The sequence below is a fragment of the Canis lupus genome, chromosome 9 (assembly GCF_003254725.2).
Source record: "Canis lupus dingo isolate Sandy chromosome 9, ASM325472v2, whole genome shotgun sequence".
Lineage (NCBI taxonomy): Eukaryota > Metazoa > Chordata > Mammalia > Carnivora > Canidae > Canis > Canis lupus.
The window spans coordinates 52616207-52854224 of record NC_064251.1 but is presented as its reverse complement, the minus strand read 5'-3'; the positions used below and the strand labels follow the sequence as shown (position 1 = coordinate 52854224).

Below are 238018 nucleotides of genomic sequence, written 5' to 3'. Positions count from 1 at the left end.
CACTGTTCTATCCCCCTGCAAGCTCTGCAGGCCCCAGAGGGGCTGTTTCAGGGGGACCCAAAAGCAGGTCTTCTGGCACTTTTTTTTTTTTTTTTTTTTTTTTTAAGAGAGGGAGAGAGAAAATCTTCTGGAGGCTCCATGCCCAGTGCAGAGCCCAATGCGGGGCTCCATCTCACCACCCTGAGATCATGACCTGGGCTGAAATCAAGAGGCGGAAGGAAGCTTAAGCCTCCCAGGCGCCCAGGTTCTAGAACATCCTTAGCAATAGCAAAGTATGTCTAGAACTGCACTGTCCGCATGGCAGCCAGTAAGCCACCCGGGGCTATTTATATTCAAATTATTAAACATTCAGTAAAATTTAAAAACCATCTCCTCAGCTGTGCTGGCCACGTTCCAGGGCTCAATAAGCACTTGCAGCTAGTGGCCGCCGTGTCAGGTGGTACAGGAGAGCACGCCCAGCGCTGGGGACAGTGCTGCTCTAGAAATACTAACCTTTTAAAACAGCATTTGCTGAGAGCGTGCTGTGTGCCAGGCACCGGGCTGAGAGCTCTCCTTGAGCCCCACGAACACAGACTGTCATCACCCCGGCCTCGGCTGTCAGCGAGGTGCTGAGGGTTAGGGCCTTATCCAAGGGCATCCCTTGGTCCTGGAGCCGCGCTTCCTTCCACCGCCTCCCTGGGCTTTGTCCTTGTCCGTCCTGTGTTCCCAGACCCCGAAACAAGGCCACCTTCCAGCTACAAGGACACACAAAACTGCACCTGGCACCTTTTATTGGCTTGGCTGAGCTTGCGGGAGGTTGGGGAAGGCATTAACTTTGTTTCCCTGGGGGATGCTCCTTGCTTGGAGCACATCAGGGGACTTTCTTGGGCAGGGGATTAATGATCCCACTCTCTATGTATTCAAAGACTGTGTACGGGTCCTGGTCAGCGTTGATGGTGGTGGCCTGCCTATAGAACTCCTCCAGCTCCAAGAAATTCCTGTAGAACAGATCCAGCTTGAGCTTGATCTGCTCTTCAGTATCCTTCGGGTTCTGCAGGAGGCGGGCCTGGATTTCCAGGGTCGGAGGCGGCTTGTACATGAGGTGGTACCTATGAGAGAGGAGGGGAGCCGGTGATCTCTGCTGCGGCCCACAGGGCAGGGGAAGAAAGGGCTTCGGTCCCACTGTTGACCCAGTTGGTCAACAGCACCACCCCACCACCACACATGTACTATCCACAACTGTGCACAGCCTCAGCTGCGCCCTGCCGCTCTGGAGATGCAGAACATGGTCCCTCCCCCAGCACTACCACCCCGGGGAGAGGATGCAGGTGGGTGACAGGTGGACTGAATAGAATAATTAAGTCCCCAACTCCTTTCTTTCATTCCTCCCCTTCCTTTCTCCCCTTTCTTCTTCCCTCCAAACATTATTTATCAGGCATCTGCTATTCGTCTGGCGTTCTGAGTGCTTCTGGCAACACGAGGCAGGCAGGACAATGTTGGCTCTGCACTCCTGGAGCTTGCAGCCGAATGGGGAAGTAGGACATCGTAACAATGACTGTGAGTGGAGAGGACAGGAAGAGCCACAGAAGGTCACCACGGGGAGGGGCCCAGGGGCAGGGCAGCATGAAGGCCAACCTACTTGACATTGGCCAGCGAGACTGTCCCTCAGCAGCAAGGATGAGAAATCAGCCTACAGTTTAGACAAATCCTGGTATTTCTTTCCTGCTTCCCCACTCCACTCCTGAATCCCTGCCGAGAAACCTGGCCCTGCGTACCAGAGACGATGGAGGCTTCTACCTCTTTGTGATCGTGGGGACTTACAGCCTGAACGCGGTGATGGTACCTGGTCAGACCGCAGAATAAAACTCAGAGTTCCCCTCTGGTGATGATGGGTTGGCCCCCAGGGAACCGGTTCCCTTCAGCGTGCCTCACAGTGAGAGCAGAGGCCTCTAAGCTTCCCGGGGACACCTGCCCGACCCAGCCACGTCACATGCCAGGGTCAGAACTGCTACTCAGGACAGAGTGGGCAAGCATTTCGCCTCGGACATTCATTCCCTGGCTTCCCTTCCAGGCAGAGGGTCCACAACCACTGCCCAGAGGAACTGGCTGGAGGAACCCACTTTCTCAAGTCTTCTGCAGTATCATCCCCAGACCCAGCCTGCTGTGGCATCATCGGTCAGCTGAACGGACAGGGGAGGCTCCCCAGCAGGGCCTGACCCTCGGAGCCCTCAGATGGCCAGCCCCCGGGAGCCTGGCACAAACCTTTCTCCCGTGACGGGATCGAGTCTTCTCAGGGTCAGCCGCTCAATGACAGAATCGAATGGCACATTCAGGAAGAACACCCTACGGGGAGAGAACAGCACCACAGTCAGCTGGAGGGGACCCCGGGCTGGACCCTGGGTACCTGAGATCAGAGACAGCATGGCCCCCCACACATGCACGGAGCCTCAGGAGCTCCGGGTCCCAAGCTCTCCAAGGTCACTGGAGAGAGAGGTAGGCAGAGGGCTCCCTGCCATGGCAGCTTGGGTGAGAATCCGCCTCCACCACAGACCTGCCGTGTGACCTCGGGCCACTCACAGCCTCTCTCAGACTCCGTTTGCTCAACTGCAAAATGGGCCAATGACCATTCCCTGGTGTTGAAGATCTGATGACATGAGGCATGTGCCAAGCTCACTGCAGGGCCTGTGGCAGCTGGGGCTATATCGGCATCCCTGTTGTTGCAGGGCACCATTCTCCAGGGTTCAGACCCCCTGGCTGCCCTCCTCCCGCAGAGCTGGGGTTGTTCTCAGCTCCCCCACTTTCTCGTTCACAAAGGAACCTGAGGGAGCAGGGCCTTCAAGGGTAAACAGCCCAGATCAGAGCGCAGCAGAAAAGACTTCTGATAACCCAGGTCTCTCCCAAATCCCTAGGGCAGATGGCCGAATGCCCACTCTTTGGCAATGGGACCCTTTTTATATATAAAACTTGAGGACAGGGACACCTAGGTGGCTCAGCAGTTGAGCATCTGCCTTCAGTTCAGGACATGATCCTGGGGTCCTGGGATCGAGTGTCGCATTGGGCTCCCTGCGTGGAGCCTGCTTCTCCCTCTGCCTGTGTCTCTGCCTCTCTCTCTGTCTCTTGTGAATAAATACATAAAATCTTAAAAAAAAAAAAAAAAAAAAAAAAAACCCTAAGGACAGAGGTTCTCAATCAAGGGTGGTTTTGCCCGGAGAAGACATCTGCCAACATACGGGACATTTCTGGTTGTCACAGTGGGGAAGGAGGTGGAGGCCAGGGTGCCAGTGGTGCCAGAGCTGGCAGGTGGGACAGAGGAGAGAAACTGGCACTCCGGGTGGAACAGGTGGGGAGAGTGAAGGGCCAAATGTTCGAGGTACCTGCCCATGGCTCTAATCCATACCCTGTCTTCTCGTGTGAAACCACCCCCATTTGTTTTTCAAACATTAACTTCTGGAATATTCTGAATTCTCACTTACTGCTCATTCATCCTTTGATTAATCCATACATGCATTCATTGAATGCCTGCTGCGTGCCAAGCACGGAAGTAAGCTCCCACGTTTACCAGCCTGTTGTGTGGAACGGAGCCCCAGGACTCTGTGGGGCCATTGTCACAGACCTCAGGGTTCGTGATAACTGCCATGTGCACCTTCTGCTGAGGACAGCATCAATGCCGATGACACCATCGACAACAAGCACTCCCCGCGCACCCACAGCCTTGTTCCTTCCACTTCCAAGTAAGTAAACCCAGGCAAGAAGCAGCTCTAAGTGCGAGAAAAATGCACATCAATGAGATTTCCTGCCTTGGCTCTGGGGGCGGAGAACCTTCAGGATGGCTATGCTGCCTGCTTCACGTTAGAGACCTGGCAATCTGGCAGGCACTGGAGGGAGCCCGGCACCCCCCGAGCCTGGATCTGCTGCCTAGGGGGGCACCTGGGCTGGGACTCAGTGCCAGGCACCCTTGTGGGTCCCATGTCCCCTAGGAATTCGATGCCATTGGTTGACTGTGTATATTTTCTGGGAACGAGATGGGTCCATGGTTCTCAGAATCTCACAGGGGTGCCATTTTTTAAAAAAATAAATGACCTTTTTTTTCCCCAAAGATTTATTTTATTTATTTATCAGAGAGACAGAGAGCAGGAGCAGAGGCAGTGAGAGAAGCAGACACCCTACTGAGCAGGAAGCCCGATGTGGGGCTTAATCCCAGGATCCCAGGATCATGACCTGAGCCCAAGCAGATGCTTAGCCCGCTGAGCCACCCAGGCGTCCCAATAAGTGACTTCTTAAAATTTCTAAATGAAGCACAGCTGACACCCAATATTGCATTAGTTTCAGGTGCACAACATAGTGATTCAACGAGTCTCTACATTCTGAACTGTTCCTACGCTAAGTGTGGTCACCACCTGTCACCACACAGAAGTTATTAGATGTTATTGACTGTCTTTCCTGTGCTATACAGCTCAGCCCCAGGACCTACTTATTTTATAACTGGAGGTTTGCACTTCTCAACCCCCTTTGCCCATTTTGCCCATTCCCATCCACCCCCCCGCAAGCACTGGGTCTGTTTTCTGTAGTCATGAGTCTGTTTCCGGGTTTTGTTTGTTCGTTCCTTTGTTTTGTTTGGTTTTGACTCCACAGATAAGTGAGATCTGTGGTGTTTTTCTCTGTCTTATTTCACTTAGCGTCATTCCTTCTACGTTCACCCAGTTGTCACGAATGGCAGGATTTCATTCTTTTTTATGGCTGAGTCATGTCCCATAGCAGATGTTACCCCGTGTCTCTATCCAGCCATCCACTGATGGACACTGGGGCCGCTTCTGTATCTTGGCCATTGTTACTAATGCTGCAGTGAACGGAGGTGCAGGGGGGCAGATTCATTTTTTTTAAGATTTTATTTATTTATTCATGAGAGACACAGAGATACAGGCAGAAGGAGAAGCAGGCTCCTCAAGGGGAGCCCGATGTGGGACTTGATCCCCAGACTCCGGGATCACGACCCGAGCAGAAGGCCTACTCTCAACCACTGAGCCACCTAGGTGCACCCTTTTTTTTTACTTTAAATTTTTTTTTTTTTTAGATTGTCTTCACAAGTGGAACCTACTGGGTCCTCTGGTTGTTCTACTTGTAATTTTTTAAGGAATTTTGCTATACTGTTCTCCAGAGCAGCTGCACCAGTTTGCATTCCCACCAGCAGCGCACGAGGGCTCCCCTTTCTCCACGTCCTCGCCAATACTTGTTGTTTCTTGGGTTTTTGATTTTAGCCATGGTGACAGGCATGAGGTGGTATCTCGTTGTGGTTTTGATGTGTATTTCCCTGGTGATGAGCGATGTGCAGCATCTGTTCACGTGTCTGTAGGCCATCTGGAAGTCTTCATAAAAATGTTTATTGAGGTCCTCTGCTCACTTTTAATCAGATTATTTGTTTTTTTGGGTGTTGAATTGTGGGAGTTCTTAAGACATTTGGATATTAAGAAGGGGTGCCAATTCTTTTTTTTTTTAAGATTTATTTATTTACTTGAGAGAGAACAGGGTGAGAGACAGGGGGAAAGACTCTCAAGCAGGCTTCCTGCTGAGCATGGAGCCTAACTTGGGGCTCGATTCCAGTACCCCAGGATCATGACCTGAGCTGAAGGCAGATGCTTAATTGACTGAGCCACACAGGCACCCGAAGGGGTGACAATTCTTAAAAATGGTTATGAGTCACTGATCTGAGCAAAGCCTCCTATTTTACTGAGATGAGAAACATGACCATGGCTGAGGAGGGTGCACAGCGGGGCTGCTCCACATGATGCACTTGGTCTACACACTTGCTGCTTCCCTGAGCTTATAGATGCCTGCTGATTCCCCGTGGGAGGCTGCCCTGGTTGTCTCTCATCTTTGTGACTTGTCTGAAGTTAACCCACCCCAGGGCTGCAGGGCTGGGCATGAAGAAGGCCTGGGGTGTGGCCAATCTGAGGGCCGGCTCCTCCTGTGGACAGGAATCGGATCAGGATGCAAGCTGATCCAAGCCAGGCCAATAAGAGGCTGCACCACGACTTGCCAGAAAGGACCTTTCTTTTTGCTGGGACTGCTAAGCTGATGGTGTGAGACCTGGGGCTGCCTGGGGAGCCTACCTGAGAATGAGGCCAGCCACAACAGAGAGGACACAGATGGTGAGAGACACGTTTGGTGCCCTGGATCAAGCCGTGCCCGAAGCCGACACACCCCTCAGTGTTTCCCTGACGTGAATACATAAAGCTCTTCTTTGGCTTACGCTGGTTTGAGCTGTGTTTCCTGCAATTGTTCCCCAAGGGACACTTAATACTTCTAGTCTCTTCGATGCCACTTGCTTCTAGAAAATGTGTACACTTTTTAAGAACATGAGTCCCTGAGCCAAGGCAAGTTCTCCCCACTGCCTTCTTCTCCCTGCCTCATTTTGCCCACGCCGTTTGCGTAGGTTTGCTTCTGCCCAGTTGCCAAGAAGACCCTCGCCAGTGCCTGATGAAAGCCGCAGCCACCCCTGCACAAAGCGAGAGCGGTGGTTTCCACAGCAGCCTGGGGGGCCAGGAGCCACGAAAACCCACTTCTTCCCTGCACATGTTCTTGATAATGATTTCCATTCACAACGTGGCTGCAAAATAACAGCCACCAAATAAAACATGCGAGATTGGGGAGCATCTGAACACGGGAGCACAGGTGTTTCAACGAGCTTTTATCCCTCACGCTCCAAACACGCTGGGCCCCCCACCCCCACCCCCGAGACTTGCGAGGCCCAACAGCAACACCAACACACGGCTGTCACCGCGGCTGGCGGCTGGCGGCGCCGCTCTGGATGCCGACGCCAGTAGAAAGGAAGCCAGTTTGGAAATCCCTGATAATTGATGCTGTTTCGTAAACAAACAAGCCCCAATTGAAAGATTTTTAACCCAGCATATCAAGACTGCTTGTCGTCATTCAAGGGAATGGCTTGTGAAAGGCTGGCGAGATCAGAAGCACAAGGACACCAACTTGGTACTTGAAACGTGTCGCGGGGAAAAGCCTCACTGGAGAAGGAGCTGTGCTTCCATGCTGGAAGCTTCTGATTAGCCAGGCTCCTGGAGCCGTGGTGCCGGAGCCGGGTGGCGGGTGGAGCAGGGAGTCTGAGCAGCTCTGCGGAGATGCACTGGCCCGTGTGTGCCCTGCCTGGCCTGTGTTTTGCATTCTGCTGCTCATTTCCAGTCACACAGCCAGGAATGGGACAATGAAGGCAGCCGAGAGTACCCACAGCAGGGTGGCAGGCAGAAGCCGGCCGGCTGGGAGCACGGGGGAGCCAGGATTCACCAGGGGCAGGGGTGACACCTGCTTAGGGAATCACAGAACCTTGGGCCGGTGGATGCTTCAGGAGAGAAGGAGGAAGGTCCACTGGGAGGCCTCTGCTCCCGTGCTGCTCAAAGTAGGGTCCCCGATGGGCAGCCCCAGTACCACCTGGGAGCTCTGCTTCCCCGCCCGCCTACCCGCTGAATCGGAGTCAACATTTTAACAAGATCCATAGTGACTTACACCCACAACCAGGTTGGAGAAGCACTGCCCCCGATCCCACGTTTCCAAGATATGTCTGGTGTTGAGAGTCATGGGGAGGACTTTTCTGAAATACATTCTGGGCAGCCCTCTCTGAGCTACCAAACAAAAACCGCCAGGGGAGGGGCTGGGAGTCCTGAATTTGTAAACCAGCAGCTCAGGGTGATGAATGCTCAGGCAGGGGTGGGAGCCAAGGCTCTAATCCCAGCTGTCACCGTTGGCCACACCCTAGAACCATCACAGCAGGTCTGAGAATCCTGAGGACTGGTCCCTGCCGCCCCCTGGAGATTCAGCTATAATTGGCCAAAGGTGAGGCCTGGGAATGGAGGTTTTAAAAAGCTCCCCAAGTAACTGTAGTATATAGTCAAGGCCTAGAACCACTGTTCTGGTCCAATCTGCTCGTGTACAAGATGGGAAGACAGAGTCCCAGAGCGGTCAGGGCTTATCTTCCATCACCCAGGGTACTGGTGCCTGATACCCAGTGGCAGCTGGAATCATACTCATTCTCATGGTGCCCCCTCTGGCCACACTGTCTGGGGCTCTATTTGGGGAGCTAAGACAGCCTTCTTTCTCAAAGGCCTTGAAGAGCTAAGTCCTCTGGAAGTTGAGGGACAGAACTTTCCTTGAACCCCAGCATAGACTTGGTAAATTGAGCGATCAGATGTACGACTGCTGACTTTAAGTAAATACGGTGTCCACTGCAGCCCAGAGGCAGCATCCTTCCCTTGGTAGCCTCTTGATTTCAAGCAATAAGCCTCTACTGGGGAGCAAAACTCTATACGAAGCTCATGGTGTAACTGCAGTGAGATACCACTTCACACTCATTTGGATAGCTATTATAAACAGCCAGCAAATAACAAGTGTTGGCAAGAATCTGGAGAAAGTGGAACCCTTGTGCACCACTAGTGGGAAGGTAAAATGGTGCATCTGCTGTGGAGAAGGGCCTGGTGGCTCCTCGAAAAAGTCAACATAGGACCCTATGATTTAGCTATTCCATTTCTGACTGTATATCCAAAATGAGGGAAAGCAGATGCTAGAACAGACATTTGCACACCCAAGCTCACAGCGGCATTATTCACAATAGCCAAAAGGGGGAAAGAACCCAGATGTCCATCGATGGACGACTAGATAAACAAAATGTAGTGTGTACACACAATAAAATATTGTTCAGTCTTGAAAGGGAATGAAATCCTGATACCTGCTATAACGTGGATGAACCTTCAAGGCATGACACTAAGTGAAATAAGCCAGACACAAAAGGATGACTAGTGTTTGGTCCCATTTCTATGAGGTCTCTAGAGGAATCAAATTCAGACACAGAATGTAGAATGCTGAACACCAAAGTATGGGGAAGGGAATGGGGAGGGGAGGAGGAGGAGGCACAGGAAGGGGTGGTGGGAGGGGACAGGGGAAGGGTGGGGAGAGGGGAGGGGAGGGGGAGTTCGTGTTTAATGGGGAGAGAGTTTCCGTTGAGGAAGATGAAAAAAGTTCTGGGGATGGATGGTGGTGAGGCCACACAACACCGTGAATGTACTTACTGCTACTGAATTGTATACTTAAGAATGGCTAGAAGAGTAAATTTTACATTAAGTATATTTTATCTCAATAAAAAAGTAAGTACTGTGGTGTAGTTTATAAACATGATGGTGAAGGCAGGGGGAGGGGTGGTTCTCTGGCCTTACAATTTAATGAGGTTCAGAATATACACGTGTACAAATAAATGGATGAACCAAAGAATACAAACCATGGGATAGTACTAAGTCTAAAGTAACTATAATGCCAATGCTACACAAATGTTCAGAAAACAGAGGAGAAGAGAAGAGAATTTACTTTATTAGGCAACCTTTCCCTGATTCCCAAATGCGGACAAAGACCCTACAGGAAGCCAGAGACCAATATCCCCCCCAGGAAGCAAAAATACTCAACAAAATGTTAACAAACTGAATCCAGCAACATGTAAAAAGAATGATACCTTACAGCTAAGTGCAGTTTTGGGAGTGAAAGTCAAAACATTCACCAATCAATGTACTTTACTACATAAAAGAGAAAAAACTATACAATCATTTCAACAGGTGCAGGAAAAGCATTTAACAAGATTTTACACCAATTTCTGATAAATACTCTAAGCAAACTCGAAATAGAAGGTAAATTCCCCAATCCAATAAAGGATATTCACACACAAAAAAACTATAGCTAACATCATATTTAATGGTGAAAGACTGAATGCTTTCTGCTAAGACTGGGAACAAGAGAAGGCTGTCCATTCTCACCACGCCTCTTCAACATCATACCAGAAGTCCTGGTTAATGTAATATGACAAGAAAAGGGAATAATGTACATACAAATTGACAGGGAAGAAATAAAATTGTATTTGTAGAGTATGTAAGTATCTAAATAGAAGTACCAAAGAATCTTCAAAAGGTTTCTATAATTTATAAGTAAGTTTAGTGAATTCACAGGATACAAAATCAATGTACAAAAAATAAATTCACTTTCAAGGTACCAGCAACAAACATTTGGAAACTGACATTTTTAAGTATCATTTACAAGGGCACCTGGGTGGTTCAGCCAGTTAAGCTTCTGCCTTCAGCTAAGGTCACAATCTCAGAGTCCTGGGATCAGGCCCCACATCAGGGTCTCTGCTCAGCAGAGAGTCTGCTTCTCCCTCTCCCTCTGCCCCTCCTCTTGCTCATTCTCTCTCTTTCTCAAATAAATAAAACATCTTTTTAAAAGCTACTGTTTACAACAGTATAAAAAAGACATATAGGTAAAGCTAACAAAATAAGATCTGTGTGCAGAAAACTACAAAACACTGATGAAAGATTTCAGATTTAACTAAATGGGGAGTTATACCATGTTCGTGGACTCAGAGACTCAGTATTGTTAAAATGTCAATCCTCCCTAATTATAGATTTGGTGTAATTCCAACCAAAATTCCAAGGTTTTTTGACGATTCTATACACGGTAACTCTCAAGTTACATGGAGAGTGTTTCTGGAAGAGAACTGGATTCGGTAGAACACTGCTGAACGAGAACAAATTAATTTCAAGGCTTACTACAAAGCTACAGTAGTCAGGATAGTATGAGTGTTAGTGAAAGGCTAGACACATAGATTAAAGGAACTTTAATAGACTCACACAAATATGGTCAATTACTTTTCCGTAAAGGTGGCAACACAATTCAACAGATAAAGGTGGTGCTGGAACAATTAAACATTCAGATGCAAATAATGGTAATAATCTTGACCCACACCTCATCCGATGCACAAAATTTACGTCAAAACAGATCATAAACCTAAATATAAAACCCAACACTATGAAACTTCTCGGAGAAGACCTTTGTGACCTTGTATTAAAGATTTCCTAGATAGGACACCAAAATTGTGTACCTGTAAATGAAAAAAATTGGTTAGATTTCATTAAAAATTTCTGCTCTTCCGAAGACATTAAGAAAATGAAAGGTATGCCAGAGACCAGGAGAACATATTTGACAAATGTATACCCGACAAAGGATTTGTACCCAGAGTACGTAAAAATGTGAACTTTATGTACACAAATAACATACAGAAGGAGGCACAAATAGATCCCTAATTACCTTGTATTTCCAAATTTGATACTGAAATTGGGCAAGCCTAATCTAGGAAAACAGTTTCCTGAAAAAGGCTCAAACTGCCTTCTCTTTCCACAATTCTTTCAGAGCCTTGGGGCTGCGCCAAGCCCACTGGAAGGCAGTGGCACTATCCTAGCTTTAAGCAAAGACCAGGCCTCTGCCATTTGGACCCTCTTTCTGGGGCTGAGACACTCGCAGAGCTCACCCTTCTGTGTCTGCTGCAGTGACTCTCGGGCTTCAGTATAATCAAGGTGTCTCCTCTCAAGGGGAGCATCCCCCACTGATGCAGGGAACCAAAGAGAAAAATGCAGAATGACCCCGTGCATTAACACTTGGGATGGTCTGCTCATCTTTAACTAGAATGTGCACGCGTGACACCCAGAGAGAGAGGTCATTGAAGAGAGGCGACATTGAAGCAGTTGCCAACCAGTCCTCGTACAATGGCAACCCCTGGGGCGCTCGTATGGCACACGGTGGGAGTGACCATTTTTTATAGACTTGTCAGGACAAGAAACCCTGTGAGTCTGAGGGCAGAGAGAGGCAGCCTCCGTGTCTGGAGACAACCGCATCGGAGGCTGGGTAGAAGGAACAAGTGAATCATGCAGAGACTAGCAAAACACAAAAACAGGAAAACTGAGTCACCTGCAGGAAGATTCACACCTCGGAACACACTAGGCCTGAGCTGTCTGAGGACAGGCGCTGGGGGGGTCTTGTCGGCATCCTTTGCACAGGACATGGGGTAAGGGCCAGATGTGCATGCAGTGAACAGGCAGATGCTGACTGGGATGCCAGGGGAGGCCTAACAGAGAAGCACCCCATCATGGGGACCCCCAGCCCCCCAAGTCCTCATGCAGGTCCTGGGCTACAGGCATGGCTGTGGCTTCCTGTAGCACCGTCATGAGACTGTGTGCAGGGGAGCACAATGTAGGAGAGGATTTGGACACAAGCCCTCCCTGAGTCTGGAATGGGCCATGGCCAGCACTGTATAATTTTTACTCTGTATATTTTTTTTTACTCGACACATGTCCAATTTGAAAACTAAAGGCCAGACATCTCCACCTCATTTCAAAACCTCACGCATCACGTCTCCTGCCCTCAGGCAGCAGCTGCGGTGTCCCTCACTTCCCACTCCCCACTCCTTAAAAAAAGGAGGCTCCCGCTGGCCATTTCTTGTTTAAAACTGCGCATAATTGATGATGGTAAATCTACCCTGGCTGAGTCTAAAATCTCTCCAGGGGCAAGAGGGACACTCTCCGTGACTGTCATTAACTGGTAAATTAGGGAGTGCTCCTGGCGGTTTACCGTGCGCCATACAAAATGCAGCAGTCTGGTTTGAGCAGAAGGACCCAGGGATCAAATTCCTGCATAATCCATCTCAATTTTAAAGTTGTCTTAAAATTGCTGCCTCCCTCACCACCGGGAAGAAAGAGTCATTCCTCCGCCTGCCGCCACCCAGACGCTCCCTAGACAATCGTGAAATGCAAATCACTGGAAGCCAGAAAGTTGGGCAAACTTTTCCCAAAGAGAAAGGCGAATGAGCTGAAGGCAAAAATGACAGTAGGTGAGTGGAACCATCTCAAGAGCGATGTGATGAGACGGGCCAGGGCGCGCCAGACCATGGAGTCACAGGGGACACGCAGGAGCTGGCTACAGGGTCCTCCCGGCAGCAGGCAAGGCCCCGTGTCTGCACTCGTCCTCCCACTTTGCGGGCTCACCCAGCCCCGCCGTGGCGGCGCTAATGCAGCCAGTTCCAGGCACTCAGTGTGGTGGGGCCACACTGATCACTCCCTTCCTTCTCTGCTGGCCGCCCTACAGCTCCAGGTCTGTGTTTGAGGCGCTCATGGCCCAGCTGGTCTCCTCTGTGCGCTCAGGACATAAAGGTCCCGCGTGTTCCAGAAACCCCCATCTTCCTTGGGCACAGGCCGACCACGCTACACCTTCCAGCCTGCACCCAGAGCCTCAGCCTGCGGCTACACAAAAACCCTGCTGGCTCGGGGCCCCCTCCGACAGTAGGAACACTGGCCCACCCTGCTCAGCACTGAAGTCCACCAGTGTGGACACCAGTCCAGATCCAATGGCCAGCAGCAGTCCCAAAAGAACATCTGAGCTGGTGGACATTTGGTGGGTGTCCTGGGGTGTGGCTGACACACAGGCGCTCCGTCAGATTCCCGTCTAGGAAACAATCTGTGGCTCAGCTGTAAGGACTGTGATCAGCTCACAGCTGCCGGCTGCAAAGATCTTCAGAGGCTTGCACCCTGTGTCACCGTTTTGGCCACATTTATTGAGATATAATTCACCCCTCGAAAGTGTGCAATGTAATGATTTTCTCTACACTCACAGAGTTGTGCGACCCGTCGGCACACTCTAAGTTAGAGCCTTTTCATCACCGGCAAAGGGAACCCGATACCCATATGCAGGCCGTGCCTCCCGCTACCCTCCTCTAGCCCCTACGGTCTACGGATTTGCCTCTTCTGGACATTTCCTAAAAATACAAGCATATGCAGCCTTCCCAGTCCTCATTTAGGAGACTAGAGAAAAAAAGAGGAGTACGCCACGGGGTTAGTTTAAGGACTAAACACAATAATCCATATAAAGTATGTAATGCGGGAAGCCTGAGTGGCTCAGTGGCTGAGCATCTGTCTTTGGCTCAGGACATGATCCCAGGGTCCTGGGATCGAGTTCTGCATCAAGCTTCCCGCATGGATCCTGCTTCTGTCTCTACCTCTGTGTGTCTCCCATGAATAAATAAATTTAAAAAAATAAAGTACATAATGCATGATAATAACATAGAATATCCATGTGGGCCTGCATGCCCCGCATCTTCCGGGAGGCCTAATGTTCCGGACATCCACCTGCACTGCAGTGGGCGTCAGAGCCTCCTTCCCTCTTCTGGCCAAGTCGTGTTCCATTGTATGGGCAGACCTCACTGGTGTGTCCTTTCATCAGCTGATGGACATTTTAACCCAAGCTTCTTTTCTTTTTAATTTAATTAAAATTCAATTAATTAACACATAGTGTATTATTGGTTTCTGAGGTAGGGGTCAGTGATTCATAAGTCGTATATAACACCCAGTGCTCAACACATCACGTGCCCTCCTTCATGCCCGTCACCCAGTTACCCCATCCTCTCACCCCCACCCCCTCCAGCAACTGTCAGTTTGTTTCTTAGAGTTAAGAGTTGCTTATCGTTTGTCTCCCTGATTTTGTCTTATGTTATTTTTCCCTCCCTTCCCCTATGCTCCTGTTTTGTTTCTTAAATTCCACATATGAATGAAATCATAGGATAATTGGCTTTCTCTAATTGACCTATTTTGCTCAGCAATAAATAGTTCCATCCGTGTCGTTACGAATGGCAAGATCTCTTTTTTTGATAGCTAATATTCCATTGTACATACATACACCACATCTTCTTTATCCATTCATCTGTCGATGGACATCTGGGCTGTCTCCACAGTTTGGCTACTGTGGACATTGCTGCTATAAACTTTGGGGTGCAGGTGCCCCTTCAGATTACTGTGTTTGTTTCCTTGGGCTAAATAAATCCCTAGTAGTGCAATTGCTGTTAACCCAAACTTCTGAACATGGTCATACTCCTCTGGGGCAGCCATTGGCCTGTGATGGAGCACAAGCAGTACCCAGGCCTGGCTCTCCCACCCAGGGCAGCCCCCTCAGTGGGGGAGCCTCACTCTGGAGCTCCCTGCTGGGTTGGTGGAGCCCAGGTCGGGGCCGCCCCGCTGACACCATGGCTCCCCACCCCATCCTGCTTCAGTCCCCTGTCTCTGATCAGCTGTTGGTTCCTCATCAAGCTTTTTACATCCTGACTCCATCTCGGTGTCTGCTTCCTGGAGCACCCACCCGGTGACATATGCCCTGGAAGGCCTCAGTGCCCTCTAAAGGAACGGCAGCTTCCTGTTCCCAAGTCTGCCCCCGCCAGACTGCCAGCTCCCGGGGGCAGGGCGCAGCGCTCCTGGGGCAGGAGAGAGAGAGGAGCAATTTATCCTCCGGGTGTCCCTATATAAGGATTACAAGGAAATAGAACCTCACAAGGTTATTTCAAGGATAAATACGATAATCCATACCGTGCTGAGTGTACCATAAGAGGAGAATCTCCACGAGGGCCAACATGCCAGGCACTCTCCTAAGACCCAGCATGCCTTAGGTCAGCTCCTCGTCACAACCTTACAGGGGTGAACGCTATCATCTCCCTGACAGCAGCTGAGTAAACCATGGGACGGAGAAGGTCAGCAACTAGCCATAACTCACCAGCTCCAACGTGGCTGGGATGGTTGATTTTAGGTGTCAGCTTGAATGGGCCACAGGTTACTAGATGTTTGGTCAAACATTTTTCTGGCTGTAGCTGTGAGAGTGTTTTGGAGATTACCATTTACGTTGCTGAACAGAAGGAAGCCGACGGCCTTCCCAGTTGTGGGTGGGCCTCATCCAATCAGTTGAAGGTGTGACTAGAACCAAAAGCCTGACCCTCCCCTGAGTAAAGGAGAATCTTCCTCTCTGATGGCCTTCAGGCAGGGATATGGGAGGACTTCCTCCTGTCTTCAGATCTAATGAGGTGGGGTGGGGTCAACATTTATGCAACCTCATCCCCAAGGCTCACTGGACCCCACTTCAAATTCCTTTAGGCCAAAGCCTTCCTGTCTTCTGGCTCTTCCTGGGTCTCAAGCCCTCCAGCTTTTTCTAACTCACCCTGTAGATCTTGGGGGTCGCCAGCTTTTATATTTCATGAGCCAATTTCCTATAATGAATCTGTTCTCTGTGTACCATACACATCCTATTGGTTCTGTTTCTCTGGAGAGCTCTAACACGGTGGCAGGGCCAGGATTCAAACACAGGCCGTCTGCTCTGGTGTCCGTGCAGCTGACCTCCTTGGTCTGTTGTGAATTTGCTAAAAGAGGAGGGAAGGAAGGAATTTGCTAGGTAGGTCTCAGCCTCCCACTGCTCAGCACAAACCACAGACTCTGACACATGCGCTCTGGGGTTGGGCTGCACAGACCCCCAGGTTCAGAGCCAGCTGGGGTCAATGGCATCTTTCTTCATGTCAAGCAGACCAGCTGAGAGGACCTCAAGTCAGGGAACGGGGCAAACGCTAAGGAGGCCTCCTCATGTGCCTTTGTGGGCAGCCCAACCTGCCACCGAGCCAGCCCCTGGTGCTGCTCTGGGAGCAAGAATTTGCTTCAAGGACCAGAGAGCAGGGTGAGGAAGATCTGGACCCTTGGGCCCCCTGGGAAACAAGTGCTTTTCCTTGTCACTGGTCCCCCAAGACAAGGAGCAGAGGGAGGGGTATGTGAATTCATTTCGAGGCTCCCCTGCTCCAAACCACTGTCAGTGACAAAAGCTGTGTTAAAATGTGTCCCTGGTGAAGCGTCCTCAGCCTCACCACTTCTCTGCCTGTGCTCAGAACCTCTGCTCTGACTTTTCCATTGTATGTTTTAAGGGGCTGCAGAGAAGCTTCTGTTTCAGCCCTTCCCACAGCTGGGGTTTCCTCCAGGAGTCTCTCCCTCCAAACATGGCTCACTATGTGGCTTCGATTTTAATTCCTTGGTGCTCATTAGCTACCACCTCCATCATCATCATGGTCCCGCGAACGTTCACGTACTTACTGCATGCCAGGCACCTGTACTAAGCATGTTACACACATGTGTTGCCCTGTGTAATCCTCACAGGAAGCACATGACACAAGCCCTAGGATCCTGCCCGTTTCAAGGACGAGAACCTTTCAGTCCCCCAAGAGGTTAGGTGATGCCTGCAGGCTGGGCTCCAGGTCTAGCTGCTCTAAGACCCTCCTTCCTGCCCTGCTGCCTTCCTGTTTGTAAAATAATTCAGCTTCATGCCCTGCGGTTTTAGAGCATCATGAGGCTTCGGCTGAGAATCAGGACACGGTAAGTGAACCCTGAAGCAATTTAGGAGAAGGGCCAGTGCAGCGGGATTGGGGTAACGCTGCCAATGCACCCGGGCCTCAAGGCTCGCTGAACCCCTCCTCAGACCCCCCGTGGGCCAAAGCCACCGCTTCATCGGTGTGGCCACCTGGCTCCCCGGGGCCGGAACCCCCTCCTCAGGGCCTTGTGGGGACACCGTGCACAGTTACCTCTCAGGGTTAAAGATAAATCACGTGGATTCCAGAAGCTCCTTCATCCCCAATCACAGCTGCCTTGCCTAAGGAATCCGCCACCGTGTTTGTTAAACCCACACTTTAATTACTCCAAAATTATGTTAAATCCTTGCATAAATACTGCAGTGACATCTTCCAAAGAATTTCATTACAGGAAGTTGGGTTGCTGCCAGAGCTCTCGGTTAAAAAGTAAGAGGAGAACAGACACATGCAAAAAAGATAGATATTGTTTTCAAGATAAAAAGGCAAGGGGGTTAGCCTTTGTCAGATCACCCAGGTGTCAAAGAGAAACAGACTCACGGGAGCAGAAATCTCCCATTTTACAGACCGAAGGGGAAAACCAATCCCCTTCTGCCCTCCAATCTAATAGGTGTTTACTTCTCGAGAAACCTAAATCTGATTAAATATTAATAACCAGTGCTATTAATTAACAGGGAAAAGTCCATCAAGAGAACCCCAATATGTTTACAGTGTCCTCGGGAAACTGGGAAAATTCACAATCAAGTGTGTAAATGTTCTAAAAAAGGGTCCTGAATATTTTATGAATATTTGTCATAAAACAGAAATAATAACCACTGTGCAGAGCTATTAGAATTAATATTTATGCTGCCCGCCATGAAATATTCATGGGGACAGAGAAAGGGGGGCCCGTAAGACAAGAATTAATTTACATTGGGCTCGGTTTACCCGCTGGCTTGATGTTTAAAGACGGTTGACAAGCCTCCGTATGAATCCGCCAGTCACTTCCCGCAGTCGGGAGCGGAGGGGGTGGGCGACGGGTCCGGGCTGCTGACAGCTCACAGATTGAGTTTCTGACAGCCCTTAAAAAACCTAAACGGCCCCCCACCTTTTTTTCCTTATTCCATTGCCCAAGGCGCTCTGTTCTGCCACCGTTCATGCGATCTCCCCTTCCATCTGCTGAAATTAACGAATTAATGAGCGCGATCCGCTTTACAGTGGGGCCCTATGAATGTTTACAGGCGATTAAATTATAATGCGGGACGGCTGTATAATTCATGAACCAATTAAAGGAAGTGTTAGTTGATTTGATGGGATGAGGGCGTACAAAATGCATTTAACTAATGGGGAGCCACGGGCTGCCGAGGGCCGGCTCCCTCTCTCGGATTACGCGGCTAATTGCTGCACTTTATGGGGCTGTCACGGATAGCCATGCATATTTCATTGTTCTCAAATACTTCAATTGTGTGCGTCCGTGTCGCGGCTGTAACACGGAGAGGCTGGGCCAAACTCGGCTGTAGTTACAGTGGCCGGGACGCGGCCCCAGCTTGGAACCCGAGCCCCGGCGTTGGGTGTCCCGCCATTAGGTGATTAAAAGGGCTCAGGATGTGACCGCTTTTGTTTTACTGACGATTCTGGACATTGGCTTCATGATGTGGCTACGCTGGGAACCTGACCACCTCCTGCTGGGGGAGGGTGGGGGGCGAAGTCCGAAGCCCCTGTATTGTTCCCACAGTACCTGCACCGTACCTGATGCAGGGCCTCAAGGGTCACGCAGCAGGTGAATCCCTGGGGGGAGTCTGGGCCTTCTGGGTGACCCGGGGGACCCTGCACCCTGGACGTGGGCACGAGCCAAGGGTTTCCTCTGGACTGACCTTGTCCGCCCACACAAGGTGGCCACTCGGGGCTTCATTAAACACAGTGAGTGGCCCACTGGAAGCAAACTCGAGGCTCTGTTGTCAGAGGTCGGTGTGGGTTCAGAAGGGAATCGCCGGGAAGAGGGAATGAAGGAGGAAGGTTATCCTGGTGCTCAGAAAGAGAGAGCATGCTCCCGGATCCTATGGCCAAAGGACAGAGAGGCGAACATGCCTGACTTCCTGGCTGGAGCGGCGGGGTGTCTGGTTCAGGAAGATGCCACCCTTGTAGCCACGATCTCAGTTTCTCTGCGAGGACCAGGTGGACATCCCCTAGATGGTCAGAGCCCTGCCTCAGTGGCCAGTGGATCTCAGTAGCCCAGCTGCCCGGCCAGTCCTCTGAAACGGCTCTACTCTCTCCTCTGATTTTATATGACACACACACACACAGTGGCTAAATGGCAATCGGTCTGCAGGCGCCTCAGAAAGAATCTTTCTGCTGCCACTTTGGCACCCAGAGTTGTGAGGAGGGAGTGGCCTGGACCGGAGGCCACACTCCTCATAGACATTCACACTTGTGCTCTGTGCCCAGACCCACATGGCCTGGCAAGCCTTGGGTTCCCCCGGTCCACACTGGGGATGTGGGTGCTGTACATGGAGATGAAAAGCACTAACCCATGTGCTTTGGATGTGGTGTGGCATGTAAAGTGCCCACGTTGTCTTAACCAAGACTATTACCAAGTTTCTAATGTGTCCATTATGGAGACTAGATTCCTTTTCTCCTTTACTGTGCTTGGGGTCAGCCTCCACCTGCAACGACATAGTGGATGCTGAGTTGTGGCATGAAGCTAGCAGTGGGATCTACAAGGAGGCTGATGGAGCCAGCAGAGCCTCTTGTTTGAGGAGGAAAGGGCTGCAGGGACCCAGGGACCCCAGGGAACAAGGATAGAAGAAGAGCCCATTGTAGATTAGCAGAAGGTGAGCTAACTAAAACACCCAACATATCTCCTTGGGGCCTAAGCTTAAATGTGAATTTGCGATGGGTAGCGGAGCTGGATTCAATGCATTGGTTTCAAATAGAATAAAAATATCAATTATCAAACACCTATTATGTGCAACCAACAGTCCTAAGTATTTGGCAGACGTGATGTTATATAATCCCACAAGATAGAAACTAGTATCCTCCAGGAGCAAATGGAGAAACCAGGGCCCAGAGAAGCCAAGTATCTTGCTTTAGGAATTTCTTCTGAGTAAATACAAGTACAAAGATATATGGGCAAGATTTCCCACTGCTGAATTACTTGTAATAGAGACACTGCAAATATGTCCACAGAGGAAGGTTGAACAAATTGTGGCAAACCCACATTCTGCAGCTTTCAAAAGAAATAAGGTAGATCGAGAGTGCTGACGTGGGATGAAAGTGTGACACAAGCTTCATAAAAGTAAAAAAAAAGTTCTATAAGATCCTGTATCATATGAGCCTATTTACATTTAATAAAAGAATAAATCTAAAAGGATAGCAACAAATTGAACATAATGATTATTTTGGGGGAGAGACCAGGGGAAAGACAAGTGTTCCTTAGTTTATACATGTCTGCCTTTTTTTACAATGAGAATATACCATTTCTATAATTAAGAAAAACACTAATTAGGGGCAACTGGGTAGCTTAGTTGGTTAAGTGTCTGACTCTTGATTTTGGCTCAGGTCATGATCCTAGGGTCATAAGATTGAGCCCTGCTTAGGGCTCTGTGCTCAGCGGGGAGTCTGCTTATCTCTCTCTCTCTCTCTCTTTTTCTCCATCTGCCCCTCCCCCTGCTCATATTCTCACTTGTTCTAAAATAAATAAATCTTTAAAAAAAAAGAGAAAACCACTCATTACAAAATCACAAGAAAAAGAACACTAGTCACAAAATCACAAGAAAAAGGTTATTTTAAAAAAGGCAAAGCATCGGGATCCCTGGGTGGCGCAGCGGTTTAGCGCCTGCCTTTGGCCCAGGGCGCAATCCTGGAGACCCGGGATCTAATCCCATGTCGGGCTCCCGGTGCACGGAGCCTGCTTCTCCCTCTGCCTGTGTCTCCGCCTCTCTCTCTCTGTGTGTGACTATCATAAATAATAAATTAAAAAAAAAAGGCAAAGCATCCATTTTAAACAACGGCCCAGCGTCATGGTGCTGACACGTATGATTGGGCCAGACTTTCTCATGTGGACGATCCTGTAGGTGGACTGCACCTCCTACCCACACGGCAGCCTTCCAAGTGCCCCGGTGTATGAAGAGCCTGGTGAGAGAGTCTGCAGAGCTAGGCCAATGCCTCTGATTTAGGAAAATCAACTTATGTCCACTCATTCACACAACAAATACTTACCCAGTGCCTCCTATGTGCTACACCTGTCGCAGGTACATGGATCCAGCGGTGAACGAGCCGGACATGTTCCTGCCCTCACAGAGCTTCCTCTGTTTGTTTACAAATATGCAGAGAAAGGCTACCTCCTCATGGTACCGGGGTTGATCTGCCATCAGAAGATTAGAACATACAACCAGCAAGGAGACAAGATGCATCCTCGGCAAACATGATTTGGGCAGACGAAGCATACCCTAACGGCCTGGGTGGGGTGATAATTTCCCAATGAAACGGCTGTCATTAATCAGATTCCAGTTACAGCTTTTGCTGTGGGCTGAGCACGCTGTATATGTAACGTTATCTCGTAGAAGCTTCTCCAGCCAGAGCGAGGTACCACTATTATGCCTCATTTCACAAGCATGGAGACTGGGGTTCAAAGCAGCTAGTGAACTTCTCAAGGTCATGTCCATAGGAATAGCAGACTCTTTAAGTTCAGGTTGGTGGGACACTGCTGTCTGAGCCGTGGCAGCTGGGTACACTGCCTCCCTGGATGCTCTTGTGCACATCGCCTCGTTATGAGTTGCGGCTCCTCACACAATCTGGCCTGGCATCACACTGAGGCTGTGTAGACGCCACCTCACTCATCTCCACCACAAGCCTGGGACGTAGGTGTTAGCAGCATCCCCATTTTACAAATGAGGCACCTTACGTCCATACCGGCTCGTGAGTGACCTGACAGACTTGGGACCCACAGCGGCTGGACTACTGAGGGTTTACCAAGTGCAGGGATTTTTCCACGTGCTCCACTTGCATTGTTTTATTTACTCTTTCTGGAGGCACGTTTGTTTATTTTTAATTTTTTAAATGAGAAATTCACAGAAGTTAATGATTTTTTAGGGTGTGATTCAGGGGCATTTGGGATGTTCACAGTGTCATACAAGCACCACCTCTATGTAGTTCCAGGACATTTTCATCTCCCTAAAAAGAGACCCAGTATTCACTGACTAGTCACCCTGGACTCTCCTCTCCTGCAGCCCTGGGCAGCCACCAGTGGCTTTCTATTTCAGTGGATTGCCCCATTCTGGACATTTCATTGAGGGATATCACACAATATGTGACCTTTTGTGGTGGCTTCTTCACTTAGCCTCATGCTTCTGAGGGCATATTTACGCCTCATGAACAATCTTCCAAAGCAGTTCTATAGCTTGGGACCCATTTTGCCATGAGAAAGTAGGAGTCTCAGAGACAGAGGAAGGAACTCGCCCAAGGCCATGATGCCAGTCCAGGCCAGAGCTGGAGTCCAACCAGGAGCCTCTGATTCTAGAGCCCATAATTCTACTGGCTCCACAATGAATTTTTAAGACAATTTCTTAAGGTGATTTCTTTCAAAATGGATTGACTGAACAGTTTGCACCTGCTTAGCTTGGGTCCTGGGTGTCAGCTGTGGGCCGACCTCATCCTCTCTAGGGGCCCCTGCTCCTGACTCCCCAGCCACATGACCTCCTTGCTGTCTTGGGACCCACCCTCTGCACAGGCTGGCCCTGAGCTCGAACATGCATGTCCCCAGTGGCCACAGGGTCACCCTCATTTGGTTCAGGACTGGGCTAAGGTGTCTGCCCCGTACCCCAGGAAGGAGCGGCACCCTGGCCTCTCACACGTCTGCTTTGTTCTCCTTGAAATCCCTTCCCTGGGAGACCATCATGTTTATCATCTGCCCCTGAAGGCACATGATGTGTCTGCCCCTAGAACCATACTGGCACATAGTCGGTGCTCAATAAATGTGTGTGGACTGAATTGTGTTGTCCTCAAAAGCATCACCCTCAGAATGGAGGGAGACGCTCTGAAGGACAGGATGGAGCTGAGGGCCGCTGGAAGGGTGAGTGGGACCATGCTGCCAATGTCAAGGCAGAGTGCCCCCAAGGATATGCTGCCGAGGAAGGTGGCCATGTGGGGCGGGCATTCGCCATCTTTTCATGCTCTCCATGACCTACCACCTCTCCTTCTTTTGCTTGTGGCATTGACACTCAACACACTTTTGTTGAGTTTTGCCATGGTGTGGAGGTTCCTGGGCCCCTCCTCTCCCTTCTGTCCCCTCCCCCAGCTAGCTCATCCTCTGCCTCCCCTCAGCACCTCCAACCCCGTCATCTCATCCAAGCATCTTTCTCTCCAGCATGCTGGCTGCACTGGCCCTACGGGAGACCCCTCTGCAGCCTTCCCAGCACAAGTCAAAGGACTTTCCAGAACATTTCATCTCAGGGAAATCCTGTCTGAGCCACATTCCAAAGGCCACTCTCTCTTTCTCCTCAAATTTCTTTTTTTTTTAAATTTTTTATTTATTTATGATAGTCACAGAGAGAGAGAGAGAGAGAGAGAGGCAGAGACACAGGCAGAGGGAGAAGCAGGCTCCATGCACTGGGAACCCGACGTGGGATTCGATCCTGGGTCTCCAGGATCGCGCCCTGGGCCAAAGGCAGGCGCCAAACCGCTGTGCCACCCAGGGATCCCTCTCCTCAAATTTCTAAGTAAGATAGGAAGCTCTTACTTGTGGGCCGGCAAAGACATAGATTCAGATTACATCACATCAAACAGACTCCACCTGGTGAATCCCACGGTGACAGTCCCACCCCCTGCTGCAAGCAGCTTCAGAGAGGGGCTTCCTTAGACCCCAGACGCTCCCACACTTGCACCTCACTTCCAGCTGCATCCAGGTACACACTCTACCCTGGCCTTGACTGATGGCACTTGGAGGACTTGGCCCTGGGAAGCCTCACCCAAAGGCCAGCCCTGCGGCGGTGCCAAAAGAAGACTCCCCTAATTGCCTACTGAAAACAAACCCAAGGTTAAACTGTTTATCTGGGTATGCTCCTGGGTTAAACTTCCTAATGAACCTACCTAGGAGGTGAAACCTGAGTTTCCAGATAAAGCTTTTCCACGTCCTTGGCTGGGGACACAGGCCTGCAATTTAAAACTTTTGGGTTTCGATAGTTGTCTATGAATTAAATCTGTTATTCGAGTCCAGAAGCCTACCAGTTCTGCTGCAGTCTACCCTAAGAGCATCTCACAATAATCCTGTGCCCCGACACCACGGCTGACTGGGCCAAGGCCCTCAAAGCAGGGCTGAGCGCGGCTCGCATGGGGGCTGGGAGAGCGTTCCGAGTGCAGTGAGCCCTCCTCAGAGGGGCCTTCCCCAGTGTGGAACCTGCCACCTCATCCTTCTCCTGTGCCGGTTTGGTTCCTGGCCATGTGCTCCCGTGGAAATGATTTGTTCACTCCTGTGGCCCGAGGATCTGGAACAGTCTGGCAATGAGCAGCCCACAACCAGTACTTGTGCAACAGACAAAGCAGTGTGTGAGTCCCTCCTTCCTTTCGTACTATGACTGGGCTCCCAGCCGTGTGCTCCACAGCATTCCCTGGAGAAGGAGCCAGTATTATTCTTCCACTCTTTTTAGCAAGGAGGAGCCTGACACTCTGGGAGGTAAAGTCACCTGCAAAGTCACCCCCTGCTGAGAGTTCTCAGTCTACCTCCTTATCCCTGGCCTCTCTTCATCTTGAGCCTGCATTGTGGAGATCATGCCAGTGGGTGAGCGGGCCCCACAAGACAGGACCGGGGCTTGGGGGACAGCAGGCTCTGCCCCAGCCAGGCCCGAGGTGCCAGAAATTCTACTGTGGGAAGGGCTTGGGGCCGTGGCCTGGGTAGAAGTGCTCATGGGTGTGTGCAGTGGCAGGCTCTGCTCAGCTGCTGGCTGGGAGCTCACAGAGGGAAGGGGCCAAAGCCATCCCAGAGTCCACCCCAGGTGCGCTCCTCCTTGGAAGGGAAGCGCCCTCCGCGGGCTCCAGGACAAGCAGTTTCCCAGGTGGCCCTGAATGGGTCTCTAAAGGACCCACAGTGGGCGCACTGGGTTTACTTAGGGCTCCCTGAGGACCCACACTCCTCGGCACAAACTCGGGGCACCTGCTTCGGGGTGGCTGAAGGTCGGGGCGGGGGGAGGCACGGGAAGTGCTGAGCAGGTTCCGTTCTGCGACGACGCCTCTGCAGGACCTGGGCCACCCGCAGGCACCGCAGGCAAACCGAGGTGTTCCTCCGTTCAAAGCAGCACCTGCTCTCTGCATTTCAGTGTTTGGGCGGGAGCGCGGGTCCCAGTGCCAGGAGGGGCGGCGGCGTCTGCACCCAGCCTCCCCGCCTGCGCCGACTCGCGGATTCCCGGAGATTAAATTTTCCCGGAAGCTCAGCGCATGCAAATGAGGCGAGCGCGCGGGTCGCTCCGTCTCCCTGATTGGACGCGGTGTGTCAGAAGCCCCGCCCCCTTCCCCGAGCAGGTGTCCGTCTGCGGCCAGACCTGGCCCCGGGTCGCCCCTGCCCCTGGTCCCCTCTCTCGGTGGCGGCTCCTCTCCCGTTCCTGCTCCGGGGAGCCAAGCGCAGCTTCTCCTCCCCACCCCCTCCCAGCCACGCCGTCTCACTCTCACAGGGGCCCGACGTTTTCCGATTCGATTCAATTTTTCCCCAACCACATAAGGAAGAAGGCCTTATGGCCAAAACATTACGGCTGACCTGATTAGCCGTTCTTTGGTGATATTTTTATCAGCATCTGCCCTTCTTTTGGCTGACAGGAGCGAGCACTCGCTGTCCTGCCAGGATCTTTGGATTACAACTTGGTTGTCGGAAATATTTAACAGGTTTTCCTATTTCCCACGTGTCAGGGAGCCAAGCCGCCTTGGTGTGCTCAGCAACCGCTTGCCCGTGATTATCTTGTTGGGGTGTCTTCCTGGTGTTGCAGGCCCTACCTCGCACCCCAAGAACCTCTCCAGGAGAGACTGGAGGGCAGACCTCCGGGGGAGGGGCCGCCGAAGGCACCCTCCTCGGCATCCCCAGAGCCTGTACGGTGAGCACACAGCACTCATCCCAGGGCTTCACCAGAGTTCACTGAGTGACTGAATGACTTTCCTGTTTGTGGAGATCCACAGGCCACCAGCTGTGGGAGCAGCAGGCCCCGGGACCAGTTGCAGTGAGGCACTTCCCCTAGCAAAGAGAGCCCAGAGGCCTCCAGTTCTGCAGGCAGAATGGCCTGGGACCAGTGATGGGCTCCAACGCTGAAGGATCTGCAAGGAGAGAGGTTTATCCCTCAGCCTCCTTTGGCTTTTTCTCTCAAGGCCACCTTTATAGACAAGACCAAAGGTCTCTTGGTCCAGACTCCTCCTGCTATATTTAAATTGTTTCCCTCTGTTTTCCTTTTCTAGGAAATAGCAAAGCAGTGGCTTGCTCTTGTGTAGAGAAGAATCACCCTCCCAAAAAGAAGCTCCTCGGTTCTAAAGAGAAAGCTTCAAGGCCTATAGCTCAAGCCAATTGTCTTTCTCAGCATCTACACAAAGTACAACATCCAGCACCTGGTCTGTCCTAGGGGGACCTCAGGGTGTGGCAGCTCTGCTCCCGAAGCAGGGCAGGGGCTGCGGGGATGGGGCAGCCTGAAACCTACAAAAACATCCATTAAGTAAATAATTCGCATACTTTAAAACTTTCACTGTTCTTGGGAACAAGTTCCTTCTAACCCACCTCCCCACCAACCACGAAGCCATGTCTCGCCACATGGAGGATGGGTGTGGGTGGGGATCCACTGCCAGGGGCCACCACTCCAAAATAAATCGAACCTCAATCACCCTCTCACCAGACTCACTGGCACCCTGCTCACCTTGACTTCCAAAATCCTTCTGGCCAGTAAGAGGGTGACGATCACCCCATCTTTGGAGCTTCTGTACACACTGGCCACTTACCGCCTCATTTATTTCTCACCACACTCACACGACTGGCTGTCGTGCCCGCTCTTGTACAGTAGGTAAGTGACCTGCCCAAGGTCCTGTAAATGGCAAAGCAGGATGTGACCCGGCCAGCATGGGCCCTAACTGCTGTACCTAGTGTGGGGGGCAGGGGCTCTTTCCTAGCCACACAGCGGCCAGCCATAGGGACCGCAGCAGATCAGGGGCTCCAAGGCATGGTGCTTGAGGGCTGACTCGGTGCTGTGCTCCACTGGCATCCAGACAGGCCAGTCTGACCCATTCCCCAGCCAGCTGCACCTCAGCCCCCCTCCCCCTACCCTCCCCACCCCCCCGCTGCAGATGTCTGAAGGACAAATAGCTTCACGCTTGGTGTGATGCAGTTACTCAAGGCAGTGCAGCCCCACGTGCACGTACTCCTCAAATTAACGTCCGCACATCCATAAAACGGCTCACTCAAGATCATTACTGGCCCTACATATATAACTCACCAGATTGGTATCTGGAGAGTTCCGCCTGGCTGATTTCCTCTGTTCTCCTAACTACTCCACAACTAAATGTTTCACAGAGCCGTTTCCTCCCCCAAATATTTATGTTCTCAAATGTTTATTAGGCTCTCTATCATGATCAAGATTTTATGAGCACTCTATACCAACTGTGAACTAAATACATAATTTTGGATCCATCAAACTCCACTTTGGTGCTACATTTGTCTCCTTTACACCGTAGCAGTTGCTGTGGATACCCAGCAAGTGACAGCTGAGCGTGTGTGTCCAGAGGCAGCCAAACTGACGTACCACCACAGGCAGGAGGGAAATCTCCACAGCTCACTGGCATGGTGGGAGGATCCGGAGCAAGAGGCCAAGCTCAGGAGGGTCTCCCAGCCCTCCATCTTCATTCCACCAACGAGGCCATCTCCAACCCACCATCTCTGGGAGAGAAGGGCCCACTATATATGAAAAGTTAGATCAGATAAGAGGCAAGACTGCCTTGGGGCACCTGAGGGGGTCAGTAAGTTAAGTGTCCAACTCTTGGATTTGGCTCGGGTCATGACCTCGGATCGTGGGATCAAGCCCTATGTTGGGTTCCATGCTCAGCAGGAAGTCTGCTTGAGTCTCTCCTTCCTCCTCTGTTCTTCCCCCCTCGCTTTCTCTCTCTCTGCAAAATAAATAAATCTTTAAAAAGAAGATGAAAGGAAGGCTGCCTTGTCATCTGATGGGCAGTCCCAACTCTCTTATGGAACCACAGGGCTGTGCCTGGGGGGCCTCCTCTGCAAAATATAGAGGCAAGAGCAGTTCACCAAGCCTGTAACATACATAGCCTATTATTGCTCATATCTACCTGTACTCCCTCATGGGACCTAATGGTGACTTTCACCGCATATGCTATCAATTCTGCTTCACAAATGAAGAAAAGTGAAGTGACCGGAAGGAAGTGGAGCTAGTTCCTATCTCCGGACCTTTGTCTCCCTGTTCTCTCTGCTTCCTCTGAGCTACTCATAGCAGCTTCCCATACACCCCTGGGGCCTCAGAGCCAAGTCAAGTGGACTGTGTTCTAAACAACTTGTTTACTGTTCAGCTTCCTTTCTAGAGCAGGGCTCCTCCCCAGAGGCTAAGCTCCTCTGTCTTGCTCACTGTCCCAGAACATAGCACGTGCTCACTAAACAGCTGTCAACAGACACAGATTCAGAAACTCCAAAGCTCCTGCCCTTTAATACCAAACCTGCCACTTCTAGAAAATGCCATGGCAAAGCCAGCCAGCAGCTGGTCCCTGGGGCACTGAATAGACCTTGCTTCCAGATGGTGCTTGATGTCCATGCTTTTCCCAGATGCACATCTGCTCCCACAAAGGGTGGGTGATCCCAGCATGCTTCTCCCACCTGGCCGCAGGATGAGCAGCCTGAGAGCCAAGGGCAGAGTTTCCGGGTACTTGTCTTCCTGAAGGCTAAATGTCTGGGAGACACCCCAGTCTCAAGGCAGATCCTCATGTTCTATGCGGCACAGGTGCTGAGGCACATTAGCCTCCAGCCTCTTAAGGAGGCAGTGCAGGTCTTTCGAGAATGACTTTCTATCATGATTGGCCTTTATGTTTGTTCATAAGCCTTGTCATGTTTGAATTGTGGCTCAAAGCTAAAAATTAAAATAACTGTCATGACTTACATACTCTACATGTAAATCAGAAAGTAACCACTGTGGGCAATACAACCATTCTCAAAAGGAAACATTTAGGCATATTCTAAATCCATTATTGGTCCTAAGAAAAAAATTACACTCCCTAAAATTTTGCTTACATGACATCAAGCATTTTCCATAGCTTGAGCAGGTGTGTGGTTCACTGAACTATACCATGAACTCAGGTGGCTCCAGGGCCACCACCATGTTGCTGTCTAGGTGACCCCCCCGCCCCCCAGAGCTTAAATGAAGCCTTTGTTTCTTGGATAGTGTGGCTGTTCCCAAAGCACACACCACCTTTGGTCGTACAATGTTTTATCTCCACCAGTAAATTAGGGGCCCTTGGGCACGTTGGGAGTGCCCATTGGAAATAAAACTACAGCTAAAATTCAGCAATGCCACTTCTAGGATTTTACTCTGTAGGGAGAGTCTTCCGAATACAGAGTCTCACATACGTTTACTCTAGCATTATTTGCAAAGTGAAAGAAAGAAAACAGTCTAAATGCTTTTCAACAAGGACCTGGTTAAAGAAACAACTACATAATCATAGGCTGGAAGACTGACTATGTGGCCATTAAAAGAATGAGGACTGCTATATGAAACAAACAAACAAACCTCCAGATACAGCATTTAGAGAAAAAAGTAGAGTGTGTATGTAGTATGTCTCCATCTACGGAAAATAAATGCATATATTTGTCTCTTATCTATTTTTTAAAAAGTTTTTATTTATTTATTCATGAGAAACACACACCGAGAAAGGCAGAGATACAGGCAGAGGGAGAAGCAGGCAGGCTCCCTGCGGGGACCCCGATGTGGGATTTGATCCCAGGACGCCAGGATCACGCCCTGAGCCAAAGGAAGACACTCAACCACTAAGCCACCCAGATGCCCTTTATCTATTAATGTAGAGAAATTTTCTAGAAGAATACCCAACAAATTATGAACAACAGTTGCTTCTAGGGAAGGGAGTAGAAGTGTGGGATGAAAAGAAAGCTTAATATAATCCTCCATTTTTAATCTTGATACATTTTGATACATAAAAATAAGTTATGTAACATATAGTCATAAGGTTCACAAATAATTGTTGAGCACTTACTCTGTGCCAGACATTATTATTTTGAGAGCTTGAGATATATTGGTGAAAAAACAAGGATTGTATTCTTGAAAAAATGTCTATCTGGGTAGATACATTTAATATATATATATTAAAAATAACCCCGTGGAGCACCTGGTGGCTCAGTCAGTTAAGTGTCTAACTCTTCTTTTTGGCTCAGGTCATGGTCTTAGGATCATGAGATTGAGCCCCACATCAGGCTCTGCACTCAGCACAGAATCTGCTTGAGATTTACTCCTTCCCCCTCTATCCCTCCTCTCTGCTCGTGCTCTCTCTCAAATAAATAAGTAAAGTCTTAAAAAAAAAAAAAAAAAAAAAACTAACCCCATGAACCCAGTTAAGAAATGCATCACTCCAGTACTGAGGAAATGCTCTAGATGCTTTTAACCAATTCCATTTCTCTATTCCGATGACCAAAGAAAACCACCATCATGAATTTTTAAAAAAATTTTTAAAGATTTTATTTATTTGAAAGAGAGCATGAGAGAGAGCACAAGCAGAGGTAGGGGGTGGTAGAGGGAGAAGCACGCTCCTCACTGAGCAGGGAGCCCAGTGACCTGGGGCTGGGTCCCAGGACCCCGGGATCATGACTAAAGCCAAAGGCAGATGCTTAACCAACGAGCCACCCAGGTGCCCTCACTATTGTGAATTATTAAAGATGTATAAGAGTACCTAAAAACTGCATTGCTCCATTTTCTTATTTTGATATCATGCTAAATGTGTTCTTCTTGTATTTGCACTCAACATTATTTTTCTAAGATTCCTCCATGTTGATGTGTGTGGCTGTGGTCCATCCCCTTCTGTTGCTTCGTAGTGCACTGCTCTGTGGCTTTGCTGCAATTCACGTAGGATCTCCTGCATGGTGGTGTCTTCTCAAAGGTGTTTTGCTATCACACACAGTGATGCCACGAGTGTTCATATACAGGAGTGTCTGGGAGAGGAGAAGCTCTCACTGCTATGATTCGATGCATTTAATAGTTATAGGATTATTAGGATTTTTCTATTTCTTCTTATGTCAATACTGACAAGAGTTTTGTTTTGTTTTGTTTTCCTATGGATTTATCTATCTTGCCTATGTTTCTAGATTCATGGTCATAAAGTTATTCATATTTATGGTTATAGCCCCTTTTTATGTCAAATGTTTTTTATCTGCACCTTTTCTAGTTTGCTAGAGGTGTGTCAATTTCATTGACTTGGTTAAACAACAAACTTTTGGCTCTATTGTCATTTTGTCTTCTAGATTCCCAATTTCTATTCCTATAGTCTCTTTCCTGCCACTTTTGGCTTTACTATTTTTCTAACCCAAGTCAGAGGCTTAGTTGTCTAGTTGTTCTTCTTTGGAGATTTCTCTTTCACTGGCTATCCACTGGTACTCTCTCAATTTCTGACTCCTTTCAGTTAAAAAATTAACTTTTTAATTGTGCAGACCCTATGGCCCAGCAATGCCATTCCCTGATTTTTTCCTAAAAACAAAACAAAACCAATGCACAAAGACTGTGTGTGCTGCCTGTTGCTGGATTGATTGTAACAGAAAAAAACTGGAGGACAGCCCCAGTGGCCCAGCGGTTTAGTGCCGCCTTCAGCTCAGGGTGTGATCCTGGAGACCCAGGATCAAGTCCCACGTCGGGCTCCCTGCACGGAGTCTGCTTCTCCCTCTGCCTGTGTTTCTCTCTCAATCTCTCTCTTTCTCTCTCTCTCTCTCTCATGAATAAATAAATAAAATCTTTAAAAAAAAAAAAAGAAAAAAGAAAAAGCCTGGAACCAACTGTCGGTCAGAGGGCATTTAAATACATTCTGATACATCTGGACTATGTAGCAGTGGACATGAACTGTTACTATGTAAGAATTTGTATAATGTAACATTTTACAAACATTAAGAGTTGTAGCTTTATGTAATGATAGAGAAAGATGTCCACAATATTTTATTAAGTGAAAGAGAAAGTTACATGTACAGGATTTTACATTTTATTTAAAAAATTCTTTGTTTTAAAATTCACTGGAGAGCGACCTGTGTTTTAGTCCAGCTACACACCACTTTCATGGTTCCTTAGTTAGTTCAATCACCTAAACTGTGAATATAGTGCAGTCTCTGCCTCATGGAGAAGAAATATAGGCCAGCGGGCGAGTGCCATGAGGGCGAAGTGAGGGGCCAGGAAGCACATGGGTGGGGCTCCTAGGCTGGTTCCCCCAGGAGAGAACATGTACCATCCACAGGGAGGGGCTGAAAAGGCAGGGCAGTTCTGGGGGTAGGGGATGCAGGGCAGGACCAGCAGCACCCACCCCACCCCACCAATCCCTGCCTCGGGATGTGAAGTCCAGGCTTTCGGGCTCTCCGAGCCCCCCCCCACTTCATGGGGGGTAAAATAAGGGACCTGAACTGGTGATCTCCAAGGACTCTCCAAAGCCTGAGAGTTTCTGGGGGTGTTCACCAACTGCAAGGGGACACCATGCTGAGTCTGAAACCCCTAGGGAGGCTGGGAGCCTCCAGCCAAGTAAGAACCCTCTCTGTGAACGCTCCCAAGGCAGGGCGTCCAGGCTCACTCCAGAGAGGCTCTGTCCGTGGGAGTGGAATGAATGGATGAGAGAGAATGAATGAGGAAGTGAGTGGAGAGAATGTGCCGGGAAGCGCGTAACAGAAGGGCCTGAGCAAGATTTTGCAGGAAGAGTTTTCTAAAATGGTTCCTCAAGGCAATCATGAGCTTGCAGCTAACAGCCAAATGCTGGGAACAGAAATCAGGGCACAGGTCTCCCATCTCCCATTTGTGACAAAGCCGAGTCTTTCCGCCCACACCTTCACTTGCCACTCCTGCTAGGTAATCAGATCGCTGTTAATTAATAAAGCTGTCAGGTGAACCGTCCTCTCTGGTCATTAGTATCCTTCCAGAAAGAGAATCCTGCCCACCACCCCATCCGCCCCTCGGCTGGCGGCTCAATTAACTTGATGCTATGCAAATGAGAGGCTCTTCTCGTCATTAGCTTATAGCCCACGAATGTTAATCGCATAATTGGGCCTTCAACAGGGTAATTAGACACGATTTCGTCCATTAGTCTTACAAGGCTAATTATTGTTGAGAGGAGAGGGGGATGCTCCCAGAGCTCTGCAAGAAGAGGGGCATCTGGTTCAAGCAATCACGGGGGGAGCTGCTGCCAGGTATGTGGCAGCCCGAACCCGTCCTCCCAAGGAAAAGGGGACCCCGGGAAGACCTCAGGTGCTGGGCGTGATCGCAAGGTGGGCAGCGGCTCTCCGCACTGGTGTGCTAGGATGGGGGAAAGGCATATGGCATTTCAAAAAATATGGCACTCAAATAAGACAACAGGCAGCCCGGGGCGAGGACGCCTGCTTCCGGCCCCTACTCACTCACAGTGAGACCCCAGTCAAGTTGCTTAGTCTCTCTGAGCCCCAGTTTCTCCCTCTGTGCAATTTGGGGGATGCATTAGGTGGTCTCCAGGGGCCTCCTGGGTTTGACTTGCATGAAAGCTCAGAGATCTGGCTGGGGTTGAGGGCGAGTGCCGAGGAATGGGAGGGTGCACTGGGGGAAGCCGTGGGCTCCTTGAGCCATGCCTGGCTGTCACCAGGGCAGCCATGAAGGTGTGACTGAGAAGCGCACTAAGAACCTGTGGGAGTTTGCTCGGGCTGCCACAGCAAAGGCCCCTAGAGGCCACTGTGGGCTGAGTGTGCCCCTTAAAATTCCTATGTTGAGCTCCAGCCCCCACTACCTAAGAATCTGACTGTATGTAACCTATTTTTAATCTTTCTTTCTTTCTTTCTTTCTTTCTTTCTTTCTTTCTTTCTTTCTTTCTTTCTTTCTTTCAGAGAGAGAAAGAGTGGGGAGGGGTAGAGGGAGGGGAACAAGCAGACTCTATGGTGAGCATGGAGCCTGACAATGGGTTTGATCCCATGACCCTGAGACCATGGCCTGAGACCATGACCTGAGCCAAAATCAAGAGTCAGCCACCCAACCAACTGAGCCACCCCAGCGCCCCGACACAGGGTCTTTAAGGAAGTGGCTATCAGGGTGGGCTCTAACCCAATCTGGTGTCTTACACCAAGAGGAAATGTGGACACCCAGAGATCGCAGGGACACGAGCACAGAGAGAAGACCATGTGAAGGGGGCAGCAAGAGGGTGGTCTTCAGGCCAAGGGGAGAGGTTTCAGAAGAGGCCAACGCCTTGATCTTGGACTTCAGCCTCCAGAATGTAGAGAAAATTCATTTCTGTCATTTAAGCGCCCTGTGGGCTTTTGTTATTGCAGCCCTGGGACACTTAGACAGACTCCTGACAGGCATCTCAGGCCTCCTGGGTCCAAAACCAAGCTGGTGGCCCCTCCCCAAGCCTGCTGCTTAGATGACTGGCCGGCCTGTTCTTCCCAGACACTCCAGCAAAAACTGTGGAGCTCTCCTCAGTGTCTCTCTCTCTTCTCATATGCCCTGCATCCAATCTGACTGCATCTGTCCTACCTTCCAAATACAGTCAGAGCCCGACTACTTCTCTCCACCTGCACAGCTACTACCCTGGGCTGGGGCACCAGAATCTCTCAGCTGGTCCTTGCCAAGGGCCACCCACTTGCTGTCCCTGCTTCTGCCTTTGTCCTCCTGCCTGTCGTCCACTATCCACCCACTTACCTGCTCAGGTTCCTCAGAGCTCCCACCTGACTCACAGGAAAAGCCTGAGACCTCAGGGGCCCTGTCCACCTCTGACTACCCACTTCCTACTCTCTCCCCCACTCCTTTGGCGGCAACCATCATGGTGCCTCTTAAGCTTGCCAAGCCCTTGCTCACCTCAGGGCCTTTGCACTTGCTGTTCCAGGCCTGTATTCTTCTTCTCCATGTCTTCACATGATTTCTTTAAGCCTCTGTTAAGTGTCCTCTTATCAGAAAGGCCATCCCTGACCACCTTCTACACAGCACACCATCCCTTCCTCTGCCTTCCTGCTGCCCATCTGCCCTATTCCCCTTCACCCTGCTTTACTGTTCTCCATGAAGCCCAACGTATTATGGGTCTGTTGGCTGTATACGGCCTTTTTCACCCCAATTAGAACATAAGCCACGTGATGGCAAGTGTTTATTAGCTCTCATTTCCTTCTGTGTTCCTAGAACTGAGACAGTACCTGCATGTAATGGATGTTCTGTGAATGTGCATTGCTTATTTGAACAAAGCCACTCTCATCTCACACAGGAAAAAAACTGATGCCCACGGAAGGTCAAGCCTGCCCGGCCTCACAGAGTCTGGAAGGGGCAAATCCAGGCTTCTAGAGCCTCTTGCTTAAACCCTATCCTGTTAAGCTGCTTCCTTGTCATGAGAACAATGTACAAAGGCCCCAGAAGGTACAGAGCATGGAGAAGCATCAAGGTAGGCTTCCTGGAGGAAGTGAAGTTTGAACTTAGCTTCATAGAAAAGATAAGATTTAGACAAAAACCCATGGTGCTCTGGAAGAAGCCATATCATGAGCAAACACCAAGTGTTTAGGAAGCAGGAAGGAAGTGGATGTGCTTAGAATATATGAAACATGAATGGGGGTGGGTGGGAAAGAGAGACTCTTCCCTCTCCTGATCCCCACCTTGCCTCTGCCCTGTGATCGGGAGTCCCAGGCCTGGCAGGTCTTTTCTTGAGGGATGCAGTCTTCTCCTGGGATCTCGAACCCATACTTCATGAGACAGAGGCCCAAGAGAGAAAGGAGATGCAATGTCAGGCCCTAGGATGGAGGCTCTGCCCAGGAGCTGCAACAGGGTGTTGGAGGGGGGATCCAGTGCACCTGCCCCCGAGGGGCTGGGTGTGGGGTCTGGAATCTGCAGAAACCTCAAAACCAACAAGGCAGCAATACCCAGAGTTTTGCCATCTCAGAAAAAAGTAGAGCTGAATTTCTATTTGTGGAAGACTTTCTTTAAAAGTTTTCCTTTTATTAAATAATGTCCATGATATTTAGGAAGGACAGCTTCAAGCTTTTAGACATCTGCCACCTGAATCTGGCAGAGGCCCAGGCTTTTACAGCACAATGCTGGGTTCACAGGTTCAGCACTTTATTTACGCCTCTAAGGAAGATGGAAAATTGAAGTACACTCTGATGTCTTCCAAAGTCTCCTTTGGGTAAAGAAAAACAAACATGATTTCTGCAAGTCATCCCGGCATCTCGGCCTCTTGCCTTTCTCAGGGAAATGACTTTAAGCTAACGGTGGAGCATCACACCTGCCAAAAATGGGGGCGTCTCCATCAGAACCAGACTCAAATGCCAACCGCCCCGGGCTCTGCTCTGTTAAAGGTCACCTGTCACTCTCCACCCAGGCATGGAGATTGCTCGGGATCTCTGATCACCGTGGCGGGGAAGGCATGTTTATCTTCTCCGATGTCTTATTCACCACCGGCAGAGGCCCGACTGTTACTGGTTGGATAAAACCCACCGGACCCCTAATAAGAGCTTAGCATCCACAGATGAGAAAGAGATTGAGATGTGCTTTGCCAGTGAAGGACAGTAAGTCTCAATGGGGGGAGAGGGGAGGTGGACGTGAGGGGGTTTCCTGGCTGTGAAGGTTATCAGACACTGAAATAGGAAATGGAGGAAATGTCACTTTCTCCCAAAATGACACATTTACCTAGAACGGTGTGCTAAACCCAGAGGGTGACAAACTGACCCTGGATATCTTTCTAGACCTCCTATGGACAGCAGGGACATCTGCTCAATGCTGTAGGCAGGACTGAGTGTTCTCAGAAAATTCTTAGGAAAAAAATTTTACCTGGTTAATAAATAAATGGAGTTTCAATATACTCCAGGTAAGACTGTTACTCTCCATCTTTAACTAACAAAATTACCAACTAAGAAAATGCCACAAGAACCTGTTATACATATGTCGTCTCTTCCTAAAGATCCTCAAACACCCCACGAGGACCAGTTCTCGCTGGCTCCCGGCTCAAAGCTCCCTGGTTTCTGGCTGCTGCCCCCCCAGGCCACGTGCCTTCAGAATCCCCAGCTGCCGTCTGGGACCACAGAGCCAAGCCTGTGCTTGCCTGGGCTCTGCTCTCTCTGGGAATCACTGTATTTTTATTCTCTGAAAGACCCTGGAGGCTGCAGGCAAAAGGTTCAAAGGTAATGTACATTTTTGATGTCACTGCTTCAAAAGTAATTGCTCTTATGCTCTCAAAGATAGATGACAAACCTAGTAACAGACTGTCATAAACTAAGTTTTAACCCAGGAAAAAAGCAGCGTTGACCTTCCACATTTGCTCAGAAACATCCTCACCAGACTTTCTTACACAAACATTGGAAATAAGTGGTAAAATGTCAACAGTCCCCAGGCAGGAAAATAATGGGAGAACCTTCCTTTTTCTACTTCAGTTCTTATTTACTGGAAGATTAAAATCTACGACTGCAGGGGCTGCGGGCTGTGGCCCCGTCACCACCATTACTGGCCATGACCTGGGGCTCCAGGCCCAGGAGTACACCTCCTTCCTCACCACTGGCCAAGTGACCTAGCTGCCACCTCTCTCCAGAGGCAGGCCTCACTTCCCAAACCCCTGATGTGGCCACCAAATTCCCATCACCAACTGGGACTTAAGTTTGCTACAAGGAAGCATAACCCTGCTCTCAGAGCCGGTGGGCAGGGTGTGCCATTGTCACTGGGCACTAGAGTCAGTGAGAAGCATGGTGGAAACCAAGCTGGTGGCCCAGGAAGATGACACCCCTGTTGCACAGGCCTGTGCCAAGTGGGGGCCAGTGGATAAGAAAGCCTGGACAAGGCTTGTTCCAAGGCTGGAACAGCCCCAGGACACCGGAGTGCATGCTAGAGGTGCTTTCAGAGGGGCTGGTGGGTCACCACATGGTGGGTGGAAGGACTGCAGGGATGGATGGCCTTTAGGCTGAGCTTAAACCTCTTCAAGGTTGTCTGCAAAAACGTGCCTCAACCATGGAAGGTGGAGAAGGTGGAATTAGGCCAGGTTGGCTTTGTCAGTCCACCCCACACAGGACAGGTACGACAACACATGTCTCACAAGCACACAGTTTTGAAGTCTCTGCTAGGAACTCTCAATTCCTCTTGTGAGGCTGCTTGCTGAGTACCACCCTCAACCACTTCCCTTATGGGGCTCCTATACTCCAACTGGGGATAGTCCCTATGCCCCAGAGCCCCCACATTATTTAAATTAGCCAATCCAGGGCTCCTGGGTGGTTCAGTCGGTTGAGCGTCTGCCTTCCGCTCAGGTCGTCATCCCAGGGTCTTAGGACCGAGCCCTGTATTGCACTCTGTGCTCAGCAGCCAGTCTGCCTATCCCCCTCCCTTTGCCTCTGTGCTCTCTCTCCCTCTCTCACACTCTCTGTCAGATAAAAAAATAAAATATTTAAAAAATAATAAATTAGCTAATCCAGAGAGCCCCTAAAACCCAAGTACTCCTGCCCCCTTGCCATACATAAGCAGCGTTCCACGGCTCAGCTGCTCTCGCCCGTCCCCAGAGTGCAATCCCCAGCACAGCCCCAGCCACCTCCTATTTGGAACTGTCACAAAAAAGTTCTGCCTTGCATCTGAGCATCACTGTGTTGTGTCCAGCCATCAAAAGAACCTTTAAATCGTATAAAACAACAGGGGACAGGTGATGAAAATCCACATATTTTTCAGGTTAGTTTCTCAGCTCCCACACAACCTGCCAGGCCATTCTAGCCTGAAGATCTTCCTCTTTGCTGGCTCCAGGGTGTCTCTAGTGAAAGGGCGATTTGTCTTTGTCTACTTGCTGGAACTTTCTCGTGCCCCACATAGCACGCTGTAGCACTGGTGAGTAAGAAATTACCTTCTCTGATCAGAGTAAAGCAGTCCCTGCAGAGCAGCCAGGGAGCCAGTTGGGGCCACAGAACCTCGGGCCTGCTATTTTGATGAGCTCTGGTCTCTCTCCAGAAGCTCTGACCTCCATGGACAGGCTCAGAGTCCCCAGTACACGAGGAATGGTCATGCCAGGCTCTATGCAAAGCACTTACCTGCACCAACTCATCAAACTTTCCACCTGAGGTCCTACAGGCCACTGCCCCTGGTTGTCCATTGAGGAAGCTGAGGCGCAGAGAGGTTAGCTAATAAACTGCTGCGGGGAAGTCAGATTTTGAATTTGAGTCTCCTGCAACATTATCTTGGTTGTACAGGGCATTTTCCGATTCATAGACCCCTTCCATCCATGTTTTCTCAGAGAATACCTATGTGCAGCCAGCAAAGGGTGAGGTCAGGCGACAGGCTTATTACCCCATTTGGCAGCGAAGGACACTGAGGCTCAGAAAGATTAAGTAGCACACTTGGCTGCTCGCAGGGAAGCAAGGTGGTTGGAACCACGCCACGAACTGTCAGGCACCGTCGGGGCAGGAAGGCTGGGCACAGAAGAGGCAGCTGCCCAGGGTCACAGGACAGAGGACAGCCAGAGAGGCACGGCTGTGGTCCACCCCTACTCTCGTCCAGCGTGCCACGCTTTCTTTTTCACCCTTGACCCCAGACACCCTGTTGAGACAGTTGCTACCTCTTCCAGAGCTGTTGGGTTTGAAGCTAAAGCCCAATAGCCAAGCGCCCTCCACTTGAGGGGCAGGTCCTGGCCACCCTACCCTCAGGAAACAAAGTCAGGGGGACCTGGGGACCCCAGTGCAGACACCTGCACCGTGGCTCTGCTGTGAGGATGGATCTGGTGGCTAACCAGCCTTTGAGAGAGATCTCTCCTCCAAAACAAAGGCACCCACAGAGCACACGGGGAGTAATATGTATTCCAGCCCATGTCTGGTAAACTCTCAGACTACAGCGGCAAGGCAGGGTCACTCGGGTTCTATTAGCTCAATTAATGAGGAGTAAGATAAGGCTAACATGCCGCTCGTCGGGCGGCTCAGCATAGAGCTGGAGTAATGGAGTTATTAACCTCAGTCAGCCACTGAATTGGGCTGCTGATTCCAACTCCATTTCCTGGTTCAGGCCTCCATTAATGGGCTGTTTATTATCCCTAATCCACGTAAGGATCAGCGGCAGAGATATGAGAGCTTCCTGGAAGGACCAAGTGATAATAAAAAAGAGAGAGAGCGGAGGAAGGCGAGAAATCCCCTCTATCTTGCATTTTAATTGTTCTCTGGTCCTACTGCTGTCCCCTCAGGAGATCAGAGCATCCTTCTCACTTCAGAACGCGCTAGGAAAGGCAAAGCTATTATCCGAGGGTGTCATTGTGCTGTCCCCGAGCACACAGTGTCACACGGAACTCAAAAGAACAAGCTTTGAAATCAAATTAGAGAGCTCTGGCCGAGAAACTACATGCCCGTTCACTTCTTACTTTCATGATGCCATCTTATTCCATCTCACTCCAGTCTCTAAAATTTAACATAATCAAAACCAAGAAATCAAACCAGCATTCAGCAGAACAAGTCATCGACACCATTAAATGCCCTGTGATTTCCCAGTTTGCCTGGCCCCAAGAGGTCCTTCTGGACAAGAGGGCCTATTTCAGGGTTGTCAGCCTGTCCCACATGCCACTAGGTGAATAAGAAGTCACCTTCCCCAAGTTCAGGCCACCCCGAGTCTTTAAAAGGTCTTATGTGGAGAAGAAATGCAAACAGATTGGTTGCCATTAGAGAAAAAAAAAAAATTTAGGTATCAGCAAGTTATATGTACAAACCCATAATGAGTAGATGAGCAACTGCTCCCTGATGGCCATCCCTTCCAAGTATATTTGCCGTTTTGGCTTCTTATTATGTACCAGGGATTCAAAACCAAATGAGTGGCTACCATAAATATTTTCACACCTCTGACCATGTAGACAAATCTGCAGCATACCCACTTGGGGTATGTGTGTGTGTAACACACTATGTGAAAATGGAAGGGGAGGGACGCCTGGGTGGCTCAGTGGTTGAGGATCTGCCTTGGGCTCAGGGCGTGATCCCAGAGTCTTGGGATCAAGTCCCACATCAGGCTCCCCACAGGAAGTCTGCTTCTCCCTCTGTTTATGTCTCTGTCTCTCTCTGTGTGTCTCTCATGAATAAATAAATAAAACCTTAAAAAGAAAAGAAAATGGAAGAGGAAACTTGGTGCTACATTCTGAATGAGAGTTTGCCCCACCAGAAGAAGTTGGAGCCAGCTCAAGCAGCTTCCTATATCCAATTATAAATCACACATACATTCCACTTACTCTCTAGGACTACAGTGCCATAAGGTTCAAAGAGTAGAATTTATCGCCCCATCTGACAGATAGGAAAACTTAGATTAAATGTAGCTTTTTCAAGCCGGCCAGCTGGGATCAATGCCAATCACATTGCAGAAAGGATACGTAACAGTTGAGAGCAAAGAGCTGGTTCAGACCTGGTCTCCTCCACAAGATCCAAGGCTATGCCAAACCAAGTGCTGAATAAGCCTACTTTCTGGGTCTGTTGAGTGGATTTTTTTTTTTTTTAGTGGATTAAGTGAGATGTAAAGAAGGCATGTAATCTGCACTCAGCTACCAACATCATTCTTGTCAGGATGAGGATGACAATTCAAGACAAGGGGGCAGTTGAACCAGAAAAGGAAGAAAGTAGGGATTCTTGGTTAACACGAGCGGCAGCCTGGGACCGGCCTAAAAACACCAAGCAGAGATGTCCTGGCTGGAGCCACCAGGGCTGGCTTCAGGTCCCTGGCCCCTGACATCTGAAAGCTTCTGGAACTGCTTCTCTGGACAGGCCAGGCTTGCCCCGGCAGGCTGCACTTGGGTGTGGGATTCCCAGCCCCTACTGGCATGGCACTAATGTTTGCTACCCCATTCCTCTCCAAAGTCTGCCCTCCCGCTCCCCGGAGGAAAGGACCGCGTGTTTAGTAAAAGCCAACAACACACTCAGCACAACTGGGAGCCAAATGCAAGGAGCAAAAATGGGTCACTGCCTTCCTGGGGACAACCAAAACTCCTCTGAGCTCCTCTGGACATGGGACACCACAACCACCTTGCTTAAAAAATAATAAGGAATAGAAATCCCAAAACACCCACTCTCAAAGAAACCCATCAAGCAGTTTCTAATTTGCACAAAAATGAGCTGGGACACAAAGGAGCTCATCTAAAATCTGGCCCTTGGGTGATTTCTTTCTGCCCCCCAAAGTTAGTCCACTGAAATAGAGAGAGAGACACAGGCTGAGCCAGGGTCTCTGAGACCCTCTTCCCCAGGGATCTCTGAGGGATGTCGTGGCAGCTCTGACCTCTGGTGGGTGGTGTCGTTGGACAGGACAGGGACCTTGGGTGCCTAGCCATGGTGCAGGAGGTGCAGGGGGTGGGGGCTCAAGGCCACAGCTTGCCCTGTCCCTCCTGGCAGCACTGAGAGAGATGGAAGATGCAAAAAAAAAAAAACCCAGTGTGTCTGATACACTGTAAACTTCCCAACATCAATCAGAATCCTATACTTTTTCTCTATAGTAAACATTAATTTTAAAGGGAACGACTGCGCAACAAACTTGCAGCATGAAATGAATTATTTTGCAGCTAGGCAGAGGGCAGGTTCCTGGATGCAGCCTGGGATAGTTCTTTGTTTCCTTCCTCTTCTTCTCCCCCCCCCCTTTTTTTTTTTTTACTATTATTACGTTTTAACAAACTTTATAGCCCATTTTATTTGTTCTCAAATAACTTTTTCTCCTTCTTTGCAACACATCAATTACTTGGCCTACTTCCCTCACCATGTGATGTTGGAATCCAGAGATTGATACTGCTCGGCGGAATATAATTTAGTATTATGTGCCATGGGTTTATGAGGTAGGAGTCAAACAAAACATTGCGTTTGAACACTATCCATTTATTAGCTCTGAGAAGAGATTTATATTTGACAAGGAGACAATAACTTTGTTTTCTGATAAGCCAGAGAGGTCTATTTCTGTGTCCTACACAGAGCAAGGCTTCTCCTTCTCCAATAACTCTATTTACTAGCATGAATATATTTTAATAATAAAATTGATATATATGTAAATTTATTTTAATCTAATTTCATCGAACCCTCCTAAAAAAAGAGCCTTTGTAGATTGTTTTCATATCTGAATTATAGATTTCTGTATCGTATTCCCAGATTGATTTCTAGGCTATAATTCTGTCAAGATTTCCTCCTGGTGTCAAAAACAGCAACACCACAGCTAGAGTGCTTTATAATTGGCATCACAACCGAACCAGAATTACAGCCCTGATATTCATCCCATTGCCAGGTGGGCTCATTTTAGAATATTTCTTGCTTTCTTAGCCTATGCCTATACTTGAAGGTTTATGGCTAAAATTACCTTCTGAATTAATCATAAAAATGTTAATTGAAAGCGAAGGTGTGCGGAATGGAATAGTCGGACACGAGGAGGAGGAGAGAGCCCTCCCCGGTGACGGCAGGGAAATACGGAAAGGTGATTAAAACAGGCCTTAAGATTAAACCTGTGTTGTAAACAATCATCGTTTCCCCCCAGCTTGTCCTCTGCCCTGGGGTCAAATAAATTAAATTGGCATTGTTTACTAAGTCTTTAGAAACTGATTTTATTCAGCGGTGAATAGAGAAACAGTTACTCGCAAGCCTGCCCTAAATCAAAGAGGTTCCTGAATATTCTTTCCTGTGTGCTTCTGAATAAACACCGTGCCCTCGCCGGTGGGTCTGGCACCATGTGGAGGGCCAATAAATAAAACTGTTAAAAAAATAATAAAAAATAAAAAAATAATAAAACTGTTGTTTTCTCCCTGGGGGTTAAAGAAATCGAGGCCCGGATTGGGACTGTCTCCTCCACCGGAGTCAGTGACCCACCCAGCCTTCCTTTCGGGGGCTGTTCCATCTCTTTCCAGAGTTTTTCATCTTCAGGTAGATGATGACCTTACACGGAAGCTTGCCCCCTGACATCAAAATGTGTGCGGTTGCCGGAAAACAGAGGGTGGAAACTTAGCCTTGTGGCCCTGTGATCCCTGGAAATTCGTCGGCAACATGGGCAGTCAGACAGGAACTAGCAGACATCTCAGCCTGCCAGCAGAAAGCTCTGCAGCCTCTCCTCGAGGAGCAGAATGAGACAAGGTGGAGGAGAACCCAGCCATGGAGGGCAGAATAACACCCCCCGACCCAGATGGCCACCTCTCCACCCCCAGAATCTGGGAGTGTGTTACTTTACCTGCTGGCAAAAGGGGCTCAGCAGATGAGATTGAGATAAAGACCCTGATATGGTCAGATTATCCCAGATTTCCTGGGTGGACCCAATCTCATCACATGGGTCCTTGAAACCTGAGAAGTGTGCCCAGCTCTGGTCAGAGGGGAGATGTGACTACAGAAAGGGGTCAGCGGGTACAACGTTGCTGGCTTTGGAGATAAAGGGATCCAAGATCCAAGGGCGGTGGGCAGCCTCCAGAAGCTGGGGAAGGGAAGGAAACGGATTCCCCCAGAGCCTCCAGAAGGAACGCAGCCCTGCAGACTATTGGTTTTAGCCTTGTAGCACTGGCTGATGATAAATCTGTGTTGCTGAAGCCACCAAGTTTGTAGGAATTTATTATAGGAGTCGTAGAAACAAAACTAATATACCAACTCATGCTATTCTTAGGCAAAAGACAGGCCTATTATTCAAAGACAAATGGTTTGCAAAATACAACCATCTGGGGACCCACAGATAGATGCTGCCAAAAAAGAGTCATAAAAGGGGGAAAAAACGGAAAAAATAGAAAGAGAGAGACAATGAATACCCTTTGGAGGAAAAATTACTCCAGGACACATGAGCACATTTTCAAAAAAGACTTATCAATATACTCAACATAATTTAGGGAGAATAGGCTCTGTGATGTGGCAAATCACAGAAAAGACGTTGAAATAAAAGGGGAGATGAATGAAAGCTAACAGAGTTAAGGGGCAAAGTGAAGGGAAACGTAAAAGAGTTCTAGAATTGAAAAGCTAGGGGCAACGAAAAAGTAATACAATAGAAGTTAGTTGAAGTTATAATGCAGGACAGACAGGGAAAGAACTAGGGATAAAAGCTACCAGAAAAAAATCTTAGGGGCACCAGAGTGGCTCAGTTGTTTGAGCTTCTGACTCTTGGTTTTGGCTCAGGTCATGATCTCAGGGTCCTGGGGTCGAGCCCAGAGTCTGGCTCCGCACTGGACATAGAGGCTTCTTGAGATTCTCTCTCTGCCCCTCCTCCCACTTTCACTCTTTAAAAAAAAAAAAAAAAAGGAAAGATGAATCAAAATTGGTAAATGGGGAGGTTGAATCTTGTAAACAGCGAGTGTTGACATCTGAATCCAGTTGAAGAGAGAGAATTAAAACCTCACGAGTTTAGTAATTATTGCTAAAAGAAACATAATTGTCCTATTTCTAGAAAGAAATGTTTAGTAATCATAAAAATAAGAACGTGTGTTGAACAGAGTAGGACTAAACAACTTGAGAACGTGTCTGTCCCTGCCTCCCCCTCCACACAGTGGAGAGTGGACAGGCAGGGGGTGAGGTGGGGGCACACAGGGAAGTTCTTCCTCTTTCCTCTTCCATGTTACATGGTCGGATACTTTGTTTCATTTCAAAATCAACCAATTAGAAATACAGCCCAACCATGTATGTGAAACATGCCAGCAGGGCTGGAGATCAACAAGACGAGAACCAGAGCATCATCTGCATGGATTGTTGGGAAGGAGAGAAGGGAGCAACCTCAGTAACAGGAGTCAAAGGAGACACAGATCAGAAAGAAAAGATGGGCGCCCGGCTGGCTCAGTCTGAGGAGTGGGCAACTCTTGATCCTGGGGTCGTGAGTTCGAGCCCGGTGTCGGGTGTAGAGATTACTAAAAAAATAAATAAATAGACTTTTTAAAAAAGATGGAAAACAAAGGAAACCATAATGAAGCATAAAATAAAGTGAGAAAGGCAAAAATAAGTGGGATAATTTCAACTATTCAAGGAATAAAAAAGCAGGTTGATAAGAAAATGTTAAGCTCAATTTTATTCTGTCCACACTACAACAAAAAATAAGGGAAGCCAAGCAGCTGGAAGTAAAAGTGAGGGCTGCAGAAGTGCAACAGAGCAACCATGAGCTGAGTACCAGGTCCATGAAAGCCATGTTGGAACACACACCAAACTGTTTCCTCCCAAAGCCCACCCGGAAAAATGACCAGAGGGGAAAGCCTACCTGATGTGACAGAGAGAACAGAGGAAGGGACACAACCACAGAATGTCTGGGGCTGGAAAGCAGGGGGGCCCATGACAACCAGCTATAGAGATCCCCCCCCGCCCCACCAAAGGCCAAACCTCAAGTCAACAGTAGAAATCACTGAGAACAAACCAATTGTCACCAGCAAACCCTCCAAAGGCTCAAGCACAAGCACCACTCTGGCACCAGTGGCTAAAATAAGGAGGATTGGTTGAAACTCATCTCAGAAGACATCAAGCCCGAGATCCCCTCTCACTCCACCTAGCCGGGCCAATCCCACTCTTCCATTTGGGTAGAAATGGAAGGAGAGGGTATAATCAGGCTCTTCAGGCTGAAGAGTGCCAGGCACTACTTGAGAGCCTGCACCTGTACCGAAATTAGGGGAACCAGGTCAAAAATATGCAGATGGCGTATGGTGTGCGACACCTCTTCCCACCTCTTACTGCTTCTCCCTTCCCTGGACTCCACTCTGTCTACCCTCCAGCAGGAGGCTTAGAACCTGAGCAGGACAGAGGAATCTGGTGGATGGTTCTGCACAGATGGCCCCAAGAGATCACCTTTCAATGAAGACAAAGCCTGTGGGCTCCTCCCATGCTGCTGTCCATTGGTGTCTTACTCCTCCAGTCTTACACAGGAACAAGCCACCAAGGGTACCCAATGTCTGAAAGACAATCAAACAAAAGAATCTACTGAGGGAGAATGAGACCAAGACACACGAAACCTCAACAGGAGCAGGCTGTGCAGGAGGGGAGCCTCCCACCTCTTGCAAAAACAAGCCTATCATGTCACCATCTCCAAGAGATAAAATAATCCAAGATACAAGATCAAGAGACTTTAAAAGGAATGAAAAAAGAGCTCTTGAATCTTATAAAAATAAATATTACAGCCACAATTAGAAATGCAATAGGATTGGGAGAAGAAGTTGAGAACTGTAGAAAGTAGAGCAAGACAAAATAAAACCAACCATGCACATGAGCAGACCAAAAAACTAAAAATATAGGAGAAAAGAGAGAAAAGATATTTTTAAAGAATTTAGAGGGCCAGTCCAGGAGGTCTAATACCCAAATAATAGGTTCCAGAGAACGGGGGTGGGGGGGGAGGAAAAGAAAAAAAAAAAAAGAAATCTATCAACAAAATAATTGAAGAGAATTTCCAGAAGTGAAGGACACAGAGGTTCCCAGATTAACCTCAAGTACAATGGAGTAAATTAGACCCATACCAAAGAAATGAATGAAATTTTACAGTGAAATTTTAGAATTGTGGGAACAAAAGGAAGATCCTACCAACTTCCAGAGAGAGGAAAAAAGGTCATTGATGAAGGATCAGAAATCTGATTGGCATTGGGCTTCTTAATGGCAATTCGATATTGTGGAGGGAGAGTGACTTTGGTTAATTCCTTGCCCAGGGCGCCTGGGTGGCTCAGCCAGTGTAGCGTCTGCTTTTGGCTCAGGTCATGATCTCAGGGTCCTGGGATCAAGCCCTAAGTCAGGCTCCCGGCTTAGTGGGGAGCCTGCTTCTCCCTCTCCTTCTGGCCCTCCCCCTGCTTGTGTGTGCTCTCTCTGTCTCACATAAATAAATAAATCCTTTTTAAAAGATTTTAATTCCTCATCTAACCAAACTACACAGCAAGTATGAAGGTAGGATAAGGACACTCTCAGACGTGCCAAGTCCCCCAAAATTTACCTCCCATGCCACCTTTCTTGAGAAGCTACTGATGTATGTGCTTGACCAAAATGAGGTAGTAAACCAAGCAAAAGAAAACTGGGGGATGCCAAACAAGCTCCCTTCCGTGGGAGAGAGGCGTAGGGAGTCTTGGGTGATTATTAAGTTCAGGAAAGACAATAAGAAAAAAGAAAGGCAAAGCAAATGGAAGGAGCTCCTTCCATTCTGGTGCAGCTGGCACCCCAAGGGAGGGTTTTCTGGAATAACCACACACCTGTGTGCTTGCACCACAGTGGCCAGAACCTCTGCAGTCCCTTTATCACCGTGACAGAGAGTGGGACACAGGATCTGCCTCTTGGGTACCAGCATGCTTCCCTGAAAACTGATGTGTTGGTGCTAAGGAGGACACCCTGAATGTGGGTCCCAGTTCTGTCACTAATGGCCACTCCCACCAAGATGACCCTTCACAACGAACATGTTGCTAACATAAGCCTTTATGAACTGTGTAACTTGGTGCCAAAACATATAAAGCAAACACTGCAGGAAGAGAACAAGAAACATTAATAAAAAATACAGTAGAGGGCGCCTGGGTGGCTCAGTCAGTTAAGCGTCCAACTCCTGACTTCCACTCAGGTCAGGATCTCCGGGTCATGAGATCGAACCCCACATTAGATTCCTCACTCAGTGCAGGGTCTGCTCGAGATTCTCCTCCTCTGTTCTGCCCCTTGATGTTCTCTTGCTCTCCAAAAAAATAAAATAAAATACACTTCTTTTCAAATACTCACTGAAAAATCACCCACAGAATATAGCTCAATAATTTTTTTAAAAAATTAGAGGTTGGGGATCCCTGGGTGGCTCAGCCATTTAGCACCTGCCTTTGGCCCAGGGCGTGATCCTGGAGTCCCAGGATTGATTCCCGCATCAGGCTCCCTGCCTTGAGCCTGCTTCTCCTCCCTCTGCCTGTGCCTCTGCCTCTCTCTGTGTGTCTCTCATGAATGAATAAATAAAATCTTAAAAAAAATAAAATAAAATAAAAAATTAAAGGTTGTACTTGAGCAAGTTCTCCATACTCCATACTCTGCGCTAAAATAAAAAACTAATAATGTGAGTTGAAAAAAGCAATAAACAGCCAACTACCTAGAAATTTAAAACTCTCCTAAACCAGATCACAGTTTCTGCAACAACTGACCCCAAACAGCCAGGAGCTGACTAACCAATATCTAGCAGTGTCAGGTTAGGACCAACCAGAGAAAAGCCATATATGCTCCCCTGGCCAACCACATGGGGTGCCCTGCTGCCAAGTGGCCGCCTCCCGCTCCCCCAGGCCACACCTGGGCAGGACACACTTGCAGCGGCCCGTTCGTCCACTGCCGGCTTTCCCACTCCGCCGCCCCCTCGGAGCCTCTGCCAAACCCAGGTGATGTGACGACTCCCTCATGAGCAAGGCCTGGCTAAGTGGCCTTTGGATCTGCTTCTTCTACCTCCACAACATACCCAATGACGGTGTGCTCTCAAGTGCAAGTTACGGGAAGAAGAGAAGAATATTCAGCAGCACTGGACACTTGTTTTGGAACACATGGCCAGCCTTTTGGGGAAAAAGTGTTCAGCTCATACTGCATACCCACATGAAAACAACTATCAGATGCACCAAAGCTTTCGATGTACAGAATGAAAGTGTGAAAATAGTAGAAAAAGGAAGTGTCTGTTGATTGGCACAATTCCCTGAGGAAGGCAGGCCTGGCTGCTAGGGGCTATGGCTCACAGGTCCAGCACCGCGAGTGACAGAGCCTGGATCCGAAACCAGGCTTGACTCCCGGTTCACAGGCAAGTGCAGTGGGCAGGCGGGGGTCGGGGTGCCCAAGAGACCTCCCACTTTGGGATCACAGGGGGCTTCTTGCATACCACAAGCCGTCAGGTGGACCTTGGCAGCTGAGCCCCTGGGGAGAGGGTGGCCGCTAGCAGGGAGCTTCTGGGAGGTGGTGTGGTCCGCGGCCCCACCGGAAGGGGACAGCTTACCTGTTGGGCTGGTAGCCCAGGCTGTTCAGCATGTGTGCCTGGTCCAGGTCTTTGGGGAAGCCGTGTAGCACCCACCCTCTCTGAATGCAGTCCTGCTGGCTCAGGCGCTGGCTCAGCACCTTCATGATGATGCTGTCAGGGACTGCAGAGAAAGGGGACCGGTGGTCACTCTGTCATCCTAGGCACCATTCCTTACCCAACAGGAGTGTGAGGTTGCGGTGGCAGCCTGTGGCCCATGGGTCTCCCAACGCCCTCGACCCTGAACTGAACTGATGAAGAGTAGGGTTTAGGTGGACGAGACTTCAGGTGCACAGGTCCCTCTGAGGTCCCAGCAATGGGAGGAACGTGGCTGCTTGAGAAAGGAAAAGCACTGGTGACCTTGACCTTGATCCTTCCCCGACCTTGACAGCATACCATGCATGTCAGTGGCCAGGGTAGTTCCCAGCCCTCCAGCAATATGTGGGCAGCCCTCGTGCACCCACGATCCAGTGTTTGCAGCAAAAGACTTTCCAGGGCAGCACACCAGGCCCCCAGGGGAAAGTTTAGCTTTCCTGCAATGGGACCCCATTGGTGCCTCGGGGTGTTCTCTGCTCATCGGCAACACACAAGCAACTCTTGCTCTCTTCCTTCCTCCTTTCCTCCCCTCCTTGATGTCTAGAATCAAATCTCAAGAATTATAACTCTAGTTATAACCAGAGACTGAAATACAGTCTCCTGGAGAATGAGATATTGAGAAGCTTCTTGTTTACATTACCACAATTGACATTTTCCTGAAATTTATACCTCTTTCTCAGACTCATTAAATGTCCTATGTTGCTGATGTACTGTGTTTTAGCAATTTGCACTGCATTTCCTGCACTTTGCACTCATTTTTCCAGAAATACTTGGTAAATATTACCAGTGTTTGCTATGGATGTGGCCCCAACAGGCTGGTTTCTTAGAGTTGCAACGAGGGTGTTTGGCGGCTTCTCTGGAGACGCCCAGTCCCCCTCCTACCAGCCATCCACAGTTTGGGCAAGTGGCCGTGGTGCATACATCTGAAACCTTCCAAAAGGCCCTCAGGCTGGCAGCCAACTGACCACAGAGGTGAGAGAGGCAGAAACAGCTGCTTTCCTCTACGGCCATGACACACTCCTTACTCCCTTTGTCACCAAAGGACCATAAACCTTATTCTGAGTGATTTGCATTTCCCTGAATTTGTTCTTTCTAACATCTTTCAGCCTTTTTTTCACCAGTCTCGAGGAAAGAGCAGACAAGGCTTTTGCTGTAATAAGAATATCTGGCTATATAACATGAGCGAGAAGTTGATGCAGCTAATCCCATCTCTCCCCCTGCTTACACCTGCTGTGGCTCCCCAGTGCTGGGAGGATATGAGTGGTCACTTCCCCCATGGCCAGCAGTCCCTGCAGTCTCAGACTCCTGGATCTCTCCCAGGTGACTCTCCCCCAGCTCCTCACCTCCCTTTTGTGTCTGCCAGTCCCTCCATCCAGGACATTCCTCCCCCACACCCGGCCTGGGGCAAGCCTTTGGACTCAGCCTTCAGGCCCAGTGGAATGTCTCCCTGAGGACTGCACCCAGCCTGCGTTAGCACCTGTACCTCTCCTTTGCTTGCTACCCTTGTAGCTGGCTAAGTCTTTGTGTGATGTCTGCCTCTTCCAAAAGACAGTGGGTTCCATGAGGGAAAAGACAATGTCCAACCTCATTTCCCCCCTGGATTAAGCATGAAATAGATGCAGAATAAACACACAGGAGGCTTCCCTTTTCAAAAGCTTCACTGCAACTAACCAAACATGTTAAAAACAACTTGCCCAGACTCTGGGGACCCCAGGTGGTGGAGAGAACACAGGTTTGAGGGGCACACAAATCTAGGGTCTGGGGCCTGCCCTCACATGACTGACCTCAGCTGGTCACCCAACCTCCCCAACCAAGTGTCAGATTCCTCATCTGTCGGAAGAGCAAACAGGATCTGTCATCATGGGGTTAGTGGCACACATGGCTTTCCAGGCATGTGTTAGACACTTGAAGATGGTGGAGGCTGGTACCTTTCAGTTCAGGAGATGTATGTTGGAAAATAATAGGAATATTTCCATGTTTTCCCATGGTCAGGGTGTTCTGAGAACAGACTGCTGGCTCCTGGGATATAGGATGACTGACTTCAGGCCTTGAGAGTTAAAGATAGAGACTGCGCAGAGACTTAGGGACCTGTCTCGAGACCTTTGTTCATATTCGCAGGGTTGCAAACCTAGGGCCAGCTGCCCTCCATAAGCTCCAAAAGTCATAATTTCAGGGCTTGTCCCCTGTGCTACAGATCCCTGTATCTGTACACAGGTATTTCGGCTCTCACAACATCACCCATGAAGATCTGCGGTGTGGGGAGCTAGCATTCAGATTATGGTATGAATAAATAACAGGCCTGTTCTTTGTTCCAGAACCCTATGTCTTGTTACAGGATAAATAAATATAGATTAAAAACGAAATAGGTTAAGAATCTGCCATATTGCTTTCTAATCCCAGTCTACCCTTAACAATTTATGGATATTTTCACCTAAATCAGAAACTAATACAGAAATAAACCCTTCCTAGTGATCTGTCCAATGGATAGTTATGGAGCATCCGTGCTATGCCAGGCACTGTGTCGGGCATGGTAATATGTGGCAAGCAAGAAGCCAAGGCCCTGTCCCCCTGAAGTTGACATTTTAGCAAGGGGCAAAGACAATGCACAGATAAACAACCATTGCAGGGAGTCATAAGTACTGTAAAGAAAATAAACCAAGTGATGGGAGGCTGCTGGTGTGACCGGCTCTAGGACAGCCTCTGAGGAAGTCCCATCTGGATGAGATCTGAATCGTAAGTCCAGCTGTGTGAAGACCCAGAGAGGGGTTTCTAGGCAGAGAGGGTGGTGAGGGCCCAGGCCCTGAGGCTAGAATGATCTGGACACATTCAAGGTTCAGAGAAAGGGCCCCTGTGACTGGAGCAGAGAGGTCTGCAGGAAGTGAGGGCGGACAGGCCCAGCCAGGTCTGCAGGAAGGAAAGGGGATGGGATTTGGGCCACACACAGGCCAGGCCACCTTGGGAATCATCATGTGTTGGCCCTTCAGTGCATATTTATTGAATGAACACATGGGGGTTAATCTCAGGATGCTGCATTTGGCCACATCTGCACATGGAAAGCTCATTTTGTGATATCAGCCAGTGGAGTCCCCATTTGGGGTCCCGAGGTCCCAAGGATGTGGCTAAACAACAGTACGACTTTCTAAGTGGTCACTGCAGGCTCCTAAGGGCAAAAATGGACCCCCTGTAAGATCTGCAAAGAGCTTGGGCTGAGGACCCTGAATCAAAGTCACCAGCTAATAGCCAACTTTTTAAATTTCTAGAAAGGAAACATCTGTTGCTGAGCCCCCGCACACAGAGCCCTTAAAGTTTGTGGGAATCTGATTCAGCAATGCCCTGTCAGAGAGAGGCCAGCTGTGGTAAGAGGGGGCCTTAGCTTCCCTCTCCTGGTCCCAGTTCTGCCCCAATCCCCTCTGACACTCTGAACCTCAGTCTCTCTGCAAACTGGGAAGGTGGGTGAGCTGTGCCTTGAGCAGGCGTCGAGGAGAGGGGGCTACGGGAGGATTTGTGATACAGCTGCATTCCTTAAATTTATTCTAAGCAGTTCTTAGAATAAAACTCAGAAAACTCACCACTTCATTCCCCTGGATTCCTTTCTCAGGGCAAGTGTGAGCTGAGAGCCCAGTGGTTCAGCAGACTCTGCTTGGCAGCAATGGGACCTCCTTGAACCTCGGTGTCCTCCTCTGTAACACCTGCCTCACTGGCTATTGTGGGGCCAGTAGAGGACTCACTGAAGATGCCAGATCCATTAGAGGTCTTCCAAAGGGCCGGGTAGGTATTCCTAGTCCTCTCCCAAAGTTTATTCAGATTTCCCATCAGATCACTAGGATGAAGCCACTGGCAAGAATATGTGACCCTTGAATTTCACACTTTTCAGATTAAATTTCAGAAATTCAACACCTGAGCTCCAATCAGACTTTAGGAGAGTGCTGTAGGTTTGAAATGGGCTTGCCAGTGGAGAAGGAGATCCCCTACGTAAGGACCAGTGACACCCTGGGTGCATTAAGGCCTCTGTTGTGTGGGAGTGAGGGCTGGATTGGGCCAATATTTGTCTCTCTGACAGGCCCTATGGTAAAGCAAGCTGCGCCCTAGGGAGGCCTGAGCTGCTAACCTGCAGCCTTCTTCAGGCAACAGAGGGCTGCTCATGAGGCTCAAAGCCCTGGGGATTCGCATAGGGAAGGCCCTGGAAGGTCATCCCCTTGACCTCCCTCATTTCAAAGGTGAGAAACCAAGGCCCCGAGAGGTTGTGGCTTAAGTGACCTTCACTGGAGTGAAACATGACTTGAGGGAAGAACGGAAGACCAGATGAAAACACAAAGAGACTTTCTGTAGGGGGTCAAGGGGGGATAAATTTACAAAGATTTCTAGAGAGAATTTCCCAATTTCCCATTACAAGTTAAAATGTAGGGGAACCTGGGAGTTGAGGGTCTGACTCTTGATTTCAGCTCAGGTCATGATCTCAGGGTTGTGGGATCGAGCCCCAAGTTGGGGTTCGTGCTCAGCACAGAGTCTGTTTGGGATTCTCTCTCCCTCGCCCCTCCCCACCTCACATTCTCTCTAAATAAGTAAATAAGTAAATAAAATCTTTTTTAAAAATTTAAGAACAAGTTAAAATGTTCATGCCTTTCAACCCAGCAATCTCGTTTTTAAGAACTCATACCTCAGCTATAATAGCACAGACAGGAAGCGACGTGTGCACGAAGATGTCCATCTTGGTGCCGCTTCCAGTGTTGACAATCAGAAACACTGTATGTACAATGTCTGTCAGCTGAAGACAGGCTCAATAAAGGATGGTACGTCTACGTGATGAGATACGATGCACCTTTCAACAAACCATTTCTACTCATACTAACTTGGAAAGAAGCCTCTGACTTCTGATCAGGGGAAAAAGCAGGTCAACAAACGGCGTGTATGATATGGTCTAATTCAAATACACAGACACGTATACCCACGGCATACACACACCCACATGTACACACACTCCATGCACACGAGCCAGTGGAGAGGCCCCTCTTACACCGTATGAATCAGACCCGAGCCCTCGCAGAGCTCCGGGCCCTGGAGTCGAGAGAGGCAGGGACCAGTTGGAAAGGCAGGAGGACTACAGAGAAGCAGAAGTGCTAAGGGCTGCAAGGAGGGGGAGACGCATTTTGGTGAAGAAGGTGGAATGAACACTGATTCGGACTTTGGGCCAAAACCAAAACGAGTGCCTCTTTTCAGGAGTCAGGGAAACACAGACCCTCAGATCAGCACTTCTCAGGAGGGCTCACCATAATTTCGAACCGCTAATTTTTTGTTCCTGTTAATCTGCTGTTGCCTATGTCCCCAGCTTCACGCCACCCCCTGAGAATAGGGACCCCAGGAAAGTCAGGCACATGGCAAGCACTTAATAAACACTCGAATGAATAAATGATGGATGATGAATGCATGAGTGAGTGAGTAGTACCACTTCTAAAACCAGAAGGCAAAAAAAATAAATAAATAAATAAATAAATAAATAAATAAATAAATAAATAAATAAAACAAACCAGAAGGCTCTTTGCTCCCTTCCATGTTTGTTGCAGAACGAGGGATTGTCCTTCGGCGCACAGAACCAGGTCCCTCGGCAAAGGCAGACCACCAGGCTGGCTCTGAGCGATCCCTTCTGGCTACACCACGACCCACTCGTGGATCAACCCACTCTTGGATCAATCAGGCAGTCCTAAGACTGTGAGCTGATGGCTAGGATGTTTCAAAATAAAATCCTGTGTGTTTGTGTCTGTGTGTGTGTGGTGGGCGGCCTCCGGGTGGGTGCAGACACAAGCTTGGGTGGGTTCGAGGGATGGGTCCCTGCAGCTTCCTTTTTCTTTCTTTCTTTTTTTCTTTTTTTTTTTGTTCTCTATTTTTTACAATGTTTAAAGGCTTCCATTTAAAAAGCAGGGTTTTTTAAAAGAAAATTTTTTTTCAAGATTTTATTTATTCATTCATGAGAGACACACAGAGAGAGGCAGAGACACAGGCAGAGGGAGAAGCAGGCTGCCTGCAAGGAGCCTGCTGTGGGACTCAATCCCGGGACCCCGGGATCACGATGCTAGGCAAGGGCAGACGCTCAACCGCTCAACCGCTGAGCCACGCAGGGGGCCCAAAAGGAAATTACAAATGCCTACAGGAGGTTGGAATGGCCACTGGAGAGACTGTCAGAAAAAGACAAAGGATGCAATCTCCCCGAAGGCCATCCGTGCCCCCATTAGTGGCTCTCACTCAGGGGGGGAACCAGGGCTGCTGGAGGGGGCCTCCCACCCCCGTTACTGCACCAGCTCCCTACAGGGTCTGCCCAGGCTCTGTGCCCAGACCCGCCCTTCTCAAGTAGTCTGGGAAAGTTGCCCGAACCCTCCCTCCCACCCACAAGGCCGGTTCCTCTGTCCCTCAATCTGGGTGGAGGAGCTTCTGGAGGGGCTGCAAGGTCCTCTCCCAGCATGGACAGATCGGACAGATCGGCATAACACCAAAGGGTCTCCTCCGCAGAGATGGCAGTGCCCCCCAGCGGGGGCTGGGCAAGGCCGCTGGTGGCGGCTCTGGACACTGCTTCCTGGCCGTGCTGCGGCCCAAGCAGCCCTCCAGGCTCCCCTCCGCTGGACAGGGCTGGGGTGAGGGGGGCAGCCGCTGCTCTGCCTCCAGTGCCTTTCCCCGGGCCCACCCCTGAGCCCCCCCCAACCCCCCCCCCGCCCCAGCACCGGGGCTTCTGCTCTGCACCTTTGTTTAGCTACTGCCTTTCTTTTCCTGAAGGCTATCGACTCATTTTCCCAAACCCACAAGGTCTGACCAGCCAGTTCAGCAAAAATGTAGCTTTTCGGAACAGATCTCGCTGGATGTGTTCTGCTGAAAGTTTAAAGTCTCCTTGATAATGCTGTCCATTTACCCTTTATCCTCCTCTCAGATAGAGATTTTCAGCGCAGTCTAAAGTCTTTCTCCACTGAGTCAGGTGCCTCAGGCTTGATTTCTGGGCTTGACAGTTAACATCTTACCCTGCCTGTAAGCTACTGCCGAGGGCTACCTCTCCAGAATGTCCTGTCAACCCTAAATTTAGCAAAGTGCAAGATATGAATATCCCATTATTTCATAAGGCCACACCACATGGTTTCAGGGTGTTTTTTTTTTTTTTTTCTGAAAATCTTCCATAAAAGATGGCAGTTTCACACTGACCTCGAGGTTATTAAAATCTCAATCCATTTATTCCCTGCTGGCTGGGTGTGCTTGGCACAGGGGTTCATGGGGAGCCATGGTCACAGGTGAGAGGCTCCCTGGCCCCATAAGGATCCTCCTGGGTCCCCCATCACTCTACCCAGGACTCCAGGCCCACCCACTGTCTTGAAAGGAAGGCATTGCTGTTAAAAACCCAGCTCAGGTCAAGCTCCTTCGTGCACATCAATCCTAACAGGAGAAAGAGGCAATCGAGAGGGGCCCCCATGAGATGCCCGGACAGACAGACCAGCCAGATTTTCCTCCCCCGGCTATGAGCCCGATGTGTCATCTCAGTCAAGTCCAGCTCAGAGAGCTGCAGAGTGGGAGGCCAGGGGGAGAGCACCTGGGCCAGCTGAGGATTTTCCTGGGCAAGCTGGAGCTGAGGGGCAGAAGGGATGGGCTCCAGGCCCCACTGGAGCCCTCCTGCTGCACCACACTGCCGCCTGCTGTCCGCGTCCTTGCATTCCTGCACTCGCTGGCCGGTTAGCGCCCAGACTTGGGACTCAGCTGGGAGGGGCGACAGGAGGGGGCTAGGGCTACTGGAACTGGCCCCAGGAGGCCAGGGCAGGAAGTGGAGAAAAGGAACCGGCTCCCTCAGTCAGGGCTTATAAGGTAAAAGAGACCGCAGACTGATGGATATGCCCAGAATAAGCTGATTACCCTCCTCCCGCCAGGGCCGATCAGAAACAGCTGGGTGCCTCATCACACCCCCTACACACTGCAGGTGCATAGCCTTCTACCCACGCTCAGAAACCCACTTCTGTCTACCACACACTTCCCTACACGCATCCTACACACGTACACCTGCATAGACATGCTATGCACACACTCAGACCCACGCACTTGCCTTCAACACCCGGACACACCCACCACACAATCACCTACAACACCCCTACACAGCCCACACCCGTACAACACCCCAAACCCTTTACTATATACACACATTGCACACCCACTAATGCACATTTACACACACACCTATATGTACCCCCAAGCACCCTGCACCCACCTGCATGCACAACACCTCCACCCTGTACCCCACACCTATCCACATGTGGTATGTTACATACCACCAACCCTCGCCTATATGCACACCCCACGACTACCCCATGGCTTCTTCCCTCTTCAAGCCCGCCTTGAAATCGAGGTAAAGGTGACATCCAGCTGTCTGGCAGGTTTGTGGAAGACTCAGAATGTGCTTCTCTTCCCCCTTCCAGACATCCCAACACAGTGCCTGGTCCTGCCAGCTACCAAAGGGGGCCGGTGGGGGGAGTCTTGGAAGGGAACAGGACTGTGAAGGAGAAAGGGCTGCTTTGTTTCTATTTTTCATTTCCATCTTATAGGGAGATTTGAAAGAAAAGGGGCTCCCACCCCCCCACATGCATTTCTTGGCCCAGGACATAGCTGAGGCCCCTGTAGGGCCTCAAATTACTACCACTGTAATTCAGCAAAACCTAAACTCCTACCACTTCCAGGAGACTGTTACTACCACCACTACTACCCCGCCTTGGTACTGCTTCCTGGTGGCCGAGGCTTGCAAGCCCCCCTCACTGCCGCCACTGCCTCACCGGAAATCACCAGCATCGGAGAAGGACTCGCATCGCCAACCCCGCCTGGGGGGGGAGGGGGGGCCTAGGTGTTCCACCAGTGATGCCGGTTGTTTGTTATTTACTGCCACCTGCTGGCCAGTCGTGGACACTGCGCCCCAAGTGAGCACTTCAAATGATAAACAGGACCTTTCTGAACCGTGTGTGGGAGATAAGGAGGAGAAACTAGATGCTTCCATTTGATCACACCCTGCAAGTCGTCAGCGGGGAGTAGGCCCACTGGGTAGTTTGCCTCCTTGGTAAACTCAAGTCATTTGCTCCAGACAAGCTCCTGTCTTGGTAGGCACAGGATGGAACAGGCACCTAAGACTTTAGGTTCCCAAAGTCCATATCCTAACACCCATACTGCTTAACAACAGCATTTAAAGTTGCTTGGCAGACAGTGATGCCAGGAAATAACAATTTTTTTAATATTGGATTTTTTTTCAAGTCCGGAGAAGTACATTAGCCCTGGGGCTCTTACCAATTAGGAGGATATTGCTCACTGCTCATCCCTCGAAGGACAGCTGCCTCCTTTCTGTCACTCTCTTCTCTGCCTGTCTACTTGGGCAAAAAGCAAAGGCAAGATGGGGGTGTCCATGCCCCACACGTGCAGCACGGCAGAGAGGCCCAGCCTCCCACAGTGCATACTGTTTGTCTACTGGTTTTAGATGAGAAAAAAAAGACCATTTTAAAAATAGACATTCCTCTATAAATAAATGGTGCTTCACTTAGCAAATTAATAGGACTTTTAGAAAATGCTCACTTAGGCACACTGTGGATAACAATTTGATAGTTTGTTATTCTGATCTTAAAACACACTTATGTCTGTCAGTGGAACATGCAAGTACCCGGGAGGACAAGGGGAGGCAGTCGGTCTATATGTGGACCGGGCTGTCTTAAAAGTGCAATGCACACTGCAGATGAAGAGCTTAAGGAACATGGTTTTCTTCCACTTTAATGGAGCCGGGGCTCAGAACCAGCTCTTTCCCCTACATCTCATGGGTAGCGAGAACACTATTAGCCATGTGATCTGTGAGAGCAAACTCTGCAGCTACGAAGAAACCGGGAGACACTCATGAGCCCATTTCTCTGGGATGGCAAAGATATGGTGGCACATTAACTAACAAGCATGTGAGCCTCGCTCTGTCCTAAGCATATATTTGTTCGATTACAAGTACTAATTCCTGTGATCTCCTGATAGCCCCATTTCACAGATCAGCAAACTGAAGCACAAAGAGACATAGTAATTTGCCCAAGGCCACACAGCTAATAGCTGAAGGAGCCCAGATTCAAGGCCAGGCAATCTAGCTCTGGGGGCCACTTGCTTGGTCTCTGTGCCCTCCACCTGTCCTTCAGAGGAAGGAGCCGCATGGATTCTGCGCCCCGCTCTGCATTTGTCTCTCAGTGAGCCCTTGGGTGAACCCACTGGGGTTTCTTCCTCTTTAAACAGAATTGGACTCTCAGGTCTCTGAGCTATCTGTAAGCCCCTATGTGGCATGTGAAGTCATGCTGCTGCCCAGCTCCTGAGGATCTAGAAGGCTGCCTATCTGCTGCACACAGTCCCAGGAGACAGCCAATCCTGACAAACTGCAACACTCAACCTAACCTCCCCTGGTGTAGCAGACTAGGGATACTCCTCCCGCCAACAGGTAGGCTCTTAATGCTCTTCTCTTGAACTTGGGCTGGTCTTATTGACTAGCCTGATGAACAGAATCAGGTGGAAGCTCATTCTGAGACCTCTAGACCTGAGTCATAAGAAGCCCCATAGCTTACCCCACCCTCCCCCCCAACCGTGGACTCTCTGGGATGCTTGTTCTAGAAGCCAGTCATCACATAAGAGGGCTAACACCAACCCAAGGCTGCCATGCCGTGAGGAAGCCCAAGCTAGCTGTGTGAAGAGGCTGCATGGAGACAGATGCTGACCAGCCGCAGCTGCTCTGAGGGTCCCACTGCAGACGCCAGGCATGGGACTGCGGAATCTGTCTTGGACATACCAGCCTTAGCAGATGCAGGGAGAAGAACCAAGGAACCAGGCTGACACCAGAATTGAGAACCAACTGCCGTGCTCAAATGAGCCAGCCTAGTTGGCCCCAGCCATTTCATGTCAGCACCAAGTGGAGTCGATCCTCTCTGCCATGCGTGCCCTGCCTGAAATCTTCATCCATGAAATCAAAAGCAGAATAAAGGAGTCATGCCATTGAATTGTCAGGCAGCTGCCAAGAGATAACTAGAGTACCAGAGGGGCAAACTGGGCCTTTGCCAGCTCCTGGTTATGGAACCAGGCACCCAAGGCGGTTCAGTAGTCACAGGAAAACAATATCCACATAATAAAACATACGTGTGTAGCCCATGGAGCTTGCTCCTACTACCATTGCTTCTAGTACAGTGGCGATGACAACTACTATCACTACTGATACTAATATTAATTAGCTATTATTAGTAAGTATCCAACATAGATACAATTTCCTTGTATCTAGCTAACCAACCCATGGCTTTGATACTGTGGCAAGCTCACCCTACTGATGAGGGCACCATAGCTCTGAGTGGCTTGCCCAAGGTCATGCAGCTGGGAGGTAGCAGAGTCTGAACTGGAATCAAGTGGTGTGAGTCCAGGGCCTGAACCCGTGGCTGCTCACCTGACTGTCTAGAGGTGACCATGGCTGAGCACCAAACTGGAAGCTGGTCAGGCCTTCTGTCACCTATTCTCCATTTTGTTCCTCCAAATTAGCGGGTTTTCACCTAAATGGAAAAGCCAGCAGAGAAGCTTCTGGGCCCCAGGTGCCCCAGGGCGGGTCTGCCTGGTATTGCCACACCATGCTGTCTGGGGCCAATTACTATGTGCTCCCTCATTCACTCGTTCATTGAAGAACATTAGCTGAGCTCCTACTATGAGCCATGCATTCATTCATTCATCCATTCATAAGTGTTAGCTGAACTCTTACTACAAGGCATTCATTCATTCATTCATTCATTCATTCATTCATAAATATTAGCTGAGATGGGAACTGAGGAGCAGACCACTGGTTGGGCAGATAGAACCTGAGGAGAAATATGCAGCGTGAGGTGCTGGGGGGATAGACACAGGTAGGGAGAGGTCCCAGGTGAGGTCCATCTTACCTCCCTGTAACCCATACATGACCAGAAGGCAGGGGCAAGAGATAAGAGTTCTCATAGTCAGGGTCAAAGGGGATCAATCAGATATGTACATTCAAGGTCTGAGGTGGGAAGTAAGGAGGAAGAAGGTGTCTCTCTCCTCCCCTGTTGCCCCCCCCCCCCAGGGCCTCCCAGGAAAGCAGGTGGGGGCGGACACTTTCCATTATACTCCATACTCTTCCATCACCTCTCATCTCCCACCCCTCTCCCCCTGCCCCACCAATCCCCTCTCTACCCGTGCCTGCTTCCACCCACCACTCTTCCGCCCCCTTCTCAACACAGCACCTAGACAGGTGCAAGGCTGAAGGTGTGGGCCTGGCGCTTCCCTCATCTATCACAGCAGTGCCAAGCTCCCTGCGGGGATGCCTCAGCCAGCCTTCTGGCTGACAAACTGCAGCAAGTCTCATGTCCCTGATCTGTTTCGGGGGTGTGGTGACTGTCCAGAGTGTAGGACCCACAGAAGGTCATTAGGGCAGCCTCCCCCTGGACACTTCAGGCCCCACTCAGCCCGAGGAGAAAGGAGCCAGTGTCAGCTCCCCATTGAGGACATTCTGAGAGGGAAAGGGGCTTCTAGCTGCACCTGCCTCTGGGGTGTGAGCAGCTGCCCAGACGGCTGCACTGGGAGACCTCCTGGCTGGAGAAGACTGGGGCCTCCGGGTCTGGCCTGTCGCAGACAATTTCACAGCTGAGTGGATTGGAAGCCACTGGGGCTGCCCGTGGAGGGGAAACACTTCCAGAAGCTCTAGTCGGAGTGAGAAGGACACCATGCACCTCTGGACTCACCTTAGACTTCGCAGAAACGTTTGGACTGTTTCATTGCCCTTTGTAATCTAGATGCCGGCACATAGCAAGCACTGGATGAACACTCAGCCCAGCAAAAACATCTGTGGCTGTCCCTCTTTGGTGCCACAGCTAAGGGGAAGAATGGCACTGGAGATGCCCCATCCTTGGTGGGGAGAGTTTCCGTTGAACGAATGCACAAATAAGTGGAGAGCCCCTTGCTGCCTCAGTTTCTCCACCAGACCCACCATTGAACAAAAAGCTTTTTCAACCTTTAGGTGACAAACCTTTTGATGATGCCCCAGCAATGCACCCATCTGTGATGAAAATCGAGTTTGAAAAAACAAGGAGGCGGACCCTCTGAGGGCACGAACCCATTGATAAACGGGGGCGCTGACCCCCTTTCTGGAACCATCTTCACTAACGGCCTTCTGGCCTCCGAATGCAACCACCACTTTGAGACCTGCTGCTCTGTTGGGCTATCTTGGCCCTGGCTTCCTCTCAGGCTGAAAAAGCCTCCTACCTAGTTTCCATAAGGAAATCTTTGTAGCAGTCCCAGTGGAAAAGTCAAAAGTTTGACTTGAAAAAAGGAGCTACTTCAAAAGCATTGTCAGACCGAGGTGAGGGTTCCTTTAAAATGCATAAATTACAGGGGGCGTCCATTAATCAATCTATAGGAGGCCCCATGCGGGAGCTCTGGGTGGGGGTGCCGCAGGGACACTCGGGGACACATCCAGGGGAGGCGAAGCGCATAAAACACACGCTGAATAAAAGAGTAAATTAATGTGTTTATTACTTACTGCCTGGACTGTGTGCATGCGTGCGTGCGTGTGTGTGTGTGTGTGTGTAGAAAAATGAAAGAAAAATGTAGAGTTTTTTCAATAATAAAAAGGGAGTTGCACTGCGGGGCCCCTACAGCTTGTGAAAAATTAAACTCGACGGATTCAAACTGTCCTATTTCCACTTCAAAAGAGATGAGGCACTGAGCTCTTCCCAACTTGTCTTCAAACGCCCAGCACCCTAGAAAGTTTCTTTAAAAAAATAAAGGCTCCTGTTCCCCCAAGCACTGTACCGGTTACTGTACCCACCGTCTCTTCCTCTTCTAATTATACCCCTGTGAGTCTATTAATCAACTGGTAAATTATTTAGAGAGCCGCGCGCTGTCTTGAGCTGGTACAAACACGCCGCGTGCAAAGCCCTGCTGCAGCCGGGCAGAGGTCCCTGGGGTCCCGCCTCCGCCTCCGCTGCAAGGCTGCGTGCAGCTCGCCCAGGCTGCACCGAGCAAAACAAGCAATCCCGTTCCGCTTACCTCCTCAGACGGGAAGATTTACTTTGTCTTTCAACTCAGCAACTCCTTGCAAGTTTTTAACAAAAGAGAAAAGCTGGTCTATTGTCAGATCTTTAGTGTGCATTTAGTGCTGAGAATATTAATTCCCCCTAAAAAGGGCAGCAGTTCGGTGGAGCTCTGATCCCCCGCCCCTGGGAGGCGGGCTCGCCGAAGGCTCTGGAAACACTCATAATCATGCCAATTTGGGGCTGGTTTGGCTGGTGTGTGTTACTGAGGGCTGCATTTGCTGTGGCGAGGGCTCATCACCAGAAAGAGTGCAAATGAGCCTCGGATCGCCCCCAAATCTCGCGCCTCTGCTCGGGTTCGGGTTCCATCAGGCCGGAAGGGACCTCCTCCAGACAGCAGCGTTTCGGAAAGAGGAGGGCGTGCAAGAGGGGACAGAAGGAACTCTCGCTAATGATCTGTCTTCCACGTTGCCCTACCGCTGCATCAGCACTGACGATCTTAGGGGAAAGTTATTACACCAATTAAACAGCTGTTTCTCACCTGGAGTCAGTGTGTGCCTGGCGTGTGCACCAGGGAGTTTGGGCCTTCTGGTCATTGAACTACCTTAGCTGCCGGGGGTGCTGGCAGGGCAGGTTGGTGATGAAGGTGACGGGACTTAGGAGCCCACTGTAATTTGGCCAACAGGCGGGCCGGCAGGTGTTGGAAGGCACGGTTCTCTGTGCTTCTCCTGGAAAGCCTCCTAGAGGTGTCTCAAATGCCACTGCTGGGGATGTGCCTGGTCCCCTGATCTGACAATCCCAACACGTTCTGAGGGCCACATGGTCAGATCAAGGCGAACACTTCATGCACTCAGGGCAAAGAGTGACACCAACAAAGACAAGATAGGCCTTTGGCTATTTTTAATACCTTCCCTAGGTAGCTGTTCTTTAGAGAAAGCCCAAGCAATGTTGGAGAAAGGAAACAATTATCAGAGCTGGGATAGAAGGCAGCACTTCTGAACCAAAGAGATGGTTGCATACCACTAATCAGACCCAGGAAGGAGACCTCTGGAAGGAGGTTGTATCTACCGCCACCAGCCTCTAGACCATGAGTTCTGGCTGGAATACCCAAGGGAAGGGATAAGACTAAAGCAGTGCAGACTTCTTGCTGATGGCATGAGTTGAGGCCGGTGAGGAAGGCTGGTTTTCACATTTAAGTGAGAACTGGAGAACCAGACATCCCAATGGGGAAAGACGGAACAAGTGCTTTCCTTGTGACATTCTAGGCCTCCAGAATTAAGAAATCCCACCTGCCACAAGACCCTTTGGTAGGAAGGAAGCCCCAGGGAAGGAGCTGAGCCCCTCATTTGGAGGTGGTGACCACTGTGAGTTGCCGCTGATTTAGGCAGAGTTGAGATCTCGTGGCTCCTTCGCCTGATGTTGGCGAGAAAAAGAACAGCACATGTCGGCATTGTGCGAACTGGATGAGGAATCCATCAGCACCAATCATCTCATTTTAAATGGTATGTAAACAGCTGAGAAATGATTTTTCCAAACACCCAGAATAGTTTTTCCCTGTTTCATACCCATGTAGAAGTGACAGGAGCTTCCTGGCAGCTAAGCCTGCATGATTTAAGGCCCAGCCCCGTGTGTCGTGTACAGCCTGTAATGGAGGTTGCCTGCATAAAGAACACGGTGCACAGAACCCTGGGGAATAAATTTGTTCTGTTCACTGCAGCTAGAGTAAGGATAAGTTTAGGAGGTCAGACCTATATATTTCAAAGTCCGGGACACAGAGTGTGCATCTCCCCAACCCTCTGTCCACAGTGAGGTCGCCAAGAGCCTAGGATCGAGAGATTTAGGACAGGCTGTGACGGGCCCTGGAGCCCTCTGCCCAGTAAATGTGGAAAGATGGGAAAACAACAGTTATTAATTTTGCCACTGATTCCAAAGAAGGAGGTGTTGGCAGCACCTGTGAGGACGGAGGAGAACATAACTGAGCCTGCAGAGGTCACAACTGGGACATAACATCATGAGGCCCCGCGGTGGGTACTAAGAGGATAAGAGGAAGTGGCTCTGTGGGGGGAAAGATGACATCTGGATCTATTCTGCTGCGCTGGCAACAGTGGTGACGGTGACCGTGAGGGTGGCCGAGATGCACCACCATCGCAAAGCTGCCCGTCTCTGGGGCTTGCAGCTCCAAGGTGAGTGGAGAGAGGGCAAGAGCCTGTGATGGCAGGGGTCCCAGTGAGGGCCAGGCTGGAGGGCTGGCAAGCAGGCCAGCAGCCAGGAGCACAGGGCAGAGTCCCCAGTGCGGGAGGTCTGGTCCCCAGAAGGGCCCTGCCCAGTATGAGGGGTTCAGGTGAGGCAGATTTCTACACTGAGGTGGCTATATGGCAGGATGCTCTGGTGGGGACATCTGCCACTTCTGCCCCAGGGTGTTGGGGCCTCTGGGCCCTGACAAGAATCTTCGTCCTTTAGCCAAGCTCCCTGACCCTTCTGGACTTCACGTGTAAAAATATATGCAGGAGAGTGGCCAGGCTCCCCTGTGTTCCCAGGAATGCTACTGGCACTCAGGGCACAGATATTTGAAACTCATCTAGGCTTGTGAAGATCTGACAGGCCTCAACAGGCCCCCAAGAGCAACAGAGGATCATCACTATCGAGTTCTGCTGGAATTCTGCCAATGGGGTGCCTTGCTGCTCTCAGTATGGAGGGGTCACCTTCCAAGCCCAGGGCAGCATCTGGGGGAGGACATCTGCTCCCCTGCCCTTTGCCTCACTCTTCCCCAGAGATGAGAGTCATTGGTTGGGCTGGCCCTTTCCCTCTGGTTCGCATCCTCCAGCTGGCTGGCCCTCGCCCCCAGTAGGGTGGGCTGCCCTGCCCGCTCCTGCTTCTGCTCACTCAGGGCTCCTCCTGGGGAAGGTCTGAGGCTGGTCTCCCCGTCCCCACCATCAGGGTGTGGACACTTAGCAGGAGGAAGTGTCTCTACTAGCTCATCCCCAGGCCTGGACTGGGAAGCCACATCAAGAGGCCCAAGTGTGCCCTCACAGCACTGCCATATGTCCATCCGATGCCCCCAGAGAATTCTGGGTCTGCCTCCCTCTGGGCTCAGCACTCTGGGCTGTGGGGAGGTGACCTGCTCCTGAGGCCCAGGTGGGGGATCTGCCAACCCCAGTGATTCACAGATAAGCAAGGCCGTGGTGGGCTAAGCAAGAGCCTCTGTGCTCAGTCTGACCTTCCCTTCAAAACCGAGTTTGGTTAGCATCATTTACATTTTCTTCCTGTTTCAGCTGGTGGCAAAGTGGGGCCCCCGCCAGACTTGGGTGGCTCTGGTGTTCCTCCTGTGTGGGCCCAGCACTGGGGCTGTCTCAGCAGCTTCCCTACGGCCCATAATGAGACCCTGATAGTGGCTATGAATGTAAATGCACTCTTTGTTATCTCTGCGAGATCGGGATTAGTGAAATGACAGAATTTATTGCTTCTGTTAGGAAGATACAGTAATGGCTGCTGTTGTGTCTTTAATTCTATAGGAAGTACAGAAGCACAGAGCTGCAAAGCCAAGTAAACAACAGGGTGCAGAGGAGACAATGGAGAGCAGAGCCCAGCCTTACAGGGACCCGTGCCCCCCGTCTCCTTTGTAGTCACCAAAAAACCCAAGGCAAAACCCAATCTGCCTCTTGCCCACCACTGGAAAGACCCCAGGGTTTATTACCCCAGCGGTCGGGGAGCGAGGGATTTGAAGGTACTCCAGTGCTGATTGTGGGGACAGAGGAAGGGCATCTGGGAACCAGAGTGGGTGACGAAGCAGACTCTCTCCAGAGCCTCCAGAGGGAGCACAGCCATACCTGGAACCCACAGCTCAGGTCCCGGACCTCTGACCTCCAGAGCTGCCAGGAAACAAATGGCTGTTCTTTGAAACCACTAAGCTTGTTTCAGCAGCAACAGTAAACAAGTCAGTCAGCTGTATGCGGAGAGATGGCGGGGACACAGAAGAGGACACCAGCCAGCACGACAGCTCTCTCTTGACCTGGGCACGACCCACCCTCCCACATCAGGGGTGTTCGCAAGCCTGTGCAGGTATAAGGGGGACCCGATACAGTGTTTTTGAGGGACTGCAAATTTGGAAACCACCTAAATGCTGACTTTTGGTAACCCTTTATTTGGAAAGAAAAGAAAAAGTCAAAAGGACAGAAAAGTTGCAAGAAGCATCAGAGCTCCTTGCCCAAGATCTGCCGATCATGAGTGCAGCCTTATCTGGTGGGTCACGGTCCTTCTCTCCAAACCACCACTTGCTAGTTAGTGGGGAGTTAAACTGCCCTCCAGTCCAGGCAGGGGACTAATTTGCAGCAAAATTTAGAATGGTATAAATCTGTGAACTTATTACATTCACCCACTTACTCCACAAACGTTCTTCAGGATGCTAAGAACGAGCGGCACCCACACCCATGCCTGCAGAGGGGCATTACGGGAGGGAGACTGCTCAGTGAGCTCAGGCACCATGCCGGCCTGCTGCAGGCCCCAAGACTCCCCCACTGCATGCCTGCCGGCCACCGGGTACACACGCCATGTCCTGTCCCCACGGGAACCCTGCGACCTGGGGACTCCCGTCCACATCTCACCACTGAGAGGCCTCGGGCTCTGACCAGGGCTGAGCAGCTCATGGGAGCGGCTCTGAGATCTGAACCAGACAGGGAGGCACCAAAGCTCACCCTGGAGCTTCCTGCTTCCATGGCACTTAATACCCCAGTGATGGAGGAATGAATAGACTCGCGTGTCGCCTTCTACACAGATCACTGTGTCCAAAGGATCTGACCCCACCTCCCCTGAACCTCACCCTGGGGGCCTGGAGCATCTTAAAGGGGGCTTGGGAGAACCAAGCCAGGACATGGTCCCAGGGGGCCTCGGCTGATGGCTCAGGAGCAAGCTGCCTGTTCTCATGTGTGTCCCTCAACTTGCTCCATCCAGAAGATGGAAGGAGAAGATAAGGAGCGCTCTGCCAAGAGGGTGTCCTGGTCAAGGCACGTACCCTCTCTACAGAGGGTGCTTTTGTTCTGGGTTTTCTTCACAAGACACTATCACATCAGACTTAGTGATGTCCAGAGGAGCTATAGCACTTGGTGAGGGAAGGAGGATGTGGGAGTGTGGAATGCACTGCCCCGGGGAGGAAACACCTGATCCAGAGGAGCTCAGATGTGAACTGGCTGTGCAGCCTCAGCAGCTTGGCCCCTTCTCCGAGCCTCATTTATGGGCTCAGGAAATTGAACTAGAATGATCTCAAAGGCACCCCTCCTGGGGGTTGACAGAGAACACTTTCAGATGGTAGATCACAGAGGGGGCTGGAAAGAAGGTGTGGCCCAGCCTCCCTGCTCAAAACCCCTGAGGACCAATGGCCAGTCATCTCTTATATCTGGAAAGCTGTCTGAACCTTCTGGGTTTGGACTTTGATTAAATCAGAATATTTACCCACAGTATTTTTGTATGCCCAATATGAAGGATGTGGGCAGCTCCATGGCCTCTCATGGCTCTCAATTTAAATGTTATCAGTTATGAAAAGCATATACTCTCGAGAAACAGAAACATGCCAAATCTCCAGGAATAACACCTCCTATCAACACCCCACCCCCTCCCAGCTCAGGACGGGGCTGGAAGCCAAGGGGCCCTGCTGGGGAGCAAATGCAGAGCCTCTGTTGACAGGAAAGCCCCATTTCCATTTCCCAGCCACAGTTTCCAGGCTGAGCCCCACCCCCTGGTGCTTGGTGACCCCCGTATAGAGCCCTCTGCCCCCCTAGCCTGCAAGGCTGTGGCAGTTGAGGACCGTGTGGCCTACCTGCCATCTCCTTCTGAAAATAGGGCTGGATGAGCTCGCCGAATTTTGACTCGCCTGCTACAGCCTCTTTTAACAGTTGCCCACAGTGGACTGGGGGAGAGAGGAACAGAAAGACACCCATTAAATTTTAAACAGAAGGAGGAACCAGAAAAAAAGAAGCGCTAGTGCTGCCTGCTGGAGGGAAAAAAAAGGTCACTGAAAAAAATATAAAAGGGTTTTTCTGAGTGTGGGTGTGTGTCCAAGTGAAAGCAAATATCAAAAAGGACCTGGGGAATAGAAAAGAAGCTGAGGAGGAAAGTGCAGAATGAAAAGGAATGCATTTGGTAGAGAATGGATTAAAAATGGACAGTGCAAGGAGGACACTGATGAGATGTGCCACCAGAGGAGCACCTGCAAGGCCTCGCTCAGGCCCAGAACCCCGACAACAGCTCTGGCCAGGGCTGAGGAATGATGCCTGGGGTTGGGGGGGTGGGACAGGGGAGCCGCCTGTTTGCCTGTTGCTTGTGTCCACCCGGTTGTTGCACAGAAGAGGCCGGACGGTTTCACAGTCCTTGCTGTGGCCCAGGCGCTTCCATGGGATACCATCTATGTTTACATGAGGGATGGACATGTTCATAACTAAGGCAGCTTGCTGGGGTTGCCTGGTCAGTAGCTACTAACCCTCTTCAGATGTATGGCCCGTGCAGGCAGGAGCCATTCTATCATGAGCTCCATCATGTCTCCAGACCCCAGCCATGGCCACCACACAGGTGCTGGTGAGTTAGCAAGCCCTGAACAAATCCAAGCCACACTGTCCTTGGCTATGAGCCCCTAGGAGCCTAAGATGGAAGGTTTGGCTATGTTTTCATGAGGGATTAACTACACAGTCTTGCTAGTCTTCACTTTAAGACCAAGGGGTTTTCTTCATATATTAAAGAAACCAAAAACCACTCCTAAAAGTAAGTGGAAAAGGTAAATGTTTAAGACAATAACCATCACCAAAGACTTATCCCTCAGGGACGTTGTGCTTCACTCACTGTTTGAAGGACAGCAGTGATCATAGCAGTGCAACTCACTAAGGGAACATGGGTGATGATGAAAGCTGATAGTGACGAGATCTTTCCACATGCCTACCACCGTGCTCAGTGTGCAAAGAGGTGGACCACCTGTCCCAGGTCACAGAACAACGAAGTGGCCAATCTGGGATTCAAACCCAGGTCTGTGTGACATCAAACCCACACTTAGCTTCCAGCTCTGGACAGGAAGGAGCAAGAGATGTTATATGTACCTTCTGTCATAAAAACCCATAAAACTGACCAAAATATGTGAAACAACTCTCTTCAGGCATTGGAACACTGACAGCATTGGGCTGTGACCCTTGAGAGTAGGGAGGCACCCAAAGTGCCTTATAGATTTCCATCTATAAGCACTTTTCCAACCACAGCACAGCACAGGATAAGGAGAGCCAAACTCAGGAAATAAAGACTGGATTGAGAGCTGGTATTTGGGGAACAAGGTGATGGAGAGAAGGGAGTTGTGCAGAGAAGTGGTTTCAGAAATCCTCATGGGGACTCCCTGGGGTCTTTGGTCAATGCAAAGCTGTGCACATGCACATGGTGGGTGAGATCCCCTTCCCCCAGGCCTGGCAGAGATAAAGCTACCAGGAAACTGTGAGCTAAGGGAGAGGCACACAGTGCAGGGAGACACTGGCACTCTGACAGCCAGAGTGAGAGGTGGTGCCAGGTGCCCAGTCAGCAGAGACTCTGGGTATGCGGGCACATAAACCTGAGAGAGGACATATACTCTGGTCCCACCTAAATAAACACTAAAAGTCAGGCTCCCTGCATCAAGCTGATCTTGCAGCAAAGTAACTGCCTGTTAGACCTCAACTCTTAACTCAGTATTCTTAAAGCAGAACCACACAATCCAGATTCCCAGCCATGTGAGATCCACAATGTCTAGTATATAATAAAAAACTACTTGAGATGCAAAAATCAATCAATCACCCAATCAATCAGGAAAGTGTGACTCCTATAAAGAGAGAAAACAGGCTACAGAATCAGATCAAGAGATGATATGGATGTCAGAGCAAGTACGTGAGAATAATACAACAGCTATTATAAATATATTTAAAACTGTTAAAGAAAAGATAGTCAAAATGAGTGAACAGTTGGGGAATCTCAGCAGAGAAATGGGAACCAGATGCAAATTCTAGAACTGGAAAATATACTATCTTAAATGGAAAACATCATTGGATAGGCTGCAATCTGTGAATCTGGAGACAAGAAAACAGTACAGAGAAAGTATCCAAACTGAAACAAAGAGAAGGTAAAGGGAGTCCTGGAAAGAAAGAATAGACCCTTAGTGACTTGATGGACAGTATTGGCTAATCTCACATATGTGTAATCAGAGTTGCAGAAAGGAGGGAGAAGGAGAAGGAAGGAAAGAGGGAGAGAGAAGTGGGGAGAGAGGGAGAGAGGGAGGGAGGGAGAGGGAGGAGGGGAGGAAGGGGGAGGAGGGATGGAGAGAGGTGGGGGAGGAGGGACAGAGAGGCAGAAAAAATATTTGAGGAAATAATGGCAAGAGAATTTCAAAAACTGAAGAAAAACATTTCAAAACATGATGAAAAATATCAATACACAGATCCGAGAATCTCTGAGACCCAAGCAGAATAAACACAAAGTAAACCCCACCTTGATACAACTTCAGAGTTAAATTTCTGAAAACTAAAGACAAAGAGAAAATATTGAAAGCAGCTGGGTGGGGGAGATGCTTTATATGTAGGGGAACAAGGATAAAAATAATCTCTGAATTCTCATCAGAAGCAACGCAAGCTGTAAGACAATGGGATGACATGTTTAAAGTGCTACGAGGAAAACACCTGTCAACATAGATTTTTATGTGCAGCAGAAGCGTCCTTCAAGAATGGAGGTGGAATAAAGACATTTTCAGACAGATGAAAGCAGAATTTGTTGCCAGCAGACCTGCACAACAAGAAATGTTAAAGGAAGTTCTTTAAGCAGAAAGAGTACGGTACAGATGGAAATGTAGATCCAAACAAACAAGTGTTGATGTGTGTGGGTACATAACAGAGCCTTTCCCCTGCACTTCACTTAAAAAACCAAATGACTGGGACACCTGGGTGGCTCAGCGGTTGAGCAGTTGAGTGTCTGCCTTCAGCTCAGGGCGTGACCCTGGGTCCCGCGGTTGAGTCCCACATTGGGCTCCCTGTGAGAAGCCTGCTTCTCCCTCTACCCGAGTTGCCTCTCTCTCTGTGTGTCTTTCATGAATAAATAAATAAATAAAATCTTTAAAAAGAACCAAATGACTAAGGCAAAAATAATTACAATATACTGCAGAGTTGATAGCACATAGAGAAATGAAATGTATGAAAAAAAAGAAATGAAATGTATGACCGAAGATAGCACTTGGGAGAGAGTGAGGGAAATGGAAAGACGCCTGTTGTGGGTCCTCCTATTACAGTATTAAGTCAGGGCACACTGTGAGAAATAAATGATGCCATATGACCCCTAGAGCAGCTACTAACAGAACAAAGCAGAAAGACACAGCTTAAAAGGCAATGGGGGAAATGAAATGCATTACTAAATGACATTTAGTTAATCCAACAGTTGGCCGGAAAGGAGAAATAAAGATGAGGGGACAGAAGACAAAAAACCGGGATGGTAGGCTTGAAACCTACTAAAAACTACTCAAAATGGAGATGTACTAAAGACTTTCATGAAAAGGCAGAAAATGCCCAGACTGGATTTTAAGAAAGCGAGACCCAATTGTATGTTGGGTACAAGACACATACTTAGGATCTAAGACACAGATCATCTAAAAAGAAAGAGGACAGAATATATCCCATACAGACACCAATCACAGGAGAGCTGGAGGGGCTCCGTTACTATCAGACAAAGTACACTTCCCGGAAGAGTCTTTCTGGAGAGACAGCGGACCATTTCCTAATGAGAAAGGGGTCATTTCATCAAGAAGACACAGCAGTCCTCAGTGTCTGTGCTCCCAGGAACACTGCTTCAAATGACATACAGCAGAGGCTGGCAGAGCAGTAGACTCACCCACAATCAGAGCTGGAGATTTTAATGTCTTGGTAACTGAGATAATAGTAGTGAGAAATCACGAAGGACGCAGAAGATCTGAACAGCATCAAACATTTTACCCTAACTGACATGTGTGTAGCATTATGTCCACCAATGCCAGAATACATGTTCTTTATGCTGAGCCATAAAAAAGTAACAATAAATTTCAAAGGACTGAAATCATATAAGGTATGTTCTCTGAGCACAGTAGAATTAGAAATCAATACTCTTCCCCCAAATCTAGAAAATTCTCAAACAATTTGGAAATTTAGCAGGGTCATGAGATCGAGCCCCGAGTCAGGCTCTGCGCTCAGGGTCGAGTCTGCTTGAGATTCTCTTTCCCTCTGTCCCCCGCCCGGCTTGTGCATGCTCTCTCTCTAATAAATAAATACATCTAAAAAAAAAAAAAAAAAAAACAAGAAACCACAAGGCAGATAAGAAAATATTTTGAGCTGAATGATAAAACACAACACATTAAAATTTTGTGAGATGCAGCTAAAGAGGTATTTAGAGGAAAATGTGTAGTGTTCAGGGCTTATATTGGGAAAGGGTGGTTTAACACTCCTGCCTACAACAACCTCACTTCACAATGTCCTATGAAAAAAACAATGTAACCGCCTCCTCTCTCCTAACAGCTCCCAGCACCAAGGCTCTGAACAGTCAGACCTGGAACTATGTTGGATAAGCTCATCTTACCTTGTTCACACCCCCTGCCCCAGCCCAGCCGTGTACCTGGATCCTTATGTTTCTCTCTGATTCTTTCTACACCTTCCCTCTACTGTGTATAGCAGTCACTCAATGGGGATGATTATATGTATTTTTTATTTTAATTTAAAAAAATTTTTTTAAGTAATCTCTACACCTAATGTGGGGCTCAAACTCACAACTCTGAGATCAAGAGTCACATGCACTACCAAGTGGGCCAGCCAGCTGCCCCTATGATTATGTTATTTTAATAAAACTTTCATGGTTGTCTCTGGTTAGAAAATTCATGCTCATAGCAAAAAAAAAAATCCAAATTGTATAATATGCCACTGTACAGGGACAGCCAGTTTGATGTGTGGATGTTCCTTCAGATGTTCTCTGAGTGTACATGAACACACTTTTTAAACAAAAATGAGATCATCCCCTGAACACTGTTGAATGACTAGCTCTCTACCTCCTCCCTCATTAAACAAGAGATCACGGACATCGAGTCACTTTGCAGGTCTCTTTTTAATAGCTGCCTCCTCATTTTGAGTAATAATTACATACTAGCACTAATTTGCTCTAGTATACGGGGTTCTCACAGCTTACTTAACTGTGCCTCTTATTAACTGAGTTCGGGTTGCCTCTACTTTCATGATGCACTCTCTTGTTCAGGGTCTGAGTGTCAGTAGAATAAAATCCACAGAGTGAGGGATGCCTGGGCAGCTCAGTGGTTGAGTGTCTGCCTTTGGCTCAGGTTGTGGTCCCAGGATCGAGTCCCGCATCGGGCTCCCTGCAGGAAGCCTGCTTCTCCCTCTGCCTGTGTCTCTGCCTCTCTCTCTCTCATGAATCAATCTATCAATCTTTTATTTTTTTTAAAAGATTTTATTAACTTATTCATGAGACACACACACAGAGAGAGAGAGAGAGAGAGAGAGAGAGAGGTAGAGACTCAGGCAGAGGGAGAAGCAGGCTCCATGCAGGGAGCCTGATGCAGGACTTGATCCCGGGACTCCAGGATCACGCCGTGGGCGGAAGGCAGGTGCCAAACCACTGAGCCACCCAGGGATCCCCTCAATCTTTTAAAAAAAAATCCACAGAGTGACATCCACTGGGCCTGAGGATTTGCAGGGTTCACAGTCAACCAATGGTGCCTTTGTCTTTCAAAAAGTTGTGCCTTTTTATATTCTCACCAATTGTAAACAAATCTTCTAATCAGTCTTGTTGGTGTGAATATTGGGGTGCTTGCTTATTTGGAGCTGTTTTCCCACAACTGAATGATGCATAAATGGGGAGATGAGAGCCAAACCAGGGAGTGGCCATGGGGGAGCAGGCAGTCCTGGAAGCTCTGGGTACAGACAGGCCTCTGCAGAGAAACCACTGTGAACAGCGCCATGCTTGGCTCTGCCAACTGGAGGTCCCACAGGTCGGTGTACTGAATTCTAGTGATTTCTTGTACTTATCAAGAATGCATTTGAGAAATGTGAAGTTTCTTTCTTTTTTTTTTTTTTAAAGATTTTATTTATTTATTTGAGAGAGAGAGAGCACAAGCCAGGGAGAAGGGCTGAGCAGGGAGCCCAACATGGGGATCCATCCCCGGACCCTGGAATCATGACCTGAGCTGAAGGCGACGCTTCACCCACTGAACCACCCAGGCACCCCACTATGAACTTTCTGAGCTCAACTACCGGGGAAAAAAAAGCCCCCCAGTGGCTCTTCAGCTATAAAGCAGAAACCATGTTGAGCTTTCTTATTTTCATTTCTGGAAGAAATCTAGGCATATAATTTCATTTCTCGTGACTGGTACTCAGAAAACAACATAAACTTAAAAATGCTTTTCTTGAATGACTGCTTGTATGAACAAAACACAACACAGTGATTGTGACTAAAATAAGGCCGTGTGCTGTGTTAAGGTATTGTGTGGAGGCTTTTAGGGGCGCCCTCCACTCCTGCTCCTCCTATGGCCAGACTTCCTGCCCTTGGTGCCACAGCCCCCTCCATAAACATGTGGGTGCAGCCACAAGCAGTCTGGGGCTCACTCCTCCCACAGGAGCCACTACCAGAGCTGCAAAGTCTGCCTTATAAAACTTCAAGAGGTAAAACCAAAAGAAGGAATTACCTAAATAATGCAGTTAATCAACAACAACAACAAACCATCCATACAAGCAAAAGCATTTTTCATCCTGAGGCCTTGAGATTATTTCTCCATACTAATCGAATCAGAGTCCTACTATTTAGTATTTTTACAAGACTATTAGTGAGACTATTTTTCTTTACTAATCAGAATAATTGTTCACTTCCCTAGCTTTATTTCATGGGTACGATTTTTGTTACTGATTCCTGACTAGTCTGTCCATCGCTCTCGGATTTTATATTGGAGGAGGCCCATCTGAAAAGCATTTTTCTTTCAAAGCCTGATCCTTCTAGGGTGGTACATATATATCTGTGCATGTTTGTACATGCATATATTTGTATGGTGTATCTGCAGAATTTGGAGGTATATTATATGCATATTTTTATATTTGGGGTGCAGGGATCTTTTTTTCTTCATAACCAGAGGTAACTCAGGCTTGTGGAGCATTCACTGGAAGTTATGTCGGTGGTGACATGGTGACAGCAGTTCTTGTGCTCCCTGCAGCCGCCCTGTGTGTCTGCTCTGACTCTTCCTCCTTTCTGGCTTCATCTTCCTGAAGGCGGCTGGCTCCTGAGACTGCCTGGGACCACCTCAGGACAGGCCTGGAGAAACTGATTTCAATCTTTTCTCTCCTCCTGGTAAAATATTTATTGAAACTACACAAGCAAGAAGTCTATGTCTGGTTCAGAAACTGTTTGCCTGTGAAAACATTGACCTGGGTTCGGGGAGCCAAATGGGACTGGAGAAAATAAATCAACAGCAGCTCCAGATTATACAAGGGCTGTGGCTTCCAGGGAGGCCACGGGGGCTGGAGGAAGTGCCCGTGGTGCAAAGCACAAAATAGCCACTGCTTCGAAGGCTAGAACGAACAATGACTGGAAAATGTGCTGGCTCTTGGGGCTGCGGACACCTTTTTATTGGTTAATGCTTTTATTGGCCATATTCTTTGTGAGGAACAAAAGCCATCCCTGTAAAGATGGAATATCTGAAGGCTGTTGACAGCAGAGAGCGAGAAAGAGAAGCGATTTTGCTCCTCACCACCCTCATAAGGCCAGAAAGCTCAGGAAGGCAGTGGGCGGGAGAAGGCTCTGGAAACAGCATGGCCAGGGCACTCACCGTTGACGAGGCCGTACTTCTGGGCCAGGAGGGCAGCCTGCAGACTCTTCCCACTGCCCATGGGCCCGAAAAGCAGCACCCGTGGGGTGAATGGGGCATTTGATCGATGGTTGGTTTGGACATAGGTCAGAGCTGGAAAGAGAGGATATGAGGATAGTAAACTCAGATCATAAAGAAAGGAAACTGGCTTACAGAACCGGTATGCGGGCTCTTTGAACAGCAGGGATTCTTTCTCTCATTTACAGCTCCAGGAAACCCTCCGTGTGGCTGCTAGTGGCCACGGGGTGAGGCTACAGGGAAGGGGAAAGATTTCTGCTTCAGGCCTGGGCATGAAGATGGAGGGGGCAGTGGATCCACAGAAGCCACTCTCTGAGCCTGTCCACCCTACAGTTCCTCTAGGACACCTGCCTTTCCCTCCTGGTTGAAGGGAGGCTGGGTGTGCTGCTGGGGTGAACTGGCATCCTGGTCCCAGGACACAGGACACATACTTGATAGGTTGGGATGTTTCCAAACTGAATCTGGGCTGAGCCTCCAGCCTGAATGAAGCCCAGGACCAGGCCAGTCTCCCAGTGTCAGATGTAGACTTTGATTGATAAATGCATCAGGCCTTGCACATGGGGACTTCTAAAGGACTCAGGAATTGGTAGAGAATAATTTCAGCTGTGCTCCAGTGACACCAACTTTGTTGGGAGTCTCCAAAGAGGCAGTGATCAAATAGATCCCAGGAGTAGGCAGATTCAGCTGCTTGCCTGGCCCATGGCATGCCCTGGCATTTGATGAACAAGGAAGTAGGGACATGGGGCCAGTGTCCCCAACACTGAGGCAACTGCACCATGGAGGGCACTAGATGACAACATCAAACCAGGTCCCCCTGACCTGAGCACGGAGGATGCACTGAGAGCAGTTGAGGAGGCTGTTACAGGCAGCCACTTGGAACCTGCTGAGGCCAGGAGCCGGCGCCAGCTCTCCAGTGGCTGACATCAAAACAGGGGCTCCCTCCCCAGCCTCACCTCCTGCCAGGGACCCAGAGCATCTTGCACAAGGTCAGCCATGCATGGCCCTCTAATGGCTGTCCTGCCTTCAGTGGGTTCTGCCCCAGTAAGGGGCTGAGCCACCATGCCACCTTCAGGGACCTAGTGCCCCTGAATCAAGAGACAGGTGCTGCAGGGTTTGCCAACCTCGCCCTCGCAATATTTTGGGCATATCCACCAGGTGCCAGTAGCACAACTCCAAGTTGTGACAACAAATCTCTCCAGACGTTGCCAAATGTCCCCAGGGTGGGAATGGGGGGCAAATGAGAAGCCCTGTGCTGTTCACTGTATGAATTTTGACCTTTCAAATCTTTGTAGGATTTTTTTAAATTGGAAGGATCATTACAAATATTGCAATTCCCCTCGTTTTTAGAACTAAAGGTACAGGTAAGTTAATCGACTATCTTAAAGGTTGCGTTATTCATCATTGTCATCGTAATATCATACACACCAGCTCGTGGGAACCGCTAGGCAAAATACTCTGAGGACATGCTCTTACTCGGTTGGTGCACATTCCCACGAGAGATGTATTATTCTTGCTCCGTTTTACAGAGAGCTGGCAGGGCTGGGAGGGCTCTTATGAACCTGCTGCCTGGGTAACATTTTCTGCCCCTGAGAATAAGCTGGAGGAAGCCATACAAGCAAACCCCTCCATCCTCAGAACTGCCATGATCCAGCACATCTGAAATGCACAAACACTACAGGCAAAGCAGCCTGCTTACAAATGATGCTTAATTTACAGTAAATAACTAAGTTAATTAGAAGTAATGATCCCCCAGACAGTCTCAACATCTAATTATTCTTTTTAAAAATATGTGGTTGCTGGATGCACTGCAGAGAGATTAAAAAAACAACACAGAGAGAATTTTGCATTCCAATTTTCAATTTATCTGTCTGCATTATTAATTAATAATAATTAATATGCAGACACTCACATTTTTATTTACAATTCCAGGCATGAATTCTTTATGAATGATCATATGAACTTTTAAATTTAATTAAGTAATTTGGAGGTAATTAATGTGTAAATTCAGAATCATGCCATAAGATAAATGTTGTGGTTGTTTATCTTCAGAGCGCAGCGTTTGCTACTAAAGACCCTTCCGAGATGCAAAATCACTGGAAAACTGTAGGGTATCCACAGCCTGGCTTGTTTCAACATAGAGATGTCTGCTAGACATCCCCCCACCAGGTGACTGAGCTGTGCCAACCTTGGGCTCTCAGGAAAGTGAAGTCCACCAGCAGGTGGGGGCTGGGGGCTCAGAAGCATCTCCCCACCACAACACAACTTTTCTTAAAAAGATTTGAGACAATATACCAAAAAGGGCTGTTGTTAACCATCAAGTATCTTAGATACCCATGCTGGCATTTTTATTGTGTCATTTACCTGGCATTGCATAGGAGGGGATAATTTGATGTAGAGACAATTACAAATTATAATTCGGTTGCCCTGGGATCTCATCATTCTAACTTTCCTTGGCCTTTCTGGACAGGATGTGGAGTCCCAATAGCAATGATGCCTGACACTTATGAGCATTCCTCTGCACCAGCTGCCAGACTCATGGCTGTGGATACGTGATCTGCAGAATCCCCATGTAATCCTCACCCAAGTCTGGGAGGAAGACATGATTTTTGTTCCCATTTTAGGGATGACAAAATTGAGGCCCAGAGGGGTAAAAGAGTTGCCAGAGACTGCACAGCTGATGTGTAGTGGAGATGAGATTTAAACACGAGGCTCCTGGCTCCCCACCCCATCCCACCTCCCACACACACATGCACCTGCTCCAGCCACTTTCTGTGAGCCTTTGCTACTGCTCTAACAACAGTGCAGTACCAGGCGTGGGGCTGCTTACCCTTGCTTTATTTTATTTTTATTTTTTTAGAAGATTTTATTTATTTATTCATGACAGACACAGAGAGAGGGAGGCAGAGACACAGGCAGAGGGAGAAGCAGGCTCCATGCAGGGAGCCCGACGTGGGACTCAATCCTGGGTCTCCAGGATCACACCTGGGCTGAAGGAGGCACTAAACCCCTGGGCCACGGGGGCTGCCCTTAACCTTGCTTTAAATGGAATCATGACCCCCAAGTTGCATTGCAGGTTTGGGTGATATTTTTTTGTGGTGGAGTGGGTTCTGTTCATACGTTTGTATTTTAATTTTTATAAATTTTCTCTTCCTTCTCCCTCACCCCCAAGGTAAAACTTGCTCCCACACTCCTCTCACCAGAGTACAGAACCTCACCCAGGGTCTCCGAGCAGGGAACCTGGGCCATCCGTGACTTGATTCCCAGGGTCTCAGACACAGCCTGGTCACTGGCATCACTGCCATATTAAGTGACACTGGGATGAGGAGGGTCGAAGTGCATGCGGGACCCACTGCCATCTGTGTTTACCCTGGTAGAAGACGTCCACACATGGCTGGTCGGCATTGATGACTTTCAGGATTTTGGGGTAAGCCGGGAGGATCCTGATGATGTTCCTGTGATACTCCAGCAGTTTCTGTGCTGTCTCCAGCTCTGAGATGCCCCCCGGCACCACCAGCCGGTTCTGAATTTCAGATTCGGGGGGCCAGTCAAAGGTGGTGTGATAAATCTCTGCAAGGGGGAGACGTACAGGGTTAGACTCACCCACCCAGGGGTTGCCAAGGCCAGCACTGCATCTGGCCGGTGTGAAATCCACAGCCTGTGTGAATCCTAGGCATATTCATTCACCCCAAACTGTGCAGGATACACTTTGGTCTGGTGCTGCTCCTATGTCTCTATTAACAATAACAAAAGGATGAGGGGGTGCCTGGGTGGCTCTGTCAGTTGAGCAACCAACTCTTGCTTTCCACTCAGGTTGTGATCTCAGGGTCATGGCATCAGGCCTTGCGTTGGGCCCTGAGCTCAGCAGAGTCTGCTCAGGATTCTTTCTCCCTCTGCCCCTCCCACTTGTGCTCTCTTTCTCTCTCTCTCAAATAAATAAATCCTATAATAATAATAATAATAATAATAATAATAATAATAATAGTAACAAACAGATGAGGATTTTTGGCACCAGGAAGCGTGGCTGTGGCTCCTGAGTGCTCACCCCCCCGGGCATCCTGCACACGCTTGTCCTCATGGCAATCAGATCACAAGGTAGATCTCACCCACGTACAGGAAAGAAAACTGAGTCTTGGCAACGTTGGGCAGCTCATCCCACATCACACAGATGGAAAGGGGTGAGGCCAGGGTCTATGAACCCTGGTCTGTCTGCTGCCAAAGCCTCAGGCCAGAGGTCAAGGGCTCCGGGCCCCTGCTGAACTGCCTGGTCTTTGGGAGCTGAAACCCATCTCCACACTAACAGGGCTCCTCCTTTCAGCCGCTGGGGCCTCAACTCCTGCTCTGCTGGGGTTCATCATATCCCAAGTGACCTCCCGCTCCGAGTCCAGCCTGCAGCATCTGAGCCTGTGCTCGCCTACGCGGCCCCCATGTGGCCCTCTGCTGGTGCCCCGAGTGGAGAAGGGCTCCATAGATGGTGGTTGGGACTGCTCCTTGGATAATCATCAATCACAGATCGCCTCTGAAACTCCATGGAGCAGGGGTAGAGGTGGAGATGTCATACCTCCTGTTTGAGGGTCGATTCTCTTCCCCAGGTTTCTCTCAATCAGGACAGTGTCTGGAGCGCTCAGAGCAACTGGATGGAGAAGGACAACAGCACAACTGACATGTCAGGTAGCAGGTCCCAAACATTTGGATCTCATGGGCCAATAGCTTGTCTTATGTCTCTCTTGCTGGGTAACAACACTAACACAACACCCACCCCCACCCCTGAGAATCCCTCCGAGAGATCTTCAGTCTCAGGACAGCAGACAGCCCACACTTGAACATCTCATCTAACAATTTTCACTGTAATGCTCTTGTGCAGAATGTTCTTGCCATATTTTGGATTATTTCCTAAAGAGAGTTTCTCAGAAATGGGATTCCTGCAACAAGGAACCACCAGGGCCAAAGCAAAACCCCCTTTCTCTAAGAGCAATCCCTGAAGGCCTTTAGCTTTGTGAAAAATTCAACTGTGCTGTCCTCCTCTTTCCTGCTGGGTCTTGGATGGTATGGGGCTGAGAGTGGGCACCGGGAACCAGCAACACAGAGCAGGGTCCTCACTCCTGGGGTCTGGGGACTGCAGCTCTGGTGGGAGGGCCCTTCGCAAGCTACTCACTGACATGTCTGGGGGTGATCCCGATGGTCTGGATCATCAGGGCCTGCTCCCGAGTTGCAGGGATGCCATCCAGAATCCAGCCCTAGACAGAGAATTTGGAAAGGTGCTTATCTACATTTATTTTTTAGATTCTTTTTTTTTTGGAATTCTAAAAGGAGCAATATAGCTTTATAGAAAAACTAGAACTTTAAGGACAAAAAAAGTAAATGTTTCTGACAGCCACATCAGAACTTAACAAGTATATTCCTATTGTTACATCCCCTTCTGAGTCTTATATTTATGACTAGAATCACGACATACATATTTTATGTCCTGATTTTTTCCATCACACATTATGGCTACCAAAACACTTTCTCATATCGGCACGCCTCTGCATTGCCATTGTTTTCAGTGTCTATACAATGTCCTACCAGTGAGCATGCCACAGTCACTTAGCCACACCCCATGATGGAACATTTCAACTGCTAATAATTCTTGTGATCATAAATAATGCTGTGATTAACAGTTATGTGCATATGGCTTTTTCCATCTCGTGGATTATTTCATAAAGAGAGTTTCTTGGATGGGGGATCCTGGGAGGAGGAACCAATTGAGTCAAAACAAAACCCTACTCTCTTAAGAAGAGGCACCAAAACTTGGAGCTTTAAGAGACCTGGGCTTGGGGTGCCTGGGTGGTTCAGTTGGTTAAGCTTCTGCCTTAGACTCAGGTCATGATCCCAGGGTCCTGGGATCGAGTCCCACATCAGCTCCATGTTCAGTGGGGAATCTGCTTCTCCCTCTCCCTCTGCCCCTCCCCCCACTTGTGTGCTCTCTCTTGCTCCCAAGTAAAATCTTTTAAAATAATAGTTTAAAAAATTTTTAAAAATTTGTTCTTCCAAGTAGGCAGCAAAAATATTTTGCAAGTTCAAACTAGAAATTCTGCCAAGCAAGTTCAAAATTAGAAATTCTGCTAAAATTTTGGAATGACATTAAATGTATCAATGTATGAAGAACTGACACTTTCACAACATCAGTATCTTCCCTTCCCATTTGTGTAAGTTGATTTTTTTTTTATATCCCTCAGCAAAGTTCACATCAAACAATTTCTAAAGTCCTTTCAAGTCCCAGGAGTCTGGAGTTACACACACACACTTTTTAATGGTTTATATTTGATGTCCAGATTATTAGGTAAAGTGAGCTCTGGAAGGTGAAATAAAGCAGCTGTTTCAGGCCTTCCCTCTGCTGCAAGGCAGTTGGGTGACCATCCCAGAAGCTGCAGTTTCTGACACTGGTTCCCTCACCATAGACCTTTCCCTGGAGTCATTGGGAGAACTTGGTTGCTTTAAGGTCAGACAATGGACCTATAGGGATGAACTCAGATTCAAGCTCATTTAAAACCCGGAACATCTAATTTATAGAACACCTGTATTCCTAAAAAAGGAACTAACCAGAAAAGGGCCTGCATTTCTTCAATATTAAAATATTTAGGTTCCAACGTCCTCCACTGACAGTTAAAAAAAAAAAAAGACTAAACAAATTTACAGAGTAAAGAGTGTTGGAAAAATCAGGCATGCTTTCATTAATTTCTTAAATTATGCAGGAAAACGCGCAGCCTACGGAACCTTGGTTTCTAGAACTAATGAAGCAAAAGTGCAAAAAAAATTCTTAACAGCCTTTTGCTCCCTCAAGTCCTTGTTATAGCCAGCCTAGAGCTGGGCTGTTGCTCTTAAGAAGAGCAAACACCTACAGATGTGCTCACCACCAGAGGAGCTGGGAGGCAAGGCATCTGAGAGCTCCCGCTCGCAGCTCTGGAAGCCCAACCAAAATTTTCTGAACTTTAGCTATGTTCAGACCCCCTTATTTTTTCTCTATTTGGAGGGAGGGGCTGGGAGCTCACCAATTGCTTCTTCTAGTATAGGGACTAGGGATTATTTCGAGTTCCTTTTTTGAAGCTGAAAGAAGGTTGGAACTCCATCTCCACTCAGCACCAAGAAAAGACCTCTGCTTTTAATATTGCATTAAGGAGCAATCATTATAATCTTGCCCATAAATTGCAGCTGTATCAGTATGTGGTCCAAAGCTTTTAGAACTATTCAGGGGAACAGCTCCCACCGACTTCTCGCTGGAGAAAGCGGGCCTTCCAATTACACAGGAAAAGTGCAGCAAAATGAGGAACATCTCCCTAATTAGCCTAGCCCCACTGGTGCGTCATTCTGGTGTGGATGTGAAATTTTCAAAAGAGGCAAGGGAGGGGGTGTTCTGAAGTGAATCCCAGGCCACTGGCTCTCCAGGGTTGCTCTTTCAGACTCAAGGGGATGTATGATCACCCAGGCAGTAAGGTCCCTAAGGGACCCCTTAGGGCAGCACTCATGCCCCATTAGTACAGCCTCCTGCTTGGTGGGAAAGGCAGCCATGGAGACCCCTCATCTCCACATGGGCCCAAGCCAGTTCTCCTGGGAAGGGAGGGTAGTAACCAAGGCCACTGCAGCAGGCAGCATAGGTCCTGGGGCATCCTTAAGGTGGAGGTACCAGGCTTTGTGCTCGGAAAAGATCCTCCTTCCCAGAACTCTTGCATTTACAGAGGTGCTGTGCAACTACCCTGTGCAACTACCCAGTGGCAGAATGGACGGCTCTTTCCAGGGGAAACGACAGTGTTGGTTGGGAGCAAGTTAATGGCTGCAAAATCTGCCAAAGCAAGGAGTCATAAATCAGTAAATAGCACCCAGCCAGTGCCATGATGGGACACTCGTTAGGTTCATGGGTCTGACTACCAGGAGTGGCTGGATGCGGAGGTATCAGTCAATCCCTAATTAGAATACATTATCCATCTTCCTGACACTTCAGTGAAATGTCTATTCCACTCTGGAGCCGTAGCTTTGTTCAGAGCAAGTTAATTGATATTCTGATGCCTTCGCTCGCCATACCCCCGTGGCTTGGTTCTGTTTTATCACACATCAAAAAGGCCGTATGCTCAGGGCACTCCACGCACCAGGGCAGAGCTGGAGTTCTGCACAGCTGCGAGGGGTACGGGATCACAGGAGGGACAAGCACCGAGCAGATGTCACAGATGAAAAAAAGGGAAAGAACGCAGCCAGCCAGCCTAGGGAACTTGGCGAGGCCCAGAAGAGCACGGCCCGACGCGGAGCGGGCTGTCCTGCTCTGTGTGAACACTGGCCTTTCCTGCCCTCCTGACTATTATTAAAGCACAATTAGCAGCTTCACGCAGTAAAACTCTTGCCCTCTGGGTCCTCTGCCTTTCTGATGCATTGCTCCTGGTCTCCTCCCCTCTCTTCTGAAGACCAGAGTAGGGGGTGCTTCCCCTGGGATGCCCCTTCCCTGGTTCCCAGCTCCAACTGCAGATGCGGGAAGCTCCACAGCAGACGTTCCCTGGAGCTGAATGCTGATTGCTCACAGTCCTGAGGGGGTGATCTGAGGCTGAAGATTTGGACTTGGTGAATCAGATCCACTCAGCTCAAGTCTGAACCAGGGGAAGTATCATGAGACGCACCCAGACCCACCAGCCATCTCTCTTCTTTCTAATGAAGTGCTCTGTGATTTCCCAACATATAAAAGAAAGGAAAAAAGAAGAGAGAGATTACCAGCCAGAAAGAAATGCAACTGAAAAGGTCGATTTGGCAAACTGATGTGTTGTAAAGGTGATCTGTGAGAACAAGGAGGCTCTTTTTATACCCAAAAGTTGACATCAGATTGCCCCAGTATCAGTTCCTTTGGCTTATACAAGCCCTGGACACCGTAGCCTACCATATAATCTTAGGATGCCTTCGTATCCAACTCATCTGAAAGATGACCTACAAGAATTTTTATTTCAAAGTTTAACTAACCTCAAACAATATGTAACACCTGCTGGGATTCCTGACCACACTCAAGTATATGAGTATAGCAGAATCCTTAGGATGGAAGCACCAGGCTTAGCGCTCAAAAAAGATCATCCTTCCCAGAGCTCTTGCATTTATAGAGGTGCTATGCAACTACCCAGTTGCAGAATGGACTCTACTTTCAAGGAGAAACTGCAGTTTTGGTTGAGAGGAAGTTAATGGCTGTAAATTCTGGCAAGGCAAGAAGTCATAAATCAGTAAATAGGATCGGGCCAGGGCCATGATGGGAAGGGGCTGTTTCTTAACTTGCTCCTACGCACGGGCTCTGCCACCAACAGGGTGTGCCCTGGGCTCTACTTGGCCTTCTGCGCACACCCTGGCAGTAACGCACATGCTCAGAACAGGCTGAGCACGCTGAGTGACTCCTCTCAAAAACCAACTGTGCTGAGCCCCACTCTTGCTCATCAGCGACACAAGTGTGGCACTCCATACACACATGCAGATCCAGGACAGTCGGTATTCCTAGGTTTGCAGGTTAAAAGCCTAGCAAGCTTTTAACTGTTAAAATTTGGCACACATAGATAGGAATGTTCCCGAATAGCTAAAAATATACAGATATATTTTCAAGTCAAATTCACGTTAAATGTCATTGGTGCCCCCCCGAAACTGCTCTGCAGAGGAAAACCCAGTCTGAAGACCACCCTGTTCTGTCCACAGATGGACCAATCCTGTCCCATCTCCAAGGCTGGGATGACACCAAGATAGCCCCCTGCGGAGACAACACACTTCCTGGGGTAATGTCTCATTCTCAGGTTCAGACACAGTGGCTCTGGTTGGAAATGAATGACGTGGGGAATCCAACAACATTCCTCCCTAACATTTCATAGCATGTCTGTGGTGTGCTCCCACCTCTTCAGAAATAGGACTTGCCCTTTAGGGTGTCAGATTATCTGCTGGTGAAAAGCAGGGGCTTTGGAATCCGCTGTGCCATCACCAATTGGGTAACTTCCAACTGGTCACCTCAAAGCCTCTGGCCTTGTTCTCCTTACCTGAAAAGTAGGGCAATAACCACAGTCTAGCCCATACCTGTTGGGGTATTTAAATAAGAACCCTAAGTCAGGGGCACCTGGGTGGCTCAGTGGTTGAGCATCAGGCTCAGGGCGTGATCCTGGGGTCCTAGGATCAAGTCCCATATCAGACTCCCTGCAGGAAGCCTGCTTCTCCCTCTGCCTATGTTTCTGCCTCTCCCTTTGTGTCTCTCATGAATAAATAAATATTTTTTTTTAAAAAAAGGACCCTACGGAAACACCCACAAAACAAGCAACAAAGAAGAGAAAGATGAACTAGGCTCTTTTTCTCTACCTACTTGCAAGAAGGAATCCTATTTAAGTTTATAGAACTTTTAAAAAATATTTTTATAGGTTTTATTTACTTATTTATTTGGAAGAGAGAGAGAGTGGGCACATGAGAGCTCGAGTCAGGGAAAAGGCAGAGGGAGAGAGAAAGAATCTCAAGCAGACTCCCCACTGAGCATGGAACCTCATGTGAGGTTCAATCTCATGACCCAGAGATTACGACCTAAGCCTAAATCAAGAGTCAGATGCTCAACTGACAGCCACCCAAGCGTTCCTTTCTTAAAGATTTTATTGTTAAGTAATCTCTACACCCAACGTGGCGCTTGAACCCATGACCCCAAGATCAAGAGTTGCACGCTCCACTGACCAAGCCAGCAGGGCAGCCCAAGTTTGTAGAACTTAATATAAAGGATTCATTTAGAAAGGCAGTCTCTTGGAAAGAGGAATAACTGGCATTCCAGATAGGAACTGAGGAGAGCTTTCCAATTAAAGAGGACTTGGAGAAGACAAGTTTGGATTAGAACGAGGGGGGTCTGGTGAGTGGCCTCAGCTACAGTGGACCTGCTCCAGAGTGCTCAGGGCCATTTGCCATTGCCTGGGCAGCTTGCTCCTCTGGAAATGGGCAGGAGCCACAGGGGCCAGTCAGAGTTCAGCAGGTGGGTAAACAGTCATCATGTTGTTACAGCTGGGTAAGATCCATCCATTCATTCACACACACACCCATCTATCTGGATATTAATTCGTTGGGGTGTTTATCCACCACCCTGTGTGGTACACTGTGCTTCCATATTAACAGGTCAGTGCCTGCACCTGGGGGGTGAACTGTCACCCACCGCCCCAAGTCTGCCTCGCTCAGCTCCTTTCTACCTGGCCCCTTGACCTGGGCAAGGTGCTGAATGTTCTCTGTGAACCAAGAGGAATGGACCAGGTGACTTATAAGCAAGGAACTGTTAAGATTCATGGCCTACCCAATACATTTCAAGAGTGACTGGCACATTATTAATAATCATGCAGGAGAAACAGGCAACAATAGGATGAGCGACAGGCCTGCCTCTGATGCTCTTCAAACACTGTGACATCATTTCCTTCCCACTATGCAGCTTGCTTCTCCTACACAATGCTTCCCTGAAATCAGGGAAAGAAGGGGGGACCCCCTTGGGGCAGCAGGAACAGTCTGAGGGAGGGGCTGACAAGGAGCCTAGTCTGATCGACAATTAAAACGACCCCTCGCTGAGGAATTCCCAAGTACGGCCCACGGGCCAAGTGCTGCATCCGAGTTTGGGGACCGATGCTGGCTGAGCACCTGGCCTCGTCCTCAGAGGCCACAGTGTCCCCCGTCCACAGACCCCAAGTGGCTCCTCAGACCTCACTCCTCCCTCCCTGTGTCAGGTCCACTGAGCCAGGCACAGGCCCAAACCAAGGCAGCCAGCCCTCGTTCCTGTCTCCCCTCAAACTGGAGCTCTCCCCTCACCCTGGGGCCCCCACGCTGCCCATCCTGGCCCCGGGCAGGGAAAGCACTGGCCATAGATGGCACTGTGGCTGGGTGCAAATCTTGGCTGTAACCAATGACCCCACCCCGAGTCTCACTGCCTTTGTCTGTGCAGTGGGAACAGTAAGACCACCCACGAGAAAATCACTGAAATGACTGCATGAGGTCATTGATAACAAGCGTGATGGTCAAATACCTGGCCCCAAGGAGGTGCTTCACACACACACACACACACACACACACACCCACTACTTTCTCTCTCCTACCAGCAATCGGGATGTTAGGGCAGCCACATTTCCACAAGACTTAGAAAGGCAGAATCCACGAGAGGAATGACTTTACGAAGCTGTGACGCCAGGTCCCAAAAGGCAGGCAGTGCCCTGTGCAACAATGGGCCACACCTCCACAAAGAGCAGCTGTCCCTCCAGATTCCCACCCCATTCCCAGTGGGTGCAGCCTCCTCTGTCCTTCTGTCCCCCATGTATTGGGTCACTTCCTCGAGAAAGCACCCTCCCACCCTTACTTATTCCTTCTCTCCCAGTCAACAGGGCCTTCTCCCTCGGCCCACTGCCCTACGGACATCACCAGGAGGCTGGGACCACTGCTCACATCTTCCTCTCATCTCTGGCCACAATCTTCTACTTCCAGAGATTAGACCCCCTTCAGCCACTCCAGGAAAAGCCCAACCTAACCAACTGGTGCAAGGGAAAATGTGAGAACATCTTTTATGTCTACAGAGAATGAGAATTTTCACCAGGCTCAATAGTAGTGAATGCCCCCAAGTCTCAGTAAATACAAGGCATACCACAGAAACACATACTTGCTCTTGTATTCTAATATTCTGATGTACAGTTAATGTTATAGGTAGTCTGTTAATAATCAAAGTTGGAGGTAGTGAATATGTTACAGATTATAGCTAAAAACCACCCATGTGACTTTCCACATGTCTTTCAAATCCTACTGACTGATGCTATTAAGCCAGATGGGGACCCCGGGACCCCCACCCACCAGCTGTGTGACTACTTGCTGTCTGCAAAACAGGCATAGCAGCGAGTGCCTGCCCTTGCTGGCGTTTGGGGCTGGGCGCGACAATGCACATGAACAGCTAGCACCGTGTCTGGCAGGTGAGGGTGCCAGGGAAGTGGAGGTGCTCAGCGTGTGTTCCAGCCTCCGGCACACAGCATGCTGCTCATAGTGGGCAGCTCCCTGAGGAACCAAGCAGTTAAGAGCTTAGGAATGAGGGCATAAAGAGCTGCCAGCATCTCCTCTACCCCCCTGGCCAGAATTTCCAGCTCTCAGGAAGCAGGTCTCTGTTCCACCTCTGAACGGGCGCTCCACCCACCCCAGGCAACATGCTGGTGGCTCCAAGTTCAGCCCTGTTTCCAGCGTCACCAGGCCTCTCAATACTCTCTGCCGGTTCCAAAGTTATGGCTGCTCAAACATCAGCCTCAGTGCTGCATTCCATCACCTGGTTTTCCTCCCGACTACAGCGAGACGGATCGTCATATGCACCTGCCACCCACAGAGCACCCGGTGCTGCTGCTCTGTGTGCACACAGCTGGGCCCCACAGGCCCCACATCATACCAACCGGCCAACCAACCAGCCACGGCCTCAGGCGAGGGGCCAGAAACACCCTCAGATGAGGGATCCCTGAGGGTGTACTCACCAGCTCCCTCCGAGCCCTGCCTCACCGTGATGCATGCCTTAAGTTTGCTGAGTGGAGGCCAGACCGCCCCTCCAACGCCCTGCAATCCTAACTGTGTCTGTGTTAGAGGAACACACAGCCCCGGGCCTCCGCAGAGCTGTTGATCAATAAAACCATGCTCCTCAGAGGATGTGCATGACATCCATAAACCTGAGAGTGTCAAAACAATGGTAAGAAAATCCTGTGTTCCTCCCGTCAGAGGATGAAAGGTGGGTGATGAATGCCAGCCCGATGGCGCCGCGAAGAGAAGTAAAACAAACAGCTGGTGGTTCTGCGGCCCAGACTCAAGCTCCTTGGCTCTGCCAGCATTTCCACTATAAATACTGACTCCCGTTACAGGCAGGGAAGTATAAATCTGTGCCTAAAAAGGGGAGAAACGAAAAGACTCCAGAAACCTGCCAAGTGCATTTTAAACTTCAGGTTCTGGTTGAAAACCTGTCGTAATATTCCCTCCTCTCTCACCAAATAACCGAGAGCCTTCAGTACAGTAAATGAGCTAAAAAAAAAAAAAAAAAAAGGTCATCCTGGCAACACAAAGTATCATTTTGCATTTTGTGTGCAGTGCACATCCCCCACCCCACCCAGTGCTGGACCCTCTTGCAGCAAGTGCCACAGACCTTCTCCTTGACTGAGAACTTGAGTGTGGTCAGCATTTGCCAGACTGAAGTCTGGCTTCTGATTATGACACTCTTTCTTTAGCCCAGGGAGGGAGATGATGTGCAGCCAGATACTTTGAATGTGATGGACTTCTGGAAGGTCTGTTTTCCTTTAGGTAATGCACACCCACTTTTGGATCCACAGGGAAGGTTTCTGACACTGCAACCTCCTTTGCAGCCAGAGGGAGGATGGTAGCATAGGCCCTCCACCTGCAGCATTGACCCCCCCCCCACCTGCAGCACTGATCCCCCACCTGCAGGAATGACCCTCCATCTATAGCACTCAGTCCCCCACCTGCAGCACTGACCTCCCACCTGCAGCACTGACACCCACCCCCACCTGCAGCACTCAGCCCCCAACCTGTAGCACTAAGCCACATGCCCATGAAAGGGGGCACTGCTTCCCTTGTTCCGGTTCATCCCCAACATGACTGCAAATGCGTCTTGGCACACAGTAGGTGCCCATAAGTCTTAGTTGACACCTTCATGGGACAGTTGTGTGGCTCCCATCAGAAAATGCCTCAGAGCTTGGCACCAGGTCTGGAACCTACCATGTGCCCCTAAGTGCTGGCAGTCATTTGTATCTTTATCTTGATGGACTGATTCTGCTGCCTGTGCTCGGACATTGTTTTTTATTCCTCTTGCCTCCTACTACAGCAAGACCACAGGCCTGGTGAGTTGGGGGGCAAGGTGATATTTTTTGAGCTCACTGATGCCGATGCCTGTTTACATCCTATGTGGCTAACCACACATCTTGGCGGACAGGTTCTGGTTTCCACTCCAGGCATTTGGTGGGGGTCTAGGAAGACCTAACTGACTGCTGGAGATTGGCAGAGCTGGCAAGAACTCAGAGACCTGGGTGCAGACAGGGGTGGTGCCCCCTCAGGTTCCCCTTGGGCGGGGCTCTAAGCATCGTGGTTTGGGATGCTGGGACACAGAACACGGTTGAGGAGAGCACTGATAGCCAGCTGAGCACCAAGGGGACCAGTTCCTGCCTCGCTCACAGAGATCCCTGCCCAACAACCCAAAGAAGCCCTCAAGGGGAGTGGGCTCTGTGTGCTTGGCTTCTGCTTGGCCTCATGCTCTGCCACCTACCGAGCTCGTCCTCACCTCCAGACCGCTAGAACTCCATCCCAAGTGGAAGCTCATAGAATCAAAGAAACACCAAGGCACATGGACAGAAGTAGAGACAGACTCCAGCTGCTTTTTAAATTTCATTGGTTTGTTCCCTTGGGCCCTACATTTAAAAGGCTGCTAATTCTCATCCATGTGGGCTGTGTGGACGCTACAGAACTCACTCGAGTAATGACTCCGATGGCATGCTGTGCCAGCGGGTCATGCACTGACCCCAGAAGTACACGGGACTCCACTGCCCATACACAGTCTGTTTTCACCCGCTCAACTTACATGGGAAAGTGTCTTCACCCTGCCTAAGTGGACCTCAGAGCCAGGTGCAGTGCTGTGCACTTGCTTGTATGATCTCATTAAATAGGGAAAGCCAGCCAGCCCCATGGACCCTGGAGTGCACGCAGCCTGCCTGCGGCTACATGGAGCCCCACACAGAGATGTGCCAAGGCCTGGGAAGCTCTTACCACTGGGTCCCTGCTGTCTTCTTCCTAGCTGCTGCCCACCAGCCCAGACATGCCAGGGACATCTCTGGCTGGCAGAGGTGGACACGAGCCATCTGCGGAGCCTATAAATCATATCTCTGATACACAGGGGCCTCTGCCTTTTCCTGGGTGATAAACTCCCACTGTCTGACAGGCCATGGTAATTGAGTACAAGGCTTTCCTTCTCCACCACACAGCTGGGGTACAAAGGTGACCATACATCAAACATTTCTTCTTTTTCTCTTAGCTGGATATTTTCTGGCCCATGACATTCCAACTTAGTCTGGTTCTGGTGACACAAAAGTGCCTTTGTCAAAGGGCCCGGCATGACAGGACAGAGACCCCGGCCAAACCTGGGCCTGGAAGAACCTCAGTGGGGCAGTGGCCACAGTGCCCTGCTGTCCCGGCTGCTGGTCCTCTGACTTTAGTGAAGTCTCTTCTTCCATCTGGGCCTCAGTTTCTCCTTCTGTAAAAGGTTTTAGGTAGGATGATTTCTAAAGATGATATTAAAAAAAAACTGATGTGGGATCCCTGGGTGGCGCAGCGGTTTGGCGCCTGCCTTTGGCCCAGGGCGCGATCCTGGAGACCCGGGATCGAATCCCACATCGGGCTTCCGGTGCATGGAGCCTGCTTCTCCCTCTGCCTATGTCTCTGCCTCTCTCTCTTTCTCTCTCTGTGACTATCATAAATAAAAATAAAAAATTAAAAAAAAAAACTGATGTAAGATGAGTTAGAATTCCTTCACAAGGCACGGTCACTTTTACGATATGCCTTCATTTAATATTTTAAAACCCAGTGTCTGGGTGGCTGGTCCTTGTTACAGTTGATTAAAGAGATGATGAGAGAGGACACAGGAAGTCTTGGCACAAGGCACCATGATCAAATTGGAAGACGGTTCGCAAAACCTTAAACCCTGGGGTCTCAGGGCACAAAGGCTATCCTTGAACCTGTCAAGCTGTGGGGGACTGAGACCAAAGGGGGACCTTGAAAGCACTGACAATGGAAAACAATTTTAAGATTGGGATGTTTGGGTGGGTCAGTGGCTGAGCATCTGCCTTTGGCCCGGGGTGTGATCCTGGAGTCCCGGGATCAAGTCCCACATCAGGCTTCCTGCATGGGGTCTGCTTCTCCCTCTGCCTGTGTCTCTGCCTCTCTCCCTCTCTCTCTCTCTCTCTCTCTGTCTCTGTCTCTCATGAATAAATAAAATCTTTTAAAAATAAATAAAATTAACAAAACATTTTAAAAAAAGAAAACAATTTAACAATTTTAAGATGTGATGAGGAAAGTCACTAAATAGGTCTCCACAGGTTACATAAAGCCATGCCAGGGCAACAATCAAAATATCTTCCCCAGAGAAGTCTTAGGACAAACATGCTTCTGTTGTCGAAACCATAGTTAGGATGTTTGGACTCGATTGCATAGTCACATTATATTTTAAGCACCTTCTCCTCCTTGGGCCAATAATGAGTGAGGACAGGATTTCATCGCCCTGGTGGTATCATCTGGGGAATCATCAAAATGGGGAATCATCAAAATGGTGTTCTCTCATTCATAAATGTCATAAATATTTCCCGAGCCTGGCATCTATGCCAGGCACCACGTGAAGAGCTGGGGGTCCTACACTGATTGGGACAGATGGGATCCCTCCTCCCACACTGTCACTGTGAGGGTCCAGAGGAACAGGAGAACAAGAGGTCACGAAGACGTGTAACAGGGCACCCAGCCACCCTGCGGCTCAGCGAGCTCAGAGGCCTCCTTGAGGGAGTGACTCTATCCTGGGACTAAGGAATGAGGAGCAACTGCCCCGCTGTGGAATGGGGATCTCAGGCAGTGAGAAGAGAATGTGTGTATCAGTTTTCTATTGCTGTGTAACAAATTCACAGTGTTTGTAGCTTAAATAGCACATTTATTAGCTCAGTTTCTGTGGAGTAGAAGTCTGAGCACTTATCTGGGTTCTCTGCCGAGGGTTCTCTGCTGAGGTCTCAGAGGACAGCAACCAAGGGGGCAGGGTGCGGGCTGCATTCTTATCTGGAGGCTTGACAGAGGAGGGAATCTGCTTCCTTGTTCATTCAGGCTGTTGGCAGAAGCCCCTTCTGTGCTGCTGCATGACTGAGGGCTCTGGTTTCTCGCTGGCTGGAGGCTGCACACTCGGGCCTCTCCCATATGGCAGCTTACTTGTCACGCCAGTAAGGAGACTCTCTCTCCAGTCCACTCAATGTCTGGAGTCTAGGTAGTGTAACATCACCATAGGAGTGACCTGTCCTCACCTCTGCCCTCTTCTGTTGGTTCTGTGCTCACTTGGGGAGAGAGGCAGACACAAAGTGTGGGCACCAGGGGTGGAAAACCACTGTGAGTCCTTCCCCTGCAGTGTGCAGAGGTCCTGAGAGGCACCTCACAGGTGACACCAGAGCAGGTATGAAGGGCAGTGGGCACAAGGAGACAGAGGGATGGTGCTGGGCAGCAGGCAGGCCCAGGCCTCCAGAGCTTTAAGGATGGACACCAAGAAGGGTGGGAAACATTGAAGTTTCTTGGCAGTGGAGGGCACTGTTATATTTGTTTGAAAAACACAAACACTTCTGTAGGCATAAAATATAAACATTTTTCTGAGAGGTATTCTTACAAGGGAGTGTTAACATTAGTTGCCTCCTGGAAGGGGGCAGGTGGCTGGGGAGGCAGGAGGGTGAGGGGTATTGGGCACCTCTTGAACGCTGAACCATATGAATGTATTGTGGTCAAGAAATAAAGTCATTCATTTTATTTTAAGCAGTTCCCAAGGTGGCAATAGGAAGAAGGGGCCAGCAAGAAAGCAGGGTGGCTGCAAGGATGGATCAGGGCTGGAGGAAGGAAATGGACCTCAGTAATCCAAACTGTGAGAGCAAATGTGACTCCAGAGAAGTAAGACTTAGCATCTCTCTAACATTAGAGCCTTTTCCTTTCTAATTTCCTGAACTCACCGCCGCCTCACTTCTTAGCTTCCCTCTGCCCTTAGAGACGTGGTCTGGAGAGCTTTTGGACTTCAAGACCTTGGCTGTCCCTAAAGAAAGGCCATGGGTCTCTGACAGGTAGAGAACACCTCCTTTTCATCATCCCAATACAAAGCGCTAATTTCTCTTTCTCTAACACATTTGATGGTCACTTCAAAGAAATTCTTCAAAGAGATTGCATTAGACCAAAAAAAAAAAAAAAAAAGGAAAAGAGAAGAAAAAAACCTCTGACATTAACTACAGAATCCTGATGGGTTATGATTGCATTACTTTTCCCTGAACGCTATTCCCTGCTTCCTTTTTGTGCTCTAAATTACCAATTCTAGTCCCTGTGTAGCTAAATAATAATAATTACCATATAAATGAATATGCATATGTGTCATTTTTCTCCCTAAAAGCAAGAAAGCCTGTTTATTTTGGATGAGGGTTTGTTTTGTTTCTGAACAACCAAAGCACATAATTAGGAACCTCACCTCTTGCTCTTGAAATCCTGTCTCCACCGGGAAGAGATGAAAAAGGTACTGGATGCCCCTTGAAGCTCAGAAGAAATTTAAAACAAATTAAAGGAGATATTTCTTTGCTCTGCAGGTAACAATGGCTTGGACAAGATCAGAATCAGAATGTAAGGCCAGAAGGGGCTTCAAAGCTGAAGCCAAGCCTGTCCTTTTACAGACAGGGAACCGAGGCCTCTTGAAGAGAAGTACTCCCTGGAGGAACACAGTATGCATTGGTGAGACAAGAACAGAGCTGCCAAAAGCATGACTTCGCATTCGCATTTCTGTTCTGGGGACTGACTGTGGGACCTTGAGCAGGACACACGACCTCTGAAAGTCTCAGATTCTGCATCCCTAAACACAGTGAGGGCAGTACCTCCCCCACCGGGCTGCTGTCAAGATGAATGAGGCCTTGGATGTGGCCCTCTACTCTATGTACCCATCAGTGGTCCCCATCAATGGTATAACGACTATAGCCCCAATGCACAGGGCCCTGGGTCCACAGCACAGAAGGGGATTATGCCAACAGTCTGAATGAGCAAGGAAGCAGATTCCCTCCTCTGTCAAGCCTCCAGATAAGAATGCAGCCCGCACCCTGCCCCCTTGGTCCACTGTGCAGTGGACAAGATGCCAGGCCAGGTGCCCCAAGTCCTTGGAGTCCAGACAATATCTAACCACCATCATCAGCATAGTAATAATGAAATGGTCACTAATCTCATTATAATACTAAATATATAGTATTAAATCAACCAAGAGTATTAATTATAATGTAGTCATATAGTATTACAGTATAACTAGTAATAATATCATTTACTATATAATGAATTAACACTAATAAATATTATTACCATCTTTTTTTAAAGATTTATACTTATTTATTTGACAGAGAGAGAGAGTATGAGCAGGGGGAGAGGCAGAGGGAGAGGGAGAAGCAGGGAGCCCAATGCGGGGCTCAATTCCAGGACCCTAGGATGATGACCTGAGCTGAAGGCAAATGCTTTACTGACTAAGCCACCCAGGTGCCCCTATTATTACCATCTTGATGGTGGTACCTGTTGGAAAGGACCAGGGACACCTGGTCTCACACTCTGTCCATACCACAGGTACACAGGGCAGAGAGGCTGAGTGGACTAAACTTTTAGATAAACTCAAGAAGGTCCATAGTAGTTAAATGCACATTTCAGAGACTATTCTAGGTCACCAATGGCAAGGTTGGGATGTCTAGCTGAAATCAGAGAACCACCATCTTAATTCCAGAAATGATGACTTAGTGACTTACAGAGATTTAAAAAAAATTACATTAACAAACTAGCCCAGTCCAGCTAGATCCGGTATCTGGATCCAGTGCCTGGATCTCTGATGCATGAGTTCAAGGCAGTTTCTCTCCCCTGTGGAATGTACCCAATGACCCAACCCCATGATTCCACACCTCTGAATTCCAGGCTAAATGCTTACGCACAGAAAATGCAATAATTTATAAAAATCGCTTACACAAAATAACACTGTTTTGTATGTCTTAAGGCTGGGTTATGTAAAGATGGGTAAAGCCTGGCCTGAAACCAAGAGAAGGGTCTGAGTCTAGAAACTGGGTTCGCACACATGCCTGCTGGACTCAGCACCTTTCTTGTTCCTGTGGTCAGCTGGGCTGGGGTTCTGGGCCTCTCCGGTACCAAGGCAGCCAGCAAAAGCCAACATTTGACCTATGAGCAGAACAGCCAGGACACAGCAGTTCTGGCTCGAACACCTGGATCATGAGATGGTTTGGCATTGTGTCTTACAAGGAAATCTGAACTAGGGCTTGGGGAGATCCTACTGCCTTTGGTGACACCAAGATGGACCATGGAGCTACCCCCCTGGGATGGTAGCTTGGCCCAGGGCAATAATCCTCATACTCCTCAGGGCAAGTAAGATTCCCGGGGCAGGAACTGAAGAGTTACTGTGTTTAGAGCCACAACGAACTGAGCTGACAGCCCCGGTTCCAGGAGCTCTTCAGCATACTGAATTTGAATTAGTAAGCAAGGCTGTGCCTGCCTGGCTCCACTTTTTTTTTTTTTTTTTTTTAAGATTTTATTTTTAAGTAATCTCTATACCCAACATGGGGCTCAAACTCATGATCCCAAGTTCAAAAGTCACATGTTGTACTGATTGAGCCAGCCAGGTGCCTCCTGGTTCTGCTTTTAAATGCAGCCCCCATCCAGCTGGCAGGTTCCAGTCTGGGCAACTTGGGTAAACTCATTCCAAAGGAGGAACACCCAATATTTGGCCAAATGGGACCAGCACTGCTCTAAACAGTAGAGAAGCATCTTAGCAAAGAGAAGAGAAGCAGACCTGAATGCTTTCAGCCTAGTGATCTGCAATGCAAGAGTTTAATTTGACTTGGCAAATTCATAATCAATTATGGATTAAGGCATAGAGCGTTTTGTACGGGAAAGTGCAGGCCTGTTTCCAGTCACTTAGGAGGCTCTCCCCTCCCTCTTTATTTCTGACAAATGACTGTACCTGCATGTCCCAGATAAAAGAGAGGAAATCTTCAAAAGAGTGATCAATTGATAGGTCAGTTTTAAGAAGAGTTGATTAGAGCTTGGTTGAACTGAGTATGGAGGGGAGCTCATGCCTCATTCTGCCTGTCAACCCCTCTGCCTAAGACAGACCCTCTGCAGACCACCTTGGCCCCATCTCTGGAGGTTTCTGGAACAACCTGACTCTCCTGGCCCGGTTAGCGGCCCTCACAGCCCTTCTCACAGCTGGCCCTGCTTTGGTCATGCAAGGCTGTCTCCAGCTGCAGATGGTAAGCTCAAGACCAATAAAGTTTTATTGAAACAAACCATGTCCTTTCATCTATGTATCATGTGTGGCTGCTTTCACATTACATCAGTTGAGTAGTTGCAACAGGAGACCACATGGCCCACAAAGCCCAGAACAGTTACCATCTGGCCTTTACAGAGAACATTTGCTACTCCCAATTTAGAATGGCCTCTGAATTTTGGGCCCTGGTCTGGCCTGGATGGTGAGAGACCATCAGCATATTGAACAACCTGAGGTTGAAGGAAAACACACTGTTTAGACCAGACTTTGAAACCCAGACTGCAGCTTAGCTGTAGCTGTACCATGATTTACTCACAGGGCTGAGGACCATGCAGACCAAGCCTGTGAGAATCACTACTCCATCACCAGCACTCTGGAAAGATACATGGGGATCTTCCCAGATTTGGACCTCTCAGTGAATTTTGAAGCGAGAGAGAGAGGGAGAGTGTGTGTGTGTACACACTTGTGAATGTTAGAACAGCGCAAGCATACAAGCTGTGGTTCTGGGCAGGATGAAGTCTGCACAGCCTGCCCTCTCATGCCCACCAAAAGCAGCTCTGATGCACGGACAGCACACGCAGGGCAGCTATGTGAGGAATCAGAAAAATAGACAGTAGTCTACTAAGGTGAATTGGGAAAGAAGACCAGAATTCAAAATACCACCAAACCAGCTCTCCTGGCCTGGTCTTCAGGCAGCCTTGAGACCCAGCAGTAGGTGGCAGGTAGAGACCGAGAGAGGCCCAAGAGGCACCCTGTCATCTGGCTTGTGCAGCGGGAGAGGAGGCTCCTGACACTCAGGACAGTGGGGGAGATTTCCATGAGTTTTTCTCTGCCACTTTCTTGTACCCCAGCCTCCAGGTAATTGTGCTGCTGCGGCAGTGACACAGGGTGGCCATAGGTGCCTGCAACCCTGCAGTCAGCAGAGAAGAGAGCCAAGCCTCATTCATTTTTCCTCTCTCCACCCTCCTGCCACTTGGCCCCAGTTGCAGAGGCAATCACAGGAAGCCTGTGGCAGAGTGGGACAAATAAAGTACCAGCTTTCTGGCCAGAGGATCAAAAGGAGCAACACTGACAAACTGGAAGCTCCCACGGAAATGGAAGAGAGAGCAGTGCAGGCAAGCAACCAAGTGAAAGTGTTTATGGACTTGTGGGCTTCCCCTCAAGTTGTATGGACAAGGGTCTGATGCCAGGCAGCGTTCTAAAGACATGGCGAGATGAAGTACAGCACAGACCACTACCCAGGCCCTACTGAGTGGTATACATAGCACAGAGCTGCAGAGCGCTGCACAGCACTTGCAAAGGCTGGGAAGACAGGAGTAAGATGGGAATCACAACAAAGCAAAATGGGAACCACAGCACAGAGAAGGTGGCTGGCACCCGTGGCCTGAGCCCAAATCGTCTGTGAAGACAAAAATACCAATATCTACCATAGGATTTAAACAACAGCTGGAGTCTCACAACAATATGAAAAATGTCCGGGATATAAAATCATGTAAAAAAATAATAAAATAAAATAAAATAAAATAAAATAAAATAAAATAAAATAAAATAAATCATGTAACACAAGGACAGCCAGGAAAACCTCAACTCATGGGGAAAAGACATCACCACTGGTGTGACTTGGTTGTGAGAGTTACCAAAGACTCTGAAGCAGCTGGGGTTTTAAAGCAGGCTCCAGGGGATCCCTGGGTGGCTCAGCGGTTTAGCACCTGCCTTCGACCCAGGGCGTGATCCTGGAGTCCCAGGATCGAGTCCCACATTGGGCTCCCTGCATAGAGCCTGCTTCTCCCTCTGCCTGTGTCTCTACCTCTCTCTCTCTCTCTGTGTCTCTCATCAATGAATAAATAAAATCTTTTAAAAAATTGTTTAAAAAAAACAAATAAAGCAGGCTCCATGCCCAGTGTGGAGCTCCATGTGGGGCTTGAACTCAACACCCTGAGATCAAGACCTGAGCTGAGATCAAAAGTCAAATGTTTAACCAACCGAGCCACCCAGGTGCCCTACTGAAGCAGCTGGTATTAAAACATAATAATAACAACAGAGCTCAAACAAGTAATGAATGGACAAAAAGAAAGTCTCAGAAACAAAAGACAGCAAGAAGAACCAAATGAATTTTGAAAACTGAGAAACATGGCCATCCAAATTAAAAGCTCACCGATGGGCCCAACAGGAGAACAGAGACAAAGGAAGGCAGGCCTCAGTGGGCCTCAAGATGCTTCAACCCACATTACCCAAACCATGGCAGAGGGGAAGGAAACAGAGGATGGGGACTCAGCGACCATGGGCGTACCACAGGCCTGGTGCTCATGGCCCTGGAGCCTCAGGAGATGGGGGAGAGGACGGTGCAGAAACTATTTGAGGAGATAATGGCTGAAAACTGCCCAAGTTTGGAGAAAAATTTAAACTTGTAAATTCAAGGAACTTAACAAACCCTCAAAAGAATAAATCCAAAGAAATGCATGCCAGACATATGGTGATTGATCTGCTGGAAACCAGGAGCCAGGAGAACAGTCTTGGAGAAAGCCTTGGGGTTGGGAGGTGGGGGGTGAGGGAAAGGGACGCACTACTGGGCTGGAGTCTGGGCAGCTGCCCTTCCACCAGACACCACGCAGGCCAGAAGGAAGTGGGACACTGTGAGGTGTGAGAAGAACGAGCTGAGGATCTAGAATTCTGGATCCAGGGACAAACATCCTTCAAGGATGGAGGCAATAAAGACATTCTCAGCTGAAAGGAAACCATGAGGGTTCACTGCCAGCAGAGATGCTCAGAGTTTTCCAGGCAGAAGGGGCCACGTGCAGCATCGGGAATGAATGGAGAGTGTCAGAAATGGAAATGCTTGGATAGATCGGACAGGCAGTTCTCCTCTTGAGTTCTTTAAAATAGGGATCCCTGGGTGGCGCAGCAGTTTGGCGCCTGCCTTTGGCCCAGGGCGCGATCCTGGAGACCCGGGATTGAATCCCACATCGGGCTCCCGGTGCATGGAGCCTGCTTGTCCCTCTGCCTGTGTCTCTGTCTCTGTCTCTGTCTCTCTCTCTCTCTGTGTGACTATCATAAATAAATAAAAATTTAAAAAATATATTAAAAAAATAAAATAGGTTTGATGACTGAGAGTAAACTTCTAAGGCTCCAGCCAGGGTCTCCAGTGTACACACGTGGAACACACAGAGTGGTCACAAACTCAAAGAGGGGAGGGGACTATGTTGGACACCATGCTCCAGATGGCACAGAAGTGACTCTATATAGACTGAGAAAAGGTGAGTCTGTATACTGCCATCACTGGATCACTGCTTTAAAAAAGCTACACAGAGATATAGTTAAAAACACGAGAGATAAGTTAAAATGGAATACTTTAAAAGTGTTCAAATCATTGATAAATGGGCCTTCATTAAAATTAAAACCATTTGCCCTGTGAAAGCCACTAATATGAAGATACTAAGGTGAGCCGTGGACTAGGAGAAGATATTTGGAGATCACAGAGCCAACCCTCCATTTCCTCATCTGTAAAATCGAGGAGTCACGGTGCTTGCCCAACGGAGTTCCTCTGAGCATCCAAGGAGTCAGGCTGTAAAGCCTTCCCCTGGCACCCACCGTTCCTGTTGCCTGCTTTTTTCCCTCCAGATCCTCTCCACTCTCTCCATCCCCTTCCATGCCCCAGAAGGCTGACTTCCACAAATGGACTGCTTCACCTGGACACACTGCCCTCTGGCTTCACTGGGTCTGGCCAAAGGTGGTGCTGGCAGGAGATCAAAGGATGGCAGGAAACAGTTTGGGGTACCCATCAGCTCTCCCTCCGCTCCTCCAGGTCCAGGAGTGTCCGGCTCCCTGTGGGGCTGGTCTCAGGTGCTTTGGCAGTGCTTACCCCCTACTTCCAGAACTGTCCTTTCCTTAAGGCTCTCATGTGACCCCTTGAGACAAGCCAGCTCTGTCCTAGGATCCCTGATGGACACCCCAGATTCACCAGGTTATTTGGCTCCAACCAAGGTGAAACCCATGTCCACAGACAGAACTTCACCGAGATCTGGTTTGTCTGTTTTACCCTTCTCTGAAGGCCTTTGGTCATCTCTGTGCCAGGACCTGATCCCACATCCCTCACCCTCCCTCTGTGTGATAACAGAGCCCCCCCAGGAGTCCTCAAGCTGCCGCACACGGGGTGTCTTACCCGCCTGATGCAGTCCTCTTCCCTCAGGCGTTCCTGAATCAGTCTGACAAGCAGTGTGTTGGACAGTTTCTAAAGGAAAGACAACACGCAAAATGAGGGTCCCAACTCACATTCTGAGCGGAAAAGGACATGTAACTGGCAGGGCAGTGGGCTCAGCTGAGCCCTGAGGAGCTGGCTGTGTCAACATGGAGGTTCCCCCATCCCTGACTGATGGTCTAGTGGCCTCGGTAAAGCCCGCCTTGCAGCTTCCACTCCTACCCTGAGTTTTATTTTACACCAACCACCATTTTGACGGCTCCACACCACATGTGCACACCGATCTTCCCTGCCCAGATGCTCCCCCCACCCAGCTGAGTGACTCCAGGCTCCCTCAGAGCCTTGGCCCAAGTGTCACTGCCTGCAGGCAGCCCTCCCTGGCCCTCCCCAGGCTAAGCCAATGTTCCTGTGGGAAAGGGACCAGTCTTAGTATCTTTGTACCCTAGAGAGTGTGTGAAAAGGGGCTGTGGTGCCCATCTCTTCCCAACTCTGCGCTCAGAGACCTCACGTGGTAGCTTGAAGTCAGCCACGGTGGGAGTATTTATACCATGGAAATGGGCAAACGCTGCCAAGACAGGCTTTTTTCTCCCCAGAGAGCTGGTTGTTAAATGTTGACCAGCACACCTCTGCCTGAGCCCCAAGTCAGTGCCAAGGATATAGGATGGCCTTACCAGCTGATGAGTTCATGACACTTTATGTTCCTGAATACATTCATCAAATAGTAATAATGAGCTGTGGATTATACCCTTTGAGTTGGGCACTGTGCCCAGCTACATTATCTGTACTATTTTTATCACCTCTTTACAGATGGGGAAGCTGAGTCTCTGAGAGCTTAAGCCCCCTCCCCTGGGTCATACAACCAGGAAAGAGCAGAAGCAGACCTTGAACCCATGCAGGGCATCCAGAGCCCTACCTCTTAAGCACTCCACACTCCCTGGGACCAGCAAAGGCAGGTGGGGAGGGAGGGGAGGTGCACAGGTAGGAAGTCAAGGATGGCCCACCTTCTGTCTCTCTTCTGAACAGAATCAACATCTCAATTTTCACAACCAGAATCAACATCCCAATTTTCACAACCAAGTCTGGTTTGTCTAGCAAAACCTTGATGCTTTGGAGCCGATACCTGGAAAACCCATTCCCAGGTGTCCCCTTGACCCAAGATCACTAGAACCCCAAACACTTGGCCAAAGCAGACTCCCAGGCCAGCCCCAGACAGCACATCCTGAGCTATGTCAGGGCTGAACCGGCTCCCAGGAGGGGCGGGGCTCCTGCCAGGTGCAGGTGAGGGTCCTTGGGTGTGCTCTGGGCAGCATGAAATCTACCTTACACTTCTTCCCCCCAAGCTGAGGATCCTGGAGTGGGACCATGTAGGCTTGGGGAGGAGGGCAATTTCCTGAAGTATCCTTAGGGCTAAATGTGGCCCTGGTGATATTTTAGTGACACTGGAGATACATTTGGATCTTTCATCCTAGAGCCAGTATTTGTGAGGGTTTGGAGAGACCAGATCTTGCCTCAGGAATGCTGTCATGTCTGCCTGGAGTGCTGTTGGAGCACCTAGAGAGACAGCTGGGACACCACAGAGCCTCTCAAACACGCTACACACTGTCCAGGCTGGCTCAGAAATGGTGCACATAGCAGAATGTGTCCATGCCTCATGTTCGTTATGTCATGGCAGCGAGAGTGTGGGGAATAGACAGTGCCCAACCGCTTCTAACTGTGGATGTTTGCCGTATTTTGACCCCCAATTAACATTTCTCTGTGCTCAGTGAATGGGCTTAGGTCAGTTCCCCACAGAGCAATTCAGAGGGAGGGAACAGGGTACTGGGGCAGGCTGAGAGAAGCTGGGGGTGGGTGCTCAGCTCCTCCTCCTTAAGCTATTTGACTGGGTTCCTGGACAAAGCAGGCTGTGTTTGGGCAGATGATGTTTGGCAGCGAAGGACGCCCTTGGGGACAGGACATTCCAGGTAACTGGCTCACAGGGCAGGGATAGGAGCTGGAGGGAGAGGGGGCTAAAGGCTCCAAAGCCCTAAGAGAGTGTGATTGCAGAGGTTATCTCTGGTCTCAGGAGGGGGATGGGCTGAGTGGGTAAAGAATGTTCCCAGGGAGGAGCACCTGGGTTCAGTTGGTTAAGCATTGGACTCTAGATTTTGGCTGAGGTCATGATTTCAGGGTCATGAGATCGAGCCCCATGTTGGGCTCTGCACTCAGCAGGAAGTCTGCTTGGAGTTTCTCTCCCCATCTCTCTCTCCCCCTCCCTGTACTCCCTGCACACTTGCTCATGCTTTCTCTCTTCAATAAACAGATAAATCTTTGGGAAAAAATGGTAAAGAAGCTACATTTTTTAAAAAAAAGAAAAAGAGGGACGCCTGGGTGGCTCAGTGGTTTAGTGCCTGCCTTCGGCCCAGGGCATGATCCTGGAGTCCTGGGATCAAGTCTTGCATTGGGCTCCCTGTATGGAGCCTGCTTCTCCCTCTGCCTGTGTCTCTGCCTCTCTGTGTATGTCTCTCATGAATAAGTAAATGAAATCTTTAAAAAAATAAAAAGAAATAAAAAGAAAAAGAATATTCCCAAGGAGGCCCTTCAGAGGCCACTGGATTGGTCAGGGACTCATGATTTGGGCCCTGGCCACCCACTGAGTGGCATTGGACAAGTCCCTTCAATGCTCTGAGCCTCAGTTTCCTCATTTATAAATGAGACAAAGACAATGTATTTCAAATAGTTGTCCTGAGGATGAAATGAGATGATATGCATGATGAGCTCCCAGCAAGGGCTCAGCACCAGGGCTATGATGGTCAAGTACCCTTAGTATACCCTGCACACTCCTTCCTCAGCATGGGTCTGGACAAGGAAGCAGCTCTGACCAAGGGGTCCACTAATGTATCTGTGTCGCCTCTCCCTATAGTGCACAATCAGGGACCAACATCTCTCCCAGCTCCCACTTATATCTCTGATAAAGGATGTGGGAAGTCAAAATAAATTCCAAGCACTGCTGGGTGGGGGTTTCCTGGAACAGCATTTCTTACATTGAACACAGACTCATGCTCAGCATCAGGGCTCATATCCCCAGCTCTTGCCCTGGGCTGGCTCCATTTGTGTCACGCTCCCTGCTCTTGGTTACATAATGGCTGCTGCAGCTCCAGCCATCTGGGCAACCTTGGACAAGTCTTCACCTCTTTAGGGTTAACATAACTCACCAGTAGAAATGAGTAACAATATTGTAGTTTTTCCTTTTATCTTTTATCCTACATCCAAACAGCCACCTCCAGTATCACACCTTCCCCCAAAGGTCTTTGAGGAGCCACCCCGCTTGCCTTTCAGCGTGTATGGTTTCCATGGGGGTCAAGTCCGCCCTCAGATATAGAGGAGGGCCCTGACTGGTCCAAGCTGATCTGTATGTCCCACCCTTGGCCACTGTGGTTGCTTCAGAGGCTGCCCATAACCCAATCCCAGCCAAGAGGCATCAGGTCCAGGACATAGGTACAGTCAGTGGAAAGCAGGAGTCCTTGCCTTCCAGTGGATCCAAAGCTGAGAGGCTAGAGCTGCAGCAAGCACTTTGCAGGCACGAGGAGAGTGCAAACCACCAAAGCCAGCACAAAGGGAAAGGGAAACTAGGTGTCTCTGCCTCAGAATGGCTTTTCCAAGGATGTGGAATTGGAAGAGGAAGACAACAGATGGCAAGAGGATGAGGGAGGGTATGCCTCTGATGAGAACCAGATCTGTAATGTGTCCACTTGAAAGTTCTTGGGGCCACTATGGTTTCTACCAAATGGACAGCAAAAGTCAAGAGCAATAATGAGCAGGAGAGAGAGAAGGAATGAATGAAAGCATGACAGGTAGAGCAAGACGAGGCTGGAGAGACGAGAGGAGGCCAGCCAGCATGCAGTCCCCAGCTTCAGGATCTCCCAAGACACCTACGTCCTTACATCTGCCCTCTCCCCTATCTTGCTAATTTCTTGCTTAAGCAAGCCAGTTACTCCCTCACCTGAACACACACACCCAGAAAGCTTGTGGAAAGCACAGCTCACAGGGCCCATGCCAGGGTTTCTGATTTGGCAGGTCTGGGGAAATGCTGAGAAGCTGCATTTCCAACAAGTTTTCAGGGATGCTGAGGCTGCTGGTCCAGGGACCACACCTGGAGAGCCACTGCCTTAAAAGCAAACTCAAGCACCCGAGTACCCTACCCCACATGGGAGAGGTTGTTGGGGACAGTGCCTTTCTGCTCCATTCATATCTTCCCAGCAATCCTAGGAGACTTCCCCCGGTTGGCAAGGAAAGGGTCAACAGGGAGTAGCCCTTTCCTGTCCCCTCCTGTCCCCTGCCAACCCCAGGCAGAGCCAGCTTCCATCCCTTGGCCTGTTTCCCTTCAAGATTTGTCTCTTGTCCCTGACAACACCCATGCAGGAGGCAGCATTCAAACAGGTACTGGGGCAGGTGGAGGGGTTGCAGAGGAGGAGGCAGGGGGATGCAAGCCAGTCAAAGAACACAGGTTGAAAGGAGACAGGTCCAGGTGGGGTACAGCACCCGCCGGGGTGTGCCCGGCGGGGGACAGGCCCATGACTTTGAGCACAGCCCCTCCCGGGTGCCCCCTGCCGCTCCCCGCCTTGGCGCTGTCTCAATGCCAGCTTTGATGTGTCACGTCAGCAGCAGGGCTTCCAGGGGGTGCCTCTCAGAGTCCTGCCAAACTGTCTTTGTAGGAATCAGCCTCCCTCTTCCCAGAGCTCTGCCATGCTCTCCCATCCCAGCCCCGCAAGGCCTGGCTTTGTGGGGAGAATCAGGGACAAACCAATCAAGCTCAGTGAAGCCCCCGCTGGTCACAGAGAAGGCCCAGATCCGATGCAGGCCCCTGGCCCCTCATCTCCCTGTTTTTGTCTCATCAAGGGCAGAATTGGCTGCGCTGGCTCCTGTTTGGACATTTCTTCTCCATCCAGCTCCCAATGTCCAGAGCCGTGGGGCAGAAGAACTGATCTGCCAACCTCAGAGGTGCTGCCCTCCATTAAATGACACACTGGTTTGTTGCTGTTTGTAAGTCACCAGTTATGGTGGCAGGTCAAACCCTGGCTCTGCCCTCTGGGGCACCTTACTTCACTTCTCACACCTGGGCTTCCTTAGTGGGATGACACAAGCTGGCATGGGTCCCATCACCAGGCCCTACTCTCAGGGCCCCTACTGTCCTGTGTCACCTTGGGTGACACTTGTGCAAGAGCCAGAGGGCATTTTTATCTACAGTATGAACTTCCACCTGGAGCAGAGACAGGAAGGGAAGAGTTGAGACTCCTGGTCTGCCCAGTCTGGCCTCTTCCTCCTACAGGTGCTGCTGGTGGTGGTGGGAAGCCAGTACTCGGGACTTGAGCTCACTCAAGAATGGGTCAGAGAATCCTTAAAGACAACTCTCATTTCAAAGTTCCTACTGCTCCCAGGATCGTCAGAGCAGGTGTGGATGGCAGGCATTCTCACAGTTCTGAAAGGCAGGGCCCTGGCAGGGTCTGCAATAGGTGACAGGAGACAGGAAGAGGGAGAGAAGGGGAGACTAGGTGATGAAGGAAGAACACACCCCTGACCACGTGCCACACGACAGGCCCACAGAGGGAGGTGGCCCAGAAGAGACTCTGCAGTGGGAAAGGCCAATGAGCTTTACAGGGAGAATGGTCCTTGGGCTTCTGTGTCCCTATCCTGGGTGGCAGGCAGAGCCTCCACGACCCCAAACCTTCTGCAAGGCCTGTTCACACTGCCACCTTGAGTGGCTGACAAGGGACAGGAGACAGTAGGAGGGCTCCAGCGCTGAGCACTTGGTCTCAGTGTGGCCTCCAGGACACGGAGCAACTAGGTTGGAGAAAGCATGGCTGGAGCTGACAGAAACCACCCACCGGACTTGGGCAATCCCAGAAATCCTCTGTGACCCTGGAGAGCCCTCTATCCCTGTATATAGATGGAGGCAGGACAAGGGCACAAGTTCTTTTCTTTGTATGTTAAAGAAAATGGTGACCCTGGCAACTGGGCACTTGGGTCCACTGGGCCACAGCTGATTTACTTTGTAAACAGAACTGAAATGAGTAAATGACACTGCAGCTAGAAAGAATCCAGCTCTGGCTCCTTCCTGTCTGACTGGCCTTCGGAGCCTGGATCACTCATTCATTCAACAAACATATGCTGTGGTGCTCTAATACAAAGGCCGCATGCCGAAGAAACTTTGATTTGGGGACTATTTATAAGAATAACAACCACAATGAGAAAAGGGGCTGGTGGTTGGTGGCGGAGGGCACATTAGAATTCCTTGGGCAGCATCTGAAACCCCCGATGCCTGGCCCCACTCCCGGGGAATCAGACTAATCGAGTCCAGCAGTGCCCCAAGAGAGTCTCATGTGCCACAAAGATTGAGAACTTCTGGACCAGGCAGCTTCTCGAGTGTGCTTGCAAGTATTTGTTCTCCCTGCAGGGATTTCAACACTAAAGTTCTTTAGAAATTAAAACATTCCAGAGCGATCACACTCAGCTCCTGCTGCATAGAAATATCCTTTCCCCAGGGAACCGCTTCACCTTCCTATCACCTCCTTTGTGATTAGAAACCCACAGGACTCAGTTTTCCCAAACTCCAGCAGGGCCTGGACTGGGGTGAGGCGTTCTAGGAGCCCTGGGCCAGAGTTGAAGGAAGCGCTGACTCTCAGGCTTGTACAAGTGCAAGGTCAGCACCTAACAGCCGGTGCCTCCCTCACTTTGGTGCCCTGGACTCCTGGTGGTGCCCATCTTGCTCTCCCCACCCACAGGGGTCCCCTACCCAGTGTCTGTGACCTCCAATGAGGGCGGGCTTAGGGAATGGACCAGAGCAGGCATATGACGGAAAAGGATTTAACAAAACAGGATAAACTGAGAGCAAAGGTGGCCTTGGTCAAGGTGAAAAGGAGATAAGAAACACCTCCCGGGATCCCTAGGTGGCGCAGCGGTTTGGCGCCTGCCTTTGGCCCAGGGCGCGATCCTGGAGACCCGGGATCGAATCCCACGTCGGGCTCCCGGTGCATGGAGCCTGCTTCTCCCTCTGCCTCTCTCTCTCTCTCTCTCTGTGACTATCATAAATAAATAAAAATTAAAAAAAAAAAAAAAAAGAAACACCTCCCAAGAGAGGTGTTTATACCCAGAGTGCCCTGGGCCTGGACAGAGGGGGGGAGCTGGAGGACTCAGAAAGGCATCTCCTCAGGGAGACTTTAACACAGACCAGCTACCAAAGAAAGACTGATGGGGCACCTGGGTGATTCAGTCAGTGATGTGCCTGCCTTCAGCTCAGGTCATGATCCTGGGGGTCCTGGGATCGAGTCCTGCATCGGGCTCCCTGCACAGCGGGGGGCTTGCTTCTTCCTCTCCCTCTGCCCCTCTCTCCTGCTCATGCTCACTTATTCTCTCTCTCTCAAATAAATAAATAAAATCTTAAAATAAAAAAAGAAAGTTTTCTAAGTGTGAACGTGTGTGTGAGTTTAAGAGAAAAGAACACATTACCTTCTGGAAAGTGAAACTAAATGAAGGCCGGCCAAATGAGAAAAAACAAAGGCTACTTAGCCAGGGCTTCGCTCTGGTGAGGGAGTCGCCGCATCATTTGGGTGCGGCAGAGGCTCCAAGGGGCCGGCAGAGCAAGAAAGCCTGGCGGTGGACCAACAGGCAGCTGCGCCGTACCCTGCCGCAGGTCGCTGCAGGTTGTAGCTCAGAGCTCCATTTTATATAAGGTCTGGTCTGGTCACTGTGGATTCAGTCTCTCAGTGGATAGAGACCAGTAAAACAGCTCCAGGTGAAATGGAATACCATATGGGTTTGCTCTCATAACCCGAGAGCAGGCGGGCACAGAGCGACACAGGGAACACGACTGTCGGGAGCCAAGGCTGGTTGACACCGGGGATGGGCCCGGGAGGGTTCTCATGCCTTTCTCACTGCCTGAGTAGCATTACAGTGTTTTATCATAAACAGTTAAAAACAAAGATGGGTTTTGCGGCCCTTTGCCTGATTCTGGGCTCTCCCACAACACACATCCTGCAGTTATGCCCTCTAGGAAGGCTTTTCCTAGCATGACGGTGGTGAGGGCCCCATTGAGCCAGAGTCTTACAGCCCTGCCCACTCTGCCAACGGAGAGCCGGTGCCTGGGACTCAGTCAGAGAAGGCTTCAGGGGCGAGTGAATTAGGCAAACTGCCGGAGGCACGAGGCTCCCAGGTCCCTTAGTCTGGGTCCCCTCACCTCCCCCCAGAGCTCCCAGAGGCCAGGGGAAGGAAGAAAGTCATCTTTGGGTCTCCCATGGCACACAGGAGGGGATGAAGAAGTATTTTGGGAACCGTCTGGAAATGCCTAAGATGAGGTCTTGGTTAACACCCGAAACGTGGGAGAATTCTGAGTACAAGGGCAGAGCTGAGATTCATAGAAGATTAGGGATCTGAAGGTATCATCGCTACTTGCAAAAAGAGCTATAAAAGGCTCCTAATCTGCGGACGTTTTAAAGATGACCCTTAATGAGAGGCCAGGCCTGGACACGGCCACCTGTGGCTGCCTGACACACACCCATTCGGGCTCTTCAGAACCTATTACTCCTTCATCAGTCCTGATGGCCTGCCTTTCATCTTCCCTCCCCCATGCTTCTGAACTGAGGAACCCCAACCAGACACCCTTGAAAGCACTTCGATGCGGTCTGAAATATGCTGATAATTAGCGTAATGAAACCCAGAAGGAATTTCCTTAAAATCCTTCTCTCTGTTGAATTTGATAAACCCGATAAAAGCATCTTTATCCTAGAAATGAGACTGCCTCCCCCATCCTGAGAAGCTATCTGAATATGAGATACACACTTTCTTTCTAAAACCATATTCCCACCCCAGATGCTGGTGTCCCCCCCCCCGCCCCCCGCCAGCCATAACCACACGGCGATTCCTGCAAGACTGCAGGGCCAGAGAGCAGGTGGGGCATCACATGCTCTGCCCCAGGGCCCCTGCCAGGCAGTGGGGGCAGGAGGTGCTCTGGACTGAGCATATTCAGTATCGTATCACTATGGCAGTGACTGACCCTGCCGAATGAGGTCTTCCTTCCATCGAGTTGTGGGAACTGGTGAACTTGGGGTTGGGAGTCCCATCCCCAATCCCTGAAAACACCCCCTGCCCTGTCAGGGTGCTCCTGGCCTTGTCAGGGCCCAGTGACCTTGCTGAGCCCTCTTTGCACACTCCTCACCAGAGTTGCCTGGGGCCTCTGGACACCTGACCAGTTGGCCCATGCACTGGGCCTTGGCACTGCTTCTGTGGGTGGTTTGAACCAGGGAACAGAGTGTGGGCCAAGAAAGATGAAGAGAAACCTCAGAGAGGATGGAAACACAAGAAGTGGCCACAAGTGGTGCCTAGTTCTGGCTGTAGAGCTAAGGAGGAAGGTGCTACTTCCATCTGGGCCCCAGGAGTCACTGCAGCCCCCTGCCCGGCCCATACCCAACTCCAACTGCTGGAGTCGGGCTCTGGGTGAGGCCTGAATCTGTCCTAGCCCGGGGGAGGTCGGCACCCCCATGCTGTGCATGGAGGTCACGGAAGTTATGAGATAAGGATGGAGGCCTGGAAAACACTCAGCAAACACAGGGATTCTTATCCTTCTCAGCTTCCCTCACAAACAAGAGGCAGCTGGAGCCTCCATGAAGAACATCCAAGAGGGCATATCCCTGCTGCTATGGTCTGAATGCCTGTGTCCCCCAAACTCAGATGCTGAAATCCTAACCCTCGAGGTAACAGTATTGGGCTGAGGTAGGGGGGCTTTGGGATGTGATTAGGTCATAAGAGTGGAGCCCTCATGAATGGGATTAGTGCCCTTAAAATAGAGACCCAAGAGTGCCCTTGCCCTCTCCACCACATGAGGACACAGCAGGAAGATGACTCTCCCAAGACACCTAATCTGCTGGTGCCATGACCTCAGATTCCCAGACCCCAGAACTGGGAGGATCAATCCTGTGCTGCCAGGCTACCCAGTCTGTGGTAGTTTGTGATTGCTGCCCGAGTGGACTAAGAAATCCGCTTATATTCCAAAGGGGATTATGGGGACGCCTGGGTGGCTCAGTGGTTGAGCACCTGCCTTCGGCCCAGGATGTGATCCTGGAGTCCCGGGATCAAGTCCCACATCAGGCTCCCTATGAGGAGCCTGCTTCTCTCTCTGCCTATGTCTCTGCCTCTCTCTCTGTGCCTCTCGTGAATAAATAAAATCTTTTTAAAAAGGGGGGGGGTATTATGAAGAAACATTTCGAAGTTTCTATTTGTATTAAAGAGAAACAACATAATCAAGCTATTTCCCATTTTTTTAAAAAAGTTTCAAATATGGGGTTGGTGAGATTTTAGGAACAGAATAGCCAATGCCCTGGGATGCTGCACACAGCTGTGTGGGAGTGAGTAGGACGAGGAGGGCAGCTCCGGTGCCACAGAGTGCCAGGAGCACCACAGAGCACCAGGAGCATCACAGAGCGCCAGGAGCACCACAGAACACCACAGAGCACCAGGAACACCATAGAGCATCACAGAGCCCAGGAGCACCACAGAGCATCACAGAGTGCCAGGAGCACCACAGAACACAACAGAGTGCCAGGAGTACCATAGAGCACCAGGAGCACCACAGAGCACCACAGAGCACCAGGAGAACCATAGAGCATCACAGAGTGCCAGGAGCATCACAAAGCACCACAGAGCACCAGGAGCACGACAGAGCACCACAGAGCACCAAAAGCACCACAGAGCACCACAGAGCGCCAGGAGTACCATAGAGCACCAGGAGCATCACAGAGCACCACAGAGCGCCAGGAGCACCACAGAGCATCACAGAGCACCAGGAGCACCACAGAGCATCACAGAGCACCAGGAGCATCACAGAGCACCACAGAGCGCCAGAAGCACCACAGAGCACCACAGAGCGCCAGGAGCACCACAGAGCACCACAGAGCGCCAGGAGCACCACAGAGCATCACAGAGCACCAGGAGCATCACAGAGCATCACAGAGCACCAGGAGCATCACAGAGCACCACAGAGCACCAGGAGAACCATAGAGCATCACAGAGCGCCAGGAGCATCACAGAGCACCACAGAGCACCAGGAGCATCACAGAGCACCACAGAGCACCAGAAGCACCACAGAGCACCACAGAGCGCCAGGAGCACCACAGAGCATCACAGAGCGCCAGGAGCATCACAGAGCACCAGGAGCACCACAGAGCACCAGGAACACCATAGAGCATCAGAGAGCGCCAGGAGCACCACAGATCGCCAGGAGTACCACAGAGCACCACAGAGTTCCAGGAGCACTAAAGAACACCACAGAGCACCAGGAGCACCACAGAGCACCACAGAGCGCCAGGACCACCCAGAACACCACAGAGCATCACAGATCGCCAGGAGCACCACAGAGCACCACAGAGTACCAGGAGCACCACAGAACACCACAGAGCACCAGGAGCACCACGGAGCACCACAGAGCACCACAGAGCATCACAGAGCACCACAGAGCGCCAGAAGCACCACAGAATGCCTGGAGCACCACAGAGTGCCCAGAGCACCTTGAGTGGAAGGAGGAATCTCCAAAGTACAAGGCATCGGTCTTTCTAGTGTGGAGACAGCTGGAGGACTACCCTTAAACCCCCTGCCTGTCCAGATGGGGGCTCCGTCATATGTAGAGGGAGCTCCTGCCCCTGGACACCCCTGTGATGTGGCTGATCCTGGGGAGGAGCGAGCCGAGGCCACTCCATCAGCAAGGGGCCTTCTTGCTCTATGAATGGCCCCTTTTGCCACAAAACCCTCATTTCCATCTCCACCAGGATGTGTCCTACTTGAGAACTGTCTCCTCCTTCCATCACACCCTGCCATCTCATCTTACCCTAGCCTCTCCCTTACTTAGTCCACAAGGACATGGAAACTAGCTGGCAGGGCGGGCAGGGGAGCCATGGGAGCTGTTGTCCTGTCTCCCCTTCCTGCCCTCACCCCCACCCCCACCCCCAGGGCCAGTCCTACCTTCATTTTCTGATAATGCTCCCTGGCAACTGCAGCCAAAGAGGAAAATTTTTGGGCCATCAAGTTATCCATTGTGAGAAGGTTGCTGCTCAGATGTTTGCACAGCCACATTGCCTGAAGAAAGGAAAGAGGACAAGAACATTTTAGTGAAAGCTGTGATGGAGGGAACTCCATTAAAATGTCCAAGTCCTTCTATCTTCTATATTCTACTAGAAAAGGTTGGCCACAAGGAAGCCCAATGACTTCTGGTGGGAAGGAGGCTGCCGAGGGGAACAAGTCCATAGAGTCCTCGCCCCCCCAAGCCAAGGCAGGAAGGGGAGACAGGGCGAATGCTCTGTCTCCAGCAGCCAGTGACAATGAGGAGCTAGAAGACCTACAGAAAGCCATGCCTGTAGCTGCCCTTGGCATGCCTTTCTCAACTCTGGGCACCTCAGAAGGTTTATGACTAGAAATGCAGGGACAGGACCTAAGTATGGGTCACAGCCATGCTCATTCATTTTTCCTTAGATTGGGACATGACCTAGTCTAGCCAAATGAATATTTAGGTCATTGATGGCTATGTATACTCTACAGACATGAATACATTTTAGGGAATAATAATGCAGTAAAATGTTCTTAATGCCCAGATTATACTGATGACCATTTCAGCATCAGGATGACTCAGAAGGCCCTAAAGTCCCCTGGGGCAAGTATGAACCTTAATTCTCTCTGCTGTGCATGCTGGGAGATGTCAGTGGTGACAGCCTTTTAGGGCTCTGTCTGGATTTTACTGTATATCATCTTACTGCAAAATTAGAGTCTGTGTGTCCCCAGGCAGCGGTGAGAGGCAAGGATAGCGAATTCACCAAAAGGCTTGTAGCTCAAACACCAGCCAAGCACTGTGGGCCCTGACCTCACCAGGAGGCAAAGTCGATTGCCTCAGCCAAGCTGAGCCTTGATGAAAAAAGTTGTCTGTGCTCCTGACACTTCAGGAATTCTACCCAGCAAATTCACCAGAGGTCAGGGGGAGAGCTAGACCTGGGGGTAAGCGCGGTGGGCCCAGAGCCCAACATCTCAAAGACAAAGGCCCTTTGCCAGAGGAGACCCCTCAGGCTGAGTGACTTGACTCTGCCTTTACGTGGCTTGTGGCTCGGGAGCCTGTCTGTCCAGTGCAGAGGCTACCACCTTGGAGTGGCTTCTACAGCCTCCCTGGGCTTTTCCCCAGGAGATCAGATCAGTCAGATCTGGAGGGGAGTCTGGAACCTGCATCTTCCAAAGCACCCTGGTAATGCTTGCGACTGCTCGGCTTGGGAGCCCCTGGTTTCTAGCAGCAGAACAACATTTAGGGGGACGGTACTGCAGACAGGAGGGAAAGCTGGCAGCCTGATCCTGAGGAACACAGTAGAAAAAACTACAGACAGACTGACAAGCAGCAGGATAGAGGGATGGATAGATAGGCAGCTGGATGGACAGAGAGAGACAGAATGGTAGGATATAAATGATGCCAGAATATAGCACAGGCAGGTCAGCTTGGACAAGCCTTGGCCATCTTAATTCCTTTTTTCAAACAAAACTATAAATAATATATAAAAAGTAAAAAAAAAACCATATGCAATATATACATATAAAATATTTATAAAACAAAAATATATAAACATATATATTTAACAGAGAGAGAGAGAACACACATGCACAATTAGGCAGAGCAGCAGGCAGAGGGAGAGGGAGAAGCAGGCTCCCCAATGAGCAGGGCTCAGTCACAGGGCTCAGTCCCAGGACCCCAGGATCAAGACCCACAGCGAAGGCAGATGCTTAACTAAGCTACTCAGGCACCCCAATTCCTTTTCTGAATAAAGCAAAGTGTCAGCTCATCAGGGGACATGGCCCCCCACATCATCCAGGCCCGGGATGAGGGCTCACAGCAATGGCACAGTCATCAAGGAAGAGTTAACTGATGTTCACTAGCCAGGCTTTTATTTTATTTTATTTTTTTAAAGATTTTATTTATTTATTCATGAGAGACACAGAGAGAGAAAGACAGACACAAACAGAGGGAGAAGCAGGCTCCATGCAGGGAGCCGGACATGGGACTGGATCCTGGGTCTCCAGGATCACACCCTGGGCTGAAGGTGGTGCTAAACCGCTGAGCCACCCAGGCTGCCCCACTAGCCAGGCTTTTATTTATTTATTTTTATTTATTTATGATAGTCAGAGAGAGAGAGAGAGAGGGGCAGAGACATAGGCAGAGGGAGAAGCAGGCTCCATGCACCGGGATTCGATCCCCGGTCTCCAGGATCGCGCCCTGGGCCAAAGTCAGGCGCTAAACCGCTGCGCCACCCAGGGATCCCGAGCCAGGCTTTTAAAAGATAGAGTTCTACCTCATATGATTACACCTTTCACAAGTTTTGACAATTGACAGGAACTTAATACTGAAACCGTAGGCAGGAGGAGGCACACTAGCATCCGGATTGGGGCTGTCTCCACGGAAAGACCAGGAAGGGGGAGGTGGGATGAGGTATTTGCTGTACCTTTCAAGTCACGGTCTTCAAAGTGGGGAGAGAATCATCAGAGCAAATATGGCAAAATGACAACTGCTATAAAATCTGGGGGAGCTGGGTATGTGAGTATCTATAGTGTAGTTTCTATGCCCTTCTGATTGAACTATTTTGTAATTGAAAGTTTCAGAATGAGTGAAGAGTCCATTTCAAGGGCCACCTGGGTGTCATAGTGGTTGAGCATCTGACTTTGGCTCAGGTCATGAGCCCGGGGTCCTGGGATCCTGTCCCACATCGGGCTCCCCACAGGGACACTGCTTTTCCCTCTGCCTATGTCTCTGCTTCTGTCTCTCATAAATGAATATATTAAAATTCTAGGGGGAAAAAAGTCTCTTGACTCTGGTCTGGTTCTGGGAATGTATCCTAAGGATATAAACTAAAGAGTGTGTGAGTCTGCTGTCCGTGCAGCCTGAGAACACCCTGGAAGGTATATCCCAACTGCTAAAATAATGCTCAACCCGGATGGGTGGGGAATATAGTTTTGTGTTCTGTGCTTTCTAGGTTTCCTACTAGGCACACATGCCACCTCTTGTAATAAGAAAATAAGAAGCAAGAGAGGGGAAGGATGAAGGAAAGCTCAGTCGTGGTGAAAACCCACTGAGGGGCAGCCTCATTCCAGCTCTGCAGGTAAATGAGATATTACAGTATTACAATACTTAATATGATGCACTTACTATAGTTGTTTTCCCCGAGGCGGGTGGACCTAATATCACAATCTTCGGCACTGTGGAAGAGAAAGATTTGAATGTCACCACCTTATATGACAGAGCAACCTCCAGAGCCTGCGGTGCTCCGAGGGTATTCATTTCCTTCCTTTCCCAGATTTCATTTTCTGCAAGTGACATGGTCGTTTGTAACCCAAGGGCTCAGAGATGCTCTTACCACAGAACATACCCTCTATGTTTAGAGAGGTAAGTGATCACTGAGACGGTTTATTTTTCTGTCTCCAAGGGGACATGGACACAGTAACTTGTTTGCCAAACTAATAAATATCAAGAACAATTTGGATTTCAAGCACCATAAAGCATTTTAAACAGGGACTTTGTCTTAGGGACACGCTCTCAAATAAAGCTGTATTTTATGTAAATGACCTTCTGAGCATATACACACACATACATGCCTTTTTATTTAGCAAATTGTATTCCCCATCATATTACTGAGGGAAATAATGGGGGAGAGCCTGGAGTATATAGGCCAGATTTATAAAACCCCAGATAGAAAAGTCTTTGTTTTCAAATGTGGGCATTTCTATGCAAATGGCTTGCTTCAGAGGGAGACCGCTGGCTCTGGGCGGTTGCTGGCTCCACATAATTCCTATAGCAGCTTTTTGATGACTGAGTAGGTGCTGGCCCACTGGAAAAGACCAGACCAGTATCTTAGGAAAAGGACTGGAAGGCATGTGTTCCCGGGTCAAATTGGGATTCAGGACATGGTGTCTGGACAGGTAAATCCATGCTGATTCCTCTGCGCACCACCTTGACTTAAAGCCACCCCTCTGCCCCTAAATGTGGGGAACCAGGAGCACAGAACACACATTGGGAAAGCAGATCTCTCTCCTCACCACTGTTGGCCTGACCCCTGAGCCAAGGGGACGATGAACATGTCCCATCTTGTTCATATACTTCAACTCACTTGAGCTTCTGAGGTCTACATGCAGAGCCCATTCCTGCCAGGCCACTGGGAGGGCCCCTCATCTGTGCAGAGGACAATGGATGTGCATGACCTTTTAGTTTGGAAGTGGAAACGGAGAAGGAGCTAGTGTCCATTTGGCCCATGATTTAATGATCAGCACATTTACACCCAGCCAGGCTGCGTGGGTGTAAATATAGACCTTTGCCCAGATTCACAGCACCTTCTCGTTTTCAGGGAAAACATGGAAGGAAGGTTTTCCCTTCCCTTCACTGATTCACTCATGGAGCACCTTGTCCTTGCTCGGTGCTGGGACAGATGCTGCCAAGCAAAGCATAATGGAACATTGGTAATTGTGTTAGGTGGGAATTGAAGGGGAGCAGTCGTCCTCCGTGCCTGTCCCTGACTAGGCACTGTCCCTCTCTCCTGGAGAACATGACAGCCTCAGCACATGTCATGGCTTTTTGCTGCTTCTTCGATTTTTATGTGTCCCAACTAATTGCTCTAGAGCACTGTTTCCTATATTTCTAAACACTTATAAACCTGGTCCTTTAGCCCCAATGATGTGTGAATTTGCTTCTTGGAAGCCCCAGATCTTTCCTGTTGGTGGTGATGTGAATCAGGGATGGGGGTGGGTGGGAGGAAGGCCCTGGACAAGGCAGCACTAGGGCATCTCCTCCAGCCCCGGCTACTGGCCTAATGTTGCCACGCTTCAGCTCAGCAAACCCTTGCACCCACTTTCCTCTCCAAGGCAGGCTCAGCTGGGGTGCTTCCTGCCCGCCCCAGTGCGGCAGACACAGTTGGCCAGAGCCACAGTAAGGGAGCAGCAGGTGGACCAGTCCGGCTCCTGTGCCCTTCGCCTGGCTGCCTGGCTGGGACTCTGGCCACAGGCATCTGCTCAAGCTCCTCAGACCTCAGGCCAGACACAAAGGGACTCAGGGTCTGCGGAGCCTGAGGAGTAGGGGCGACACCCCCACAAGAACCTTTTGGGAATGAGTTGACTCCCAAGTCATGTATTCATCTTGACAAAGTTGCGGGGCTCACAGGCTGCTGGGGAAACCCTCCCCTTCCGGGCTCCCCTAAGTGGCACCCAAATTGTACACATCTATGAAATTGCTTTAAAAGGGGGAACATCCACGGCCTTTCTCCCCACCTAATTTCTCGCACACATTTATGTGATTAATTTCAGTTTCTTAAAATCTAACACCTTGAAACTCCAGCTCTGCTCATGAGTAATTATTTATAAACAGTGTCATAAAAGGCTGCTTGACTGCCAAGAGTAATCAACTTCTTCAAACCACTTCAAAGGAAATCAAAAAACCTTTCCATCCACAGATCCTTTTGAGGTTTAACTAGGAGCATGATTTAAAATTCACAAGAAAACCCTTAGGTATTGGAGCTCTAATACACAGCTTTCTTGGACAAACGTTTGATAAAAAAACGCAACATACCATTATATACACCATCACCTGCTTTAATATTGCCCAGGGCTACTGTAAATGCTCACTTTGTACTAAATCTGCTTTTCTCGAGGCGAAGGGGCTGCCAGCCATGTGCCGGGGGCTCCCCTTGTTCCCTCCTGTGCATGCTCACCAGGATGAGTCTGGAGCCTTCTCTCCCTCTACACCAGCCACTGGCCATGTGAGCCACTCTCCACCCCACACCATGTCCAGTAAGTGGAGATGCTGAGTGCCCAGCTTTCTGCAAACCCAGGCCCCTGCGTGGCTGGAAGGAGGCAAGATGACCTCACTTACGAGCCCAGGGCAGTGAATATACTCACTGGACGTCAGTGGGCCTCCCTTCATCTCTGGTCCTCTTCCAGACCACACAGGAGCAGGGTTCAACTGTTCTCGGCTTCCTTTCCCTCCAAGAAAACTCATAAAAGGCCTCTTTTGCTTTACTTGTTGGCAGAGGCCTGGGCACAGGGGGAAACCCGCATATGTCCCTCTCTGTTCTTTACTTAGTGGTTGGGACTTGAGCAAAAAGGGCAAAGAGATTCCACCATCCATAAGAGCAGCCAGCCCATGGCCTGAGAGAGGTTGTGGGAACAAAACACCCCCCTCCAAAACAGTGGCCCCTGGGATTCAATGCCTCTACTCCCTTTGGGGCCAAAAACCTTGACTCTGGCTCTTGAGGAGGCCAGGAGGCCGGCCCCAGCTACAGCCAGACGGGGCAGGTCTGCATTCTTTGCACCCCTGCTTGGGAGCAACATGGCATGCTGTGTGGTCTGGAGAAGGAATAAAGGCTCCGTGGCAGGTGCCTCAGAAAACACCATGAGTGAACGGAGGAGGTGCTGAGGAGGATGGAAGAAGGTGAAGGGACGGAGGGAGGGAAGAGGCTGCACAGGTGGTGGTAAGGCCAGCCCCCAGTGTCTGCTGCGGCGCTGAGTCTGAAACAGAAAGATGCTGGTAAAGTGGATGGTTTGACACTGAAAATCAAATCTGCACACAGATGAGCAAGATTAAAGTATAATGAGAATCTGCCTCAAATTTCAGCTCTTGAACTTCCAGCTGAGGGGCTGGCCGAGTCCTGGGGCTCAAGGTTTGAGAACGCATGGCAGCATGTACCCCGAAGCGAAATGTTTCAAACTGGCAGGATGAAGCGGCCCCTGCAGCCGCCCACCGCTGGCCAGGCACTGCCCCCTCCATCCCAGTCACCCAAGCACGCCCCCCACCCCCCCGGTTACCAATGAGGACACTGAGGCCCAGGTGGGGCCAGGCTCCCTCACCAGTTTCTTTACATTCTTTTTTTTTTATAATAAATTTATTTTGTATTGGTGTTCAATTTACCAACATACAGAATAACACCCAGTGCTCATCCCATCAAGTGCCCCCCTCAGTGCCCGTCACCCACTCACTCCCAGCCCCTGCCCTCCTCCCCTTCCACCACCCCTAGTTCGTTTCCCAGAGTTAGGAGTCTTTATGTTCTGTCTCCCTTTCTGATATTACCCACACATTTCTTCTCCCTTCCCTCATATTCCCTTTCACTATTATTTATATTCCCCAAATGAATGAGAACATATAATGTCTGTCCTTCTCCTATTGGCTTACTTCACTCAGCATAATACCCTCCAGTTCCATCCACGTTGAAGCAAATGGTGGGTATTTGTCATTTCTAATAGCTGAGGAATATTCCATTGTATACATAGACCACAGCTTCTTTATCCATTCATCTTTCAATGGACACCGAGGCTCCTTCCACAGTTTGGCTATCGTGGCCATTGCTGCTATAAACATCAGGGTGCAGGTGTCCCGGCGTTTCATTGCATCTGTATCTTTGGGGTAAATCCCCAACAGTGCAATTGCTGGGTCGTAGGGCAGGTCTATTTTTAACTCTTTGAGGAACCTCCACACAGTTTTCCAGAGTGGCTGCACCAGTTCACATTCCCACCAACAGTGGAAACCACAAATGTTGGAGAGGATGTAGAGAAAAGTTTCTTTACATTCTGACAAGAGTGCTGACATGCAGTGAACCCAGGGGCCCCGGGTGGTGGCACCTCACTGAATTCACTCACTGAATTCACATGCCATTAGCTCTTGCTCTGCTCCTATTTCACTTTTCCTTTGCTTTCGCTTTGTTTATCCTGTACTTTTGCTTCTGCTCTAACTTTGCTGTTATTTGGTGGTGGCAGTACAAGAAAGCCAAACTCGGCAGAGGGCACCCAGTAGGGTTCAGGTAATAGCAACACCTAGTCCCTGTCCAGACTCAGGTGGGAGGAGGTGGGAAGGCAGACACATGTGCCTCCAGAAAGCCACAAACGGAGGCCTGGGTAGGAGAGGCCTGGCTGGTAAGCCACAGTCCACAGCAGGGCCGCCAGGAAGGAAGGGCCACTCTGCCCCCCAACGCCAAGAAATAAACAGCCAGTCAGAGAACGGAGGCCTCTCAGGAGAGTCTCACACCAGAAGGCCAGGTGGACAGCTCAAAGTGACAGTTCTCCTGGCCTTCCGTGCTCTCAGCTCCATTTCCACCTGTGGCACGTGGGCTTACCACCAACATCAATCCTCGAGTCAGCAGAGGCTCAGAAAAGGGCACAGTTGTGCTCTCCATGAGCCACTCTGCTTAGGTTGGTGAAATGGCACTGGGATCTGAGCAGCCCCTCACTCTGATGCTCTTCAGCCAAGCCTGAGAAGGTTGGTATCAGGATCTGTGTCTGGGACATGCAGAAAAGGCCAGGTATGCCCGGTGCCCAGGCAGGCCTGGGGTCTCCTCTCTCCCGCCTTTCTTTGTGCTTGTTTTTCAGACTCCTAGTGTCCTTCCTCATCTTAGGCTTGTGAACCTACCACGGGGCACTTCAGGCCTCTGTCCCTCTCAGCTGCGCCAAGTGCTAATTTCACTGGTGCACTGGTACCTCCTTCAAAGTGGCCAGGATGCCAATGAAAAAAACATCAAAGCTCCCAGATACCAGCTCTCCCTGACGGTTCACACAGGACGGGAATGATCCTCCACTTGGCAAATCGATTGTGGAATGGAATGCCCTTCCCTTCTCCCTGGTCCTGGGCTCTGGCTTTGGGGCCAGCTGGCCTGCACTTGGGCCGAGGTTTGGGAAGCTCTGGTGCCCACTAACGGGCACCAGTCATGAGACCCTCAGGAAAAGCTGAGTGCTGCCTGTCTAGGTAGACCAGAAACCAAATTTCCACCTGACAAGTGAAGTCATCACAGAGCTTAAACCCAACAGGCGAGATCAGATGGGACCCACAAACACATTAATAATTGATTCCATGGGCCATTCAGAGGTTTTTGTTTTAATAACTTGGCAAGAGACTTTTTTAGCTGTGCCCCGAAAGAAATTAAGGCATTTTTAAATCGGCCACCATTCCATGTTGTCAAAAGCCCTCCCCACCCGGTCCAGCCCTCCTTCAGACACAGGGAGGACAGAGGGGTTCACAGTGGTTAGGCAGGGAAAGGAGAGGGAGGAGGCCCATTTGGATGCTCACCATTATCATTGTCTTGTTGCAAGTGAGTGATCATGAACGGGATGGGGTCCTTGGGCTGGTAGATCAGGAGTTGCTCCAGCATGTTCTGTGGGCACAGGGCAGACACCCAGGGGGTTAACACCTGCATGGGCATTCAGGGCCCTGGGCTCAGGCTCAGGTGGCCCAGCACCCCGGTCGCTACCAATATTGGCTGGTCTGATCCCTCCACCACACCCACCAAACATGCCTTCAACTTGGGATCCAGCCCCTGCCCCAGGTGCCATCTGCTTTAGTTCCCCATGAGCAGAGACATGAGGGAAAAGCCACATAGGTATCGCTGGGAGACCCCTGCAGGGACTGCACCCAGATCCAAGAGCAGGTGGGCCCAGGATCCTCTACCCCAGTCCCTCGGTGCCTCCCAGACATGCCTTCTCTCAGTTCTCTTCATGCACCATGTTCATGTGCCCCTCAGAGCCTTAGCAAATGCTATTCCCTCAGCTTGCAACGCTTTTCCCTCTGAGTCATGAGGTCTCCATGTAATCATACCTTCCTGATTACGCTCACCGATAAATCCTGTCATATGTTCCTGTAGCCCCCACACGTCCCTGTAATTTCCTCATCCTTGTCCCGGTGCTGGGCATACTCACAGTAGGTGCCCAATGCCAATGTCTGCTGGGGAGGGCATGGCCAACACTGTTGCCCGTGTCCATCCAGAATGGGAGAGTGGGACAGAATAGTTACCAGCCAAGTATCTAAATAGTCCTGGGACAGTCTGGCCATTCAGTTCCATGGAAAAGCAGCTTCCATGGTTTCAGAACAAGAGGCACAGGAATGAACTGGGGGAAGTGATAGGAGCTGAGCTGGCGCAGTAAGGAGCATCGTTTAGGGACAACCTAGAGGGCGGGGGACTTTTGTCCTTTGGGGGTGTTGAGCTCGTGGATGCGTGTGTAGACAGCAGAAAGCTGTGAGAGGTCCTAGCTCCACTCTGTGCCTCACCAGCAAGTCCCTTCTCTTCTCTGAGCCTCAACCTCCCCAGCTGGTGGAGACCCCACTGGTGGCGGCCTCTGATCGGTCTCACTGCAGAGGTGGTGTTGAGATGACGCTAGCTGGTTCACAGATGAGTGTTTTTCATTTTACTTTTCAACAGTTGCATATCTAACGCATATTAGCAAACCTAGGATTTCAAGGATTCTGCCTAGGAGGAGGTAAAACAGGCTAATCTTTTAAAAAATGGGCTGATTTAAAGAAATGACTACATTAAAGTGGAATTGTGGTGGTAGTATGTGAATTGATACATGTGATAACATTTCATAGAACCGTACACACACTAAAAGAAAGAAGTGCAGGTAAAGAGCGCCTGGGTGGCTCAGAGGTTGAGCGTCTGCCTTTGGCTCAGGTCATGATCCTGGGGTCCTGGGATCGAGTCCCACATCGGGCTTCTCACAGGGAGCCTGCTTCCCCCTCTGCCTATATCTCTGCCCCCCCCCTCTGTCTCTCATGAATAAATTTAAAAAATCTTTTAAAAAAAGTACAGGTAAATACACATGAAATCCAAATAAGGCCTCAGTGTGGTTAACTGTTTTGTGCCAACGTCATTGTCATGAAGTTACGTTAGATGGTATTAGCGGCAGGAGCTGGGGAAGGGTACAGCAGAACTCTGTGCTGCCTTTGTAATATCCTGTGGATCTAAAATTATTTGAAAATAAAAAGTGTAAGAAGTGAAAATGGTAAAAACCATGGAGGGAACCCACACAAATGACTAAGGACTGGAAATACTGGACAAAAACCTTTCTCGGACTGCTCCGTCCACAATCGCTCTGAGGTACACCGGGCTCTCTAGAGCAAACCACAGCCCCCTGGGGAGCTGGCCCAATCCTGCCCACCAGCAGGTGATTTTTAACTCGGCTGGCCATTGCTTTTTCCTGGACTGGCCCACTCGGTTTTGGAGAAGTCTCTCCCTCCGTCAGTTAACACTTTCCAAAGGAAACACGTGTTTGGTGGAGAGATGGAGACGGTTCTGACTCTGAGCTCTGCTCCCACGGGTGCAGGTCAGAGGCTCCACGGAGCACAGGCATCACCACAGGGGTGCCTCGGGATGGGCTATGCCTGGAGGAGCAAGTGCTCTGGACACTGGGCTCCAGCTTCTCTTAGGCCCTCACCACCCCTGAGTGGCAGAGTTCTTTCAGTCCAGCTCCTGAAAGGCTTTGCCTCCAGGAGGTGCAGAAGGGCACCCAGAAGGGGCAGGGCTTTGCCCAAGTGCACACGGGGACTGAGGGCCCCGACAACTCCAGAACCCAGGACGAGAGGTTGCGGGCAGCCCCGAACTCCTGGCCCTAATGAAGAAAGGCCATGTGGGAAATGCTGCTGTCCCAACCGTAGGGCTGGGATCCTGGGAGGCAGCCCTCTCAGGGGACGGGGATGTCGCCCGGAACTCGAACTCGGACAGGCCCCAGCTCAGAAACCTGGAGGTGTCAGCGCGGGAGGGGCCTCCCCGAGAGGAGACCAGCTCTCGCCTGTTGGCATTTCACAGTTGCCCGAACTGTGGAGCGAACGGGACTTGGCCCAGGCCTCGGAGCGGGCTGGCCCGGAGCCATGTCCACATCCTGGCCAGGCGGCCTGCCCTCTTTCCTCCCTCCTTGGTCCGCAGGGCAGGGGCAGGGGGTCCGCCGACCGAGGCATCCCTCGGGGTCCCGGAGCCGGACACCGCCCCCCGCTGCGGGGAGGCCCCCGGCCGGCCCCGGTGTCGCGACGGGGCGCGGCTGCCCCGGTCACCTGCATCAGCTCGAACACGTGGCGCTCCTCCCCGTACTGGGGCATTTCCGGGGGTATGTGGTGCGGGGCGGTGGTCGCGTCCATGCCCGGTGCAGCGCGCCCGCTCCCTGGAGACCGCCGTCGCTAGGGCCGCCGCACGCGTCATCAGCGCGCGCCCGCTCCCTGGAGACCGCCGTCGCTAGGGCCGCCGCACGCGTCATCAGCGCGCGCCCACCGGGGGCAGGTGCTTCCCCGCGGGCAGGTGCTTCCCCGCCCCGGCCTCACCCCGCCGTCTGCACGTCTCCGCGGGCCCGCGAGGCCTCTCCAGCTGCGGCCTTCTAGGACCGGAGGTGCTCCAGCAGGGCCCCGGGTGCCGAGACGCCGAGGGGCACGTCCACACCCACCCACCCAAGGGGGCGGGTCCTGCGCTGGTTCCGCCAACGCACCCCGACCCGGGCGCTGACAGCTCCGACGGCCGGCCCGGCTCTGCTATCGGGGCCAGACTTTCCCCATCTTTAAAATGAACAGAGGTTAGGGGACGGCTTGAGAAGGTAGGGGAGTCCCTGGGGGGCTCCTAGGGGGCTGGGCGGGAAGGCCTGGGCTCACGGGAGGGGCCAGGGCGGCCACGTGACCCTGTTGCCATGGCACCCGCGGGAACAATCGGGCCCGCGGCTCCTCCCCTTCTCGCCGTCCCCCCACCCCCCCCACCGCCGCAGCCCTGCGAAGGGCCTCCCCGCCCCCCGGGGCCCCAGACACCCTCGGAGGCACTCCAGCTTCAGCACGCTCTGTGAGTGAAGGCCGCTCTGGGACCAGGGAGGTGCAAGCGGGCCGGGGACGGAGCCGCCGCCGCCCCGGGGCAGGGGGATGGGGTGGGACCTGGGGGGCGGGAAGGAGCGCCTCAGTTGCGCTAATGCCCAGGGGGACAGAGGCAGCCTGGTATCAGACGCTGCGCTGGACTGAGAACTCTAGCTTTTTGTCTTTTGCCGTTTTTCGGAGGAGCTGCTGGTTTTGAGCTCTCAGTGCTCTTAACAAAACTTGTGGGGTCTGTACATTACGGACAGGACGTCCGGCATTGCCAATACAGACTGCTCCGAGTTCACCTCCTGGCTCCACCTAGCCGTGTGAGCCTGCTCCGTGCCTCACTTTCCTCCCCTGTGAAGGGGAGATTATGGAAGGATTTCATGAGCTAATGGGCCTGAAGTATTGGTAGCTGGCATGGAGGAGTGCACCATGTGTAGGGGCTACTATTAGGCATATTATCTCGTTTAACCTTTGCGCCAGCCCTGAGAAATAAGTACTTTCATTCCCATTTTACAGGTGAGAAACTGGAGGATCAAAACGGTGAGAGAAGTAGTTGGCTGAATGACTTCGGGCAAGTTATTTCCCTTTTTGGGGCCTCTTTCCTCATCAGTTGTTGATCGTGAAGCATTAAAATCAGAAGTCCCCTTGCAGATCTTATCCAAACCACCTCATTTTACAGATGGATAAACTGAGGCCCAGAAAGGGGGGACATTCTTGGCCAAGTTCAGTGTTGAGCAAAGGCAGAGCCAGGGCTTGACTTCTAGCCAAAGGCTGCACCACCAGCCACTTGCCCAGAGATATGCTCTCCCGTGTAAAAGGCTCCAGTTCTGTCTTGTGCCCTCAGAGCTGCTTCCTCAAAGCGTGCACACCTTGGTTGGCTTTCAGAGCCAACTGCAAAGACAGCTGGGGAAGAAAAAGCGTGCCGCCTCCCCCTGAACAGGGAACACAACAACCAAACCTGCAATTTGCACTGGAGAGGTTCAGTTTGCTTCCTGGACATTTCTGAAATGACTTGCCTTTCTCCTCATTTATTTTAAGCCCTAGGCGCTTTTCATACCACGATTTAATCTTCTTTAGCAGCCTGGGAAAATACAAATCAATTAAAGCCTAAAACCTATTGGGTAATCATTTTTTCCTTCCTCCTCCCCCAGATCGAGAAGTGCCTGCACCCTGTGCCTTTCATCCAGACTAATTTGGCTGCAGTGACTCTCGTTCAAGGGACAATCACTTTGGATAGCTTATTACAGCTCTTCTCACGACATTCCTGGCGTGCATGTCACAAGTCGCTAGGATCAAGAACCAAGTCAGTTTTGCTCTCAGGGGCTCTTGGGGCCACCAATTGAGGTAGCATTGCATCCGTAGAGAACTTGACAGCCCCAGGAAGCCCCAGGAGGGTGGCAGGGAGGCAGACACATAGGGCAGCCCCTTCTGGGATGGGGAACAGAGAATTGTCTCACAGGAATGGAAATGAGACCCCAGGGTCCAGCCAGTGCATGACCCCTAGGGGGGTTCCGGCAGCTTTTCAGGCCTTTGGTGTCCTCTCCACCCCACCCACTGGCTTCCAACCCTGGCCAATCTGATGTGTGGCATGTCTATCTCTATGGACCATCATGGGAGGGAAAGAGGGAGCTGTCCAAGCCCAGACTTTATGAAGTCAGGCAGAGCCAAGTGGGAAATCCTGGCCTGCTCACTTCTAGCTGGGTAACTTCAGGTTTGTTGTTTCTCACATAGGGGTAATCATGGTACCTTCAAGGTGAGGACTTAACGCATGGTCAGCGCTTTCCTACAGCCCCGTTGAGAGTAACTGCTGTTAGGAGGATTGGGGTGGGTGTTAAGGATCTCCTTAAAGGCTGGAGCGTAGCTCTAGTTTGTCTGCCCCCCACACACCCAGCCCCTGCAAAGGACCCTCTTGCAGACAGAAGCTCTTCATCCTGACATGCTAGTCCCACTGCCCTGCTTGCTTTTGTCTTTAGCAGTGCCCTTATCTAAAACGTGGTTCATTCGCTCATCCTTACTGTTGGCCTCCCATACTGAAAGATAAATCCCTCCAGGGAAGGAGATATTGTCTATTTTGTTCAGTGCTGTGTATAGCCCAGCACTCAGAATGGTGAGGAATGAATGAAGGAACGAATGAATGCATGATGTGCTTCTTATCCCTTTTGGCCTGCAGTGGTTCTCCTAGCTTTGTGTGATACTTGGGGTCCCTTAGCCTTACCCTGTCCACTGCCTTCTGTGCTTGCTTTCAGTATTCTCACATAACCCCCCCCAGCTTCGAGCCAGGGGCCCCACCTCTCCTCTCCGGGAGTCTCTGCTGCTTTCAGGGCACACACCATGCCTGTCGTGGCATGCCCCCTGACTGTGTGCACACGGTGTGATCACAACAGCCCTGAGTGCCCTGGCAACCAGGCACTGCCACGTGCCAGGCCCTGGGCTCCACACTGCCACCTGCCACCTCCTGCAGTGCTCACCCCAAGGCTGGGAGGCTGACACTGTTCTCTCCTGACAGCCTGTTAGTACTCAGAGGCTCACCCCAAGGCCGGCAAGGAGTGGAACCAGGATTTGAACCCAGGACTATGCAACTCCAGGGCTTGGGTTCTTCACCACCCACCACAGCTCTGAGCATTTTGGAGGAGGGCCAGACAAAGCATATGCTCCTCCTCCTCCCCAGAAACCCACCTGTGTGCTGGGCTCCGACTTTTCTAGGCTTCAACCCCCAGGTCACATGTAAGCCAAGCCCCAGGCCTGTGGTAGGTGAGGCAAGTGAGGCACTTGCCTTGATGCAGACCGTGAGGGGTGCCTGAAACCCCGGTAATCAGGACAAATAACATCAAAATTAATGCAAAAACTCCATTGAAAGGGAACTATTAAAAATGTGAAGCCAGGATCAATGTTACTTGTTCCTTTTGCCCAGGCTCCCCGGATCAGCAAGGCGTGGCACTGGATTGCATCCCACATTTACTTAAAATTCAGATACTTTGTAGACTTTCTGGTATTAACTTTTATTTCTCCAAATTGTGTGACAAATACTTTTACCTAGCTCGACTGCTGAGTTTTGGGATGTCCCCTGAAATGTCACACTGAATGCCTCACCTGCCCTGGTAAGCCTATACCATGAGAGGCACACCCCAAAACCTTGCCCCCCCTTTACTGTGTCCACCATTTCTGCCTCTGGGCAGGGGGAGGGGGACTGTGGTAGGTGTTCCAGGTATCTGAAAAACACAGGTACCCACCACAACCCCACAGCCCAGGCTCCCCTTCTCGCTCACCCACTATGGGCAGGGCGCCTGGCCCAGGCCCAGGCCCACGGAGCTGCAGCTGCTGTGAGCAAACACAGGCATCATGGTTCCCAGGGTAGGGCCTGGGCACTGCTGCTGAATGCGCTCCCTGGGATGTACAGTAGACCACTGAGTTTCCCGGGGTACTGTTATCAGGGCCCATCCTGGTGTGGCTCCGTTCCCAGATCTCCCAGTTCTCAGCTTTGCTGCTCCCATCATGTCCTGGAGGCCACCTCCTTTTTTTTTTTTTTTTAATTTTATTTATGATAGTCACACACAGAGAGAGATAGGCAGAGACACAGGCAGAGGGAGAAGCAGGCTCCATGCACCGGGAGCCCAACGTGGGACTCGATCCCGGGTCTCCAGGATCGCGCCCCGGGCCAAAGGCAGGCGCTAAACCGCTGCGCCACCCAGGGATCCCCTGGAGGCCACCTTCTGATGTGTTCTTGCACTTCCTTTCATCCCTCTTCTTGCCATGGGGATGCCCTCCCTGCTCCAGCCCTGCTGTGGGCTCAGGATGCCAAGGGAGACCCAGCAGAGAGAAATGCCTTCTGTCCCCCTCGGGCTCGGTCCTCTACCTAGGGCCTTCCAGGAAGCCTGGGATGTCTTCTTCCCCACCCTTGCCCTTGCCAGGTGGTGTCTGGCCCCTTCCACTTGCAGCAACTCACTCAGACCCTAGGTTGGCTGGCCTCCTCTGACCCCTGCTCATGTGGGGCGTGTGTTGTACTGGGTCCTCGTGGTGGAGGCACAGTGGCTGGGGCAGCTTTGAGGACTCCAGTTACAGGTCAGGAAGCCTGGGACCTAGAGTGTCTCCAACAAGCTTGCTGTGACACCCTGGACTTCGGTTCCCCCCTGCCCAGGAGTTAAAGGGAGTTGACCGACCAGGGTCTCCAGTTCTAGCACTCTGTAAATCTGTGACCTGTGACATCTTGCGTGGGCTCAGCAAAACTGTGATGTCACAGAGAGCAGAATCCACAGGCTCTGCTCACAGAGGAGATTCTAGACGCATTGTGGGCTATCTGAACCACGCTAGGGACAGTCTGTGAGGCACCAAAAGAGAGCACTCCCTGTGGCGTGGATATTTCCCATCAGGCTCATTCTTTCCATGAACGTGGGAGGCGGAGAGGAGTTGCCGAGGGCCAGCCCCTACCCTGAGAATGTGCAAGGCTGAGATCAGGGCTCCTGACCCAAGCACAGAGCAAGGAAACCGCCTCTTCTCAGACTTGACAATCCAGTACAGACTCTTCCGCTGCTTGGCCCACTGGAAACAGTCCCTAGACTTTCTCATGAATTGCAAAGGGGCAGGTGTCTTACGATAAAAATCACAGATTTGATACTCTGTGACCTATTCTGTGATCCCCTCTGTTGCTGACAGCACAGGAAGGCATCGGAGGCTGTGTGTGCATGTGTGTATGTGTGTGTGTGTGCATGTGTACCCCCACAGCCTGGAGAAACTGAGGACCAGAGTAATCTTTGTCCATGCTTGAGAGAAGGAAATCATGGTTCATGGCAAAGTACGTGTCCTTGGAGGGTAAAGGGACCTGGGTCAGGCTGTATTCTGTCTTGGACAGCCTGGGGGGATCTGGAACTAGTGAGGTGCTCCCCGGAGAAGGCCCTGGCCATGCTGGTCGGGGCCTCCAGAGCTGGGTCTGCAGTCTGTTTCTGAGGGCCTCATCCCTGTGCTCTTGTTCCCTGTAGATCCCTCTCCTTCTGTGAATAATCGCTGAGGAAGACAATGAATGAGGCAAAGGAGTCCCTTCGGAGCATCGAGCAGAAATACAAACTCTTCCAGCAGCAACAATTCACCTTCATCGCCGCTCTGGAGCACTGTAGGGAGAATGCCCACGACAAGATCCGACCCATCGCCAGCATTGGGCAGGTGGCGTCCCGTGGGCTGCCGGGCGGTGGGGCCAGGGTTCCCCGGGGACTCCCGGGCAACACCTTGCTTGGAAGGTGAAACTGAGGCTCAGAGTACAGCAAGCATGCTTGTGCCAGGGTCAGGACTAGTGGGATGAGCCCTGCATCCCCTCCCCAGATATGTGAGTGAATAACAAAGTGGTTACACATGAGGGCTGGAGCCTGCCGACCAGGGTTCAGATCCCAGCTCAGCCCCACGGGCCTTCAGGGACCTCAGGCCGAGAGTCACCTGTGTCCCAGTCGTCTGCTCTGTAGAGTGAGAACAACTGCACATCCCCAGGGAGTATGTGGATTTAGGGAGATCATGAGGGAGACGCCCCGCCCGTGTCTGATGCCTGTGGTCCTGGCTGTCTGATCCCACTGGGGCCTGAGAAACTGCGCCGTGCTGGGCACATTGCTCTTCCCGTGTGCAGATTATCACAGTGTGCTCTGCAGGACTTGGAGGCCTGGAGATGAGACACGCCTTCCAGGAAGTGACCCACACCTGGGTGGGAGCCTCCCAACTGCAGACGTGCTGCGGGCCCATGGGCCAGCTTGTGGAAGGCCAGCGGTGCACGGGTGGGGGTGGGGGTGGGCAGTGGAACTCAGAACTCCTTAGGAGAAGCACGTGTGCGCCCCCTGCCCCCCCAAAAACAGCAACCCTTGCTGGCAGCATCCTTTAAAAATCCTTTCGTCTAATAAATGTAAAAGCTTCGCCCAGTTTTTTAACTTGAAAAGTTTTAAACCTACAGAAAAATATCCTTTCCCCTGAACTATTTGGAAGTTAGCCACAGCCTTTCTAGCCCATTCCCCAATGGCTCAGACTTCCAAGGCCATTGGACAGGTTTTTGGCGTCGGGAAGGAACATCTGCGACCCACACCCCCACCGCGACCCACACCCCCAGCCCAACCCCCAACCCCAGCCTCTGCTCAGAGTCTGCATCAGCGGTTGGTGACCCCCGGCAATGCATGCGCACAGGGGAGTGGCCTCCTTGCCTTAAGTCCAGCGGGAGGCTCTTGGTAAACAATGCCCCATGGTCTGACTCTGTGTGAACTGTTGATTCTCGGTGCTTGCCCTGCCCTCCCTGGGCCTGGGTTATCCTGAGGTAACCCGCACACACACCAGATAGCCCGGTGACTCTGTGTTATAGCTACAGCGTGGTGCCTCAGGTGGCCGGATGTGGTGCCCCACATCCATGGAGGCCGCCAGAGCCTCCCCCCCTTACAGAGCTGCAGTCCTTAGAAGGAACCACTCAGATCATTTGGGAAGACCTCACCCCAGCAAAAGAAAAGCAACCGGCAGTGGCAGGAAAACCCTGGCTTAGACTTAGGAATTTCTGGCTGCTAGAGGAGGGAGGTAATGCCCCCAGCCACCAGTTTGTCACAGGGCATGCGTTTGTGAAGTGGGCCAGTGAATCTGGTCTGGACCGGAGCCAGTTCCTCCTCAACCCACGGCTAGGCCTCTTGCCTCTCCCGACCTCAGATCCAGAGTGATAGGCAGGGCAGGGGGGGTGGAGGTTGCATGGAGGGGAAGAGCCCCTGCCAGGGAAGGACCTCCATGCCCCCTGAGGAGAGTTAAAAGTGGATCAACCATATTACCATTCTGAGCACCTTTAATGATTTCAGAAAGGTTTCCCTGCTCTTGTACCTGGAACACTTGGGAGCTTCCGTGTTGTTTTGGCATTGAAGCTCTTCATCCTAGAGTTGATTTTGGTGTGTGGTGTGAGGTAAAGACTACCTTTTGTTCTCCTATGGAAGATCCCTTTCCCAGGGAGAGGCCCTGGAAACACAGGACAATGAAACTTCAAAGGATTGTAGTGCCTTCTGCTTGCTTCTCACTCCTGAGGAGTGGGTCCTCTGAGCAGGCTTGAGGCATGAAAGGTCAGGGAGCAGCCCTCTTTAGGTATGGGCTGAAGCATGTGGAGCCTGGTGCAAGGTGGGAGCTCAGGGCCCAGAGCTGGGGCCAAAGGCCAGCCTAGCCACTCTCCCTGGTGCCCGAGCAAGTGATTTGACCTCTATGGCCCCCACTAGTCACCTGCAAAATAAGGACTTGAAAAGGCACCCAGCGCGTAGGGCTCAGGTGAGGGTGTTGTGAGGGCCAGGCCGCAAAGCTCGGCACAGTGCAGGGGGCACTCCATGACGTTAACTGTATATAGCAGCCTGTGCATGCAGATGCTTCAGTGTGACTGGCCTCTGCCCTGTGACTCTGGGAGGCTGGGAGGAACAGGGGTATGGGGCGCTGCTTCCTGGTGTTTGGCCCAGAAACTCACCAGGGGCCCAGTGGTGCTGCCTCAGCTCCCATCGTGTGGGCCCTCACAGGTGCAGAGCTACACAGAGCACTACTGCAACAACTCCACAGACCGGCGCATTCTGCTCATGTTCCTGGACATCTGCTCGGAGCTGAACAAGCTGTGCCAGCACTTTGAGGCCCTGCACTCTGGCACTCCAGTCACCAACAACCTGCTTGAGAAATGCAAATCCCTGGTTAGCCAAAGCAATGACCTAAGCAACCTTAGAGCAAAGTAAGTCGCTTCTGGGCCTGTTTTGGAGGCCCAGGCAGCAGGGCGGGGCTGGAAAGGAGGGGTCCAACAGGAAGAAGCAGCCTTCTGCATGAGGGCAGGTGCCTCCAGGCCCCCTGCCCAGGTGGGAAATCTCAGGCCCACTGATTTATTGGATGGCCCAACCCCACCGATCATTTTACTGAAGCTGAAGATAGAGTGGGACGCAAGCCCTCTCACTGGAGTTGACACCCGGCAAAGGGAAGGGGATCACAGAGCACATGTTCCCAGAAGCCCACAGAGAAGCCCCAGCCCTGCCAGTGTGGCTACCTAGTTAATTCTGCGCCCTCGGCACAAAGTGCCATATTCTGGAGCATATGGTTTAGTTATTGGGGTGAAGAAGAGTCAGAGGGACTAAGCAGTACATTTTGGAGCAGTTATGGCAGGTTTCCACAGCCCCTAATCTGGGTTTCTACAACCACAGGTGAGTGGTTCCAGAGTCCTGCCCCTCACAACAGGATTAGCCAGGGTTTGTTGCCCAACATCTGGTAGAGAGTGTGGTATGGCCCATGCAGCCCTGAAACCTCCCCAGGGGATTCTGATGTCTGCAGTCTGGATCAGAGCCTGCCCCAGGTCTGGATGAGTCCCTCTTGCCACCCCACAGGTACCCTCATGATGTGGTGAACCACCTAAGCTGTGACGAGGCCAGGAATCACTACGGAGGCGTCGTCAGCCTCATCCCCATCGTCCTGGACTTAATGAAAGAATGGATCGCCCACTCGGAGAAGCTGCCCCGCAAAGCACTGCAGCATGTGAGTGAGTCCCAGGCACGCCAGGAAGCCATCGGGGCGGCGGCCACTCATCCTTCCTGGACCACAGGCACCCAGCCTCGGTTAAGAAAACACAAACGTAGGCAACTTACAAAAGACAGCCCCAAACCTAGGAGGAATGACAAAGGATGTTCAAAACCTCCCTGGAGACCACCTGGCGGGAAACTGTAACTCAGAGCTGACAACCTGCGTCCCGTACAGTGCTTTGTCACTTAACTTGGTCTCCACTGTCTGATCCATTCTTTGGCACCCACAGCCCCCGCCACTGATGAACCCCAAGGGGGCCTGCCCAATATACTGTCGAGAACCTCTCTCCTTTCTCACTTTAACTTCTAAGCTCTTGCCTCTGAGTGTCAAGGTCTGTGCCAATGAAGAGGACCCCCACTTCCAGTGTTGTTGGGAGAGGGTGTTCTGGGGAGGCAGCTGAGAGCTGGGGCCACTGGCCTGCCCACGTGCACCCTGCCAGGCCCGGCCACGCTGCAGGTCTGGCTTTCCCGATCGATCCACTGAGCTGGAGGCCTCAGAGCTCCTTTCCCGCCATAGGGGCAAGTAGGCAAGGCCCAGCTCTCTGCAAGACAAGGCTGTTTGGCCTGCCGGGAGGCTGAGGGCCAGCATGACGAACTTCCTCAGTGTGATTAGGTCTCTGGGCCAAAACCCAAAGTGGAGTGAACCTGCCTTCACTTCTCCTTTACTTGGGAGAGGGAGACCATGCAAGAAGCCGGAAGAATTCTGGTCTTACGGCTCCTGTGCAAGGACGGTTACCTGATTTTCACAACACTGAAGGCCCCGACATTATAAAATGTGTCTCTGGCTTCTGAGCTTGCTGGAAGTTCTCTCTGACTGTTGGTTTTTCCCTTCACAGGGGGCGACTTAGCTTCTGTATTCTTGCTTCCTCGAGTGCAACCATCAAGAATAAAAAGTGTTCTCCTACCTCTCTGCCTGGCTCGGGTTTCCTGGGACTTATCCCTTAAAGACAACTGCATTTATCCTAAGCCCTCAGAGGACACTGGGCAGTAGCCTCACAAGCAAACCACGAGCAGAGAGCAACCACTATAGATGCTTGCTCTCAGGAGGTTCATGCCAAAGACCCACAGGCTGGCGCGGGGACTCCTTCCATAGTCAGAAGCTATTCAGATGAGAATCTGAATAGACCTCTGAATTTTCCAGACAAAATAAAAAACTGCCACCTCTGAGTCTGCTTCTGCCATTATCATGGGCAGAGCACACTGATGTCCGGGGGCAGCTGGAAATGTGCGTTCCCAGGAAGAGATGTGAGGTGAGGCTGGACCTAACAGCTGGGTAAGGTATTTCCTGCCATCTTCCAAACACCCAATAACATCACAGAAGGAAGGTGGTGGGTGCAGCCTGCGCCAGACCAGTAAGCTCTTGACAACCTCGGTGTTGTTGGGCTCCACCAAAAGGACTGTATTTTTTTTTTTAAGATTTTATTTATTCATGAGAGAGAGAAAAAGAGAGAGGGGGCAGAGACACAGGCAGAGGGAGAAGCAGGCTCCATGCGGGGAGCCTGACATGGGACTCGATCCCGGGTCTCCAGGATCATTACCCTGGGCTGCAGGCGGCACTAAATCACTGCCTATCCTGTCTGCCCCAAATCACCACGGCTGCCCCAAAAGGACTGTATTAAAACCAACGGCCAGCAACCCCCAGGGAGGTGAGCGCACTCTAAGCATGGACAGCAGGGCAGGTGGGCAGGCGGGAGCATCTCAGAGATGACTCAAGTCACCCCTCCCATGTCCCCGTGCCACTCCAGGGGAAAGGCAGGGATCTGAGGCAGACAAAGGTAGGACCTATGGCTGTGCCAGGTCATTGGCTAGAACACAAGGGGACTTACAGAGACCACAGCCAGATTCTACTTGTCAGCCCCTCCTCCAGCTGCCCGAGGTAGCCAACCAAGCCAGGAGCCACCTGCATCCAGACAGGTCCCTGCTTTACCTGCAAGGCCTTCGGAGGCCAGCATGAGTCACTTCATGTCAACACAGCAGAGTAGTGCAAAACAATAGATTTTTATTTGTTCACAGTTAAACACAAGCAACTGCCTTGACATTTTAGAACATTCTAAGAAGGACAGCAAACCCTTTTGATTCCAATTCCCATTCATTTAAGATTGTACCATTTTCTCTCGCAGTTCTTGTTTATGGCATCTGACGTGGATTGTTTGACATGCTTTTTAAGATCGAGGCGGGAAGGTTTAAACCTTTTGACGAGAGGACTTTCTCAAACTTAAGTAAAAGCAGTCAGTTAAAAAAAAATCTTTTTTTTTTTCACTGATGGGATCCCTTTAAACTGCAAGTTAGCCATATGTGGTTGATCCATGATTGAGTTATAAAACTAGATTACGTCTTAGCAAAATCTGTTCCTCCGTAATATGTTTATTATGGTCCATAGAAGTCTTCTGAAAAGTGATCACTGATTCTTCCTGGTGCAAAATGCCTGGCTGCCTCTTTGATCAGCCAAAGTATCTGCTGCATCCAGCAGCGCCGTACCCTCCTGTCCAAACACTGTAGCGAGGTGGGGGAAGGGAGGAGGGGTTGACGTTGGCGGGAGGGGGTCTCAACGCTCAGGACTCTCCTCTAAAAGATCTATTCCAATGGTTCAACTATCCTACTTATCCCACAGGATAGACAATTCGGTGGCAATGGGAAGGGATAGGAAGGGAAGGGGGAAGGGGGAAGGGGGAAGGGAAGGGGGCAGAGGGTCCTCTGCCTTCAGTAATTGTTTTCAAGGCCAGAATCAGTTGTGGACACAGGTGCTCACTATCCCAGGCAAGATTCCCTCTTCTCTCAGGTGAGCACGTACAGACTGGAGGACGGTGTGGAAAAGATGGAAACACCCTCCCCATGCATGTCAGACAGGCAAGGATGGGAACATGAGCCTCAAGGGGACAAGGGTCACAGCAGCAGCCTCAGGGACGGGCCCCAACCTAAACTTGCTCTTTCACCTATACAGAAAAGCGCCATCAAGGGCACTGATTCCTCTGCAGTGTCAGGGAGGGTAAGGCTCGTGTGACACAACTCTGGACAGAAGCACATACACAGACACGGTGGTGCTGGAGACGTGTTCCGGCACGTGTGCCTCGGGAGTGGACAGGGAGGTGTGCTGATGGGTCATTCCTGGAGCCCCTCTCTTCCCCGCAGGAGACAAGCTCTGGGTGGGATTGTGCTCGTCAGGGACCACCCCAAGAGGGGCTGGCTTCTTCCAAGAACATTCCCAGGCTGGGTGGCCCCTCACCTGCACAGCAGCTGGGGACCAGGCCTCCACTCTGCCCACACCCTTCTTACACCTGCGTGGCTTCCTGCCACTTCTCGGGGGTCTCCATCAGAGAAACAGTCATCTGCATGTGGCACTTCCTATCACTTGTCTTCCATTCTGGCTTCGAGTGGCATGTTCTAGTATTTGGTACAAACTCCCACTGTCTAGTCATAGCACATGCTATAGTCTTTACACACAGACACCCAATTTTTCATTTGAAACTGTGAGTCTGAACTGCTGAGGCCCAGCTCATAGGATCCCCTCATTGCCGCCACTGTTATCAGTCATCCCCTCGTATGCAACAGCAAGACTTTGGCCTTTTGTGACAAAACCACTGGAAACTACACAGGTGGTGGCAAATGGGGCCAGCTCAGGGCCTGGAGTTTCATGTTCTGCCATCCTGACTTTGCTCTGTGATGTGCCAGCCTCTGGGACCACGGCGGCCTGCTGGACTCCCAGGCTCCCTGCTCAGGAGAGCTGGCCTCTTCCCCTCTGCACAGCACATGCACTCCGGCTCACACAGTAGCTTAACCTATCGCCTCCATCTGTGCTCCCGGAGCCTGGTATGAACCCCTGGCAGCTGAAACACAGCTGAACACTAGGGAGGCCACGTGTGCCCACCGGCCGCACCCAGCTGGGCCTAGCACTCAGCTGCACGGATGCTTTTAAAAAAAACCTCTTGACCCAAAAAATGACCCCTGTCTCCTCTGTGTCCTGCCTTTGGATCGGTTTTCTCACCCATGACAAGCCCCTCCTTCCAATATCATACTAACAATTTTTGTGGACTTTATGGCAAAACCCCGTCAAAACCTTTTTTAAAATCCCTCAAAGTCCTGTCTGGGAGAGGTCCATGTGCATCTGTCCTACAGCAGACTCAGGAATGTGCCTTCTCTGTGGAGACAATGCTGCCATCTCTGCCCGCCCCTGCCCCACCCCCCCCTTGACCCCCACCGCTGATACTGTAGTGCTGCTTTTGAAAACAAATTTCATGCTGCCCAAGAAGCAGACTCCAATCGCAGGGCCTGTGCCGACCCTGGTTAGTGTCATGTGGGGATCAGAGCAGGTCACGCACACTGGCCACATGGCCCTGAGGCTGACAAGCCTGCTCTGAGTGGCGGGGTGGAGGCTGCTCAAGCCCGACGTGGGTCAACACCAAGCGGCTTGAACCATCTGGTTCTGCCCCTGATGCTAATTATTCTAAAACATTTGCCTCGCTGGCTCCCAGATTCAAATTCCCTCTAGTGTCCCTCTACTATCACCTTTCCATCCTTTAAAAAACTTGCCACAACCCGATCAAGTGACCTGTTGACTCCTGGCAGGCAGGTTTCTCGTTTTTAAAACTGAACTAAATCTGGCTGCTGACTTGATTCCTGAAACTGTTTAGGCTGGGTAAGTTCAACAGGCATCCAGGCCTCAATGCCCCAGCCTTGGCTGAACAAAACGCATGACCCGCTAGAACCCAAAGGAGGCTGAGCGCAGCTCCCCTGGGTGGGCTGTGGTTGTCGAGCTGAGCAGACAGCTGGGTGGGAGGGATGTGCCAAGGGCCCTGGGCCCAGACACCTGCCTTGGAGCCTCCAGCACAGGCTGCAGCCCACTTCACCATGTGGCCACCTCCTTCCCTGGATTTTTACAATCCGCCCATGTTTTTTAAAAGGTTTTTTTCTTTCTTTACATTGGCCTCTGCCTTTGCCGATTAATCAGGGAAAAGGCTTTGATTTAAATGCCGGGTGTCTTTGTTCTGTGGCACAGGTCTCTTGGGCTGGGGGAGGGTGAGCATTTTGACCTGGTTTCAGTAGATATCCAGTTAACATTTTTTTTCCCTTTCTGAATTTGTTGTGTTTTCCTTTTCTAAAACCGACCTAGGAATAGGATATACTCGATTTTAAGCTTTCCTTTGGACAAATTCACCACATGGGGTTATCAGTAATCCATAGAGGACATCCAGCGGCAATTGCCAGGTGGGGCAAGGCCAGGCACAGTCGAGCACACTTGAAGATTCTGTCCTGATGAGGCCTTGTGCCCTTGTAGTCTTGGTGACACAGCATCTCTTATGACCTAGCTCCCTCTGGTCAGAGGTGCTAGATTATTTACTGCAACACTACATAGAAGAGACCTTTACCCTCACATGCTGGAAGCTTCTGTATGCGGTAAGATTTCGTACTGTTACAATCTGTCTTTTCCCCTTTCATGGCTGACCCCTCTTTTAACTCAAAGAATAAAAAGAGGAAAACCAAGTTCATCAGCTCTTTCCTACCAGTCTCCCCCTGCCTCAGCAAGGACACTAAGCAACAACTCTTAGGCTTCTAGCATCAACCTCCAGAGCCTGCATTGAGTTCAGATGCTGTGCTGGGTCTCCTCCCCTGAGCATGTGTGGTCATCCCAGGGTGCATGTCAGACTAACTTTGTCAATGCTCAGCCATTACTAACATGCAGGAAGGGAGCAGAATCAAGCTCCCTGGAGGGCCGGCCCCAGAAAGTTAGGGTGATGTGAGAAAGCTGTTACCTTTTTGGTGGTTTAGAACCTGCAATGGTGAGGCGGCTCTACCAGCCTGAGAAGCAATGAAGAAATTCTTTGGACCTTCAGAGCCTTTCTGCTGCAGCATCACCAAGAAACATAAACTCAAAGCCTCAAAGAGGCTCATGGGAACACAAAGGGAGAAAGGCAGACAGACGGGGGCAGGGTGCGGGGGGAGTGGGGTAGGGATGAACCACGAGGCTCAGCTAGCAGATCCCTGCTCCAGGGGCAGTTCCCCATCCACAAGGGCTTCTCGGGCAACTACTCAAGCCACCAACCTTCCCTCCTGCAGAGAGTAGGTTTTACTGCCCCCATGCCAGTCTGGTCAGAGCAGTCCCAGCTTTCCAGCAAACACCAAATAAATAAGAGGTAGGGGGGAAGGGGATGGGGCATTCCCTAAGGGGAAGGATGGTCTCCACGGTGCCAGTTCCAGACTTCTCTAACAACAGACATTTGTTCACACAGAACTTTCTAGGAAGCTTATCAGAACTGCCAAAAGAACGTAAGGATGAATAAACTATTGTTTCTCTAGATCTGCTGCTTCAGATGCTGAACTTCAGAACCAAAAAGCAGTGAAAAAGTCTCATGTAAAAAGTTTCCACATGAAGATGACCAGCCTTGCATGCTACATCCCTGTGGAAAGGGACAAAACCAGACTTACCTGCAACACCACCAATTACCTGGGCTAATGGAGAGCCAACCCATTCTCCAAGTTTCAGGAAAGGAGAGAGTGGTGTGTTAGACTCAAAGAGTAAATTTGGCCTCATATTGCACAGGTTCAAAGGGTGCAACCATTATGGGGGAAGGAAGAAAATAAAGCTACTGAGGAACGCAAACTGGCCCTCGGATTAGTCCACACTGCTGGGTAAATTAAAGACAGGCTGGGGAGTGGGCTGAGGGGAAAGTTAAGAGGCATTTCAATGCCAGATCCAAAAACCGTTCTGCATTCAGTCAACTGTCAAAAGGACCTCCATCCCATTTCCACCGCGTGAGCTAGCCACCCAGACCCTAGAAATAGGAAAGCCTGGGAACGAGCATTCACACTTCCTGTTCTATGCCAACAACCTGCAAGTTAACACTGATTGACCGTCATCCTTCACTGTGTTCATGATGAGTCTCATTGTAGTCCATGATGTGGAGCTGTCCAACACTGTCTGGGTTCGGGGAGGTGGGGTGTGGGCCATCAAGGGTTGGGGGAGTCTTGGCTTCCACACCCAGGTCTTTGCCCAGTTCTGTCTTTAGCGTCTCAGAAAGGCTACTGATGGTCACACTGTCCTCATCACACTGGCTCTCACTCTTATTACGAAATAACTCTCGTGCCTTCATGCCTAGGAAGCTTTTTGAACTGGGAAGGGAGCCGACAGTAGTGGGAATGCTGGTGGCAGGCTCTCCCACGGTCGTTTCCCACCGACTGCTGAACAGGCCTGCCCTCTGGTTGGGGGGTTTCTCTGGGGTTGAAAGCTCGCTGCTGCTGCCGCCACTGCTGCCACCTCCACCCCCTCTACTTCCACTGCTGCCCCGTGCACCACCAGGCCTGGGGGGCTTGGTCTCGCCGTTGTGGCCAGATGCCTCTTCATGGTGGTCTGTTACAGAATCTGAGCAGCCATCCTTACAACAGGCAAGCCTATAAGAAATCCAGGGGGGAGAAAAGGGACAGTGTTGGCAGCATCTGTGCTGGGAGCCATGCAGCTACAATGGCATGCTCACACAGACACTGAGCTCTGCACTTTAGAGCAGAGAACCCAAGAGTGAGGTCTCAGCAAGAGAAACCGAGTCTCAACGAGGGAGAGGAGACAAATGGCACACGAGGACACCTCCTGTGACTACATCTCGCGATTCGGGGCCAAGGACAGGGACGCAGAGAGACCACCGGGCGCAGGGGGAGTCTGAGTGCCGCAGCCCTGCCTAATGCAGGGAGGGTTCTCATGCCCTGAGAAGCATGCCCTGTTTTGCTGCTGGCAGCTCAGGGACGAGGCTCCTGCTCTCGCCTCTTTGTTCCTACCTTTCTTCTGCTGCTTCAGCTGCTTCTGCTTTTTCTTCTTCAAGTTTCTTCAGGAGCCCATCCTTCTCCAACCTGCCGTATAAATCTAAGATCTCCAATTCAAACACTTGGGTGATCCTTTTCTGAGCCTCGTACCTGCTCTCTGCCGCCTGCAGCTGTCCTCTGAAATACAGACCATCCCAGAATATAAAATGCCCTACCAACAAAGGAACACATCACTGCAGAAACCTGTCCCCACGGGAGTTACCTTGCCTGGACTTTGACGTCCTCTAAATATTTCTTCTGCTCCAAAAGAAGGTGGTCTTTCTTGGCCAAGTGAGATTCCAGTTCCAAAATCCGTTTCTGAGAGGTATCGAGCCTCTGATTCTGCTGGAGAACGTGGCTTCTGTTTTTCTCTAATTCTTTCCGACACGCAGCTTTCATCATCTCTACCTCCTACAAGAGGTGCTGGAGTTAGTCCCTGAGAAAACGAATGTGCTGCATCCACTGTGCAAAACCGAGGCACTAAGCATTGAGGAGGCACTTTGGTGCACTGCTGCTGGTAATCGGATTTGGTACAACTTTCTACAAAGTAAGCTGGACGAAAGTATTAATCTAATAACCCCTCCTGGAAATCTGCCCCTGAGGAAATCATTTGAAACAAGACTAGACGTTTTGGCACAAAAAGAATCATGCAGCATGTTTAGAAGGGCAAAAAAAAAAAAAGTACTGTTAGTCTAATGCCAGGAGAACAGTTAAGTGAGTTAAGGTACATTTTGTATATACTTTAAAGTTTTTAGTAAACTTACAGTGTATGTGTCAGTAAAAAGATAAAAAAGCAGGCTTTACATAAAACCACATGAACAGTAGGATCAACCACATAAACGCTGACAATCACAAACACCCAATGAAACCATATAGATATTCAGTTAAAATTTCAACACAGTGATGTCGTGGGTGCTTCATTTTCTTTTAGATTTTTCTCCTTTCACACCGATTAAGGGAAAGCTAGTGGGCGCAGCATGGTGGGCAGGTTGCCCTGCAGGCTTACAGATCACGCCAGGCAGATGCGCTGCCTGCCGACAGACCAAACCAGGTGAACCCACGGCAAGTGTACACTCATGCTCAGGAGAGACACAGAAAGAACATTCTTCTAACAAATATGTGTTATGTTCTTGTTGTGTGTTTTTTACTGCAGTAAGGTATACATAACATAAAACTTACCATAGATTTTTTATTAAAAAAGATAAACCCTAAGTAGCAAAGAGATGAGCTTCCATGGAAGTGTCCCTGCCTTGATGATTAGCAGTGAATGCTTTCTTGGTGCATAGAACTCCACAGCTTTACACTCAGAACTGCACACCAGATCATGTGGCCATTCTAGCTGTGCCCAAGGGCTCCAGACTTCAACACAGGTTAGGTGAACAAATCGGGCCTTTGTCATCAGTGACAGTAGCTCTTTATGGAGAATCAAAGGAAGTACTGAACTAGGAGCATCCATGTGCCTCCATGAACCCTCACAGCCACTGCAGGAGGTGCTATACTCAGCACCTACCAGCCAAGCCCAATTGACCCTCAGATACTACCACCCTGCCTCCCCACTTGACTAAACAAGAGGAAGCCTGACTCCTGGCCCAAGGGCAAATCCTGACAGGTTCAAGGCAATGACTGAGCTAGGAATGGGCACAAGACACATTCTAGCCAACAGCAACGGTGGGAAGGCTGGTAAGGGGTTCCTGGCAAAGCTTCCTCACTGAGAGAGACCCACAGGAAGCGACCTCTCCTCTTTCCAGGGGAAATAGTGGTGTCTATCTGTGAGCACCCTACCTGTGCATACACCATGCAACCATCGGCAAGCCAGCCAGAGGACAAAGTTGCTGCGATATGTCAGGTGAGGCAGGAGAATGGAAAGAACTGGGAGCTTTTTAGGAAAAAAAAAAAAAAAAAAAAAAAGTCCTAAAAAAAAAGAGTGGCACGTTCTACTGAGTGAGCCAGTCAGATGCCCCATAATGAGACTCTCTGATGCTGTTCATAAACTGCTTACATGACCAGCCTGGAACTCACCTGCTTTGGGACTTCTTGTCAAGTGAAAGCAACTTCTTACTGTTAAGCCGGGTTAGTGGGCTTTGTTGTTCCGGCTTATGAATACAGGCATGACATAACTGCTGTATGTCAGGGTCATCACGTCTCCTTAGGGAGTGTGAAGCAGGGCCCCAAGAGGTCAGGTGGCTCCAGAGGCCCCGGGAATCCAAGTGTTCCAGTTGAAGGCAGCACCAGAGAGGCCAGCCCAGCTGTGACTTCTCTCAGCAGATATGAGGAATGCATTTCAGTCAGCATTTTCAGAGGTTCTCCTGTCTCTTAGGTCTGTTTACCCCTCGTTCTTTCCCAAACCCATTATACCTCCAAAATGAGTGCTAGCTGGTTTCTAGAAAGTTCCACATTTAACATCCTTCTAAAGGGAGTCTGAATCTGAGAGCTGAGAGGAGCTGAGAAATAAGGAGTAACTCTATTATGAAAATTGCATCTCTTTGTTTCTAAGACTACTTTTTACATTTGGTCAAAAAAGGAGCTTTACAAAGCACAAGCCTAAGAAATCCTAAAAAGAAAACCTGTGTGTGATGGAGAAGTTAGTGACAGGAAGCATCTGAGCATTTACTATTAAAATTCCATTCGAACTCATTCCCGACTCATTCACTAACATTACCCGAGGCTATTTATGAAGTGACATAAAACTTCTGCCTCAACACCACTGGTGAGACACTAATTAGTGTAAGATCATCCTGATGCTGGCCTTGTTGCCAGGACTGAACCACCATCTGCTGAAATTAAATTCAACATAAAAAGGAAGAAAAAATACGTATACCAGTATATACCCACATTCCTAAAAGTTATGTTCAACAGAACTGGCTCCCTATCCTTTTTTTGTTTCTCTCCCCTTCTGCCTCTTGAAGCGGGCACAGGTAAAAGAAGACAAACCCTTTACCAGCTACTCTGTACCAATTACCATGAGATGCTTTCACTTACCCCTGACTTAATTTCAAAGCAAGCCAACTAGAGGAAACAGGCCTATACAACAGCTGAAGAGTGCTCACCCACCAGGCCAGTGAGCGGGGACGGCCACTAGGAAGGCACTTAGACCTCTTGGGAACCATCCTGTGCAGCCTGCTGCAGACACGCTGCCTGCGTCCTATGGGTCCCCACCCCCATACCCTGGGCTGTGGCCCCCCGGGCCCCAGCATACCTTCGTGGTATCCGAGTGCTTGCTCTGCAGTTGCTCCAGATACAGCTCGTTGACCTCCCCCAGGACCAAGAGCTGCCGATTCAAGAACTCCATCTGCTGCTGGACCGACTCGCTGTTTGAGAGCTAACCAAAACACAGGGGGGGGTGGGGGTGCAAAGTGAGGGATGCCATGGCACACATCTGGCAGATGGGCAGTACACAGGGACCAGCTAGTTAGCACCTCAGGGTTTCAGTGCTAGGAGACAATAAAATCCCACAATTTCAAATCCCTTAATGCAATGGCTGCTGGTGAAGAAGGTGTCCAAGGGCCACGATGATGGACAGAAATGCACTTCAAAATGGTGCTGTGCAAAGGCAAAGCAGCAGAGATTTGCTACATCAAAATGGCCACCCACAAGACACCTATAGAGGACCTATAGAGACATCACCTATAGTGATGTCTGTGACCATCACTGCGGGGACATGAGGTCCAGGTTTAAAGCACAGGAAAACTCACTTGTTCATAAGTGACTTATACATAGTGCAGTGAATCCCAAGAAGGGAGGGATCCCAACTCAAGAACTTTTCGGGAACAAACTTTCCACATTTACATAAATGAGTATTTAAGTAAGAGTTCCCTGGGACACACACAGACAAGGTGCACCCAGGCAATTCTCTGCTGCAGAGACTGTCCTGTATGTTGTGGAGTGTGTGCAGCACCCAGGCCCCTGCCCCCTTGATGTCAGTAGCACCAAAAATGCCCCTATACATGCTCACCTCAGCAGGACATATGCTAAAATTGGAACCAAATGCCTCCACACAGTGCCCCATTTCCCCTGAGGAGTGGGAACCCCTGCTGGAGGCACTCAGGTAATATACTTGCCCTGTCTGAAGGAAGAATGTCAGCAAGAGATGTGAGGAGAAGCCCACACCCATTTCTTACCTTCTGGGACACCTGACTGAGCAGCAGCTCGGTGTGACACACCTTGCTGTTGGCCTTCTTCAATTCCAGACGCAGCTCTGCGATCATGTTCCTGCAGTCCTCCAGCTTCGTCTGTCCAAAGAGATGTGCCAGGAAGTTACACAGCACCACCCAGCTGCCGGCCCTCGGATGAGTGGGGAAGCCCAGCCTCTCAGCTGCTCTACTATTCTTGGGCCATTGGGATTTAGCTCCTTAGTTTTAAGAATTAAGTTTTGGTTGATTCCTAAGTTCTTGATTTGTTTAGCAAAAGAACAAAAAGATCTGAGATCAGCTGTCCCCAAATTGTGCACTGAAGAACCCTGGAGCCTGGAGCCACCACAGGGCTGCTGGGAGATTTTAAATTTTTGAGAGGAACGCAGTGACACCTGTCGGTCATCATGTGAATTACAAACTGGAGGAGTTCAGAGTGAGCATGAGCCTGTGGTGACGTAGTATCTTTGTAGAGCTGGGTTCAGGTGTTTGTTGGGATAAAAACCACCATGTGAATATCAGTGTGAAGTGGGAAATGAGGGTGTTAGTGTCCAATGTGACTGCAAGGTCTGAGCCTCTATGGGTATCTGACAGGGGCGCACACAGTAACTGGTAAGTTACTGTGGTCATTTAAAAACAAAATCTAAAAAAAAAAAGAAATACCACTTAAATTTAAGTGTATTGTTTTCAAACAGCTGCTGAGTTGTCAGAATGTAAATACTAAATTGTTTAGACCTGCTTTAACAAGTACACCTGGGGATCCCTGGGTGGCTCAGCGGTTTAGCGTCTACCTTCAGCCCAGGGTGTGATCCTGGAGTCCTGAGACTGAGTCCCACATTGGGTTCCCTGCATGGAGCCTGCTTCTCCCTCTGCCATGTCTCTGCCTCTGTGTGTGTGTCTCTCATGAATAAATAAATAAAATCTTAAAAAACAAAACTTTTGGTTGTGGAATGCCAGGGAAGTTACCAAACTGCTACCGGAACTATGGACAACCCAAGAGAGCCGGGGAACCTTTGCCCTAAATGCAATCTATGTGCTGCAGTGTAGAAAAGCCCTTTGTGCTGGCTGGGATGAGCGAGGCGCTGGTGTGTCCTCTCCTGGCTGCCCGTGTCTGGGGCTGCCGCCCATACCTGCAGCTCCTGGCTCTGGTTATAGAACTCCTCCCGGTCATGCTGCAGCTGTCGGATCTGGCTATGGAGCTGGGTGACCATCGTGTCTCGCTGATCCTGCAGCTGGCTGTACCGGGCTTGTTCCTTCTGTAGACTAACCTTCCAGATCTGGATGTCCTTCTCCTGTAACTTCAACTGGTCTTTCTAGCAGAGACCAAAGACGTAATCATTTCAGCTGCCTTCAAACGTGAGTGGTGAGGAGCACATGTAACCCATGCCAACAGCCACACGCCACCCTGAAGCTGTCATCACAGGCCCCAGCATCCGCCGGTTCACAACCGTCCAGCTGGGCTAGAGGTCACAGGTTACCAATTTCACAGTAGCCAATGGATCGTAAGATGCTGGAAGAACTTTTCTCAGGTACCAATTACTCCCAACAGCTTCCAAAGTGCTAACTAGGGGGATCCTTGGGTGGCTCAGCGGTTTAGTGCCTGCCTTCTGCCCGGGATCGAGTCCCGCATCGGGCTTCCTGCATGGAGCCTGCTTCTCCCTCTGCCTGTGTCTCTGCCTATCTCTCTCTGTGTCTCTCATGAATAAATAAATAAAATCTCTAAAAAAAAAAAAAAAAAAAAAAAGTGCTAATTAGCAGTGCTGGCAAAAGACCTCTAATAAATGCTATCAATCAAGGTCACCAAAAATAATGAACATTTATTGGCTGCCCACTCAGGCACCGAGCAAGTAGTCACATGACTTCTTTAGCACCATGCTTAAAAAGTGTGTGCTATTATCATTATTCCTGTTTTACAGAATTGGTAAAAGAGGCTGCAAGAGACTAAGCTATTTTCCTAAGGCAAAAAAGTGGCAGAGCCAAGGCTAAGCCAAGACCAGTGGCCTCCAGGTCTGACTGGCTTCTCCACTATGTTACAAGAGGTCTGCCATAAAATAACTTGAGGAGAGTTGATTTTGTATTTTGAGAAACAAGATAATGCTCTATGATCACTCTAGGCAATTACAGACACACACACACACACACATACACACACACACACACACACACACACGAAAATCACTCATCCCACAGGTTCCGAGAGCAGCAAGGCCATTTGGAGACCCAGCCAGCACCCCCAACTGCAGCATTGAGTAGACCAGAGATGGAAAGCTTAGGCCCCAACTCAGTGGCCACTGTCTACACATGACCAACAAACACTGCAATGCCCCTTCCACGTAGCCCCCGTGACGCTCACCATAGCAGCATTGTGCTCCTCCAGAGCTGCCGCCTTGATCACCTTGCGGAGGAGCCGCCTGTTTCGGAGAGCATGCTGCTGCCTCTTAAAACGCTCATAGAGTAACTGGTTGTGCAGTAAAAGCAACTGGTTACGGAGGGTTCGGATCTCATCTGAGGGAGGAGAGCCTGATTTTAAAGCAGAGGGAGGGTGGCAGAGATGCCTTTTACAGATGGTTCCGTCAAGACCCTCCCACGGTTAGCTAGCTTAAGAAACACAATTCTTTCAGAAACAAGTCACCATTCTGAAATGGTCACCTGGGTCTCAGCAACAGTCACGTACCAGGGGAGGGGGGAGAGGATTTACTACCCAGCTCCCCATTAAAGGAACACAAAAAGCTAGAACATGGCAGGACTCCTAAGAGCTTCACTGACTTTTCCCCACAGACCCAAACCATACGTACAGTTACTCAAGGCTCCTTTCTTCTCTCCCATGTTGTGTACTCCCCCAGGCACAGCTCCAGCACCACTGACCTCAGGGTCTTTCCTAGGAAAGCCTGGCACAAGGTTTGTACTCTCTGCACTTCTACCCTCAGACACATGCTACGTGGCACTTTTCACAAGTAGAAATGCTGGCATTGCAACATTTGAGACAATAGAGGCCAAGCAGATACGCTGGCTGGAGCCACAGCAGAGGGGAGACCTGCTCCTACAGGGCACACCTCCTTCGAGGACAGAAAAGGCGACAAGCACGCAGGATCCACACAGGCTGGGCCTACAGTGCAAGTAACAACTTTACCTCCAAAGTGGGTCCAGTCGACAGACTTGCTGGGTAAAGACAACCTAGGAAGAAAGGTTTGGGGGAATAAAGTTACCAAGCTCGCCTGGACAACCGTCTCTGGAATGTTGATTGCGCAAGGCTAGATCACATCCTTGTGGTCAAGAGCAGGAGAGGCAGAAGAAAGTTTCAATCCGCAGGTCCACGGGGAGTTAGAGGCGGTGGCGTGCACTGGACGGAGGGTCGACACCCCCACCAAGCATGACCGAGTCTCCAGGGTGCCAATGCCCTCCCTTGGAGCTCACGCCTGGGCCAATGTTTGCTCAACTCTCCAAGGCGACTGAGAGATCAAACATACTACCAGCTATTTTCAACCCTCTGCACTGAAATACACAGCGGGTAGCCAAGTTTAAGGAAAAAGTAGGTAATGTACCTGAGCCTGTTACACCAAATCTCATTCAAAAAGACAAATCTCTGTTAAATTCCACCTGCTGGAATTCTCAAGCCCCCTCCTAACCACTGGGAAGGGTAGTAGGAGGAGGCTTTGAACAACAGCTCAGACAGGCCTCTCCTAGGAAAGCCTGTGTGCCAGCACAGAGGAGGGGTAGGGCCCCCCGGGTTGCCCTTGGGTTGCCCTTGAAATGCCACTGACTAGACCTTCCATCTGACGAACCGTGCTACCCAAACAGGAAAACCAAACCTGCAGCTGGAGGACTACACACCAAGACAGAGGTTCCTAGGTCACCTAACACCAGACCCTCATCCTAACATTCTGAGAGCACGTGTGAGCACGTCCTCGCAGGACAGCGGTGAGGACACCACACAGCTGCGCACGCGCAAAGACGGGAGCTGGGAGGACAGAGAGGAGCCAGCTGCCTCTGTGAACACAGAGAACAAATCCTGTCCCCTCCTGCACTTCCCATATCTTATGCTGAGGGGATGCCTAGGGAAAGGACGCAGCGGCTGGGCCCTTACCGACTCAGCTCCTTGCTGTGCGCGTCGGCTCCCTGCTGGATCAGCCTATCCAGAACTTCTGCTGGGGAGGTTGAGGGCGGGTAGTCTTCCTCTGTGTTTCCTTTTGCTTTCTTTAACAGTTCCTTGGTCTTCTTGCTGACAAAATGATGGGCGGTCTTTGGCAATGCCACCTCAAAAAGATGATCGTAAGGGGGAGGCTGCCCACTTCCAAACCCCACTCCCCTCTGAGGTGGAATTTTACAAGGGCTGGGAGTGAGGATGTTGGTCTCCAGCGAAGTCTGGCGCTCCCTGTCCCCGGCAGGGCTTTCGTGGGTGCCTCCACAGGGCAGGTCTATGGGAGTAAAGGCTTGCTTTGGTGTGTCTGGCCCACGCTTGTCCAAGGAGGAGTTGAAAGGTTCAGGATTCACACTGGTACCCTGAGGACCAGAGGTGGCTGAATGGGTCTTGCGAGGACAGCCCGGGAGACTGTCCGGGTAGAAGGGAGAGTCAAAGCCTCCTCGAGGAACCAGGGGCTCAGTGTCAGCCGTCGTGATCTCTGAGAGCTCTTTTGATATCGCCGCTGAGAAGACGAAGGGAGGTAAGAGACACCACTGTAAACAGGCCATCTAGGTGAGGCTAGGCAGCGTGGGGCTGTGTGGGGTTAAGGGCCATCCAGAGCAACCCATAAAAGCAGCCTTCCTTTCCCTGGCATAGGGCCCACAATAAAACTCCCACCTCCTTCCCCCAGGAGAAGAAAAACCAAGTAAACCTGGGAGTGTTGACACTAAATCCCAGTTTTCGTAGCAATCGCATCCAACCCCAGAATCCCACACACTACCTTCTTCTTTGTCTTTTTCAACGCTATCTTCATCAGAGGCAAGGTCCCCTAAAAACCCTGGAAGATCACTTAGAGTGACAGAACCTTTGAGGCCAGGTAGCTCTTCTAAAGAAAAACAAAGATTTTATATATATATATATATATACACACACACACATATATAAAACCCCCACAACTGTAACACTGCTCGCACAGCAATAGACAACATCCATACTGATTCCTCCTGCCAAGTGAAGGGAGAAGGCTAGAAACCACTCTCCCTGGAGTGACTCCAGAAAGCAAGGCTACCACAAAGGGTCTAATTAAAGGTACCAAAAACATAATCCCACAGAAAATAAAATCCTCCATTCTTAATGTCTCAGAGAACAGATAAATACCACAGTCTGACCAGCTCAAAACACAGGTCACAGGTACTTCACTGCAATAGCTTAAAAGCTTTTTTTGGTGTTATTATTAGGTCGGTTTTTAGAATTAATTATACTTCATTATCTCTGAGCTTCATTGTTTTGTGGTGTTCCTGAATTTTCTCCATTGCACAGATAACCTAAGAAGAGACAAGCAAGGTCTAGGGTTACCCAGAGACTTTACCTAATCCTCTGTCGTTTGGAAGATGGTGCTGTCTGTGTAGACAGGGCCTTGCTGAATCTGTTTTCTCTTCCTGAAAAGATAGGTACCATTTAAGTCACAGGGCAGAAAATTACGTTCCCTTAGGTAAAATACATATTCTAAAAATCTAAAACTTTAACACAATATAAAAGAGTTTAAAGTTTAGCTCAGTGGTTCTCAAACTATTTGGTCTCAGGGTGCCTTTATGATCTTAAAAACTGAGAGTCCAGGGCACCTGGGTGGCTCTGTTGGTTGGGTGTCTGCCTTCAGCTCAGGTCATGATCTTGGGGTCCTGGGATCAAGTCCCACACTGGGCTCCCTGCTTAGCAGAGTCTGTTTCACCCTCTCTCTCTGCCCCTCCCTCCTCTGCTCATGCTCTCATTCTCTCTCAAATAAACAAAATCTTTAAAAAATAAAAAATCAAAAAAGAAAGTCCCATAAACTTGTATTTATGTGGTTCTCACTATTGATAGTTACATCAGAAATCAGACCAAAAAATTTAAAACTATTTACTAATTCACTTAAAAATAACAAATCCATTACATGTAAACCTAAGTGATTTAAATTTTTATGAAAAACAACCATAGTTCCCAAAACAATAAAAAGAAACTTAGAGGGGTGGAACTGTTTTACATTTGTGCTATCTCTTCAGTATCTGGCTTAATGGAAGAGAGCTAGATGCTCAAGTCTGCCTCTGCTTTCAATCTGTTGCAATACGTTATTTTGCCTAAAGTATATGTAGGAACTTTTGAGCCCCAGTGTTAAGTAGTTACAAAAAGACTTAATCTTTAATGTCACACCAAAACTTGACAAGGAGTCACTTCTTAAAGGTTAGTTACAGTGTAGGATCTGAAACCATGGCACTCCACCCCTCATACTGTGCTAAAGTCCACTAGTCTACTCTGTACTCTGAATGCAGCTTTTACCTACAGTGGCTCCGAAACATCACACACTGGACATTTAGAAGATACTGGCTTGCCGCATTTTGCAGGGTTTCCCAATGAGGAACTATTCACTATATGACATCAAAAACTCAATTATTCACCAAGCTCTCCTGGACTTTTCAATCTCTTCATAAAAGTCTTGGAGACACTATCAAGGATCATGGTGACAGAGATCAGGTTTTTCATATTCTAATTGCACCTGAAAACCAAATTTTATCACTTATAGCAAAGACTGTCCATTGTTTATTTTGAAGTGACAGACTCAGCTGGTCACGTAAGCAGTAGCCTGTCCCACACCCAGATCTAAATAACCACTCAGTTTGTCAGTCAGCTGATCTTCCAAATAAGACTGGTACTCCACAAAAAATGCAGCTGGTCCAACAATCAACTCAAGTAACGGCACAAGTGTTTGTGATGTCTCTCCTATTTTATCTCAAAGAATGTTAAACATATAGAAATGTCAAGGGTCGCAATATAATAAAATTAATCATTTTTACTGCTTTCTATAGCCCTCTCTTAAGATACTGGTATTTCGGGTTTATCTTTGTTCTTTTAAACTGAAGAAAACATGCCAAGGAAGAAGGCAGCAATGCACACTGGACAGTTTGCTGCTTGCCCTGATTTGTGCTGGGGGCGGGCCCTTCACCCTATTGTTCTGGACCATGCTTATGAGCGCCAAAGTAGTCAAAAGGGGAAAGAGCAGGTTAGTCTTACTACAAAAGCAATCCACCTCCCAGGGTAAGCAGATCATGCTCTGAGAGCGCTAGCCAGTCTATTTTCAGTTGTTCTGATCCAAACCCATCACATTTCAGGTCCAAATTCCATCTGACACAACAGGGTTCCTTCCCAGAGCGAGGCTGCACTCAGGGCCCTGTGCTGGGGCAGAAGGACCATGGACAAGTCTGTACATACCTTCTTGGGAGCTGGGACTGTGGCCTGCTGGAGGGAAATGTGCACATAGTCATCCGAGTGGCACAATGGGGCTGGAGGAGGAGAAGTTGCTGGGGTTCCCAGAGGAGTTCCTTTTCCACCTGCTCACAGACAAGGACAACATATACACCATCACTGAGCCTATTACAAAACTCTGAATTCTTTCAGCCTGCCTGGGACAGTTAAGAAAGCTGCTAGAGAACTTTCTCGGGATCTAAAGCCATCTTTATTTGTTTACTTTCTAGGTTCTGAAAACCCCAGAGTTTGCAAAGCATGAGTTGTCAAAGACAGGCTATTATAAGCAGCCCCTAACTCACTGCTGGATCTAAAAGACAGTTCCTTGCCCTGCACAGTGGGCCCAGGCCAACCAACTGAATCCCACCTCAGACATACATACCAGCTGTACCAAAGACTTTACTGTAAGGGTGTGAGAGATCAGGTGGGACATTTCCAGGAGAAGTTGGAGGAGTGGTCATACCACAAACCATAGATGGGCTCCAAAGAGTAGCCTGGGAAGTTAATACAAAATGTCAGCAATGAGAAGTGAACACCAAGTCATCCCTAAGGCTTATATCCATGACCAAATGGAAAAAGGCATCTTATTTAAAGCTTTATTATGAGACAAGAGGCATTCTGTAAATCTAGCCTCCAAGAGAAACCCAAGTGGGAATAGTGACTAACTTTCCTAAAACCACCTGTCCTTAAGAATAACTCCTAAAAGAAAAAAAAAAAAAAAAAAAAAAAGAAAAAAAAAAAAAAAAAAAAAAAAAAAAAAAAAGAATAACTCCTAAAAGGAGCAGAATGAGATTTTCCCAAGCATATGCTAAATCCTGACCCAAACAGCTTCACCAGCAAGCAGAGAAGCAAGCAGGCACTCTTTAACACCATACTTGTGGCGGCTCAGTCAACAGCCGTGTCGACGGGGGACTCAGAGTCTGAGGTGGCTGCCCGGGCGTATTTAGCAACGTCAGCCGAGAGCTGGAATAAGGGGTCGAGGTAGCACTCCCTAAAATGAAAGGGAAAGGACATGTGAGGTTAGTGTGTGACTTTAAATTATTCTGAAAACAACAACAAAAAAAAATATGGCCCTCTAAACCATTTGATAATGTTCATACTTAAAACTGAGGGGACTCCAGACATCCCAGGGACAAAGTAATATTTGAATGGCTCTTTATTTTTTTTTTTTTTTTTTTTTTTTAAATTTTTATTTATTTATGATAGTTACAGAGAGAGAGAGAGGCAGAGACACAGGCAGAGGGAGAAGCAGGCTCCATGCACCGGGAGCCTGACGTGGGACTCGATCCCGGGTCTCCAGGATCGCGCCCTGGGCCAAAGGCAGGCACCAAACCGCTGCGCCACCCAGGGATCCCTTGAATGGCTCTTTAAATGGCTCTTTGGAAATAAACTCCAGTAAGGCTATTTCTTTGTTTGGTTTTTTACAATTTTATTTATTTACTTGGGAGGGAGAGAGTGGGGGAAAGGGAGAGAGTGGGGGAAGGGCAGGGGAGAGGGAAGGAAGAGGGAAAGAATCTCAAGCAGACTCCCCAGTGCAGGGCTCCCAGGACCCTGAGACCATCCAGACCATGACCTGAGCCCAAACCAAGAGCTGGACACTTAACTGACTGAGCCTCCCAGGCACACCAAGTTCAGGACAGTTTGATGTCAAGTGAAGTTTCAGGATAACATGAAAAAGCACAGCCTGGATGACCCTTTTAGTGGGTACTACCTACAGATTAAGCCTGCCTTTTCTAGAAACCAATTCTTTTTTTTTTTTTTTTTTTTTTTTTAAGATTTTATTTAGTTATTAGAGACAGAAACAGAGAGAGAGAGAGGCAGAGACACACAGGCAGAGGGAGAAGCAGGCTCCATGCAGGGAGCCTGACGTGGGACTCGATCCTAGGTCTCCAGGATCACACTCTGGGCTGAAGGTGGCACTAAACCGCTAAGCCACTGGGGCTGCCCTCTAGAAACCAATTCTAAATTGTCCAGACTCACTCAAACTCTGTCAGTACTACAGCCCAGCCCAGGAGCCTCACTGCAAGTGTCTGAAACACAGAAAGACTCCCTGAGCGGGGTCTGCCTAAAATTTGAAAACTTGAGTCTATTTCCCTTTTTATGTATTAAAAACCCACCCCCAAGCCCACTGGCATACTCTCGGGTAGGAGACCAAGGACATAGGACTCTGAATGAAACCTGAAAGACGGGTTAACCAGGAAAAACTGGAGGCAAATTCTAATTTTCAACATTTGGGAAACTGTTCCTGGGAGCTGAATTGAGTTTTATCCCAGGAAAAGAAAACACAGTTGATATAAATGAGCCATGCTTTCCAGAAACAAACCCGTGAGGCAGGTTAAGTGCCGGTGTCACTCTTACCACAGCTGTTTTGCGTGTCAACATAAGGGCTGGTGGCCACATCAGCCGCACGATGAGGAAAGCGCGCTGACACCTGCGGGGATATGGAGTCGCCATCTTCGTATGAGGCTTCTGCGGGGTCCAGAGAGATTTTGGCACACTCTATTACAACATCATGTGTTTCTAATCTCTTCCACCTGGAAAAGGCAACGGCAGTTAAGAAAGGCAAATTGTAATCCATTTAATCAAGCAACCAAGCCACTGAGAACACTAAAGCAAGGCCAGGTGCAGAACTGGCACCTTCAGAGGACGAGACAGACCCCCCCGCCTGCCCAAATACTAAACAGTGCTGGTATATTAAGAATCGGCCGTTCATTTTATAAACTTCTACCTTCCCTATTGAAAATGGTCATATCAGGTTATCAGAAACTAATCTGAAACAAAAATGTCATCAACAAAAGGCTGGGCATATCCTCAAAAGAGAGCATGAACTATGCCAAGCAGTCACCAGGGGAACCTGGGAATCGCTTTCAGAATGAGGGTAATCAAAGAACAGGGAGGGCCAGAAACTGCTGTGTAGCTGAGGCCAACTGAAGATCTCCTATCAAATCCTGGGGCATTCTAATCCATCTCTAGGCTGGAAATGCTGCACAGAAAGACTCAAACCTAGAGAGCACCCACGAGGACAGTTCCACTTCTAAGATTTAGCCTGTGGGAATCGACTTATGTCAAGATGTACAATGCTCAGCACAGCCTGTCACAGAAAAAAGACGAGAAATAACCCAAAATCACAACAAAGGGATGTATTCTATGGAAGAAAAACTCTTACACCATCAAGAAAAAGCATCCCTTCAGCAGGTCACTGGTTGCCAAGTACTGGGAAGGAGACTGACAACAAAGGGCAAGGAGGAATCTTGGGGGCGATGACACATTCTTTATCGTGATTGTGACTTTTGTCAAAACTTAACAAAATAATGAATCTTTTTAAAAAAAAAAAAAAAGATTTATTTATTCATGAGAAACAGAGAGAGAGAGAGAGAGAGAGAGAGGCAGAGACACAGGCAGAGGGAGAAGCAGGCTCCATGCAAGGAACCTGATGTGGGACTTGATCCCAGGTCTCCAGGATCACATCCCGGGCTGCAGGCGGCGCCAAACCGCTGTGCCACCGGGGCTGCCCCACTAATGAATCTTATCGTATGTAAACAATACTTTCCTAAAGCTGATTTTAAAACTCATGCTTCCAAAGATTCAGTGATGTTAGATGGTCAGGGTATGAGCTTAAATGAATAAAGGATTTAAAACTACTCAGAGATAAGCCCCAAAAAGAGAGAGATGACGACGCTTAAGTGTTCAAATTAAAAGAACTGAGGTTATGGGGGATGTTCTTTTCCTTTCTTTTTTTTTTTTTTTTTTTTTTTTTGTTCTTTTCCTTATCTCCTCAGTATTTGCTACATTCTACAAAGCCCTAATAATAACTTGCTGAAGCATAAACTTCTAGATGACATAATTTTGCTATACAGGTTTCTAAGTAAATAGGAATCTTCATGCTCCAAATTTCACAGAAAAACAGCCCAGCACTAAGGGCATGCCATAGTTTACCCCAACAAAGCATCTGCTCTTACACAGCTGTTCTAGAATGCTCAATATTCAATCTGAGATGCTGAAAGTGTGATATCAAATACAGAACGAGAATGTCCAGGGTATAAGCCACATCCCTAAGGGGAAAGCCTTTCGACATCAGTGTCACACCTCTGGTCTTCACAGGTGCTCGCTGCCTGAGGCACCTATGTGTTACGGGTGGTAGCCTCCCCAAGGATTCTCAGCATGACCAGCAAGGGATGAAGTGAGAGGAAGGGTCAGGAGTTCATGTACACATAGGAATACAGCTTTTAGAGAAGGTGAGAATCATAATACAGTAAGAACACATTTAAATGTCTGATTTAATTGGTAATATGGGCATTTATACTATTTCCTTGATTCTTTTTTTTTTTTTTAAGATTTTATTTATTCATTCATGAGAATACACAGAGAGGAGAGAGAGAGGCAGAGACACAGGCAGAGGGAGAAGCAGGCTCCACGCAGGGAGCCTGACGTGGGACTCGATCCCGGGTCTCCAGGATCATGCCCTGGACTGAAGGCGGCCCTAAACCGCTGAGCCACCCAGGCTGCCCAATTTCCTTGATTCTTAAAAAGACTTTTCATATTTTAATCTCTCTGAAACTGGGAAGTAGAATCTAATCAGTCGCGTGTTAATTTCTACGGTACTTTTTTTTGCTTTCTCAGAGGAACATAAGACAGAAGTGCTCCATGGTATCTAACATTCATCAATGAAATAAATACATTTAAAAAGTCAATTAAAAGGTCCCTCCAATGCCACTCCCCAGAACCACTTTGGCAACTGCTTTGGCTGTGACTGAACAGGTACCCTGCTCACATATTCCTAAAGAATACGCTCTGTGCTCCGAATTTCCCGATGTACAGATTATACACTACATCTACTGACTTCTACTATGGTCAGTGAGGATGTAGGCCACTTCTGTATCCTTTTTCCTCCTCCCCAATGCTCTCAACACATGTGTATCATAGTTTTGTTTTCTCCAAAATCAGTTTTCAGTGACTATTATTCGCTATGCAAATACTATGTGTGAGTGAGCTCAACAGTGTACTGTGAGATTTCCTTTTCTGTTAGATTTAGTTTGTCCTGGAATTTGGATTTTTCTGTTCCTTTTCCTCAGTCTTCTGTGTATCTACTATAATTCTTCCTAAACTTACTGTAACAACTCTGAAACAATGCCTGATACAATTTTTACATAATGATATGTACATAAGCTATAAGAAGTATCCCCATCCCCCTCTAACCAGCTTCCTCTGGAGCCTTCTCTTCCCCACTTTTGTCGAGACTGGTTTGTCCCGAGGGCTGCTGCAGCACAGTGTTAGCCCGACTCATCATGACCATGATCCTAAGTCGGATCCCTTTGTTTCCTGGACTCTGTCTCACAGAATTCTACTCTCATTTTGATGGAACACATGCTCAAGTAGTTAGCTGAGAAGGGGTCGATGGGAGGTAAATTTAACTCCTTGCATATCTAAACATGTCACACTTGACCAGCAGTTTGGCTAGGTCTAGAATTCTATGTTTAAAACCTTTTCGTCTCAATTAGTTTCAAAAGCTAATACCATTCCAACTTAATCCTTATTATTATTATTTTTCTTAATCCTTATTAATAAGCATTTTGGTTTTTCTCTCTCTGAAAGGTTTATCCCTGGTGTTTTGAGACTTAGGAGATTTTTCTCTTAGTGACAGAGGCTGGGCGCCAGGTAAGCCCCTTCAATCTGGAAATGCGTGTCCTTTAATCCTCCCATTGTATTTTTTTTGTATTTTTCACAGTTGTGTTGGAAATTTTCTTCTCTTATATCTTTTACAATTTCTTCCCCCACACAAGTTTTCTCTTCTCTTTCTAAAGCTCTCTTTTCTTGGACGTTGGACCTCCTGGACTGATTACTTTACATTTATCTCTCTGCTCAGAATACTCATCTCTATCCTTCAATTGCTGAGATGCTCTCAACTTTACCTTCCAGTTCTTTTGTTGAAGTTTTGACGTTAGCTCTCAGTTTTCATCTTCAAGGGTTTTTTTCTTTGGCCTCTGAATGTTCCCCTCCATGGTACTCTGACCTCTACATGTGTTCAAATGCCCCGTCTTGGGGGCTACTACAGATGCTCTCCTCTGCTCTCTGCATTATCACTGTTTCTGTCTAGCTCCTTTTTCTTCTATGTTGGTCCCCTGTCTTTTGTTAGAGCTTTCTTCAAAAGCCAGATGACCCCTGCCTACCCACAGGGAGAGAGGCTCTCTAAGCTGGGAGACATGATAGACCGAACTTACACATCCAATTGTACAACCTCCAGACCCACCAAGCCTACAGCATGGATTTGTTTATTTGTTTTAAAATATAAATCTCTGAGAACGAGAAGAATGGGGGAAGACAGAACAGCACTACAGGTTCCTGAAACTAGAAGGCAGATAGCCCAGAGGTAACCAATGTAGCAAGTCCAAGAAAGCAGAATCCTAAGCTCCTGTTGTTTCAAAGCTAAAAGTCAACCTGACTTATACTGCAGAATCCTTCAAAAGCTAAAGAAATTTTACACCTCAAGTACTTCTAGAACTGGAGATGAGCAACAGGTAGATGAAGACAGCTAGCATTAAGAAGACGGTGAAAACTGTTTGAGGGACAGTTACAGTCCCCTCCCTGACTCCACGCTCCCAGGCAGCAGAAACCTGGGCTATTCTCTGGAGAGAGTAAAATAGATTTTTGGGACTGAGCTACTCCAAAAATAGTTGAAGGCATGAGTACCATTCAGAGAAAGGAATTAAGTGAGCATATACATTCTGAATGCCAAGACCACTAACCTCTCCCACCATCAGTCTCTTCCCTACAGTAGCAGCCAGACCCTCCCCAGGCTAGAGATCTTCTGATCTCTACAAAAATTTGACCAGCTCAGGAGGAACACGATACTGACATCTCCAACAGAGGTTCAGATAGATAGATAGATACACACACACACACACACACACACACACACACACACACACACACGGGAAGCTTAGAGGTGACAAGTCCCATCCCTGTGAACAGAGTTTTTTGGTCTGCCTACCCAGATACAAGCAGATTATCAGATCTTTGGAGAAAAACCTCGAAGACTTCAAAAGAACAAGAGTCCATGGATTACACAGGGAACAAACAACTCTCAGTATTCTCAAAGCTGTGAGAGGTTGCATCCATAAAACCCAAAACAGGCTACCAGGAAAAGGAACATTCAGAGACCTATAAAAAGCACTTAGATGCTAAGAACATGGTGCTAGGAAGGAAACTTACAACAGGATTCAAAATTGAAGATGAGGAAACCTTCAGAAAGAACAAAATAGCAGAGAGAAAAAAACTGGAGAGCAAAGAAAAGCAGAGAACACTCTAGGAGGCCGCAATTTATATCCCAGCAATTCCAGAAAGACAGACAAGACACAATGGAGGGAAGGAAATCAAGCACAAGACAATTAGAGAAAATTTCCTAGAGCTTAAACATAAGAGTTTCAAGATTAAACAACGAGAACAGATTCTGACCAGGCAACGTCAGAATATAAGGAGAACAAAGAGAAGGCTCTCTGGGCTCCCATGGAGAAAATCATGGCAGATACAGACGTGAGAAAAAAGAACAGCTCTGGATCTCAAGTGACATGGCAGCGAGATAGCAGCAAGGTGGCAATGGAATAATGCCTTCAGAATGAGGAGGGCCGGAAGTCTGTTCCCAGTCACAGAACTGCTTCCATTCTCTAAGAGCTACTAGAGGGTACACTCCACAAAAACAAGAGCAAATCCAGAAAAAGGGAGACATGGGGGATAGGAGGTCCTGCATGAGAGAGAGGCAGAGGACAACTGTGCATGAGGCATGAGAGACAGCCTGTTTGGATCCAACACGCAGGCCTTTGCCCTTGTCCCTGCTGCCACCACACTATCTTCCTAATGGAGGGACACAGCGTGCAGATGACCCATGCTGTCTGTGCTTAGTCTGTCCCAAGTAAAGACTGATGAAGGCCTTGTGCTCCCCTCTCCGCCTGGATCAGCCCCACAGATGGACTCTGCTCTAAACTGCCCCTGGAGGTGGGCCACAGTGAGCCAAGCAGCAGCAAACCAAGCAGTCTTCATCCTCTGCCATGTTTTGGCAGCACATCCAGAAGCCAGCCTTGCTACAGGCCCTGCCAGATGTTCTGACAAGGGTGATCATTATGTTTCTCAGGTCTCAGTCATGAATGACCTTGCCGCCAATTCCCCTCCCCCGACAAGGGGATCCTATAAACTCTCAGTGAAAAGAAGCCAGACTAAGACACAGATGCTGGGCTCTTCCCCTTGCCTCCTAAGAACCTTTGTCTAACATTGACAGGACTGCCCTTTCCTTAGCCTGGTTTGGCTTCCTAATTAGCTTTCCAAAGCACAACAATACATGGGGTAAAACTTTAAAGAAAAGAAAGAACGATTAATATAAAAGCAAGAACGGTAGTTTCTCTGAAGTGGGACAGCGAACAGGGAGATAGATACCCAGTAATGTTCCTGCTGAGAAGCTGGGTGGTGGCTGCGTGCACAGGTATTTGTGTGATGCTATTCACCATTACAGGCACACGGTATATCTCTCTACACATGATATCTTTCAGATGAAGTTGTTTTAATCTGCCTGAGGCTCCATGTGACAGGGGGAGGGCCCGTGAGGTAAGATCAGGCAGTGAACTAGCTTTTTACTGGAAGATCCCCAAATGTCAGTTATCTGTAGACTGGTTTCCCCAAAAAGGGTTCAATCCTCTGCAAGAGGGAGCATCAGCCTAGCTGCCAGTCAGAGAAGAGGTGGGGGAGGGAGGTGAGCTCACAGCTCCATGAAGAGAACTCCACTCCCTTCTCAGCTCCACCCACCCTGTGCCAGGCATCCTCCAATAGGAAGCCTCACAGGTATACTTCCTCCAGAGAATAAACCTGGAAACTTCTCAGGGCTCCCTGGAGAATGGCAGTCACTTGGCTATATGCAGGTGGAGGCTCACCAATAGGCATCCACACTTCCCACAAATCTGCTTGTTCTCAACCACACACTGCTCAGTCTCCCTCACAAAATCACTGCTACCACGAAGCTGGAAGCCTTTCTGGGGTTCTGTAGGGCGGGTTTCTGCACTGCATCCGCCTCCGCTCCACCAGAGAAGTTATTAATTCTCCATCAGAGAGGAGTATATTTCAGAATCATAAGAAGTTTTAGCTGTACAAGCCCTTCAAAACAGAGCAATTCTGTAAGTTGAAGAACCTGTCTTCCCAAATACTACCTCAATAGGGACATCGCCTAGATCACACTATTAATCTGTCAAGAGATGCTGTAAAATTCTGAGTCACCAGCTTCATTTCTATACCTTCGAGGGTCCAGTTCGTGGTCCTTGGATCCAGTCACTAATTCCGGGTGAATTCGCACATGCTCCATCATTGGCTAGAAAAGTTTGGGTTGACAAATTATAAAAGGCTTAAGTTCTGTGGTGTCTCCACACAATGGATTACTTGACAATAAAAGGGAATGGACTCTTGACACTTGCTACAGCATGGATGAACCCTGAAAAATTCCACCAAATGAAAGAACCCAGTCACAGAAGACCCCATGTCTGTGAAATGCTCATCAGGAGAGGCACATCTGCAAAGGCAGAAAGCAGATCAGTGGCTGCCTAGGACTGGGGGTGGGGGAAGCTGAGCTGCTTTTCAAAATCTGTCTCCCACTGAACACAAGACCCAAGTGTAGCCTGTGCACACAGTATGGCAAGTATTAGATGAGCAGTCTTCACTTACCCTGACCACTTCTTCAAAAGTGTCCAAGTTCTCCTTCATACTGTAGTGAGAGCGTAGAAAGGAGACAAAGTTGCAAGGGTACATTCCGTAGAGGCGATGAAAGAGAGCATAAACACTGGCATGGAGATGGACAAGATAGATTTCTGTCACATGGCCTAAAACAGGAAATCACGGACAGGAGACTTAGCCAAACACAAGATGACGTGTGTAAAGCAGACATGAGCATGTGGCTGCCGGTGTGACCTGCGGTCTATTGCTCCTACCTCTCTCCAAAGATAGCAAGAGTGTTTTTCTAAAATGCAAACCTGAACCCACCAAACACTATTTAAAATCCATCAATGTCTCCCTACGGCCTTTGGATAAACTGATCTACTTGGAATGACCCATAAAGACTCCTACTGATCCAGTCCTCCTCTCCAGTCTTCACCCAACACTCTCACAATACTGACCTTTGTCATGATAATTATGCTCCCTAAAATTTTTTAAATTATTTTAATTTTAAGTAAACTCTATGTGACACATGGGGCTCGAACTCATGACTTTGAGATCAAGAGTGGCATGCTCTGTCAACTGAGCCAGCCAGATGCCCCCCTAAAATCTACTGTCTTGTTCAGCATGAGTTTCTTGAGTTTCTTGAAGAGCACTGTCATACTCACTTCTGCACCCTCAGTGCCTTGCACGATGCTTGGTGCAGAACATGCATTCAGATATTTGCAGAACAAATTTGAGAGATCCTTTTGAAATCAGCTTGTATTAGCTATGCAGATTTGTAACTAAAGAGTGAAAAAACTATTATCCAGGAACTGGCTTAAGGAGCTGAGAATGAGAGAATCTGAACACTTTGTTCATCGAGCCTCACCCAGACCACAGTATCCATACAGCTCTTCCATGATGGACAGATTGCTCCTTTCCTCCCATAAGAGCCTACTAAGTAACCAGCATCACATGGGTCTTGGACTCGTTATTTAATCCCATACAGGAAGCTACAGTATCTGGTGTCACACAGCTTACACACTTGGTCTTTTCAACATGAGTATCTGATGCTGGGCTTACCAAAAGATTCCAAATACCACATACTTATAGCTTAGGAATCATTTGGATAGAGCTGGACCCCCTGCCAGTATGGGGGAAAATAGCCCACCCTGTTTAAAACAAGGACACTAATTAGGACCCACTGCATTTTCCCTTCTCCACGTACAAAAGATAAGTTCTCAAAACCAGAAGTCTATTCTGTCACAACAGACCAACAGAGCAAGACAAAGGCTCCGCAAGTTCAACCCCGCACTGCTATGACATGGACTGAAGGTGTTTTGACATATTGAGGTTTAGTGACAATTAAGGAGTTTTACACCCTACCAGTTTCTCTGACAACTAATCCTTTTAGGCCAACAGAATGAGGAAGGTTTCCCACAGTCCTGCTTCTTCTATGTGCCTACAGTGGGTACACCCAAGGTACTCCTCAACTGGCTGGGAACAACCACCCATTCCAGCTACAGAATTCTACATGTCCTTCCCTTACAGCTCATCACTGACGAAGCCTTCACCGGTAGGGAATGAGAGGTACGTAAGGACATCTTTACCTGGTTTCTTCAGGCACCACGACGAAAGACGGCCAAAAATATCAAAGAAATCATGAAGGTGCTGCTTCCCCGATTGTGGAATCATTGGTAGCATGGTTATCAACACTAAGACACCTGTTGTGAGGACAATGACGTCGGTGTCCATCTGTGGAAGGAAAGGTTGAGCAGAAGAAACACCCATCAGGCACAACATAAGGATCAGCACTAAAAGCCCCCCGAAAGGCTACTCTACATCCTGAGGGGATCACAATTAGAGGTCCCCTCACAGACTCATGTCCTTATCCCTCCGGTTTGAGGGGGAACCACGCTGATCAAACTTGACCATAATGAGTCTGCCAAAACCACTTCTGCTGCCCCCAGACAAACCTATCTGGGAGAGAAGCTTCAACTTGACCTGGGGACAGATGCCCAAGTTCTCTAGCTGGGGATGCTCTACCTGTGGCACCTGAACAGAAACATGAGGAGACGGCTTTAACAGAACAAAGGAACATGACTGTTTCTGTTCATTTGACCAAATCCTCAAATATTTACTTATTATCAATTTAAAAAACATTACATATGGTCAAGCAATTTAGTATTTTTTTAAAGGATTACAACAGAAGTATAATTTAAGAAGAAATTAGCAAGGCGCTCACAAGTCTCCTGAGCAGCTCACCTTCACAGCAGCACATATAGATTAGCAAATAAAAGGAGATACAGTGACCTCTGACCATGTCTATAGTTTAATATCAAGTCATATAACTTCAAGCTAATTGAAAATACTTCATACCCAATGGATAATGAATCAACTCAGGATAGCTACAGCGGCTCACCTGATCCATAATTAAATCATGAATGTTTGCCAAGTAACTGTATTTAGATTTAAGAAACAAAGTAGTAATCAAAAACTACCACACAGGCTAAGACATTTATTGTTACTATTAAAAAGGGAAATCTTAAAGAAGAAAAAAAAAAAAAAGGGAAATCTCTGAGTCTGGAAATAAAGCCTTAAATAGATTTAGCTTTTACGTTAAGCACGAGGTCTTTTGTCATAGCCAATAGCTACCTAGTTAGAAGAAAGTAAAATACCAGTAGGAGACTCAAAAATACATAACCAGTTCCAGTAAAAAGGACTAACCCTAATTTTGTTTACAGTAATATTCTAACCAACAACTTGGACAGCTATCTATGAATAATTATCGGAGTTTACTTTTTTGGAAAAGGTAAGTGTTTTACAGTCTGAACTGAATTGTATGCCTCAAAACTGAGTTATATTCTCACCGATCCATTCACTTAAGAAAAATTAAATCGTTTCAATTGTTCGTTTTTTCTCAACATTAAATGCATGTTTTTAGAATACTAACGTGACTCTTTGGGACCCACCTCTAGTGATAAAATGAACCAGTTACCCTTGTTGACAGAGACAAAAATCAAGAGACAAAAACCAATTTGCATGGTGCTGTATCAGATGATCCAGAGGTACTACCATCCTGGAACAAACACGTAACAGATCTTTTTAGGTCTCTGTGAGGTACGAGCAGTTATTATTAACCATATTTTCTTATTTTGTAGATAGGAAACAAGCCCAGGACTTAAAACAGATTAAGCAGATAGCCTGGAGTGTTTCAGCAAGCTACTGTCAAAAGTAAAACCATAAAGTTCTATTTAGGTTTTGACTCACCGTGTAGAAAAATGCACTAAATCTACTGTAAAAGACAGAATGCAAAAAAAAAAAAAAAAAAAAAAAAAAAAAAAAAAAAAAAAAAAAAAAAAAAAAAAAGACAGAATGCAATTCAGTAGGCCTTATGTCAACAAAACCTTAATGATGACTGCAACCAGAACATGCTCCTAAATGGCTAAAAAAAAGCCATGAACCATTTTTCTCCTCATTAAGAGAAAACCTGGGCTTCCCTGAAAGAGAACCCAGATGTTTTAACGGATGGAAGACCGGACAAAGATGGAATCCAAGAATGTGGGAATAACGTCACGTCGAACTAGTCTGACCCAAGTATTGCCAAATCTGCTTAGACTAAGATCCTGGACAGTCACCAGGACCCACTGAGAATTTACTAAGTACCAACTCTGGTCTATGTTAAATCCAAGGAGAGCCAAACACTGAAAGTTTCTAAATTCTCAAGGTTCAATTCTAGCTTGCTTGCTTTAGAGTTACACAGAATTTCAGAAATTATCTTCATAAAGGCATTTCATTCAAACCCTTGTAAACACTGTACCTTGAGACATTTGAGTAAAGAAGGCAAAAGAGGTGCTTGAGAGAGTTTGTGCTTCCAAGGCGGCTGCAGCCTGATGACGTGCCCCAATAACGACAGCGCGGGCAGCCGAGAGGCCGCTCTGCCCATACAGTCATTCATTTTGTCCAAGAGGTGCTAAACAATTAAAAGAACAGGGAAACATGTCTCAGTAAGGCTGGGGGGAAGGGCAGAGGAAATCAGGGGAAACAAGGCAAATCCTCATGTGAATATACGAAGGTGACACAGAGGTACAATAATGACACCAGTCCCTTGAGTCCCCATTGACATGAAGCACAGGCCATCCAGATAAAGAGATCAAACCAAGGATCTTAAAAACCACGTTGGCACACAAAACACCACTGTATTTGGCCCGAGAGAGGGCAGCCAGTTGTCAGGTCCTGAAAAAGGATCCCATGATACCCATGTGTAAGGGGGGTGGAAATTCCTTCATGGACCCTCTTATTAATGGCTTACAAATAAGCCACTTCTTACAATAACCACTGGTCCTGAGCCTGTGGCAGGTTACCGAAGCTGTGAGAGGATCCTGCTGGAAACAGCTACTTATTGCTCCCATAGCCCGGTCTACATGGTTTGGCTCCAAACATAAATCGGGCAGTCTAGAAGTTAAAATTCAGCCCAGAAAAACAACAAAACAAGATATACTGGAAAAGGCATAGGTCTTTAAATCCTAGTGAAGCCAGTAGCATCTAGAAGCTCAACACTTGGGGCACTCCAGTGGCTCAGGTCATGATCCTGGGGTCCTGGGACCGAGTCCTGGATCGAGTCTTGCATCGGACTCCCCACAGGGAGCCTGCTTCTCCCTCTGCCTATGTCTCTGCCTCTCTCTGTGTGTCTCTCATGAATAAATAAGTAAAATCTTTGAAAAAAAAGAAAGTCAACACTTAACCAAAGTATGCAACTACAATGCTTTGTGAGCTTTTTATCATCAACAAAAATAAAACACTAAGGAGCTCTCCAAGTGCCTGCTACGGGGCAACAGGACTCGTACATTAGCTGCATTAGCTGTCTGGACCTACAGATTTTTCCACATTGATTAAGTCTAAAATCCTATTCAGGGGCGCCTGGCTGGCTCAGCCAGTTAAGTGTCAGCCTTCGACTCAGGTCATGATCCCAGGATCCTGGGATCAAGCCTGGCATCAGGTTACCTACTCAGCAGGGAGCCTGCTTCTCCCTCTCTTCCCTGTTCATGTTCTTTCTCTCTATCACTATCTCTGTCTCTCTCTCAAATAAATAAATATCTTAAAAAAATAAAAAATAAAATCCTATTCAAAGCATGGATTTAAAGATGGGCACCTTACAGGTCAAACTGGCACTGTACAACGATAACACCAGAATTTATAGGATTTCTTGGAATAGCAAAAGCTTAAAAAAACCTCTGGAATACATTTTATTTTGTAAACTCTTCAGGACACACAGATTCCACAAATTATTTTTCTACTCAGTGGCAATCTGGGAATAAGATCATCTGTGGCACAGAGAAGTCAAAGGAGCAAGGTCGTGACAGACTGCATAGTGGGTGTGCGAAGAGGCAGCGGCACCAGCAGGGAACAGAGGACACAGCCCAGCAGTTACCTTGTCGTGAGGCTCTTGCAAGGTAGTCAGGATGTGTAATACCGGCTGAGAATTGGTTTCCAGGTAATAATCCACCAAGGTGTTTACAAGCATCGGACCACGGTCTGCACAAAGGAAAGGAAAATCATTATTTCCTCTAACATTCTCAATTTGCCTCAAATGGCTATCTGTCACGAAATCCAGCAAGCGTATCTCTATGTGCTCCCCAAGGTTACATAAAAAATTCTATTTCCACCTTTCAATCCATTTAGGTTTAAAAACTTTCAAAAATCTACAGACTGTTAATGTGGTTGAGAACTAATCGCTGATAGTCAAATAAAGGTATAAAACTGAAAAGAAAAAAAAAACAGGATATTATTCGAATTTACCTAAGTATCCGGAGAACCACTGAAATGCTACCTTCTTTTTTATTGCTTTCTTTGATTATAAAATTGTAACCAGGTCCACTGGTAACAACTCAGATTATGTCAAAGTACATAAAGTACAAGTCCTCCTCGCTACTGGCCTCTCTCAACCCTCTCTTCAGAGATAAGCATCCGACTTTGGTACACGTCCTTTCAAACCTCTTTCTACTTGGGTAACCGCAAACACGTGCGCACACAGGCACATGGCCCCCACACCCATGTACTTGCAGTCTGTGTGTGTGTGTGGTCTTACACTCGACAGTGTGTTGTAGATGCCCTCCTGTGGCAGCACCTCTGACCTGCTGCTCCACTGCACAACTCTACACAATTCATTTAACTAGTCACCTACTGAAGGATACTTGGGTTTCCCCATTTTTCACTAGGTTTCATTCAAGACCATAAAGAAATACAGACTCTTGTTAAGTGGGACACATGGTACAGGCTTTTTAATGGATGGTGGATACTCCAAAAAGGCTGAACACTAATCCATTCTCCTGCCAACAGTACCCATTTCTGTAATCAGTGTTTGATTTTTGTCAACCTAGTAAGCAAAGAAAGGTACTGTGAAATTCATGTTTCTCTGATTAAAGTGAGGCCATGCATTTTATACCAGAAATCACATATATGATTTCCAAACAGCATCTCCTTGAAAATACTTGGACAGGGGGAGCAACAGGGGTGAGATGAAACAAGAAGGCAGCAATTTTGAAGCTGGATCGGGAGTTCATTATGTGATTCTTACTTCGTAAGTTTGTGTGTCTATTTGAATATTTCCATAATAAAAAAAAAAAAAAAGCTTAAAGCACACAGAGAATGAACCCAGCAATAGATGCTCTTTTCTCAGTGGTTTTCGAGACTCTCCTTAGAAGATGAAAACCTGTATCAGTGGACTATGGTCATTCCCAGGTCAGTCGTTCTGACGTACATGGACGCGACCCTGCTTACCAGAGCTGAGGTTCTCTTTGAAGACAGCTGTCACATCGTCGCGCACACTCAGCACAGGGGAGTCCAGCATGGAGAGGAGCTCCCCGATATTTGCTTGCTGGGCCATTCTCTTACACAAATGTGCTGCGCCGGGTCCGGGACGCACGCTAACAACTCTGCAGGCTCTTCATTGGTGTCACTACCAGACTGAGAAAACGGAAGATAGTGTGACAAAATGGCCCCATTTTTCCCCAGAAAAAAATTACCTGCAAGACAACCAGCGCATGTGCTCAATGCAGAAAAGCCTGTCCAGAATTCTGCTGATGAAAGAAGGTAGGGTGTGAGAATAATTCTGTTTGACAAATCTGTGAAGAGGAGGTCTATGGAATACAACCACTGGAGAGAGACAGGGAACACTGCAACCAGTCAGAACCATCACAGCAACTTAATGCCAGGACCCAAGCGAAGTTTTTTATTTTTATTCCTACTTCTGACTCTGCCTTGGGTTTTGGCTAAGGCTATGTTTACATTTCAAATCATCGATCCAAAAAGTAGATGAACTATTTTCAGATGAAGAACTAAAAGCATCCTATTTTCCTCATGAAACTCCCATCCCTGCCTAAAAGCTGGTCTAGCTTTTTAGGTCATGAGGCTGTACATTTAATATCTCATTTGAACAAGGGACCGTGTCTCGAATTTTCATACAAATGCCTCCTCACAGAAATATGTCACACTCAAATGCCGTTGGTCACAGGCAAGAGGCATGAAGTGGGGGCACAAGGGTAAATCTCCTCTCTTCAAAGACTCCATTCCTCCTGGTGGTAGATCCACTGCCTTATCTTTATATACAGAAAAGCAGCTCATTCTCCAGGTGTCACTATCCGCATTTGCAATAATTTCTTTGTCTCCACTTATGTCTCTAAAGGTATATTTTCAAAAACAAGTAAAACCAATGATCATTTAAGAGATAGGAACTGCACATCTTTTACAAACATCAATGAATACAGTCCTTAGACCAGTATCATGAGGTTGGTTCATCTGTCCCCATTTTACAGGGAGAGAAACAAAAATGAAGCCATTTGCCTGGAGTTGCAAAGCTACCAAGAGGCAGAACCAGAGAACTAAAATTTGAACCAAGATCTGCTCGACTGTAAAGCCCTGAACCCCTCAATATGACATCAAGCGAACTCATGGTTTCCATCTTCACAGCAATTCTGTGAGGTAAGCAGATATCCTCTTTTATAAATAAGAACATGGAGACTCAAAAAGGTAAGTAACTTCACCAAGGTCACACAGTAAAGCAGACCTGTGAGGGCTCAACTCCCAGGCCCATGGCTGTATCATGTGGCTTCCTCTGTGCTGCTTTGAGTGGCTGGAGTAGCAGCCCTCTGGCTTCAACATGGACCCAGACCACCCAGGATGCCTCTCAGAACCTCAATCTCCTGGCCCATTCCACAGCTGGCTTTGGGACTTAGGAACCTGCATTTTAACAAGCACTAGGGAGGAAACATTATGCTATAGAAAGAGTCCACTAAAGAGTTAAGCTCCTCCTGCGAGAATGCAAAATTTAAAGCATCAATGGGCCCCAGAAACTGGTGAGTATTAACTATTATCATCTATGCTCTTGTTTAATTACAACCCGGCAGTGGCCACTGATTTGGCTCTCAGTAAATCAGAAGTTCATAAGCCAAAAAATAAATAAATAAATAAATTTAAATGCATTTTTGATAGCTTATCGTGATGTGATATAGGAAGTTGCTGGCTCACAACTATGAATATAAATCTTTTAGGTAAATCACAAAGGGAGTCCATTTCAAAGAGCTTACAACTGATAAGATTTTCTTCTAAGAGTTCAGAGCTGAAAATAGAAACAAATTTCACCTTGTGAGTTGGATTAAATTTAAAAGTGAAGAAAATATCAACCTGTCAGGATTTATTGTCTGTGGAGAGAATTAAATGAGAGAATGTATGCATACACTAGGCACGAATACTCCCTGAGCAGTGCTCATTAATTATCAAAAAGAAAACTAGTAGCAATCTTGAGGCCACCACTTTTTCTTTCTTTCTTTTTTTAAAAAGATTTTATTTATTTATTCATGAGAGAAACACACACACACACACAGAGGCAGAGACACAGGCAGAGGCCACCACTTTCAAGATGACTTTTTAATAGCAGATTTTCTGGCTAGTCTTCACATTCCTTTCTACTTCAGGTAATCACAAATTATTCTCAGGTTTAGAAGCATTTTGCCCTAAGTTTGGTTGTGTTCCAATAAAATTGCTACCCATCTACTCTCAGTCTAGTGAGACTTCTGAGCTTGTATTTTGTGTCTTCAGAAGGCAGGAATATCAGAGCTGGTCCCCCAAGTCCAGCCCAGAATACATGATAGGAGCTCAATTCCAAACAAAGATGGTGTCCATCCATGCAATTTGGCCACAGTCAGGACTGACCAGCTTGGACTACCTTGCTTGCTTTTCAGTTCACAAACGTCATCTTAGGTGTCAAAGTCTGGTTTCTGGAGCCTGCTCCTTCCAGATCCTTTATAGAAAGCAAAATAAATATTTTAAAAATTAAGTTTTATTCTAAAACACATTAATGGGGCATCTGGGTGGCTCATTCGGTTAAGCGTCTGCCTTTATCTCAGGTCACAATCCCAGAGCCCCAGGATCAAGTGCCTCATTAGGCTCCCTGCTCAGTGGGGAGTCTGCTTCTCCGTCTGTCCCTTACCTCGCTTGTGCTCTCTCTCTCTTTCTCTGGCACGTTCTCTCTCTCTCTCAAATAAATAAATAAAATCTCTAAAATAAATAAACAAGAAAATAAGACACATTAGTACAGTTTTGGCAACCAGCTTTTCTGGTTTAAAATTCTGTTTTAGGCCAGCCCGGGTGGCTCAGCGGTTTGGCGCTGCCTTCAGCCCAGGGCCTGATGCTGGAGACCCAGGATCAAGTCCCATGTCGGGCTCCCTGCATGGAGCCTGTTTCTCCCTCTGCCTGTGTCTCTGTCTCTCTCTCTCTCTCTGTGTGTCTCTCATGAATAAATAAAATAAAATCTTTAAAAAAATAAAATAAAATAAAAATAAAATTATGTTTTAAATTTCTACCTTTCAACCATAGTTTTTAATCCCCCCAAAAATATAAATCTTGGGTTTTATGTAAGGTTCCTCATAAGTGTCCCACAAGCTCAAGGATTCTGACATTCAAAAAAGTCCTCCAGGCAGCCTGGGTGGCTCAGCGGTTTAGCGCCACCTTCAGCCCAGGGCGTGATCCTGGAGACTCGGGATGGAGTCCCGCGTCGGGCTCCCTGCATGGGGCCTGCTTCTCCCTCTGCCTGTGTCTCTGCCTCTCTTTCTGTGTGTCTCTCATGAATAAATAAATAAAATTTTTAAAAAACAAACAAAAAGCCCTCCCAAGAGTTTAATAATGAGCTTTTAGAATCAATGCCATGATTAGATTATCTCTTCTTTTTAAAACTCATTCAAACATTTCTCAAGGGGCTAATGCAAGGTGCTGAGAGGGAAGACAGACTTATAGCACGTGCAATGGAAAACTGGTGTGGGAGAAGGAAGTGCGGAGAGCCCAGTGGGCGCACAGAATGGGGAGAGGGCCATGCATGTGGTGGGGGCAGGTGAGGCATACACATGTCAGACACACTTCCCAGCCTGGGGAAGATGGGCTGGGGAAAGTCACGTGAAGATTAGCACTACAGGCAGGCAGCACCAACTTACAGCTGTGAAAGTCTCTCTTCCGTTCTGGAAATAACCAAGTATAGAACACAGGAGTCAGGAGAAGCCGCAAGTCAATACCTAGGTTAGTACATCTCTGTATCCCACGTGCCAAAGCAGCATTCCACTTAGGTGAACATTATCTTCAGTGGCCGTGTGCCACAGTACAGTGCTATAGACCACACTGTTCACATGGGAAGACATGACTTTCAACAGCTACTCCTACCCCAGAACCTGTCAATCTGCCAGTCTTCTGGATCTCAGGAAAACACACAACCATCAGTCTGTAGCCAACATGAATCCATGGTGACATCCTCAACTCCTCCACAGCTCTCACACTCCCCCCTGATCTATCAGCAAGCCCACCAATTTTGCTACCCCCTTTGTTGTGGGCCACTTCGAGCCCCATCACCTCCCATCCTGCTCCCCTACGATGTAATTGCCACCAAACCACCATAAAGACTCTGAAATAGGGAAATCAGAATCCATCCCTCTCCTGTTTAGAATGGAGGGAGTAAAAGCAGAACCCCAGGAGTGGCCAAAACGCTCCACGTGCTTCAGCCACTTGTGAACCCCCGGCCTCTGTCTGCTTCCTTTCATACCACTCTGTCTTGTCGTTTCTCTGCTCTGCTCCCAGTCTCCCAAAAGCCAGGAAAACTGGTTCCTGCTCAAGCCTTCTGCCCTTGCTGCTCCCACTATCCCTGGGAATGCCTCTCTCTCCCAGATCTTTGCACAGCCAACTGTCACTGAAGTCTCTGTTCAAAATGTCACCATCTCTAAGAGGTCTCCCCTGACCACTCAATTGGAAGCAATAGGGGATTGTTTGTTAGTCACCACTCTTGAATACACCAAGTTTAAACTTTACAACTGGTCATCAGATTCAATCAAACAGAACAGAATACTTAGTATGATCTCAACGTGCATGGAAAATAATGAGTCACCCAAGTTTGGCTTTTAGAGTCACCCAAGTTTGGCTTTTAGTCTATTTGGCCAACATCTGGCTTTGGTCTTGGTCTTTAGAAAGCGTAAAACTTGAACTGTCAAATGCCTACTTCAGCAGCATTTGCAGAACCCCTGAGCACGTATAATCAATAACTATATGTCATTACTATTACAATAATCTACACGATATCTGTAATGTGGACAAGGTATGTGCTTAGAATTACTGTTAAAAATCTGAATACTCACTTTTGAATAAAACGCTCTAGCTCTAACATCCAAGTTTTGTGTTTATAAGTTTAAGTACAAGTTTATACTGATTAGAAATATAAAAACTTTAGCTAATGAATGTGACTTTTATGTTCAAAAACAATCAAGAACTTACAAATGGCTAAATATGTTAACTAATATGAATATTAAAAGAAGGTAGATTAGATAAATAACTCTACAAGTAAGAGTAATTACTCTAAGCCAAATGTTTATAAAAATTTTAATAACAGATGGCTAAATAGAAAGGAATTAAACTATATTTTAATTCTAAATATTTTAGAATTGTCTTACAGCATTACAAACAAAACAACCTTTAAAACTGCATTTAACTTAAAGTCTTAGTCTTTCAAGAAAAATTCATATTTGGGAATACTTCACATCTCATGCGGATGAATGAAAACTAAAACGTCAATCTGTCACCTCGATTTTATGACATAAAAAAATCCAAAATCACAATCAACATCCAGGATAAATTATCTTCGAGCAAAGATGAAGAATATAAAGACTATAAAGAAAACGATGTTAGTGAAAAACTGAAACCCCCTCATATATTTTATAGTCACTAATCAAATTTAAAAACAGACCTTACAAAAAATGCTTTAGGGAAGACGGTGTCTTGTAGTTTTGGGTCTATGAAGGTTAAAAATGTAAACAAAAAGTTTGTCAAAAAGATATAGCTATAGGTTGCCAATAATTTTTAGTAGCTAAAGACAAAGGATCTGTGAGACTTGCCTAAGCTATCAATCCCAGATACAGCTTCCTTCTAGAAAACCATCTACGAGAAACTTCCCTAAATTGCATTCTACTTTATCCATTAAGGTTAGTGACAGGACTGCCTATGGCAGCCGAGGATGAGCGTCTATTTAGCTCATCTTCAGCTTGTAACAGTGACCACAGGAACAATCTGGCTGCTAGTCCTAACAAAGTGATTTTTCCATATTAAAACTCCAAACCTTATAAGTCTAGCTACTAAGATGTTCATATAATTGCAATACTGAAAAATGTGGAATAAAGTTTGAGATTTACAATATGTGTTATTCAGTTTGGGCGTAAATGATACGAACATTACCATGTGATGCTCGACACATATATTGAGAGAAACCAAACACTTTCCCTATCTTCCCCACACCTTCCCACAGACACACAATGCTGTTGCGTTGGGCATTCCTGCCAGCAAACTCAAAATCACAGCTCAGTGGTAAGTCATGTCACTAAGACCAAATTCATATCCACAAAAGTGCCAGCACCTCAGTATTGATGAAGGATATATCCTGGGACCTTGAGCATCCTCCAATTCCTAGAAACTGTCACAGCATATAATTCATCCCAAAATGCTAATTAAGACAATTAATAAATAAGGCCACGTTAAGATGTAAACGCTAATTCCCTAGGCTCAGGGGTTCTCAGCCTAGGATGTACATTAGAATCAACTGGAGATTTTATAAAATCCTGAAGCCCAGGCCTTACTCCAGAACAGGTTAAAGGGTGGGGCAGAGAGAACACATTTGGTTTGTTTTTATAGATCCAAGTGGATTTCCACAGCCAAGGCTGAGAACCTCCACACTAGTCAAATGACTCACCCCAACACAAAGGCTTCAATATCATTTAGTGTGAAAACCAAACCCTGCTGCTGGACAGAAATGATCCAAGTCGCAGGTCCCCCAAGTAGCAGCTATACAACCCTAGGAAATTCAGATAGTATCTCCGAGCCCCAGTCCTCATCTGTAAAATGGGGCTCCACCAAAAGTGTGCCTGTGAAAAAGAAAATGAGTAATGCCTAAAAAGAAAGCACCAAACACAGTGTCTGGCACTGAATAAGTAATAAATCATGGGTAATTTGACAAATTACTTCACGCCACAGAAGGACCAGTTCCTAGCAAGTAGCTAAAACCAGAACTGTTAAATCCTGAGTGCAAAGAAACAAGCACACACCTATGCAACCATATAGGTGAATGATTCCCTTCTGTCTTTCCCAACCACTGGACTGAATTTATACCTTACCTGTTCTGGGGACAATTGGTACTTCGGTTTCCAGTGCTGCCAAGCTGGTGTCTTTCATGGTCACTGAAGGGAAAAAACACATATAATGTATACAATAATCTTACAATGAAGTGAAATCCCAGATGTACCCAGAGGGAGTTTAGGGTTCACCAGGTTCGACCTCCTTCCTGCCCCAGCCCTGACAGGTGGCCAGCTAGTTTCCACGGGAATGAACACTTACAATCAGTGGGCGCACGTGCCTCTCTCCCTGTCTACATTTCTGAACAGCTGGTTGCTGGAAAACTCTTTATATTGTGCTGAACTTGTATTCTCTACCTTTTGTTAGCTGTCTGTTTACTGGAGCTATAAACAAATGGTCAGGATGGCCTCTCGAGTCCTAAAGCTCTGAGGTGCAATCCCAGCTCTGCCACGTATTAGCTGGGCCACTTCTGGCAGTTATCCTCAGGTGCCTAACATCTGACCTTGTTACCTCATCTGGAAAGTGAGAAGAACAGCAGCCTCTACCTCAGAAGGCTGTGTGGGGTTACACAGGACGATGCATCCTTGAGCCCTGGCACAGCCTGGGGCACAGTCATCGCTCAAACAGCCCTGGGATACACACCCCAAAAGCAAGAACAGGACCAGGCGCAAAGCACTTAGTGGGCCTGCACCTCCCTGTCCTCCCTCCCATGTATCCCCTCCCTCTCTACAGCACTGCTGCCCCTCTCGCCTCCCTACTCCCAAGCTAAGAATCAATCCTAAAATCTCAACTTAAATGTTTGCTCCATCACGTGTGGGTGGCTCAGTCAGTTGAGCATCAGACTCTTAGTTTCAGCTCAGGTCGTGATCTCAGCATCCTGAGATCCAGCCCCACATCAGGTTCCAAGCTCAGCAGGGGAGTCTGCCTGAAGATTCTCTCCCCCTGTCACAGGGGGGAGGTGGGGATGCATGCTCACTCACTCTCTCTCAAATAAATAAATCTTTAAAAAAATTTTTTTTGCCCCATCAGAGAAGCCAAGCCTTCCCTTCCCTCCACTCCTGTACCCTAGACTAGGTCAGGTCCCCTGTTATATTTGCTTAGCAGCCTATATTTCTTTGTGTCACTTACCACAACCCAATTAAATAAAATGTGACATTCAGTAATTAGTTACTGAACACATCTCCCTCATTAGAACAGAAGCAACATCCAGGGAGAGACAGGAGCTCAGTACTATCACTCTAGTGGCTATCACGGCGTCTGGTACTTGCTGACTATATGGAAGTTGTTACAATAGTGCTAAAATAAACCTATGAAGCTGAATCCTGCCTTAAAAACAGCACAACCTTTATCTGATCCTTCTACAGGACAAGCACAAAATATTTGTGGGCAGCTATCATTTCTCTACTTTCTTCCTCTCTTTACCATACTTTCCATCTGAACGATCTCATGTTAAATGAGTCTATACAAATACATTCCAATTTCCCTTTAAAACGTGGGCCTTTCAAACTATATTTAGGTACGGTCTGGTCATGAGATGGTAAGCTCCACGAGGACTTGGACATCTGTTTGGTTCCCAGGTACCCCCTTACCCCCCTTTGGGCCCACTGCAGCACCCAGCACACAAAAAGCAAATATATCCTGTGCAGGCCAGCCAATGTTTTACCAACTTCTTTGGTCCCCGCTCCAGGGTGGGGTGTAGTGTATGGAAGCTGAGCTTCACGCACTGCATACGTCTGGTGAGTGAGCCTGAGAAAGCTTGCAAACGAGCCCTTCAATATACTGTGATGCTCAAAGTCAAACTTGTGGAGGCAGCAACCCTCTAACAATTCAAATCTCTTGCCTCAGATGTCCGGGTAATTGTATTTCCTCATGGAGCACATTCTAGGCTTTAAACACCAACGGTCCTCAGTGGCATACTGCAAGTGTGCGCCCACTGCTGGGAGGTGGGCTGGCCTCTCAGAAATTCAGCCAAATCATTCAGACCAGGAGTGCTTGCGTGGCCTCAGTCAATCAAGTAAAAACTGGAACTAAAACATAGAAGCCTTTAAAATTCAGAACCTTAACATCAGCTGTTAGTCCAGTGAGTCATATAGATGTCCTCTTACAATTAATCCTTGTTGGATCTTTTACCTGAAAAGGAATATCCAGGGCAATGATAAAGTTGGTATATAAACAAGATGAGCTCTTGTAGCCTGCCCAGCCATCTTGGACAATGGACTGGCATATGAAATCACAATATTTTTTTTTTTTTGTCCAATGCTCAACAGTAAGATTTCCTAACCTCTTTCTCGCTGGGCCAAAAAATGGCTAATGGTAATAGATTATCATCAATTTAATGCTGGCTTGTCAAAGGCTACTTGCCATTATTTATGTTTAACTGCTTACTTACTTATTCATTCGTATTCTTTTTAAAGATTTTACTTATTTATTCATGAGAGACACAGAGAGAGAGAGAGAGGCAGAGACACAGACAGAGGGAGAAGCAGGCTCCACGCAGGGAGTCCAACGCGGGACTCCCCAGGTCCCCAGGATCACACCCCAGGAAGGTGGTGTTAAACCGCTGGGCCACCGGGGCTGCCCTATTCATTCATATTTAAATCATGCCCTAAAAAAAAAAAAAAAAAAATTCCTGCCCTACAGAGTACTGCTAGGTAACAGAATTTGGGTCAGTCAGTGGATGTGACCTATGAACTTGTGATGTTAGTGAGGAATGGAGAAAACCAGCCCCTCAAAGATGTGTACCCCAAAGGGGATGGAAGCACCTCAGAGCATAACAGGGTCAATCCACATTCTCATTTTCAAGAGCCAAATAAAAGAACATGCCCCCAGATCTAGATTTTTCCTCTTTCATATCTGACGCAAAAGCTGTGTTTTCACCCAAAAGCAACACTGTGATGGCACTTCCTACAAGCAATTGGAAGTTTTTTCTTTTTGGAAAGTATTTTCTTTTTGGAAAATAAATAAATAAATAAATAAAGGGCAGGTTTGAGAAAGAAGGTTCTGTGTTTGTTAGTATTTTAAGATGTAAGAGAAAGAGCACAGGTCAATTTGTTTTCACAGTTCACCTTAATTTCATTCTTAAGGTGTTTACAGATAGATAGATGGCTTCTATACGTAGGACTACACATGGACTTCATCTTAACAGCCATGGATAGCTGCCACTGGCAGGACACATACAGGTTTTCACATCTCTGCCCTAAGCATTACAAGCTGTGGGAGGGCTAAGAGCTATCTGTTTATGAAATGTTCATGGCAGGCACTGAAAATGCCTTTAGAACATATTTTATCTGAAAGTATCAGTTGAACGTATTTTATCTGAAATATCAGTTGATCATTCAGACTTTTGGAAAGCCAGTACTGTGTGGCCTTCTAGCCTAGGACTCTTCCAACCTGCAAACCACATCGCCTGAGACGGTTTTATGCACACTTGTCTATGATGTTTACATGCAGGCAGATGCCCTTTGCTGTAACTTGCTATCCATACTCAGGTTTTTCATCTAAAAAACTCAAAGACAATTCAGATACAATTCAGGCACAGACAGACAATTTCAGTGTGAAGTACACTACAGATAAAAAGGAACCATTATGTTAATAGCAAAGATAACAATAATAATCATATACTAGTACACTATTGGGTTCAGCTCTGGCTCAGTAACAGTCTCAGGTGATTTCTTAGGGCAATACTCTACCAAGTGAACAAAGCTGCCTTCAGCACAAATGCATCCAAAAAGGATGATGCTAGCTCCGATTCTCTCTTCCCACGGACACACAGAAGGAAGGAGAAGACAGTAGGAAACATTACTTTGTGTGTCAGAGTGAAGCAGCTGATGGCAAAACCTGCCAAATGTGTAGTCGTGGGTAACTTCCACGGTCTCACAGCTGCAGGCCCTCTCCAGGTCACATGAACTGAGGCAGGGGAGCTCCAGATTCACCATTCAGAATTCTTGCCATTAGGGACCTTGAGGGACAACTTGCTGAAGCTTATACCCTATGTCAAAGGTGAATCTTATAGAACTTGGACAGAGCCTGATTTCAGTAAGATATATGTCTTCTATAAATAACGTTTCTTTTAGCCTGAACAAAATTATTTACCAACAAAATACAGGTCACGCAGATATCATGTATGTTTCAAAGAGTCACTCTACAGAGCTTCTCCTAAAAGAAATCTGAGTAAACTGTTAAGATCTCTTTAAGTTTCAAGTTCGTAGAATATAGAAATGCCCTAGGGAATAAAGGCCCAAGGTTTAATAGTCTAAGGTTTAATAGTCTAAGACAGTGGTTCTCAAATGTGGTCCTCACACTGGCAACAGCAGCATCGGCTGGGGATTTATGAGAAATGCAGATTCTTGGGCCTTGCACCACACCTCTGAACCAGAAACTCTGGCGGTGGGGTCTTCGGGGTCATTCCGATGCCCACTAAAGGCTGAGAACCACTGGTCCAGGAAGGAGAAGGATGAAGCCAAGAAAGATTAAAAACATATACTTAATATATAATTTTAAAAATATTTTGAGGTTCAACGGGAAAAACTACATAGTGCATAAGCCTTGGGAAAAAGCCCAATGGACTTCTGCCAGGTGCTAAAGGTACCGGCACAGACTGAAGGCCAAGCTTGACAAGCATTTAGCATGTTACACACCTGAGATCTCCACTTCTAATTTTTTTTTTAATATGGCATTTAAAGTTGAATTCCCAGGGAAGTGTAAAGAATCTTTCAATATAAAAGTTTAACAAGATGATTTATAACACAGAGTACAGGTCCATCTTTAAAAGAAGTCTTGGGGGAATCCCTGGGTGGCGCAGCGGTTTAGCGCCTGCCTTTGGCCCAGGGCGCGATCCTGGAGACCCGGGATCAAATCCCACGTCGGGCTCCCAGTGCATGGAGCCTGCTTCTCCCTCTGCCTATGTCTCTGCCTCTCTCTCTCTCTCTCTCTCTCTCTCTGTGACTATCATAAATAAATAAAAAATAATAAATAAATAAATAAATAAATAAATAAATAAATAAATAAATAAATAAATAAAAGAAGTCTTGGGCCTTGGGCAGCCTGGGTGGCTCAGCGGTTTAGTGCTGCCTTGGGCCAGGGCGTGATCCTGGAGACCCAGGATTGAGTCCCACATCGGGCTCCCTGCAAGGAGCCTGCTTCTCCCTCTGCCTGTGTCTCTGCCCCTCTCTCTCTTTCTGTGTTTCTCATGAAGAAAAAAAAAAAATCTTAAAAAAAAAAAAAAAGTCTTGGGCCTTTCCCACCTACTGGTTTAAAAAAAAAGTTTTTTTTTTTAGTAAAACCCAAGTCCATTTTTAAGAGGAATAATCTATCTAGAATAATCAGCTGAGCTGCAGGCTGAGTCCATAAAGTTCCAAAGTGAATTTGTATGAATTGTTTGGTAATGATGGGACAGAAAGGGATATCTGGTCTAAAGCTTCCTGTAGATTTTCAGAGTGGAACTGAGGACCCCCAAAAGTTAAGAACCACTGACCTATGATTTAGTTATGAGATTAGCAGTTCATGTCATTTATCGAACTGAAAGATGAAATGTTTGGGCTCTGAAGCCAGTCAACAGGGTTCAAATCCCAGCTCAGAAGCTGAGTAAGTGACCTTAGGCCTGTGTCCTCATCTCCCTACCCTGTCTATTAAGGCTGTGGGAAGAGTTCACAGAGATCATACATGTGAAATACTTAGCGCAATGTTAGGCACATAAGTACTCAACAAGTATAAACTTGATTATAACAGTATTACTAATAAATAAAATGTATTGCCAGGTACATTAAGGCTTAGCAGTCTCTCCATGTAACAACTTGCATGTGAAACATTGATAAAACTATTCCATAATTTAAAATGGATACACTTCGTGTTTGCTTCTGTGCTCTGTGAATCATTCAAAGCAGCATTGGTCTTACCCAATGCTAGCAGATGTTAATAAGGTCACTACATCTGTTCTTCCTTATCACTCCCTTCTGGAACTTCCATCACCAACAGAAAGGCAAAACTGTCCCTTGTTACTCAAATGCTTCAGGGTCTCTACTGTCTTTACGTTAGAAAGTGACCTGTGAGTTGTAGGCCAGTAACTACCATGCCTTGTTTTGTATCAGCAAGGTTTTTGAGGCACTTTACTCATTAGATGACAATCTGAATTCATTCATCTGTTACCTTTTGCTACTTCCCTCGACAGAACAAAAGTTAGCACTGTACAAGGGACAAGAAGAAACTAGCAAGATCCTAAGATCATATACCTTATTTATATATAAAAAGGTATTCACTCTTTTTGGACGGTTCTTTTTAATTTATTCATCTCCCCCCAAAAACACAGACATCAGATATTAAATGGCTAATTTCTCATAACTACAGGCTTAAAAAGTAAATTGGAAAAAGAACAATCTCAAATTGTTGATGGCAGACCTCTTTCAAACCAATTTAAATGGTAAAAAAAAAAAAAAAGAATATTGTCGTGCAAACTAAATTATACAAAGCACTGAGGTGAAAAAACTTGAGTGTGAATGTATGCTAATTACACATATTTTTTAAAGCAAAAAGCTGCAGGTTTAAATGTTATTGAGTACATTTTGCTTTCATGCTTAATTTCAACTACATACATGGCAAACAAAACTAAGACAGATAAAACTAACCTCTCAAAGGGAGACTTATGATGAACTTATACGGAATTACATTTTCAAAAAGCATGTGATATAAAAGAAAGGACAAACAAGTCATCACTCAACGGGTCAGGCTAAGCGTCACCAATTTCCTTACTTATTATAAAGCCATTAACACTTGGACTCAATCAATTTAGTCAGAATGTTTAGCTGAAGCCCCAGGAGGACCTGAAATCCCAGAAATTTTGACTCAGAAATACTCTAATTCACAATCCAACTCTCTTATTTCACAGATGAAGAAACTGAAGCTCAGAGAACTTCAATGGCTTGTTAAAAGTCGAAAGCTATTTGATTTTAAGGAAACCTTAAAATGGTGTGTTCCTGTCTTTGGCTCATTCCGATGAGCATCCAAGAGTATACAATGAATTCCAGAAAAAGCTAAGTTTAGTCCACTATGGCTCTGGAACCCAGAAAAGAAAAATCCCTGTACCCCAACAAATGATAAAAGAAGACAAAGCTACAAAATCAAGTCAGCTATAGTTGAGAGCCCACCCCACTCACTCACCACTACCCACACCAGAGGTGAGACACTATTTTAGGAAGATGCCTCTGCAATAAATTATACATTAAAGGAAAAATAGCCAAATTGATACTCGAAGCCACTGGTCTTCAACCTCTGGTGTACATGAGAATCTTCTATGACTTCTTCCAAAATATATATATCCAGGGTATCCTTGAAGACCAAAAATGTAGGTCCTCCTACTATGAGGCTAGACATCCGAGCGTGGAGTTCTGACGAACACTACTGCTTGAGATCTCTTCCTGGCAATTTTATTATTCTGTAAATACTAAATAGACAGGTTTATATTTGTTTTGTCCTAGTAACACTGTTCAGTTTCAGCTCCCAACTGAAACCAAGCTTGCACAAAGGGCATCAGATTACACCACAACAGTAGCAGTATGGGATGTCTTCGCTCTTAGCCCAGCGAAGGGAGAGGTACAACTGAGTCACAGGACTTGAGACGCTCCAACTTAACGAAGATAAGTAAGAAGGCCAGCAGTCGCCTAAGAATCTGTCTGACTAGGAATTTAAAAACATACCACGTCTTTCTGACACCAGGAAATGCATGAAGTGAAGAAAGCTTACATCATCTACCCTTCCAGGCACGTGATGTAAGAGTGTTTTGGATAAGATATTAACTTTAGTAAGAGGATATTTTCATTTTACATCTTCTATAAATACCCTTTAGGTTTACACCGGGTGGTTAGAGGAAGATTCTGCAGCTCCCCAGGGCAATGGCAAAGAATGCTTCAGTGTTTCTGAGGAGCCTCATTTGCCTGATGCATGACTGTTACAGGTGCATTTCCCTGCACAACCCTAAATCAGCTTTCACATTTGCATATTCCAGGTTTACTCAGGAATGCTCAACTTAAGAATCACAGGTGGTTGCTCAGTAAATCAAGGGCTCCCAGAAGATTCGGTTTTATAATGCTTCTTGAAATTTACAGCTCCGCTTTGCCGGAATGTTTGAATTCAGATGACTCCAAGTTGATCCCAAAATTATAAATCAAAGCATCTCAGAAGAGTATTATTCTATTTTAGTACTTTTACAAGCTCTCACTATGTAAAGTGAAGTGCTATTTCTATGCTTTCTATAAAAAAACCCCAGCAAGGATTTTAGTGGGCCTTCTTTCTGCGGTAAACGCATCAGTTTTATAAACACACCAAATACTTCCCAGCCTAATTCAGACTAACATATTTACAAGCACAACGCTGCCATCCCGAACAAGGCTAAAGTGAATGCGCACCCAGAGCTCTGCACCTATCCAAGCCCTCTTCAAAATTAAACACACACACGGACAAGAGGCGCTTGTGCACACACTCTGGCCACTTGATTCTAATCGCTTGATTACAATGACAGGCTGGCTTTGCTCAAGTAACTGGTAAAGGAGAGTATAAACAGAGGAACCTGAGTCTAAACGATGACAGAGGCACAGTTCTTGGAACCCCCGCGGCATAGTCCGTGCTAAACCCCCGTTTCAGCCCTGGCTCAGCTCATCCCAGGGGTGTGACCTTGGGCCAGTAGCCCTAATCTCTCCGGGCCTCGGTTTCTTTGCCAGAGAAGTGGAAGTATTAACAGCGGCCGCCTCTTGCCCTGGTCACAAGGGCTGAAGGCGAGGGCGGCTGCAAAGCACTTCCACAGCGAGTACTGCACGAGCCCGAGCTGCGGTTATCAGGCAGCCGCGCCCCCCGCCCAGCTCCCCCACCCCCCAAACCCAAGGCACGGGAAGCAAGACTCTTGAACGGGAGACACAAAGAGCTTTAATTCTAAAAGGTCTCTCAGACCGCGGGCTCTTCGTCCTCCGGCTCCTCAAATGAATGAACGAGCGCCGGGGAGCGGCTCCGCAGGCAGCTGTCACCGCTGCGGACTCAAGACAACCGCCTTCCACCGTCGGTCAGGCGGCAGCGGCACGCGGGGAGCGAGGCCCGGCCGCCCGCACGCCCCGGCCGAGGCCCCGAGCCGCAGCACGCCTCCATTCATTCTCCCGCGCGCCCCCCGCCCCGCGCCCCGCCGCTGCCGCCCCCCCGCCCCCCCGCCCGCGCCCCCCCCGCCCCCGCCCCCGCCGGAGCCTGTCACCCGCCGACCCACCGACGGAGGCCGGGGCCGGGGCCGGCGAGGGGGCCCACCGCACCGCTGCCCTCGGCGCCGCGCCGGGAGCGCCACCATCCCCTCGGCCGCCGAGGACGGGCGACGCGCCGGTCCCGCCCGCCTCTCCTCCCCGGGGACTCGCCGGCTCCGCGGGGCCCCGCCACAGGGAGGGGAAAGCTCTCCGAACACCCCTTCCCGGGCTTCCCTCTCCGGCCGGCGAGCCCCTCGCCCCGGCCCCTCGGGGCCTCCCGGGCCGGGGCCACGGCGCCAGGGCCGCCCCGAGAAGCCCCCAGGAAAAGGAGGGGGCGACACCCCCATACTCACCCACCGTCTCCTCCCCCTCGGCTGTTTACCTCACAGCTCCTCCAGCCTACAGGGCGCCGCCATCTTGGACGCACAGCACCTCCCCCCGGCGTGAAGTGGCCGCGGCCGCTGCGGCCTCCGCCGCGAAAAAGAGTGCCCGGCCGGGCCTCGCCGCCCCCGCGACCCCGGCGGCAGATGACCGCGGCCGGCAGCCCCGCCGGGCGCACGAGGCCGTCCCGTTCATTCCTGACGATGCCAGCCGGTCGACAAGGGGCCCAGGAGACTTTGAAGGGAAGGGGGCGGGGACTGGCGGAAGGATCCCGAAAGGAGGTCGCTGAGCGATCTTGTGACTCCGAAGGAGGCGAAAAGAAGGGCCGGCGCGGCGGGAGGAGCCACGCGAGGGGGCGAGGGGCGGGGCGGAGGTCACGTGCCCGGCCGGGCGGGAGGGGCCGAGCCGGAGGCGTAAACAAGGTGGCGGGGCTGGGTGTGGCTGCGGGGCCTGGGGCCTTCCCTCGGGCCGCCCCCGCCCCTTCCCTCGGGCCGCCCCCGCCCCTACGGACCCGGGCTCCCCCGACCCGGGGGCTCGGCCCCGCCGCGGAGCCGCGGTCGTCTTTCCTGAGTCGCCGCCGGGGCCCGCGCGGGTGAAGGGTCCGCCCTGGAACCTCGGAGCGGCCGCTCAGCCCGGCCAGGAGGGAGCAGCTGCCTTTGCGGAACATTTGCAAAAGCCCACCTTGCTGACGCTTCGGACGTGGCCACGGCAGCTGTGGGAGGCCACCTTGGGCTGAGCAGGCAGCTTTAAAATAAGCGGCCTCGATTCCGTGCCTGCTGCTTCTTAGCTGCTGCGAACCGGACAAGGACTTCTCTGAGCCTCAGTTTCTTCCCCTGTGAAACGGGCTTAATGGTGTTCCCCAAGGGAGGATTCAAGTCCCAGGCGCAGTAAAGGCTCCACAGGTGATGCTCGACATCGGAGGCCGGATGTGATAAGCACTATGGTACAAAGAGAGTGAGATGAGTCTAAAAGTGGATTTTTGAAAGGTCTTTGAGGGAGTGGGTATCTGTTTGGTTTTAGGTTTTATGAAATAAGCTTCATGAAATAGAAAGGGAGAGGCGGTTGGAAGGAAAAGAAGCACCAAGGAAGCAAGAGCCTGCCGACAGTAAATGCTGGATGACTTATGGGAATAACAAGTTTTGTCATGGGAACCAGTTGGGTCACAGTGCAAGTCAGCCTATGATTTAAGGGGCCAGATGTGTAAGTGGCAGCACAGTGGGTGCTGTCAGAATTCCCAGAGGCCCAGCGTGGTTCCAAGTCTACGGCTGCTGCTAGCTTGTATGGTGCCTTTGTGAGAATCAGAAAGAGACACCCGTTCTGAGCCCACGGCCCATGTGAGCAGAGCCCAGGGTGTATTTCAGCCCTTACCCTCCCACCCCTAAACCTCCTGGTTGTCCCTTATAGCACAACCTTTATAACCATGCTGGCTTATGGGGGAGGTGGGCATTGAGCTGGGGATTCAACCAGACTAACCTGGTTAAAGATGCCCGGGGGTGGGTGGGGGGGTGGGGGGTGGAGCCAAGAGTTCTTGATTCACATAGACCAGAGTCTGGGTGCAGGTTTCTGCCATTGTACCAGCTGAGTTACTGTCAGTTTCTTCATCCACTACATGGGGAACGATAATGCCTGCCTAGTGGGGATGTGAAATTGAATCAGTGAGACATTAACATATAACTAGGGTAAAACCTAGTTCAATAAATGATACTAATGTTACTGTGTTAATTGTGCTCACGGCCAGCATCCATCACTCTCAGGAGCTGATCCACCAAATGCTAAATTCTGTGTAGCCGCCCAGCTTGGGGTCCAGCGATGAAAAGGTCTGGGGAGAATGAGAAGGATCCGGTTTCTCCCAGTGCCGCCAGTCCCCAAACCATTTCACAGGAATGGACTACTGCCTTTGCATTCATACCAGGGCAGGGACTCAAGTGCATTCAGAGATTTCTGAGTCCAGTGATTGGAACACTCAGGTTAAGGGGTGGAGTTGGGGGCCAGGCACTGCTCCAGAGCTCTGACCCACGAACCTCCCTCCCTACCCCCAATTTTCCTTGGCTCTCTGACCTCATCCTGCTGGAATGTTCTTCTCTGTGGAAGGGAGCAGTGATCCATGGAGCTCATCAACTGCTGGCCCCCAAGGGGGGCATAACCACATTGTTAACTGTTTATACAGTGTCTGGAAGAAGAATGGTAATTGTTCTCTCCATACGGACCACCAGGGGCTTGCAAGAAGAGGCCAGAAAGAACAGGCAGAAGCAGCCTGGCTACCATCCCCTGCCACTCTTAGTTCGGACTGCCTGGATCTTTTCTCCTTCTCTGGGATTAAGTTTTGTCATTTGCTGAGTAGATGTTAATGAGACCACTACCTCCCAGGCACCACCCTGGAGCCTCCTTGTGGCAGGGGCTCCACGGCTGGGCTTTCTCTCTCCACCAGCCATGGTCCACCTCTCTGAACAAAGGTGCTGAGCCTGTACTGGCAGGTGGTGCTACATGGGGACAGCCACAGTATCACCTTCAGGCCATAGGCACCTGGGCCCAGCCTAGCCAATCAATCCCAGATCCCCATGGTTTAGCCAAAGTGATTGGCCTTTAGACATGTGACTTGAGCTGGACCAATCAGGGTGCTTCCCTGGGTCTATAAATGGATGCTAAAACAGAAATTGGGTTGCTAAGCTGGGATGAAGAAGCTGTGATCCTCCACCTTCCCATCTCCTCCATCAAGCTCTGAGAAAAGTCCAGCCAAAAGATAGGAAAGACCTAGATGGAGACAGAGATATGAAAAAGAAATATAATTTGCTGTCAGGGGATAAATAGAAGGGTTGGAAAGGACAGAAATTTTCAGAGTCCTTAAGGACAGAGTTGCTCTGGCCTCCTGAATTCCATGAGGCAACAACTATTTTTGCTGATGCTAGTTTGGGTTGTAGGTCTCTCTCTTTTGCAAACAAAAGGCCTTCCAGATGCAATGAGATCTGAAGGCCTTGGGAAGGACGCCACTAGTTCAAAGAACTTCTACCTCAGTGCCTTAATTTCATCCATCCCCATGGTCCTCTTGCCTCGGCTTTCAGCTTCTGTATGGCAGCCTCATGCCAGTGACACTGCCTCCAGCGGCCACACATCTCGTGCAGGTCCGAGTCCACATTTCTGGTGGTAGCCTCCACAGCTCGGGATCCTGGTCTCTTCAGCAGCCCCTCGCTGCCTAGCACTGTGTCCAAAAGACAAAGATGATACATGTCTAACATACACGACTAGATATATGCATGTGCTTTGAACTCACGTAAATAGTTTATGTTTCAGATGGCAATCTGTTTCTTACTTTTTTCCCCACTCACCATTGTTTTGAGACTCTGTGCATGTTGCTTTGCATTTATCTAGCCAGTAGCTTCTAACTGCTAACAGTTATTCAATGATGCAGATCTACCCTGATCTACTGTCTACTCTCCCAGGGAATGACAGCCACAGTACCACCAGAAACAACACTGTGAGAAACATCATTGTCCTTGTTCCCTTATGGACACGGCTGAGAATCTCTTTGGGATGCATATCTAAAACTGGTGGAGGACTTAGGTTTTGTTTGTTTGTTTTGTTTGTTTGTTTTTAGAGAAAGTGTCTTAGCTTTATTGGGGTATAATTGATTTACAAAAACTTGCACACATGTTGTTGTCCACATCTGGATGCCTGTGGACGTATGCATATACATGTGATACCATCGCCACATCAAGTTACTAAGCACATCTGTCACCTCCAAAAATTTTGCACAGACATACCACCACATTATTCCCCGGAGGGCTGCTCCAGTCTACTCCCCAACTAGAAGTCCATGGAAGTGCCCCCATCCCCGCCAACATTTGGCATTGACTAGCTCTTTCATTTTTTTCAGCATAATAGGGCTATAATGACATGTTCTTGTTTTAACCTACCTCCCTCTATTAGCGAGATAGAGGGTTTCATCATATTCTTGTTTTTTTTTTTTTTTAACTTTTTTATTTACTTATTCATGAGAGACACAGGCAGAGGGAGAAGCAGGCTCCATGCAGGGAGCCTGATGTGGGACTTGATCCCGGGACTCCAGGATCACACCCTGGGCCAAAGGCAGGCGCTAAACCGCTGAGCCACCCAGGGATCCCCCATCATATTCTTGTTAAGCTTGTGGGTTTCTTCTGCTATAAATTGCTGATCCTTATCTTTTGACCATTTTCGTGGTAGTTGACAGAGTTACTATCTTTCCCTTGTTGATTTGTGGGGAACACCTCCTATGTTCTAGCAATGTACCCCTTGTCGGCTACAGATATTCCCAACGTCGCCCCCAATTTGTTATCATCCTGTTTTTCTTAAGATTTTATTTATTTATTCATGAGAGACACAGAGAGGTGGAGACATAGGCAGACAAGGAGTTCAATGCGGAACTCGATCCCAGGACTCCGGGATCATGACCTGAGCCAAAGGCAGATGCTGAGCTACTGAGCCACCCAGGTGCCCCTGTTATCATTCTATTAACTGTATCGTAATTCATTTGAAAGGAGACATTAATCCTGATGTTATCAAATTCATCTTTTTTTCTTTTAGAGACTTACACTTTGGATTTTTTTAAAGATTTTATTTATTAATGAGAGACAGAGAGAGAGAGGCAGAGACACAGGCAGAGGGAGAAGCAGGCTCCCCTCAAGGAGCCCAATGTTGGACTTGATCCAGGACCCTAGGATCATGCCCTGAGCCAAAGGCAAGACACTCAACCGCTGAGCCATCCAGGTGTCCCTACACTTTAGATTTTTGAAGTTTTGTTTAAGAATGCCTTTTCTGGGTGCCTTGGTGGCTCACTTGGGTAAGCATCTACCTTTGGCTCAGGTCATGATCCTGGGGTCTTGGGATTAAGCCCCATGTCGGGTTCTCAGTGGAGAGCCTGCTTTTCCCTCTCCCTCTGCCTGCTGCTCCCCCTGTTTGTGCATGTGTGCTCTCGCTCTGTCAAATAGAATCTTTAAAAAAAAAAAAGAAAAAGAAAGAAAGAAAGAAGAAAGAAGAAAGAAAGAAAGAAAGAAAGAAGGAAAAGAAAGAAAAGAAAGACAAAAAGAATGCTCTTTCCAACCCTTGTCTTAGTCAGAAAGGAGAACTGGTCATGGTGGCTACAGGTGTGCAGTACACAGACCAGGTTGTCTGGTGAGGCCAGAAAGGCCCTGGGGAGTTGGAATCTTGGGTTTACAACCCACCTGTGTGGCCTGGATGAGTTGCTGAGCAAGTTAAGTTTCTGCACCCGGAGAATGGGAATGGTGACCATACCTTAACCACCTGATTCAGAGGGTTGCAGGGACAGTCAACCATGAGACACAGAATACCTGCCATAGCATGGGCATCAATAAACATTGTTTTTGCTCTTACCTGCCATATGAATGTTAGGCTGCCCTAACAAAGTGCTATAAGTGGGATGCTAAAAACAATAGAAATGTATTTTCTCACTGTCCTGGAAGCCAGAAGTCTGAAGTCAAAGTGTGGGCAGGGTTGGTTCATCCTGGAGGCTCTGATGGAAAATGTATTCCATGCCTCTTTCCTGCCTTGTGGTGGTGCGACAATCTTGGACATTCTGTGGCTCATAGCTGTAGTCACTCATTTCTCTGCTTCTGTTTTCATGTGACCTTCTTCCTGGGTGTCTTCACATGGCCCTCTTCTCGGTATGTGTCTGCTTCTCTTCTTATAAAAAGGCTGTCATTGGATTTAGGCCCCACATTAATCCAAGCCAGCATGATTTCATCTGAACTGCACTACACCTGTAAAGACCCTATTTCCAAATAAGGTCACATTCTGAGGTTCCAGGTAGACATGAATTTTGGGGAAGAACATTATTCAATCCCCTGTGCATGCTTTCAAGGAGCATAGAATCCAGCAGATGGAATGGGAGGGACCAACCATACTGTGATTCGGAGTCAAGTCCAGCCCAAGATCAACTTGCAGTGAGGGCCACTTACTGGTGGGGGTGAGTTATGAACTTTGCTTCTGGATCAGGAGTTTGCTAAATGGTGATGCAGCAGAGGGGCTGTACAGGAGGAAGACCCAGCTTGAGCCAAGGCATTCCAGCAAGATGACCTACGGCTGTTTGCTTGATAAATGGTCAGATTTAAGAGATGTGTGAAATTGAAGCTAAAAATGTCAGCATATGGAGGGCCTCAAGGTAAATAAGAAACCTCAATTATATCTGGAGGCAGTGAGGGGCCCCTGAAGGTTTGTGTGTTGTCTGTTGGTTTGTTTGTTTTTAAAGAAAATGCAAGCCTGCTTTTATTGATGCACGCATCGATGGACCTGCAATTGGAAGGGGTGGCGACATTAACATGACACTCGTGGTTTGGTTAACAACGGAAACATGAGGACAGGAGATGGCTTTGCAGGGACATGATGCCTTCATAAGTTGGGGAAACTGCTAGCTGCCTGCCCTCTCATTTCATGTTCTTCACAAACTCCTCTCCCTTCTTGATGGAGGGCTTCAGCTCGGGGATGGTTTCCACTATCATCTTCTCTTCAAAAGGGGAGATCTTGCCAATGCCTAGATTCTTTTTTGATGCTCTTTTCCCCCAGCAGTAACGATGTGGAGAAATAGGCACAGTCTGCTTCCTGGGATTTAACGAGGAACATTCAACAACTCCTTCCTTTCCGTTCATTGCATCCACAAGGCAGAAGACAAACCGGGCTCCAGCATATGCCCTCCCCACCATGGGCAGGGTGGCAGAGCCTGCTCCAGCTTTGGCCTTCACCACCTCCGTGTGGCCTCCTGGATCCACCCAGTCAGCTGGTCCTGGGGAAGGTCCACCTTGGGAGTGCACTGAGAGATTGGGGAGGGGGGGGGATGATGGTCTTCCCGGCATGACCGCCAATGACAGGAACATTGACTCACATGGGATCCAAACCCTTCAGTTCTGCAATGAAAGTGTTGGCCCTGACAATGTCCAGGGTCGTCACCCCAAAGATTTTATTGGAGTCGTAAGTTTATGTTTCTTGAAAACCTCCAATGCAATTGGGATGGTGGAGTTGACCGGATTTGAAATGATGCAGATCGTGGCCTCAGGGCAATACTGGGTGCCGGCAGCAGTCAGGGTGGCCACAATTGAGGCAGTGGTGTTGAACAGGTTGTCCCGTGTCACGCCTGGTTTTCTCGGGACTCGGGCTGGAATAACCACCACATCGCAGGCTTTGAGGCAATCCGGCAGCTGCTCAGGTCCGAGGTAGCCTTTCACGGTTGCTCTGGTCTCAATGTGGCTCAGACCTGTGGCCTCTCCAGGCCTATGAGCAATATCGTAGAGGGTCAGGCGGTTCACTAAGGGGTTGTTCTTGAGAAAAAGTGCAAGGGGCTGCCCAATTCCTCCGGAAGCCCCAAGCACGGCTACCTTAGCATTGTTCTGGGCCGGGGAGCTGAAGCTGCAGTGGAGAGCGGGCAGGGCGGGCGAGGGCGGAGAGCATGTTGGTTGGAGCAGGCAGGGAGCCGAACAGCAGGCGAAGGAACTGGCGGCTGGCAGGTGACACCAATGACTCTGTGTGTTGTCTGTTGAATATTGCCAAAGGTTTAACCTTGACTCTGATGCCTACTAATTTAACTTGGAAATGCTGAGCTGGCTGTCTTTTTGGGCAAATCCCCATCATACCTCTGTTCCTCCCTTGCAGTGCTGTGTGCAGGGCCACATTCCACAGAGGCCCCGTGTTAGTCTCATATTCACCATGACACCTCCCCTGCTCCACAAAGCACCGGAATTCTCAATTAGAGGTTCTATGTTAGTCGTGTCTCCTCTGAAGAATACACAGGGATCATTTTAAGTTTAGATCCCTACCTCACACTCTATGCCAGAATAAACTCCTAAGGGACTAGAGCTCTGTCGAAAGTAACAACACACAAGTGCTGGAAGAAAACAACATTAGTGAATTTTTGGACTCAGATGAAAAAAAATCTTTCCAGAAATGGCCGAAAAGTCAGACGCAACAAAAGAAAAGGCCAACAAATTAGACAGCGTCTCAAAACAGAACAACTTTTGCATGGCAGGAAGAAAATAAGCAAAGTCAGAAAAGAAATAAGCTGAGAGAAAGTATTTGCAACTTATAGCACAAGCCTCCTAACATGTTCAGAGAACTCTTAATAATTGTATTAAAAAACACAATTATTTCATAGCAGAAAAGGTCAAAACACACAAACAGAAAGTTCACGGAAAAAGAAATGTAATTGAGTTCAGATTTCTTTTTTTTTTTTTTTTAAGATTTTATTTAGGGATCTCTGGGTGGCTCAGCGGTTTAGCGCCTGCCTTCTACCTAGGGCGCGATCCTAGAGTCCTGGGATCAAGTCCCACATCAGGCTCCCTGCATGGAGTCTGCTTCTCTCTCTGCCTCTCTCTGTGTCTCTCATGATTAAATAAATTGTTTTTAAAAAGGTTTTATTAAAAATAAATAAATAAATAAATAAAAATAAAAAGGTTTTATTTATTAGAGAGAGAGCATGAGCGGGGAGCAGGGGTAGCAGCAGGCAGAGTGAGAGGGAGAAGCAGGCTTTCTGCTGAGAAGAGAGCCTGACATGGGGCTCCATTCCAGTATCCTGGGATCATGACCTGAGCTGAAGGCAAATGCTTCACCAGTTGAACCCCCAGGCACCCCTGAGTTCAGACCTCTGGCCTCCAGAACCATGGGGGAATAAATTTCTGTTGTCTTAAGCCACACAGTTGTGGTCATTTGTTATAACAGCCCTCAGAAACTGACACATTGACCATAAAAAGGAATTTCTATAATTCATCAGTTACATTGAATAAATAAAAACCCATGACTTTATACTGATATTCAAATTTAAGGGGAAGAAAGAGGAGAGAAGAGCAAAAAAAAAAAAAAAAATCTAATTATGCCAACATCTTATGATGAAAATTAGCAATTAATGAGAAAAGATTAATCATTTACATTTTCATTTTTGGAAGAACTGTGGCTTATTCACAGTTTATGAAGGAAATCTCTTTACAGAAAAGGTGCCAGAAGACAAATAGAGGAAGAATGGTAGGATTTGAAGAATTATTATACATAACCTCCAGCAAAAGGACTGACTCAGGCAAGGACCAGTAGTGGGTGCCAAAGCCATGGGGGAAGGAGGAGGATGCTTGCCTAAGGACAGTCCTACCTCACAGATTGCTCCGCAACTCACCTTTATGATGATGAGAACGGCTGTCACCACATTAACTAGCTGACCAGACTGCGCATCACTCTGGTGGGGGCAACCTGACTTTAGGGTCGTCCAATACCATGCAGTCTGTAGCATCACAGGGGAAGTAGCCACATCTAAAACATCCCACATGAATCTACTCAAGCCTTGGCCCCAACTTCCAGTGGGTATGTGGTAGACAGCACCATGAGGAATCAGACAAAGCTCGAATGCAGGACCTTCCACCAGACTGGTCGGGCTTTTATAGGTGGAAAAAGAAAACCCCTAAAACAAAAACAATGTCCAAAGAAAGGGGTAGGGGGCGCTGTTGTGTCACAAAGGAGACAAAAGCAAGCCAACACAGCACTCAAAATTGGGCAGGATCCTGATTCTAAAAGAGCAACTCTAAAAAAAAGTGGGGGGGGGACTGCAAAAATGTGAATATGGGCAGGATATCCAATGGGATTGGGGAACGATTGATAATTCAATAACTGTAGTTACGTGATGATGCAAGAAATATCTGTTTTTCAGAGATGCACGCTCAAGTATTTATGGGTAAAGCATCATGATGTCTGCAGCACACCTTCAGAATGTTTTATAAGGGGAGCCCTGGGTGGCGCAGCGGTTTGGCGCCTGCCTTTGGCCCAGGGCACGATCCTGGAGACCCAGGATTGAGTCCCACATCGGGCTCCAGGTGCATGGAGCCTGCTTCTCCCTCTGCCTGTGTCTCTGCCTCTCTCTCTCTGTGACTATCATAAAAAAAAAAAAAAAAAAGAATGTTTTATAAGGAAAAAAACATACGTATGCATATAGAGAGATAAGCCACACTTGGCAAATGTAACTACTATTGAGTCACAGTGGTGGATATAGAGGTGCCCATTAGACGTGTTTCATTTGCTTTCCTGTTTGAAATGTTTCATAATAAAAACTTGAAAAAATATTCGAAGAGCAAAAATTAATGGGAAGAGACAGTGAAGGAAAATCTGTGATTCTGATCACGGGATGGTGAAGTCCTCTGGACTCCAGACCTGTCAGTTCCTCCCTGCACCTCCACTTTCTCCATCTATGAAAAAGAGGGGTGGGGCAGGATGGCTTGTTCTTAAATTGTGACAAAATCCGCACTACACAACATTTACCATCTTAACCACTTTTATGTGCCCAGGCCCATGCCACAAGGCATATTCACACTGTCGGGCAGCCATCAGCACCATGCCTCTCTAGAACTTTTTCCTCTTGCAAAACTGAAACTTGGTGCCCATGAAGTACTAACTCCGCATTTCCCTTTTCCCTTTTCCCAGCCCCTGGAACCTGCCATCCTTCTTTCTGTCTCTGATTTTGACTTCCTTCCGTACATCCCTTATTCACATGGAATCCTACAGGATTTATCCTTCTGTGTCTGGCTGGAGTCACTCAGCATCTTGTCCCCTAGGCTCATCCATGTCTTCTCGTGTGTCAGGGTATCCTTCCTTTGAAGGCTGAATAATATTCCACTGTCTGGATAGACTGTGCTTGTCTATTTTTTTGAAGATTTATTTATGTATTTGCCATTTGCAATGATGCAGTTGGAACTAGAGTGTATTATGCTAAGCGAAATAAGTCAATCAGAGAAAGACAAGGATAAGTTTCCACTCACAGGTGGAATTTAAGAAACAAAGCAGAGGAGTGTAGGGGAAGAGAGGGAAAAATAAAACAAGACAAAATCAGAGAGGGAGACAAACCATAAAAGACTCTTAATCATAGGAAACAAACTGAGGATTGCTGGAGGGGTGGGGGGTTGGAGTAACTGGGTGATGGGCATGAAGAAGGGCACAGTGATGTGATGAGCACTGGGTGTTATATAAAATTGATGATTCACTGACTTCTAAAACTAATAATACACTATATGTTAATTAAATGAATTTAAATAAAATAAATTAACTTTTTAAAAAAGAAAAAAAGATTATTTTAGAGAGGTACGGGAGAGACAGGGGGAGAGGGAGAGAATCTCAAGCAGACCCCCAGATGAGCAGGGAGCCCGATGCAGGGCTCCATCCCAGGACCCTGAGATCATGACCTGAGCTGAAGTTGGATGCTTAACCCACTGAGCCACCCAGGCACTGTGTAGACTGTTGATTCGTGTCCCCATCGATAGACAGTTGGGTAGCTTCCCCCACTTGGTGGTTGTGAATACTTCTGCTGTGAACATGAGTACACATAGCTCTTTGAGTTCCTCCTTTGGATGCTTTTAGGTGCATACACAGGAGTGGAACGGCTGAGTCTGGGCAGAATGGTTTGTAAAGAACCCTTCCCTGCTTCCCAAAGGAGGACATGTGTGTGTCCTTTTTAATCTACAAACCGCTCATCTTGCAGAAATGCATGGACATGCCACCTTCCAAGGACATACTGTCTGAGTCGAAAGGGCACTGGGTCTTCCTCCTCCCCAGGCCAGCATCTAGACCGCTTTCTTCAGTGGAGGCAACCTTTCTGCATGCTCACGGGGTGATAAGAAGCAACAGGAGGAGAAGAATGCTGGTCCTTCAGTCAGCTCTGATGAAACGTAGCCTGAAGGGACGCCTGGGTGGCTCAGAAGTTGAGCGTCTGCCTTTGGCTCAGAGTGTGATCCCGGGGTCCTGGGATGGAGTCCCACATCAGGCTTTCTGCATGGGGCCTGCTTCTGCCTCTGCCTGTGTCTCTGCCTCTCTCTCTCTCTCTCTCTGTCTCTCATGAATAATTAAATAAATTTTTTTTTAAAAAAGGTAGCTTGAAAATTGGTGAAGGCAGCTAATACATGCAAAATAGATGTAAACTGAGTGCAAATTGCAGAAGCTGGAAGCCCCTCTGCTGTGGATTCCACACAGTGTAGCCTGCAGGATGCTCCTCGTGTGGATGAGCCTTGCGAGAAGGCTCTTTCCCAGACAAGTGTGAATTTTTAGTCCTCTGCAAAGCTGTGTGCCTGCTCCCCAAATGTCTTTCCTCCAACTCCCAACCTCCGTGTTCCTTTGAGGCTTCGCTTCCTGGGTCTAGAGGCTGCAGCAAGGGCCCCAGGCCCAGGTTGGGCGTTGGAGGGAGACAAAGCCTCTCCCTTCCCAGTAGCCTTGGCAAACTCCTCTAGCCAGGCAGCAAGGCCTTCACCTGCTGGGGGTGTTCCTCACTGGGGCTCAATTAGGGAGGTGAGCCCGTCCTCCTCCCATGGCTGGGCTAGTGGACACACACACATACACACACACACTCGCATGCACAGACTTGCATTCATGCATCACATGCTTAATGATGCTGGGGAATCTCTGGGGAGTCAGAGTGGGGGACCGTACTTGGCTATGGTGTCAGCCACACCCAGGCAGTGGTTCTTGGTTTCCCATCATTTGGTGGGTGATTCCAAGTGGCAAGATGCTCTCACAGACTCAGAGAGCCACAGCTTGTGAAGCCCCCGCACCCAGTCTGGCCCAGGTCACCGAGCTTTTGGCCCATCCTCCCGTCTGCAGCCTCTGAATGAGCTTCCCGTGAGTAGCCAGGGAACATAAACATGGAAGTCATGGGGAGATGACAGCAGTAACCAAATGTCAGGCATTTCATTAATAATCAGCCTGCCATGTAAATGAGCACAGCCCACCTGATAGCACTCAGGCTGACATGCCCTGTTTTTCTTCTTTCGTGTCCCTAGCAGCTAAGACTGCTCCTGACCATCTCCTTGGAGAGAAATCGATGAATCCTATCACCAGCTACTAAATATCTCTGCTGAGAAATAATAACTCGCAGCTACAAAGAGTTTTAGCATTTATAAATGTTTTTGCCTGTATTTGCTCCTTTCCTACCTACAATACCCCCAAGGAAGCATTATCCTCAGCCCCAATTTCGCAGACGTAAAGTGTGAGGCTCAGAGGAGGCTGGTGCCTGGTCGAGGTCCTGCAGCTGGTAGGTGTGAAGACCAGGCTGCAACCCCGGGTCTGAATGCCACTACGATGCTTCCATTTCACCCCAGTGACTGGAGAACTAGAATCTTCTCTGATGGTTGCTACCAGGGATTTATGTTTTATAAGACACAAGTAACAAACCTAGGTTAGAGCCAGTAAAAGAACTGTTACTGTTATCAGGGGCTTTGCAAGAAGACTAGGAGGCCAGGGTCCCAGTCCTGGCTCTGCTTCTTAGGGTTGTCTAAGCTCAGTTTCCCCTTCTGAAGTGGCAGATGGCTGAATGTGGGGATCTGGGGCCCCCTTGCCTCTCTAGTCCCCAGAATGGGGTTTCACATTTGCTAGAGGGGAATTGTTGGAAACTTTCTGAGGAGGGTTCCCATGAGAAGTCACAGTGGGGGTGGATGGAGCAGGTGGGCTTCTCTGTTGTCTGTTATCTCCTAAACCTTGGGATGGGGGTCCCCATGAGCCCTGTTTAACACCCCTGCCAGGGTTGCTGGGAGGCTCCAGACAGGAACACAGACCCTGGGGTTGCTTACCCACACCCTGTGCCTGAGCAGAGCACCCCTCCTCCCATGCTTCACTAGGGCAAACCGACCACCTTGGGGAGTGAGGGCACCCCAGAATCCGGCCTCATGGTCTTCCAAGGGGTGTTTCCCATCCTTATCATGAGATTCATGGAGGCAGGATGGAGGAGCTCACAGACTGGGGGAGGCATTGCCTGACTGTGTGGTACACAATAGCAAAGGGTCAGCAAAGATTTGTTTGAGTTGAAAAACATTATAGGCACCTATGCATTTGTGGAGAGGGGAAAGGGAGAAAGGGAGTGGGAGGGAGGGAGGTGAGGGAGGGAGGGGAAGGCGGTAGGAGGGAGGGAGGGGAAGAGAGGGAGGGAAGAGAGGGAGGGGAGAAAGGGAAAGGGAGGGAGGGAGGGAGAGGGGAGGAAGGGAAAGGGAGGGAGGAAGGAGGGAGGGGGAGAGGGGGTGGGGGAGGGGGAGAAAGAAAAATTTAACACACATGGAGGAGATGAATACTCTTACTTTTTTCTTTCTACACAGATCATATATCACTCTTTTAATTTAAGCAGTAGTTAGATAGGTGGAAGGATGGATGGATGGACTGACAGGTTTTCACCAGAAGAAAAGGAGGCAAGAGCCACCTTGTGGCGGTCTGATGAGTTGCTTTCCGTGGAAAAGCAGGACGCCAGTGTTGGAGTTGCCTCTGGCAGGGCACTGCCACACGCCAGTGCAGGCTGTGTTTGCAAGTGGGGCTCCCGCCCCCTCAACTGCCTGCAGCTCCTGGCAAGGAGCCTGGGCTGGGAAAGAGCTCCAGAATCTCCCCCGAATGACTGAGTCACGGGAAGGCAGAGAGCATGGAGCTTTTCTGGTGGAGGAGGATGGCCCTGGGGCACAGCGGCCCCCTGGGCACCCCAGCCCCAGAGTAAGGACCACCCAGTCCATCCTCAAGTTCCAGGGTGGGTGGACTCAGCTCGTGTTTGTTGCATTCCACCTTGTGCGGCCATCCTAAGCCAAAGCCAGAAAGGTGCCCAAGGTCACACAGCTAATGCCAGCTGGTGCTGGGACCACAGCCTGGACCCTCGTGCTGCCTGCCCAGCACAGCACGTTCACCCCCCTCATCTCCCTCACCAAGCCCACCTGCGCCGGCCTGGAGTGTCTGCACAGGGGGTAGGGAGCTCTGCACACTGCCTGCTGCCAGGCCCGAGGGCAGCAGTCACTAATTCAGCCAGCATCCCCGAGGTCGGCTGTGCCCCTGCCTGCTGAGACGACTCCTACCCACAGGTGGCTGCTGATCCCACAGAGAAGCAGCTCAGGCCCAACTGACAGAGACTCCAAGGGCTGTGGTGGGTGGCCTCAGGGACTGTGGGCATCTAGGAAGGCCTCCTGGAGAAGGTGAGAGCAGAATGAGGCAGCAAAAGAGAAGATGGAAGAAAAGAATGTTCTGGACTTGGGGAACAGGAAGGGCAAAGGAATTTTGTCTCCAACAGGAAAGGACATAGTGTGTTCAGGTGACAATGAGAAGATGCTCAGAAAGTGGAAGGTCAGAGCCATGGCCCAAACACCTTTCTGGCCTCATTCTGCATGGTGACAAGCGCTTTCCTCCCAAATCAACCCTGCCTCCTCGAGGTTGGGGCAGAAGGGTGGGCCACTCGTGGCCAACTCAGAGCCCAAGGCCCTCCCCCAGCCACAGTGATTGGTGCAGGGATGATGGTTTGTGAGTCAGCTCAAGGCCTCCTGTTCAAACTACCCGGGAAGGGGCTTTCTTTTCACCGGTATTTCCAAGATCATAGACTGCAGCTGCCAGTGTTGGTGATCTCAGCCCCGGGGAAGACAGCCAAGCTGAGACATGGAGAAAGAGAGAAGCATGCACGGATTCATTCATTCGTTCATTCATTCACCCTGTGAACACATCCCTAGTGTCCACCATACACTATTGTGAGCCAGGCAAATGCCACCCCTGCTCTTGTATGGCCTACATTCCAGGTGGGCAGTCAGGCCAAACAAGAGATCAATAAAAAGGTAATAACAGGGCATTTCCGGATATTTGTGGTTGCCAAGAAGAGCAAAAGGGTAGGATGATGGGGCAGAAAGTGGCTGGGGTGGGAAGGTCCTGCTTTAGTCGATGGCCAAGAAAGTCTCTCCACCAAGATGACATTACAGCTGAGACCCTAATGAGCCAATCGTGGGGGAGATCTGGAAGTTAGGCCATCCAAGCAGAAGGGACCAAAAAATGCAAATGTCCTGAGGCAGGCATGAATGAGGTCTAAACAATATCGTCCGAGCTTCTGGATCCAGCCATCCCTGAAGCTGGACTCTTCAGTGCCATGAACTAATTGTTTGGTTGCTGTTATTCAATGAGTATAAACTGGGTTTCTGCAACTTGCATTAGAAAAAGTGCTGTCATTTGAAAACAGTCTAACACTGTGAAAAACATTGCTGATCTCTGAAGCTAAAGCTGTGTCCTGTTAGGTAGAGGGAAATCTTTGAAGATTTTTTTTTAAGATTTTATGTATTTATTCATGAGAGAGAGAGAGAGAGGGAGAGAGAGAGGCAGAGACATAGGCAGAGGGAGAAGCAGGCTCCTTGAAGGGAGCCCGATGCAGGACTCGATCCCAGAACCCTGGGATCAGGCCCTGAGCCGAAGGCAGATGCGCAACCACTGAGCCACCCAGGTGTCCCCATTGAAGGTTTTTATTTTTTATTTTTTTAAAGATTTTATTTATTTATTCATGAGAGAGAGAGAGAGAGAGAGAGAGAGAGAGGCAGAAACAGGCAGAGGGAGAAGCAGGCTCCATGCAGGGAGCGCGACGTGGGATTCAGTCCTGGGTCTCCAGGATCAGGCCCTGGGCTGAAGCTGGAGCTAAACCGCTGAGCCATCGGGGCTGCTCACCCGCCCCCCCTCCACCCGCCAAGGTTTTTAAGTCAGGTTTTTAAATTCCTGCTCCATTCTAGGCTCATCTCTCCCTCCCCTTCTACCCTCTACTGTCTACCGGTACTGAACTTGGCTGCTGTCAGTTCACTGAAGGTCCTGCCTCCAGCTCTTTATTTTTTTTTATTTTTTTGCCTCCAGCTCTTTAAACCTATTACTCTTTTTAGACATTCTTCCCTACTTTCCTCCTCCTGACTAAGATCAGCCTGGCATCAACCAAGATGTCCCTTCCATTAGCCTCATTGAAGCTCATGACTTTGCATACACGTTTACATCACCGAACTTATGAGTCCAATTTGCAACTTTCAGGATACTCTGTCCCACCTGTGAGACCAGGAAGGCGCTCAGGACGGGTCCCGTCTGGCTTGAGTCGGTTACTACAGGGGGAAGATAAAGATCCCAAATGGGTTTACAACCCTAGAGCGGCAGCTGAACTGCGTAATCCAACACGGCAGCTTTATCCCAAACAGCGAAACACTCCGAATGAAGAAAGGGGTCGGTGAGGTGAGCTGTTAAATATGCTCATAAAAGCCCCAAGGGAGGGCAGCCCGGTGGCTCAGCGGTTTGGCGCCGCCTTCAGCCCAGGGCGTGTGCCTGGAGACCCCGGATCGAGTCCCACATCGGGCTCCCTGCATGGAGCCTGCTTCTCCCTCTGTCTGTGTCTCTGCTTCTCTCTCCGTGTCTCTCATGAATAAATAAATAAAATCTTAAAAAAAAAAGCCCCAAGGGAATTTGGGAAGTATTTAAATAAAATAACAGCCGACGGAAAAAAAGAAAGACCCACTGGACAAGACGAATGTAGATACGCCTGTACCATGGAGCGAGAATGGGAAGAAATGGGAAATTTTCTCAATGTCCTTGGATTGTCTTACATTTTCTGCGTAATGATAAACAGTTCCAGTTGACTGTTAGCAATGCGGAACATCCAAAGAATATTCCAGATGTTCCCACACTCTCTCTACCGAAGAGGGTGCAAGAGGGTGACCGTCTCCATCTCTGGGGTAGGGCCTGTAGGTTGGGACCCGGGCCCCCACAGCATCGTAGGTCCCGCTGACCTCCAGGCTGGCCTCGCAGCAGAGAAGCCTCCCCACAAACCGCCTTTCTCCTCATGTTGGGGCTCCAGACCTGCAGTTTAAGTTGGGGCTTTCTGTCGCCAGACTTGTTTTCTTTATGAGGGAAACATAATCTCTCCAGTGCTGGGGCTTGAAGAGCATGCAAATCAGCCTAACAGTGCTCTGTTTTGTGAGTGTTCCTCTTATGCAAATCCTCCTGAAATCAGGCTGGAGGGGCAAAGGAGGGAAAAGTGGGGGATCCGGGAATGGGGCTCCGTGCCAAGGGGGATGTGATGTACAAGGCTAGCTGTGCCAACTGACCCCACAGACCTGGGCCTCCCCGGTCTCCTCTGCGGCCACCAGATGGCGACACACGCAGGGCCTGGGACCCTGAGCCCGGAGCGGGCTGAGGGCTTGGGGACACCGCTGGGGCGCACCTCACTGGCTCCTTCCCCTGTTCTGGGGTCCAAGTTGGGGAAGGGTGACTTTGACTTTTCTTCTCAGAGGTCACCTGTGCAAGGACAAGAGGGGCCTGCCTAAGAGGGGTCTGCAGTGGCTTTGGAGCAGAGCGCTGCTGGCTTGAGATGGAGCAGAGACAGAGGAAGGAAGGAAAGACTAAGGAAAGTTATGAGGTTTGTTGCTTTTTTTAAAAGATTTTATTTATTTTTTCATGAGAGACAGAGAAAGAGGCAGAGACACAGGCAGAGGGAGAAGCAGGCTCCCTGTGGGGAGCCTGATGTGGGACTCTATCCCAGGACCCCAAGATCATGCCCTGAGCCCAAGGCAGATGCTCAAGCATGGAGCCACCCAGGCGCCCCAGAAACTTCTGAGTTTATGCAAAATTAGGTATATAAGTGTTTTATTTTTAACTTTAATTTTATTTTTTTTAAGATCTTATTTATTTATTTGAGAGAGGCAGAGGGAGAAGCAGGTAGAGGGAGAGGGAGAAGCAGATTTCCCGCAGAGCAGGGAGCCCGATGCAGGACTCAATCCCAGGACCCCGGGATCACCACCTGCACGGAAGGCAGACACTTCATTGGCGGAACCACCCAAGCGTCCCCTTAACTTTAATTTTAAAACCAGACTGATTTAACCATTCCTCTCTTTTCCAGCCTGCGGTAGCTGAAATGTCCGGGCGCAGAGCGGGCTCCCGGGGAGGAGGGCTGGCGGGAGCGTCGAGTCGGAGCCCGGGGGAGCTTTGATAAGCAAATGCAGCCCAGCCCTCGGGCGCTCTCTATTGGCTGTTCCTTCACCGCCAGATTTTGACACAAATAATCAGATTGAAAATCAAGGAGGGGAACAGAAGAGGAAAGAAAAAAAAAAAAAAAAAACACAGAGAGAGTGGTTGGGGGGGGGAAGGAGAAGTATCTATTGGAGCAGAGAGTGCGAGGTTGACAGAGTGGAGCCGATCCCCAGAGAGACTGCAAGGTTCCCACCAACACCGCGGCAGGGACCGGACGGCAGAGCTGGGGACAGGTGAGGGCTGTCATCCCAGCCTCTTCTTTTTAAATTTGCATGTCTGACTTAGATTGTTTCCAGGCAGGTCACCGGGGCCCTTTGACAGTTACAGGAAGAATAAGGTGGACTGGGATATCTCTTTCACAGGATGCAGCTTTCAGCCCTTGAACCCCGTGGAGAGGAGGCGGTGGGAGAAAGAGCCCTATAGGAGTTCCACCCTCCACCAACATGCATAAACAGCCTTTCCAAAGCCCACTGGGGTCGGTGGGAGATCGCCCGTGTGTGCCAGCTCATGCCCGCAACCCCAGCTCTCCCAGGGACCTGGGCAGAGCATGGGGGCGACACTCGTTCAGGTGCCTGGCTCAGTGTGGCTCCTCAGGCACCGACTGGCTGCCCCCCCCCCCCTCCCCGTCCCCCAGCACCCTGAGCTTTCCTCATCTATAAAATCGGAGAACTCTGGGGGAAGTTCTATCTCCAGCATCCCACACTCCCAGATGCCCTGCACCTGAGTTCCTGGGGCACCTCGAGAGCGAGTGCCCTCTCATCCAGAGAACCTCGTGAGGGGGCGAGAGAAAATGCGTTTGTCCACCACCCCCAACCCCAGCCTCCAGGAACAAGAAAGCTGCAGAAGGGCAGGTGGCATCTCAGTCTTTTCTACCTAATTTTGAAGAAAAGGCCAAGTTTAAAGTCTGGGCATCTGGGGTGAAGCATCTGCTCTAAAATAGGGCTTGTTAAGGCAATGGGGTTGTGGGGGGCATGTCTATAGAATAGCTGTGGGTATGTGCTTGTGTATATTTTTCTTAGGGGAAAGTCCTCAGCTTTCATGAGTTTCCTGGAGGGGGCAAATTAATTTGCAGGCTCTGGGCATGCATGTGGTAGCAACTAGCTGAGCGGCACCTGCTCACGCCTCCTGAATATTTCTTAGCAGGCAATGAATGGGTAGATTTTAGTCTCAGCAAGGTGGCAAGATGGCAAGGTGCACCTTGGAATTGATGCACAAGGAACTCTTTGAATAAGGAGATGTGTGAGGGATCCTCCAACTCAAGATTTGGGGAGGTTGGTGTGCTTATTTCCCTGCAGAACGTGCCTGGGAAGCCTCAGAAAGCCATATCTGCGTTGGGTTTAATGGATGGAGTTACTCAAAAACAATGCAGGACATTTTCTTAAGGCTTTTGGGATGGTGGGTGGGGTCGGGGTCCTCTTGGAGAACCCCGAAGGTTCTGGGACCAAATCGCCCCTGGGAAAAAAGCCAGATCACATATGATTCTCTCATCCCTTTTCAGAAGCAGCAGAAAACCTTAGCCCTCCTTAAATGCAGAGGGAGGATTTGTTGTTGTTGTTGAGTTTTCAGGAACTCAAACCAATGGGAGCTGCTCCAGTTCAGAAATGTTCAGGGAATGTTCTGTTCACTCATTTTTGTTTCTATTGTAGTGAAATATACTTTGCAGGGAAGCAACCATTTTAATCACTTTTAAGTGTACAATTTCTTTTTTTTTTTTTTTCTTAAAGATTTTATTTATTGGGCAGCCTGGGTGGCTCAGCGGTTTAGCGCCGCCTTCAGCCCAGGGTGTGATCCTGGAGACCTGGGATCGAGTCCCGTCGGGCTTCCTGCATGGAGCCTGCTTCTCCCTCTGCCTGTGTCTCTGCCTCTCTCTCTCTCTCTCTCTCTCTCTCTGTGTGTGTGTGTCTCTCATGAATAAATAAATAAAATCTTAAAAATATAATTAAAAAAAGATTTTATTTATTTATTCATGAGAGACACACAGAGAGAGGCAGAAACACAGGCAGAGGGAGGAGCAGGCTCCCCACAGGGAACCAATACAGGACTCAATCCCAGGACCCCAGGATCATGACCCAAGCCAAAGGCCATTCCAGGCATCCCAAGTGTACAATTTCTGTAGCATTAAATGCGTTCTCAGTGTTGTACAACCATTGCCATCTCCAGAATTCTCTTCATCTTCTTAACTGAAATGCTGTCCCCATCAGACACTGACTCCCCTCTCTTCTCCTCCCTGAGCACCTGGCTCTCACCACTGTCCTTTCCATCTCTACTAGTCTGACGTCTCCAGGGATCTCATATAAGCAGAGTCCTGCAGCATTCATCTTTTTTGTGACTGGCATATTTTGCTTAGTGAGGTCCTCAAGATTCATCTACGCTGTGGCAGGTGTTCCTTCCTTTTTAAGGCTGAATAATGTTCCCTTGTATGGATACACCAATTAGCGTTCATCCATTGTCTGTCGATGGACACCTGGGCTGCTTCCATCTTTTGGGTTCTGCGAATAATGCAGCCGTGAATTTGGGTATACAAACATGTTTTTTCCCTGCTTTCGATTCTTTTGGGTATCAGCTCAGAAGTTGACTCACTCCTCTGTGACATTGCAGCCTTTGAACTCAGGAGGAGACATGTGACAACTGCTTGGAAGCTGCAAACACAAACAATGACCTCTTTCTGTTGGGGGCCCCTAATGTGACCCAGGCCCATTTCCCCTGACTCCTACATGGAAAGGGTTTTTTTTTGTTTGTTTGTGTTTCCCCTTGAGTCATGTCTTTAAACATAAAGGAAGTCCAAAGGGTCCTCTGTCACAGACTCTGAGAAACAGCAGTCTTACCCAACACTTCCAAAAAGGGAACCCGAGTGATGAGGCTCATAGTCAAGGCAGGTCAACAAGGCGCTGAAGATCAACAAACTGTGCATGGGATTTTAATGCTAAAGGGAAGTTTAGAAATCTCTTAGTCCAACGGTCCCTTTTGAGAGATAGGAGTACCAAGCTCCAGGTTGGAGGCTGATGCGGTCAAGCTCAAGGTCACAAAATCAGACTCAGCCCCACAGGAGGCCCGTGGCACCTCATTGTGTGGAAGCAACTAGGCTGCAGCTGCTAGTTAACCTGGAAGGAGGGGTGTGGGCCAAGATTCTGACTTGGGGTCAGGGCACCCTCTATTGGGATGGAGAGTTTTGGAAGAGATGTTAACAGCAAGTCTCTTTCCGGAGGCCGATACCATCAAGGCCTCTGTCTCATGAAGAAATCTTAGGGTTCTTTCACAATCTCTGCTCAGAGCTCTTTCTCAGAATGGTTCGTGTGAATCAAAACGGTGTGGTTGTTAATTAACTACAGTACAGGTGATTGGTTCCTGTTTTTTTTTTTTTTTTTAACTCAGCTAACAGGGGCCAAAAGGAAGTTCTCCTGGTGTGTCCTCACGGGGAGCTTGATGGCTGGGCCACAGGGTTGGCTGTGCCACCCTGCCAGGCTTAACTGAGAGAACGTTCTGGGGAGGGAAGGTTGAGGAGATAGATCGGAGGCTCTGAGTGGGTCATGAGAGTCAGCCCTGAGAGTCCCCTTCTTCCAGCCAGAGACCCCAGAAGCTGGGACCCGTTGCTCATGAACTTGTGTTGTCCTGACTGCTAAGCAGTTGACCTCTATGGTGTCAGGCTCTGAGTCCAAGGGAACACCAAAGCTTCCTGAGGGAGTCTTTCTCTCCTGCCTCTCTGCTCAAAACCCTTCAGGAACCCATGTGGAGCTTCTGGGTTCTAGAAAAGATAGAAATCAAAAGAATTTGATTTTTCAACCATCTTGTCCCACCAACCAGCCTTCTCTCCCTGCTCCAGGCAGGCTGTCTTCATGGGTGGCTGGAAAGACCACAGATGCCAACAAGCAGGGCCCCGGGCCAGGAGTCAAGTCCCAGCAGGACAAGAACCCATTGGGGCCTGGACGAGCCACTTTATTCCCTCGGCCTCAGTGTCCCCTGTGAGCCCAGAAGACAATCACTGCTTCTCTTGCCCCCAGTGGCTGTCAGTTTGATGGCATAATGCACACCAGAGCTTCAGACACCTTCCTTAGCATGTCAGTGCAGTTATCTCCACACCAAATAAGTGCCCACCCCGTGGTCTGACAGTCGAGAGTGCAGAGGCCTGCGGGACAGCCTGGGATCTGCCTGGGATCATGAGCCAGTCTCTGAGCCTCAATTCCTCCTCCAGGAAATGGGACAGTAGCGACACAGCTCACAGGTCCAATTTAACGGAGCTAAGGCTACGCAGATCCTGGCTACAACAAGTATCTCCTGGCATTCCAGCAGGTTCTCATTGCCTACCTTTGGTCCTTGTTGCCTTCTAATAGAATACTATGTAAAAAAAAATGATAAATCATCTTTTGATAGACTGTGGCCCTTGGAGGCACCCCCAGAACAAAAGGCAAAACCACGCAGCCCCTTGCCTTCCCGGGCATGTGTGGGTTTCCTCTGGCTTGGCCCAGGGTCTGGCCTCCCCAGGGGATTCCTGGAGCCAAGAGTTAGAAGGGAGAAGGAGGGGATGATGGTGAGAGGAGTCCTGGCCAGGGAGGGGGAAGAGGCAGAAGGAAGACTGCCCCCAGCAGATAAGGCCACCGCGGGCTTCCTGACAAGCCTGGGGGAGACAGCAGGCCAGGCAAGCCTGGTGAGGGCAAAATCTGACAGCTGGACCAGAGCCTTCAGGTCCTACCTCTTCATTTCAGATCCCAGAGAGGAAGGGTGTGAAGCATGTCCCTGCTCCTGGTCCAGGGCTCGTCCCTGTCCCCAGAGCCCACCTGCTTCGGCAGGGTACTGCAACCAGATGGGGGAAGTGACCAGACTGGACAGGACAGGACGCAGGCTGTGCCTGCCTTCCTGAGGCTTCCCCTCCCGTGGGCTGAGATGCCACCACCTGCTCTGTTCTCCTGCAGCCTCAGCATTATGCCGAGCACTTTGCACACTTGCTTGCAGTAGAGGTCCTTTCTGCCACAACAGTCACGGGCAGGTGGCTTCTGACCCCATCCCCATTTAGACTGGACACTGAAGCTTATAGTGGGGAGGGCAGGGTCTAGCATTGCCCCGGGGTGGAGTGGCCTCAGCAGACTCCTGATGCCCTGGGGGCTCTGGTGAGGGGCAGACAGGCCCAGGCACAGCTGGAGGTCCCTCTCCTGCCTGGCTTGGGGTCACCCCTGGGGGAAGGGACGACTCCCTGAGCCTGCTCCAAAGGCAGGCCTCCAAGCTGCCCTCTCTAATCTCCCTCCTCCCAGCTGGCTCCTCGCCTTGGCCTTATCACCCAGCACTGGCTGCTGTTGGAGCAGCTGTAATCCTTTTCCCGCGCTTGGCCCTATCACCCCTTAGCCTCGCAAGGTGGCTGGCCTGGAAGGGGGCTCCTGACCCACACCTGGGAATGGGACCAGCAAAGGAGCCACCAGGAATGGTATTGGCAAAGGATTTCCTGAACTCCTGCCTGGGCGCAGCCTGGGGATGGTGAGAAGGAAGGACCACTTAGATGTTCTCTGTCTCCCCTCAGGAGAGCCTCATGGCCTGAGCACAAGGATGTGAAACACCTGGGGGGAGTGGGGGCAGGAGACGCTCTCCCCATGGCAAGCTGGGAGAGTCCAGGTGTTCAGGCTGAGCGGCTCTGCCCCTCCCAACCCCCGCTCAGGACCAAGGGCAGATCTCTTTCCTGATTTGGGCCTCCAATCTCCCTTTACCCCCTGACCGGGGGATTCGGGGATGATGGGGCTGAGCTGGGCTGCCCACCACTTAGTTCCTGCAATTGCTGGACATTGGCCTCTTCCTCCATGTGCACGACATACCCTCTGGCTTCCCAGTGGGCTGGAGTGCGGGGGTCCTCTCGGGCCTTGAGCCCTAACACAGGACTCCAACCCTCCCTTCCACCCCACTCAGAAAACGAGAGAAGGCTCCTCCCACTCTGGGCACCAGGCTCTGGGCTGGCGCCATGGATAAGGTGCAGCCCTGCTCAGTGCCACAGTAATGTGGCTTTGCAATTGAGGTGCCCCCTCCATGTTGCAACCTGTCTCCCCACAACACCCCCACTATGATAAGCGCTGAGCATGTAAGATGCACTCTCTGGCACCACCAGCCTGGATACTGCAACTTACAGAAAACAGAATAGGCCCAGAGAGGTTAAACGTCTGCCCCAAAGGGCACAGCAGGTGAGCTGAGATTCTAACCCATGAGCATCTGACCCCGAAACCTGAGCTCAGACCGTCCCTTTCGTATGTAGCCTCCGAATGCAGATCCCACAGGGGCGCAAATGCAGCTTTCTGGATGCAAGGCCCATGGTGTGTCACGTTTGGAGACACCCCTGCCCTTCCTTCTCTGCTCCCAGGGCCACTCAGGGCTTGTGGGCAGGAGCACACTGACCCTGGGGGTTTTCTAGAAGGTGGGCATATTAACTTCCTAGCAAGGGAGGTAGTGGGTGGCGGAGGGCAGATTAGAATTTTGTAACCACTGTAGCAAAGTCCCCGAAACTGGGTGGCTTCCAACAGCACAAAATTTATTCTTTCAACATTCTGGAGTCTAGAGATCCAAAATCAAGGTGTCTGCAAGGTCAGTTCCTTCTGGAGGTTCTGGGGGAGAGTCTGTGCGTGGCCTCTCCCTTGGCTAGTGTTTCCTCCTCTGCCCTCCCCTCTACCTCTGGATGGGGCCAGTGCATCCTTGGTGCCCTTGGCTTGTAGCTGCATCCCTTCCACCTCTGCTCCCGCCTCCAGACAGTGTTCTCCCTGTGTCTCTGTGTATTTGTGCCCCAAGATCCCTCTTCTTCCAAGAACCCTAGACCTATTGGACTTAGGGTCCACCCCAACTCAGTATGACCCTGTCTTAGGTTGGTTAAAGCTGCAAAGACCCTATTTCCAAATACGATCACATTCTCAGGTTCCGGGTAAACATGACCTTCTGGGGGACACGATTCAGCCCGGGACAGTGGATTCTGATTTCAGGAGGAGGCTCTAAAGTACAGAGGCTGTTGCCCCCGTGTCCTTCCTAACTGTTCCTCCCTCTCACCCAACCCAGCAGGTGTGGGGTGCACGCTTACAATGCCACGGTCCTTCCTGGTAAAGAGCAAGAAGGCTCACACCTACCACCAGCCTCGCGTCCAGGAAGATGAACCGGTCTGGTCTCCCGCCCTTGGCCCTGGTGAGTTAGAGCTCTCCCCGCTGCACCCACCCAGGGCTCCCTGCCTCCTTGTGTTGGGGTTGCAGCAGCATCCCTTCTGCAAGCAGAAGCTCAGTAAATGTTGACTGAGTGAATGAATGAATGAATGCACCCATCTCTTCTGACCCCTTGGAATGATGGGGGCATCAGGATCGGAGCTGGTCCTCAGCAGCTGGCATGTGGGGCTGAGCCAGACTCAGAAAAGATCTAGGACTGAGGCCAGGTGCTCAGAAAACAAACACTGGTCTAGGAGTTCTCCTCAGGAAGGGGCCAGTGTTCCCCTCAGCCTCCACCCTGCTCCCACCATCCTGAGCAGGGCCCATACATGTGAGCAACTTGGACAGGAGCAAGTGGGTCTCTGGGTCCCCATCTCCTGGGAAGGGAGTCCCCCTCCACCACCTCCCTCCCACCCCCGCTCCCTCTTCCCAGAGCTGTAGCCTGTGGCTCTGATGGTCTTGTCTCCCCACAGGGGCCAGGGGCCAGGTCCTGAGCAACACTCCTGTCCTCAGCACCCTGTTCCCAAACCAGCGCCTGACCTGGACTGATCTCAAACGGGAGCCAGAACTGGAGCTGGACCAGAGCCTGACCAGGATGACCTTGGTGCCAGGTACCCAGGCCAGCACCACCACCCCTGCCCCCGGCCATTGCCTGCCAGTCAGTGCAAGTGGAATGGAGGGTGGATGGGCTCATGGAAGCAGGGATCCTTGGAGTTCTGGAGTCAGGAAAGATCAACAAAGTCATCTGGATACAATCTGAACTCTCTAGCTTCTGCTTGGACCCTCTAGGATGGGGAGCTCACCCCAGATGAGAGCTTCTGTGTGGTGGGTCAGAAGAAGCAGCTGGGCAGGCCGATGCAGTGGGTGAGGCAGGCACTCTGCAGGTGTTGGGGGGAATTTCTGGGCTGTAAAGCTGGGAAGCCACAATGAAGACCCAGACCCTCTCCTGCAGTAAATAGTTTGGGCTAACACCAGAACCCTTAGCATGGGGTCACTAGGTAGAAAGTGCTGGGGAAGTGGTGTCCTAATTATCAATGAGTCACCCCCATTCGTGTGTCCCACTCTTCACAGAGGGCCCTGCCGTAATGCCCCGATCCCAGGACAGGGACTCCGACTCACCCCCGTTCTACAAGCCCAGCTTCTCCTGGGATGCCCTGGCCTCGTCCTATGGCCACAGCTACCGGCAGGCCCCCTCCACCATGCAGTCTGCCTTCCTTGAGCGCTCCGTCAGCCTGTACGGCAGCCCTCTGGTGCCCAGCACCGAGCCGCCCCTGGACTTCAGCCTCCGCTGCTCCCCGGGCATGGATGCCTACCACTGCATCAAGTGCAACAAGGTGAGCAGCTGCAGCGTGGGTGGGCTCACAGGTGCTGCTCTGCAGCCTCGCTCCAGGTCCCTGGCAGCTGCAGGTGTTCACAGCTGAGTGCTCCCTATGCTATGGATCCTGGGTCCTTCGGTGGGTTGAAAATGCTTGTCCTCAGGGATCCCTGGGTGGCTCAGCGGTTTAGTGCCTGCCTTGGCCCCGGGCGTGATTCTGGGGTCCCAGGATTGAGTCCCGCATTGGGCTCCCTGCATGGAGCTTGCTTCTCCCTCTGCCTGTGTCTCTGCCTCTCTCACGAATAAATAAATAAAATCTTAAAAAAAAAATTGCTTGTCCTCACCATGAGAATGAGGACCATGAGCCCTGGCTGTGTTGCCCATCTGGCGCTAAGCACTTGACATGCGTGAGCCCTGGGATGTGGACAAAAGGCTCAGAGAGGTTGAGTCACCAGCCCAAGAGCACACATCAAGTAGATAGCAGTAACTGACATTCAAATGTGGCTCTAGCAACCTCCTGGCTCTTAACCACTAGGCTCTTTAGCCCCTAGGTAGGGCCAGCAGGGACCTTTGACCTGCTCCCACAGCCCCATTTTGTAGACAGGAAACCCAGCCACAGAGAGGCAAGGGGACCTCCCCAGGACACACAGCAAATGCCAGCAGAATTGGCAATCCCGTGCTCCTCCTGCCTAATGCCCACCTGTGCCAGGGCATGGAGGTGGAGGGGGGGTGGCCGTGGGACCCCAGGCCCAGCTCCCTCTCCGCAGCCCCCCGTGGCCTCACACTCTGCCCCTGCCCCCAGGTGTTCTCCACCCCACATGGGCTTGAGGTGCATGTCCGCCGCTCCCACAGCGGGACCCGGCCCTTCGCCTGTGACGTCTGTGGCAAAACCTTCGGCCATGCCGTGAGCCTGGAGCAGCACACACACGTCCACTCCCAGGTGGGCAGCTGGCCAAGCACAGGACCCCCCCCCATTCCTGCTCTGCGCCTTCCGTAGGCAGCTGAGGGGCTATGATGGAGTCTCTCGCCTTGCCCCTGAGGGTGGTACAGATCAATGGTCCTTAACTCCCTTATCTGGGTCCCCAAAACCCCCTTGTAAAGATTATTATATAATATATACTTTAATTTGTTCTTTATAATGAATATTTGTGCTTTTAGCGCTAGTTACATTACAGTTTTCCCAACACCTACTCTTAACATTCTTCCCTCCCTGCTGGACCGAATAGGCTCACGTGCTGCTGGAAGAGGCTCCTGGCCCAGTGAGACTTCGGGGCGGGGGAGAGGGATGTTTACGAGGCTCATTTCTGTGTGGCCTCAGCTTTGAGGCTCTCGGGTTTTAGAATCTTGGGGTCAGGCTTCGATGTCCATCTTGTCCCACTTAGCTTTTCTTGAATATTCCACTCCGGGAAAAGCACCCAAGATGACCGACCCAAGTTGCTAACACCAGAGTCTATGAAAGCTCAGGTGGGAAAGGCAGGATGTGGTCATGAGATCCACTGGTGAGCACGCATCATGTGCCTGTTGCCGGCTCCCCTCTCTACCCTTTGAGTTCATTACTGCTGCTCTAATGTACAGATAAGGAAACTGAGTATCCAGAGGCTAAATGACTTGGCTAAGGTCCCATGGCTTATTGGGACAGAAGCCAGAATCTGGCCCCAGTAATACAGACAGACTCAACCAAAGCACTGGGAAGCCCATGATCATGCCCTTGGCCAGTCAGTCTATGAGTCAATCAACAAACATGTGTTGAGGCTTATTTGGCTGGGATACAGTAAAGGTTACAGGGAAAAACCCATAGGTGGCCTCTCCGGCCCCATGCCTCAGTCCCCCTTGGGAGGCAGAAATGGGGGGTCTCTGGGTCCTGCTCCCCCAGGACCTGTTCTCGAGGCCACCCCAACAAGTGTCCTGTTCCTCAGGGGATCCCGGCAGGGCCCAGTCCTGCACCCAGCGTGGCAGTCCCGGGTCTCGAGGCCCCGCCGGCTCCTGACCCCCCGGGGCCTCGTTTCCTCCGGCAGGAGCGCAGCTTCGAGTGCCGGATGTGCGGCAAAGCCTTCAAGCGCTCGTCCACCCTGTCCACACACCTGCTCATCCACTCAGACACACGGCCCTACCCCTGCCAGTTCTGCGGCAAGCGTTTCCACCAGAAATCGGACATGAAGAAGCACACCTACATCCACACCGGTGAGGTGCCCGCCCCTCGTGCGACCCAGGTCCCCTTGACCAGCAGAGCCCTGTCCCCACGTCCCCTCCCTCCCCCTATACAAGGTCCCCGCTTCGGACAGGAGTGGGGTCAGGTCACTGAGTGAGGAGTGCTCCCCTGGCCACACTGTTCCTTAGATGCGCATTTAATGTGTAGGGAAAGCACTGGAAAGGAAACAGCACAAGTGTGATGTGTGGGTACAAGTGAGTCTAGCAGGTGGATTTGTCACGCATGCATTCCTCCAGTGGGTCACTGCTTGGCTGTTAACCAAGAGCCTCTTTGGCACTGGGCGCTGGGCGCATTGATAAACGGGACGGACCCGGGCCCCGTCCGATCAGGGTGCAACCCTGGGGGGCGGGGGTAGGGGGTGACAGAGCCGCTGCTCTCCTGCCTCCCCTCTGTAGTTCTTTCCTAAAGCCGTGAGATGACACACAACAGAGTTTGGTGAAAAACGCAGGGCACGGGGGCGAGGGGCCCGGCACAGATGGCCCTGACCTGGTCCTTGCTGCCCGCAGGCGAGAAGCCGCACAAGTGCCAGGTGTGCGGCAAGGCCTTCAGCCAGAGCTCCAACCTCATCACCCACAGCCGGAAGCACACCGGCTTCAAGCCCTTCAGCTGTGAGCTCTGCACCAAGGGCTTCCAGCGAAAGGTGGACCTGCGGAGGCACCGCGAGAGCCAGCACAACCTCAAGTGAAGCTGCACCTGCCCCTGAGATCCTGGGACCGGAGGGAGGCCAGCCTCGTGCACCCAGATTCCCTGTCTCCTGGAGATCGCACTGGACAGGAATCTCTCAGCTTGTTTTGAGACTCACAAAATTGCTGCGTGACCTCAAGCAAGTTGCTTTCCCTCTTTGGACCAATTTTTTTTTTTCCTGCTGCAAAATGTGGGAACTGGGCTGGGTCTTTTCTGAGCTGAAGTTGTTTTGAGGTCTGAGCTTGGGCACCTTCCCCAGGGCAGAGACCGGATGGCCAGCGTAGCGCCACCCCTCCCAAAACCCCCCGCCCATGGACAGGGATGCCAAGAATAATCCCGAACTGGAATCCACAGAGAAATCCTCCCCCTCTGCCTGCAGCCTACCATGCTGGGATCTCGTTTCTGGGGGGGCCTTTTTCTGGCCGCCACCATGGCCAGAGCTGCCTCCTGCCCCAGTGGAAGGCCAAATACCCCTCTGCTTCAGCCACATGTGCTGGCTGTCCCCCACTTCTGACTGGCACTCAGCTAGCCACGGGGGTCCCGGTTCTGCTTTCAGGCCGCGGGGCTGGAGAAACCAGGGGTCACTGCTCTCAAAAGAACTGCTGTAAATAAAAATAAAGACACCAATTTATTTACCTTTGACCAGTGTTTATTAAGTGCCTCCTGGGTGCAAGTTCGGCTTTGGGAAGGGATGGCCGGGAGCTGTAAAAGGCTGAGAAAGCTGGGGCACCAGGCTGGCGCAATTGTTGAACCACGTGACTCTTGATCTTGCGTTGTAAGTTTGAGCCCCGCGTTGGCTATAGAAATTACTTTTTAGGGACGCCTGGGTGGCTCAGTGGTTAAGTGTCTGCCTTTGGCTCAGGGCATTATCTCAGAGTCCTGGGATCGAATCCCACATCAGACTTCCTGCATGTAGCCTGCTTCTCTCTTTGCCTATGGCTGCCTCTCTCTGTGTCTCTAATGAATAAATAAACAAAATCTTAAAAAAAAATAAATTACTTTTCAAAAAAAATTAAATGTAAAACAAAAAAACAATGGTGGAGAAAGCTCTTGAGCTACTGACTGACAGGGTGGGAGATGTGTTCCTGCTGGAGCCTCCAGGGCAGAGGCCGCAGCAGCCCTCAGCTGTGGCTGCTTCATCCGTTGGGGAAGCAGGACGCTCTGGCCTCTGCTTCTATCACCCGCCTCATCCTTCTCTCTGACATTCTTCCCCATCTTGGAAGGAGACTTGTCGTCACAGGGGGCTCCCCTGGATGATCCAGGGTAATCCTCCCATCCCTCAGGTTCTTGGTGTAATCCTGTGGTGTGCTGAATAATGGCCCTCAAAGATGACATCCGCGTCCTAGTCCCTAGAGCCTTACATGGCAAAAGGACTTTGCAGAGGGGACTCGCTTAAGCTCGGTGCCACCCTTCCCTAGCTGTATGATGTGATGGAGCTTCCTGGTCTGTTGGAAGGACACGTGTGCACAGCAGTGAGCAGGGCTTAGAACCTGCTAAGTGCTGCTAGGCCATGAATGTCCCCTTTTGAAGTCCTGACCATCCTATGAGGCTCACTCAAATGCTGCCTCCTCCAAGAAGCCTCCCTTGGTCATTCCACCCAGCAGCTCTCCCACCTCTGAAGTCTGAGCTCCTTGCGCTGCCCACTTATGAACCTGCAGTGGCAGTTGTACATGGGTGATTTTCCCCTCTGCCAGGAAGATGTCTCTGGTGCTCTCAGCACCAAGCCCACACCTGGCCCACAGCAAAGGGTGTTTCTGAATGAGTCTCTTCCAGGTACTGAGCAGGCCCCAGGGTTTCCACATATCAAATCTAACATGCACAACTCTCTGCGAAGGAGGTATTATGATCCCATTTTACAGAGGGGGTTGGTGGAATCTCAGGGTGGCTAACGTGCCCAAGATCACACAGCAGGCAAGTGCAGAGCTGGGATTAGAACCTGATTCCAAGGCAAAGTGGTCTTCAAGTCTCTCTTTACCTTTCCTCCCAATGACACCTGCAGATACTTACCCCAACCCGCTTCTCTGCTGTGAATCTGTGGGGTTCTGAGGCCTCCTGGGGAACTGCAACCCCCCAACTCCCAGACCCTGGGTCTGGCCAGGCAGGACTCCTGCTGCACTTTGTTCCAGAGGCTCTGTTTACTGCAACCAGAGTGCCTGGTCAGGTGTGCGGAGGCAGGGGTAGGGGGTTGAGATTTGCATAGGAGGGTGGTCACCTGGCCTCCTCTGCAGGCCCCTGTCTGTGGGTGGTCCCCACAAAGCCTTGGACACCACCTGCTTCCTCCTCTGCTCCTTTCCATGGACACAGTGGAACCCAGAGAGGGGGAGCCACACATCAGGGCCGGGCCTGGCATAAGTGTTCATTCCATTGCTCCACGGCAGGGGCAAGGGAGGGTGCTGGGGATGGACACACACACACACACACACACACACACACACACAGGGATGGGGAACTGCTTTGCATGCTCTTTGTTTGCTAAACAAAACCACACCAATATTAGGATTTGGGCCACTTGTGCAGCAGGGCGGGGTGAGGAAGAGAAGCTGGGCTAGACAATGCACCTTTTTTTCACGGGCTGAGTTTCCAGAGATCAGCGTCTTCCACAAGTGCCCCCATGGCGTGGAGCTGGGGGGAGGGGGGTGAGCATTGCAGCTTTAGAGCCCCGGAGGCCAGAACCCCATTTGCACATTGCTGAGAAAGAAGGCCATAGTGCAGGCAGGTGAATCTTGCTCCCTGGGGAAGATGTGGCCCCATACAGAGGGCCCTGGCTCGGGGCTCCCTGGCCCCAGAAGACAGTTATTGAGGGGGTGTGGGGAATTGCAGGCTGCTCTAAATGTGCCCTGAGCCTCAGAGCGATGCCACTTGCCCCTTCCCAACCCTGAACACTCCCACAGCTGCAGGAAGCCCAAGGCTGTCACAGGAAGGGACAGGCTTCACAGGCAGGGCCAAGGTCCCCAGAGAAGGCTCTTGGATGAGCCAGCACTTTGCACGCCATGAGCTCCCCATCAAAGTTCTGGCTCCTTCAGGAGGGGGACTGTGCTCTTCATACTGGGATCGGGGCCAGCTCAGCAGGTGCAGTGGGGTACCCCCCACCAATCTATGATCGCAGAGGAGCTCTACAGTCCCATCCTCCTTGCCATTCCACTTCTGCGGCCTACCTGCTCTGAAATTTCCACCGTGTTGCCGTGTGTGAACTGGAAGACACTGTCTAACCCTGTGAAGACGCCAGTGGGTCCCCTTCGCCACATAAAGGGACAGGAGCCCAGAGAGGGGCGGCCATGGCCCATGTCACACCGCCTGTTGGCAACAATGTCCCTCAGAAGCCAGTCTAGTGGCTCTTCCCCCAGGGCTGTGGGATTGATGGCACATCTCTAGAGGACTCTGCATAGAATACAGTGCACATGGTGGCCTCTGAAGTTACATGACGATGGCTGTACCATGGGCTGCGGAGGGGTGGTTGGGTGTGGCAGGGGGCCCTTGGGAGACTTCAGGATGCCCCCAGTATCTCCAGTAGCAATTTACTCAGGAGTAAAGAACAAAATTAACAATATTAAAATAACACTTTAATATTAAAACAAACCAGCCACATTAGGGAACAGAATGCCACTTCTGAATCAATTTTCAGATAAAATGTCCTGTTAGTCGTGGCGGCTTCAGGCCACACCCAGCCCCTGGACATGGCCATATTTTGCATGGCAGCCAGGCCCTGCCAGCTCTGGGATCAGGGCCCCTGAGGGACAAGCTGGGAAATGCCCAGCAGAGCCCTCCGTGGAAATAACTGATAAGGATGGAAATGTGTCTCCCAGGGTCAGCCCAGGCTTCTGTGTATGGCTGAGTTGGCCCCAGCCTGAACCCGCCTGTCCCCACCTCCCCCACCCAGAGTGAAGTGCAGTGGCTTGAAAGGAAGAGAGGGACAGAGGTGAGGAGGCAGGGCCTGATGCTAGGGTAGCGGAGGAAGTGGAAGGGTCTAGAAGCTTGAGCTGTTCTGAGTGTTCCCTGGAAACCAAATGTACCTCCCTCCATCCCCTCATGAACGAAACCCCAGCCATTCACCATGACCTAGGCTTCACTGCCCTAGACGGGCTCCCACTAGGTGTGGGCACACACTACCCCAGAGGGAAGGAGTGGGACGCATAAAGAGGTGGAGGCAGGCAGGGAATCAAGGGGATGTGACCAGAGAATGATGAAGATCTGGATTGGCCAGCAGTCTACTAAGCCAAATGGCCACCTGCAGTGGAGCAGAAGCAGAGCCTGTGCCAACCAGGGACAGCATAAGACCCAAGACTCACGAGAGTCTTCTACAGGCACCAGGGCCCTTGACTGATCTGGAGACCAGGGGAGAAGCCCAAGAGACATCTCAGCTGAGCTCTAGAAGAGGATCTGGTGGGTGGGTGCATGGTGTGGCTTGGGGGCACTGCAATGGGGGGGCCTGAGCTCCTCCCCAGCTCCCCCACCCAGGCCTGTCAGGGAGTGGAGGGATCCTCAGGAAGGACAGGAGAACACATGAGAGAACAGCGAGGTTATTCTGAGCCGCGGTCCCGGAATTCTAAACAAACAGCAGTCTTTCCCCCGAGAGGTCTTTAGAGAGTTCTCGATGTCAGACACACGTGTCTTTGCCCCAAGTGTTCCTTCTGCCTGGAGTGCCCTCTTCCCTCTCTGCAACCCTTCCTCAGCCTCAAACTAGCTCGAGTGCATGACAGTTGTGAGCCACATGTGCTCACCAATGACCCTCCACTTCATGAACTCCCAGGAGTCTCTGTTAAAGAAATAGTCTTGGACGGACACGCAGATTAGCAACAAAAGCATCTTCTGGGGCCCATTGGCAATGGGGAAAAGAACATTGGAACTGCCCTATTAACCCCCAGGAGAGGAGATGGGCTACGGAACAGCAGTGCATCCAGACCACAGACTTCCTACAGCCATTCAGAGGGGCCCCATGCCTTGCAAGAACTGGCCAGAAGGGGCCAGGGGGCCGCCAGGAGCGGGCTGCCTGTTTCATACAGCAGCGGGGTTCCCTAAAAACAGTGCAGCGTATGATGTGTAGATCCGTAAAGGAACAAATCTGAAGAAAATCCACCAAATCGACAATGCGCAGCTGTTTCTGGGTGCTGGGTAGGATGGCTGGACTGCCCCCTCCGTGCTGTCTCTAGAGGGACTCGCATTTGTGCATGTGTGTGTTTATATTTTTTAACTGAAAAAAAAAAACAATTGAAGAGAAAATAGATTTTGCAGAATAAATTTGTCGACAGAGGAAGCTGTTTGTGATATCTCAAGTGAAAAAGTGGTTTAAAAATCAGTAGACACCACCCGATTCCATTTTGTTCATTGCATACACGGAAGGAAGTTTGCGAGGATAAGGAGTAGTGCATCGACACAGGCTGTTGCTGAATAAAGGGGGTTGTGCATATTTGTTCCCCCTTATTTTTCAGCATGTGTGTTTTATTTTTCTGCCGTGGGCCCACATGATAACATTATCACTGGCGTTAAGAAAAGGCTCCCTCTGCTCAAACATCATCCCCTGGCTTTGAGGTTTGCCTCTCTGTCTCCCCCAGCTGCGGGTCCTGAGCTTCCTTAGATGTCTGTGTGCAGCACCACAGGGCGGGGGGGGGGGGTGTTCCTCTCTCCTTTACAGGTGCCCCTGCCCCCCAAGCCTGTGAGCCACCTCCCAGTGGGCGCTGGGTCCAATCCTTTGTGTCCTTACACTCAGCTTGGGACCCAGCACCTAGCAGGTGTCTAGTTAAGGCTAGGATGAATGGTCACCCTCCTCAGGGCCCCTGGCTCCTCTGTGACAGGTGGGGCTGGACCCCTAAGGGGAAGCCCCTGGCTTGGGAGCAACAGGGGGTAGGCCCTGGACATGCAGCTCTTCCTCCAGGCCTTGGGGAAGGGCTGCCCCCCGCCCCATTCAGTTCCAGCTGGAGAGCCAGGCAGGACCTGGGGTTCCCAAGCTGGGGGAGCTGTTGCAAGAAGGCAAGAGGAGGGAAATCTGAGGCAGGGGCATGTCCTGAGCGGCTGTGCTCAGGTTTAGCCTGATAAGTTTATCATACGGTGCCGGCTGCCAACCGTCAGCGTGGAGAAGGCCAGTGGGCTTGGGCAGGAGGACGCTCCCGGCCGATAGCGCTTTCCAAGCGTTATCAAGGGCCTGGCGGCCCACAGAGTGGGAGAAGGGGAGCAGGAGAGAGAAAGAGAGAGAGAGAGAGAGAGAGAGAGACTTGCAACCACTTCACCCCAACGACAAGAGCCAGGGAGGAAGAGGCACCCTGAAATTCCCCTGGGGGGTGGGCCTCAACACCCCAGCCACTCCAGCCAATGCAGCTAGAAATGAGCCCCGTGAGGGCGCAGGTTGGATACCCCACTCCTCCCAGGTCACAGAGCACTGCTGCAGCCTGGCCCTTCTGCAAGACCTATAGAAAAAGTCCCCTTTTTCTGGAAGGTTCTTGGCCCCCAAATACATACGGGAGCAGGAAGGTGTTTTCCACCGTTTCTTTCCTACCCCCACCTACGGTCTTGGGGTGAGAGTCAGACTCAGCCCAGACCCCCAAATGCCCAGCCTAGCACTCGCTGGGAAGCACCACTTGGAAGCCAAACAGCTCACCATTCCTGCTTCGTGTGAAAGGAAACTGAGTCTCAGCGAGTGTAGATGAGGGGCAGGGGGGTGAGGACCCAGGAACAGGAGGGATGAGAGGCTGAGGCCTGGCAACCACCCTCAGGGTGGGAGGGTCTGCAAGACAAGCTCATGACCTATAAGACTGACTGGTGCTTCTGACTGGTGCTGCTCCCAGGCCACAGGGCAGGGGCTCAGAAAACCCTGATTTCAGCTTCAAAACCATCTGCTGACCCCTAGATTTGCAGGGCATATTGGGGGTGAGGGTGGCATCACAATAGATTTTTTAAATTCTCCTGTCTAGAAAGACTTTTTCTGGGTTTCCCATGATTGTTTTTTTAAGATTTTTAATATTTATTTACTCATGAGAGACACAGAGAGAGACAGAGACAGAGGCAGAGGGAGAAGTAGGCTCCCCGCGGGAAGCCTGATGCAGGACTCGATCCTGGGGTCCCGGGATCATGACCTGGGAGGAAGGCCGACATTCAACCACTGAGCCACCCAGGCGCCCTCCTTTCATCAACTCTTGAATAAGCGGACAGAGAGGTGGGAGTGGCAACTGGTGGCTTGCTGGTCCCCGGGCCTGCAGGGTGCCTGGGTGCTGGCGAGGGTCCACATGTAGGGCACGGCTTGCAGTGGAGGGAAGCAAGAAAGTGGCACCTGACATGTCATTGCGGCCTAGACCTCTGCTCAGCACTATGGACAATAAACTAGCATCTAATATCTATTGAGCCTTGGCGAGTACTTCACATAAACGGACTCTGCAAGGGAGACATCGTTGCCCCTATGTTCCTGGGAAGGGCACAGAGGGGGGTGGGGTGGGGGGAGGGGACCAGCGGGTCCCCAGGCAGTCACTGGGGTCAACCCCTGCCGACCCAGCTGGGCCCTGAGCCGCTGCCACAAGTCAATATAGCCACAATCCCGGCCGGTGGCTCTGACCTTGGAGCACAGGCCAGGAGCCGTTCTCCCTGTCGTCCTCCCTGTCGTCGTGCAGTGGGCTGACCTGGGCTCCTTTCATGGGCTGTCCCTGCTGACAGCTGCAGCCACAGACAACCAGAGTGAAGCTTGGAGCTATTTCTGCAAAGGATGACTTGGGACTTCCTCCCAGATCTCTTAAGAATAAAGGGGTTATCGTGGCCCTCAGGCTCCTTCCTCCACATGAGGAACCCTGACATGATTTCTGGGGAAGGCCTGAGCCCCCAGGCCTCCCTCAGCCCAGCGACGACTTATCTCTGAGCTCAGTTGGGCAGCAGGAAGGGAGTGAAGCGACCACCGTGGGCAGCTCTTCCTGCCCCAGAAGCCCCTTTTGGGAGCAGCAGGGGATGTGGCCACTGACTCAGGGGCGTCAATCACCCTCCTCCCCCATCCTGCGGTTCCCCACCAGACCCTGGGGGGAATCAGAAATCGGGGAGCAGAGAGCATTCTGGGGGAGCTCCAGCACCCCCAGCCTGGCCTCTGCCCTAGGCCCTCCCACTACGTGCATCCAATAGGACTCCTGGCAGCGTCTATGGGCCACCACGGATACTGGTGGGACACCTGTCTCCTCTGGCCTGCCAGTGCCTGCAGGGCAGCCAGAGACCTGAAGGTCAGGCCGCCCTGTAGGACGTGAGGGCCGTGGTAGGGGGACAGGGAAGACCCAGGACTGAGACCACCTCTTCCTGCTCCTGGATCAGCTCTGTAGCAGAGGGGGGGCTGGGGGCCCCCTGATACCCTCTGGGGGATCTCCTCCCCACTTGCAGGTCTCAGACTCTTAGTCCTGATAGAGGGCGACTCTTCCGATCCGAGAAGAACCCCACACTCTGTTCCACAAGCATTTGCTGGGTGTCCACTCTAGGCTGGGCCCTAGTGGGACAGGACCTAGGAGAGGGGGCACCCAGGGAACTGTAGAAGGCTGAGGAGCTACCAAGCCCAGCCCCCAGCGCCAGAAGAATCTTCTTGGAGGAAGCAGACAGCTGAAAGACAAAAAGAATTTGATGTCAGAAGTGGGAAGGGCAGCCCTGAGCCAAGGAACCAGTGGTGCAAAGGCCCTGGGGAGACAGAGGACTCGGGTCAGCCCCTAGCTCCACAGCCAAACTGCTGTGGGTCTAGGGGCCAGCCAGTGCCCTTCTCGGGACACAAGAGCCCAGTGTGTAAGCTTGGGTGCTGCAGAGGATCCCGGGAGCCACCCTGGGGACGCTCAGAGCCCAACCACGTTCACCTGGCCTTGCTGTTGGCCCTCGTGGTTCCTGCCAGCCAGTCCTCCATGGCTCGAGGTATGCCAACCTGAAGCCCAGGCCTCCTCTAGCCTCCTTTAGGAGGGAGGTTCAGGTTTCCAGAGCTGAGCGTCCCCAAGGCAGCTCTGCAGGAGCCAACAATCTTAGCTGGAAACCGTCACAGCTCGGGGTTTCCTTCGGGCCAGGCCCCCAGCGCCCCCCAGCCTGGCCTCAGACTTATCACTGCCTTCCAGCTGCCTCGCCCCCAGCCCCCCTCCAACCACCTCCCCAGGATGATTCAGCAAATCTTCCCTCCCCCCGGGGGGGGAAACAAGGATGAAAAAATCACAATGTCAGATTACAAAGCCCCAACCGTAGGGCAGGCCCCTTGCAGGGAGATAAGGGTGCCCCATCCCCACCCTCAAAGCCCTTCTGGCAGATAAACCTTCTAAAGCAGTGGGGGGCTGCCACAGGTGTGGGGTGCAGAGGGCTGGCCTCAAGGAAGTCTGGCTGAGAGAGACAGGCCGTTGGGTGGCCCTGCCAGGGCTGAGGGCCCAGGGCCCCGGCCGCCACCGCGCAGCCAGCCAAGCAAAGAGGAAGCGCCCAGGGCTGAGCGCTGGCACTGTCGGTCGTCCCACCCCTCGCCTGGAGAGTAGAAAGAGAAGGGTGGGGGCTTTCTTAGAAAGTTCACTGGGAGGGTACCCACAAACTCCCTCCACCCCAGACCCCCGGCCAGCGTGGTCGGCAAACCACGCTACATGCAGGGCCCAGCTGTGTTGAGGAAGCTGTGTTGAAGAAGGCGCCAGTCCACACCCGAGCCGGGAGGAGCCGGGAGGAGCCGGGAGGAGCCGGGAGGAGCCGGGATGCCATCGACACGGGCCCTGAGCCTCCTCCAGGGAGGACAGGGATAGGCCAAAGTTGGCCCCACCACATCAGCCCTGGAGACCTCTGCAGAAGCAATCCTGGCTCTCCAAGCCGGAGACAGGCCAGACCTGGGCTGCCTTAGGGCCCTGACTCCATCTCCCGAGACCTATGGACATGAAGAGGAGGGGGGTAGTGAGGCTACCCGGCTTCCTCCACCAGTGTAGACAGCCGGCCGGAGGATGGGTTTGAGGTTGAGCCTTATGCGGGGCTCCGTCACCAGAAGCAAGTCTTTTCTCTGCTTTGGGCCTCATTGCTTGCCTGTAAAATGAGAATGGTAACAAAATTATCCCCGAGAGAGCTGTCCTAGGGAGTCAATGTGCATGTGTCCAGCACAAGCGGCCCCAGACGGTCCCCGGTCTCCGTCCCCGGGAGATGCTGTGGGGTCAGCATCTGGTTGGAATAGGAGTGACGAGGGCAAAGGTGCTCGCACAGTGCTCAGCGCACAGGGCCAAGTGTCCGGCTGTCCAAGCATCTGGCTACCTCTCCGGCTTTGTCTGGGGAAGCTTGCAGAGGTCATTCGTCAGGGGACAGTGGGGCTGGCTAGTGTGGAGCAGGGGACGTAGACGGCACTCCTGACACAGGCTGGGTGCTCAGCCTGTTTAAATCTCCAAGTAGATTGGAACTCCTCAAATGCCCACTGCGACTTTGGGGAAGTCGCTTTCTTCCTCCAGGGCCAAGATGCACAGGGAACAGGGCTGATACAGACCAGGTCTACACTCCCTTTGCTCTAGAGTTTGGCAAAAAAGCAACTGCTCCTTGGTTACTGTGTGCATGGCCCCAGGGCCTGAGCAGAGGTGGCTTTCCCTCAACAGTATCATGCACAGCAGCCACAAGGTGGGAGCAGCCCCCGTGCCCATGGAGAGATGAGATACATGGAATGTGGTCCAGCCATACCCTGGAAAATTACTCAGCCTTAAAAGGGGGCTGGGGAGGGGGTGGGGGAGCTTGTTTAATAGGACCAGGGTTTTGGTTTTGCCAGGTGGGAGAGATCTGGGTACGGAGGGCGCTGAAGCTGCCTGCCCCCCCAAAACCAATGTGATCTGCTTTTAATGCCACGCCACTGAACTGTACCCATAAAAAGGGTTAAAATGACCAACTTTACGTGATGGATATTTTAGCGCCATAAACAAAAAGCTGGTGGTTACAGTGTGACCTTGATGTTTGCTGTACAAAGGCGTGAGAACTGGAGCCCAGCCCCAATCGGCTCTCAGTCCCAGTGGAGAGTTGCCTCCATGGAGGCCAGCAGCGCCCCGTGGGCAGCACTCCCACCTTGGGGAAGACAGAAGAGCCCTCCCAGCCCACCGTCTGGTCTGATCAGATTGGCAGGCACACCCCAAACGCACCCTTGGTCCAATGCGGAGCACTTCCCACGGAAATAGCAGATGCCATGGGTCCCCCACGGCAGTAGAACTGAGACACGGGGGCAGCCTGGGTGGCTCAGTGGTTTAGCACTGCCTTCAACCCAGAGCATGATCCTGGAGACCCAGGATTGAGTCCCACATCGGGTTCCCTGCATGGAGCCTGCTTCTCCCTCTGCCTGTGTCTCTGCCTCACTCTCTCTCTCTCTCCTCTCTATATTCTCGTGAATAAACAAATAAAATCTTTAAAAAAAAAAAAAAAAGAACTGAGACACGGGCTTGTCCAAGGTAGAATTTTATTTTATTTTATTTTATGTTATTTTATTTTATTTATTTACTTTTTTTGAATTTTAAAGAAACTCTGCCCAGAGGCTTTCTCACCTGAAGGCACGCCCTGCCCTTGGAATTGAAGGGGTGTCCCGGCTTCGGCCGCTCTCTCCTGGGACCTACAGACCCGAGGGCCTGGCCAGGCAGCAGTATCTCCCTCTTTACCTCCCCACTCCCTGCTCTTCTCCCTTCCCCCTTCCTTCCTTCTCCTGGGCTGTGACCCAGATTGCTGGTGTACTTGACTGCACCAGTCATTCCCCTGTACTTCTGAAGGTCCCTGAGCCCCCAGACCAGCAGGCTTGGGGAGGTGCCCCCTTCACTGGCTGAGATGTTTCTTCACCCTCACCCGATTTGGTGTCTGTCTGCCTGTGAAACTGGCCAAGGATACCCAGCTCCCCACAGTCAGGCAGGAAAGTCAGGCAGCAGGTGTGCTGCACACAGGGGCCTGGAAGTGCCAGGAGGACACCCCTTCTCAGAGGTCACCCCAAGCTGAAGGAGAGAGTGGGGCAAAGGCAAGGAGGCCCGGGGAGGGGGCCCAGGGATTTGCGGGTGGGGAGCAGAATGTGTCTGGTTGGAAGGAGGCGGGAAAGTCAGGGGGAGCTGGCCCCGAAGACTCTCCATCAGTAGGAACCACAGCAGGTGTGAGGCAGCCAGGGGAGGGATTGCTTTCAGATTGAGGGGAAGCAGCGCCCCCTGGCTTCTGCAGGGGGAAGGGGGGGGAAGCCCTGCAAAAGACAGTGCCCCAAGGGGGCCAGTCAGCCCGCACCCCCCTACCCCCTACCACTCAACACGAAACAGCTCCTAGGTTTCGGGAACCCTGGCAGTCTGGTGCCGGGGAAAGTCCTGAGACCCACACACAGCCTGGCCTCACCCAGGCAGAGATCATAAATGGTGCAGGCCCCAAAGAGGAAACATTTTGTGACGTCCAACAAAATCACAGGTGCACATACCCTTTGACCCAGCAATCTCTTACAGCCCGTGTGTGAAAGGACTCACAACAGTGATTCATTGCGATGCTGTATTTGCCAAAGGTTGGAAACAACCTAAGTATCCCTCCAAGAGGGCTGGTGAAGGAAATCATGGGCCAACCACATACTGGGATAGTGGGCATCTGTTCAGAAAAATGAGGAAGCGCCATGTGAATTGATGTGGGGTAATCTCCATGATATATTGTCAAGTGAAAAAGGAAGGTATGGAAGGGAGTGTATAGAGAGCTACCCTTTGTGGTCAACTAATTTATAGTTGGCTTTAATAGATCAAGGGGTCCTATTATCTCTCCAGGGAAGCCAGTAAAAGCATGTGCAACTATTTATTAGAGGGGAAAACAGAATAGTAACCCATTTGTGGGTTAGCTGTTCACTTTTTAAAGGGGGTGGAGAATATATATATATATATATATATATATATATATATATATACACACACACTCACATATTATTATATGTGTATATATTATGTATTTTATATATATTATATAATTTTGCTTGTAACTGTAGTTTGTCTCTGGAGAGATAAACAAGATAAGCAAGAAGGTGGTAACAATCATCACCTGGAGAGAAAAGAGGATCTTAATGTCTGGGGAAAGGCATTGGAAGGGCTTTTCTCTTTGTAGGTCTTGGTGTCTTTTGGATTTTGAACCCCACATATCATTGCCCATCCCCCTGGGGGGGGGAACATGTCAGATGCCAGTTAGGAACTATTCACAGGAGTAAGGCTGACAGGTGATATGAGAGCTTCATGGCCAATGGAAGGAGCAGGAGAACACAGATCTCTGATTCAGGGGATGGAGTGGACCACGTGGCAGTGGATGGATGGATGGATGGGGGGGCCAGGGAGCGTGGGGAATCCAGGGTGACATCCAAGTTTCCATTCCTGAGAAAGGACCCCTAAAAGAGGAAGTGGGGGGAAAGGGTTTGGGGAGAGACAGAGGAATCCAATTCGAGCGTTACTTGCCTTTTCTCCCCCCGACTGTCCAGGACCCTCTCCACCTCCTTTGTGGAGAAATTTCTCCTTGTGGGTGGTCTTGGGGGAGGGCAGGTGCCAGCACCACCCTTGCATGTCTGTGTGAGCCCTTGGGCCCTGGTTTGGCTTCCCTGCCCAGCTGGCGGGTGACTCACTGCAAAGGAAACCAGGGAATTCTTTGGGTGACTGAAATATTCTCTATCATGATTACATTCATGTATTTATAGATATACTGAGCTATATACTTAAGATGGGTCTATTTTATTGCATACAAGTTATACCTCAATAAAGTTGATTTAAAACTATATATATATTTAATATATACTTATTGTATATATTTTATGTGATATATTAAAAGTATGCACAGATATATGACATGATTACAATGGTACGAAAGGAGTCTAAATATGTCTGCATTGTTTGTTTGTTTTTAAAATTTTATTTATTCATGAGAGACACAGAGAGAGGTATAGACATAGGCAGAAGGAGAAGCAGGCTCCCTGCGGGGGAGCCTGATGTGGGACTCAATCCTAGGACCCCAGGTGCTCCTGTCTGCATTGTTGTGGAAATGGTAAAAGTACCAACTTTTTTATTATTTAAAAAATATTTTATTTATTTGTTTATTTATTTATTTGAGAGAGAGCACAGCAGGAAGAGCAACAGAGGGAGAAGGAGAAGCAGACCCTCCGCTGAGCAGGGAGCTCGATGTGGGACTCGATCCCAGGACCCCGGGACCATGACCTGAGCCAAAGGCAGATGCTCAACCACTGAGCCACCCAGGGACTCCAAAAGTACCAATTCATAGAGAACAAAGATTCATACTCAAATCTCTAGGGTAACCAATAAAAGTACACACAACAGTTTATTAGAGGGAAAACAGAATAATAAAATATAATTAGTATAAAAAAGAGGAACTGAAAGGGGAGGGGAAGACTGAACAGGTGGGACAAATAGGAATATAAAAGATTTACACCCAAATATATCAGTGTTACATTTTAAATATAAAAGAATGAAATACTCCAGTTCAAAGACAGACAGGAGGAAGAGCATGACTACATCCTGTTTACAAAAGATAGACAAAAATCTAAGCACACAGAAACATGGGAAGTAAAACGATAGAAAACCATACATCAGGAAAACACGAACCAAAAAACCTCACGTCGTGACATTCATATCACACGACTTAAACTTTCCTAGAAATGAAGAGGAACGTTTCATGACAAAGGCCTATTTGCCAGGCGTATGTAACATCTCTAAATTTACGTAGACACAAAAACACGGACCTCAAGTCAGAAACAAAGTAGAATTGGGGCACCTGGATGGCTCCATAGTTGAGAGTCTGCCTTTGGCTCAGGCCGTGATCCTGGGGTCCTGGAATCAAATCTTGCATCAGGCTCCCCGTAGGGAGCCTACTTCTCCCTCTGCCTGTGTCTCTGCCTCTCTCTGGGTCTCTCACGTATAAGTAAATAAATAAAATTTTTTGAAAAAGAGAAACAGGGACGCCTGGGTGGTCAGGGGTTGAGCATCTGCCTTTGGCTCAGGGCATGATCCTGGAGTCCTGGGATAGGGTCCCCCATCGGGCTCCTTGCATGGCGCCTGCTTCTCCCTCTGCCTGTCTCTCATGAATGGATAAATAAAAACCTTTAAAAATAAATTAAAAAAGAGAAACAAAGTAGAATTGACCAACCTGTAAGAACAGGCAGTCATGATTACAGTATGAAATTTTAACTTTAACTTCTCTGCTTACAATTATTTAAAAGTTGTCGTCATGAAATCCACAGAACATACAATTTACCATCCTAACCACTTTCAGGTGCGTGGTCCGTCACCACCATCCAGCCCCAGAACTCGTTCATCTTGCCAGCTGAAACCCTAGATCTGTTAACCGCCAGCTCCCCATTCCCTCTTGTCCTCCAGCCCCTGGCAACCAACACTCTACTTTCTGGTTCTATGAATTCAACTGCTCTAGTGACTTCGGGTGAGTGGAATTATATGGTATTTGTCTTTTTGTCATTGGCTTATTTCACGTAGCACATCCTCAAGCTTCATATACGTTGTAGCGCGTGTCAAAATTTCCTTCCTTTTCAGGACTAATATTCTGTTGACCTGCTAGACCATGTTTTGCTCAACCGTCATTTGTGAATATGGACACTTGGATCGCTTCTGCCTCTTGGTCACTGCGAACGATGATGCTATGAACCTGGGTGTACAAATATGTCTTCGCGACCCTACTTCTAACTCCTGGAATTGCTGGATCATGTGGACGTTCTAGGTTTAATTTTTTTCAGTCGCGGTACTCTCTTCTACAGAGGCTGTACATTTTCCTGCCCTCTGCTCGCGTCTGCTAACTGAAGGCATTTTCCAGACTAGCTTCTGGCTCTGACTGCAATACCATTTTTGGCCCTGGGCCTTCACATCACAACACTAGCAGGTGCCAGAGAAGGTGGTAGGGTGTGTATTCCTGGAAGCCAGTCCCACAAAGGATGGACAACAGCCGAACGAGACACAGATGTGACTGCAGACCATGCACATGTATTCTATGCAATCCAAACCAGATGTACTATCTGGACTTCCCCTTTGTCAAGCCCCTTCAATGCCTGCGACCACTTCAATGCCTGCGACCACTTCAATGCCTCCCAAGGCAAGGGCAAGGGTGATGGACAGAAAGAGCCAGAAGTCTTAACCAATTGCAGTTGGAAATACCTTATTTTTAAAAATTTTTATGAAAACATATGCCCCTGTGAACACAATGAAAAGGCACCCCCCAGGGCCTCAGGGTGGGAAAGGTACCTGCAATTGAGGGGCCCTGATGTTTTAAATTTTATTAGCTTCATTGTAAATTTATCCCTGCCTGGCACATATTCAAGAATATTTAACTTGGCAACATAAACGCTACTAATGAACAACCTTTGAAGTTCTGTCCTGAATGCGTTTAGCTTAATTTTGCTTTGGAATGCCAAGTTGACTAGGAAGGTGAGACTGTTCCTGACAACAGTGTGTCCCGCTTGTAGCTAGAAGGGAATCTGAACAAGCCCCCGGGGAGGGGCCCTGCGGGAGGAACCGCGGGCCGGGCGGCGCGTGGAGGGAAGAGGCCCGGCCTCCCTGCGGCCAGTCGGACGTGCTGGGAAGCGGGCTGCCCACCCCCGCCCCGCGCAGGACTCGGGAGCCTGGGTCCCCAGCGCCCCCAGCCCGTCTCCGGTCCTTCAGCGGCCGCTCCGCCGGCTTCCAGGTGTCGCGGGCACCGATGACCACCAGGTGGCGGTGCTGCCTGCGAGGACGCGCTGTGGCCACCCGGCGGCCCAAAGTGAACACTACTTCGTCTCTCCAATGGCAAGGCTGCAGGGACAAGCCAGGTCCGGAGAGGGAGGAGCAAACACCTACCCTGTGCTTCCCACACTCACCCAGAGGCTCACAAAGGTATATTCAGATTCTGGGGCCCAAAGGAAACACTTTCCAAAGCCCTCCTTGCCCTCCGTGCACACAGAATCGATAACCTCCCACTCCGGGGCCACCTGGCAAGGATTCAGGACTGACCTCTCATGCTCCAAACCCACAGGGGTCTGATGTAATATGCCAGTTTATTGATATACAAGATAGATCTGTTATTTGGAGTCTCCTTTCTGGAAAATTAAACAAACCATCAGAGGATTGCTTGGTGAGCAGGAACTGGGAACAGAAGGACACAGGAAATTTGAAGCTAATTTCATCTCAAGGCATGAAAAATTCTGGAGAATTATCCCAGCCTCACTGCACAGAGTCCTCGTTGGTGACAGAAGATGCACCGTTCCCGCCAGAGGCAGGTCAGGGACTGCCAAGGCCTCACATGCAACTCCCTGGTGTGGTTCCTCCAGCTCAGGCACCAGTTGCAGCTCTGATTCCTCATGATACTGGCGCTCTCAGTTTCAGAGCTCCTGTCTGGGTCTCCCAATTATAATCACCTACATTCACAGTCAGCTTACAGATGTTTTTCTTAAAAATCTATCTAATGACCTATTTAGCCACCTGGGTGGCTCATTGGTTGGGTGTCTGCCTTTGGCCCAGGGCGTGATCCGGGGTCCCGGGATGGAGTCCCACATCCGGCTCCCTGCAGGGAGCCTGCCTCTCCCTCTGTGTCTCATGAATGAGTAAATAAAATCTTAAAAAAAAAAAAAAATTGATGGCCAATGCAGCCAGTTATTCAGTCCTCTTACATCCATCTGGAACGCAGACATCCTCCCCCTGTGATTCAAAAGTCCTTTCAGGGATCCCTGAGTGGCTCGGCAGTTGAGCGCCTGTCGGCTGCCCAGGGCGTCATCCTGGAGTCCTGGGTTCCAGTCCCGCTTCCGGCTCCCTGCATGGAGCCTGCTTCTCCCTCTGCCTGTGTCTCTGCCTCTCTCATGAATGAATAAAAAAAAAAAAAAAAAGTCCTTCCAGAAACTTGGGGTACCCACAACCGAGAGGTCCCTTGGCCTTACTGATTTCTATATCCTGATAAAACCCAGCCTCATGGGCACTTACCCGCTGACAAAGCCTCAAGGGGGGGGTCTGCATCTGAGCCTGCTCCCCACCAGCACCCCCGACCCCTGGCCTCCAGCCCCCTGGCCCCTGACCCCCCAACCTCCAGCCACCTGGGCCCTCAGCACCCTGGCCCCCAGGTCCCCCCCGCCCTCCAGCTCCCCCCCATTCCTCACGCAGCAGCCCGTCCTCCCGCCGCACAGCTGAGCTCAGCCGCTCCAGGTACGAGACCCTTCCAGGGCTCAGCCCCGCGCCCGAGGGGAGCCCACCGGTTGGGCAGGCTCGGATCTCGGCTCCGTCCGGCCTGCGGCCCCTCCGGCCCCTCACGCCCCCACTCTGCTCCCCACAGCTCCGTCCGGTTAAGGGCCCGCTGGTGCCCAGCACACAGCAGGCGCTTAATAACGGTCCGCCGCTCCG

At 49.6% G+C, this 238018-nt stretch overlaps 4 protein-coding genes and 1 pseudogene across 34 annotated transcripts; 2 read left to right on the top strand and 3 right to left on the bottom strand.

The window, feature by feature from the left end:
- Positions 1-753: 753 nt before the first annotated feature.
- On the bottom strand, positions 754-128257 carry AK8 (adenylate kinase 8). Of its 9 annotated transcripts, XM_025475611.3 has the most exons (13): positions 128104-128257; positions 125353-125437; positions 119464-119513; positions 116256-116369; positions 104238-104306; positions 83165-83246; positions 82571-82642; positions 81379-81579; positions 77956-78087; positions 69940-70029; positions 49984-50125; positions 2242-2322; positions 754-1088 (listed from the first exon to the last, which is right to left on the bottom strand). In XM_025475611.3, exons 1-13 carry the CDS (start codon positions 128185-128187, stop codon positions 851-853), a joined length of 1440 nt encoding a protein of 479 aa, XP_025331396.1. In that variant the 5' UTR covers positions 128188-128257; the 3' UTR covers positions 754-850. The 9 variants fall into 9 exon arrangements, with proteins under 9 accessions (XP_025331396.1, XP_048970902.1, XP_048970903.1 ...); XM_049114945.1 differs by lacking the exons at positions 754-1088; positions 2242-2322 and adding an exon at positions 3194-6246; XM_025475619.3 differs by lacking the exons at positions 754-1088; positions 2242-2322 and adding an exon at positions 36158-36304.
- A 74-nt stretch (positions 128258-128331) lies between these two features.
- SPACA9 (sperm acrosome associated 9) lies at positions 128332-138312 on the top strand. Of its 9 annotated transcripts, none has more exons than XM_025475629.3 (7): positions 128765-128869; positions 129400-129423; positions 130035-130186; positions 130615-130707; positions 133857-134037; positions 136374-136576; positions 137217-138312. In XM_025475629.3, the coding sequence occupies exons 5-7, from the start codon at positions 133894-133896 to the stop codon at positions 137551-137553; spliced, it is 684 nt and encodes a 227-aa protein (XP_025331414.1). In that variant the 5' UTR covers positions 128765-128869; positions 129400-129423; positions 130035-130186; positions 130615-130707; positions 133857-133893; the 3' UTR covers positions 137554-138312. The 9 variants fall into 9 exon arrangements, with proteins under 9 accessions (XP_025331411.1, XP_025331412.1, XP_025331414.1 ...); XM_025475633.3 differs by lacking the exon at positions 130615-130707 and having other exon boundaries at positions 128769-128869; positions 137217-137364; positions 138245-138312; XM_025475626.3 differs by lacking the exons at positions 128765-128869; positions 130615-130707 and adding an exon at positions 128332-128633.
- A 1075-nt stretch (positions 138313-139387) lies between these two features.
- TSC1 (TSC complex subunit 1) lies at positions 139388-190328 on the bottom strand. 10 transcript variants are annotated; one of them, XM_049114936.1, is made up of 24 exons: positions 189624-189757; positions 180074-180136; positions 176867-176890; positions 173163-173348; positions 171814-171917; positions 170203-170355; positions 167993-168137; positions 166413-166567; positions 165989-166062; positions 159075-159250; positions 157592-157707; positions 157099-157210; positions 156684-156802; positions 154810-154879; positions 154222-154326; positions 153405-153963; positions 152451-152494; positions 151674-151840; positions 150451-150633; positions 149312-149422; positions 148390-148512; positions 145417-145604; positions 145170-145331; positions 139388-144791 (listed from the first exon to the last, which is right to left on the bottom strand). In XM_049114936.1, exons 4-24 carry the CDS (start codon positions 173266-173268, stop codon positions 144257-144259), a joined length of 3507 nt encoding a protein of 1168 aa, XP_048970893.1. In that variant the 5' UTR covers positions 173269-173348; positions 176867-176890; positions 180074-180136; positions 189624-189757; the 3' UTR covers positions 139388-144256. The 10 variants fall into 10 exon arrangements, with proteins under 10 accessions (XP_048970893.1, XP_025331388.1, XP_048970891.1 ...); XM_025475603.3 differs by having other exon boundaries at positions 189595-189733; XM_049114934.1 differs by lacking the exon at positions 176867-176890 and adding an exon at positions 181873-182059 and having other exon boundaries at positions 189595-189690.
- A 20-nt stretch (positions 190329-190348) lies between these two features.
- GFI1B (growth factor independent 1B transcriptional repressor) lies at positions 190349-220386 on the top strand. 6 transcript variants are annotated; one of them, XM_025475622.3, is made up of 10 exons: positions 190349-190956; positions 206402-206596; positions 207649-207776; positions 208257-208620; positions 215405-215524; positions 216012-216149; positions 216610-216872; positions 217656-217793; positions 218869-219034; positions 219569-220386. In XM_025475622.3, the coding sequence occupies exons 5-10, from the start codon at positions 215425-215427 to the stop codon at positions 219745-219747; spliced, it is 984 nt and encodes a 327-aa protein (XP_025331407.1). In that variant the 5' UTR covers positions 190349-190956; positions 206402-206596; positions 207649-207776; positions 208257-208620; positions 215405-215424; the 3' UTR covers positions 219748-220386. The 6 variants fall into 6 exon arrangements, with proteins under 6 accessions (XP_025331407.1, XP_035576227.1, XP_025331406.1 ...); XM_035720334.2 differs by having other exon boundaries at positions 218770-219034; XM_025475621.3 differs by having other exon boundaries at positions 215402-215524; positions 218770-219034.
- LOC112677371 (malate dehydrogenase, mitochondrial-like) lies at positions 196036-197131 on the bottom strand (annotated as a pseudogene).
- Positions 220387-238018: the final 17632 nt, after the last annotated feature.

Coding starts and splice junctions, on each gene's coding strand:
- AK8 (XM_049114945.1), bottom strand. CDS start 128,187: ATGGACGCGACCACCGCCCCGCACCACATACCCCCGGAAATGCCCCAG. Junction 82,643..83,164: donor GATCACCCCCAGACATGTCA/GTGAGTAGCTTG, acceptor TTCTCCATCCAG/TTGCTCTGAGCGCTCCAGAC. Junction 50,126..69,939: donor TTTTCAGAAGGAGATGGCAG/GTAGGCCACACG, acceptor CTTTCTCTGCAG/TCCCTGACAGCATCATCATG.
- GFI1B (XM_035720338.2), top strand. CDS start 215,425: ATGCCACGGTCCTTCCTGGTAAAGAGCAAGAAGGCTCACACCTACCAC. Junction 215,525..216,011: donor GTCTCCCGCCCTTGGCCCTG/GTGAGTTAGAGC, acceptor GTCTCCCCACAG/GGGCCAGGGGCCAGGTCCTG. Junction 216,873..217,655: donor ACTGCATCAAGTGCAACAAG/GTGAGCAGCTGC, acceptor CCCTGCCCCCAG/GTGTTCTCCACCCCACATGG.
- SPACA9 (XM_025475627.3), top strand. CDS start 133,894: ATGAATGAGGCAAAGGAGTCCCTTCGGAGCATCGAGCAGAAATACAAA. Junction 134,038..136,373: donor CCATCGCCAGCATTGGGCAG/GTGGCGTCCCGT, acceptor GGGCCCTCACAG/GTGCAGAGCTACACAGAGCA. Junction 136,577..137,216: donor CTAAGCAACCTTAGAGCAAA/GTAAGTCGCTTC, acceptor GCCACCCCACAG/GTACCCTCATGATGTGGTGA.
- TSC1 (XM_035720333.2), bottom strand. CDS start 173,268: ATGGCCCAGCAAGCAAATATCGGGGAGCTCCTCTCCATGCTGGACTCC. Junction 156,803..157,098: donor TAAAGTCTTTGGTACAGCTG/GTATGTATGTCT, acceptor GTCTGTGAGCAG/GTGGAAAAGGAACTCCTCTG. Junction 153,964..154,221: donor TGAAAAAGACAAAGAAGAAG/GTAGTGTGTGGG, acceptor TCGTCTTCTCAG/CGGCGATATCAAAAGAGCTC.